This window comes from Nannobrachium achirus (assembly GCF_963921795.1).
Source record: "Nannobrachium achirus genome assembly, chromosome: 10".
Taxonomy (NCBI): Eukaryota; Metazoa; Chordata; class Actinopteri; order Myctophiformes; family Myctophidae; genus Nannobrachium; species Nannobrachium achirus.
The window spans coordinates 33,015,717-33,272,724 of NC_137819.1; the positions used below are offsets into that span (position 1 = coordinate 33,015,717).

Here is a 257,008-nt window from a genome sequence, read left to right on the forward strand (position 1 = left end):
CGCTTTCAGGGGCAATGCTTTCACTATACGGTATGTGTGTGCCGTGCGTGCATGGTAGTGTACGTGTAGGCCTACATTTGTTTGTGTGTGCGTGCGCGTCTGTGCATATTCGTGCATATATGAACGAGAGAATGAAGAGGCTTGAGAGAAGGAAGATGAGTGCTACTAACAGCTCAAAGTCAATGGGGGAAAAGCTGTTTCCTAACACTATGCCACATCTAGGTGAGAAGCGTATGGCTAGCCTCTGAGGAAGACATGAGAATGATGTGTTTGAGTTCAGTGCTGTGGCGTGGCGTCTCCTTAATGGAAAATCACAAGCAAAAAGCGTGCAGCAATATGATGGCAGAGTGGCCTTTTTAAGAGTCCTATCCAGGGACGTGCTGGCCATTGGGAAAAGCGGGACAACTCCCGAACGGCCGGTTCATTCCCGGACGGTCCAGGCCGGCCATTAGGAATTATTTTTAAATAAAATGTCGGCCTTTGTTCCATTTTGGGGGCTGGGCGGCCAACAAAATAAATTGTTACTGTCGGGCAGAAACCTCGTATCTCCAAGTTTCAAATTTGTAATTTTTTTCGCAAAGCAAAGCCCTGTTTCATCATACAAGGCCGTTGCACACAAGTAGTGAAAACAGCAGATTTACAAGCACACAACGCCTCGCGGTGCGAGGCGTTGTGGGCGTGTAGATCTGCATTTTTAAAATGATAAATACAAAACAAACGGTTTTGGACATACAAAGTTTCCACCCGACAACAACAAAATTTAACTCATGTAATTGGCCCACTGGCTTGTCACTTTGTCACAAATCTTTGAGTAGCAGCAGTGCTTTAGAGAGAGATCTCTCTCTATAGCGCACAATGAGGGCCTCTCCAACTCTTTTTCCCGGGCTGAATCAGGGGCCCAGCATGTCCCTGGTCGGCTGGTCCTATCTAATGCATGGGGGCATCTTTCGTTGCACCTTCCTGTGAAGACATGGTTCAAGGGCGACCTTGGCTTTTTGAGCAGCGAGCAGAGCAGCACTGCGTTCCAGACGAAGGCCTCCATTTGGTTGATGATGTGAAATTGCTGTCACGCCGAGTTACGGGCACAATTTGCGGGCGTCAATTCCGTTTGAAATGAAACGCGACATATCAATATAAACAACACCATCACCTCACAGTTGATTTATAATGTAGCACATCATGTCACACACGGGAACAGAGCCAAGAATTACAAGACCCTGTGAGGAAAAAGCTGAGAAATCCAGATGCCGACACCTTCTTACATCTATCTCACCATGGGGTGAGCTGGAGAAGACAAAAAAATAAATGGGAAAATGTTACTGTATGTCACAAATAGAATACTATAGGTTTCAAGGTCAAAGATCTACACAAGCTTTATGTAACATTAGTATTGTAACTAAGATTTGAATATGTGCAGATTCTTTTTTTTTTTTTTATAATTTATCCCACAATTTTGTAACCCATTTTTTCACCCAGTGCCAATTGCCTATGTAATCCTGGGCTCTGCTCTCCCTCTGCCACACCTGGGAGACAACGGACAGACCTCATGCTTCCTTCTATGCATGAGGAGTCCAAGTTGCTTCTTTTCACCTGACAGTGGAGATCTCCCTGGTTTGGACGTAGCGCGTGGAAGGAACACGTTATTCCAACCAGTTCCTTTCCCCTCCATCAGGTGCCCCGGCTGGCCATGGGGAGGCATTATTGCAGATTCTTTCTTAATGGAAAAAAAAGAATTGCCTGTTACTTTTTCCTTTGTTGACTTTTCTTCACTCTGTCTTCCTCTCTTCTGAAAAGAGGCACTTGTAAGTGCACCAATGTTTCTGCATTAGGAACAGCCTGTGTATTTCTTCTTCTTTTTTTTTGCTAGGAACTTCAAAGAGTGTTTGACATGTACACTTGGGAGGCCCACATTGCGAGTCAGTCTGTCTCACGCCGAGACCTTGAGATGAATCTGGAAAGCCCTCTGTGTAACTCCATTAACATTCAACGGAGCCAGCTCGTTTGCTGCCTCATACAAGTATGTTGTTTTGAATTAGAAAACGTGTTATCACTGTCTCAATGGCTCCAGTAATATACGGTAGGTTACAATGCAGTTGCTGACTGGCATTAACAAATGCGTATACGGACCTATACAGTGGTTCTCAAACATTTTCATATCAAGCATCCAAAAATTCATGGCGCAGAGACTCATTTGAAAAGATTTTGTGCCAAGGGAAGATTATTGTGAAATAAAAAATGCTCAAAACCATAACATATTCTTAACAGTTTTTCCAAGATATTTTCTTTGCCTTCTTTTTTTGCTCTATAAGCTCACAACACGTCAAATAGCTGAAATAAAAATGTGTGTTAAAGTGGTTAAATTGTTCCTCATTTCGCTGGGATGGCCCTGCAGTCCCTTCAAGGACCCCTGGGGGTCCCAGGGCGCCTCTTGGAGAACCACTGAATCAATCAAACCACTTCAGGTGAGGTGACATTATAAATCCCATAGGCAAGTTTCCCCCCAACTCGGTTACCTTCATGTCTTCTTCTTTTTTCTGTTTGAGAAGTGTTGTTTTTAGAATGACATGGAGAGAGCAGGTTTTACATTATCCTGTGCATGAATGTTAAAGTGGTGAATACCTTCCCAAGTACTGATATACATTGACTCCTCTCCCAGCTTCAGAGTTTTCATGTCATCATGATTTACTAATTTACTTACTTTTCTTTTTGGCCCTTTATATTTCCTGCCTCCATACTGACTATTGTTCAGTGCAATCAATGTATGATTATTCTCAAGAGAGCTTCATAACATTTGTCTAGTGTCTGTAAACAAAACACAAAATGCATTAGAATAAGCACACAAATCAGTAATGAATTGATTTAACTGCGCAGTATCACTTCAATCATTAAATCTTGTGTGTAATTTCTCTTTATTAATGTATGTTGCCAGTCTGTCTGAGACTGATCGATCCAGTGAGTGAGTGAGTGTGGGTGTGTGCGAGAGAGAGAGAGAGAGAGAGAGAGAGAGAGAGAGAGAGAGAGAGAGAGAGAGAGAGAGAGAGAGAGCACTGATATATGAATGTCCAAAATGGTTAGAAGAGGCTGTGTCTGTCTGTCTGTGGTTACATGACTGCAGTTCTAAACCAGGAGAAGCAGTATTGCCAATCAGAGAACAGATGGTTGCAGGAGAATTAATAAATCCAATTACAGGTGCGTTGATACACGTGATACTTGATACATCACATCGTTGTAGATGTAAGGCACAGCTCATTATGAAATAACTAATTTCATGTCTGTCAAAATACTTGTTTTACAGCGGTCCAATACATTTTACATCTCAAATTCTACTCTTAAACAAATATGGTCTGTGCATGCAGTCCTTCAGAAAACATGATTATCCTGTGTCCAACATGCATCATACTGTACTGATTTAGTTAAATACGGGTGGCACTGGGGGCTCTAAGTAAGAAAGCCTTACCAACAGTATAGTATTCATATTTTAGTTTTGAGTCTAGTTTTAGTCAAATAAATATCAAACAATTTTAGTCTACATTTATCTCCTGTAGCGTGGTGTACACCCCCTCCCCCTGGACATGACACTTTACTGTATGTCGCAGGGACTTACCTGCAACACAACCCTTGATGCTGAGTGCCATGCAAGGAGGTATCGGGTCCCATTTATATAGTATTTTGGTAAACACAAATGACACCTTTCAACTTACATGACATGAGCTTGTCAGGAGTCCATCTTGTTAGTGTTGCTGGTGGTAGAACATTCCTAAAACACTTACTTTGTCACACAATGAATGAGTCGTGTCAATGGTACTGTAGGCGTAAGTTTGTAATGTGTGTTGAGTGAAACGGCCATGTTATGAAGTTAAAGTACAGTAGACTACATTACTCTATGTGTTTAGTTCCCATGCTCCACACTTCACTCTGGAATGGAAACTATTTTCTGTTATCTCATTTTATCCTTCCTTCCACATAATAGGCATAAAACAATAGTCTAAAGGCAACTGATTTATTGGCCTGGTTGCAAGTCTGATTGTTAATGCAGGCATTACAATTAACACCGTTCTGCTTGCTTTGCAGTGCTCGCAGACTAGTAGTGCTGAGCACTGCAGATGCCTTGTTCACGGCCTCAAGATCGTACGTGGAAGGTCAAGGCGTCCTCCTGGTGGGTCATCCAGGTGAAGTGCTGGCCAGATGTTTGTGGTTAAATCAAATCCATGCTATAGGGACCCTATAGTCTCTGCCTTCTCTTTCCCATCTTTCTCTAAAGTGGAAATGGCCTAAAGCAGTGTTTCTCAACCTTTTTTCTGCATGGGCACACCTTTCATGTCCCAATAATCCATGGGCAAACCAACATAATACGGGGGTGTAAATATCGTCACTGTCGGGAAGAAACCTTGTATCTCCAAGTTTCAAATGTGAAAGTTTCTTCGCAAAGTAAAGCCCTGCTTCATCATACAAGGCTGTTGCACAACAGTAGTGAAAACAGCCGATCTACAAGCACAGCACACAACACCTCACACCGTGAGGTGTTGTGTGCTTGTAGATCGGCTGTTTTCACTAGTTTAAATCATTTTGAAAATGATAAATACAATACTGGCTCCCAAGCAGTTTCAAGGGGCACACTTGACCCTTCTCAGGGGCACACCAAACGTCCCAGGCACAGTGGTTGAGAAACACTGGCCTGAAGTATAAGGATGATGCAGCCAGTTGAGTTGACAATGGTTACTGTCAACCATATAATCACAGGAGTCTGATTTAAATTTGACTATTGATGAAGTTTTGTGGTCTGATTTGTGTCGCGATAGCCTCCCTGCTACTATTAATTCCAGATATAGACTGACCCACTATGACTCTCCACCAACTTTATTATACACCTCAAAAGTTCCATAGATACACATCTAAGATATCAGACTTATATTTTAGGTGTGGTACAAAAGAAGAATCCATTTAACATTGTACCTGGCAATGTATTAAAGTTAAAACATTCTGGTATGATATCTGTGATACTCTGGCTAAGATTATACAGATGCTCCCTTTCCCGTTAGACCCTGAAGTTTGACTCTTAGGCAATTTCACCACTATCAGTGCAAATCTAAGAAAACACATTTTAATTTATCGAGGTGGCACTTGGAGTTCCTATTAAATGTATTGCAATAAGTCTGACTCCCTCGTCCTCATTGCGAGGCGGTTCTCAGAAATGAACAATTGTGTTCCCCTTGAGAAGATTACTTAATTATCTTCTGAGAAATGGGTTTGACACTTTTTTGATGATGCAACCTTTGCAACCTTATTTAGATTATATGTAAACATTGTCATTACCTGAGATGTACAGCTACCTCAATCTAGGTCTATTATTTCTTGAAGCTACTTAATGTTTATATAGTATATTTGACTCTTCTTGTTGTTTCTTTTATTTTATTTTATTTACCCTTATTTGTATGAAGTTTTAAATGTGCTGTTTTGTATGTATGTTTGTTGTGGGGGGAGGGATGTGAGGGGGTTGCATGTGTACTTTTGTGAAAAAAGAATGAGAATAAATATATATAATCAAAACATCCCCGGTTTCATTCCGGGTTGGAGACTGTTGCATGTCGTGACGATCTAATCCAACATCACTAATTGAGATAAATAATAGCCTAGCCTATCACAGGTTTGAAAGATATTAGGCAGCTGAGTTGTACACAAAAGCTCATTTTGAGCAATTCAATCGCAAATTAAAACACTTGATTGAGGTACAATCACAAATGATTTATACTGCAAAAATGGTATGCTTACCATTTCTCTCTCTCACACACACTCACTCACTCACACACACACACACACACACACACACACACACACACACACACACACACACACACACACACACACACACACACACACACACACACACACACACACACACACACACACACACACACACACACACACACACACACACACACACACACCAATAGGCAAGGGGTTTAGCATCTGAGACTGGCTGGCAAAGAGAGTCGGGCATGCACACAGAGACACAGAGATGAACAAGATTACAGAGACATATTCAAAGCATGTGACGAAGCAGCATAGAGGGTCTATAATCAAAAGCAAATGAGTCCAGGGCACTGAACATGTTCCGGCCTCAAGTGGCCTTCATCAAGGCCACTTGGGGGCAGAAGGATGTTTTTTTTAACTCCCTCAGCTATGAACTGCCTGTATAAAGGGATATAACCTGTTTGGATTACCTGCATGGATGAGAGACATTTTCAGGATTGACTGAGGGATGGTTTAGACTGTGACACTGCATGGATCAGATGCAGAATGAATTTCCTGTTCCCCCTGTTTGTCTGCAAGTTAGCCTACTGCAAGCTTAGTTGCCGTCGCATCTTCATTGTAAACGGAAGTAAAAAAGCATTCTGCTTTGGTCATTTTATTATTTTTTGTGTGAACCAGATGTTTGGAAATGTCCTTAAGGAATGAATATATAAGACGGTGTATATAGCTGTGTTTTCCTAAAGCATTGCAGCAGTTACAGCTGCACTCCGCAGTCAAACCCTATACACTCTTGTCTTGAGTTAAAGGGATTTCACTGTGTGTACCTGCTCTAAAGTCTTAGTCCCGCTCTTGGAAGGTGGGATTTACATGAGAGCTGATGCTGCTGACTGGAATCCCCCCTCGGTGTCTCATGGTGCTAACAGCATTAGCAGGGGGATTGGGCAGTCGGATGGTTGTTGTCCATAATGTGTTTGGACCAGTGTGTCAACGTGATTGCCTTCTGACTAATGAGATCTGAAACATGTACCACCGGTGGAAGACACTCTGGTTTCCAGTGGGTTTGGCAAAGGGAGCACAGGGGTTGATGGATGGGGGCGGCAGAGCAAATTGAAGGAGAGAGGGATTGCAGTCTGGATGTGCAGTTTAATGCACATTCATCTACGCACATTCGAAGTGCACATTGTGCAGCTTATTTTTCAACAGAATATTAGACACTACAGGCAAGTCTCCATAGAACAATGCTTAAAATAGAAGTATACACTGACTGCATAAATAAAAGTCATTTGCTTTACTTGATTAAAATGTTATTTCGGGTCTCCCAGCCATGCAGTCTCTTGCTAATATCCACTAAGAGGGGCTTTCTTGTCATCTAAAACAAAATCCCAGCTCAGTAACGAGGCATTAATGTGTAACTCACCTTGGAATGGCCCTAAGAGAGGCTAACACTGCACTGCTAGTTAAAACAGGCTGATTCCAAGGCCATTCCTCCAGAGATACTTTCATCATGATCATGCCCATTAGGGCTAATTGGATTATTTCTACTCTGTTTATCCCTTAAGTCCCCACATCTGCAGTCAGAGGAGACATGAGAACCGGAGAAGGTCTGAAGAAAAGGAGGGAAATTTCACCTCGCGGGAGTCGTCCCACAGTGGACACCAGTGTTGCCATGTCTGCTAAGCTACTAAGCTTGTAAATATTGGTAGTTGCGGGTTTAGTTTTTTTGGGGCTTGCTTCTAAAGTGTCGTTGCTTATTTGGCAGTGCTTCCTAATGTTGTTTAAACCAGTGGTTTTCTTTTTTTTTAACTAATATTTTTATCCCACGTTTTTTGCAACCCATTTTTCTCACCCAGTGCCAACTACCTAACCTGTAGTCCTGGTGTCCGCTCTCCCCCTGCCACGCCAGGGGAATTGGGGAGCACCTGGCTGGCTAGGGGAGGTAGTATAGAAACCAGGACTACTGCATGTTTTTGTGAGGGCATCTACCCTAGGAGACACGGGGAGAACATGCAAACTCCACACAGAAAGGCCCTATCGCCAACCCCACCTAGGTGTGGGCGCTGATGACGCGGAGGGAGGAACACGCCCCAAGCGAACCCAGGACCTAAACAAGTGGTTTTCAAACATTTCCACGTCTGAAAACATGTTGTGCCAGGGACAGGGACCCCCATACCAGATTTTTGTAAATGTTCAAAATAGTTCTGATTCTTACCAAGATTATTTTTGAAAATAGCTGATCTACAAGCTCGATGCAACATTTTGTGGGGTTGTAGATCTGCTATTTTCAAATAGCCAATGTATACTGTGTTCTTTTTGGGCTTGTAGACCTGTTTGCTTATTATTCTGGCAAAATCTCGGAACACTACTTACTGTATGAGGATCCTACCAAAGGACAAGGGCTTATATTTATATGCTGTGATGCGGCTATGCCTCAAAGTGATAATTTGATTACAGTGGCATTACATAAATGCTAGCCATAAATGTGATAATTTGATTACAGTGACATTCCATAAATGCTAGCCATAATATCATAATTTGATTACACTGGCCTTACATAAATGCTATAGCCATAATGTGATAATTTGATTTGCCTTGGCTTACATACTATAGCCTTAAAGCTATACAATCTGTAAATTCTACCTGTGACAGAAAGCCCACTTGGACAGAGGATATATTGCACTTTGAGCATCATTCGGTACCACTTGTCAACCAGTAGTTGTACTACCCGAACAGATGATATATTATACATTCATAAGGTAACCAGATCGCTCGCCCCCAAACACCCTCACCCTATTTTTTTTCCCCGCCAACCTCACGCCGACTGCTCGGTGGCGGCGGTTCTTGCATTCTTGTATTTGTTTTACTGAGGATAAGGTTAGAAATAACTTTAGGGTCCTACTTTTAACTTTGTCCATGACTCGATTTCTTGTGTTGGAGACGTTATTGTCTTGCAAAGAAATAAATGTACTATATACTTCAGCTGTTGCTTTACGGTAGTTAATATATAGTAACTCTAACAGGTGGGATATTTCAATACCATGTATTTGTAGACCCTTCTAATGTTTTCAGTCACATCAATAATAATACTTTGTGACAAACGGTGGTTTGTAAATAAATGGAGATGTTCTGCTTCCTTACACACACCACTGCATAGAACACTAACAACCTGCTCCCTGTAATATCAATGTGTTATTCTCCTCTCCTCCCTTCCCAGGCTCTCACTATTTCAATTCAATACTGTTTACATACAACACATGAAGACCATGTTGGTTTTAATGGGTTCCATATGAACTAGCCTTACATTAAACAAGGCTTGTTAATCCCAAGAAGACTGCCTTGGACTTATCTTGTATATATTTTTTTGGTTTCTCATTAGCTGAAATTTCTCTGCGATGATGCCTCAATGCCACTGATTAATTATGCATCCAGACACAACTACAAAACCAGCGTCTTCACAATAATGAATTAATAATCTGCATTTCTAAGATTGCCATGTATTGCCCTACATTTTTCACAATGACGCCTGCTTGCTTTATTTTTGTATTTATTTTTTTAGGTTTGGTAAACCGGACCTTATACTGCTAGTATGTATTTTGTTACTGATGTTTTGTGTGTGGCTGTAGCAGGGGTGAAAGCCCAAGACAAATTTCCCTTGTGGACAAATAAAGTTTACCTTACCTTACCTTACCTTAGTGTCATGTTAAAAAAGCCACTACACTTGTCAACAGTGGCACCGCATCAGTTGATGGGAGATTAAATTGTGGACAAGACAAACGAGATATATCTCCTGCTGCTTTTGCCATGCTGTGTGTGAGTCGATTCAATTCATTACTGAGCCCATTTATTGTCACTCACAACGAAAAGGTCCATGGATCCATACATGTCCACGACACGAGCAAGAATGACCTTTGCTGAACGTTCGTTGTGTGACAAATTCAATATGGCATGAGTTCAAGTCAGTGTGCAGCAATTCTTCATATTACTGAAAGTAAATGGGGACAGACAGAGTATGGCGTTCACAGGCTGTGGAAAAGCTTTTTTTTCCGATAAAAGCAAATGCATCTCCATCCCTTGAACTTTGGCAGACCTTGAAGCACTCTCTGTCCACACAACTGGCAGAGAAGAGAATGGAGCGCTTAGTCAGGGTGACAGCGAAAGAGAAACTGAAGGTGGAGGTTTATTTTTATTTTTTTAACAGAGCTATAGCTTCTGTCATACTTGTAGCTTTCTTTTTTTCTTGAATTGTGCACGTTAATACTAACCTGACTTTCGTCAGATGGTGGCAGTAGTGCGTAGGCTACCGCTCTACTTTACCATCTGAGCTCTCTCGGTGGGAGTTGATAACGCTCGTAAAGCCCCGGGCCGGACCAATCAGCGGCAGCTACGGGCGGGCTCTGAGCGGCTCTGAGCCAATAGAGTCTGATTGCAGACCACGTGGATGCAGACAGGCCAATATGAGTGGTTGGAGTTGGCACTCCCAGACTGTGACAGAGAGACGGCCACATCCAATCACCTGCTACAGAATTTCAAAAAATGGCCCGCCCCTTACATCGAGTCTGCCCGAGAGAGCCCAGATGTAAGGCAGAGCGTTACGCACTGCTGCAACTATCTGGCGCAGTCAGGTTACGTTAATACTGCACTGAGATGTGTCGCTTCTTTATGCGCAAACAAACAACAGATATAAAGAACAACATCTCGTAATCTTGGCCTAAAACACAGAAGAAACACAGTCCAACACTGTTGCTTCACTCTCTCTCTCTCCAATTATTAGCATCTCTGATGGTTCACCAGTCAACAGATTGTGTGAATTCCAGTAGTCCCAGGAGTAATGAAGTAATTTGCATCGCCCTGGTTTACACACAGCCATGAAGTGGGACATCGATTTATTTATTTTTATTCCTCTTCTGTGCCTCATTGTCTCCCAGTTGTGTCTTATGCGATAATGAAGAAGTTGCCAGCACTCAAGGAATCTCCTTTTAAAAGCTTTTATTTACCTCACAGGACAGTGGAAAACGGAAGCGTTAGACCTACAGGGTCGAAACGTGTCCATTTGACTCATCTTTTATATTCTTTAATTACAATCTAAAAATGAACCCTTGTTGTAAAAAACTAAAGTTGTCCTTTAAGACCCTTTTAATACAAAGAAAATACTATTACTAAGTCATCAAGTAGCCTAATCAACCAACTACACTAAGTCAAACATTGACCAAATTGTGAAAGAGGCAAGAATTGCAGAAAATAGCTGATCTGCTCACAAGCTATTTTCACAATATATATCTGTGGAACCGAGTCAAACTAAATGTAATGCCTCAGCTCATGCCTAATTTTTGGTAGATGCTGGTTCGTGGTTGCTTGTTCATAGACATGATATTTAGATGGACATTTACTCCTTATGTTATTTGAATGAATGATTGAATGAATGAATGAAGGAAGGAACAAATGAATGAATGAAAAAATGAATGAATAGCTTTATTTCGAACATGATAAAGCTAGACAATACATCAAAGTCAACAAATGTACTTATACATTTTCATCATTATCATGTGTTCAAGCATTCATTTACTGTACTCCCATCTTGTACACTGTAAGTCACTCTGGAGAAGAGCATCTGTTAAATGCCTACATTGTATGAAACCACCTATACCAACCAAAAACACTTCATAAAACAATGTAAAAGACAATCAACTCAAAAGGCTGGTGTTTCAGTATGTGTGGCTACTTCCCAGCAGTGGATAGGAGCTTTCTTTTTTTAAGTGGTTTTCACAGATGGGCCGTCCCAGCTGTGCTTTTAAATGTCTTTGTGTGTTAACGACACACAGAGGCTGGTGCCAGTCGTTTTAAACGAACGAGCAACACAAAGCACAGATGAGCTATAGGCAAGTTCAACTAGAATTGTCAGCATGTCCAGTCTGATGTATGGCTTAAGAGTATGCGTGTAATAGAGGGATAACCACAAAAAAAGAGAGTGTGAGCTCAAGCTTGCCTTGAATGCTAAAATGAAGTGAGTGTTGTTTTGTAGTAGGCGAACAAGAACAATCTGCTGTATCAAGCCATGGGCATAATAACTACCCAGGGTAACATGATTGAGATTGTTTCCTTTTTTATTTATTCATTTTTATATTTGAGTGAATACTTAATGATTTCTCTTAAGCCTCTTTATTGATCTTGATTCCGAGATTTAAACGAGGGGTTTATTTTAGAAACAAATATTGCTTTTGCTTTAATGCAAAAAAGAAGCTGGCAACTGTATACATGTTGTTATACTGCTATTTGATTATGGTGAGGTTTTGTACAAAATGCATCCATAGACATAGTTGTTTATCATCGTCGTCATCATCATCATCATCATCATCAAAGTGACATGTCTTATGATGCAGTGACATGAGTCACTGCCTGGCTGACATTTGTTTATGATGCTATCTTGAGGATGCTATACTGTCATCTTCATGAGTCACATCAGTGAATGTCACTGCAATCTGAGGTCCCATGACCTTTGTCTGTTCGTTGTATCTAAGGCTAAAACTGCATTCTTGGGTGGGAATAACCTGCAAAATGACAGCAAATTAAAAGACTAATATCTCTTGGTGACAAGAAATCTCCCGACCCACAGGTTTAGAACCACTGAGGTAAGGTAATGGTAAACATTAATATCTTAGAGGGGGCAATTTGGTTTACAACAGCAGAATATACCTACAGTACAATATGATTTTTTTATAGCGCTTTTCCAAGTGCTCAAAGGGCTTTACAATGGTTCATTCATTGGGAATTAAGTGAAGTGGCGAACAGTCAACACCAGCGTCCTCACTTCACACATTCACACACCAATGGTTATTTTTTTTTTCTGCTTTTGACATTTGATGTTATCCTAGGTAAAGTACTATGTTCTATCCGTCTGTCTTTCAATGTTATATGAGATACATAAAGTGGTTCCTGTGTAAATAAGCTGTAAGGCTTTCTAGGATCTCCTTTTAGTTGACCTTGTACCAGTGATTTGTGCTGTCATGAAAATGTACTTTTTTCTATTGCAAACTGCTAATAAACTCTTCAATCAATCAAAAAAGCTGACACCGACCGACTCATTGGAGACAATGTGGGGTTCAGTGTCTTGCCCAAGGACACTTCGACATGTGGACAGGAGAAGCCGGGATTCAAACCTCTGACCCTCAGATCATTGGATGACTTGCTCTACCTCCTGAGCCACAGCTGCCCCTGTATATACTGTAGAATACTAGATATAGATATAGACACATAAAAACAAGCCCACAGGTGAGCCAGCAGTGTCGCTATATACTGCTGCCATTGCTACTTGTCACCAGAAGTCTGAAGAACCATCGTAAGAAGCATCAAGGAAGACAGAAGAAATGGGGGCCATGCACCGTATCACATCCAGAGATATAGCCACAGTCCCATTGTGCTGATGGGATAAAAGGTCTCATATATCTGATTGTGACACCAGGGTGGTAAAGCCTCCACCCTGAGGGGAGCAAATTAAACTCACTGTGTCCAATATGATGACCTGAGCTTTTCTGTGTAACGCTCTTACTTGGTACAGCAAAGAAGATCATTTAGATTTACACCAGTAACTGTACAGCACACATTCACAATGTGTGGCCTTTAAGGCCTAAGTATTTCGTTTTTCACACTGAGATTGACATTCTATACTCACAGGTTCCACTTTAATGGTGGCAAAGGCCAGGGAAGTAGAGGTAGGTCTCCTGCAATCATCTCTTAGTTAGGTCTTTAGAAACAATCGTTTCGTTTAGAAACATAAGAAAGACTGTTCACGCCACCTGATACATTGATTCTCCGGCCACTGGTCCATGTCTGTCTGTTCCTTATCTTGACTATTACTGTATCATCTTCTAATTTAAACACGTTCCTGTGGTTCTAATAAGATGTCCTTATACAACATACAAGACAAAAGTGGGGAAAGAACACAGCCCCGAGAAGATGAGTGTACTAGACAGAGAAAATAACCATTTACTCAAACTGTTCTGTTTGCACAAAATTCTATGAACCATCAAACAATATTAAAATCCAAATTAAAGAATTGACAGCAGCCTACAGTATGTTCAAGGATGTGAGGCTGGATACAATTAAAAGCCGAAGAGAAGCAATCTTGCATGTTTTTTGTTCCCTTCCAGATACCTCAACAAAAGATTTAACTAGGATGCAGTAGCGTTTTCAGCCCCATAAGCAAACTTGCCTCTTGTTTTCAACAATTTGTTCAAAAGTTTTCATTACCAGGGAAGACAGACAGACTGTAATTAAATGACATTCCTTGTCCATTTATTGCCTCTCTTATGTTTTAGAAATATCTGTTCCCATTTAGAAAGGATAATGAACAAAATAACTGATGATTGTACTTTTTTTCGCCAGATGGCAGAAGGAAAACTGTGCTTTCTTCATGTTTATTAATTGTGAGCAATATTACTATATGTCCTTGGGCAGGGAGGGGAAAATACAATTTGCTGCACCGCAGGAGAAAGAAATTCATCCTTGGCCTCGGCGGCTGCAGTCCTGTTTAAGGATTCAACAGGTGTCTTCGTTTCTTTTTCTTTCTTTTTTTCTCTTTTTTTGCAAAATGAAAATAATTCAAACTTCGAGGGGAGAGAGAGAGAGAGAGAGCGAGAGAGAGAGAGAGAGAGAGAGGGAGAGAGAGAGAGGGAGAGAGAGATCTGAGATTAAATTTCCAGACAAGATGGAAAGCCAACATAGATGTCAGCTGTGGAAAATAGTTTAAATTGACAACTGAGGAGAAGTTTTTGATGCTGAACAGAGATGAGCCAGGCAGATGAGTGTCTGTCTACTGCAGGTTCCTGGCTGGTATAAAAACCTTGCATGTGAAAACGTTCCACAGTGCAGTGCTGATTTTGACAGCAAATATTGGTTTAATATTTAGTCATAAAATTTCTTTCATTCAATTCATATTTTAGTCACCTGAAATGTTTTACTTTTAGTCTAGTTTTAGTTGAGTAAATATCATAACATTTTAGTCAACTAAAGCTACAGTTGATTTAGTCGACTAAAATGTATTTTTGGTGGATCGTGATGGCATCAGCATAGCAGATTTTCACCAAGCCGCATGCCTAAAATAGCCGATCTACAAGTTCACAGCTTGTAGATCGGCTATTTTCAGTCTGTGACACCCGCGCGCAGTCGTGCACCCATGATGACTTGTCGTAATTAGTTCTACTGGATCTATTCTCCTCTAGACTTATCATTTCGTTTTTAATTGTTGACAACATTGTCAGTATATTTAGTCTTAGTCACTATAGCTTAGTTTTTATTTAGTTTTCATCTGTGAAAAAAGGCAGTCGACGAATATTTTCCGTCATAGCTTTAGTCGACGAAATCAACACTGGTTCCACAGTGTGATTTCTGTGGTTGAAACCCTCGCTGCACAATAAGTTACTTACGGGGACAAAGACGAGTAATGAGTGTGTGTTATTATGTGCATAATGTATTGCTGACACCGTGATCAAAGCAATCAACACCATGTTTTGTTTTTGTTGTCGCTTGAGGCTGTGTGCATTCTCTTTCCTCTCACAGCGGGCTATATTCTAACATGTCGATCGACTTTAATCCATTCGTGAGAATTACATCCTTTATTGTCTCCGTGATTAATTCTGCCTTGGCAGGCGTTGATATTGAAGAACCCTTAATTATCAAAAGTTCAGCAGGAAATTATTTCCGAGGCTTTCTTGCTTGAAAGAAGCCGAAGCCTTGGAATATTTTCATTCTTCATTCCCCTCCTCAAATTGATATTCTTCCCTGTCGAGGTTTGTTTATTTTTAATCTCCTTTCTTATCCATCATTTCCACAGCATTCGTCTATCTAGCTTGAGGTGGAACATGTTTACCCAACTTAATAACCCCCCCCCCCCCCCCCCCTACCTCCACTCCCCCTCACCTGAGACAAGAACAGAGTGGCATTCATCACAGCAGCAGACACCTCAGACAAATACATAAAGATAAAAGTTGAAGTGGGTTCTTTTGAAAATGCACGGCCGGTTACTCTACCTTGACGTTTTGAAGGTGGAAACAAGGACAAAGGCCCTTTCATTTCTGTATGAAATGACCTGATTGATCCTGGTCTGCTTTCATTGATTTCAGGACATTTCACTTGATAAAAGAAGGATGGATATACCAGTAAGACTCCCTAATCGGGAGATAAGAGACCGTCACGTCGCATATACACAAACTTTAGAAGGCAGTCGTAGCCAATCAGGAGGGAATATGGGAAATGTGACATGTTGAAGACATGACTTAAGAGATACTGTGTACCGCTTTGCGTGATTTTAGGGCAAATCTGTCCAAAAATGTGTTTTACAAAAATCGCCATGATGGTGGCGCTAAATGGGACAGATCCATGTTGATGACATGACTCTAGACATACTGTGTACCTCTTTGCGTGATTTGAGGGCAAAATCTGTAGGAGCAGTATCCAAAAATGTATTTTACAAAGATCGGCATGAAGGTGTCGCTAAATGGGATACATTCATGTTGATGACATGACTGTAGACATACTGTGTACCGCTTTGCATGATTTTAGGGGAAAATCTATGGAGCAGTGTCCAAAAATGTGTTTTGCAAGAATCTGTCTCATGGTGGCGCTAGAAGAGGGCCATGTGAGAAATGAGGTTGTGGTTTGGCAGCCAAGGAGTGTGTGTGTGTGTGTGTGTGTGTGTGTGTGTGTGTGTGTGTGTGTGTGTGTATGTGTGTGTGTGTGTGTGTGTGTGTGTGTGTGTGTGTGTGCAAAGTTTGGCATGGATAGGGGCAACGGTGGCGGAGATATGAGTAGGGAAGACAGACAGACTGACTCACAGACTGACAGCCGGTGGAGGTTTTGATAGTAACTGTGACCTGACGGTCGCAATATGGTTAAGGCGCATGCTGCATAAACAGAGGGTATGAAGGAGAGTGAGCATTCAGATTCATTGCTGTTTGTTCTTCCGTTGGCATTGACAAGAGTCTTGTGTAACTCAGTGGATACAGCAGCAGATCACTGAAGGTTAAAGCTATGCTGAACTTTGGTAGAAAAGTGTCAGTGGAATTGTGTTGCTAAGGAACAGCTTGGGTTCAAGTTTATTTCCCGTCTTAGTGCATTTATGAAAGTAGCTTATCATGAAAGTATAATTCAGAGACATGTAATGCCATTCAGTGTGAGTGAACGAAGAGATAAAAACTATTCCTATACTCCCCACTCACATACTGTATAAGTAACATAAAAGGTTAATTGACTAATAATATTTCGACTTATATCTTACCCAGATACAGCAGCGCTACACAAGCCCACATTTGGCTAAAGTTTAACATCACTTTTGAGGGTTTGATGGATACATTTTAGTAGGCCTGCATCATGGTCCTGCAAGCTTTTTTGGATGCATCAACTTAATTACAATTTTACAATTTAGCCATTTAGCAGATGCTCTTAATCCAGAGCTATTTACAGCAGGCCTAAGCAAGGAAAACACGAGGTAATACATAAAATGCATTGAAAGAACGAGAAATGACACAGTCGTTTTATACCAGCTTGCGCCTTGTGGACTAGCCTTGTTTAGTGGCCTTGTGGAATCTACTGGGAACTGAATTCCGTCACATTCCAGCGCTGCTGTATCTGGGCAGGATATAAGTCAAAATATTGTTGTATTCCGGTATAATAGTATATCGTCGTTGTCGGGTGGAAACCTTGTATGTCCAAAAGTGTTCGTTTTGTATCATTTAACAAATTAACTAAACTAGCAAAAACAGCCAATCTACAAGCACACATGCTTGTAGAGAGTGCTTGTAGATCTGCTGTTTTCACTACTTTTGTGTGACGGCCTTGTCTGATGAAGCAGGGCTTTACTTTGCGGAAAAACATACAAATTTCAAACTTGGAGATACAACGTTTCTGCCCGACAGTGACGATATATAACTAGTAAGGCGCCTAATGGCGCCAAGTCTTGGCCATCTGGTCAGTGATGTATATCGGACCAGTTACCCATATATGGAGAACCCTGGTACCCATATATGGAGATCCATGTCCATCCATCTCAAATAATTCAGAGGTCAAAGTACTTTTTTCCTTTGGCAGAATTCTGAAATATTGAGTAAAAATATGTCTATAAAGTCTAAATTCTTGGGATTTCTTTTTTCGTCCTCTGGAACGCGACGTGACGTGCTGTTCGTAGGCAGACCTACAAGCTCACGCGTTGCATCGTGAGTGTTGTTGGTGATCTTGCGGATCAGCTTATTTTCTTGCACGATACTGTACAACAAACTATAATTCCACACCGGTCAATGTTTGGATGAGTGGCGTCAGTTGGATGGACGCTTAAAGGAGAATTCCGGACCAGTCGTTTTTTACCCTAATATGATATGATATGATATCCAAGAACGAGTGGTAGGTTTTTATTTTAACACATTTCTATATGCATGACTGTATATGGAGATGTGATGAGACCCCAATGAGTACTCAGTTATTCGTTATGTGAAATTCCTATGACGTCTATGACATCTGACATCATACATACAATCCCTTTTATGCCCATATATGGTGATCCCTGTCTGTAGAACCAGCCACACAGATATGGGCTGTCTTCCTCCATATACTGTATGGGCATTCCCATATGAAGTCCTGTTAGATATGGGCTTAATATTGATGACATCAGGGATCTCCATATATGGGCATAAAAGGAATTCCGTTAGTGTGGTTTCCCTGACATCACAGTGATGTCAGAGCTTGATGTCAGAGCAGCAAACCCATAGATCGTAAAAAAAGCGTACACGGACAGACAGCCGGCCGGACGAACGGACGGAGACACGATGTGCCGTTTCTCATACTAAACTGCGACCTTCGGTTATATCTAACTAGCCCTTACCCGTTCAAAGATATGAGCTCCGAAATGATGTGCAGTGTGTGGGTTATGGGATGTGCACTGTGCACACAGTATATGAGGGATGGAAAGTAACTTTAACTGGTGCTTGCATGCTAATATGTAGGAGCATCAATGTAAGAAATACCCGTTCCATTTAACAGCTACAGAGATACTGTGTACCGATCCCCCCCCCCCCCCCCGCCCGCCCGCCCGATCTGCATGATTTTTGGACAACATCTGTAACAGGGCCAGAACCACCCCCCCCCCCCGCCCGCCCGCCCGCCCGCCCGCCCGCCTGCACACACACACACACACACACCCCCCCCCCCCCACCCCCTGTGTGTGTGTGTGTGTGTGTGTGTGTGTGGGTTTGTGTGTGATTGTGCATGGCCTGAACAACAGCGCCCCTCCCTTAACATGTGTGGTCACAAAAGGTACTGTAGGCTAAATAGATATAGATACACCATAAAAATGCTAATATACAGTATATGATTTGTGAAAGTGACAAACGGGCTTCACAGTTATGTTAGGTGTGTTCATATGCTAATGGTGATGCGATTTCAAATCAATTGCTCCAGCCACTGAGGAGAAACGCTGTTTCAGACAGACAGACAGACAGACAGACAGACACTCACTCAGACAGACATTCGCAAAATTATAGTATAGATAGTTCTGACGTCACCATGGATATCCTGCTTTTTGCAGGAGATTCTGTCATCATCGGCTGTCTATCTCTACTGAACAGCTTTGCAAGGAAGCGTTTCGCTGTTTCTATGTGTCATCTTTTCGACACCCAAACCTAACCCTTACCCTAACATCAACATCCCGTGGGGTGAGTCGCTAACCCTTCCGACGCTTTTCTTTGTCGAAATGATGGTCGTTCGAAAGAGCGAGATTTCCCCCTTTACAAGCTGGTAATAATCTAGGATCATAGGTAAACCAAAAACATATCATAAGACTAAACAGTATAAAGATCAATTATCTGTACATTGAAACTATACACACTATAGGATGCCAGGTCTACAAGACATGATCTGGCATCTGTCTTAACATGCCATCTCAATTACATTTTAGCTTGCAAGGTCGTCAAGGCTAGGGCAAGTGCTACAGTAAGTGCCAACAAAGGACCTGGTCTAAAGTGTTAGCCCATTGACCACGACTCAGTACTTTACTGTGCAGTGTTAATACAGTATGCCAAACATCATCTGTGGTGAGCATAGTTACGCTTTTTATTGAACAGGAGTGGTTGAATGAGCCGTGGGCAAGATGTGGGCTGCTGTGGAAGTCAGACTGTATTGGAGGAGTCAGTAATAAGCACAAATCAAAGCACTGTGCTGTTAACACAACATCAGCACTGGCATCCCACGCACCCAGCCTCCCAAAAGCAATATCCGATCACATGGCCTTGCTATCTCTTTTACATGTGTTACGTCATGTTTGGATCTCATTACATTGACGCTTTGCTCCGTGTTATTGAGATTTGCCCTACAGTACACTGCCTTTAAGTGACTGAGCTACAATGTAGAATTGTAGATGGCCCCATTCTGACAAAAGCAAGTGAAGGAATCATTAATCATATATCAGAGGGGACTTGGCTGGTGAAAACAACTGCAGAATCTCAATAACTCGATAGCCAACTGGTTCGGTCGTGAATGATTACAGGACGCACTGAGTCATGACATGCATTCTCCTCAGAGATTGAGTATGGCTTCTGTGAATCTATTTCCTGTTTCTACACAACCACAATATTATGTTTGACCACTTTCAACCTGACGTCCATATCTTGGGCATGTCATTATAGATGAAGTCTTTCGAAATTAATTCTCAGAACATTTCCAAAATGTTCCACATTTTTAGAAATTGTAGATCTACAAATAGTGTGACACGTTGTGAGATTATAGATTGTCATATGTGATACAGTATAGGGCTTAAAGGAGAGTTTCGGCCCAGAAGGCTATCTTACCTTTAAAAGTTCTTAATTGCCCCCCCATATGATGGTCCAGCTGTTATTTTGTCAAAATATGCAAAATATAAAGTTTTGTGTCGATCTGTCCTACCCGACCAGGGCTTCAGACTGGAGCAAGTGGTTAAATTGTTAATCCGCTTATTTCACTCGCTCGAAAGTATTTTTTTCCACTAAAAGTCTTCCACAAATACTGTTAGTATAGCATCCAAGCGCTAAGATTACCAGTACACCGCCATTGTTGTTGTTAAAATGCTGAACTTCTCGTCTCTCAAGCTACTTCCGTTCTCACGCACCCGGAAGTAGCGTGAGAGATGAGATTTCAATGGTAGTTCAAAGTTCAGCATTTTAACTCTTATTGTGCCTATCCCGAACTAGTTCGGGATAATTATTAACGTCCTGGGTGCCTATCCCGAACTAGTTCGGCTTTTAATTTCTTTTTTTTTTTTCGAGCCGGGCCGCCGGCCGTCATCTGTTTACACGGCCCGCGAGAGCGTCGCGCCGCCGATATTTACCATCCACTCCAATGCAATCCAGGATCTTTAGAGCTCATTTTCTCTGTTCCATGCATATCCATGAGGTGTGCAAGGTTTAATCATGGCTAAATTGCCGAAAATAGGGCTTCTAAAATGCTTGGTAGCCAATAGCTAACTTCAAGCTAACTTCATCCTGTCCCTGTTCATGCACAAAGGAAAGTGTTCAGGCGCGTCATGGCTGCGCACGGCTTGTGCATATACAGCGCTTGTCTATGGTGGATTCTATGGCCATTGGGTGCCCTCTAGTGGTGAAAAGTTGGCACTGAAAGGGTTAACAACAACAATGGCGGTGCGCTGGTAATGTTATCGCTCGGATGGGATACTCACAGTATTTGTGGCAGACTTTTAGTGAAATAATTGCCAAAACTCTCCTTTAAGTAGATAATGAGCATACTGTATAATTTAGTTAGTTGTATTTAATCATCTTGCAAACAATAATGGCAGTGGTGCTTGCGCCCAAAGAAGACCAGGGTCATACCAAACAAGAGCTGTTCAATTTACAATCAAACAAAACTTAGACAGGTCAGAATAATTCACAAGGTCTAGGACAGGCATTTTAATCCCTTTTTCCTGTTTTATTTTCTTTCTGCTGAAAGATAATAGAAACTAGATAGATTAGATACTGTAGTAGGAAAGTGTTCTAGTGCAATTTAATCAGACAAGCAGTTAAAGCAGAGGAAAGGGCTTCTATGCCACCAACATGCACAGACGAGGAGGATTCATACAGTCATTCATAAAGTCTGTCATAACCTGCCAAGATGACTGTGCATGTGAGCTCTCATCACCTGTTATGAGTAGCTTTCTTATAAATATAGATATAAGTTCAAAATACTCAAACCTTTTAGAGGCTTTCTGTCATTTCCTGTTGACTGAAGTATTGGAGATTAAGTTGAATTGTGTGAGACATGTGGTTTGTGGCAGCATGCATATCCCAGTGTGGATGCAATCAATAGCCTTCCGTTAGCCAGACTGATGTCACTTGCTAATACACTATGAGAAATAAAGCTGGGTGACTGAGATCATCCAATAAGAATTTTGTTTGAAAACAGCGAATGCACATTTCAGTTATGCATTTCTTATACTAGTAGTATAAGAAAATGGTTTCTGGTGTTGGATAAAGTAAGAAGAGAATGTTTCATCACATCGAGGTGAGGGAGAATGCTCTGTTAACTGGAGAAATGTTCTCCAGAATCAAGAAAAATAAATAAAAAATCGAATATTACTCTGGCCCAGACACCGCAAAGGTTTCCTCAAGTAGGAACGCCATCATCAGTCCTAAAAGTGCTTTGAATGTCCATGAAGGTCTTTGATGATCAGTGGTGGGAAAAGTACAGTACTCACATTTTGTACTTAAGTTAAAGTATCAATACTGCAATGTAGATGTACTCCGTTACAAGTAAAAGTCTGGAATTCAAAATCTACTTGAGTAAAAGTACAAAAGTATTGGTATCAAAGTGTAATTAAAGTACTAAAAGTCGAAAGTACTCATTATGCAGAATGTCCCTCCCATTTCAACATTTTCAAGTGTATAAAATGTATTAAAATCTATGCGACACATTGTGAGCTTGTAGATCGGCTATTTTCAAATGGCCGAAATGTATGAAGTGCTGAAGTGTTTAATGTATGTTTTGCAATAATAATCGAAAGCTATACAAAGTAACTAGTGACTAAAGTTTTCAAATACATGTAGTGTAGTAAAAGTATATTTGGATCCGAGACGTAGTGGAGTAGAAGTAAAAGTATATTGGAAATTGGAAATACTCAAGTAAAGTACAAATACCTAAAAAATCTTACTTAAGTACAGTAATTAAGTAATTGTACTTTGTTACTTTACACCACTGGTGATGATAGGACATGTCCACCATGTCCCGTTCATATCTAAAATGTCTGGCAGCTTAGAGAAGGTATTAGCTTAGCGGCAGAAAGGTGTCCCCTCTGTGAGAAAGCAATTTGCCCACTGCTCAACCTCTGGATATACCCTACAATGTTCAACAATGTGTTTGGCTGGATGTGGCCTGAAATGTACAATTGAATAAGCCAAGATAGACATCGCTGGCTGACTTTCCTATACCTGTGAAGACCAAATTACTTTACAACCTCAGAAGTTTGCTTGATTACTTCTTTAGAATAAAGAAGAAATACTGTAGTAGTGTTCCTAATCTTTATTTTAGTTCAGGGGTCTTCAACCCTGGGGGGTTCTCAGAGTTATACTACAGTGGGTCCTCCAAATATTTGTGTGATAGAAACTTTTTTTTCTCCTTTTTTATATTAACCACTTGAACCCTAGTGTCCATATTCTGAGAACTTTAGCCAAAAATAGCAGATCTACAAGCTCGGCAAAGAGCTTTGATGTAGAGGGGGAAAAGAGCAAACTAAGTACAGAGTGAAAAGTTACATTTTGATGGTTCAAGTGGTTAAATATCTGAAAACACAAATTGACATGAATCCAAAATACACTGATGATTGTGCTGAAACTATATGAACGATGAAACTACATGGAATCTATGAAAAGGTTGTGGGGGTCCCGGTCCCTGCTTAATCTCTCTCAACTAAGGGATCCTTGGCCTGAAAACCCGTGTTTTAGTTTTATTTTGTTTTTATTTTTTTTCCTTTTTTTCCCTCTTCTCCCAGTTTATTCCCTGAGCTGCATAGAAAAAACATTTACAGAAACATTGGTGTGATAAGTTCTGGATTGCCTTTTAATTAAAAGCTACCAGTGTTTAACTAGCAAGCTGCACTTTAAATTGCAATGCTAAAAGAAAATTATGCCAGAGCTTTGTAACACTTTGGTCCACACAGCCAGTCTCCCATAAAGTTTTTAATTAGAAATGTAACTCTAAATTATGCCATAGTCCATGACCGGTCGTTTTCCCTTCCTGTGCCTTAAGATATGCCTTGTCATCAACTATAATTAAGCCAAAAAATTATGAAAACATGCATTTCTATAATTCCGATTTTCAGCGTAATCTCACAACTGGAATATATCCGATACATTATAGGTCGATCATTACTGAGATATAGTTTGGACTGGATACTGTGCAAGTTGTACAGGTGCACCATAGAGAGTACAGGGTATATGGCTGCGTCACGGTCTGATACAGAAGAGGCTTAGACACAACTGCAAAGCTCTCTACAGGGGTCGTTTAACACAGTGGTTCTCAACCTTTTCAGGCCAGTGACCCCACAAAATAATTATATTTGAACTGGGGACCTTCCACCCTGACACGCACTAGGAATGTAGGAGTTGAGGCATTCAATTTAGCTTGACTCGGTTCCACATATAAATATTGTGAAAATAGCAGATCTACAAGCTCACAACGCCTCACAGATTTTAAAAATTCTGCCTCTTATATTATTTGACAATTTGGCCACAGCCAGTTGTTATAGTATAGTTTGTTGATTACTTTTGATGCATTTTATTTTGTATTATTAGGTATTAAAAGGTCTTAAAATCCTTGTATTAACCCAGAAAGAAATCATGTGGGGACAGTGGGACACCCCTGGTGGTCCCGACCTACAGGTTGAGAACCACTGGTTTAACAGCACAACACATCTCCAGAACTGAGTAATATGTATGTCATAGACGACCCATTTCATAAATGACTGATGTCACAAGCTGGCCACAAGTCCAAGATCCACATTGGAGCTACCCAGGCCTTTACCATGTGGATCAATGTTTATTACTTCTATTTTATCTTGTATCGTGTTTTATGTTGAGGAAGCTTGAAGAACAATCATTTCACTGTCTATAATGCTGCTGCCAGCTTTATTCTATTCTAATCTACATCTATGTGACAATAAACACCTTAACGTAACCTGTCCAACAGTATAAGGTCAGGTTTGCATCTTGTAAGTTACTCTGGGTAAGATTGTCTGCTAAAATGACCAAATAAAACATTGTAATTGTAGGTTGAATAAATATAATTAATTGTATACTGTGACCAAAAAAAAACAGGTGAAGAGAGACACTGCCTCCAACATTACATCGCTCAGATTCTAAGGACAAGGAGCTAAACTCCATAAACTGTTTATATGCCGCATGCATGCCCTGCCAAGTCTCGACTCTCGTTACATTAATTCACACACAGGATCAACAGAAAGCAATAAAGGAAACGTACGGCGTGCGACACAATAATATAAACTGCTGAGATTCGGGTTGAACGTTGACAACTTTGAAATTCACTGTGACTACATATTGAAGGGCAGAAGCTGTCCCAGTTTTCTGCTCCTAAGCTACCCTCCCCTATCTCACTCCCACCTGCTGGGAGCCAGGGGGGAGTGGGGGAGGGCAGGCAGGGGTGTCGCACCCTGAGTACAAGGATCCACTCACATTTTGTGCTTTAACTATTGAAAAATAGCAGATATACAAGCTCACTGCGAGCTTGTAGATCTGCTATTTTTGAAAAATCGTGAAAATTTGTGCAAGTCTTTGAATATTTAAAATCCTTCTAAGGTTTTTTGAAAAACCTATGTTACTATGTAAGTGGTGCTCAATCCTTTTCATGTGAAGGACCCCCAAAATGATATGTATTTGGCCACGGACCCCCATCTCAAAATATTTAGTTCCAGGGACCCCCCCCCCCCCCCCCCAGAAGCAACATTTGAGTTACAAATGTTTGCTTAAAAATACATATATTCAAGATTTGCACACATTTTCATGACTTTTTAAAAATAGCAGATCAACAAGCTCGCAGTGTGGCACTCGGTGCCGCGCTGTGAGCTTGAATATCTGCTATTTTTCAATAGATAAAAATAATTAGGGCCCCCCAATTTGGGCCCCAGTAACTGAGTCCCACTTCCCACCGCCCTTGTGACGCACCTGAAGGCAGGAGAATGTGCACTAGGAGAAGAAGAAAAAAATTGATTGGAGGAATTCTACAGTGCAGCTCCAATATGCCATAAAGAAAAATCCATTACCAGTTCTCAGGGGATGCAGGTGTGTTGTGTGTGGATGCGCTGCATCTGTGTGAAATAATGGGTCAAGTCACACACAAACAATAGTATAAATCACATTAGATATATTATTGCATCTTCAGCTAAAGCAATTGTCTGTGATGAAAGAAAATAAAAGAGAATATACGTAATGTAATAATAATAATACATGCAGTGTGTGACAGCCAGTCAATCGTAGAGCGAGAGTTGAGTGATAACACTAAAACACAAGCTCCATCAGTCACCTGAGCAGTGGCGTAAAGTAACTAAGTATATTTACTCAAGTACTCTACTTGAGTACTATTTTGAAGACTTTTTTTTTTTTTTTACTTTACTTTACTGGAGTATTTCCAATTTTCAGTACTTTCAGTATTTTTACTACTACTCTCCACTACATATCAGAGGCAAATATTATACTTTTAATATTATACTTACTTCTTACCATGGTTTTACCCTAGCAACCAACTGTTTACCCTAGCAACCAACTGTTTACCATAGCAACCATGTTTTTTTACCCTAGCAACCAACTGTTTACCATAGCAACCAGATACGCCGAGCAGGGATCTCCATATATGGGCATACACAGGTGACATCACACTGATGTCTACTGTATATACATTTCGGCCATTTGAAAATAGCTGTTCTACAAGCTCACAATGCGTCGTATTGTGAGCTTGTGGATCGGCAAATTTCAAAAGATATTTATACACATTTTCTACATTTGAAAACCTGTGACATTCTGCATAACGAGGACTTTCTACTTTTGGTGCCAATATTTTGTACTCTTACTCAAGTCAATTTTGATTACCGGACTTTTGCGTGTAACAGACTATTCTACATTGCAGTACTGATACTTTTACTTGAGTAAGAAATGTGCGTACTTGTTCACACCACTGCACCTGCGAGAGGCTCACACATCTCCCAGGGGAACCCATGAGGGAGAGCAGCTGCAACAATTCACCTTCACCCACGTCTCAGATCTGAGTCTGCATCTTGGAGACACAAAGATGTTTCAGATAACAGAACAAAGTATAGTAGGCTACATTCACTTTGTTTGAACTACTACAATACTCTCACTCTCACACACACACACACACACACACACACACACACACACACACACACACACACACACACACACACACACACACACACTATATTTACATCACTTGTGGGGACATTACATAGACTTCCATTCATTTTTATTAGTGTAAGTCCTGTGGCCTTACACTAACCTCTATACCTAAACCTAACCGTTGTGGGGACCTACTATTTTGTCCCCACACTGTCAGAGGTCCCCTGCAGGTGACTGTGTGAACATGCGTTTTGTCCCCATAAGTATAGCTAGACACACACACACACACACACACACACACACACACACACACACACACACACACACACACACACACACACACACACACACACTCTCCACGGCTGAGGGCTGACCTTGAAAACAAACTGTAATAATATATAATCATACAAGTGCTTTCATTGTACAGTATATTACTAGCAAGACACCTGAGGGTGGAATGCGACCTCAGGGTGACATGCAACCTCGCCCTAAAGGGCGAGGTCGCGCCAATTCTTGACCATCTGGCCAACCACAGCGTTTCTCTGACGATTCTAGTTGTTGTCATTCTGGGGGGAGTTTGTTCATGTTTTTGTGAGGGTATCAACCCTAGGAGACACGGGGAGAACATGCAAACTCCACACAGAAAGGCCCTATCGCTCACACCCTAGGTTGGGTTGGCGATAGGGCCTTTCTGTGTGGAGTTTGCCTAAACATGGAGATGTGGTACAGAAGGACTCATATATGGGCATAAAAAGTATGTCATGTGACATCACTTCCTGTACAGACAGTCAGACAGACAGCCATTGACTCCGACCTAACAATGGCTACTGTCTATGACGGTAGTTCCATATGACATATTGGACTAGACTATCTCCATATATAGTGTTATCCACATCTCCATGTTTAGACAGCCATTGACTCCGGCCTAACAATGGCTACTTTCTATGACGGTAGTCCCATATGACATGATGGACTGGACTATCTCCATATATAGTGTTATCCACATTTCGTGTAGCCGCCCTGTACAGGAAGTGATGTCACAACTCGCTGACATCACACTGACATCACAGAGGATACGGAAGGAAGGTCACGAGGATACGGAAGGAAGGTCACTCAAGCGACACGGTTCTTCAGAGTATATGCGACCTTCGGTCGCAATTAATATTGTGGAATGAACATACATATTTTTACAGTGATAACCAGAATTTGGTCAATAACTTTGGTCAGACATTACTGAGAGGATAGCCCCTTGAGATGCAGCATCTCATTTTAGAGGGGGTCCTATACACATACGGTAAATAAAACATTACATACAATACAAATACACAACACACACAAACAGATACAGTTAGCTTGCTAACACTTTCCCACCCACAGCACTCACCTCATTTTATAAAAAAGAAATGTTGAATACAGTACCAAGACCTGTATCAAAGTCAGAAATAAATGTAAGTACAAGCAGTATTAAAAGCATGAACAGCCTAACGGGTTGTTTTGAGATGTGAATACAAGTCCTGAAGGCCATGGAGATACAGGCCATGGAGATACAGGTGATAACCTATTCTGTCCACCATGGCTTGCCAACTCAGACGGTGCACTTGTTGACACACGAGCAGAGCTGGATCCGGGCCCTGTTCCAGAGCCTGACCCTGAATATCAGACACTGAACCAAAAAGGCCCCACATACACATTTTATGAAGAGCCTATAGGCAAAGTAGGCAAGTACCTGGGGGCAAGAGCAATAAGGGCAGGCCCATTATATACAGTATAAACTATTAGGCTAATCCCATTGCAAATAATCAGTGTTTTGTAAATTCTTCAAGAGCTATTATCTCATTAATCATAAAGAATATGCAGTGAGATAGTTTCCAATAAATGTGAATAGCAAACAGACAGTTGTGTAGCAGTGCACACTCTGAAGGTGCATTCTGGCTTGCGCTCAGTGCGCTCGGTGCTTGCGGTTCGATGGGGTGCGCCTCATGAGCTCTCAAGGTCTATCTGTCGGCTCGCCTTGACTTGTTGAGTGAACCACAACAAGCAGGCCCCCAAATTCATTGGATTGACGATGACATAGATAGACCAACATGCAACCTGGGGGACATAGATGCCCTGGGAACATACTGGGATGACCTCCCTTCCACCGGTTTCTGTTTGTCCGCCCATTCTTGAGAATTTGGGACATAATTTCCTACCAAAACATTTCAAAGTATTACTTATTAACACACTAATTAAAAAGATGGTCCTTCTAAATCCAAAAACTACAAAATAGTAAATACAAATCATGGTTTAAAATGTGTAATTCTGACGGAGTTGAAATAATAGAGAGAATTCTATTAGCATAAGAGAACTCTGAGCAACGTTTAAAACGTTTATTTTCTACTAGGACTGTGCTGTTGAATGAAAAAGGGGAAAAAATGCACCATTGTGTCAGGAAACCCAGGCTTATTTCAACTCCGTCAGATATACAGTGTGCCAGCTTATGGAGTTGACATCTAAATAAAAACAACTATGGGAGGTTGGCCCATTATTTGGTTTAATAGTCAACACTTTGATCTAATTGAACAGTTTGTTGTTGTTTTTTTGTCCCGTTGTACATTAATACTTAAGGCAGGCCCAGATTTCACTAACAAGCAAATCATCCTTTAATTACTGTACTGCTGACATCAAAACAACACCAAGGTTGCAATACACCAAGTTGCCTCAAATGTAGAACTACTACTAGGCTGTCTACTGCACATTAAAAATGTGTGAGAAAGTTCCTCAAACAGTGAGCAGCTTTGAGAAGGAAGAGGCAACCACGGAGCAATCATCACCATGAATAAGTTCATTGGGATTTGAGGGTAATTAGCTGAAACCCCCCTGTTCAGACTAACGCTGAGACGGGAAAATGTTAAGCTTCATTTTAAAAGCAATCTCCCAGTCCTGCCATAAGCCTGGAATATGCATTAGCATCTAGTTATTGCTCAACAGCGCTGCAATTGCCCTTTAATTGCAATTACTTATGGAATAATGGCAAAACCTGCATGCAGCTGAGCCTGGCATTAGGTTAAAATGGCTACTTCATTTTAATACGAGTCCAATCCCTTCAGATAGAGTGCCACTGAGCTGCAGTAGACGTGTGTTTTCAGCCTTTTGACAGCATATAACATTTTATAGAGTGAGAAATGGAACTGGAGAGACATTAAATCCTGTCAATTGATAGCTTTCCAATAGCAGTGGTTTGACATTGTAGGCACCATTTGCAGCACATATTTCTAATTTTATATATATTATAATTACAACTAGAAAGATGCAATTTTGGAAATTGCGAGTGTGGTTTCCCTGACGTGAGTCACATTTGGAAATTGAACGCTGCACTTCTATTATCAGAACACTTGCAAGTCTGGGACATTGCAAGTGTGGTTGCCGTTTTGGCATTTCCCCATTCAAGTCAATGAAGTTATTTTATAGAGTATCTTTTAGCCAATAAGGAAGCATCAAAAAAGAGAGTAATTTATAGCCAATGAAGAAACAGAAAAAATGTCATGTGAAGCTCAACCAATCCTCTGGTGGTTACAGAGTAACATTAAACCAATGACTAAGCAACAAAGACTACTTTTGATGTTGCGTCATCAATGCCTACGTCATACGTAACATTTAGCCAACGAGGAAGCAGAAAAAACTGCTTTTAGCCAATGAGAAAGCTGCATAAAGTTGACGTCACAAAAATGCTGGTTCCTCATTGGCTAAATGTTACTCTGTAAACTCGAGATGATAACAATAGTGTGTTGTCCTTCAGGTAACCACACTAATTAGTGTGATGAATTCAGATTCTTGAAGTTCCAGTGTATTTGCCTACCAACACAGCAAATCCGTACCTAGTCCTCCCAGCCTTGCATGAGCCCCCCCATACCCATACCCCCCTGACGTTATTGCCCGTGACGTTGTATTCAGAGACTTGGTGATGAATCACAGGCAAATTGCTATACGAGAGGCCTCCATGTGGATAATTCCCTGACCTTTCAAACACGATCACTACCATAAAAACAATAGGCAGTTATACTGATGACTGACGAGGCAGAAAGGAATCTTGGAGAGCGGGCCCGGGGTTTGTTGTAAATGCAGCCCATAGATCAGGTAGACAGAGCCAGAGCCAGAACTAATTGAGCAGCGCTCCCCGTCTGGACTTAAGTGATTCTCTCACCATGACAGATGGATCAGAGGAAAAGCCTAACCGCTCTCCTACACGGCCCGCGGTCACATCCACTGGTTCATGTCACTCAACCTGTGGACATTTCTTTTCTTAACATCAAAATTACATGACTGCGATTTCCAGCGAGCTGCATATTGATGCATCCCTGCAGTAAGGCAGAACATTGACAACGAGGTGTCTGCGTGAATGTTTTGATGTATTCAAATATTGTTCCGGGGCTTCGTGATATTCCCGCTGAGTCAGCATTCAAAGGTAACAGTAAATCACGTCAGCTGAAATGATTCTCTCATTTCACGACACAAATTCATAAACTCCTTTAGTTTCACTCCAGTGAAAGGGGAAATGTTCCACGCAAATATGCATAAACAATACTGTGTTGACCAGTTGGTTGCATATCCAAAGGACAAAGTCATGACTAACTTTTTAAAATTTGTAACACTGTCTCCAAACCAAGGGCACTAACCAAAGAAAAGTTTTAGGACTGAAATACATTTCTGATCTTGTTGTGCTACATCATGAACCATCCATAACCCTCAGGTCTTCTGGGACAGGTCTGCTTTTTTAACCCAAAGTCAGAAGTAAACATAGAGAAACAGAGTGCTCAGTTTAATTTTATGCACCACATATCTGGAACAAACTCCCAGAAAACCAACTAAATAAAAAGCTAAAGAGCTTTCTCTTTGCTGCTGCCTTTCACAGAGATTACTTTGTTCTCTTTTTTTTCTCCTTTTTTAATGTATTCAAATGTATTTTTATAATGTGTTTCTTTTGCACTGTCTTAAGTCTTTTATATAGATTTCCTTTACACAGCAATGCTGGAACTTGAATAATTGAATAATTTCTTGTGTTTACATACGAGCTCTGGGGTTTAGCTTTCATAGGAAAACTTTTTGTTTGATTTGATTTGATTTGTTTTGTCTTTTTTTCTTTGTTTGCATTTGTTTAAAGTTGCCTGGACTCCTCCCCAGTCATTATCGCTGTCTTAATTGTTAAGAGTTTGTAGACGAGAGTAGGACATCTTCTTGGAACTTAGAACTTGGTTCTAAATCACCAGCTGGACCGGCATGAATTGGTTTTCATGTGTTCAGTTGAGGTGCTACTGACTACAGGCAGCGTCCCTCTGTCTTCCTCATCATCTTCAATTTTCACCTCTAGTAATGTCAACATTGACCCAGCAGTCTCCACTGGTCTTTGAAGTACATTCTCCGGTTCCACTTTAATTTGTGAAGGTTCTGGTCACTCTCATGGACGAGATTGGAGTTCCTCTCAATGTATTACTCCTAGCCAACAGTAACTACTTACACTACTTGTTATATTACTTTGCCGTTACACCCCACATAATTGGTTAGAAATTCAGACTATGCAGTGCACCACTAGCAGTTTTCTTTCATTTCTTTGCTGTCTACACTGTAAAATCAATGAAAATATATAATTGTGTCTGCTAGAGATGTTAATTGGCACCATGAGTGTTGTAGTTACAATGTATAATTGACATCTCCAATGATCTTACCTATTGTAATACAATAAAGGTACTCCAATATACTCACCTTTTAGGATGCCTTCGTACATTTGCTTCATATTGATGGCATCCTTCTCCACAGAGACGGCATCAGGCTTTGTGATGCCTCTGCCCCAGGTTTGTTTTGCTTCCTCCCAAAGAAGAGAATTGGAAAGAATCCAAGAGCTTTCCATTCATGCATCTGAAAGATAATGGGCAAGGAGCATCATGATGTAATCACAAGAATCCCTATTACTTTACATGCTCACTGGACCAGCACAGGCTTACACGTTTGTCTAGCATTGCTGAAAGGTCTGAACCAGAATTAAAGATTAATTTTGGTAGGATGGGAAATGTTGTCAGTCAGGTGACGGACCAGTTTGCTGTTTATATCCCATAGGCTGGGCTGCTAGTTTGGTTGCTAGTTGGTTGTCTACACTACACAACACTATAATAATCAGAATACATGAATGTACATGCACTACATATACATGTTTGGATGGATTATGCTATGTGTAAATATGTATAGATATGCCTTCTTTTTTTATTCTCTTGCCCTGAAAACAAATTTCACACACTGTTTTACACCTGTTAACCTGTGATGTACGTATGTATGTATGAATAAAGATGATTGTGATTCTGTAAATAGATATCGGAGGAAAGATGGTTGTGCTGACAGGTGCCATTTGCGCATCAAGGAAGCAGGTTGACATGATGTCACAAGAGTCGTTGCTATGGAAACAGAAAACAATAAACAATCTCTGTTCGTTCCCCCATATATGTGAAAACAGAATGATTAGCCTGTCCTGTAGGACAGGACACATTTCTATGAACAGACAAAGTCATTTGAGACCCCGTAATTAATAATAATAATAAAACTTTATTTGTATAGCACTTTTCATGACATGAAATGCAGCTCAAAGTGCTTTACAGAGCTTAACAGGAATAAAAATACACATGAATACAATAAAGCAGAAAAATAAAAACATAAAACATTGAAGAACAATTTCACGAATAGATGTGCAACCAAACAATAGTTGCAGCAAGTGATACAAATATATTCAGTTCTTGTAGTATTTGCATTTCAATAGACTAGTAACAGGTGTCTCGCCTCAAGTGCCAAAATGCATTACTGGTAGGCCAATGAATTGTATACAATCAGGATAGAAAACTCATACAGCATACAAGATAAAGAAGTTAAATTGGAAGTGATGACACAGACAAATGTGAAAACACTTTACTTTTCTTTAAAAATATAAATCCCACGATTTTGTAACGTATGTTTTACCCTGTGCCAATCGCCTAAACTGTAATCCTGGGCTCTACTCTCCCTCTGCCAACCTTGGTAGAGACCCAAACTGAGCTCATACACCCTTCAATGCATGAGGAGTGAGCATGCCTCTTTTTATCACCTGATGACATTATTCCAACCAGTTCCTTTCACCTCCATCAGGTGAAATCAGAGGGAGGCTGTATAGAGCCCAGGATAACTGCATGTTTTTTGTGAGGGTACCTACCCTAGGAGACTCATGGAGAACATGCAAACTCCTTTTGCCAACCACACCTAGGGTGTGGGCACTGATGATGCAGAGGAGAGAATACAGCCCCCACATCTTCAAGCTGTGAGGTGACAGTGCTATGCAACTGTGCCACTGTGTCTCCAAATGCCAAAACATTCTTAACTTATACCAAAAAACCTGAAGCTGATTGGTATCTCTCCTGATTGGATGAGAAAATGCATTTTTCAGGATATTGAAGAGCGGGAGAGAGCCGTTACTGAACAAAACCTCAGAATATAGAGCTTTTAAACTCTAACGCCAGCAGGTTTGTGCTTGCACATGGAATTTGAATTTCTAGTGTTTAGGACCCCATTGGTTTGACATGGGAGTCTGGGTTACAGACCTGTAAGGGTCCAATTTGAGCTATTGTTTAAATGATCTGTCTGTTGCACATAACATTACTAATACATTAGTAGGCTATATAGGCCTGGCCTAGTAGCCTATCTAGGTAGGCCTACAGTAGCCTACTTACCATAATGATGAGTTCAGGGGTTAAAGCCAAAAGAAATCCCAGGACTGAAATTTATTTTGTAATTTTTGAAACATGGCGTGCGCAGTACACACCAATATTTTTCCCTGAAGTTCTGAACTGCTTTCAGTGAATGTGTGTGTGCAAATCCATGCTTCATTTTATAGAAGTATCTTCTGAAGTTCTGTTGTAGCCTATTCTATTGCTGGCCAATTCAAATACTCATATCTTGAAATTATAACTGCTTTTTAGTTTGGAGATCACTTGACTAAAGTTTTGACGACTTTATTTGTCATTCACGCCGCTCCATCGCAACAGCTTATTTTTTAATTTGTTATTTGTTTTCAGTTCTGCACTGATCTCAGAAATAGCCCCTATGGAATCCTCAAGACTGAAATCAGTCCCCAGGACTGAGAACTTTAACCCCTGTGAGTTCAGTCTGTTGGCGCAACTTCGAAGTGTTGCAGTACCTTTTAAGACCTTTTGCCCGGTCCTCATCATATTATAGTTTTCTTTTGTTTAGAACTATTTGCATATTTAACAGGTCTTGCAGGCGAGGCCACTGAGCATCACAGGTGTCAGGACACACTCACACATTATTAAATAAATCTAGCCATTTTGTCCAGGTTCTCCTTCCTTTGAACAACTCAATTTAACCTAGCTTAAGCTGGCTTTCCATCCACATTAGTAAGCCTAAATATAGTGCAAAGCATGGTTTCATTTCAATTTGAAACAGTGCCTCCCCCCCCCCCCCCCCCCCCATGTGCCATCCGCTGTAAACACCATCAACTACACAACCAGACCGTTTCTGTATCCTCTATTTCTCCCTACATCTTTAGTCTTCTTTATTACACTGCCACCTAGTGACCTGCAAGAACTCTTTTTTTTGCATTGTAACTGCTGTGGAGCTAACCTCACCCACCAGGATTTCAGAGACTGTGGAGCTGGCTCCTTTAGAACCTGTTTAGTGTTCATCTGACAAGGCTGACTTGTCAAGTATTAAAGAAAACCCTTAGTTTTGGTTTGGAATTTTTTATTTTACTGCTTCTGTACAGACAGAGCCTGATGGTGTCAGGTTTGGTTTGATTGATTGATGTTTTTTTGTTTTTTTGGGGGGTCTACAGTTAGTTACTAACTGTAGACCCCCCAAAAAAACAACTCCCGATTAGGGAGTCTTACTGGTAAATAATGATTAAATAGACTATGTGTAATATGTGTATGATGTCATGTCTTCATTGTCTTCTCACTCTTCTGTTCGATCCCCACAGAGCCAGTGAACCTCTAACTGCTCCTGATATGGTGCCTTTGGTTTCCTCCGCCATCGGTGTGAGTGAATGTGTGTGAATAAGTATAATTGAATGTAATGTAGGCTCTTGAAGTATAGTCTTGAGGTTTGACGCAAGCGGTTGAAAAGATGAGACAGTAAAAACCAGGCTTAAAAAGTAGGTTTATTACACAAAGTGAGAAAAAAGTCAACTAGCTTGCTTGCTGAGTGTGGAAAAAGACTGTGCGCAAGTGCAAGGTTTTCAGTCCTCAGGCCTTGCCTTTATACTATGTTCTACCAGCAATGTGTGTTTACATGCACATATCAGAGATAAGGTCGTCACAGGCGTGTGCACATCCCATTACATGTGTGAGGCCTCGGTGGTTGTGCATATGTGCAATTATGGCTCACTGACCATTATGTTGGTCCGAAAGTTATCTTCGGTATGTGTAAAGTTTAAACACGTTTCTTGAGTAGCAAGTCATGTTATGTATGATTGTCCGGTCATGGTTATATGTTAAGTAAGTGGGAGAAAAGTCATAATAACTTAATTGTGTCATGCTTTGAGGACAGGTATACTGGAGTGTACTGGAGGCCTTCAGTGCATGAGGTCAGCTAGGCATGCAGGGGTTTTGTACCTATACATGTGTGTCTGTAAGAGACCTAACCTATGTGTGCTGTGTATGTAGGTGTGTGCAAGATATTTAAGTATATATTTAACATACTACACTCTCCCTCCATTTACCAGACGAATGTCGCCCTCTGGTGTTCCCATGTCAGAGACCAGAAAAAGGATGGCCTGTACCTATTCCTGGTACAATGGTGGATAGCAGGCAGGCCTATCTGTACTTTACGTGGGTGTATTTTGGGATTACCTTCACTCCACTACTGTACATTTTAAAGACAAATGTCTTTTTTACTTGGTGTTTTAGCACACCAAATGACTGCACCTTTCAACAGAACACTATAAGCCTCTATGTAATCAAACAATTGTTATTAAGTAGGCCTATGGACAAATCCAGGACAGTTTGGTATGTGAATGTTGAAAACCGGGACATTTTAGTCTTGTCGGGACTCGGCTTGATACCGGGACAATCCCAGGCGAAAGCTGGACGCCTGGTCACTGTAGACTGGAGCTCTTCAGCCTTGCATGACATTGATGTGACTCATTAAGATGTTCATCCAGACTGAACGTCCTCTTACACACTGTACAACTAAAGGGCTTCTGCCCAGTGTGACAGAGCATGTGTGTCTGTACATGTTCCCTATGAGTAAAGCTTAACGTGTACAATTAAACGGTTGTGTCCCTGTTTTGTTTTTTTTGTCATGTGTGTCATGTTTGTTATGCTTTCTCAGTGGAACATTGGCCACAATCTGTGCAGGTGAAGGGCTTCTCTACTGGGCTCTACTTATGGAACTTCAATACATAAGCCTGTATATTAATTCAGATGCATTTGAACATAATAGTTTTTAAGCCAGTTTATGCTTCTACGTAAACCTGGGAAATAAATGTTAAAGCCTGATTGTATAGCCTACTTCGATGTAGGCTAAAAAAAAAAGAAGATAAAAGACAAAGAAACAAAACATTTAAAGATATTGATAGAAAAAGAAAAAGTGCAGAAGTTGAGAAAAACCAAAAGCATGAAAGAGCATAAAAGAGACAGACAGACATGGCTGTATGTTTTAGATATGTCTGTCTGTATGTCAGTGTTGCAATGCACTGTATGCTGTTCAACTGCAAACAGCCGCTGTTCTGTTGATTATTAGCCCTAAATGGTTGTATCATTGAGATTGTGTAAAAACTGTAAAAACATTTTGGTATCATGCAATGTTGAGTGTTCTTATTTGTTTTTTTGCAAATCATGGGTCGAAGTTCAAATTTGCTGGGAAGAGATTGATGTATTGATAGTTTCATTCATGCATTCATTCAACCTTTTTATTTTCTCGGAAATACACTGAGGGCAGGACCCATTGACCCTCATTCAATGATGCAGAGATTACAAGAGCTACCACAATGACTCCCAATGACTCAGCGCTCTCTAAACTGACAGGCAGTGGTGGAAAGTAAACTACTACATTTACTCAAGTACTGTACATAAGTACAATTTTGAAATACTTTCATTTTACTGGAGTATAGTTCCAATTCTCAATACTTTTACTTTTTCTACAATTATTTGAAAACTTTAGTTACTACTAGTTACATAAGATTAACCACTTCAGCCCTATTTCAACTTTGTCTATTTGAAAATAGCCGATCTACAAGCTCATGCACAACGCGGTGTGAGCTTAAAGAATAGCTATTTTCCATTTTCTTGGCCAGATTAATTTAGTCTACATGTTTTATTTTCAAGTAAGACGTTCATAAGGAATCTCACATGTGACGTGAGAACAGCCACAGAAAGTAAAAACTATAAATTAAATTAAACTGAGCATTAAATTAAGTTAATTTGTCAAGGTCTGTGTGAGCCAGTGTTGTCACCCCAGGGACATGACACGATATATCTTCATAATCATCTCTCCTATCGTACTTCTTACACACTATCTCCTAAACCAGTGGTTCTCAACATGTGGGTCGGGAAGGGGGTCCCCACATGATTTTGTAGGGGTCCCCACATGATGATACGATTTTTGAAACACAAAATAATTTATTTTATTTTATTTCTCTTAGACTAATCTAGTATTTCTTCTGCTTTTTTCATTTTTTAACACAATACTGTTTTCTCTTATCCTCTTTTCAATAGCAAATGCCTGAAAACGTACTTTACATAAATCTCTGTTTTAAATATTTTTTCAATTGTCACCAGTATGAATTGATTTTAATCGATACAATAAATCGTTAAATGCCTCAGTAGCCCACACCTCCCATTCAGTCCCCTGCACCCAGACATCCTCTACTGGGAACAGTCTGTGATTAACCTTGGATGCACCGGTTATGACACACATTTCTGTACTTATGTGAGAGAGAAAGATAAGATATCATTCATGAACATTTTTATTGTTTCCTAAAGTTATCCATTGATAACTTCTTGGAAACATTTGTGTTAGTTTTTTTTTAGATTAGCCTACATGATGAAGGGATACATAATTATGCTCTTTACAAACAGATTTAAGAGAGTTGAAATATAAGTGCAAGTGTTTTGATTGCAAGTGAAACAGATATTGGTCGGCAGTTACAAGATAATACAAATATTATGATGTAAACTAGTAATAAATACATTAATACACTGATTCTACACATTAAACATTGGCTGAGGATGATGTATTGTAGTGATCATACATCTGCAAGTTATGCTGTTTGAATATAATTAGCTGAGGCCTGGTTTTGATTTACAACTGGTTTATGTGATATGATGATTTTCATGGCATGTTGCATTTTCTAGGCCTATATTGTTTTCTGTAAAGCATGTTTTGACCTTGCTTTGAAAAGTGCTCTACAGAAGTTTATATTATTATTATCATTATCATCATCATTGTAAAATAACAACATATTTACAACCATTCCCACCATATCAAACAGGGAAAGGGAAGTAATATTTCCTGTTTTACAGATAGTCATACCATCATAAAACAGAGAACTGTTCACCCGTCTTAGCCTACTTAGTCATGCCTTCACAGCAAACAGGGAAATGTTCCCCCGTCTTACTGATAGTCACGTGTTAAGGTGACACCCCAATATAGGCTTATAAATACTCTAACACAACCTCTGCAAGGTATAAGCGAGAGAGAGGTAGCCTACCAGTAAAAATACGCTCTCTATTCTTCTGGCCTTAAAGATTCAAGCGCTGATTTTCAGGTGCGGTAACGAGAACACATTTCTACCTTTACATTGAACCAGTTATTTCTGCATTGAGACAATGATGTTACATGATGCTTTTATTCTGTCTAATTGTTGTTATTTGTTCTATGTTCAGCAGGTTGGTGTATGATGTTCAGGATGTGGACCGTTGTGATGTTAGTACTGTTCCTACAGACTGTAACTGGAAACACTGACAGCCCAGGTAAACTGCCTGTAATGACCTCTTATTGGGATACAAGTGATGCTTGTATGCAGTGATTGAAGTACTCACCTTTTTCTTTACAGAAGTAAAGGTTTCAATAGCGCAATATACGTAGACATACTACAATATATAAATGTATTAAAATGGAACAACAATTACATTATAAAAGCATTGCACTTTGAGTTGACAAATAATTTCAATATATTTATATACATACAATATATTATTATAAATAATATAGGCTACAATAATATTGTCTATCATGGTATATTGTAACAAAGCCTGTTTGGTGGTTTTGGAGGCCTGAGTGCTGTTTTCCTCTTCTTTTGTTATAGTGACCAATGGGACTACAAGACCTCCTACAAGACCTCCTACAACAGCTCTTACTGCAAGACCTCCTACAACAGTTCCAACAGCACTTCCAACAACACAACCTACAACAGTTCCAACAACACAACCTACAACAGTTCCAACAACACAACCTACAACAGTTCCAACAACACAACCTACAACAGTTCCAACAACACAACCTACAACAGTTCCAACAACACAACCTACAACAGTTCCAACAACACAACCTACAACAGTTCCAACAACACAACCTACAACAGTTCCAACAACACAACCTACAACCCCTCCAACAACACCACCAACCACCAGGCCAACCAGGCCAACACCAGAGGGCACCATTCGCCTGGTGAATGGAGGGAGAGCCTGTGCCGGTAGAGTGGAGCTCTACTTCCGAGGACAGTGGGGAACAGTGTGTGATGACCACTGGGACCTGAATGATGCCCAGGTGGGTGCAGTGGTGTAAAGTAGACCGTTTGTGTTGTTTGTGTTTATGTTACTTAAAAAATAGGGAAAAAAGGCATAACAATCCATAACAGAGATCTGTATGAGCACCACAGAGAAGGAAAATTGGAAATTGTAGGAAATGGGAGTGATGGGGAGTGACACGCAGCAAAGGTCGTCGGGATTGTGATTCGAACCCGCGACACACTGTCATGCTGGCATTGCAGCCCAGGGGTGACCCGGACCACCATGCTGGCGGACCGGGCCGCAGTATTGATACTTTAACTTTTTCCACAACTGCCCATGCAGGTGGCGTGTAGACAGGCCGGCTGTGGCAGGGCGCTGTCAGCACCAGGCAGTGCCCACTTTGGACAGGGCAGAGGACCCATCTGGCTGGACGATCTCGCCTGTGCGGGCAGCGAATCAACTCTGACACAGTGCAGACATATCGGTGTGGGATCCCACAACTGTGGTCACAATGAAGATGCTGGTGTTGTCTGTGATAAAGGTAGGATATTAAATATGAATACGTACTGAACCACTGTTCTTATGGCCTAGTGAAAAAAGTGCAGTGTATTGAAATCCTATCCACCTGTTTCCGCAAGACTTTACTGTAGCATTATCTGCGGGACACTTCCGGTTAACAGCAGACATACAAGCTCACGTCGCGTCGCAGATGCAACCGTTGTGAGCTTGTAGATCACACTCGGCTGCGACGCCGGACATGCCGCTTCTGCGCAATGCGCGATGGGATGTTGGAAAGTTGTGGATAGGTGTGCTGTATAGCCTACTTACACATTTATATGGTACTACCTTAGCCATTTAATACCTGAGAAATGTGTTCTAAATCCTAACCTTTTTCTGAAAAAAGTGCATCAGTTCATGAGGAATTACAACTGTAATAATATTTGTAGAAAATACAGTCACTTCTAATTGAGGGAACATTACAAATTAAGTCAAAGTGCAGTAACTACCTTTTTGTCGATATCTCATTTGGCTGACCAGTTGAAACACTTTTAAACCTCATTTATCAGTGATTCTTTTTTTCTCCCTTTGGCATTGTAGGGCAGAATATATTGTTACTGAAAGAATGCAATCATCTCTTACTTTCCTTGCTCTCTTTTCTTCTCTTTCCCCATCTCCTCTATGATCCATCACCCTGCAGTTCCAGAACCCTTGATGTGTGGTCAGGATCAGATCCAGATCGGCCTGCCGCTGATTAACCTGGAAATCTCTGGCTTGGATAGATTCTCTGGTCACCTGGCCGACCGGCGGTGCTCATCCTTCACAGAGAGCAACGGGACGGTGTGGTACCACGTGGAACGTCGGGCTGACACCTGTGGGAACAAACTGACGGTGAGGATTTGGGTCTGCCAACTTGTCGCTGTTGTTTCATGATTGTCTTAATTGGCTGTTTGCTCACTGCAAAAAAAACAACAACATCGCATTCTTTAGTTTCTTCTATGATTTGATGTGTCTAGTTGTAACTGAGCTCAGGTGGCTGCCACAGTAATGCAAAGCAATTTACAGTGTTTATTACACTCAACCATTCACTCACTAATGGTAGAGGAAACCAAAGCAAGGGGCCATCCATCTCACTGGGAGCAGTTAGCGTTTCAGTGTCACTTCCACACAAAGCCAGGAAGACTCCTGAGCCCATGCATGCCACACCTTCTCATTATAGAGTTCTGATCCTAACTTATTGGACAAAGATTATGTTACAGGAGTTCTTATGTAAAACCATGCATTGTGTTTTTAGCCCTTCTAGTAGTGAGGCTCTATGTCAGTGTGGTCCTTCTCTCCACACTGACACAACATGCATGCTATACTCTATGTGAGTGACCCCATGACCTTTCCTCTAGTGCCACACTGAGGCAAAGATATAAACATGGCACACAAGCTATTATCTCATAATATATTGACCAGATTGCAGTGGTAACCCTACTGAATTTGGTCTCCTTTCCAATCGCACCACCCTTAGACCAAAATGTCAACGCAAGATACCTTCAAATAAAACGGGCAGATTGCCATGAAACGTCAAACAATTTGGCCCAAACAAAATATCGCAAAACTACTACTACTACTACTAGTACTACATCTTCTACTACTACCACTACTACTACTGCCACCTAAGATGGTAGGAGCAGGGTGGCCTCCAGGAACCCCTAGCTTATTTTATTCCCTTCTGATGTACAGTATACAGGTAATATAACTCACGCTTCAGTCATACGTTGGTAGATACTGGTACTTTCTTTCCAGCTGCGCGGCTTGATAATTCACTCAACTGACCAATAACCTCTGTCTTCCAGACCAACAGCACCCACGCCACCTACTCCAACATTTTGTTTGTCTACCCTGAAAACAATGTCTCGTCTCCTGTGAGTTTTCCCTTCTCCTGTGCCTATCCACTGGACACAGACACCAGCCTAGATGTGGCCATCAGACCAAACCTTCAGTAAGTAACCCATTTTCAAAGTTGCTAATGACAGTGAGAAAGCAATTGATATCGGTATCGTATTTATGTGAAAAGGTTAATGAAGGCCATTCTCACTGCACTTTATTTTGCACCAAAATGGCTTCCACAGTGCAGACATCAGGCAGTTAAAACAAATCTACATAAGGTACTTATTACATATCAACATTAGCCTGGCTCCAGCCCATAGACCCTGCCCACTCTCTGAGCGGATTGCTTCTCTGAAATTAGGCTATATCAACATTTTAGTTGATCTGACCATTGATCCAGAGGGAAATTCATTGTTGTAACGGCCACTAATTGCTGCAATACACAATAAACTAGTAGTGTAGGCTATTAGATTTCTGGGTTCAATTCGTATCTTAACTGTAAAGCCTCACTTACTCATGTTATGTATTAGTATAGCACATTTAACCGAAAACCTACAGGACAAAGGGGGGGAAATGCATTCATAGGAGAAGAATATTAATTTCTTAGAAAATAAATCGAAGGCTATGTTAGAATAGAGCAGAATAGTAGATAACAGTTTACAGGGTTCCCACACGTTTTTTCCAATTAATTTCCAAAACTTTTCCAGAATATTTAACGCAATTTCCAGGACTATATAACAATAATTCAGCTCAATAACAGGTCGCTTACTCCTATGCGCAATACCCAAAGACAGGTTTTAACTGGGGCCCCCCCCCCCGGACCCGGCACCCTAACGAGCACTAAGAGTTGAGGAATTTTGTATAACACGGTTCTATTAGCGTTGCGAGGCGTTGTGAGCATGTAGATCGGCTATTTTCACAATTTCTGCCTCTATATATTTGACAATTTGGCCCATGTTTAATTTGTCATTTCAGAGGAACTAACAAAATCAATTACCAAAGACAATGCATAGCTATTTTTCCAGGACCTTCCAGGACCCTTGATAAATTCCAAAACTTTTCCAGTACTGGAAAAATATTAGTCTACTTTCAAAATATTTCCAGGAATTTCATGACCGTGGGAACCCTGAGTTTAACAATGCTATTTTTCCTTCACAGGATTGACGGTGCCATTTCAGGTCTGGGCTCAGAGGCCAGCGTCTCCATGTCCCTGTTCCAGAACTCCAACTACACAGAGGCTTACCCAGCAGGCCCCGTCACACTGCCAGTGGGCTCTGCCCTGCGTGTGGGAGTGTCTGTAGTGGAGGAAACGGACCCGAGGTTCGTGGTCGTTCTGGACGACTGCTACGCCACTCATTCGTCGAACCCCGATGACCTCATGCGATACTTCCTCATTCAGAACAGGTACGTTTCATTCTTCAGCAGCCTTGGGAAATGGTTAACAAGAATGACAGTGAGGGTTGGGGTGGGAGTTGCTTGGCTATAACACTGAATGCATGGTACAGTGTGTCAGTGTGAGCTGTACAATAGGTCTGAGTAGGCTCCAATAATGTTTCAATATTTGCTACTGACCGTGTATTTGAATTGGCTCTTATTTCAATGTGTAATGCTAGAATTGTCCATCCCGCCTCAATTGCCCGCCAATCAATTATCTATGAATTCTAATAATCAGTGGTGGAAAGTAGCTTAAGTAGCCTTGGCTACTGTATTTAATTATCGAGTACCCTACATCCCAAAGGCAATTATTGTACTTTTACTTCACTACAATTATTTGAAAACTTTAGTTACTATTTACTTTGTAGATTTTGATTGTTAATGAACCTTACTGAACTTCTGCACAATGAGTACTTTTACTTTTCATAGATGTGAGTGCTTCATGTGATACGTCTTCTACATGTACCACTGAAGATAATGAAGGAATGAAATAGTGAAATGTCATGGGTCTATAGAGCATCGCAGCGGAAGTGGATGCCTGGGGTCACTTAATATTCCCCATTCATTTTCGCCATAGACTTTTACAAAAATATTTATAACAATTATGTTAAGCCTCGAACCAAGCCATCCAGGATGGAGGTGAATCATGATCATATAACCTTTGATCCTATGTGAAAACATATTTTAATATTACATTATTTGATATAGTACATTTAATAACTACCCTTTGTTTAGCGATTTTCAAAATGTTCTTTTCATAGAAAAAAAGGTTGTATGGTCATGATTCACCTCCATCCTGGATGGCTCGGTTCGAGTCTTAACATAATTGTTATAAATATTTTTGTAAAAGTCTATGGCGAAAATGAATGGGGAATATTAAGTGACCCCAGAAAACCACGCCCACTGCGATGCTCTATACAACCTGACTCTTCCCAGGTGTCCCAGCGACCGTCGTCAAGTGAGAGTGGAGGAGAGTGGTTCTTCCCTCCGGGCCCGTTTCTCTGCCCTGCTCTTCCTGTTCCAGGGGAACTACAGAGACGTCTACCTCCACTGCAACCTCCACCTGTGTGACCAGAGCGCCTCCTCCTGTAGGCCTGTAGGTGTCACTCTATGCCCATTCAGACAGTTAGTCAGCAGCACTGAAAATGGTCAGGCATTGGAATGCATGTGGATGTTTTCAAGGTCTGACTTCAAGATACCAAACTGTGTATACAGTTGAATACATACAATGTATTACATAAATGCTCAGATATCTGGCACTGGCTTCCAGTGAGTTAACATAATTTATTTTCAAAAATACATCACTGACTTGCCTTTACATTATGAATCTTTGATAAGTCACAGGTCCTCCGGGGTCGGTCTAACAAATGTCCCAATATTTAAAATAAAACATGGTGATGCACTGTTTAGTTATTATATCATAGAGTGTTCCTTCTATGTTTTACTGTATGTCTCTGTAAATGCCTTTAAATACCATTTGTTAAGCATTTTAGAATTGCCTACAAAATAAACGTGTCCTGCTCATATTCACAGGTTTGCTCAAGGAGGGACCGTCGCTCTGTTTCCAGACCTGTACCCTTCAAGCCCCTCACCATTGGGCCAATCACCTATCAATAATCAATATTTTATGTATATACAAGAATACAAGAATCTGAAATACTGACAATGTTAAGTTACATTTTTTTTGTTTTAGTTTTTCTTCTTTCTCTTGCTCTCTTTGCTTTTGATCTTCAGGAGATACATGAGTGGAGTGAACCTTGGACATCTTTAAATGACTCCAATATACACTATACTGTAGATTATATTATATATATTCTTTTAATTACATTATCATTTTAGTTGTTGTTTGATTCATATGACTACAGAAACACAGTATTCTACAATTCTCATCTTCCCTACGCTGTCCACAATCCATTGAATATTTCGTTTGGGCTATTTTGTTTATTTCTCTTACAAAAATAAATAATTGAAATAAAATTAAATTTGACTTATTTTCTTATTAAATAAAGAACATGTATCACAATTTGATAAATGAAATAAAGCAAAATACACAATGACACAATTGAAATCTTTGATTTTGTAACAGTTCATTTATCTCAATTAGTGTGATGTTGTGACACGCTTTAAATGGTAAAACCTATGCAAGGTTATAGGCCTGAATATGTATTTTCACAATGCTTGTTAAACGTATGTGCCATTGTTAACCATATAAGAACACAAACATGTCAGCAGTGCTTAAGGGACCACATTTCTCAGGGAAGAGACAAGGGGATGACAGTTGCGATCTCTGGGGTTAGAAACAACAGAGTGAGTGAGATGAGATGGGTTGGGTTGTTGATTGTGATTGACAATTGAATATTCCAACCAAACTAAGAGCTCACTTGAACTACTGTATGGTTATAAATATAGATGGCAAAGGCATCTTTTCCATCTATAATTATAACGTTTCCATCTACTGTACAGTATACTCATCATAACACAACGCGACACTGTCATTAAACAATCATTTAGGGTTGATCTACCACAGCGGACCTCTGGTCAGCATTCCCCTCCAGTTGTGGGAATCTGCCACCTACAACACAGAAAACAAACAAACTAAAAAAGTGTATGTACAATCTGCACTTCTACCCCAGTAGATCCTTATTGTAAATATCTGAAATCAGGATGACAGCAGACGGTCTCACCTGCATTCTCTTGTGAAGGAACCTCAGTTTCTGGCTGAGGGAGTCAATCTCCTGAGGAGACAAGATAGAGAGGACTGTTGGACCAAAGCTCTATGGTGTGAGAGGGACACCTGCATCGTTATTATAAAGGGGGTTAGATAGGGTGTAACCTTCGTCATTTTTTCGTCTAATCAGGCAGGCTTTTATGAACACCCTGAACAGTTTTTTATTTGCTTGATTCAATACTATTCATCAATATTTGATGTAAATTTTATCAGGCCCTCCAGGCCCAGGGCCTCTCCCCATACACACCCATTGTAACTTCAAACTCAATTTTAACCACGAAAGATTCATTAAAAACACCCATTATTTTATACTACCCTCCGAATATGTGAGCAGGCTGTGTTTTTTCGATAACCTTTTCATTTATTTTTAATAAATCTTTGGGAAAATGGAAAAAGTTAAATACAATAAAAATGTATTAAAAATAAATGGGAAAAAAGATCTACAAGCTTCGCAACGCATTGTGTATGTTTTGTAATAATACACAAAGTAACTTGTAACTAAAGTTTTCAAATAAATGTAGTGGAGTAAAATTTCAATATTTGGATCCGAGATGTAATGGAGTAGAAGTAAAAGTATTGAAAAATGGAAATACGCAAGTACTGTAAGTACTTAAGTAAATTTACTTAGTTACCTTAACACTAATCATTATTAAAATGGGGTTAGATATATTTCCAAGTGAAACTGTTCTAGTTACAGGTAGGTTAGGACTTTTGTTTACGTACTGTAAACCCTGGTATCCCTATTTTCTGAATTTTCAAAAATAGCAGCTCAGCCAGTTCATACAAGACATGGGATCACAGCACAGCATGTCGTGACAGCACATCAAAGAGTGCTTTAGAGAGTTTGTTATTTTATAATGAAAACAAGTGCAGGGACAATAATACCTGGTTGAGTTTCTCATGATGTCTGAGTTTGATTTGAGGCAGGAGATCCTCCAGTCTCTGAATCTAAATAGAGAAACATTAATGGCATGTTAATGTCAACTATTTCAATATGAAACAAACAATGTGTGATTGCCAGAGTTGCCTCTATATTTGCCTTGTACCTTTGCCATGTCTTGTCACATACAGTAGCTGTTTCCTGAGCATTAAAACTCTGTATAAAATATCTGGGATTCCTATATATTCCTTTATATTAAAGATAGTGAAATGTAGGCGGATGTACTTCAACATTTTCAGGCCAAGGACCCCTTAGCTGAGAGAGAGATGAAGCAGGGACCACCTTCAAAAATTGTATAATGTATGATGGAGATTTTCATAGATTTCATAGATAGATTCAGACTTGTTTGACAGCACTGTCATCAGTCTATTTTGGATTCATCATGTGTATTTTCAGACATTTAACCACTTAAATCGTCTATATTTTGTAAACTTGACCTTTCACTATGTACTTGGCCCTGTTCTTTTTTACCTCTAAACCAAACATATTTGCAGAAAATAGCAGATCTACAAGCTCTCAACATCTCGCGCTGCGATATTGCTTGTAGACCTGATAGTTTTGTCGAAAGTTCTCCTCGGAATAGGGATGCGAGGGTTCATGTTGTCAATTTAAAAGAATTATCCTATCACACAAGGATTTGGCGGCCCCCCTGTAGTAACTCTAAGGACCCCCTAGGGGTCCCGGACCCCCTGTTGAAGACCCCTGGTATATTGTATTGCCTACTCAACATTATGCATGTTTCCTCCATTATTATTAAGGCTGGGACTTTAACTGATTAATTGCGATTAATTAATTACAGAAAATTAACACGATTAAAAGAATTAACGCATTTTAAGTTTTTGCACTTAGTTTTTGCACCACAGAACCTTCAGTTTCGGGCGTACCCGTACCGATCATAGCGATGCACCAACCAAGAAGAGACAACAAACGCAAAGGGAGAAGTATCCGCTTCAGAGCGCTTTGCTTGGACCAGTGGATGAAAAATTTAGATTTAAAAAACTCACTTGTTGATTCACACTTCCAACAAAATGTGTTTTACTTGGGAAAACAATGCTTCTCAGGTCAAATATCGATGTGCGATTAAAATGTGATTAATTGCAATTAATTAATCACAGAGCCTGTAATTAATTAGATTAAATGTTTTAATCGCATCCCAGCCCTAATTATTTTACAACATGGTTAGTGTGCTGTACCCTCCTGTCGATGGTCTGGAGTCTGGTCTTCATACTCTTGTTGATCATCGTCATGGCAACCGTTCTGGGCTTGGGACAAACTGGGAATACAGAGTAAACAATGAGAGCATGCTGACCATATCTTCCCTTACTGTATATACTGTTTTCTAACAAACAACAACAAAGAATGAATTAACCAAAATGTGTCAAGTAATTGAGGGGATTGGGTCATACGAAAACACACAGATACACAGCATTACATCAACATATAACATTTCTCCGGTTAAGTTCATTCTCACCATGTTGGAAGATGTTGGCAACTTCCAGCACGTATGGCCTTTAATGAAGACGTGTCAAAATTAATATCAATTCACATTATGCTTTAAAGCACTTTTCTATGCTCGCTTATGTGTGGTGAATAGCTTATTGTGTATGTTATTGTAAACATGTATTGATAAGGGATATACAGTAAATAGATTTAGTTGAGTTAACAATAACGCAGTATAACAACGTACCTGTGCTTACTGTTGGCAGGAATAAAGCTGTTCAGGGGAATCAAATAGCCACGGTGGTTCCTTATCTGGAGAGACAGATAATACACATTCCCATAGCAAAAAGATTCTTATTATATAAAAAAAAAAAAAAAAAGAGAGAGAAAAGTAATCAGCCCTTAAGAAACTGAATCTGGTAGAAATGTAATCAATGCCATACCTTGAATGTGATATCAGCCATGTTCAGCCCAAATGTGCTGGTAATGATCTTAAAGGATAGATCATATAGTTTAGTTGATTGGATAATTTAGACAAATGTGCACTTAGTTATGGATAAAAACACAAAGTCATGGACTCATTTCCCCTATGGTCCTTACTAGAAACTGCCCGAAATACTTCTATATAGGCTACTGTATGCCACAATAATATGCTTTGTTGTTTATTTTACTAAAGTGGTGAATCATGCCCATGTCACATGTTTTGTAGCACCAGAGTGTAAGGCAGGACAGCCATATCTTATATGGAGCAAAATAACAAGATGTAAATCCCCCCCCCCCCCCCCCCCCCCCCCCATGCACGCACAGACACACACACACACGCGCGCGCACAAACACATGCGCCAGGTACAGGGTGGGGAAATGAACATAGCAGCAACCATCAATGGAATACTAGCTGTAACATTTTGGTAGCGACTGGCCTGTGCGTGCGGTTGCTCCCCGATGCCATATTGATAACACTCTCTGGCAGGTGAAACAGTCACTTATACATCTTCTAGACCCCTCTCTCATTCAGTGTCAAACCCCACCACCACCCATCAGCACCCACCTGCTTGACCACAGCAACATCTGCTGCTTGGGGAATGAACACTTCCCTCAAAGCCACCACTTTGTCATCTGAAATACAAGGCAAGCCAAGGTCACTTCAAACAGCTTTTGAATTAGAACGATCTGCCAAGTGGACTTGACACACACACACACACACGCAACAAACACACAAACACACACACACACACACACACTGAATGGTACTCAAGAGGAAAATAGTCCTGGCTGTTGTTATGGAAACGGTTTTGTGTACAGATAGCATTAAAATAATTAAACCCTCTCTGAAAGAAAGAAAATCAGACAGAAAGGTATACAAACCGTTCTTGTCTAGCCTCCGCAGTGCAATCCAAGCCTTTGAGAAATTAGATTTGTCCAAACTGACATTATTAGACATGTTTAGATGTTTTGTTATCATCTGCAGGTCCAACGCAACAAGTCGCACCGACATCAGCACTCAGCAGCCCTCTCCTCCCACTTCGTAAATCACAGATTCACCGTCAAGCCAGCGTGCGTTACAGCAGTGGTTCGCAACCTGTGGCTCGAGAACCCCAGAATAAAGTGCCAATTTATATATAGCTATACTTTATATATATTTATATATATTATATTTATATATTTCTTAGGTCAATATAGGGCAATGATAAGAGAACAAAGTTATACTGATGAATAATATTTGTTAAGTATGTGATTAAATGTCAGTTACAAAAAAAAAAAAAAAAAAAGAACGTCACTTGTTCATCGCCTTGAATTAGATCTACATTTAGTTAGATCTACATTTACTCCTCAGTCAACAAACCAACAATAAAGTAGTGGTTTTGGGCTAAATATATTAGTAAATAGTATATGATTTTCTTTTTAAACATCAAATAGCTATACTTTGGGGAAATTAAATTACACTCACATTACTTCAAATTGCAGCCCTAAAATCCATTCCCAAGAGTAAAATTAAAGACAAATTCAGTTTTTAACATATTTGTCTAAATGAACAGGCGTCAAGGCCTCAATATGAGACCAGCATTATGTTTGAGATATTAGAACACTGTACCACGTTTTAATATTCTTGCATTTGGTATAAAAATTACAGTACATGATGCATTTTTCAGTTAAATTTATTCAACTATTTAAAAAAAGTATCAGAGAATTCACATGGGACAGGAGTCCATTCAATGCAAGTATGCAACATAAACAACTCAATATTTTAAAACAACAAGTCAACAGAAACACATTTCTGTTGAAAACAGTAGCGATTCTTCTTCATCTTTCAGGCTGGGACTGGCTGGGTCGCCTCAACTCTGAAAGAAACAGGTGGAAAATCAACAGATGCAGAGATGCTGAAAATAGCTGATCTATAAAGGTCACACCATTGAGAGCTTATATAACGTTCTTATTTGAAGTGAGTGATAACGTCGTTCGACAGTGTATAAATTAAACAATACACTGCATGTTTACCGACTATTATTCACATCACATTCTATTCCTCCAACTAGATTATTAATTATTCACAACTGAAAAGTATATTTTGGCAGATTTATGATATTGTCGCTGTTGGGCAGAAACCTTGTACATCTATATTTCTTCTTTTTAGTTTTTTCATACATTCATGGCCTATTTTACACTGTCATATGACAGTGGCACAAAAATAGCTGATCTAAAACACGTTGTGAGCTTGTAGATCGTCCATTTATTTTGCTTACAGTATAATGACAAGCCGAAAAATAGGGACACCAGGTTGAAAGAAGTTAGTTGTTGTTGGAGCATTTGTCTGTCTTTGGGTTTGATAAATATTACACAATGAGAAGTATTAGTGGTATTTTAGAGCTTGTGAACAAATAACAACACTGTATCCAATTATCCATTGATTCTTTTTTTTCCATTAACAGTAACGTTACAGTGTTGTACATACTGTACAAGGTTACTGCAATACTGCGACAATTGGGTGGAAACCTCAGATGTCCAAAACGGTTACTTTTCAGGATTCAGACCTAGCAAAAGTTGCAGATCATCTGCTGGTTAGTAACCTGACTGCGCCAGATGGTGGCAGCAGTGCCTCTGCCTGCATACCGCTCTGCTTTTACCATCTGGGATTGCTCGGGCAGACCCGATGTAAGGGGCGGGCCATTTTTTCAAATTCTTTAGCAGGTGATTGGATGGGGCCGTCTCTCTATCACAGTCTGGGAGTGCCAACTCCAACCACTCATATTGGCCTGTCTGCATGACGTTACACCCAGAATCTGCCTCCTGGGTTTCCACGTGGTCTGCAATCAGACTCTATTGGCTCAGAGCCGCTCAGAGCCCACCCGTAGCTGCCGCTGATTCGTCCGGCCCGGGACTTTACGAGTGTTATCAACTCTCCCCGAGCAATCCCAGATGGTAAAAGCAGAGCGGTATGCAGGCATACGCACTGCTGCCACCATCTGGCGCAGTCAGATTACTGGTTAGAATATGGATATAAGATGTTTTTCTGCCCGACAGCAGCGTTATGACTGCCAGAGAACGAGCATCATCATCATCAAGGTGTGGAAAAGACAATGGACACTCTTGGGTCTTTACCAGGGATTTCGTGCGGCCAGTACTCCTCACAGGCAGGGCACCGTGGTTCTGGTCTTCCTTTGAAGTATCTGGCTACACATGGGTTGTGCATCTTCACCCCACACGTAGGACTGTCACACATCTGGCACTGAAAGGAGGTCACATTCATACAATGAGGCCTCATACATTCAAATATACAGTAAAACCAAGTTGTTTCACACAAATCAACGATCTCTTCATGAGGAGCCTGCAGAGTAGTTCAGAGTTTGATGCATCTCTGAAGATAGTTTCAAGGTTTCTTCGTTGTTACATCTTGTGTACATGGTATATAAAATGTTGCGCTCCGAACAAAGCAGAAATACTGTACAAGCTGACATGATATTTCAAGCATAATTCCTTTCATGTCCCTTACTTTCCGTAAATGTCTTACTATGCTCCTTTTGCTAAATTGAAAATATAAACCAAGACAGAAAAAACTAAAACGAAACTGAACTACTTAACTACAGCTGTGGTTCTGAACCTTTTCAGGCCGCGATCCTCCAAAATAATCATATTTTAACTGGGGACCCCCCCCCCCCCCCCCCACCCTGACGAGCACTAAGAGTTGAGGCATTACATTTTGTATAACACGGTTCTATTGTTGTGAGGCGTTTTGAGCATGTAGATCGACTATTTTCACAATTTCTGCCTCTAATATCTGACAATTAGGCCAGTGTTTAATTTGTCATTTTAGAGGTATTAGATTGTCACTTTAGAAATGGGCAGATACCCTCATATACACTTAAACGTTATGTTGGTTTCTTTACTGATGAGTGAGAAAACAATGTTGCACATTAAGTTAATCATCTGGGCCCCCCCCCCCCCCCCCCAACCTGGGGGTCCCGACCCACAGGTTGAGAACCACTGAACTACAGCACAAGACAAAGCAGTAATGTACCTGTAAGACGATGTTGTGGCAGATTTGGCAAACTTTGACCTGGTCCTGATACATCGTACGGATGTATGGTTCCATCTCTATAATGCATCTGGTGGACAGAGTGTAGAAACCCTGTTTCTAAATGAAGACAAGAGAAACAAACAAATCAATACAACACAAGAGTATCTGAACTAAACAAGGTTTTGGACCCATGAAGTCTATCAAAAAAACATAAATAATTAATAATTAAGCGTACCAGAGTTTCCAGGGATCAAAAAGGAAAAGCTGAAGGTACTGAGGGCATGTAACTAAACAGGCCGCCTCTGGCTTATGGTACACTTGCGTTGAGGATATCAACCACAAAGATTATATTAAACCTTTTTTTGCAGATATTGGTCATGCTATACATTAATACAGTAGGAATGCTTCATACACACAACACAAACACCCTCTAGTGCAGTGGTTCCAAAAGGTTGTTTTTTTCTCTCTTTTTTTTTGGACCCGGGAGCCAAACTAACGAAAATAGGCGATCAACAAGCTCACAACATGTTGCGATGTGACGTGTTGTGGTATAGGTTTTTGCCAGACCCATGAAATGGGTAGGCCTACATAAGCAAATGTCGGTCTGTCCGGTTTTTCTCCATAGATGGTCATGATGATGACATGATGATGACATGAGGGAGGGATAGACCGACAGACAAAGCCTTCATGTCATCACAATGACATGAGGGAGGGACAGACCGACAGACAAAGCAAAAGGCTTTGTCTGTCGGTCTGTCCCTCCCTCTTTTCTCCAGGGAGGGACACAAATGATGATGACATGAGGGAGGGACAGACAGCCTATAAAGGGACAGACAGCCTATAAATGTACCATTAAATTTATAGGCCCAGAGGGTTGGCAGACCCGGGGTCTGGCACAACCAGGTTGACCTGGTCTAGTTAACTAACCACAACCCACATATGGGTCCCCAGATTCCCGACCCACTGTTTGAGAAACACCGTTCTAGTGCAGTGGTTCTCAACCTTTTCAGACTGTGACCCCCAAAATAACCATAGTTTAACTGGGGACCCCCCCCCCCCCACCCTGATGAGCACTAAGAGTTGAGGCAAATAGCAGATCTACATGCGCACAACCCCTCGCATTGCGAGGCGTTGTGAGCATATAGATCGGCTATTTTCACAATTTCAGAGGTATTAAAAAGTCCTTAAATTGTCACTTTAGAAATGTGCAGATACCCTCTCTACATTTAAATTTCACAATGTTTGCCTGTAATATTTAAAAATTTGACCAATGTACAGTATACTGTAATATGTCAATTTAGAGGCATCAAAAAGTCCTTAAATTGTCACTTTAGAAATGTGCAGATACCCTCTAGACACTTAAATTATGTTGGTTTGTTCACTGTTGAGTGAGAAAACAATGTTGCACATTAAGTTGATCATCTGGGGACCCTTCAACATAATTTGGGGACCCCCAAATACTGTTCTAGTGGACAGAAATGCCACATCATTGTGTCTCCGAACCTGACTGAGCCATTTGTCTTGTACGAGTCGACTCAGCAGGTGCTCCGTGTCGCTCTTCTTCAGCTTCTTGGTCTGCATGCTGTCAGTGCTGTTCAGGATGTCAGTAGAGGAGGCTGTCCCATCGTCAGATCCCACAATGAGGTCCATCTGAACAAACCACACACACACACACACACACACACACACACACACACACACTAAGAGAGGGCCGGCCGGTGGACTGTCCTGTCACGCTCGTGACACCTTGACTCATGACCATATAAGGACTTTCCAATACGTTGTGTTATGTTTGAGGTCCCAAAGATTTCAGGGGGCATTGTTTCACAGTGTAACAGGCATAAATAACATTGTTAAAATGTATTATGCCACACATACATACATTCACTAAAACAGAAATTATATTCATTATTAATCAGTAGTAGGAATGCCATGGTCTCTTGAGCTCTCACAGCTTGCCATAGGAGGTTCTGATGACGTGACGTGTGTTCATAATGCAGAAACTGTTCACAAGAATTTGTGATGTTATTTTGTAAGCGTTCCAACTCACTGTTTTCCTGAAGAGCTCCAGCTCATTGTCAGCATAATCTGATGACATCCGGGAGATGTCTGTCTCAGCCATGTTCACCTGGGAATCAAGTCGACAAACACACCGTCGGTCTTCGAGCCATGCTGTAAAGCTTACAAGTACATCTGCATTTTTTTTTACCTTTGGGAAAAATCTTGAAAGTATGTGAACTACTGATTTAGAAGGCATTTGTAGAATCGGCCTTAGGTCTTAAACATTTGAAAAAATGGGAATATTCTTCAAAGAGTCCAAACAGCACAGTGGTGCATTTAGATGAGGGACTAACCAAGGCATAATACTGCAGTCCGTCCTCTTCAGACATGCCCTTTCTGATCTGCATGAACAGCGGCTGCAGCTGAGCGTTGATGATGTCAATGAACTGATCCAGTCTGTCCGGAGAATAGGTCACTGCAACAAACAAGTAGTAGAGCTGTCTGTCAGGATCGTGAAAGGTTAACTTGACGAATCATTGTACAAATAATTGCGATTAACGATGCAATTGTGTTATTGACATTGAGCATTGGAACAGAAAAACAGCTTTTAGGTCTCGTAAATAAAAATGTCACTGCTGGGCAGATGACAAATCATTTTAATATACAAAGAATTTACAGACATATTAAATAACTTCAGAAGCTTACAGTACAATGAATCACGATGCGACCTAGCCTGTAGATGTGCCATTTACATTTTTTTTTTAATAACTAGTAAGACGCCTCAGGGTGACATGCATAAAACGGACAAGGACGTAATTAATTTGCAAGTGTGACTCGTGATGACATCAGCGATCTCCATATATGGGCATAAAAGGGACATCAAGCCAGAGCGTGATGTCAGAGCGACAAACCTTTTGAACCACAGACATACCCATAGAACCACAGTGTCAGGCGTGACAGATACACACAGAAAAGCTGTGACCGTTTTCATAGTAAACTTGCGACCTACGGTCACAATATAACGTAATATAAAATGCATAATAATCACAAAACTAAACTTTACTTAAACGTCCTGTTTACCAGTCCTACCACGAGAACAACACTATCAGAAATAATGTGTTTATATCCAGATTCCTTCTGAACTACCGGTAGGCTTGTCTACTGTCCTGTTTTACAAAATGTCAGTAGTAAAGACATTTGGAACGGAAATGTTCAAGCACTTATTAGTACTTAATTCAGGGGTCTTCAACGTTTTCAGTTCAAGGACCCCTTAGTTGAGAGAGATGAAGCAAGGACCCCCACATTCATAAGTTTCATCGTTTGACAGCACAATCATCGATGTATTTTGGAATCATGTCAATTTGTGTTTTCAGATATTTAAACACTTGAACCGTCAATACTTAATAAACTTGACCTTTCTCTCTGTACTTAATCTGCTCTTTTTCCCCTCTACACCAAACCTCTTTGCTGAAAATAGCTCACACGCTGCAAGGCATTGATTGTGAGCTTGTAGATCTGCTATTTTTGGCTACAGTTCTCAGAATATGGACGCTAGGGTTCAGGTGGTTAATGAAAAGTGTTTCTATCACACAAAGATTTGGAGGACACCCTGTAGTAACTCTGAGGACCCCCTGTTGAAGACCTTTGAGCTATAGTATAACTGTGGCCTGAGCCCTGCACTCGTTGGCAGAACTACCGTGCCTCACCACGATCTGTGGCATTGTGGTCTAACGTACTTCTCCCCATGACATTAAAGCACATCATCATCACCACCCAGAATATTGTCTCGACTCCCAGTAGGGCTGTGAAAATGTGCCAAAAATAGCATTCGAATATTCGCCCGAAAATCCACCGTTGATTCGAATAAATTCGAATATTCGAAAATATCGAATAATTCGAAGCATTCGCACTTCGAAGCTGTTTATTCTAGACAGTCGCTTCTATCGCTTTTTTTTTTTTTTACTGTGTGCAGGTCCGCGTTGGTCAGGGACGTGCAAAGAATGTTAAGAGAGGCAGGGGCTGACATTTCTAAAAGGGCCTTTTGGTGGACAATTCTCTGTTAACTTTTTCGCCGCCGTTGACAGTCCTCACCGTCATTGAAAGGGTTAATACCATGGCGCCGTTGACGGTGAGGACTGTGAATCTTACTGTATATACAGTAAAGATATTATTACTTACTTAATGTCGCTCCGGTCCCGTCCGCATCGGTAATGTCGGCGATTTGTTTACAACGCACGTTGGGCGTGCACGCGAAGTGAAGCTCCTCAATGTTAAGTCAATGGAGAGGCCCATAAAGAAACTTCATTTAAACGAAATAGCCATTTTGAGACATTTTGCAGCAGATCTAAATGTAAACAAGGCACAAGGCAGGGCGCAGCCATCTTAGTCTTCTTGTCCCACACTGTCATGTGACTAGATGACGTAATCGTTGCCGTCAAGTGATAATCCAAAAAAACAAAAACAACCCCCTTCCAGCCCTTCAAAATAATAGCGGCGGCCTATGGAGGAAACTGCGTGGCACCGAGGCACCAAGCAACCTTCAGATTAAGAGGCACTAATTGTGTTAAAAGGGCAGGGGCTCAAGCCCCGTTTGATGTATGTGTGCACGTGCCTGCGTTAGAGCAGAATCGGATCGTCTTGCAAAGCGTGCCTCACTCACAGCAGCTGTGATTGAGTTGAGTTGGAACAGCCACGACATGAAATGAGCAATTATAATCACACCAATGGATTATGTTTTGGTTTGAACAAAATTGGGTAGTCTACAAGAGCAGTGTGAGTGACGGGGGAAGTTTTACCGTTACCGCGTGGCTGCGTGCGGGGAGATTGACTCGGTGAGAGAAGAAATCCATGCTTTTTTATAGTGTTTTCGGTGGAGAAGTCTCGTTGTTGTATGCCTTCCCGTCACTACTAAATGAGTCGCCCGTTTCAGCTCGACTCGTTAATCATTCTGAATCAACGTGAGCCAGTTTAAAAGCACTGTGTGTGCACTGCACTGTGCACTGTCTGCGAGGCGGACGAGTGCATCTCTCCACTCCGACATGTGACGGCCAGTGACAGTGTGAAGGGAAAGTGAAGCAGCTGGAGGTTTATTCTTCGCTGTATGACGGTGTCGCTAAATAGGCACCCTTAATGTACAAGCTCACAACGTAATGAACGTATTGGATCAGCGACGTATTGTGGACTTGTAGATCAACCCACTTTTGCAGCAGCGAATGGAGACTTCTGCCTTGCGAGACCAGCCACCTTTTAACGTTCCATGCGCCCAGAATCTCGCGAGAAGTGCGGTAGATTTGTTTTAATTAAATATAAATTAATTCGAAGCTCCATTTTTTACGTTCGAATATTCTTTTATTGTTAACATTCGAACGAATCTTCGAATATAGAATATTCTTTCACACCCCTAACTCCCAGTGCCTCGTCAATTACGGATTGATCCAGAATTCCAGCACTAGAATTGGACGCTGCTTTACTTTACCCCCTGCCTCCCCCAGGTATAGCATAGAGCTTTTGATGTGTGTCTGAGGCCTCTGGGTCAGACGTATGTTACATATCGTCACTGTCGGGCAGAAACCTCGTATCTCCAAGTTTCAAATGTGTATGTTTTTTCACCAAGTAAAGCCCTGCTTCATCATACCAGGCTGTCGCAAAATGTAATGAAAACAGCCGATCTACAAGCACACAACGCCTCGCACCGCGAGGCGTTGTGTGCTTGTAGATCTGCTGTTTTCACTAGTTTAAATCATTTTGAAATGATAAATACAAAACAAACGATTTTGGACACGAAAGGTTTTCACCCGACAACAACGATATGTTTAATGTCATGATCAATAGAGATATCAATCAAGTGAAAGTGTTAAGGTTAAAGGCCCATTCCCACTAGCCTCGTAAACCAGTCTCTCTTAAGATGGGAGGAGTCAGTTTACTAGGCTACATTCCCACTGGGTCAGATAACAGATAAAAAAAATCTCTTTCTCCAGATATTTTTCCATTCAAAGTGGATGGTAGATACAGATAAAAAAATATCTACCACAGATACTTTTATCTGTGGCAAATATTTTTTTTGTCTGTATCTACCATCCACTTTGAATGGAAAAATATCTGGAGAAAGAGATTTTTTTTATCTGTTATCTGGCCCAGTGGGAATGGGCCTCAAGTAGAGTAAAATATCATACCATTGTGTGCCTCACAGCAATGCTGATGGAGCTTCCTCGCCTCCAGCTCGTCCACCATGCCATTGGACATCATGGTTTGAAGGAACCTTCGATGGCTGTCACCCATTATAGCTCGCGCCATATCTGGAAAATAACAGTGGTTATTAAATAATCAACTAAAATTTGATTTTAAGGCCCAATCTGGAAATCCATTCTGGAATTGTTTTGCACATATAAATTACTGTTATTATAGTCACTTACATTCTTACAGACTTTGATTTGTAAATTAAAATATTCCATTTTGAACTTTCCCCATCATGATAAACAGGTACTATTTGATGTTTACAGCAAACAAAGTCAATCATATGTTTGTTCACGGGCAGCAAATTACAACATCCACGTTTGATTACAAACGCAAAGACTTTGGGCTTGTAAATATTGGTAGTTTACCGGCTTTTTGGCGGCTTAAATGTTTCCCAAATGTAGTTGCTTATTTGTGCATCCTCCATAGCTAATTATAACTGTTTGTAGAGTGCTTTTACTTTGGGACGTTTTCCAACGTAAATGCACTCTACAAGCAGTTATAATTGGCTACATCCTCCATAATAGTTGTTCAAAACAATAATGCTTGACATGACTGAGTCCATAAAGTCTGTCAAGTTGCAGCAGGATCCATCCAAAACATATTCTCACGTCAGCATTCCCTCAGTAGTCTGTATCTCAAAATCGTAGCCTACTTTGGGCTTGAAAACCTAACCTGACCAGGAAGTTTTTAGCAACCCACTTGCTAGCATGCTTGCTAACCTCCATCCTCAATTCATGCCATAAAAACAAACCGAACAACTGTTTCGCTAGGTTGATACCAGCGGTTACAGTACAGCTCCCAGAACTTGAGTTGGTGGCCTTTGTGATGCATTTTTGCTCACCTTCGTTCGCTCTGTCCAACTTCATCAGCCTGCAGATGGGAAGGAGCAGCAGTGAGCGCAGCGCAGCCCGCTCCCTCTCGCGTTACACACAAAGGTGTGTGCTGTGTGCCCTATCAAATTCAGTGACCGACGGGGGCGCGGTTTTGCAATTTCTGCAAAAAAGCTCATATACCAGTAATAAGTATTAATTATTTTAAAGGAGTAATTCAGCCCAAAATGACTTTTTTACTATTGATTACTCACACCATGGAGACTAAGACAATAATTTGATTACAATAAATGTACCCCCATTGATTCCCGATGGGGCTGCACCTGAATGCATTTGGGCCCCCATCCGGTCAGAGGATGGCCAGCTCAGGAACACTCAAATTCTGTTTCGCCCCTAATTATCCCCCAGTGGTCTGGCCAGGGGGAACAGAATAATAATACAAATGGCAAATGGTCAAATTTTAGAATCAGATTTTTGCAGTTAATTTAATGGAGTTTTTCTGAAACCTTTTCGGAACCCAAAAGTCCATTTCTGTAACCCCAAAACCCCGAAAGTCCTTTGAATTCAATGGAAGAGTGCGAGCTTGAGGATTGCTTATAAAGCTTCCCCCACCCCAAATGGTCCTCCCTATGTTCCCCAGGTTCTATGTTCCCCACTTCCCCCCAAAAAGGTTCTATGTTCCCCAGGTTCTATATGTTCCCCACCCACCCTCCCCACAAAAAGGTTCTATGTTCCCCGCTCAACCAAAACATGCCCACATGTCCCGACTCCCTATTACCCAGATATCCAGGTGCCCACTCGTCCAGATGCCCAGTCAGTCATAATACTTGTCCCTAGTGCCCCCTGTCCCACTAGTATTCGTAATTTCTCCCCATTATTGTGTGTTTTGTTTTGAGTTGTTATTAATAATTAGAAATGAATGTGTCCTGCATTTCTGGATGAGTGGGGAACATAAAACCTTTTTTAAGTTGAGTGGGGAACAGAAAACTTTTTGTGGGGGTAAGTGGGGAACATAGAACCTGGGGAACATAGAACCTGGGGAACATACCGGTACGTAGGTACGGTCCCGCCCCACCTAAGAACATTCATTAATATAACCAGTGCATGACAGATATTATATCAAACAGACACACACTGTTATACGTCAACATTTATGTATATCTATTAATTTTGAATTACATCCAATTAATACAGTACAGCAGATTTTAGTATCCTGAAGGTTGGCGTGGGCTGCTTTGAATACGGGAAGCATCTGACCTGGGACTACGGCCTGTAGGATGCATGGTCGACCTGTGCTACAGTACTTCAGATTCTGACTTCAGATTACTTCCAGTTTTCACCAGTACTCTCACACAAACACACGCATGGATGCGCACGTGCATACACACACACACACACACACACACACACACACACACACACACACACACACACACACACACACACACACACACACACACACACACACACACACACACACACACACACACACACACACACACACACACACACACACACACACACACTCTCTCTCTCTCTCTCTCTCTCTCTCTCTCTCTTTCTCTCTCTCTCTCTCTCAACTGATAGTGTAGGCCTATTTCAGCACAGCTCCAACTGCATTATACTTTTCAGCTGACTCGATTAAGTAGGACAACCACAATGAATCCGTGCTGATTTGGAATCCCTGACCATTACCTGTAACTGAAAGTAGGAGCCCCTGTCATGTTGCTAAACATAACAGATCACAACCACACTCTCAAGAACGGCACCAGAAGAGCTTAACCCAGTTTCCTGTCAGCTTAGCTTTCTCAGTTACCATCAATAAAGGTCAGGGCAAAGAGAATTAAATAATTGGCATCTACTTACCTCAGCCCGTATAAGCTCAGAGTATAATAATTTATAATCATTACTATGAGAAACCAATATTAAATGGAAGCATCTTTTTTGCTGCAGAAGGCAGCTTTCTGGAACGCAATGTTTATCACCCAGTAAACAGCTTTGTCTCTCTCCACCAGAAAGCATGTAAGAGTTTTTCCAGCGTATCTCCAATACACTTGTTTTGAAGCATTTTGTTGTCATACATTTTCATACAACTAATGTATCTTACGTAAGCACCGTCAAGACGGTATCGATATAGTGAACTTGGTTTACACTTAGGTGCTGATATATCAAAACAGGCAATTTGACTATAGGTTATACGTACATAAGGTATACAAGAAATCAAATATACCAGTAAATTGATATAATTTCAATCAGAATGAGTTTAATAAACTCACAATTGCCTGAAATAATCTTAAAATAAAAAAAAGACATGTCTATATCAAAGCAGAAGATAAATGGTGAATGGTGCAATTTACATTATGCAAAGATGTTTTATGTGCATTTCATTCATCCATCCACATGGCAGAAACCATGCAAGGAACTAGACTACTCATCATGAGCAGTTAATAGGTGGTTATGGATCAAACTTCGACACAAACCCAGGGTAACCGGGGATCGAACCAGGAACCTCATGACTCCAGACTACACTACCTCCTGGGTTTCCTCCTCTTCCTAGAACTCTTGTCAGTCGTGCTGACCCCAAGGAGGTTGGCCTTCCTAGCGTCCACCCCTTCAGATGCGTTTACCTGAGGATCAGAACCAGAAGCATGTAAACGTAGTTTTGGTAGAACTTGTCTTCCAAATTCTACCAAGAACTTGCTACGAAGTTCTTTCACACTGTCCTTCACAGCCACTGCGAAGTCTAGCCAGGTCCAGGTCTTGTTGGAGTACTCCAGATCAGGCAGAACTAGGTTTACGTCTGTCGCTCCCAAGTAACTGACACAAAGCGGTACTTGAGGGATCTTAATGTAGGTGAAGAAATAGTTCATGGCAGCCCGTTCCTTCATCTTATCAAAGTCATCAACAGGATGCTCTGGACGCTTTCGGGGTTTGTCCTCCTCATCACAAATGTCCTCCTCCTCAACATTTTTTCCCGGAAAGAAAAATCCCATCATCCTTTTGTAGAACTCGTATGAGACTTGGATGGTGAGAGGTACCACGTTCACCTCAAAGTGTTCATTGACAGAAATTCCCACGGGAAGGCCAACTTTGCTGAAGATTCGCAAAGCAAACTGGCGGCCTGATAGACAAGGACTTTGAGGACGCAGTACTACATTATCCTTATAGGCAGCATTGGGTAACAGGTTGTTCATTGTGAGGCAGCCCAGTTCCAGGAGATGCTCTGCTTTGCCATCAGACTTGTTCAGCTTGCTGTACATGAATCTCTTAAGTTCCAGCTCTGCAATGCCAAGTTGGCCGTCGTCCTCAGTTAAACACCAGTGAGCCTGGGCAAAGTATATCTCAGTTCTCCTCACCACACTGACATCCTCTGGGGTTTTTGGCAGCTCCAGTTTATTTGCCAGCTGCAGCTGATAGTCCTTAAAACACCTGATGCGGATGTTGAGTTCTTCGCTCTTCTTCAGCATGACGTCTTTCTCCTCATTGAGCTGGTTCTGCAGCCTCACTTTGATCTCTACCAGCTCCTCAGACTGGGCCCTGGTGTTGGAGTAAACCTCTTTCTCCAGGAATCTGATCCGGGAAATGTGCTGCCTGACCTCCTCCTGGAGGTGCAAGATGCTGCTGCGCTGCTCCTCGATGCTGCTGCGATGCACCTCATGATTACTGGAGATGTTCAACTGGAAACGAACACGTTGCTTCTTCTCACTGGGTGCGACAGGCAGTAGCAGGTTGTTGAATATATCCAGAATCATAGCATACTGGAATGGGTTAGTGGAGATCTCTAGGTCATGATGGATGAGGGTGATGGTGTCCACAGCCACAGCCTGTTTTTTGGGAAAGTCCTCCTTCTCATGCTTATTTGGTAGCTCTGGTGGCTTAATCTGCGTGGCCAGCTCTGGGTCAATGTCATGGCTGTAGCTGATGTAGTTAATACGGCAGTTACAGCGGGAGATAATACGCTGCAACTGCTGGGTCCCTCTGATCTTGGATGGCTGGTCTGTGGTGGTGTTGACTATTCCTCGCACAGCCTGGCCACTATCAATCAACTCTAGCACCGAGTCCAGATTGTCATGCTGCCTGTGCTTCTCTATGTTTTTCACCTCTAACCACAGTTTCCTTTCTTTGTGTTCGGTATGGTTGGGCTCCATGGTGGCAAAGTACTGCATGTCATTCAGCATGCAAGTCCAGGTCATCTTCTGCTTGAGAGTGTCGCTGTACCAGGCTGGGTAATGCTCACACTGAAACAGCTGTGCATTGGCTGCAGATGTCAGTATGCAACCTGCCGTGTCTGTGCCACGTAGCATCATCTGACAGTTGACCAACTCAATGTGCCAGCTGCGCTTATAAATGTCGTCAGTCTGAGAGGCTGCGATGCCACACAGCTGGTTGCTCACATCAGAGTCCTCTTCTGGGGACACCACAGATGTATGAGTCTGCTCCTCAATCAGCTTCTGGAGCATTGATGTTCCTTCATTCAGACCTTTTTGTCCCTGGCTAATAGTAAGCAGGGCGGGGTCGGTTATGGTAGGAGCCCCTTTGGAACTTTTGAGCTTATTGGCCTGCAACTTAGTGTCTATCCACAGACTGTTCAGAGCTTCGGTGGAGAGGTTTCGCTTCAACAGAGCCACATTTCTATAGCTATCAAACAGCCCGATGGCTATGTTCCGATTTGTGGTGGTCCATGAGGCTCGCAATTCCATCAAGCACAGCTTGTGTATAAAGGCATTACTCTCATCTGGTCGCTGGTAGTTCAGTGAGGACAGACTGAGCAGGTGAGACTTGTTCACCTGGGCATTCATCTGGTGGACAGCCATTTCATAAGTGGAGGCCATTAGGTGGATATTTAGCTCTGATAAATTGCTAACCATCTGGGTCAGTTTCCACACTGAGATTGGTCTTCTTATTACTGTACTAGCCGGTGAAAAAAGTGTCTGTACTCCTGTGATATTCACATGTCCTTTCTTGCACTCCACCTGGATACTATTCTGCTCGGCAGCGGAGGCCTGGCAACGCACTTGTAGTCGAGGGAAGGAAGCAGTGAACTTTATCTGCTTGTAATGTTGATTTAACTTCTTCCCACTGGGCATGAGGTTGTGGAAGAGCTTGCCTCTGCAGATCGGCCAAGAAACACTGGTCCAAGTGGCCAAGAATTTCTGCATCCACTGCAGTGTGCTGCTGTATAGGAAGATCCTGGGCTGACAAGGCTCTATACCAGAGTGTTGGTTAAGGTCCATGGAGATGTCAAGGTTGAGGTTCTCGGAGCGGAAGGCTCTGTAGGAGTCTTGACAGTCTCCTGAGGTCATATATGTAAGATTCTCTGCACAGCAGAGCATTACAGCATGGTGGTCATGGGAGTTACCTTGGCAGAGCCACTGCAGGTCAAGGGTAAGGTGTAGATTGGGCAGGTGTATAAAACAGATGTCATCATACTTTGAAGCTGTCCTGACATTAATATCCATGTCCCCTTTGAAAGTAAACTGACCAGGGTTCCATGTAAAGTTTAACTTATTACATTCCCAGTGCATGTTTTCAGTAGTATTGTATGGGTCCTTTGTAGCCAACAGGTGAAGGTTGATATGATCGATATCCATTACCCATCGTCCGTGCAGCCGAAAACGTATTTTGTCCCACCAGACCAGGGGAGGTGAAGGATCCTTTGTGGGTTTTGTCAGAATCTGAAGCACCTGGCAAATCAAAGCAAAGGCAGGGTGCCAACATGGTCCCCACACAATAGTATGCAGTGATATGTGAGATTTTAAGTCGTGGTAGAACTTGAGTGTCTGCACATTTCTATTGACTGTCACATCTCCCCACGGTGAGCCAAGTGGCAAAACGTCTTTGCAATAACTCTGTCCGTGTCCATCCTGCTGTGCGCCAATGAGACGTCCTGACAGGTCCCAGTCTCGGATTTCAAACAGGTTGCATGGGTAGTCCCGAATTGCCACCGTGAATGTACTGAGTTTGAGCTTGACAACACGACACCACCGGACCACCAAAGGGAGTCCTTCTCTGGGGAAGGGACTGATCTGATCGATGTCCCTCAGCTGTTGCCTCACTTTCTCTGGCCCATGGAGTGAGTCGTCGGCCAGGACCACCAGCTCCAGTTTTGAGACCCTCCAGTCTAGGAGGGACTTCTTCATGGGCGTGTTGGCATAGAGAAGAAGTGAGCGCTTGATGTAGACCTCAATTTTCTCCTTGTCCAGCATTGTGTACACCTCTTTGATTGTACTGGCAAGCAACAGTTGTCCGTGCTGCTTGCGCATCTCCTTGTCCAGCAGCTGCTGCCGCTTGGGGATCTCCGTGCTCTCATCCTTCATGAGCTCGTAGTTGTCGTGCAGCTTGGTCTCGAATACGCCGTCCAGGAAGACGAAGGAGAACTGGCTGATTTTGAAAACGAGATCAGGTGGAAGGCGTGCGGCGATGTTGGATGGGTTTGTTGAGCTGTGCATGGTCTTCAGCCACTTCTGCACACTGATGGCCTTGTCGAACGTGTCAGAGAAGTTGTACTTGTACGGGAACTCCACAGCCAGGTTTGGGCAGGTGAAGACCCAGACGCGGTTTTGCGGGCTGATGAGGAAAGGGAAGGGGTCTCTGTGCAGCTGCATGTCTTCTGGTGGCTCATGGTGCATCTGGATGTCGAGCTCTTTGAAAGAGAATATGTCATTGCCGTCAAAGTTGAGGTACAGGTGAGATGAGTGCATGTGGATAGAGCTGGCATCCATCGAGAGGGAGAGGGCTTGCGTGTGCAGGATGATGTAGTTCAACTCGCTCAGGTGGGCCCTCAGGTGTGTGTGACCAAGATATACACACACACACAGGTCCCTGCCCTGGCCTGAAGACGTTTCACTGCCTCTTAGTTTGACTGGATCATCCGTCCCCTTTTCTGCACAAAGCACAGTCCACCAGGAACACGTTTCGGTCACAAACTGGTACAAAAACATATGGTCAGATGGTGTCCACTCCACACTGAGCTCCTCCTCCTCACATTGAACCTCTAAAGTCCAGTCGGTAATATTGTGATCCAAGGCTATGGCGGTAAGTTGTAGAACAGGTTTTGAGGTTTGCGAGGCCGGGTTACAAGTCTCCATATTTTCTGTGAGTGTCTTCAGCAGCGACAAACTAACACCCTGTAGAGATACACTGGAGCTCTTCCCAATACACTGGACCCTAAACGTGTCAATCCGCAAAGACAGAGCACCTGACAGATTAGAATATGTGAACACGTTGACATCATCCAGACAACACTTCAGTTTGAAAAGCAAGGGTAGGTGAACAGAGGATGTAATGTGTTTAGTCTCATCACTACTTGGATGCCTGAAGAAGTACAGCAGGCGAGACAGGCACAGCACGTAGGTCTCTGAGAGCTCCACTTGGAATCCCTTCAAATTGAGCTGCACGCTTAGACTTGGAGCAAGGCTGCCAGACTCCATGTGAGGTCTGTTGTAACTTCCCTGAAGACTGAGGGAGTCTAGGATAAGTGCTTCTCCCCATACATGTTTACCAGGTGGGTGAGGGGCTTGTTGAATGTGGGAACCTTGGCCCACCCTCCACCGGAAGTGGTCCATGGAGATGTCCTTAATTTTAACATCACCAGGTTCATGCTGCAGTTCTGCACTGACTGATCTGAAGTCCATGGAAAATGGTGTGGTGTCTGCCAGCTCAACGGAAACACTGACATCGGACACAGAGGACCTGATCATCACAGGGTCATGCAGGCGAGGGAAGCGACTTTTTCTGTGCACCGTCTGGTGAATGAGCTCTTCCCATGGAAGTAAGTCCAACAAACCAGAGCAGTCCTGGTGACGGTAGTGGATGATGCAGGTGTTGACTGTGACTGACCCTGAGATATCTTTTGATTTTACCTGCAGGTCAGTCCTGAGGGTGTTCAGGAAAAATATTCTTTGCCTACTTTGAGACAGAAGTCCATTTTCTAAAAGGAGCTCCAGGCTACTAGCAGCGAAGAGATAAATAAGCTGCTCGCTCTCACGTCCATAGGCCAACTTCAGAGACTTCAGTTTCCAATTTAGGTATCTGTCTTGGCTGTGCATTGACAGAGTTATATTGGTGTTCTCAAATTCCACATCGACTGTCTGAGGAATCAGCTGATGCCACTGTTCCACGGCTTCATTTTGTGTGGTCGTTGAGGATGGCGGGGGTAACAGAACCTCACTGAGGAAGAGGCCCTCATGCAACTTTGCTGTTAAAGTTTTCACGCACAGGGACAGACATCCTGGCTTCAGTTCTGGCAAGCTTACATCTCCAGAGAGCAGCAGGCCCAGGGACACTTCAGCAAGACATATGTCTGATACATTGCTTTTAAGCACTTCACTGCTTAGGTTCCCCACAGAAAGGTCCCATGCCAACCTTTTACTCCGGTGGTCAAGTAACATGGTAATTCCTTTTATAGTAACGTGCAACAGAGATTCTGACAGGGTGAAGTTCAGCAGCATCACATTGATAGAGTCAATGTGAATTGACATCAGCTTTGAAAGAAACAGTAGGGCTTTGGGAACCCTTCCTGGGCTACTCTTCCTCACAAGAGGTGTAAGTGGCACCTGCACATCAAATCTCACACTAGTTTTGCCAACACAGAATACCAGGTAGCTTGGCAAGTCTTTGTTTAAAAGTTTACTAGAAATCCAAATTCTGTCAATTTCCAGTGTTTGTTGGGGGTGAAACCGGATGCTAATTCCGGTCAACATCCAAATCCCCACTGATTTGATCTTCACTTCAGCATTTAATGCATTTCGGAGCCATGATACGATTGCAAAATGACACCACCTGATAAAGACAAGGATTAGCAGCAGCACCACTGCAAAAAAGCAAATCAGCAAAAGAGACATTCTGTCCCAAACTCCCTCCCTGTCCCTCTGCACCAACTCACTTATATTGGTTTAGCAGAGCTCTGGTCTGACGTCACACACTACAAAGAGTATTGAGAGTTACCTGAGTCATGGGTGAAATAGGCACAAGTACTTGGCGGCCAGTCGATGACGCCAGTCTCCTATGACTTAAGTAATATGATGTCAGGCATCTCCATTTTTAGGCAAAACTTCAGCACAAGCCGTGTGTTCGAAACACCAGTCCCATTGATCTCTGCTGCCATAGTAACCATGACAGCATCACAATTTGGGGTATGAATAACTGTATCTGCCCATAAAGAAGCCTTTCACATCAGACAATTGCTGGACGGATACTCAAGTGTTCCTACAGAGCCCTTTCACACTGATTCTCCTTCATCTTATTTCCTGGTGTCTAGTCAGGAATGGCTCACAGCAGTGTGGTGGAGACTCTCCTATTGCGGATTGAGAAGGTGGACGATGGCGTCGACAGCCTAGATATTGCCACTGAGCTTGGGGTAAACCACCAGGTCATTGTCGGCGCCATGAACAGTCTGCTGGCTCACGAGGGAGTGATCTCAAAGGAGCTACGCTCCACACGCTGGGAGTTGACCCGCGAGGGCAGCGAGATAGCAAAGCTGGGCAGCCAAGAGGCCAGAGTCTTCAATTCCATCCCGCTGGGGGGTATGCCCAAGACTGAACTCACAAAGTTAGCCTTTGGGAAGGTGGGCTTTAACAAAGCTATGGCAAATGTGTGGATCAGGGTGGACAAGACAAATGACAGGATAGTCAAGGCTGTGGAGAACATAGAGGACCAGGTGAGAGAGAAGTTACTATTGGTGCAGAGAGACCAGGCCTCCCAGCTGAATGACGAGGAGAAGAATGATCTGAAAAGGAGGAAGCTGATCTCCGAAGTAATGGTGAAGTCTTACTTGATCAGCAAGGGTAATTCCTTCAGTACCACCATCACCAAACAGGAAACAGAACTCACTGCAGAGATGATCGCCAGTGGCAGCTGGAAGGAAAAGAAGTTCAAGCCATATAACTTTGAGGCCATGGGCATAGCCCCAGACAGTGGTTACCTTCACCCGCTAATGAAGGTTCGAACCCAGTTCAGACAAATCTTCTTGGAGATGGGTTTCACCGAGATGCCTACCAACAATTTCATTGAAAGCTCCTTCTGGAACTTTGACTCTCTGTTCCAACCCCAGCAGCACCCGGCCAGAGACCAACACGACACTTTCTTCTTGTCTGACCCAGCGCTGGCTCATGAGCTCCCTCCAGAGGAATATCTGGAGAGAGTCAAGAAGGTTCACTCTGAGGGGGGCTATGAATCGCAAGGGTACAAGTATGACTGGAAGATCGAGGAGGCCCAGAAGAACGTCCTGCGCACACACACCACAGCAGTCAGCTCGCGCATGCTGTATAAGCTTGCACAGCAGCAGAACTTCACCCCGGTCAAGTTCTTCTCTATCGATAGAGTGTTCCGTAACGAGAGCGAGGATGCCACCCACCTGGCAGAGTTCCACCAGATTGAGGGGGTTGTGGCTGACTATGGTCTCACGCTTGGAGACCTTATGGGCATCCTGCATCAGTTCTTCACCAAGCTAGGTATCACCAAATTGCGCTTCAAGCCCGCCTACAACCCATATACTGAACCCAGCATGGAGGTGTTCAGCTACCACGAAGGCCTGAAGAAGTGGGTGGAGGTGGGTAACTCTGGCATGTTCAGGCCAGAGATGCTGTTACCCATGGGTCTTCCTGATGATGTGTCTGTCATCGCCTGGGGACTGTCACTGGAGAGACCCACCATGATCAAGTATGGCATCAACAACATCAGAGAGCTGGTAGGTCATAAAGTTCCCCTAAAGAATATCTACGACAGTCCAATATGCCGTTTAGACTCTTGAGTTTTACTAAGCTTTAGTTTCGTTTTAGACAGGTCAAGTCCTAACAAACACCAACTGTACGTTACGTTGGCTGCAAACCATGTGCACTCCCCCTTTAGGGCAACCAGACTATAGTACTTATCCTGAAGTAAACCTCTTATGCCATCTCTTAATATGGAGATGGCTAACATCATAGATGTCTGACATCATAGACCACGAGACTGACAAAGTATATCCATATATGGGCTTTCCAAGATATGGGCTTAATATTGATGACATCAGGGTTCTCCATAATATAGTCATAAAACGTAGAAGGACTAACACAGAGATCTCCAATCCAAACGGTAAGACGAAATTCACTTTTGCAATTTCCAATTGCATCTTATCTGTCCTGACCTGACAGAGAAGGCAGTGACGTGTTCCTTCCACACGCTACGCCCTATCAGGGAAACTGAGCCCAGCATGGGCTCAGTTCGGGGCTCTTCCCAGGTGTGCAGAGGGATAGTAGCGCCTAGGATTACAGCTTAGGCAATGAGTACACACACACACACACACACACACACACACACACACATAAAAAAAATGAAATAATTTATCGAAAACACATGGCCAGCTTCTTCTTTCGCGTATCATGGTCCTTGATGATTGGTTGGCCAGCTCACGTATTTGGAGGGTTTATAAGTCAACAGAAAAAATAATGGTTGTTTTTAATGAATCTATCATGGTTAAAATGGAGTTTGAAGTTACAATGGGTGTGTTTGGGGAGGGGCCCTGAACCGGGAGGGCCTGATGACATTTACGTCAAATATCTAAATACTGAATTTAGCAAATTAAAAACTGTTCAGGGTGTTTGTAAAAGCTTGATTAGATGATAAAATGACCAAAATTTTTTTGAAAGTGAAATATCCCTTCAAAATATCCTAATATAAACACTTTCACACATTCAATACACTTTTGCCTTTCCTGCTCAACATTGATTGATTGATTGAAGACTACAGTTTGACAATGCACTGGTACACGGTCAACTAAAAGAAAGCTTTTCGGGATTATTTACACAGGAAACCTTTATGTATCTCATATAACATTGGATGACAGACGGATAGAACACAGTATGCAGTAGATATTGTCTGAAAACAAACAGTGCAACTGCAAAACATGCATTACATGCCTGCTTATACGTAGCCCACTTGCAATGTCAGCCCCCAGGCCAAGGACATTAAAACTAAATCTAAAAATTACACAATTAAAACACTTTAATACACGTTTGAAGGACCATGATAAAGATGTTTTGTAAAAATAACATGAGACCTTAAGACCTTTACATTTTTTCTTGTTTTTTGGTCTTCCCAGTGTCTCTTCTATCCCCACAAAAAAAATCATTAACTCTAAGCCTTGCCTTTCATTTCAGTGATTTTCTGAATGGGCATGTCTGAACGGTACTCTTTTGAAATTGGCCCCATGCTATGTCACAGGGGGCTCATTCCCTTTTTGGCATTGTGGGGCCCCTCTATAGGATGGTTGAATTGACTGTGGATGAAAAATGGATCTCAATATCTCGATAGCCAGTGTGGTCTAGTGTGGTCACTACTTAATCATTTGTTTTCTAATTTATGGAATTTCTTTATTGTATTTATCAATTAAATTACTTTGATCATCAAATCATGGAAATCTTAGCTTTTTGGGGAATGTCTTGATTTTTTAAATAAGAATAAAAACAAAAAATTAAGGGACCCATAAAAATGTGTCTACGACCCAGTGTTTGGGAAACAGTGCTCTAGGCCTCCTGCGTGGCAGTTCCAACCTCAGCATCCTTCTACCAATATACTCACTATCCCTCCCTATGTCCAAACCATCTCAGTCTGGTCTTCTAACATGGGCCTGAGTGCTTAAAATCCTCCACCTTCTTTATGTCTTCTCTCTGTAGCCTCACTGTTCCACACAAATGTATTCTATTCTGTCTTGCTGCGGCTAACCTTCATTACACAACCTTCAGTCTAGGGATGGGACGATACGCGACAAAACACTCACGATAATCGTATCATGGAGATTTAATTTATCCTGATATTGTCCTCCGTCATGTGACTACGATCAATTCACCTTTTACGTATTTGAGTATTTTTTCACTCTCTATCAAATGTCTTTGCCAAAAAATAGCCGATCTACAAGCTCACAACACATCGCAATGCTATTTTTGGCAAATGTTACGCCCCAGGATAATGGATGTTGGAGATATTTCGATTATCGCGATATCGTAAATCACGATTTCTTTGTTCACAATAATCGTGATATGACATTTTCATATCGTCCCAACCCTACTTCAGTCTACACCCTAGGACTGTGGTGTAGAATAAAAAAATAAAAACATTTTGTCAGATTTCAACTCCATCAGATATGCCATCTTCAACACTTTAAAATATATTTTCCTGGCAAAATGTAAGAAAAATAATCATGGTTTGACTAGCATTACAATGGTCACTAGCTTAAAGATAACAGCTAACTGACCAGTACAGCCCTGCGGTTTGAATAGAGAATGCTAGCAAAATGCTACCACTGTTGACAAATAAGTGAAACTGAAGAATACGTGTATAAAAATGAGTAACAGTAAAATTGATTGATTGATTTAATATTTTATTAGAAGCTTGCATAGGAAAAAGTACAGGACAGAACAGTTCACTTACAAGGTCAACTAAAAGGATTTAAACCATAAGAAATCTCAATGGCTTGTTTAAATTGGGTCCTTTTGTCCTTTTGATCCAACCGTCAAAACAGTTGAAAAGACACTAGTCTCACCTAACGCAGACATTCTATCCCCCCAGCAAATCTCACGGGTCCTCCGGCGTCTGGAATGGACGAGGAGGGGGACATGACTCCTGCTGTTGTCCGCTTTGAGTAAATGAGGAAGTAATCCGTGGTGAAAAACTAGTGATAAATCATAGCGATTTTATAATTATATTGGATAAGCCTAAACAAACCAGGTCACGTGAACAATACTGAAGTAAAATAAGATATCTGAACGGCTACATAAGATATATTTTATATACAATTAAAAAGTTGTGAACCACAGTTACAGGGGGGCTAGCCTAGGCTTTTCTTCTTGAAATGCCTGGATCCCGAGGCTAAAAAGACACAGACTCAAAGTGTTCAGTTTCAATCCTTCCCCTTTTTTCTCTCTCACATAGGATTTAAACACCATAAGACTTCCTGTACACACAAAGCCAAAAAATCACTAAGCCCCATTAGATGAGTCGTGCTTTCTGATGGATATATATGCCTATATTATATTGTCAATTGAAGAGTCCTCCTCTTGTCTGTTGTAAAGTCAACATGAAATCTTGTCTCCTCCCCCTTTGTACACAGCCGCTTAGATTCTAAACTTCTTCACACCGAAGAATACGGAGGAAAGGAGGTAAATAAAGAGGAGATACAGGTATTTAAAGAAAACAATCCAGAACGGGTACATTATCTATGCCAAAAGGGCAGAGATTGGATGACCAGACTCAATTCAATGAACAGGACTCAGGAGAATTCATATCTTTACATCTTACGGAGCTGTGATGTGCTGTTAATAGCCTACTACACTTGACCAATAATGACCAGTAAGACTCCCTAATCGGGAGATAAGCGACCGTAGGTGGACGAATAGGTACCGGCCCCGGCTCTCCCGGACGCTCCTAGGCCGAGTTAGGGCATTTTATGTGAGCTGCAGTGGAGGGGGTCCTCCACTGGGGGCGCCACCACTTTTGCATCCGTTCTGGAGCACCAGGAGTGGGTGGTCCCCGGGAATTCCCCGTGAGCAGCCCCGTTGGGGTGGTCATTTGGTCATTTTTGCACATTTGGTCATTTTTTACATCTGGGGGTCCCCCAGGGACCTGGGGGTCCCTGGGGCTCCGGGGGTCCTTGGAGGTTGTAGTTTGGCAGGCAAGGAGTGTGTGTGTGTAAAATCTGGCATGGATCGGGTCAACGGGTGCGGAGATATAAGCAGGGGAAAAGTGTGACGTGTGAGCACATTTGGTCATTTTTTACATCTGGGGGTCCCCCAGGGACCTGGGGGTCCCTGGGGCTCCGGGGGTCCTTGGAGGTTGTAGTTTGGCAGTCAAGGAGTGTGTGTGCAAAATTTGGCATGGATGGGGGCAACGGTTGTGGAGATATGAGCAGGGCAAAAGTGTGACGGACGGACTGACTGACTGACCCACGGACAGCCGGTGGAGGTTTCTACAGTAAGTAGCTCCCTACGGTCGCAACCAGTAAGACTCCCTAATCCCAGCAGGGAAAAAGTGTGACGTGTGAGCACATTTGGTCATTTTTTACATCTGGGGGTCCCCTGGGGCTCCGGGGGTCCTTGGAGGTTGTAGTTTGGCAGTCAAGGAGTGTGTGTGCAAAATTTGGCATGGATGGGGGCAACGGTTGTGGAGATAAGAGCAGGGCAAAAGTGTGACTGACTGACTCACTGACTGACTGACTCAGCCACGGACAGCCGGTGGAGGTTTCTACAGTAAGTAGCTCCCTACGGTCGCAACAATCATATTTGAATCATTAATCGTAACCACAGAAGAGTCCTTCAAGTCACATTGGGTCATTGAGTCCTGATTCGTGTAGAATGAAACATGTTGTGGGTGATCCCCCTGCACCGAGCCCCCTGACATACCGGTATAGGAGGATCTGAATTTTGCTTCCTGCCACTCTTTGAAGATATAACCCGTATCGGACTTCGACATTTGTAGGGAATGTTTATGAGTTTAGTCAAAATGCCAAAGAAAAGTATTAGAATTCGCCTCTCAGATATTTTACAAAAAAAGAAAATGTCTCTCAACTTCAAGAGTTTGTGGAGGCAGCACTGGGGCGGGCATCTTTTATTTCAAATCATACAGTGCCATCAGTTGGGGCCTTGAGTTCCAGCCGTGTTCTTTGGCAAACTTGTGGACGTAACCAAAAAGACCAGGAAACATCTCCATCAGATCGATACGAGCAGCCTCCTTTGGACTGTAAAAAAAAAAAAAAAAAATAGATCAACCAGGTGCTCAATGGAGATAAAAAAAAAAGGTTAAAACATAGATTGGTGCTTCTAGTTATATAAAGATTCTAGACAAATTGTAATAGACATGATTAAAGTACAGTGTAAATAGTTAATCACATTAGCAATTACCATAATTAAACTCCATGTCTCCGAATTCAATAGAATAGAATGTATATAGGTCTCATTACATAATGTAATGAGATGTTCTTTATACCATGGTTGGTTGTTTATGCACTGGTTCTCAACCTGTGGGCCAGGGTTGCGAGGGTATTAAAGGACAACTTAGTTTTTTTACAACAAGGGTTCTTTCTATCGTTTTAGTGATTTTAATGATTTTGATTTGCATGCATGCCCCTAGGTTGGGGGCATGCATGCAAGTGGCTAAATATGTATTTTTAGACACAATAGTCTTCCTGTCCCTTCCGTCTCTCAATTAAAAAGAAAACGCATTTTCACAATTGCTTGATTGATCATTAAAAAAATGCATGTGGCCCCCGTGAACACTTTCAAGATTTTCAAGTGGCTCCCAATCCAGATAAGGTTGGGAACTACAGTTTGAATAGATTGTAATGGGCCTGGGCTGTGGTCTATAGCGGTCCAGGCACCTATGCACATAAGCAGCCTGACGGTACATTGTGGGTTCGCTACTTTCAAAAAGGCAAAAATAGTCCCCCACAATAAATAAATAAATAAACAAACAAACAAACACATAAATAAAAGAATCTATTAATATCTTTATAATAGATTTGACTGTTGTGTGCATTATAGGAGAATGCCACCCTCTGAGTGAGTGAGTGAGTGAGTGAGTGAGTGAGTGTGTGTGTGTGTGTGCATGTTTGTGTAATTAATCATTTTGAGAGAAATGTTCTGAGAGAAGTGCATTACACATTTAGCCTACAGCAGAATAAAACAAAACAAACATTCTTTGTTCATGAATGAATGAAAGTGACTTCTCTTTGTGTTTATTACATTTTTAAATCTAATTAAACTTACTAGTGCTCACGGAGAATGCGTATGAAACGCAGCAGTCCAAATGAGTTCTCAGGGTATTTCTTCTGGCCAAGCTTCACCTTGAATCCATCCATTTTCTCAAACAACTCCTTGGTCTCCTTCTCTTTGGCTTCAAGGAACTAGAAAACCATGCAGTACAACTTGAAGATTAAATGGATTTGATAATACAGTAATAAAGATGATAATAAAAGTGAGACACAAATTATGCTTTAATTGCCTTAGCAAAGTGTATTGGTATACTTCATAAACAATGGTATTATTTAAAGGCATAAAATGCATTTAAAGAGAAATAACAATAGAAGGAATAAAATAAAGGGGGGGGGGACGTCAAAGTGCAGTTAAAATATTTTCCCACACTTGAAGTAATAAACTCACCTTTTGTTTCCATGCGTTGAACTGTCCCTGCACAGCATAATCGTCTAAGTCCTTAATGAGGACCTTTAATGATCTGATGAGGTTCTTGTCCTCATCCGTCTGGGCCTTGCCCTCATCCTTATCAGCTTTTCGACAATTCTCAACTTCCTCTAGATTTCCAACCCTTTTCAAGTACTCCACTTTCCTGGGGAAAGAAATAATGAAAACATTGTCTATACTCCAAACATATATTGATTATACATACATGTAAATACCTTACTATCAGATCAAACGGATTAAGATGGGATGAAATAATATGCACATATTAGTGAATTAATTAATAATAAGTGGAGAAAAAAAAAAACGTTCGTATCGTACCAGCTTTTTGCCCAAAAGAAGGGATGAGCCAAGCACTGCTCCACATTAGGTCTTTCCTTTGGGTCTACATTGATCATCCATTCAATGAGATCTTTAGCAACCACATCTTGAATCTGATCCAGATCGTAGTTTCCATCCAAAATGTTGCCTTCGCATCTATAGGGAACACCAAAAGGATGGTGTCCGCTTGAAAGGATGTAATAAATCAACATCCCAGCAACCTTAATAACAAGCATGAAAATTAGTAGGGCATTTTTCATTTTGTTCTTGTTCATTTAATTGTTCTCAGGCAGATTAATACACTTACCTGGATATCAGTGCTTGTTTTATAGGAGATCTTAGGCATGGGAAGGGGGCTGCTGAAAAAAGAATCTGTGTTAATTTAGTAGTTCAGTTATATCTGACACTCTGTATACTTATGTTTTTGTTACTTTGTATGCTTAATTGGCAACACCCTTTATGGTGTATTTTTGTTACTTATGTGATAAAGTTTTATATTTACATTTACTATGTTTAGACAGTTCCTGTGTTAATCTTGTTACACTGAGTTGGTTTGTTGTTTGCCCTGTGAGGCTGTGACACTGATACATGCTAGTGATTGCATCATAGCCGCTATAGTGATTGCAACATTAATGATTGAGTTCATGTTAATGCTAATGTGTTTATGTCTTTATTGCTGTTTATTTCAGACCACATTCACATTCACACTGTTGTATGTACAAGTACTGTACAGACCAAATATGCTGCCATTTGGAGCATAAAATAATCTGCCATATAAATAAATCCACCAGTTTTAAACCAGAGGTGTCCTGCTTCATTACAGCAGATCCAAATACATCAGAGTTTTACATAAATCGATCCTCAAGGTGCAATCTAATTGAAAATGTGAAGGTTATGTTATAGGAATTAATTGATGTATCGATGATTTCAGTCATTTTGTTGTATGGATGGAAGCTGGAACAATGACCGGTTGTAGCTGACTATTATATTAAAACATTATGCTCTTGGTTCCTGTGGCATATGGCACATTACATTGTAATGTATTGCTGATGTTGGTCCACTGTGTTTTATCCTGTTCAGAGTCAACACAGCCATCTCCCCAGGGATTTTAGAACAATTCGTGCTTCCATAGGTTGACAAGCTTCATGGAGATAATGATTTCCTTTAGCCAGAAGCACTTGGCACCTGCCCACAAAACCAAACTACTAGTAACTGGTGTACTGACCATGGTATTACTGGGCTTAACTGACCGGCAAACCTCACCTGAATCCCACAGAGAAACGCAACCGCGGTTTTCCCGGTGAACCTGAGCGCAACGGTGGGGGGCTGGGGGCTTGGGAGTGTGGGGAACACACACCACTGACTAGTCCGATGATGGAGACATTGGAGAGGTTATATAGCTTAGCCTTTATGTATTGAGAACGAGAGGCTCTCTTGCTGATTTCGTAAGAGACTCGTCGCCAATTGCAAGATATTTAAAAGTTATTTGGGGCCATGATGATAACCTCTTCTTCCCATTATTAGACTAAGGATTTATATTGTCTGTGTTATTGTTTACAACCACAATTATTCACGCGTGGCAAGATCGCGGTTCCACAAGTTTTCCTAGTAGGCCAGTGTAGGCCTAGAAGACTTTTCAGAAGTTCATTTAATGTTTTCCATTTAATGATTTCCTTTATCGTCATCCTCCTTGCCCATCGGCCCCCACCGTTGTGCTTAGGTTCACCGGGAAAACCGCGGTCGCCAGAGAAACTGTGTTGTGTTGTCAAGAGGAAGATGATGAGAGACACCAGACTCAACCACACAGATGAGCTTCTTAAGGCCTCTATCAAAGCAAACCTGGGCTTCCATAACACCTCAGCAGTACAACAGGCTGACCACCTTCATGTCACGCCCCATTGATGAAGACATTTGTTCAAATGTATTCCATACCAAGTACTGAGTGCATAAATTAACATAACCTTTCAGAAGTTTGACATTTCTGTATTATAAATCCTTCTTTTGAGTGGTCATGTGGAATATTTAGATTTTTATGAGCTGTATGTCATAAAAATCTTAATTAAAACAAAAAATGTTATATTTCACTGCATGCACAATGAATCTAAATATATATGAAAGTTTCAAAAAATGATATTACAGAAGTAAATTAACTTTTACACAATATTCCAATTTTATGAGTTGGATCTGTATATTGTATTATTTACTCATTCACATCATACTAAATACAACTTGCATGGTTCAAGAGATCGTTAACAATGTGGATCCCACATATTTAGGCAATTTCCGTATGTGTGTGTGTGCGTGCGTGCGTGTCTGTGTGTGAATCCGTGCAGTGCACCCAAGCAACTACAACTACTATACCTTCCCAAAGGCCTGCATTGGACATCAATGGTTTTATCCAAAATTTCCTTTGCCTTCCAGCATGTTGTTCCTGCACCTTGTGTCTGTACCGTTGTTAGATCTTCGGGTAATTCCCGGCTTATTCCAAAATCTGCCAATCTGGCCTGGCCTTGAATATCTTTAGGTGGAAACAAATAAATGGTTTTATATGGTGCATACATTATTCCAGCATAGTTGCTTCTAATATATATATATATATATATATATATATATATATATATATATATATATATATATAAAATTGTTATTATTATTTTTTAATCTTACCAATCAAGACATTCTGAGGCTTGATATCCCTGTGGACAATTTGAGGATTCTGACAGTGAAGAATTCTTAAACTCTCGAGAAGCTGATTTGCAAGTTTCCTCTTCACTACTTCAGAATGGCTGTGTTCAGCGATGTATTTTTCCAGCGAGCATTCATATAACTGAAGAGCAAGGTAACCAAAGTTTTCATCCTCTGCGAAATCAACATAGCGCACAATCGAAGGATGATCAAGCTTTGACAGACGTAAAAGGTCCATCTCATTCTTCAACACGTGGTAGTTGAGTTTAGTCATCCTCTTAACTGCAACTTCAGTACCATCATCTTTTAACCCCAAGTAGACCTCAGTTCCATCACTTCCCTTTGCGATGCGAAATTCCGCATCATCTTTCACAAACACAAGATTCTTAACTTTTGTAACTTTACTGTCCTCGATATTTGCAAGCTTCTGTAACTGAGACCGCCATCTTCTACTGACTTTTTTCCATTCTCGTGGTTTTGGTGATATACTAGCACTGGGGTCATCTTTTGGTTCATCTTGCTTCCCTTTTCTCTTCTTATCTTTTGGCTCTACTTGCTTGCTTGACATTCGTTTCCTTTTCTTTTTCTCGCTGGTCTCTGTATTGGCAGAGATAGAAACCTTAAATTACGATATTGTGTACACACACACGCGCGCGCACACACAAAATGAAAGTTCCATTACAATCTACAGGAATAGACACACAAAATGAAAGTTCCATTACAATCTACAGGAATAGTTTAAAATAGTGTTAACTTTTCCCATACCTTTGAGTGTGTCTAGAAGTGTCTCCAGCATATTAAGCTTGTCAAACACCTCCAGATAATTCAACAAGATCTGTTCTGCCACACCGGGGTGATCTGTCATGATCAGACTGACGGTGTCATATCTGTTATAGTCCTCGATGTCACCTACTTGGAAGAGATTGAAGTCTGCAATGCCTCCACCATTTTCCATACGACGCTGGAATTGCTCAAACTCCTCCACTTTCAGCTCACCCAGAATTCTTAATAGAATTTCCTTCAGTGCCTCGATGAGTGTTTCCTGGTACAAAAAATGGGTGTTACATCATGGAATGCATATTAATGCACATTTATATACATTTCATGGTTCTAAAACTATTTGGATTTGTGTTATTTACATTATAGCACAGTATCCTGAACAGAACCAGTGTTGGAACTAAAGTTATTTTGGTGAAAAAAAAGTGACAAAAACAGGTATCTGAACAGACTTTGCAGAATGTAAATTTAAAATGGTCACTGAATGGACAAGGAATCTACTTTTTACACTCATTCATTTTGTGTTTTTTATTTGTTACTTGAATGAATGAATTAATGTATTTATTTGATGACTCCCATGATACAGTGTCTCAGAATAACTAGTCTTCTTTCATCTGGAAACCAAAAATATTCATTTAGATAAAACAACTTTATTTTTCCATTCCTATTTCAGTGTGCATGCAGGAAAACATAAGTGTTCCTAGGGTACCTTGTTTAGACTATCCACACAACGACGAACAGTTTTGGCTGCCTGCTCTCTTGACATTCGTTTCCTTGCCTTCTTCTCATTGGATCCTGATGGCCCTGTATTGGTAAACATGGAAGCTTCAAATTGTGATATGTAACTAAGCGTGCCTTCACGTCTGTATACATGGCTTGAGGTCGCCTGAGACGGCGCACCTCCGTCATGGTCAATAGAAAACGAGCGCTCCTTTTTCAATCGTACTGGTTCTTCAAACAAACTGCAACACACACACACACACACACACACACACACACACACACACACACACACACACACACACACACACACACACACACACACACACACACACACACACACACACACACACACACACACACAGTATGTATAGTATAGTATACTGTAGCCTACAGTATATACCAACTAGAAAAATATTGTTCCTTCGAAACAATTGTGGGCTCGCTTCAAGCCGGAAAACAATGGCTATAAAAGCACAAAATGTCAAGATCGCAGGCAGTGCTCTCTTTGACGTTACTGACATCAAAGTTTGTCCATTTTGTTCCAAAAATGTGTTGTGCAAAAGTTGACCCGCTGGTGGCGCTATAACAGGCCAATGTGAGAAGGTTGGTATCTGTTCCTTGACCTATTGGGAATGTGCTTGCAAGATTTCACGCACATCCCAGGCTGTGTTCATGATTTGAGGTGTTTTTGGCTTTGGACACTTTATCGCTGCTTGCAGCTATATTTATTATTATTATTTTATAATTTTTTTGTGTGCACTTCATAGGCATGTTAGATAAAGGTCCTTAGATTGCGTGTAGAATGTTTCATGCAAATTGCAAAAAAAATCCTAGAATAAAAACGGGTTTAAGCGTTTTACAAACTGCTCAAAATGATATAGCGCCCCCCTTTGGCCATTTGGGGTAAGATTGGTTTCAGTGATATTTGAACTAACCCTCTACACTATTTTGTCATGAAAATGTGACTTTGCATGTATGTTTTAGAGGCAGAAGAATAATTTGCATAAAAATGCAATATTGTTTGAATTATTTAAAAAAGCATGTTTCAATGTTAAAGAAATCCGATCTGACAGATCTTTAGATATCGGTCCAAAGTTCATGTAAAAAAATGTTTTGTGCACGTGACGCGAAAATTCCAGAATAAAAGCGGGTTTACGCGTTTTACAAACTGCTCAAAGTGGCGGAAAATCGAAGGGCGGAGCTTACTTAACAACGACACAGATGTCTTCCGCTTGAGTCAAAGCACGCGTGTAACAAGTTGCATGTCTTCAAACGAAACGAGTCATGACTTATGCCCGTTTGAAGTTTGAATTTTCAAACGCTTCGTATAGCGCCCCCCTTTGGCCGATTGGAATAAAATTGGTTTCAGTGATACTTTGACTAACCCTCCACATCTTTGCCAAATGCCATGAACGTGTAACTTTGCATGTATGATTTAGAGGCAAAAGAATAATTTGCATAAAACCGCAATATTAATTGAATTATTAAAAAATTATATTTCACTTTAAAAGAAATCCGCCGAGATTACTTTGACCGTATTGGTCCAAAGTTCATGTGAAAAAAGTTTCATGCGCGTATCGTGAAAATCCCAGGAGGAGATAGATTTTTACTGTTTATCATATAATTCCAAATTGTGGGAGATCTAAAGGTCAGAGGTCAAAAGTCAGAGGCTAAAAGTTGTTCGGCATGAGGAGACGCATACGTGTATACAGGTTTCATGCCTGTACCTCAAACACAGCATGAGCTATACCTGTTCAAAGTTCGCACTTTCGAAGGCTTCGTGCAGCGCCACCATTTGGCCGATTGCTATAAAAAATAATAGCGCACTTCGCCACTGTAAACTGAACACATTGATGTTTTTATTTTCATTTTCTCACTAAGTATGTAGGAGTAGAAAGGAACCGAAGTTCCCGTCTACTGTCTGTCTGTCTGACTGACTGACTGACTGATAGATAAATAATGACAATATCTAAAGTGTGCTCGCCTTATAGGCGAGCCCACAATTACTGTTGTGTTTGAATTTCCCAGTACAATCTACAGGGATGTTTAATATAGTGTTAATTGTAAACATGCTGTATCTACCCTCTCTTCACGTACCACTGAGTGTGTCTGGATGCATCTTCAGATCTATGTAGACCGCCTTCAGAAATGTCACCAACAACCGTTGGGAATCAATCCAATCGATGCCACACCATGGATCATCAATCCAATCGCTGACTGGATCCATCATCCAATTGATGATTTCAGCCCTGTTTTTGAGGTCGTCAGGATACTGCTCAATGAAGTCCTCGAACTCTGTGACTTTCAGCTCACCCAGAATTCTCATGCCTAATTTCCAAAATGACTTCTCACTGGATCCCTGGTACAAACGGAGGATGTTAACATCTCAGTTTCATTCTCTTATTGCTTTGGGTGTTGAGAAATTGAACACAAGCTTTAGTTGAAGTTATGTGCCTCATGGAATACACATTCATTTGCGTCTACATTGCACGGTTCTAAAAACTATTTGTATGTATTTAATGCACATTAGCTCTTGAAATGATCTGTATCTATAGAATGTAATATTAGATGGTGTGTGTATCTGTGCTTGTAAACTTGTATTATAACACTAGTGAAGTCATGACTTGACTCGCTCATCCCCCGGTTCATGGAAGTAATTTCTCTATGGAGAATAACATTGGGTCATCTTAAAATCGTCTCATATAAGCATTGTGGTCCAAAAATAAACAAACGGTTTGCGCGATATTGTCGTATGGTTTATGATATTCACTCATATTTGTTAAAGCCTGTTTCCAGCGAAAATGTAACTAATTCGGCAACAGTAACATTAGCGTTTTCTCACCATCAGTTGATTCTTCATATCCATATGTCAAACCGCTTAGATAATTTGTTTATGTTTGGAACACAGTTCTTATATGACACGATATGAAAAAATCAAACCTCGGTTCAAAGTGAAGCGGTGAATTTTTTATTCTATGTGTTCTAGAGCTATGAAATATGTGTTCTAGATCTATAGATTTTGTGTTCTAGATCTATACTTTCTATGTGTTTTAGTTCTATATTTTTATGAATTCTTAATGAATGAATGATTTTGTCTGGAGGGCCAAATTGTCATGTGAAGCTTGACCAATCCTCAATACTGCATGCACTTCCAAGACTCCTTGGAAGCCTACGGGACAGACTGTACGGGACAGACAAAGCCACTCCTTGGAAGCAGCTTTCACCGCTTCAAGAAGTCTATGGGAATTCAGAAAGGGGGGAAAACGTGAACCAGGTAGGATGGGTAAATGACGTCATACTTCACTGCTCTATTTTGATTGCCTTAAGTAACAGCTCTTATGTCTAGGGCTGTAATCTAACCCTGTTTTAAGGATTCGAATTTCAGGGGGGGTTTTCCAAAGCGGAACCATTGACCCATCGATTTTGTATTAATTTAATAAAAAACGTACTGTACCTTAAACGCACCATGTTACCCACATATGGAGACCCCTGGTACCCATATACTGTATGGAGATCCATGTACTGTATATTGCAATATGCTGTGAGACCCCAAACATGTTATACATGTTATACAGTTATTTGTTATGTTAAAGTCCTATGAAGTCTATCACATCTGACATCATACATACAATCCCTTTTATGCCCATATATGGAGATCCCTGTCTGTAGAAACAGCCACACAGATATGGGCTGTCTTCCTCCATATATGTTCATAGACAAGATTGTGTGCACATCTCAAGCCTATATTCAGGCCAGGTGCTGGACATCAAGGTATCAGATAATGGAAGGAGAAAAACAACCGCACACTGTTCATATGCTCCAAAAACATACTTTTATTATAGGCAACTGCAAGGTTTCGACTTTACGTCTTCATCAGGCAAAAGTGGCCTTTTTTTTGCATATGTATATGAACAGTGTGCGGGCGTTTTTCTCCTTCCATTTCCTCCATATATGGGCATTCCCATATGAAGTCATGTTAGATATGGGCTTAATATTGATGACATCAGGGATCTCCATATATGGGCATAAAAGGGATTCTGTTAGATTTTCTTTTTTAAAGAAACCAATGATTCTCTATGACCTCATGCACACCTGCTACGAATTTGCTGTGCAGCAAGTGGCTGCGGCAAGGTCGCAACTACACCAAAATAGAGCCCTAGGTGTGTTTAAGAATTATTATAATACTAGGCAGTGAATGGTGAAACCTCAAATCCTACAGTAAGTTTTGCGCTATACTAGTGTGTTTGGTGACTCATTACCTCCTGAAAAAGTGACCGCTTTCAGACACATTGACACATCATTGTATTCAACTTTCTGGACAGTGAACATACCTGAAAACCACGCAGTAGATCACTATTGGCCATTTGCGCTATACATCGAAGGATGATCTGTTCTGCATCACTGGGTTGGTCATTCCGCCGGAGCAGGTTTACGACATCCTGCCTGTCAACGGACTGGCACTCATCGAAATCAAAACCAAATCCAGGATGTTTTCCCAAATGCGTCTTGAACTCCTCAAACTCTTCTTCTCCAAGTTCCATCACAAATTCCTCAAGTGGCTCCATGGCAGAATCCTGGTACAGAGGATGTCAACATTTCATGTAAGTATTGTGCTACACCAGTGTGTTTGGTGACTCATATGGAGATAGATATGTTGCATTTAATGTAAATGTATGCAATTAATGCACATTAGCTTTTGTAATGGGACACAGATGCTTAAGGCCACATCTGTGTCTATAAAATGTAATATTAAATGGTGTGTGTGTATCCGTGCATGCGTTTAAGAACCTTGTATTATAACACTACCGGTAGGTGTGTTTAAGAACCTAGTATTATAATACTAGGCAGTGAATAGTGAAACCTCAAATCCTAATAGTGAAACCTCAAATCCTACAGTAATTGTTGCACTACACTAGTGCGTTTGGTGACTCATTACCTACTGAACTAGTGACCGCTTTCAGACACATTGACACATTATTGTATTCAACTTTCTGGACACTGGACAGTGAACATACCTGAAAACTATGCAGTAGATCACTAATGTCCATTTGCTCCAGAACTTGAAGCATGACCTGTTCTGCATCAAAGGGATGGTTGATCCACTGGAGCAGTTTTACGACATCCTTCCTGTCAAAGTCAATCTGGAACTCATCAAATTCAAAACCAAATTCAGGACGATTTCCCAAATGCGTCTTGAACACTTCAAAATCTTCTTCTTCTTCCATCCCCATCACAAAGTTCCAAATACGATTCTCAAGTGGCTCCATGGCATATGTCTGGTACAGAGGATGTTAAAATGTTACACCAGTGTGTTTGGTGATAGATGTGTTGCATAATTTGTGAGCAAATAGATTTGATTTGAGCACTTATAACCTTTCCGGATATGAACATACCTGAAACCACGCTGCTAGTGAATCCTTGTTCATCCGTTTCAGAAGATTCAGCACGGTCTGTTCTGCATCTCTAGGATGGCTCTGCATGATGTAACCGAAGGTTTGTATCACGCCAGCGTTCTCCAGGTGTATATTTGGGATTGGCTGGAGGTCTTCCATGACAGGCTTTTGCAGAAACTGTTTGAACTCCTTGAACTCTTCATTTCCCAGCTTCACCAGAACTTCCAATATACGTCCCTCACTCATGATTGATTCCTAGTAAAAACAGAGGAAGATAACACATCTCAGTGTCATTATCTTAATATTTTGTGTGTGAAGATTCTGAACACAAGCTTTAGTTTGGATTAATTCAATTAATATATAGACACATAAAGTCACACAGATAACTATGTTTTGTGTCCTTAGTGATGCGTCACGTTTCAATTAAAGCTCAGCACAAAAAGAAAGGAAACTTGACTTCGGTCCATTATATCTCCCCTTTATTAATACCAAATTGTATTGTGTGTTTCTGTGTTATATCATTTTTATTGTATATATATATAGTTTTGTGTGTGTGTGTGTAAATATACTGTACATTTTACAGTACAGCACAATTGTACTCTTCTCACTAACACATAAAATGTTATCAATTACTACACATGTAGGCCTGTGTAACGAGAACTGAAAGTTTATACCGCACTCCGCAGTGCAGAAAGCCTATATTTACAGGGTAGGCCTACAGTAGATCATCAAGCCATGCTCTGAACCCCCCAACAGAGGTCTGATTTTGGAACTTCTAACTTAGGAATCCTTGACCATATCAGAAGGTGTCGCTCTTGACTAAATAAAATAATCTCTTTCTGGTGGACATGTTAAATTTTGTAGTCAAAAAGTGGATTTTACACAGGAAGTGTGGGGTTCTGGCTTCCCACTGCGGAGAATATAATTTATTTTGGTGAGTAGAGAAATTATATGATCATGCCAGCTTGACATTTTCATCTATATTTTATTTTTGCCACAGACATACAGAATAAGTGATGAATAATTTTACCAGAAATGCATAATTAACTATGTCAATGTGCTACACATTTTACAATGATAGTATTTCTGCATTAACCACTGAGCCCCAAAGTAATAAGCAATTGTTTTAACAGCCAATCTACAAGCTCACAACACATTACATCATAACATATTGAGAGATTGTACATCTGGTATCTGGTATAAGACAGGCATTACATGTGGCATGGTGAAAGTCTATTCCACATTTGGGATTTCAATGATGGGGTCTTATCAGTTCAGTGCTTCCATCGCATAATACCTGATCCAACGCGCCAATTACATGGCAGAGGTGAGTGGGTGCATGTCATACGGTTATTATAGAGATTACTGGCTTTTCAGAGGACAGTCGAGGCCAGGAGGAGATCAAGTTCTACCAGTTCTACTACCAATCCAATCCAATCTTTGGTATGGTAGCTTCGACAGTTGTGGTTTCTTTCCATTACAGTGATATCTTGATGAGAAATCTGCTGCTTTTTATATATTTGTATTTGATGCTGTAGTATGATCAAAGAGGGCAATAATTTATGAAAAAACAAACATTATTGAGATAAGAGGTTTCTGCCCGACAGCAACGGTATTCTTTATTTTTACTAGTTTACAAACACTCACTGTAGAATGACAGTCACGATCCTGTCGAAGGCACTGGCACTCCACAGTACAACTTTCAGTCCTCCTTGCAATGAATATCACACCGGACTGTAAAACTCTCCGAAAACCGTTTGTCACGTTTCCTTTTATATCACTTATATCTTTCACTCACAACTCACCGGCAACTTCTCTGTTTCTCTAACGCGCGCTCTTTCACTTCCCATCACATGACCTGCTTGCTACGGTAAGTACACTTGGACAAAATAAACCCCCAGTATAAAGAGTTTTTATTTTGAGCACAGTAGTGACAAATTTATAGCTTTCTCAGTACGTTTTTCTCTTTAGCAAAGTTACAAAGTTTTCCCTTTATTAAACACAGTACAATTAAGTCGGTTTCAAGATTTTTTTAGCACAGTTTATTTTGAGCACTGTAGTGAGAAATTAATAGTTGTGCATTGTGCAAATGCAGGCTTTTCTCAAGTACAAGTCTTCATGCCTCTGACTTTATCCACCCTCCATGTGTCAGGCAAGGAAATTAAAAACAAGGTAGGGACATATACGTCATTTTCGCTATCATGCAATTCCAGACGGCAGATTCGTCTCACCATGGGAGCCAGCCCTGCAGCCGGAAGTTTGGTGGCTGCATTGGATTGATTGGATTCCATGGAAGTCCGTGGAGAAGCTCATGAACAAACCACCAACAAACAATTATTCTGACTGTCTTAGACCTTTGTCAAATAATCACTTCTGGAAAATAAAAGACATCGTATAAAACTTTTTTTTTTTCTGCTATGTTACTTTTCAATGTGCACACTGTGCAATTTCATAGAGGTATCTAAAGAGTACAAAGTACGTTCTGAACGTGCCAAGGATTTAGTGTTGCCATGTTCGCTTATTATAAGCGACTTTGGGCTTAATGTCTGTGAAGTTGCTTGTAAATATTGGTTGTTGCAGGTGGCGTCTGTGTGTGTGTGTGTGTGTGTGTGTGTGTGTGTGTGTGGGGGGGGGGGGGGGCCCCAGGGGGTCCGCGGAGGTACTGCAGGGGGTCCGCGAAATTATTGCTTGATTGATGAACAAATAAATACATTTCTTTTACTCTTTCCCCCCCAAATGTCCATTTATCTTCAAATAATTATTTTAAAACATTTTCCACATTTTGGTGTCAGGCAGGGATTTCAGCCACTCCTGGAAGTCCTCGCGTTTCCGCGAGGCGGGTCTTAACTCAAGCCTGGTGGGTATGGGTTTAGGAATCGCGCGGAAACCACTAGAAGAAGCGGCGTCGCTTTGATTTGGTTCCCTCCGTTCGTTTCTCCAATCCCTATTAAAATGCTCGAGTAGCCTAGTGTAGTCTTGCCAGTCGCTAAAAGTTGGACTAAAAGATGCATATACCAAACACATTTTTCAAAAACAAAACTACTCCGCATCAAGGAGTTTATTAGGTAGGCCGGGACTAGGCCCTAAAAGTGTGTCCTTGAGCGCAGGGGAATATTTGGGTTAAAACTGAATCCGGTTTGATCTTTCCGGCAGATTGTAGTCCTTTGAGTACTACAACATGACGTTTTGTGGTTTCCGCTCCAGACCGGTTACAAACCCGAAAAGTGAAGTGATCGCAGACTATCTCCGAGGTTCAAGGTAGGTAATAAAGGTAGGTAATAAAAGTAAGTATACCCATTTCTTTTGAACAATAAACAATGTCACATTATATCAAAATCACTCAAAACTGTTACAGTATCTCTTTTTGGCATATTTCAAAATAATTTCAAATAATGACTCTTCTTATTAACCCAAAATAATAACAGGGCTACAAAGCCAATAGGTGGCACTGTCAGAGCACTTAACCCTAATCGATTGTCAAATATGCTAATTATCTCATTAAATATGCACAATACAAACATGTACGGCAGAAATGGATTCTACAGGAAAAAATACATAAGAATCAACTGAGAAAAGTTTGGTAAACCCTTTTATCATTTTTTAAAATAGAGTTTGTCCTGTCATTTCCACCCATGTTACAAATAATTTGAGGAGGCAGAAAGAATAGGAAAACAATCATAACAAATTGATAAAAGGGTTTACCAAACTTCTCTCAGTTGATTCTAATGTATTTCTTCCAGTAGAATCCATTTCTGCCATGTACATTTTTGTATCATGCATAGTTAATGAGATAATTCGCATATTTGAGTCAATAGGCTAATTATCTCGATAATTATGCATAATACAAAAATGTACATGGCAGAAATGGATTCTACAGGAAAAAATACATTGGAATCAACTGAGAAAAGTTTGGTACACCTTTTTATCGAAAGATTGTAGGATTAGACCTGTCTAGGGAGGACAAACAGTCAGCATACAATTCCATAGTTGCAGCTTTCTCTCTCTCTCTCTCTCTCTAAGATGGAGGTTAGATTTGTATATAAAAGAATACAGTATGACTGGAACCATTTGATTGGTTCCTTAACACACATAGTAGGGTCCTTACTGGTAACCTACAGTATAATCCAAACATGATCTCGTAGTCATGGTAACCAGAGTATGAGCCTCATTCACCGAAAAATAAATTATCCATCAGACCTACTTTAGGAACAAAACAGACCCATACGGTATCTCCAAGCTTGTACAAATGGAACCAAATAATAAAATAATAATAATACCTTCCCCTCGAGGGAAATTCTATATTTTCAGCCCAACTCATTTTTAGCCCCTTAATAAACGAACATGGGTAGATTTGGTTCCATTTGTACACTCTCAGAGTTACAGGGGTGAGTGGCGGCAGTGGCCTAATCCACATACTGTAACATGACCTCCATTCCGGAATAAAAAAGTTTGAGAAGTACTTACATAATTGTCCAGAAATACCTGTATATTTTACATACAGCCTATCAAAAATCTTGGGTCGTTTAAAAAATAGCCTACACATGTTCTCTCTCCCCTCCATGTCTGGTATAGCCTACCTGGCTGGCTGGAGGGCCCCCCTGAGGGGAGGAGTGTGGGAGGGGAGTTGGAGGTCCAGGGTGTCTGAAGGGCACGCACCTGAGGGGCACCCTGGACAAAAATAAATTAAAGTAACGTTTCATTGCACAATGTGACACATACAAAGAAGCTTGAGAGCCATGGCACTCCCTCCAAGGAATGAGCCCTGTGGGTGCGTCACCCTCTCAGCCCTCTACCCTGCTTTTTTCTATAAATCTAGAATTGCTTGTTTTTTCCTACCTAATAAAGGCAGAAAGGGGCAACATTTTTAAATAATAACCTTCTCTTATTCAGTCCCCAGTAATTGTATCCGAGTTTTAGTACGAGACAATGGAAACACAGCCATGTTTCAGTTTCACTGAGATACAGACAGGCAGAAGCAGGATGAATGCACTTTAGAGTTTATTTCCATCTGAAGGTTGAGGGTCAGGATGAGAGGACAAAGGCAATGAAAAATAAAACAAAAGGCCGCATCTCAATAGTATCTACCTCTAAACATCTCTCCTTGTGCATTGAACTACACAGTTAAGTTTAATTTATAGTCGGTTGTACAACAATAGCAGATCTATACAAAAACACCACATCTACATGTTCAGTTGTAGAGCTTGTAGAGCTGCTATTTTCGCCACGTGACACTGTCGTACAATGACGCATAAATCAGGCTTATAGTGTGAGCATGGGGAGGGAGAGACAGACAGACACTTACAGTATTGAGACTCGTCAAAAAAAATCAAAAAGAAATCTGACCTCTCCTGTTGCATTAATAAACAGTTTGTACCTGGTATTCAAGGCATCAGTTTGCACACATTAGCAGCAAGCCAATCTAGCAACACAAACTAAAGCATAAGCGACAACATGCTAGCCTACCTGCTAGCCTTTCAGCAAAGCAACAGAGTTACTGCAGCTTCTGTAATGAACGCAGTGGTATAAATACATAGCGTAAACTAGCTAGCTCCCTCGCTGAACTCGCTAGCTGAGAGCCAGTGTTGCCATGTCTGCTTATTATAATGACTTTTGGCTTGTTCTGTATTGTTGAAGGTTAAGTTTTTTGGGTCTTGTTTCTTAAGTGCAATTGCAATTGCTTCCAATAAAACAATATTATGGTTGAAACCAATGGTTCTCAGTCATTTTCATGTCAAGGACCCCCAAGTTAATATGTATGTCCGCAGACCACCATCTAAAAATATTTGGTCCAGGGACCCCATACGAGATTTGTGTTGTTTCAAAAGGATTCCAAATTGTTTCTCCAATTTTGTTTTAACAGATCGACAAGTTCACAACACGCCACATGCGTCGCGTTGTGAGCTTGAAGATCTGCAATTTTTCTCGCAAAATCTGGCAACACTGCTGAGAGCTAAGCTGGTGCTAAACTGTAGTAGCATAAACTAGTAGCAAGCGAACACATTCTCCTTCAATAGTGGTTATTACAGAAAAAACAAAAGTGTCAAGGCAACACAATAAAAACAAAACTGTACAGCTCTCAAACATGAGACAGTATTATTAATAATAATATATTTTTACACAGGTAGTGTCTGAAAACAGCTCAATACTGAGTGGAAGTCTGTCCGCCAGAAAAGTCATTGGGTTAAATGGTTTGTTATGGTTGTATATATAAAAACCTTATATCACAGATCTCCTACCAATGGAGTGAAATAAACTTTCTGATGAATACAGAAATTCTATCATGCTGCCTCTCCTATGCAATCTGCCCAACATTCTGACTGGCTTGGAGAGTTGGTCACAGGAATGCATCTGGGGGCCAATCAGAAAAGAGCATTCGTTAAATATGTAAGTTTCCACAAACATAAACATAAAGCACTGATTTAGTTAAGTTACACAAATAATGTACAATTATGAGTTGATATTATGAGGGTTTTTTTCAGTCATCACAGGCAGCCATTTTAGATGGACTTGTGAGTCATGTTGTTTACTATGACAACAGAAGCATTGGACAGGACATGTCTCATGTGTGTTTCTTTAGTGTTTCGTTTTTAAATCGTTCTGTATGTATTTTAAGTTAAATTCTGTTTGTGGAGATACAATTGTAGATATATCAGCCATTGAACTACTGATGTATTGTGTACAGCAGTGGTTCTACATTATTATCATCATTTCTAATGTTAAGGACCCCCAAATGTATTTAGGTCCCATACCCACATTTGAAAAGAGTGACTTTGTGCCAGCAACCACCACCATAAGAGAAGATCTGTGTTCCTGATTTTGCTGAATACCTCCTGTAACTGAGTTATGGGGGTTAAAACAGTTTGAGAACTACTATTCTTTTCGTTGGCCTGAGGTCCTGGCCACACCTCTGTTGTTGGAATGTCAAATTTTGCTTGAAATGAAACGACAGCCATCGATTCCAAAGCTGAATCAAAGAATTAAGAAACGAAACAAAAACATGGAAAAAAGGACATGAAAACATTTCCAAATTTTAGTCTGTTAATTCTCTGATCTCGTCATTATAGTAAGAAAGCAACATATTTACTTAACTGCATAGTGAAATCATGTCCTGTTTGATTAGCATTGCAATGGTCCCTTAGCTGCTAGCTTAAAGACAGCAGCTAACTGACCAGCACAGCCCTGTGGTTTGAATAGAGAATGCTAGCAAAGAATGATAAATGCTACTACTGTTGACAAATAAGTGAGGTGAAACTGAAGACTACATGTATAAAAACAACTCAACAGTAAAAGGTTATGATGACGAGATGAATAAAGTCTTCCAGTTCAGATCCACCTTTCAAAACCGTCAAAACAGTTGAAAAGACACATACTCAAAGTGTTCAGTTTCAATGCTTCCGCTTTCTTCCTCACATTTTCTCTCTTAGGATTTTAACTCTGAGGTGTCTTTAAACACCATAACGCTTCCTGTACACACAAATCCAAATATTCACTTTTAATATTTAATATTAAAAGTAATAAAGCTCCAATAGATGAAGTCGTGCTTTCTGATGGAGAGCTATTGTATTGTCACTTAAAGAGTCCTCCTCTCGTCTGTTGTAAAGTCAACATGAAGTCTTGTCTCCTCCCCCTTGGTACTAAACGTAGAATCCTCACTCTGAACAATGGAAAGGAGGTGAAACGCAGAGGAGAGGAGGGGGAGAGGAGGTGAATTCTCCTGCAAGGCATAAATGTGATGAGTCGTCGGAGAGGACGCGAAAGATTACATGCAGCTCCAACGTTCCTGTGTGCTCCCATGATGCCATGCTGTTCCCAGAATTCCATGCATCGTGGAAGGCTGCGTATGAAGCAGAGTGCAGTAAAACCGTGTGTGTGTCTGTGTGCGCGTGCATGTTTGTCTGTAGGGGAGGGTACTGGAGGTGTAACTGGGGAAAAACATGCTGAGATCACATGTTCATCTGGTACATGTCGACCAGACCCAATGAAAGAGAGAGTCACGCCACTTTTTGATCTCGCCGCGACCCGTTCACATCGTTCATAGATTTGCGTGTGCATTCATTGACACCGGCTATGAGGATCCAATGTTTGGAAGTTTGGAACTTTACTTTAGTGTTTGGTACAACTGATCGCCCCCGATGTCAAGCGTTAGGTCTAACCGAAAAACAAATCCCAAATAAATTGTATGCCGTTTTTGGCAGTACATTATTGAATATTGAATATTTGTTTATAACGGAGGTCTAAGGGAGGGTCATAAGTCATAACTCTCTCTGTCAATAGCTCTGTAGACTAGCTGTAGCAGTCCAGGTGTACAGGTGTAGTAGTTCAGGTGGTGTGCAGGTGTGTGTGTTAGTAGAGGTGTTGTAGTCCAGGTGTAATCCAGGTGTAGTGTACGGAAGTGTTTCTCAAATTGGATTCCAGGGACTCCAGGGTTCCTTTAGGGGGGTCAAAATGAATCCATACAAGTCTGTAACTCTGACAGTGTACCAATGGAACAAAATGAACCCTGACGGGTTCATTTGGTTCCATTTGTACACCGTCAGAGTTAAGGGAACAACTTGAAATGTAAAAGTTTAAGAACCACTGGTGTACTGCGTCTGTAACAGTCCCAACAGCTCTTCCGCGGGGGTCTTTTCCCCACTAGGCCGCGGTCTCACATGATCCCGTTGGTGACGTACTGGAAGGAGTCGTAGAGCTTGGTGGTGATGGAGCGCATGGAGCCGTCCACCAGCTGCTCCACCAGCATCTGCAGCTGCTCCTCCGTCAGGCTCATGTGGAAGCGCTCCTTCAGGCCGCGGATGGTGCTGCTGCCGTGGAAGCACGGCAGGTGAGAACCTACGGCAGGAGGTAGAAAAGAATGATTCTGTTTCAGTAAAAGCGAACATTTGTAACTCAAATATTTGCTTCTGGGGGTCCCTGGAAAACACACACACACACACACACACACACACACACACACACACACACACACACACACACACACACACACACACACACACACACACACACACACACACACACACACACACACACACACACACACACACACACACACAAATAGTGGTTAACCTAATAATGTGTAATAATGCGTTCCCGGTCTAAATGGGTGAGTTCAGTTTTCAACTTTTTTCATATCAAGGTCCATTATTTGCGTTTGAGCTACGGAACCACCGTTTCATGAGATTTGGCCTCTCAGACCCAGAACTGAGCCGATGAGGTGTGCATAAGTCAGACTTTGTTTCATAAAAATGTTTGCTATAGGAAAATCTATATATATATATATATATACATTCGAAGATTTGCACATATGTTCACGACATTTAAAAAAAATAGCAGATCTACAAGCTTCTATATTTGCTAGTTTTGAATAGAGGGTATGTGCGTGACATCAGCTTCATACCCAGAAGTTATGCGGGAACGCATACTGAGTGGCTAAAAACTACTTTCTGGCCTTGACAGCCCATACATCCAAACAGAAAAGTCCTATCTGATTGCATTAAATGATATTAAACTCACTTTGCCACTCGATTTGCCATTCACATTATGCATGCGCAATACCCTCTATAGCCTGTAAATCAGTAGAAGGTTACCTTGTTGCATGATGTCCACTATCTGCAGGACCTTGTCCATGTGCTTCCTGGCAGCGATCAGACCCTGCAGCATCAGCATCTTGTAGTACAGGAACATATCTCCATCACGACCGCCCATCACCTAAGGTAACACACAATCATACAGATCATCAACACGACTGCCCATCACCTAAGGTAACACACAAGCATACAGATCATCAACAGATCAACACGACCGCCCATCACCTAAGGTAACACACAATCATACAGATCATCAACACGACCGCCCATCACTTAAGGTAACACACAAGCATACAGATCATCAACACGACCGCCCATCACCTAAGGTAACACACAAGCATACAGATCATCAACACGACCGCCCATCACCTAAGGTAACACACAAGCATACAGATCATCAACAGATCAACACGACCGCCCATCACCTAAGGTAACACACAATCATACAGATCATCAACACGACCGCCCATCACCTAAGGTAACACACAAGCATACAGATCATCAACAGATCAACATCTAGTTAGTACAAGGGTCTTCAACAGGGGGTCCGGTACCCCTAGGGGGTCCTCAGAGTTACTACAGGGGGTCCTCCAAATCTTTGAGTGATAGAGAAATCTTTTCTTCTTTTTTTTATATTAACCACTTGAACCCTAGTGTCCATATTCTGAGAACTTTAGCCAAAAATAGCTGATCTACAAACTCACAGCGACTCACGATGCGAGGCTTTGTGAGCTTGTAGATTGGCTATTTTCGGCGGTGAAAGGTTCAAGTTAGAGATGTTACCGATCAATCGGCAATGGATCGGATCGGGCCGATCAAAGCGTGATCGGCGATAATCGGTGGTTTAGATCAAAAGGTAAATTCACCGATCTGATCCGATCGGTGCATCCGATCAACCAGCCGTTCAGTATGCCCACTTGAGGCCATTTTGGGGTATTGATTTCCACAGTGCTGAAGGAATAATGAGTTACTGCTATGATAATAAATACATAGTAATGCTTGTAAATAACTATAAGGCAAATATATAAATGAATTCATGAGTGAATTAATTAATTAAAGTTAAAACATTAACATTTAGAAAATATAAATAATATATAAATAATAACTTGATCGGATCGGTGATTGATCGGTATCGGGTGATCAAACTTTTGTGATCGGTGCTCGGTGATCGGTTCCAAAAAACCTGATCGGACCATCCCTAGTTCAAGTGGTTAAATAGCTGAAAACAAATTGACATGAATCCAAAATACACTGATAATTGTTGCTGAAACTATGGAATCTCTGAAAAGGTTGTGGGTCCTCTCTCGACTAAGGGGTCCTTGGCCTGAAAACGTTGAAGACCCCTGATCTAGTACATAAACAGACAGTCAAACACAGACAGACAGACAGACAGAGAGAAAGATGGAGAGAGAGACAGACAGACACTCACGTCTACGAACTCTGAGGTGAGTTTGAAGGCAGACGTCTCAAAGCCAAGATTCCGAGGAGAACTGGACAGGATGAAGCCAAAGTCGATGTGGATGATGTGACCTTCGGAATCCAATAAGATGTTCCCGTTATGTCTACAGAGGGAGAAGACAGAAAGAGACAGACAGACAGCAAGAGAGACAGACAGAGTGAAAAAGAGACAGAGAGGGTACTGACCAGGGCTCGAAAATAAATAAAATAAAATAAAAAACAAATAACTCGATACTGATATTTTCTTTTTATAACTGCAATTTTGTATAGAGCTTGTATAGAAAATAATTTCACACCCTTTTTTTTGTACACGTAATGTGACAATAAACGTGTATATAGGAGATCAGACAGACAGACAGACAGACATGTACCTGTCTTTGACCTGCAGCAGGTAGCAGATCAGGCTGTAACCCGCACAGCTCTGGACAAAGTTCCTCTGGGCAGACAGGAAGTTCTCTGTGGTGAAACTGCCGTGTTCCTGCAGGAAGTAGTCCAACATGGACAGCTGACTCTGCTTACGAACCTGACAACACAGACGCACACAGACAAAAGAGTACTTTTAACCACAAATAGCAGTTTCAGGATTTCTACCTCTGGTATCTCAGACTCGGGGTTGAGAACTGGTTTCCAGTGTCTGAATAGTGATTTATGCTAGTCTTTAGTACCTCAGTGAGTGTCGCTTGCCAAAAAGAAACAATTCTTTATAGCAAATGCTGCACTGTTAATGGATGGATAAATCCCATAAATGAAGTCATAGAATTTAGCATCACGGTAGTGCAGGCAGGCACGGAAGTCAAACCGGTTCCACCCTCACACCCCTCAAGTATGACATCTTTATTGTTTAGCATGTCATTCAGTACTGCACTGTTCACAACCAAAGTCAGGTGCGGAATAAACTAAAAACACTAACAACCAAAAAACTAGTTTTGCACAGTGGCACAACAACAACAAGCACACCATTTTGCTTGGCAGTTCTTATAGCTATCTAGAGCGGATACAGAAACGCTCTGTGTGCATGCAGGTATGTGTGTACAGTATGTGGAAATTACTGCATACAGTAGGCAGGTTCTAAACCACATAAGATTACTAAACTATACTGTAGCTGCAAGGTTAATAGCAGCAGTCTGTGACTGTGCATCTGAGTTTGCATTACTTGGGCGTCTAAATTAAAATGCAATCACCCACCACAAAGGGGGGGCTGCATTAGTTGAAGTGAACTGGTTTCCGATGTGAGACTGACCTGGTGTAAAGACACAGCGTTCAGGACGGGTTCGATCATGCCACTGTCTGATGACATCACCAGGATCTTGTATGGTTTTATCCACAAGGGAACGCGCTCCTGTTGCCAAATAGACTGGAGAGAGAGAGAGAGAACACAACCACCTTAAAGACTACCGATCATGGTGTAAACATCCTTGCACTGTCTGCATCCAGTAATCTCCATACATGAAAACTGTTCCACCCCTTCAAATTGTACATATTTTATTTTGATTGTATTATATTGATTGATTGTATTGTACTGTGTACACCTCTGCTTTGGCACATATGTTTTCTCGTGCCAATAAAACCCTTTGAATTGAAATTGAGAGAGGGAGAGAGATCCATTTGAGACTATGTTGGCTAAATTAATATTGTAGAACCTGTTGGATCAGTATAATAGTAATAGTTGACTCAGTACTTGATATGGCACTAGTAATAGTAATAGTAATAGTGTAGTACCTGTAGTTGGCTCAGTACTTGAAAAGCCAGCAGTTCTTGTCTCAGGTCGTCTCCACATTTAACAATAACGGAGAGGAGCCTCCAGTTTGGTAAGGCACCGTACGGAGACGCTTCTTTAATCCTCCTGATCACACACAAATAAAGAAAATACGCACAAATCGAAAATCAATATAGTTTTACATAGTTTTACCTAAAATGCACATTCACCAGATATAGATTATATTCATCCATCTAGCTTTCTCTTTCATCAATAGATGGTATAAAATACAGAATATATTATTAGATGTAAAATAATATAGATGTAATCCTACGTGACTTTCTCCTCCCAGGGTTCTTTGAGGGCGACGGCTGATGGATCCTCTGGGTCTCGTCTGAACGATGTTGGGGGGTGGGCCAGGTTCTCAGACAGCCGACGCCTTCAACACAACACATCACAACACAAGACAACATCACATTACAGCTGAGTCACATTGACTCAACGAATCTTAACACAACAACTGGGTAGAACTTGAGAACCTAAGGTGCTGTTCTGGGCCAGAACAGAACAGCTTTGAGTGTGTGTGTGTGTGTGTGTGTGTGTGTGTGTGTGTGTGTGTGTGTGTGTACCTGATATCTCCTGCTGCTATGAAAACAGGTTCTTTGCTCTCCAGACTGGTGATGCTGTCGACTGAAAACTGACTGATGTTGTCACTGCTGCTCGCCTGGCCCTCCGCCAACTACACACACACACACGCACGCACACGCACACGCACACACACACACACACACACACACACACACACACACACACACACACAGAAAGAACAACGACAAGAACAATACGTCACATCCTGCTCACCTTTAATAAACAGTTTCCCAATATCCATGTTTCATATTCCATGAATGAACATTGTAGAAGACATGTTGGGATGTTGTTTCCCATGGTAACTGAACATTGTGTTTCCTTTGACATTTACTTTGAGACTATTTTATTACTGTTTGCTTATGAGACAACTGCAAATTGTCAATTGTTGACTTTCTAGTGTAAATTGTGATCTTGAAATTGAAATAATCCTAGCTGTCTAAATGCAGGGCATAGTATGGTTCCAGTGCTAAAACAGTTGCAAAGGTGAACTATGCCCTCTTGTGGTATAAAAGTGAATACTCTGTCAGCCAAGACATTTCTCTATACATTGAAGGTTAATAAGTAATACATTTCTAATCGTCCTGGAAAGTAGCAGGTCCATGGTGCAAAAAGGTTGGGTACAGCCATTTTTATTTGGATAGAACTCGTTGCCGGCTCAGTGGCCTTGTGGGAGTGTCCCCCCGACACTGGGAGGTCGGGGTTCAATCTTTTAGTCATTCCGAGACTAGAAAAACGGGACCCAATACCTCCCTGCTTGGCACTCATGCAGCAAGAGTTCTATATGTCCCTGTAGCATCACGTCCAGGGGGTCATCTCATCACCCTGGCTTGTGGTGGATCTTTTTGTCAAAACTACATTTTTCAATATTTGCCCAAGACATACAAAATGAGTGGACAATACTTTTTACCGGAAACACAAAGAGCTAGCCCAGAATGTCCATAACAGGTCTGTAAATCTGAGTGTTCAAATGGAACCAAATGGACCCGTACACAGTTAAGCACATAAAGCAATTTTGTGAACCAATAGTACTAGTAGGACAGGCCACCCAATTTGCCATAGAGTCATAGAAAATAAGTGTCATACATTCTGAAGAAAACCTGGAGGCTTGACATTCAGTAACTGGGTCCTACTGTATGATCAAAATAAGAACAGTATAACAGTGTTTACATTTTCCAAGGACAAGACCAAGTCTTTGCCACAGACACATTTGTCCATGTACGGACATATTGATGACCCCTGCCAGGCCTGCCAGGGGGGTTATTTGTACATCAAGCTGCCTCACGCTACAGAAACAGGAGCTAGGCTCCTGACCTATGGGCCACATGGGCAACTGACTTACTTACTTTATTAAACCCTGTGGGGAAATTAAAAGCTACAGCTGCTCTCATCAGCAAAGACCTTTTGAGACCTGCTCTCCATAATGATGAGAGAGAATAAAATCGCTACTTCCAGTTTTTCCATCACAGAGCACAAAAGCAACGGATACACATGGGACTAATTAGGGCTGCATCTAGGCCTATCACAAAATGACATAATGGCCTAATCAAAAATATTTGAGATAATCACACTTTTGCATAATTGTCACAATCAATAATTTCCACTAAAAAAAAACGTATATTTTCTAACATTTTCCAAAATGGTGGAAATGGCAGATCCACAAGATAGATCAGCTATTGATCTTAATTAGTCAATTTGTCATATCTACCCTGTGCAACCTTTGTTTATGAAGCCTAAAGAAAATGTAATTCTCGTTCATAATGTTCCAATCTTCAATGACAGAAACACTATTAAATCCCTAATCGCAATTATTTGAGTGGTAATTAATCATCGTGACAGGCCTAGCTGCATCTATTGTTCAATTTCTTAGCACTTTTTCGACTCATTGAATATACAGAGACGTGTGTTTTAGTTGTTGTTTAGATTTTTTTTTATCGTCATCATCGGTTTAACTGAAATCCCAGCGTCTATATATTCTGGGGGAAACCTTTGCAGGAACGTAGATGATTCCCTGAGGGACTCCACTCAACAACGTATGGGGTCCAAGTTAACCGGGAAAGCATCTGCGTCATTTTATATACAATATACAAACTCACAGCGCGTCACTTCGTGCCGCACTGCAAACTTGTGTATCTGCCATTTTTTGAACATTTGTGAAAAATCTAGAATTTTGAATAATTCTGAATCACAAAAAGGTTTTTGAGAACTTCTGATTTAGAAGACATTTGTAGAATCAGCCTCAGGTCTTTACTAGTTTAACCAAATGTAGTGGTGCCAGCGGCGGTCCAGACAAGACAGGACTCACCTCCACCTGCAGCTGTCCGATGTCGTCGGTGGCCCAGGCGTCGTCGTCGTTGTCGTAGTTGGGCACGGTGGAGAAGCTGCCGGCCCTCTGCTCCGCCGTGATGCCTCCGCACGCGCTGCCGTGGCTGCCGTTGCAGTCCAGGTTCTCTGCCGAGCGCGCCGTCCGGATCAGCCGGGTCTCTGGGATACGCGTGGGGACCGGGGAGGTCTCGAAGCTCTCGCACTCCAGAACCTCCACGTAGATGATGTAAGGAGCCTGGAGGGAAAAGAAGCACGTTAAGAAATGTGCTATTACACATCACATTAGATCATGTTAGATCACATTAGAATAAAGTTAGCTATCGGGCAGAAACCTCTTATCTCCCTATTTTAACTTTTTGTGTTTTTCGTACATAAATGCCCTGCTTGATCATACAACAGTGTCACACAAAAGCATCAAAAGTAGCAGATATTGAAGCGACGTGCTTTGACCTTGTAGATCTGCTACTTTTGCCATTTTAGAATTTTAATCCTGAAAAGTAACAGTTTTGGACATGTGAGGTTTCCACCCACAAGAGACGATGTATTATGTTATGTATTATAGATTATATTATGTTAGACTGTATTAACTCATTCATAGCAAAGCCACGAGTTTCCCCGAGTTATTTCAGTACCCCCAGACTGCCACAGCCCGAGTTTCCCCGAGTTGGCAGCCATTTTGAAAAAAAAAAAAATCCAAAAATGCCTAAAATGTATTAGGCATGATCGCAATCACAGTTTACAGTTTACAGTTTACAGTTTAGGCATTTAGCAGACGCTTTTAATCCAAAGCGACTTACAATCAGCAGATAACATCACAATAATAAACAAGATAATATGTCAGTACATCATCAACAATATAACAAATGCAAAAGGATATCTATCTAGAAAAACACCATATAATCAAATCATCAATCACGAAATTGCATGTTTAGCCCCATACAAACACATCTTTCAAAATGGCAGCCATGTTTGTTTGTTTTGTTTGACTTTGAAGGCTTCTATCTCATGAATGCCTAAACGGATTTCCAAGCGGATTCTTTTGTTTGAAAGCTGTGAAAAAGTACTACACATATGGTGCATGATCTAGGCATGGGCGTGCACGATCCGTGCACTAAAAAATGATCTGTGCACTAGAAATTTAGGAACGTGGTAGTGAGGAACTTGGGGGCCATTTTGAAAAGGCAATGAATGAGTTTTAAAATAGATTAGATTAGATTAAATTAAATTAGATTATTGTTAGATTTCATTAGATTCAATTATATTAGATAATGTTATTTTATATAAGCTAATACTATGTTAGATTACATTACAACAATCAGAATCATCTTTACATTGTGTATTATGTGCTGTACTGTATGTGTTTAGCTAATTTATTGCGTTAAGTACTACAGCCTGTGTGTGTATATGTCACGGTTTTAAAGAGAACCAGGGCATTCGAGACGCGGAGCACTCGTGGTGCGGCACGGGGCGGAGCAAGCGGTCGCCAATACAACGTACTCCAGGCGGTGCGCCGCTCTATTGTCCACGACACTGCGAGCGGCTACCGAAGCCCCCCTGTATCCACGAAGCCCAAACGAGTTACGAGGCCCCCCTGGGTCCACGAAGCCCCAAGCGGCGCGAAGGCCAGCGGACCTTGGTCCTGCTCTTCGCCCCCGAGCGCCGCAGGCGCGAGTGGCCGCGAAGAGCGGGCCAGGGCCGCGCGGCCGGCGGAGCGCCGCGCGAGTTACGAAGCCGTGGTGAATGCAATCGTTATATTTATGCCCAGGCCGTAAGGCCTGGGCAAGCGCACGTTAAACGCCCTGTCCAAGTGACTACAATGGAGCTAATGGCTAGGCTAGGCTAGGCTAGGCTAGGCTAGGCTAGGCTAGGCTAGGCTAGTAAATAAAGAGTAAACACTTCCGGTCTGCGGCGAGTTCAAAGCGTGACGTAACTCTCTTATCCAGTGGCTGACGTCGCCATCTGGTGGTGATTAGTGTGTGGTGAACTACAAAACGAGCGCTCTTACCGAGGTCTCCCTGAGTTACCCATTTACCCTGTAACATATACACATATGTATTGTATAAAGCCCCTATCAGAGTCCAGGGTGAAGAGCTGTTCACTTAACCGCGGTGTAGTTTTCTAGCTATCACCTAAAAATACATAACAAAGCCTAGGTGATAGATAGGAAACTACAACGAGGTGAAGTGAATAGCTCTTCACCCTGGACTCTGTTAGAGCCTTAAGTATATACACGCGTTTACCTTGTCTTTAGAGTTGAGTACCACGGCCTGTGTGTGAGGAACTCGGACCACATGGTGGTGGAAAGCAGCGGTGGGCAGCCAGACGCGGGCAGGGAGTTTATGGTTCAGTAAGGACAGCTCTGAGATCAGTCTGGAAGTCTTCTGCTCTTTAGTGGGCAGGACGGCCAAGCGCTTCCCGATCCCCATCAACGACTTAATGAACTCTCTCTGGGGACGCAGGCGCTCCGGCTGGACGAGAGAGAAAAGAGAGAGTGATGATGTTTATTATAACTGGCAGTATTTCACAGCATATTGAAGGTGGGTTGCTAACTGAAACAGTCTGTTTAACTGTACTTAATGTTACTCAGTTATGCCACCGGATGGCGGCATTGCAGTATCTGAGAGTTCTATTCTGGAAAACATCTAGGCAGTCGGCCAAGACTAGCTCTCTGGCGTCAAATGCCCACCCACGCATGCACGTCACACACACACACACCATGTGTACTAACATGTAGTTCTATTAGCGACTGTCTGAGTGCACTTTAAATGCTTTCACTCAACTAAAGAATAGCCTAAAGACGTTTTGCATTCACTGAACCTTTTCATGGCTCCAGCTACAGTTATTTCTGTGTGCAACCCTGGCGATAGTCTACTCATTGATGCCACTTGATTTGGGTCTAGGTAACTGTGTAATATATACTTGATTTGATATACAAGTTGTGACAGCAGATGCTTGGACTGTATCAGCTGGGTGAGAGAGGCTGTGTGTACAACGATGCATTCGAGTGTGGTTAACCCTGTTAATTAATTGATGTGGAAATGTAGAGTAGGCCTGTTGTGACCAAAGCCTGTGTGATCAGCATGTGGTATAGATTACGTTCGATGGGACACTTTTGTTGTTGTTGTTTTATCCTAAATTGGCCGATCAAGGCATTAAATGCCGGTTCCGGATTGTTGTCCCAGACTAGCCCTGACCCAACATGCACTCTACCGTCATGTGACTCCCACACTCTAACGCAGATGTTTCGAGGTAAAAGACAAAAAAGAAAGGCCAAGAAATGCAGTTTGTTGTAGTTGAACTCAATTCTTGGGTTTTAGAGCTTTATTATTATTTAGAGTAGCCAATCTTTTTATTATTTTTATTATTATTATTATTAATTTAGTTGTTATGCTACTTTTTTTCTTAAAGTTGTACTATGTAACTTTTTTTATAAAACAAATCTTAAAATTCTCCTAACTATTAAATCACAAAAGTTTTAGAAGATCCGCGCCGTGAATTTCAGCCTGTAAAGCCTTCTCTGTATGTAAACTGAGATCCTTGCCGTGGACCGGATCTCGCGCGAAAATTGCGTCATCACACTACCGGCCAATCACAGCGAGGGTTATACAACTGCCGGCCAATCACAGCGCATCTTGAAGTGGGGTCGCTATGGCAGCCATATTTGTTGTCGCCCGTTTGTACCATCCCTTCTCTAGGTAATTTCGCCTACCAGGCAGGGTGAAGGAGTCCGTATCTCTGGAATTACTGAACGCACAGGAACAAGGGACCCCTTAAAAGATAGATCTCAGCGAGGTGGAGGCAGACGCGGGGGTCTGAAGGTACGAAAAACGTCCGAAAGACGCGGACGCGACCGCGGTTTGCTATAGGGCTAATGACCACTAGTTGGGCATCTTACACAGTATGGCTTTAAATGAATACCCTACTTGATTATACTGCAGTATCAAAAATAGCAGGTCTACAAGCTCAAAACGTGTAAAAATGTGAGCTTGTACATCTGCTATTCTTTAACAGTTTTGGATGTGAGATTTCCACCAACGACAGCAACAAAATATAGGCTCCTTGCTAGGATAACCAGTTCAGTTTAGTTTGTAAATGACGGCTCCAGGCCTGTATAGGGAACTGTTTACAAGAGAATTGCACGGTTAAACATTCAGCTCAACACAGGAGCTATTTTCCATCATGCAGTTTTGTAACAGTTGATGTGTAATTTTGTTTCCTCATTTCCACATAATTATCTGAGCATTCTGCACCGTCACATCAGATTGTCTGAACCGGCTGTCGTCCACATGAAACCCGAGTCACAAGGGTTTACCGGAGGGGATTGAAGGCAGAAAACCTGCTTAAGTACATGCTTACCTAACATTACATTCTAACACACATACGATGTGCATATTGTTGCCGTCGGGTGTGTCCAAAAGGAAAAAAGTAAAGAACCCGTGTTCCAAAGCAGTAGTTATTATTTTAGTCACAAACTCTTGTTAAAAATTCTCGTTGTTTCAATATTCACGAAACATCTTTTGCTTTTGTGTGACACTGTAGTATGAGAAAGTAGGGGATTATTTTAAGTTGAAATATGGAGATACAAGGTTTCTTACGGACAGCAACGATATCACATATTGCTTCTATTGTATTGTAATTGTATTGTATTGTATTATGACTCAGACAATCAGATCTCATGTTTAGGTCTGGGCTCTTCCTGGGTCATCCAGTCTAACGTTTCATTTTCCAGTCAGAGAAAAGTTAACCCAATAAGACCTGGAACCTCTTTAACTGTTATTTTATGCTTTAACTATAACACAAATAGCAGATCTACAAGCTCACAGCGCCTGCGAGCTTGTAGATCTGCTATTTTTGAAAAGTTGTGGTATTTTTTTGCAGATCTTTGAATATATCTTTCTAAAAGCGAACATTTGTAACTCAAATATTTGCTTCTAGGGGTTCCCTGGAACAACATATTTTGAGATGAGGGTCTGTGGTAGCCTAGCTCCAAACCCCTGAATCACTAGCCACGCCCATTACAAAAAAATATGTTCGGAGTGAAACAAAATGAAAATTCAGTGTCAGGCTAGGTCCGCGGCCAAATGCACATCATTTTGGGGGTCCGACTCCTTGGCATGAAAAGGTTTGAGAACCACTGATTTACAAGAAGGATTTAGAAGACATTTATAGAATCGGGTCAAACATATTCAAAGACTTTCAGGATTTTTCAAAAATAGCAGATCTACAAGCTCGCAGCGCACTGAGAGCTTGTATATCTGCACATTTTTTTAATAGTTAAAGCATAACATAATGGTTGAAGTAATAATGCGTTATAATGCGTTCCAGGTCTTAAGCAGTCAACCTCCCAGTGAGATGCTGTACATCCCACCAGAAACCTCATTGTTTATCAAACATGGATCCCTGGAACACACAGACATACTGTACACAGAGTGAATTTAACTCTGGAGTCTGACATTACGCTGACATCTGGTTAGACTGTATTCTCCAAATGGATGAAATAAAAAGGTAGGGTAAGTGATATTCTTTGCTTAGTTAAAACCTATTAAGACCTGGAAAGTCGTTATTTTGACACGATTCTATAAATGTCTTATAATCCTTCTAAAGTTTTTTAATTTTCTTTTCTTTTACGGTTGTATTATGTTCTGTACTTAGTTTCACATCGATTCTTTTGGTCATATCTTGAAAGCACAACCAGTTTAGCAATTTATCTGCAACAGTGTGTGGATTGACAGCAGACTGGTTTCAACTGGGTTCCAGTTTAGACCTGTCACTGGAACACTGGAACATGATCCATGACCTGCTTCCTGTTCTGCATGCAACAACATCATAACTTCCTGGTAACCATGACTTCCTGAAAGAACACATTTACTTCCTGTTCATAACACTAAATGCACAAACACACGCACACACGCACACGTGCACGCACACGCACGCACACACACACACACACACTCAGAGAGAGGCACGCACGCAAATAAAAACATATCTCTGAATCTCCACTGATAAGTTTTCATATTGTTCACCGTCTAACTAACTAACTAACAATGTTTTAAATTGGAGCCCAATGGTGTGCGAAACCCTAGTCTAGACTCTGTCTAAAATAAACTAGAGCTGGCTCTGTACTTTTTCCTATTCTTTTTCCGTCTACACGAAGGGCCGCCGCCTTACCCCCTATGCCTAAAAGTTTTAGTTAAAAAAAACAAAAAACAAACATAATCTACAAGCTTGTAGATTGGATGTTGTTCCCCTCAGAATACAGATGCTGGGGTTCAGTCCGTTTCTTTTTCCGCTCAGCACCTGCCTTGTTTGGGGATTAGATGTGCGTGTTCTTCCTAAGACATTACACGTGAGCTTCACGTGACATTTTGGCCACCAAACTCTAAATAGGGGATCTCTACAGTAGGTCTCCATGATTGGTTCACGTTAGTGATGCGCGGTGCGGCCCGCGACCGCGGTCCCCCGCGGTCAGCCCGCGGGCCGGGTTGAGCTGGGCCAAGAAATGTACACTTTATTGGCGGGGCGGGTTGAGGCGGTCTCGTTCGGTCTATAATGCGCACCAAGTGTCCTTCTATGCTCGTCAGCCAAACTGGTCCGTGTCATGTAATTCTAATTAAGTCCATTACTTCCTGTAAGTAGACTTGAAAATAAAACCGTTGCTTAATCATATTATGGGAGTTTAACTATCTTATTTTGAAATCCACCGACCACCGCTTGGGAGGAAGTGCTTCTGCTTTGTTAGTTTTTGGCTACTTGACACAGCCTATCTTCAGCTTAATGTAAACAGAAGACAGAACCCAGAACAACTCACGTGTGGACCAGTTTGGATTGTACAAGCTTTTGACTAAACTAAAGTTCATATTATGATATGAAAACAATGCTCCTTTGACTTAAACAACGTACACCCTTTGAACGTTTGATAAACTTTGCACCTCCGCAGCAGATATAGGTAAGGAGCTGGTTAATTACCTTTTGCAGGTTGGATGCTGTCGTGCTGCGGTGAGAGCATAGATTGTAGGAAATAATATTTTCTCAACAAATTATGTTGAGAGGCGCAGAGCTGTTGCTTTGGTGTCTCGGCGCGGTGCGCCAGTGACTAATAGGCTTGTGACTCGATCCTCATCTCTCTGTGATACAGTAGTTGTGTTCCGTGTGTATAGTCATACTCATACAGGACAGGAGTGTTATCAATTAAAATAAGCATGCATGTCGTCACGCCGTCATGTAGCTAATTAACGGTTCATTGCTTTTAAATGTTCGAACGATATTTTTGTATGGCTCTCTTGCACTGCACTGTTAGGCTATGTGCTCTAAATCAATGCTCAACGTTTCTCCTTTCTGTTTTTGCACAGCTGCCTTAAAAATCCACATTCAAAGACGTATTTGACATGTATTTAATAACGGCGGGCCGCGGGCTGAGCTGGGCTGTGAAAATTGATGCGTTGTTGCGGGTTGGGCTGGGCTGGGTCAGATAATTAAAATTGCGGGGGCCCGCGGTCCATAAAAATCACTAGCCCGCGCATCACTGGTTCACGTAGTATCATAATATCTTACTATAAAACGGGAGAAGCGGGCGCAAACCTAAAATGGGTAAGGGCGGGGAAAGGACTAGTTTAAGTATATTCATACCTCCTCGTGACCTTGGTGCTCCACCATGGGGTGACTCCCCGACCTCAGCAGTCCGCCGCCCAGACCAGAGGCTCCTCCCGCGGCCGCCTCCGACTTGGACCTCTGGTGGGTTCTCCTCCTGGTGGGAGAGGAGAACCCCTCCTCTCCCTGCGGCAGGGAGGGGGAGGAGGAGGCAGAAGGAGGCGAAGACGCCTCCACCTGGCTGCTGTTGTTTCTCCTGTGTCTGTGGTGGTGGTGATGGTGATGGGAGCGGGGTGGTGTCATGGATGAAGGCGAGCGGGTCATCATGGAACCCTCGGATCCAGAACCGGCGGACGCGGTTCTGGAGTCTGCGGGAGCGGCGGGGCTGGCGGCGGCGGCGGCGTTCTTGGGCTTCAACTCGTCCGACAGGATGAGTTTGCGGAGTTTGGTCCCTCTGGAGTGTCTCTGCGTGGAGATGTGCATGTCTGAGGAGTACGCCCCCAGCAGCCAGGCGGTCTGCAGGGAGAACGCGATGCTCCCTCTGCAACGATGGATCTGAGAGGGGAGGAGGCAAAGCAATATAGGATTAAATAATGATTACTACTGTTTACAATTACATGATGGCTTCCATTTGCAGAGAAAGAACACAGGAAAAGTGTGAAGTGAAGCATAGTAGTATAGTATAGTATAGTATAGTATAGTATAGTATAGTATAGTATAGTATAGTATACACCCTCCAGAAAAACGCGATTATGCGATCGCAGAATTTCCCGCAATAATCAATAAATGCAGCTGATTATGCGGGGGCTCGCATGATTTCACAATCCCCGCATATTCACCGCATATTTCGCATATTTCCGCGGAAAATATGCGAAATATGCGGGCATCGCTTGATTTCACAATCCCCGCACTTTTTCGCATAAAAGTATAGTCATGCTTCACCGTTCAATCACGTTCAGACACAAAACAGAAGCAAAACAATGATGCGCTGAGAAACACGTGGCTCCTCTCTCTGTCTGTCTGTGTGTGTGTGTGTGTGTGTGTGTGTGTGTGTGTGTGTGTGTGTGTGTGTGTGTGTGTGTGTGTGTGTGTGTGTGTGTGTGTGTGTGTGTGCCGTGCGATTGCGTGCACGCTGCACCGTGAGAACTGCAGGCAGACAGAGAGAGAGATGCAGGCATATGTAGGCTATACGGTATTAGCGTTGGCCCTCGCCAACGTGACGCTAGAATAACACACTCTTCCTCGGTCCTCAAACTTCAAGAAACGACAAATTAAAGTTTATCCTACTTGTTTTGAGGTCTCCATTGTACTCCGTTTGAAACGTTGTGTCGTTGCCGTTCAAAGCAAACGAGCACCTCTCCGAAAAAAAGTAGCACGCAGTATTCCATGGATGGATAGGAACAGCAATTGAATGCATAACATTTTAATCCCTTAAATCCCTTTAGAGAGAGCAAAACCACATAAATAAACCAGAGTTTTGCTTTAGCAGTGAGCTGTATCCTTAGCAATCACCTAGGCCATAGGGTAATTATTTTTGCCTTGATGTAGCCCATTAAGGTAATTAAATTGCAGATATTTGACAGAGGTTTGCTTTTTTGCCTTGAAAATAATGAAAGGCAGTCAAAAAAGTCTGTTTTGCATTTCTCAATTCACTCAAGGACCCTTAAATTCGTGTTTTGACTTCTTTGATGACTACTTAGTGATGTTGTGAGCTTGTAGATTGTCTATTTCCAAATAGCCAGTGTACTGTATATTAAAGTGGTTTAATTAATAGTTATCAATTTTTATTATAATATGTATATATACTGTACATATAGGCTATAAATATGTTTCTAAGTTCCCGCATATTTCGCATAATTTCGCATTTAATCGCAACTTTCACAAGTTCCCGCATATTTCGCATAGTTTCGCATTGTCATCGCATAAATTCACACAAAAACCCCGCATAATTCACTGCATAATCAAGGATTTTTGCCCGCAAAATCAAGGATTTTAGCCCGCATAATCAAGGATTTTTGCCCGCGTTTTTCTGGAGGGTCTAATAGTATAGTATGTGTAAGGAGTATTAATTAGTATAGGATTGGGACTTTGTTAAGTTCCAATCTGCAATTTGTGATCCAGCCTGACAACGTGTTGCAAAACGTCCGACATCAGTTAGGTATGGAATAGACTAGAGTCTCACCAGATAAATCAGTTAGGTATGGAATAGACTAGAGTCTCACCAGATAAATCAGTTAGGTATGGAATAGACTAGAGTCTCACCAGATAAATCAGTTAGGTATGGAATAGACTAGAGTCTCACCAGATAAATCAGTTAGGTATGGAATAGACTAGAGTCTCACCAGATAAATCAGTTAGGTATGGAATAGACTAGAGTCTCACCAGATAAATCAGTTAGGTATGAAATAGACTAGAGTCTCACCAGATAAATCAGTTAGGTATGGAATAGACTAGAGTCTCACCAGATAAGGTCTGATGGCGTCTCCGACCTCGCCGTCCATGTGGACGTACATGCTGAGCAGCTGAGGCAGGTGGAAGTCCACCTGCTCGTCGGTGAAGCTGAAGAGCCGGTTGCCGATGTAGGCCTGCACGCCCGGCTCCTTGGACTTGTACAGGTAGGAGATGGCCATGGAGACGTCGAACAGCTTGGACTCGAACAGCCTGAGGAGCCACGACTGCTTGGCCGAGGACGAGCAGTCCGACGACGACGGCGTGGGGCTGGGATTGGCCGGAGGTTTCACTTCTTGTCCTTCTCCTCCCTGGCCCTCACCTAGGGCTGTCACGATTATGACATTTCACATGACGATTAATTGTCACTCGAATAATTGCGATTAACGATTTGATTGTGTTTTTGTTGTTGACAATTACATTTCTATTTGGCTTGTAGGCTTTGAAGCTGCACATGGCAGATATGACACATAACTAGGGGTGGCTCGGTATCAACATTTTGTTATCGCGGTTACCGTCCTCCCATTTACCGCCGGTATTGCGGTAATTACCGCACCCCCGTATCTATTAATTAAGGTTCGGCGATAAGACAAAATATTCCTATCATCTGCCCAAAATTCGTCTCTCCACGGTCCTATAAGCCCGACTGCTCGAGTTCCCCGTACAGCACAGTGGGTCTGGCTTTTGAAAGTAGCAGATCTACAAGCTCACAACGCGTCGCGTTCGCAACGCGTTCTGAGCTTGTAGATCTTTGCAGTGTCGGGTTACTATAGTAACGTAGGCTACAGAGGTGTCAATTGGGTATGGCAAGCTATGGCACCTGCCATACCTAGGCTACAGGGGGAAATAATAAAATGTACTTTCATCGTGCCTGTTGCTAAGGTATGGCAACATGACTGGTGTCTGTCATGTTGCCATACCTTAGCTTTTTCTGAACTGACGCCACTGGTAGGCTACTGGGGCTTCACTGCACGCTGTTTGTGAACAAACCAGATGAGACGGGTATAGTGATTGCGTACGGTCTGTGATTATGCAAACTCACGTCTCAAATCGCATTGATTGAGTGGTGATATAAACATAGTAAACAGGTTTTAGTTACCAGACTTGACAGAAAAGGTTGTAGTCGAACAACGACGGGCACACGCGCTATACTGTAAAAGTACTCACTAGCGCTGGTTTCATTTTCGGTTTTAGTCCTCGTGTCGCGCTCCGCCCGTATGAATAAAAAAGAAACGGCCACGAGGTATGTATAAACATACTTGTGTGAGTTGTGTCGTGTGGATTATGGAGAAAGTTTAACGCTGCTGACCGAGGCTACTGCACTGCTCCAGTGTCTACTGTGTCTCACTCTCTGTCGGAGACTGTGACGGGCCAAGCTTCCAATTGTTCCAAACATGTGGTGCGCGGCCCAGAGCAGAGCGGCATGAAGCGCATGCGGTCCTCGCTTCTCCCCCGTTTTAAAACTCGCTCGTTCTCAATAAAAATAGCCTATTTTTTGTCTTTTTTGACCGCGGTAAGGACCCTGACACCGCGGTAGGCCGCGGTATACCGCGATACGGCGGTACGGCGGTTACCGAACCCAGCCCTACACATAACCTAAATATATAAAGAAATGCCTGACATATTTGATAACTTTATACTTCAAAGGGAACATTGGTAGTGGAAATAGCCGATCTACAGTACAAGCTCACAGCGCAATGCTTGTAGATCTGCTATTTCCACTATTTTTGAAAATGTTTGAAATATGAACATTTTTCGACACGGAAACAATTATGACGATTATGACAAAATAATTGTGTTTGTTAAATAATTGAAAATAGGCGATTATGTAATAACTGCGACAGGCCTACCCTCGCCTTCCTCTTGCTCCTCTTCCTCCTTGATGGAGCCGGTGTCTGACATCTCTGGGAACACTGAGACGTTGCGTTGCTGCCGGGGACTGGAGCTCACTGTGAAGTCAACGCTCTGATGCTGCTGTTCTGGTTGTTGTTGTGGTGGTGGTGATTGTTCTTGTTGTTCTTCTTCTTGTTGCTGTTGATCTTCTTGTTGCTGTTGATCTTGTTGTTGTTGTTGTTGTTGTTGTTGTTGTTGTTGTTGTTGTTGTTCCAGTTGTGCTTCTACCGTCTCTCCGTTCTGCAGTTTGACCATGAGAAGTACGTCCTGGCAGGCTTGCAGAGCCACTTCCGGGTCGATCACAGCTAGGAGCAGAACAAGGTGGGGGGGAAACACATCAATGCATGTTCAACAATATCTTTGTGCCAAGTGTAACGCAGAGTTTTCATAATCGATTAAATTGATTTGCGTGATTAGCCTTTTTAACCCCAATAGATTTTCTTTTAATCATTATTCCGTTAAGGGGGAATTCCGGAGGACTGCTTTTCTTATGGTAATCTGATGTTATTCCATTCATTAACGAGTGGTAGACGCAGGGAGAGAGAAATAAAAGTACATTTCTACCGAGTTAACTCTGACTGGAGGTGGGAGGGGTCTAATGGCAGTTGGCCTCTGTAGCAGATCAACAAGAGTCAAAACTTTTCTGAGACATTTCCGCAATTATGTAAAAAGGTTAAAAAATATATGTAAAAAAAATGCAATTGTTGAGTGATACAAATATGTGATTTAGCAGAAAATCCCACCGCTTGCGTTCAGAACTGCAGAGGACTTGAGATAAAACATTGTTTTTAAAAGATCGCACCGATACTGTACCGATCATTCATGGACATCACAACATCAGATTAACATGGTAAAACGGCTAGCCTGACATTCTCCTTTAATTGCCCAGCCCTCACACCTCACAATCCAATCACGTTGCCTCACCTCGGTCAATAACCAAGTCCGTTTCCGTGGAGACCTCGTGGGTGGAGACCTCCTCGTGGGTGGAGACCTCCTTGTGGGTGGAAACCTCCTCGTGGGTGGAGACCTCCTCGTGGGTGGAGACCTCCTCGTGGGCGGAGCCCGCGGGACCTTCCTCCTCCTCCATTCCTCCTTGCCCCAGGGCGGTAGAGGAGGTTGCGCTGCCGCCGCTGCTGCTGCTCCCCACGCTCCCGCTGCTGCCGATGCTGCCGGTGGGACTGGAACTGCGGGGGCTGGCCGAGGGAGAGGACCCCCGCCCTGCCTCCTCCTCCTCGGACTGGGGGAGAGGCAGGGGCAGCGGGAGGGGCGGGCGGTGGTGGTGGTGATGGTGGTGGTGATGATGATGATGGTGATGGCGGTAGGAGGAGGAAGAGGAGGACGAGGAGGAGGCGCTGGAGGGCGAGGACGGGCAGGAGAAGGTGGAGGGAGGGGAGGAGGAGGAGATGACGGGGGGAGGAGGGGGAGGCGGGGGTGGAGGGGGAGGCACGGAGGAGAGGTGGAGTGAGAGAGAGACCTCCGCCATGATGGACCTGGAGAGAGAGAGAGAGAGAGAGAGAAGAAATCTATTATCACGTTGTTTCCCAAACAGTGTGTCGGGAGTCGGGTACCGGGTCACGGACATTATGGGTCCCTTGATTTTTTTGTTTCCTACATTTTGTATTTGATCGTTGTTATTTCAAAAACATTTTCAAAAAAACATTACCCAAAAAGTTGGGATTTTCATGGAAAAAAAATTAAATGCAATATTAATTTAATTAACACATCTGGTGCCAACCCCGAGTTTCCCGAGTTTGTATTGGTACTAGTGCTGTGCCAACCCCGAGTTTCCCGAGTTTGGGCCGTTTTTGAAAAAAAAAAAAAAAAATCGTTTTTTATTTATTTATTTTTTTCAAAAAAAAAATTTGGACCTCCAGAAATGTGTTAGGCATGATCGCGATCGCGAAATTGCATGTTTAACCCCCATACCAACCCATTCTTTCAAACATGGCAGCCATGTTTGTTTACATCTGAAGAAAACATAATGGCTCATAAATCATGAATGCCTGAACAGATTTCCAAGCGGATTTTTTTGTTTGAAAGCTGTGAACAGCCTGCACACACGTGGTGCATCATCTAGGCATGGGTGTGCACTTTTTACACAATTGCACAATTACATGGAAGTCTATGGTAACCATGGCAACGCGGGACATTGGCCGGAAAAAATCATTGCAACATAAGTGTTGACAAATAAAATAAGAATTCAAGAAATTCAAGAAATAAAAAAACAGCCAATCTGCTGTTTTCACTAGTTTGGGTCCCAGGCAAACATCTAATCTCTCTTTTGGGTCTGGAGTCTGGACCTGAAACGTTTAGGAACCACTGTATCATCATATTGTTGCTCTCAGGCAGAAACTATAGATTACTAATACTAGCCCTTACCCGTTCAAAGATATGAGCTCCGAAATGATGTGCAGTGGGTGGGTTATGGGATGTGCACTGTGCACACAGTATATGAGGGATGGAAAGTAACTTTAACTGGTGCTTGCATGATAATATGTAGGAGCATCAATGTAAGAAATACCCGTTTCGTTTAATGGCTACAGAGATACTGTGTACCGATCTGCATGATTTTTGGACAAAATCTGTAACAGGGCCAGACAACCGACCCCCCCCCCCCCCCCCCCCCCCCCCCCCGCCCGCCCGCCCGCCTGCGCACACACACACACACACACACACACACACACACACACACACACAAACACAGAGCTGGTTAAACATGTTGCCTCATGCTAGATGCAGAATAGATATGCCTCAAGCTAGATGCAGAATAGATATAGGTACACCATAAAAAATGCTAATATACAGCATATGATTTGTGAAAGTGACAAACGGGCTTCACAGTTATGTCAGGTGTGTTCATATGCTTATGGTGATGCGATTTCAGATCAATTGCTTCAGCCACTGAGGAGAAACGCTGTGACAGACACTCAGACACTCAGACAGACAGACACTCACTCAGACATTCCGAAAATTATATGTTTGATATTACTAATATATTTTCATGCTAATGTTATATGAAGGACATGTAAGGTAACTGTTCCTACAATATTATTATTAATTTAAGGCAGTCTCACTAGATGTTTTTATATTTCACTGAATATATTTTCCTCTCTATTGCGTATTGCTCTGGGCTGTGTGTGTGTGTGTGTGTGTGTGTGTGTGTGTGTGTGTGTGTGTGTGTGTGTGTGTGTGTGTGTGTGTGTGTGTGTGGCTGCTGCCATTAAGTGGTCAGTGTTCACACACACAAACCATACACACACAAACCATACATAAATCTGTTACATAATCCTGCAGCTGTGTTCTCAAGACATATACCACACACACACACACACACACACACACACACACACACACACACACACACACACACACACACACACACACACACACACACACACACACACACACACACACACACACACACACACACACACACACACACACACACACACACACACACACACACACACACACACACACACACACACACAGGCCTGGCCATGATCCCCAACAAATCATGCAGTGTCCATGTGTACTTCAGGGTGCTTTTGTGTGCGTGCATGCATGTGCACATGCTTGCATGTGTACGTTTCATTTTTAACTACGCTTGAATGCATTAATACATTATATAATATCACTGCAATATGATATTATTGTCACAGTATCCATATCCAGGTACTTGGCCTTGATTTTTATATCGCCCAGACAAGAGTTCAAAACAGATTATGGCAAGAAGGCCACAACGGTGGCTTGCTGACAACAACAGATAGTCAAGGTAAGTAGTTCACCCCAAAATTACTTTTTTCTATTGATTACTCATGCAATGGAGACTTGAGTTCAGTTATATTTTAGTTTTTTGGTCACATTCCAAAGACAAAAATTACAATGAATTTACCCCAATTGATTCCGGATGGTAGTCTATGGGCCAAACAGGATGTTGCTCTCAGAAAGGTGGCAAAGGTAGCATTTTTGAGAAGCTCTATATCTGTTGATAATATTTTTGGTATGATAACCCATCACAGCTAAATTGGTGTTATCAGCAAACATTCCTTGGGCTAAGAGTTTTTAGTCCAAGGAATGTTTTTTATGCAAAACACATGCTTGCAATGGATTCAGAATCATGAAAAAACTCTAATTTGACCCCTCATATTCTATTTATAGCCAAGCCACGAGTTTCCCGAGTTATTTCAGTACCCCCAGACTGCCACAGCCCGAGTTTCCCGAGTTGGCAGCCATTTTGAAAAAAAAGAAAAAAAAAGAAAAGGTTTTTTTTTTAGGGTTGTCACAAGTTACATTTTCTGTTGACGATTGTCATACAAATAGCTGAGAGGTGGAGATATGCTCTGGAAAGGAGATGAAGGAAGGTTAGCCACAGCAAGACAGAATAGAATACTTGTGTGTGAATGAGAGGAACCCAAGTGGAACAGTGAGGCTACAAAGAATGGGTTTTTGTTGACCCGCTTTATACACCTTATTTTGCTTTATTTTGCTTTATTTTATGTGATTATAAGTATAAGCACCATTTACCCTAGTTCCCTTTTGTTGCTTTAATAAAACCCCTTAAATGCTTTCTTTGGATCCAGCGCATCTACTTTTGTTTGCCTTTTAGGCTCGATGAACACAAATTGCACATGGCAGATATGACAAACAAATAGCGCATCTACTTTTGTTTGCCTTTTAGGCTCGATGAACACAAATTGCACATGGCAGATATGACAAACAAATAACTAAATATGCATTGCAAAGATATGACCGACATGGTTGTTTATTTTGTACATGCGTTGTTGGATGTTTTCTCAGGTTGACATTGAAAACAGAAGTAACTCAGTAGAGTTACCTGAGCAATAAAGGTTTAATAACACATACTTCAATAGCCAGTAGTAGTAGGACAGGACACGCATGAAAAAGTGTGTCATCATGAAAACATGACAACTCACTCTCATGCACAGTACGGCCTGGACTTTAGCTGATGAGAGTGTGTGTGTGTGTGTGTGTGTGTGTGTGTGTGTGTGTGTGTGTGTGTGTGTGTGTGTGTGTGTGTGTGTGTGTCAGGGTTGTCAACATTGGACTGTCAGAATCCAGGAGATTTATTTTTGGGGGGTGCGCGGAACTCCCCAACCGGGGTCTGGGGGGTCCTCTCCCCAAAACGTATTAATAGATATATTTTCCTGTGTTCTGTTGAATTTTGTGCATGTTTGATACATTTATCAGGCTTACTTTACTAGCATGTGTACAATTTCAGCCTTAGACATGCCAAATGTTGGTGTACAGATTTGATGACTGAAGCAAAAGGACATCTTTAATAATGATTTCTCATCTTTAAGTCATTACTTAAGTGAATATCCGTATGATCTTTCTTGCATGCATTGCCCCCACCCCTAAAGCGGGGGGTCTGGGGGTCCTCCCCCATAAAACTTTTAACATAGTAGATGTCATTTCCTGTGTTCTGGTGAATTTTGGGAGTTTGATACAAAATCCAGGAGAAATCCAGGAGATTTGCCAATCCAGGAGACTCCCAGGAGAGGGGTTCAAAATCCAGGAGACTCCTGGGAAATCCAGGAGAGTTGACACGCCTGGTGTGTGTGTGTGTGTGTGTGTGTGCGTGTGTGTCAGGTCAGGTGATGTACTTTAACACAGTGATAAGTGTTGTCAATCAATGTGGGACTTCACTCCATTGATAAACACACTCACCTCCAGCTGTTTCTAAGATTACTGTTGTTATAGGACTAGGATTTTATTAACCAATACACATATGTATATTACCTAGCCATTATTAACTCATTCTGGGCGATGCCCGTAGAAACCGTAGATTTCCCGCTGTACCGCGGTGCCATGCCCGTCGAACCCGGAAGTTTAATTAGCTTTAATCATTATGAAAGGATTAAAAGTATTATCGCAAATTTTCGCTGATTCTGGCTCTTTAGGCCCGCCCCCCTAACTGTATCCGGTCATTTCCGGTCTGGACCGGATCTAGCTTTCCGTATCCGGTCTGAGCCTGGGCCATAGTCCCGCCTCCGTTGGTTTACAGTGTAACAGAGGAGAAAGCTACTCGGCGATGGAACACTCGATTTTCAATCGGATTTTTGCGTTTGGAAACTTTGATCCAGTCTCTACACGCCTGGATTATGATCCCCGCACATATTGTGCGTTTTGTGCGCAAACGTGTCCACTTGTTACCATAGCGCACAGTTGGCTTTTTTCAATGCTTTTTCATGTAAACACTGGCGGATAAGCAGGAATACAGCGTGGCAACGGATATGTCTATTTCAATGGGGGTTTTTTTATTCGAAAGCTTGTCACCGAGTCTACAGTCTACTAGATGAGTCGCGCACAGATTGTGCACGATGCGTGCGCGTGCCCACGTTAAAAGGTAAGGACAATTTGGCAGCTGCTTACTAGAGCTATGTTTAAAATGGCAGCAAAATTGTTAACATGTAGCTCAGGGTTCCCCAATTAAGTTTTCCCCAATGGCCGAATTCTGTCTAGGGTACCAAGCCAAGGGCCACAACATTGCGGGGGGCGACGACTGCGTAGGCGGCGTTCCCGCTACTCCAGCGACAGTTCAGATATTCTAATGCTGTTGCTGCCCTTATACCACCATTATTATAATTATTATTGGTTGTGGTACTAATACTTTAGCCCTGGGATTCTTAAATCCTGTGTTAAGGGTCACACAAGGAGAAAATGCACTCGTTAAAGTTGAAACAAAGTCGGTCTCATTTCTCTCCAAAAGCCCTTGAAGAGGATTGAAAATGAAAAAAAAAAAAAAAAAAGCACCGCAAATGGCCCGCGGGCCATAAGAGAGAAATCACACCCAGTGCGAACTGAGCCGTGCCTTTTCTGAGATCATTTCATTAAGCGCCTCGCAAAAACTGCCAATGCGGGATGGACATACATACAGTCAAAGCCAGATGTAGGAGCGGCTAGCACTGTATTAACTAATTTTGCTGGGGACCCCCTTGAAACACCCCTCAAGGGCCCCACCTTGAGAACAACGGACTTAATTAAATGAAAGCAATAGAACTTTAACTCTTGAGAGAGTAAAATGAAAGCAAATGGTATCTTACAGGTCCATTTGGTTTCATTTTAATAGTTACATTATTTTTTAATCTGCATTACTTAATTTACTAGTACAAGTCCACATAATTACAGAATGTGTAAGGACTAAGGATTGTTATTTTGACGTTGGTACCACATCAATACAGCATGAATCAGCATGAATTGTGGACACAATTTTATCCAACTATAACAAAATAGTGTTGGGTCTGAGAGGCTAAATCTCATCAAATGGTGGTCTGTGACTCAAATGCTGAATAAATAATGGACCTCGATATGAAAAAGGTTGAAAACCATTGCATTAGAACAGAGGTTATTTTTTTCTCAGCTTCTATTTCCTAAAAAGTTACAGTTTTGGTTTCCACCCAAAGACGACAACATAGATCTTTTCAGATGAACTCGGTGTGAACCTCTTTGGTCAACAGATGCGAACTGTGAGCAGATTGATTGTCTCATATATTCAGGACTGTTTGGTTTGTAGAGCTTAATTTATACCCTGTAGTGCAAGATTTATTCTTTTCTTTTTTTTTGGCAAGAAACACCCTCATACTACAAAGTATAAATCTGGGTTTTAAATGTCACTTGTGAAGCCTCGACACTGGAATAGTGATGAACAAATAGAAAATGCAGTTTAGCAATACGGTGTAGTAGTATGTATGTTGACTATGTTCATATGTGATATAGAGAGACACATAAAACATGCAAATGCCTACGGAATGTTTATCTGTGCAGTGCTGAGCCATTCCACACCAACTGACTGAAGTGAACCCTGCTCTCTGATACAGCACAGAAAGACAGACAGACAGACAGACATGAAACAGGATAGAAACAACAGACAGACAGACAGACACACACAGAGACCAGTATAATACAGGACGGATAGACAGGCAGGCAGAGAGACAGACAGGTCTATCACATGACAACAGACAGACAGAAAGACAGAAAGACTGGTTTAATACAGGACAGACAGTCACATGTGTAATGTGTGTGTGGATGTAATCACACACAGCTGTGTGTGAAGTCATGGAGTCACACTGTAGACCCCGAAGACCCTGCTGTGTGTGTGTGTGTGTGTGTGTGTGTGTGTGTGTGTGTGTGTGTGTGTGTGTGTGTGTGTGTGTGTGTGTGTGTGTGTGTGAGAGAGAGATGGTTTCCAGATGTGTGGTTTCTGGATCTTTAGGCGTGGGCGACTGTCAGCATTTCACTCCTACACTCCACTACACTCACACACTTCTTCAGGAAAACACCCCTTGTGCAGCTCAACGGTATGCAGACAGACAGACGGGGTGCAAGAGTACGGCGGTTGAGCGGTTCAGCTATGTCGCTTCACATCAAGAAGGCCCTGGGTTCAAATGTGACTCAATGTTTGTTACCAAAACACATCGTTGACAAGGACAGAGTGCCACCATGTCACAGAGACGAGTCGTACCGGCGTAAACAGTGCATGGGTCAACAGACAACACTCAACACAGTGTGGTGGGCCTGTGGAGCAGGCCTGCGTGTGTAACTGGCTGATCACTGACCAATGAATGGATTGCACTGCAGCAGACATTGGATTTGCTGAGTCTTGAATCTAAGATCAAACTTTGGCCTGCATCAGGGCTGCAACTATTGATTATCTTCTTAGCGATCGTTCTATAGATTACTTGTTTTGATAAAATGAATTATTGAGAGGCATTTTTGGAGGGGCTTTCTATAATCGACCACAGACTGATTGTGGACTGTGGAGTGCACCAAGCAGCTTAAGTTTTTCAATATTGTTCAGATAATATTCTCTGACTAATTAATGTTTTGAAATATCTTTTTATCCCTCTGCCAATCAAACTTTTTATAAACAAACTTGGTTTCCATGATGGAAAATTTCAGAATCGGTGTCATGGTGTCATGTTGCCACGGTTACAAATATGACTATGTCACTGTCACTCTGTCCTCTGGTCTGTCTGTCCCTCTGTCCTACAGAGTTCATGTTTCTGTCGGCTCAGCCATCTCCATCTGATTCTGACCCCACAGCTATATCACTGTCTCCCTCTCTGCTCTCGTACTGTCTGTCTCTCCTACACCGTCTCCCTCTCAGCTGTCCTACTGCCTCTCTCTCCTACACTGCATCTCTCTCAGCTTTCCTACCTTCTCTCTTTCAATAGACAGTGGACCACACCCCCAAATAAATGTGTGGTGTCACAATTTGTGTGAGGAAATAACGTACGGTTCAAATAATATACTGTGAAAATATCAGAGAGAGAGAGAGAGAGAGGAGGGGGACATCTGGAGGTGCACAAGTTCTGACTGAGATTGCCCATCAGAAGTTATGAAGGACATCAATGTGTAGTTATGTCACATCCCTTTCCCGAAACGCTCGGACGTCGGAACGGAAGGAGCATGTATTTGGGCTTTATTTACTCACAAAGTTCACAAAAAAACGTTTGACTAAACACTTGAACTGCAGTGTAAATGTAAATAGACAAACTCTAAATGAGGAACTTCCCCTCTGCAAACAAAATACAAGTCTTACTGCACACTGTGCACAGTTATCAATGAAACATGACTTATTTTCTATCAATTACATGAAGCCTTGAATTCATGGATTTTTGTTGTTTTGTTTTTGTCGCATTCTAAGCCGATTTGATGACCGGCAGACAGACAGTTTAACAGTTGAGAGCACAAATGGACCCATACGGGTCTCATTTGGTCCCATTTGTGCTCCATCAAGAGTTCTACTGTATCAACACTGGGGATTTTACAGTGTGGTGACTGCGGGATTCCCCGGCGGCGAGGGGAGAGAGTTGGCTGAGAGCACTGCCAGTCTCATCATCCTCGTCATTACACAGCTGTTGTGTGAACCGGTGAAGGTCACCGTTCTGGTCCTTGTGTGTCCACTGATCAACTCTCCATCATTTAGCTGGGGACCACCTGGAACCCTCTCAAGGACAACTAGTGGTCCCCGGACCACTGGTTGAGAACCACTGTTGGATCCAATGTAGTTATTATTTAGTAAGTCTATCTTAATACTTTTCATTGGTTAAATATTTAAAAACCCCACAGACAGCAACGATGTGCAACATCTTTTCTCTAGAATTCACCAATGTAGCTCATGTTTATATACATAAACAATACAAAACACACAGACTCAAGGGTAATCTTGTATTCTACTATGTAACCACACCACAGTGGAATGCTCTACCTACACTCCCCATTAAAGTGTAAAGCTGATCTAAAATCATCATGGCTCCACTGACAACTCACGCCTTTGGTGAGGTCTACTGTGTCTATGTGAGTAGCATCGTCCACATGGCATATCCCTGACCTCCCACCCCCTTCCTTTTGATATTATCATGAATTGTTTTTAAACTGTATATTTTTATATTTGATATTTTGAAAATGACACTTCTGTGTTATTTTTTATTGTTGTTATTTTTATGTTTTTCAGAAATTTTATTCTATTGGCCTCGGGTCTAAATGGGTTTTTAAAACATTGCCAAGAAAACAATCAAACACACACACAAACACTTTCCCATTGTCTTAACCATCAAAACTATAAGTATCTCCCTCCACCTATAGCGATACTTGTGGCAACATCTCAATTCAGTGTATGCTAACGAACCTACACCCGCTGCTTTGAAAACCAATCCCGATACTGCCCCCATATGAAGGCCCGCCCGAATGTCTCTGAATGGGTTCTGTGATGCTGTTATTTTTTACATGCGTCTTTTTAACACCTCTGAATTGTTTCCACCCAGTTGTAGCCCATTCATTGAGCCTAGACGACACACACATTTACATATCAGTAGGCAGAGATCTCTGACAGTCTGCCATAGTAGTGCCTATGCGAGAAGACTAGAAGGTAAATACTGAAGAAGTAGTGTGTGTACGTGAGTTTGAGAGTGTGAGTGTGTGTGTGTGTGTGTGTGTGTGTGTGTGTGTGTGTGTGTGTGTGTGTGTGTGTGTGTGTGTGTGAGAGAGAGCGAGAGAGAGAGAATGTACTTATATTACAATACTTGTGAGGACCAAATGTCTTCTGAGGACCAAAAACCTCATTTTTGGACAGTACTCCTACAAATCTTTTTAATTGCATTTTTCAATTCAAATAGCTCTATGGCATGAGAAAATAACTTACAAGTCATTTCAAAAACATAATAAAAGAATTCAAGAAACAAATTGGGGGAAGTATATACAGTTGTCCCCACAGGTAGAATTTCAGTTAAGACAGTGAAGTCTGAGGAGAAGAAAATATATACCTATATACAGTATATATTTAGGCTTAATTTATGCTTAGCTGTGGGATGCTGCTGTCACACACCCGACATTGCAGATCAACAGGTTCACTAAAAGAGTCGCCCTGGGACACATTTGTGAGCTTGTAGATCGTCTAGTTTGGGTGTGCAGTGTGCATGACACTGGCACGCGATTCAAGTTTAAACTCAGACTTGAGGGTTACGCTAGGAATGGCTTCACGAGTATAGTAAAATACAAACGTGAGCGTGAGCGTGTGCGTGTCAACATTAGCACTCCTCACAGCTCTCTCTTTTTAATTAGCTGGTTTGTGTGAATGTAACACAAGGTACAAGTTCACTCACACACACACACACACACACACACACACACACATGCGCGCGCGCGCGCACACACACACACACACACACACACACACACACACACACACACACAGTAAAGTGAGTATGATAGGTGATAGGCTAGTTTCCATTGGAAAGACAAGGTTGTTTGTTCTACTGTTGCTGAGAAACCTGTCTGTCTGTCTGTCTGTCTGTCTGTCTGTCTGTCTGTCTGTCTGTCTGTCTGATTTTTCCTATAGGCTAAATACCCTACTGTCTGTCTGTTCATTGTATAGACATACTGTAAGACAGTAGACCCAACAGTATACAATGGAACAGACACACAGATTCTGTCGTCTTACGTAAGCGTTGACATAAAGACACGTTGTTCAACTTGACAGGTTCTTCAACACACACACACAACAAAGGTGTGACGTACTGAGCTGTGACGAGTTACAAGTTCAAAGTGCCAACTATTCACCATGTTCAAGTTCAACACAGCACGTCGAGTCTGACGTCATAATTTCACTTTCATACAACCACAATGCTGTTCAAAGTCTTTAAAAAAATAAATGTATTAACATTTAATGTACTTTTTTAATGTATGACACAATCACAGCATTCAGCAACATGACAATAGCCTGTCTAATAGAAAATAAAACTTGAATCATATCTGCAAAAGTGGTTTCAATCAATCTTCAGGCATGAGCATGGGTGGGGACAGTAACAACAAAGTAGCCTACACCTACGGCTACAGCACATGCCTATCTGTACTTTACTTGAGTATTGAAGTTGTGACTTTTCACTCCATTAGGCTACACTTCAAAGTCCAATATTGTACTTTTGACTCCACTACATCTCTAGTAGGAAGTATATCCTACCTCAGTGGATTCCAGGGACTCTGTGGGTTCCTTTAGGGGGGTCTAATTGAACCATACAGGTCTGTAACTCTGCCAGTGTACAAATGGAACCAAATGAACTGGTTCCATTTGTACACTATGTCAGAGTTAAGGGGGAGACCTTGACATTTGAAACTTTGGGAATCACTGGCCTACCTTATGAATTAACCACTTTAAGCCACATCACTTCAAGTAGCCTGCTCCACTGCCTTTAACTCAAGTACTGCATTACTTTCACTCTCAAGTAGACCAAGGCCTACTGTACACATTTTCAGCAACGTGTAGTAGTTGAGTAATATTTGAACGGGAGTCTCCTGTATCCATTGAGTAATTTGTCCAACACTGCACAGTGCACACGAGAGTGAGGTTGTAAATGTTGAGCAATCATCAAAGGACTGATTTGATGATGATGATGATGATGATGGCGACGACGAAGAACTTTTACCACCCAAACATTCCTCACAGAGGGGTCACTATCGGTCAAGTTCTACAGCAACACACATCTCTATTCCTCCATCATCAACATCATCATCATCACAATGATAAACTAACTATGGTTTGTAGCATTTTGGTTCAGAATCAGATATAAGAGATTGTAAACCTCCTCATCAAAACAAACCCACGTCAGCAAACCCAAAACAAACGTCGTAGGAGGACGGCGTCGCTTGCCGAGCCGAACACAGCTAGACAGCCATAGATTCTAGCCCGAAACTGAACAGAACACGTCTAGCTGGATGTTGTGTTCGTTCTTTTCGGCAAGCGACACCGCCGTAGGACCCACCGGGGGTTACAGACACGGACACAGGCGAGTATAAATAAATAAATGAACCCGTTTCCTGTTAAATCAAACGATCGCATTATGTTGTAAAGATGTAAACAACGTTAAAAAGGCAAGGAAATAAACAACTAAAACTAGCCAGGCCAGCAGCAGGACAGGCATCACGTAACACAAACAGCGCTGCTCCTCAGATACTGTTACAATGTTACGATTGTTCATCATTCATGTCCATCCACACACACACACACACACACACACACACACACACACACATACCTTATGACGGGGATTCGGACGTCGATGTTCAGGGTTTCACTTGGTCCATCTGTGGCGTTGTGAGTCCATATAAATCGGGGCCAGCGGGCCGGGGTCTCTCCTCAGGTCCAGGTCTATAGTCCAGCAGTGAGTCAGTCCAGGCCCTGGTCTGGTCTGGTGGTGGGTTCTGGGTCTTGGATCTTGGGACTGGTTCAGTTCTGCTGGAAAAATGCAGCAACACACCCCGGCCGGACGACTCCGCCCCTCTACAAGGGAGGGGACATGACGCAAACAAACACCGTCTGCCGTCACAGTGCCGTGGTTTCACCGCAAGGGGCGCTAAAATGACGAGGACTGAACATTTAAAAAGATTTGATTTGTTACAAGAGGGTCTGGAGATCAACAAACTGGACTATCTTGTCTTTTCTGTATAGTTGGAGTTAGGTTAGGTGTAGATTTAGTGTTGCGTAAGGTCATAGGTCCAGGAAGGGCAATAGACCTATTTGTGGTTTGAGGATTTACATTTTGGATGGAAATGGAATGTATGATATGATGCTATGATTCATCATCTTATCATCCCACAGCCTCTGTATGATTCAATAGACCACCACACACGTGCGCCACACATATCATGCTTGGGAGGGGAGGGGAGGGGAGGGGACAGGGAAGCTGTTGACGGATGGGACCATCCTTGGCAGGAGACTTCCGGAATGGAGGCGAGGTTTCCCCTGACAACCACAGACATCATCATCATCATCACCATCATAACTCCCACTAATATTCATCCTTGGCTACTATTACTAATTCTGACCATAGTAGACTACCATTAATATCTAGGCCTATATTAATACTACTATTATACTAAGCTGCTATTTCTACTACAATACGAATACAAACTGTACCATTACTACACATACACTAGCCTAGCCTATACAGTATAACTAATTGTGTTACTACAAGATTACAATCATTACATAATCTACTATTAGTATACTACTAGGCTACTACTACGCAAGTAAAAAAAACTTTTCGGTGGATCAGAGAGAGGACTTCCTCTGACAGTATATAGTCTAGGTCAGTGGTTGGTTGTCAACCTTTTCTGGCCATATCAATAATCATATTATTTGAACTAGGGACCCCCACCCTGCACAAGCACTTGGAATTGCAGGAGTTGGCATTACATTGCAGGAGTTGGCATTACATGCTCACAAGGCGTTGTGTGAGCATGTAGATCTGCTATTTTCTGTCTCTAATATTTGACAATTTGACCAATGTTTGACCAGAGGTACTAAAAAGGTCTTTAAAGTCCTTAAATTGTCATTTTAGAAATGGCAGATACCCCATATACACTATGTTGGTATGTATGTATGTTGGTCTGTTTACTGACCAACATACAATTATTTTGGGGACCCCCCCAAAATAATTTGGGGACCCCTCTGGGGGTCACGACCCACAGGTTGAGAACCACTGCATGGTTTAGGTAAACAAATGGTGACGCAAGGGTTCCATTTACAAATGGAACACAACATTTTTATATATGTTATACTGTACTCTTATACTGTAAAATGAAGACAGAGGATTTTACAGTGTAGTTAAGAATGAAGTTGACATTCATCCAAAGAGAAGAGAAGAGAAGAGAAGAGTGGGGGGGTAAAGTTGATTTGAAACACCATTTATTACAGTCAGTCAGAATAGGAAAATAGATTCACATCAGTGCTTATCATCCCGTCATCACTTGTACTCTCTCATCTCCAGAAGGAAGCATGTTAAAACGTAACGATGACATGAAACAGGACTCTGGTTCTAGACAGAGGGACGTTCAGAGTCAGACAGAGCAGAAATGACAAACGGGTAAAAGGTGCATTTCACAGAATATTTGTCTTTATAGTCCACGTTTGACCACTTCGGTGCTGGTCACTGCATCCCAAAGATCACCAGCCAATATGCCAACAGGGTGGCCAACGGCAGACCAACTCTAGATTGTAGAACAAGGCCATTAGACGATGTCTGGTGGTCTACGACAGTGGTTCTCAAACCTTTTCATGTCAAGGACCCCCAAATTGACACTTATTAGCCCACGGACCCCCATTTGAAAAGATATGCCAGTAGGGACCCCCATAAGAGACACGTTTTATGACTTGCAGTGATTATCAACCATTCTGATTTCAAGGACCCCCAAGGTTTGACTTGCATTAAGGCTATGGAGTATGGACCCCCATTAAATAGTATTTCTATCTCTGAGACCACAATTTATATAGTAAAATCAATGTTGATTTAACTCTGAGAGCGTACAAATGGAACCAAATGGACCCTGTTAGGGTTCATTTGGTTCCATTTGTACACTCTCTGGAGTTTCATATCCATTAAGGGCCCATTTGGTTCCTAACTATCATTTAGCTGGGGACCCCCTGGAACTCCCTCAAGGACCGCTGGGGGTCCACTTCCCCACTTTGAGAACCAATGATGTGCGGTGTGAAACCAGGACCTCTAGATCAGTGGCTCTCTAACATTTCCATGTCAAGGATCCCCACATTAATATGTATTTGTCTGCAGATCCCCATTGAAAAGATTTTATGACAAAATGTGTCAAGAAAGCCCCCCCCATACAAGATTTGTATGGGGGGGTCCCCGAACTCCACTTTGCGAACCACTGCGCTAGAGTATAGAACAGGTCCTATGGATTAGGGCATTAACGAAAAAGTCGACAAGTCGACTGAGTCGACTTCATTACACAAGTCGACTCCCACCAGAGAAAGTCGAAGTTGAAAAAAAAAATCCTTTGTATTTTTTTCTATCCTTTTTTTGCTCCGTGTGTGCGTCAGTACAGAATTCAAACAGTAGGATTGCTTATTGTCAAGGACAGAATGATCCAATATTACAGTGCTACATTACATTTGGTTTAACATGGTTCTATTGTGAAAATAGCAGATCTACATGCTCACAATGCGAGGCGTTGTGAGCATGTAGATCTGCTATTTTCACAATTTCTGCCTTTATATATTTGACAATTTGGACAATGTTTAATTTGTCATTTTAGAGGTATTAAAAGTCCTTAAATTGGCACTTTAGAAATGTGAAGATACCCTTTATACACTTAAACTTTATGTTGGTTTGTTTACAGTTGAGTGAGAAAATAATGTTGCACATTAAGTTAATCATCTGGGGACCCCCCAAAATAATTGGGGTTAGGGTTGTGTGTGATGTGATGACGTCATCAAACGATAAAGTAGACTTCAACTCAACTTTTTACTGAGTCGAGTCGATTTGCAAAAATCACAAGTTGTTAATGCCCTAATATGAATAATGTCTGGTAGAGTAGGCCAACTTGTCGTTTTATAAAGGCTGGTGATCATTTCAATTCTGGTTTACACCATTTAAAAGTTGTCTCTTTAATCAAAAAAAAAAAAGCGCAATTTCTTAATTAATAACAATAAAGTGCAAAACAAAAGCCAGCAGATTATAGGCCTAATTATTAGGGAAAAAAATAAAACTGCAAACAAAATGCACATGAAATAATTTCCTGCATGTCTGAACGAAAACCTTTTTTTTTTTGTCTATTATTAAACCAAATCAAAGTTTAAAACATTGAAAACATGAAAGCCATTACACCAACCCCACAGATGAACCAAATATATCTTTAAAAGATAATAATAACAATAATAATAAAAAATAAAACTGCACTTCAGATACCTTTACAGTGGCAGGACACAGCAAAGACACACATCCACAACAATAAGCACATTTATGATAAATGAATTACTTTAACAGATTATATAAACAAAAAAATACTCAGTTTTCTGAGTGAATTCAAAATAAAATGGCAGCCAATGAGGCTGTGATGGCATTTAGAACCCTGTACTCCTGACTAACAGTCTCGTTACACATTTAAATATTATATTCATTTATTGTATTTTAAAAGTAGTTTAAAATCAAATTGTATTTTATTTTATAGTTATTTAACTTTCCCTTTCGCTGTGTTTACATGAGTCTTTGTTGCATAGTGTAACAGTTATGGCAGGCTCACAGACCTAGCATCGACTCCTGGACTAAACACGTCAAGTCATTATGTCTGTGTTGTGGTTAGTTCTGCCCTTATACGAAGCAAAACAGGGTCCTTCAGGGTATCAATAAAGGACTATCCCATCTCATGGTTACGGTTAAGTGTATTGAGGTTTACTTAAGCTCATAGGTTAAGGAAAGGCGGTATCATGTGGATTTGAATTAAGATTATGTTTCAAAAATGCGGTAATTAATCAGGATTGGAGTCTTCCTGCCATGTATGAATGATGCTATGACATTATTCATCGTCTTAACATTCCTCTATGATTCAATGGACCAGGGTCAACGCGCATGCACACACGCACGCACATGCACACTTACAGTACAAACTGACTGTGCTTTACACTAGGCTTGTTGTGTCAACACCTCTGTCTTTCGTGTCACTGTGATGATGTCACAGGGACCTGTACATTGGCACATTTACCATATTGAGGTACTGAGCTGGACTCATCCAGAGCTGTTTAGAATAAGAGCAAGCTCGAAGTAAACTTCGGTTCCAAAGGTAAACATTTTCTTTCCCCTGGACACTAAGGGATAAGGGATCAAAATGTTACCTTTTTCCATTTAACTTTAAACGCAATACATCACAATTTGCATAAAAAAAAACATTCGGATGCACAGGTTTCTGCTGAATCCTCGGATGGAACTCAGGAAAAACAAGATAGTTTCAAACAAATCGCCGTCTCCATATAGCAACTTATCACCTGTCAAAGCTAGAATCAAAATGATCTGTTATGGTGTAAATTCACTTCCAATCCAACCCATTCAGTGTCATCTACTTTTGTTCAGAAATCCATAAATGATAGCTAGATTTACTAATCATTTAACAGATTTGTTCTTAATACATCTACAGTATGAGACTTTAAAGACATATCAGTCCATATATATTATACAGTATGTAATGATAACTGTAAACAGTTTTAATATCTTTTTGATAAAAACGGCTAGTAAAAAGGATGTTATTTACAGTCTGAATTAATGTAAATGTGTCAACCTGTGCGTCCCACAAACATGTACATTTGTAAAATGTTTTTATTTTGATTTATTTTTTACATTAAAGCATAAATTATGTTATAGATTTGAACAACATTTGTTGTTGTTGTTTTGCAATGTTTTGCAACCCCACCAACTGAGTTTGGTGACAAGTCTACCCTCCTTAATGTTGGATGGAATTGATCTCTTGAACAAAAAATGTACAAACAGTCACATTCGTAAGGTGATACAAAAAAGAAAAACTGTTGTCCCTAGAGGGAAGTTCTTTTGGAGATCTAATATTCTGGACATTGACTGGAAAAAAGCGTGGCTCCTTCCCCATAAGTACTGTATATCCAACAAAGCCAAGGAAGTGCATTTTAAATTACTACACCACATTTATCCAACAAATAGCTCAATTTCTACATATGCTGACATTGACCCCGCTTGTTCATTTTGTAATCAAGCTCCAGAAACGACTTCCCATTTATTTTTCCTGTGCAATTTTACTCGTAAGTTTTGGTCAGATCTAGAAGCCCACTTTTTCAATTCGGTCAACCTAAATTATTCCTTTAACCTCAAGGACATCATTTGCTACTACAGCAACCCAGACAATGACGAATTTGAGTTTATTTTTAATTTCATTACTCTTTATGCCAAATTCTTTATTCACAAGCAAAAATTCGCCAAATCCCCACCTATTTTCACCCACTTCAAATTGGAATTCTATCTTTTAATTAAATCATTAGATCTAGTAATTAACAAAAAAAATTTAAAACTCTTATCTCTGTATCATTTCCATTTTCCCGATCTCTCTGATTAATGTTATGATATAATATGGTTGTACTGTTGGTTTTTTGTCTTTTTCCGTTCCTGTATGTAATGTTTTTATGTCTATTACCTGTGCTGTTTGAATACCTGAACTTCTTTGTAAATTGTATATTCAATAAAAAAAAATAAAAATAAAAAAAAAAAAAAGTTTGGTGACAAGTTTAGAGATCTTTTTTTTTTTTTTTTCTTTTCTTTTTTTCTTTATCAAATGTTTCGAGACGCCAATATTCTTTAACCTGCCATCCGTGTCTGGTTCAATTGAAATCACTGAGAAAATCGTCCTCATTCATGGGTTGATTGAACTGAAAGTGCCACAAACAGATCAACGCGCGAAGGAAGTGACAAACCTCATTTGATTGGCCACACCCCCAGACCAATGAAAATGGGCACATGGGTGAACCCATCCGAAGAACCTTAACCTCACTAAAACCATGATGCCTAAACACACCTAACCACATTACTAACAGTCCATAACCTTACCTCTGACCAATCAAAGGATGCTTTATGAAAGAACGTCTCCCATAGGCACCCGTTTCTTATAAGGTCAAAGTGCTGCTACCCGATTCCCGATTCATTATCTTTGATTATTTGACCCGTTTGTTAGTTTTGAGCAACATGGCTCCACAGTGAACGATCTCTCTTTCTCTCTCTCCCCCTCTCTCTGTCTCTCTCTCTCTCTATCTCGTCTCACACACACACATCACACACACATTCTCATCACTCACAAACACTACGTCGTCAACAACACTGCATGAGGTCACCATTACACTGGTCACTGCCTGGTTTCCAGCGAACGCCGAACAGGGCTGGCTGTCACATGCTAACTGCTGCTTTCCACTACCAGCCCCAGTTAAACCAGGGCTCTCTACAAGACCTGGGCTCAATTGATTCCATAAACCATTTGGATGCTTGTTTCCTAGTCTCTCTAGTTCCCAGTTATGACTGGGGAACTACCGGATTTGACCCTGCAGTGGAAACTCTGCTGTTCCTCTTTATTCACCTACATTGACCATTTTAACAGCTGGCTCTATACTCTTCACATTAACTTGCCATGTTTCACTTTGACACATTATTATTTACAGGTTTAGAACACACAGTACTCTAATACTCTATGCTATCCTGGGTATCTGTAGTGATGTCTCAGGTTGTCATCTCAGAAACCTTTCATGTCACTGTATTTCACCATTATTGTTCATGGTGTTTTCTGTGAAGATACACACGTAATGACTGTCCTGTTACATGTTCTGTGTCTGGAAGGCTTTTGTTTCTTTTTTTCTTTTTTCTTTTTAAATAAATTAGGCATAATACTGTAGAGTCAGATGCCCTCATATCCCTTCGGAATAACATCTATTGATCTAATTCTATATATCACATAAAAATGTGTTGTCAATGCCAACATTGTCAGTCAGCTCTTTAGAGTATAAGTGCAATCACAAAGCACCACATTATGTCACTCAGAAATATACTTAAGAGTATTTTTGATGCAAACGACATAGATATTATCAAGTTATTTTAACCTTTAACAGTGCAAACGTCATTTCCTTTCAGTATAATTCAAAAACATCTCCATGCTTGACTTTTCAAAGTTTAAACTGCTATTTTTGCTTTTCACAAAATGAAGGAAACTTTAGGTAATTGGCATTTATGTATGTCATAAAATAAAATAACAAAGAAATATAATAAAAGAGGCTAGACATATGTTCCCCCATCTTTCTTTCATTCTAATGATGCTAATAAGCTGTTTGAAATTGAACAATAAAAAAACGCATCAGCTGAAGTCCCTTTAACTAAATGTTCCATAGTTCCACTTACACACATAGACGCATGCACGCACACACGCACACGCACGCACACGCACGCGCACACACACACACACACACACACACACACACACACACACACACACACACACACACACACACACACACACACACACACACACACACACACACACACACACACACACACAGCGTTCAGTATTCTCCTTGATATGTTGGTGTAGACATAAAAACGAATTCCAAGCGCACAAATCTGGAGCATGTTTTGATCAGGCTCGACCCATAAACCAACCCGATACAACCAGTCAGTCTGCGACCTGAACAAATTCCAGCAAAATCCCTCAAAGAACAGGGACATTTATCCACCATTCTACACCAGGAAGCGGTATCAACCATTCCACACTAGATTCTAGTCCCATCATCAAATCACAATGAAAATTAGTCATTTCAAGGGTTGAACAAGTGAGTTTTCTCTGTGGTGATGCATCATCATACAATATCACCCACTACAACAAACTACACATACCAGAAAACCAGCACTCATGCAGCACTGCCCATCACGTTGGCTACACAGGTTGTGGGACCGTGCCCTAATCGTTCATCTATGCACATGACTAGTCCTAAGAAAGCAAATGTACCAGTGGCCTTTAAATTACACTACGTCCACATCCACTCTTCTGCTGGCAGAGATAATTAGACTGTTTATAAGTTGCTTTGTTTGTATGTTTAAAGTATAGGCCCAGTTTAATGATTAGACGAATGCATGTAATTTAATCAAAATCCAGTGGTGGATATTAACTAAGTACATTTACTTAAGTACTGTACTTAAGTACAATTTTGAGATATTTGTACTTTACTTGACTATTTCCAATTTCCAATACTTTTATTTCTACTCCACTACATCTCAGAGGAAAATATTGTCATTTTACTCCACAACAATTATTTGAAAACTTAAGTTACTAGTTACTTTGTAGATTTTGATTATTACAAAACATACGTACATTAACCACTTCAGCCCTATATACACATTTTGGCATTGAAAATAGCCGATCTACAAATACTTTTGTACTTTCACTCAAGTACATCTTGAATAATGGACTTTTACTTGCATATTGCAGTATTGATACTTTTACTAGTTTTAAGTAAAAAACATGAGTACTTTTTTCCCCACCACTGTCAAAATCCAATTAGTATTGTATGGTTGAATTGAAGGGTTAACCACTTTAAACTTGCCATGCATACTTTGGCCACGTCACCATAGGTGAACAGGTGTTACTAGACAATCAGTTTGTGCTTGGAATCTAATTTCTTGTGCCTGAGCTGACGCCTTGTAGGACAATGGAACACCTCGGTCCCGACACTCAGATTGGCCTGCGTTCCTTTTTTATTTTAGTTTACGTTCATAACGCAAGCTAGTCCCCTCTCATAACTCATAACAAATGGGTTTTAGGCTGACCTTTTGCGTGACATCCCCCGCTAACAGCCGACTACATCCTAATGCCGCTTTGTCCCGTCTTCCATTAATGCGCGATTGGTGCTACAGTTGTCAATCGATCAACCTAAATCAAATATGGAAGGGTTGAACGGCAAAGTTGGTTGCTATAGTTGTGAACATTTAGTTTAGTTAGAACCGTGCATTACGTTAAATTCATCAAAAATATGAGCGGGCAGTCATTTGATGACTGCATGCTCCCAAGTGCTAAAGTCACAAGATGCCACCTGTCAAATAAATCACTTTGAAAGAACTTTGGATGCAAGAGTTCAGCCAGAGAGAAGTTAAGAGGAATGAATGGGATTGGGATATACTGTTTGTAAACAATAAAAATAATTGGGGTCCAAAGTTTTTCAACCAGTGGCCTTTGAAGGGTTTCCAGGTGTTCCCCAGCTAAATGATGGAGAGTTGGACCCTTATAGATCTTTAACTCTTGAGAGTGTAAAATGAAACCAAATGGTTACAGATCCATTTGGAGTTGCATTATGGTTAAACATCTGCAATACTTAATTTAAATGTTTTACAAGTCTAGACAATTCGAGAATGAAGAATAATTGTTATTTTGATCAAAGTTTGGCTGATATCTCTCCTGTGGCACCACATCAAAACGGCATGGAACTGTGGACAGAATCGTCACAAAATCTTCTACGTTTTGGGTCTGAGAGGCTAATTCTCATCAACCTTGATTTGGAAAAGGTTGAAAACCACTGAAGGTAATACTCAACTCACTCATAAAACCCTAAATACTGTGATTTGGGGCCTGGCTGTGCACATTTCACTACAAGTCAGCAATGACCAACCGAAGGCTTGAGGACAACTTGTGTGTTATAGTGTGAGAGCCCACACTGTACTATTATTAACTTCACCATCTTCTCACCAACACTTGTTAAAAACAAAAAAGAGTTACATTGTGGAAAAGCAACCCCACACACTCTTATCAACCAAAGTTCTAAATGGAACTTGCATGACAGATTTGTGCTCCAAATCTAATCTTTTGTTTTCTGGGGAGGAGGAGGATAACACACAGCACTACTTACTATCTATCAACTGGCCATCAACACCAACAGAACACAACAAAACCAAAGCCATAGAGAACACAAGTTCTTTAAAGAGGAGGAGAGCAGGGCTGGACTCGGTGTCACCTTCAGGTCAAAATGTAGGAAATTACTGCATTAACCACTTTCACTCTTCTGGAAAGAGTTTTAAAAAATTGATCGTCTATTTTCGAAAAGCCGAAGGTGTAGTTTACTACCATCATTCTCTAACTAGCTTTCTAGATGTCTACTTTATCCTTTGTCTTCTGGGGGGTCCTTGGAACAACATATTTTGAGATGGGCGTCCACGGCCCCCCTGTCATTTGGGGGGTTCTTTACATAAAAAAGTTTGAGAACCACTGATTTAGAAGAAGGGTTTAGAAGACATTTTCATTGGAGTTGACCTGAAGGTGACAAAAACGTCCATCCCTGTTTGAAGAACCTGCAGAAGGTTCAGACCCGTACAGTACCTCTATTGGACCTCACACCACATCACAAATACGTCTGCTTTCATTTCCTCAAATCCCCTTTTCATTTTTCTGCTTTTTTTTGCTTATTTCTTCTCTCCTTTTGTGGTCTTTTTTTCCAAGAACATCCTCTTATCAGACAGAATAGCGTGCCGTCTGCTTCACTTGCAAACCTCGATGGCGAAGGGAGATAAGGAGGCAAGGAAGGAAGGAAGGAAGGAAGGAAGGAGACGAGGAAGGAAGGATCCATTATGTGAAGTATTTGTGCAGGCCCAGCAGTAGAAGGAGTCCATAATGTTCAAACACAGTCAAACATGCAGTTTTTTTTAGGGAATCACAGCAAACTGGTTACGGGCTGCCTGGCCTTCCAAACCAGGCAGCGTCTGTACAAAGTGCAAGGAGAGCCCAGGAGTTACTAGTGGTTGCTGCTAGTGCTTTTGGTTTCATGTATCCCCCTGCGATTGGTCGTTTCGTGGGTGGCCAATCAGGGATTTCCACCAATGGAAGAGAAGCAGAGGGGAGGGAAGGGTTGAAGCCCGTTACCATGGGTAACGATGGCAGGCGGACAGACGTAGACAGAGATGAGGCAGGAAGGTCGAGAGAGGATGATTCCTTTGATACTATATTTGATTTATTCTCTGTCGCTCAACGACACTGTGCACCTAAAATAGTCCGATCTATAAGCTGACAGTGCGTTGAGCTAGCAACGTGTTGTCAGCTTATAGACTGTCTATTTTCTGTCCGCAGCGCCGACGTACGGTAGAGCATAAACTAGGCATTACAGTCACTCCTTCACATTCCTCTGCTCTCTTCCCCTGGACTTCTCACCTCTCCCTGCCGGAGCAACAGGAGGGGGCGGGGCTTCCTCCTCCTCCTCCTCCTCCTCCTTCAGCACAGGAGTCAGTGTGATCTCCACCTCGCCTTCCTCCTCGTGGAGCGTGGGGAGAGGGAGAGGAGGACGAGGAGGCGGAGGAAGACACAGCTTCTGAGCCGGCTGGGTGGCGACGGTGGCGCCGGCGCTGTTGGGAGCCCTCTGGATCACCATGGTCTCCACCATGGTAGGCCCTAGGAGCAGCCAGGGCCTCGGAGGCGGAGGCTGAAGGTGGCGCTGGTCTGAGGTCGCCGTGGGGTTCCGGGCGGGCTGGCCGGCGGCCGCAGCGGACGGGGTCTGGCACTGGACCACCACGCTGCGGTGGGCCACCGAATCGGACGCCACCGACACGGAGGGCAGCGGCCCCTGCAACACGATCTCCACCAGGGGGTGGGACGAGGAGGAGGAGGCCTTCTGGATGACCCCGCCGAGGGAGGTGATGATGGGCGGAAGAGGATGAGGAGGGGGAGGCGGAGGGGGAGGAAGCGCGGCAGGGGGAGGCAGAGGCGGGGGGTCGTCGGGCCGGGCTTTCCTCGGCCGCCCTCGTTTCCGCTTCACCGGCGGAGGGGCGTTGCCCGCGGCGACCCCCGCGGGCGGCGGCTGCTGCTGCTCCAGGGAGCGCTTGTTGGCGTTCAGCCTTGCTCTCTGGACCACCGAGGTGGGCGCCGCCGGGGCCTGTTGGGGGGGCGGGGCTTGGAGTTTCTCCCTGTCGGCGTACGACAGGCAGCCCTGCGGCAGGATCATCACGGGCACCGCCCCGCCCGGTTGCTGGGGCAACGTCGCCATGGCGATGACCTTCACGCCTCCACCGGCCCCGCTGGTGGAAGTAGAGGAGGAGGAGGTGGTGGAGGCTCCCGAGGAGTCTTTAGGAGCCAGGGAGGGAGGGGAGGAGCGCACCGACAGGTGGGACTTGTCCGGGACCGAGCTCCGCGGGAGGATTCTGGGTAAATGCTTCATGTAGTCCTGATAGATGAAAAGAATGTTATTGTTGATTTACTATAAATAATACGTTTAGATTGAATAATAGTTAAATAATTACATTCAAATTAGAAAACAAAATCCAATATAGCATAATTGGTAGACCAAGATCTAAATGTGATATGAATGTAAAATACATGAAAGCACATGCTCATTTAAAAATATAGGTCTTGGTGTCAAAATAAAGTTCTAATAACTACTTTTGTATTCAGTTGACTGTGAATGAGGTCCTAAATGTTCACCAAGCTCCATGGTTATTAGTTATAAGCCAAATGGACCCGTAAGCGTACATTTGGTTTCATTTGGAGTTAAGGTTAAAAACTTTTACCGTGTACTGTGCGCAAACCTTCTAGCAACTCTGAGTTATCAGCAGGTTCCATCTCACAACCAATAAAGGAATGGATACCTGTAGGTCTCTGCCTCCTGCAGAGCGCAGGGAGGTGGAGGAGGAGGTGGAGGAGGCAGAGGAAGCAGGAGGAGGAGGCGGCTCAAGAGAGGAAGGTTTGGTGGGTGTCGTCTTGTCGCCCGGCTGAAGCTTTGACGAAGATGAGGAGTCTTGGCCTTCCTTGACCCTCTGACAACGGACACAGGTTAGTCAGGTGTGTGTGTGTGTGTGTGTGTGTGTGTGTGTGTGTGTGTGTGTGTGTTTAGATCCGTGGAAATCTAATGACAGCGTCACAACAGAGGTGCTCTGATGGAGCTTTGAACGTGCGTGCACTCCTCTTTAGCGAGTGAGACTGTTTTTCCGGTGATGTATGAAACGTATGAAAAGTTCATTTTGAGCTTTTCAGAAGTCGCGAGTAACGTCATTTTGTAGTCAAACCAGACCTTTTGGTCAACGTATGGACAGGCCTTTAAACTGAACTGGTATAAACGGAACTGCATAGGTTCTGTAGACATGTTGGTACCTTGTTTGAGTCCATCCCTCCATCTGCACCCATCTCTCCTTTAGAAGACACTGGATTCTTCTTTATTACTTTGTGTGGTTTGGCTGGTCCACCTGTTGGGACGGATGGACACACACACACGCACGCACGCACGCACGCACGCACACAGGCACACAATACAGTTAACAGGATATCTTAAATACGTTTACGCCACACACAAACACAAGCACGTACGCACGCAAGCATGTAGGTATGCACGCAAGCACACACGTGGATACACAGACACACAGACACCCACCAGCGAGTGCTGCAGAGGTGACCAGCTCAGCTTGGCTACAACGAGGGTTAACGATGTGCTCCTGAACCAGGAAGCGAGCGATCTCCACCACGGTGTCGAATGAGCGCTTCAGGATCTTCTGCGCCCAATCACAGATCAGCTCACACGCTGCCTCCGTCACTTCCTGTTTGTACGTCTGAACCAACTCTGTCAGCTCGGACTGAAGAAGATGAGCGGACGAGGAAGATTCAAGAAACATGGAGGAGAAGGAGAAGACAAGAGAGAACAGTTTTAACTACGGGTCTTCAACGTTTTCAGGCCAAGGACCCCTTAGTTGAGAGAGAGATGAAGCAGGGACCCCCATAACCTGTTCATAGATTCCATATAGTTTCATCATATGACAGCACGATCATCAGTGTATTTTGGATTCATGTCAATTTGTGTTTTACTTTTCAGATATTTAACCACTTGAACAGTCAATACTTAATAAACTTGACCTTTCACTCTGTACTTAGTCTGCTCTTTTTCCCCTCTACACGAAACAAATAGACCCCTGTTGGACTCCAATAAACTAAAATAGGGTTTAAGTGGTTAAGTGTTAGATGTGTCCACTACAAAGACCAGACCACTATTAAAAAGAGCTGTCTAATGAATTGATTACAGCATTTATGGAACTAATATTAATTTCAATATACAGTATAAGATAAACCTCTATTGATCACATGGGAAATTCTCCATATCTCCACCATACCGGTATGTATATGTATAGTATTATACCGAACTGATACATGTACTGCAGTATTGTGAGTATGGTATGTATGTACTGTGTACTATGTGGTATTATTACCGGATCGTTCTTCAGGTCCAGGTTTGGCAGCAGAGGCATGTTCAGGACTGTTTTCCTTCTGATACCACTGTAACAATACGTAATCACCCCCCTGGTTAAGGAAAATAAACAATGAAATATCTTCTATTCTACTGGATTTATCATTTTATCATAGTTTTGCAACCTATTATGTGAACTCTGGTAATGAGATATGACTATTGACCATGACTAGTTACTCCCATCTCTTGTGTATTCTTAAGCTGTGCACACTGCGCCATTTGAGTACCAGAATATACATGCTATCAATGCATCAAATCACAATGTGTTGATAGCTTATAGATCTGTTCTTGTTGTCAAGCAGCACTGTTGTGAGATGGACAATAAATTAAGCTTCAAACTGGTGTGCCAATAACAATGACAACACTAATTAATGCCATCAAAGGATATTTGGACTGGCCTCGTCCTCCTAGTCTCCTGGCTTTGATGTTGGGGAAAATATCTCTGATTATTTTACCAAAGTTGGCGGCACTCAGCGGTCGATGCTGCAGATTATCACAGTACCTCCTGAGAAAAACACACAAACAAACACACACACACACACACACACACACACACACACACACACACACACACACACACACACACACACACAAAGATGGATTTAATATACACAAACATATCTGTCAAAAGGATAATACAAGAAAGGGAAAAAAATAAATGATTAATAAATAACTTACCTTTAACTGTATTACTGTTGGACAATATCAGTTTGTGTGTGTGTGTGTGTGTGTGTGTGTGTGTGTGTGTGTGTGTATGTGTGTGTGTGTGTGTGTGTGTGTGTGTGTGTGTGTGTGTGTGTGTGTGTGTGTGTGTGTGTGTGTGTGTGTGTGTGTGCGTGCGTGCGTGTGTGCGGGTGTACTTACTTGTACGTCTCATAGACATCCTGTTTAGGCAGACAGGTGTCTGAATGTTCCTCCAGGTGACTTCTGATCCAGTTACAAGTGTGGAGTTGATCAGCTGTGTTCATTGAACTGGAGTCACCCCCACCACTGTGGACACACACACACACACACACAAACACACACACACACTTTACCAATTGAACCCCCTAAGATGTACAATCTCACAACGTGTCATGCTATGACGGGTTGTGAGCTTATAGATCTGCTATTTTTGGCAAAAGAAATGTGGTCTAGAGAGGGAAAAGCTGTGCAAACAAGTTGTGACTCAGGTCCATTTTACCAAGACGATACGGTTATGTGGTTATGGCCAAATTATACTCCATAATAATACATTTTACGCAATGACACAAAGAAAAACGTCAAGAAAATAGATTACAAATAAGATTTAAAAGAAATTATAAAAATGAAATGAACAAAATTCTGCTTGGTTCGGATCAACTATACACAGCTAAGAAAAAGTTTTAAAAACACACAAAGGCATCAACAAGTCCTTCTAGGCAAATGTCTTGTTAAAAAAGAAGGTTTTCAGTCCCCTTTTAAAAGCGTCAACGGACAGTGGTGCTCTCAGATGGTCAGGGAGGGCATTCCACACCCTATGCTTGCTGCGCCCAGTCGCCCACATACGGGTTCGCTACTCGCTAGTGTTATTCAATGTACTTTTATTTCACCAACACATGTCTGTGCAGACAGACGTGACAGATTGTCATCTTGCGATAGAGAGAACGAGAGAAAGATAGAAAGATAGAGCGCACGTTCCACCTCTCTGTATGAATGATAAGTCTGTCTTTCGTAGTCAGACACACTAACTCGTTCTGAGGAAGGTTTTTTTTACATACCTGCACGTACACATGCATGTAAACCCACCCACCCACACACACACATACATACTGTACATACACACACACTTACCCCTTGTCCCCAGAGTTGGGTCCTGAGGGCAGCTGGAGGTAAAGGTACAGCTTGTCATTGTCATTGAATCGTTGAACGTCTTGCTGTTAAGAACACAACAGAGATATATGGCACATCATTATACAGTCTTTTATTAGAAGAAAAGAATAGAAAAATAGTATTTTCAACAAGCCACAGCCTAAAACCATCATCTGGTGTCATAATATTAATATAAAGCATGTAAATACTCTAGTACTAACCAGTAAGTATGCTACTAACCGTGAGCATGCATGCACGTGTGTTTTACTCACCAGAATCCTGTCTACTTTCTCTTGTACGTTCTTCCTGTTAGATAAAACAAGTGTCCGTTTATAACATTTATACAGAACTTGTACAACACTTCCACTAATGTGCTGATTGACAGTTTGTTTTCTATTTTCTGCATACATATGACCTAAAACATTATCAGTGGTCCTAAAGTCCTAAAAGTAGATTAAAAAGTCCATTCCAATCAGAGTTTCAAAGACATTTTTTACTTCTTAAGATCACCTTTTTGGCAGGAATATGCCTGGAAAATCAATATAAGGTACTTCCAAACACCTCTGTCAATATCTAAGTACCACTCAAACTCCGGTTGCTGGAGGGAATGTGGGGAGAGCTATGCGGATCACACCCATATTTTTTTCACATGTCCCAAAATACAAACTTTCTGGTCAAGAGTGACACAAATAATAGAACAAATATTTGGGAGAGTTTTAAATTTACAAAACCACAATATACTTCTGGGAACACGTCCCCAAAGTCTGCAGAGCAGAGATTTATATCTCTTTTGGATTTTGAGAATTACAGCCACTCAAACAAATATCAAGGGGTTGGAAAAGTTTGGAACGTCCCAGGGTGGATAAATGGTTGGACAAAATGGAGGACATCTATGGAGAAGGTTTTTGAAAAAAGGTGGGCCGCTTATCTTTTAAATAAGGATAACATGCCCACATAACCCCTCTTTTTTTGTTTCGGTCCATTTTGTTTTGTGTTTTTGTTCAGACCAAGGGTGTTTTAGGCACGGACATCAAACAAAAAAAGCCTCTTTATTTTATTTTTATTTTATGTATTTCTATTATGATTTTTTCTCTTCAATGTCCCACGTTGCCATGGTTACCATAGACCTCCATGTAATTGCGCAATTGTGTAAAAAAGTGCACGCCCATGCCTAGTTGATGCACCACTTGTGTGCACACTGTTCACAGCTTTCAAACAAAAAAATCCGCTTGGAAATCCGTTCAGGCATTCATGATTTATGGGCCATTATGTTTTCTTCAGATGTAAACAAACATGGCTGCCATGTTTGAAAGAATGGGTTGGTATGGGGGTTAAACATGCAATTTCGCGATCGCGATCATGCCTAATACATTTCTGGAGGTCCAAAAAAAAAAATTGAAAAAAAAAAAAATTTGGAAAAAAAAAAAAAAAAAACTTTTTTTTCAAAAACGGCCCAAACTCGGGAAACTCGGGGTTGGCACAGCGTTGGTACCAATACAAACTCGGGAAACTCGGGGTTGGCACCAGATGTGTTAAGTAGGTGGTGGGTTTTTGCACGTGTTATGTAAATTTATTAAAAAATAAATAAAAATAAAATAATAATTGCAACTATGGATATAAAATGTGAAATATGAAATGTAAAATTGAAATCTTTGCAATAAAAAGTATATAAAAAAAAAGAAAAAGTCCATTCCTACAAAAATACGCAAACTCTCTGAGTGTGTGTCTCTAGTTAACATCTCAAGAACCGTACGACCGATCAACTTCAAACTCGGCACCTCGCAAAAGACCAGAGGGAGTGCAGTGCCCAGTGTCGAGTCGGTCGGATAGGACATTGTCCAGAAGCGTATGCCCACAGGTATGCCCATATGCATATAAAGGCATATACTGTATATGGAGATCCGGTTGTCCAGAACCACCAATCCGTCCAATATGTCCATATTTGGGTATGCCCATATAAGGGCAACTTGGCCCTTAGTGTAAATAGTGTAAGTATATTGCCAACTTACGAGATGTTGGTCTTGAGTTTCTGCAGCAACATGCTGGGTTCTGTCTCCCCCTCCCCCTGGTCCAGCTCTCCTCCTCCCCCCCCTCCCCTCCTGCCGGGGGGGCGATGCTCCTCTGACATCACTGCTGTTGCACACAGCCTAGCTCCTCCCTAACGCCATCTACAGGATAGAAACACAAATCACTGCTGTGATACAGACATAACATGCAAACAAGATGGACAAGGAAATACACACAGAAAACTCATTTCCTGTTTTCAAAATGTCTTTGTTTGATTCACTGAAATGCAACTGTTCCTGTTTTTGATTCCTGTTTTATACAATTGATTTTATTATTTGGACAGTTCATTTTTCATTTACTTTATTTTATTGATCATTATTATTTTTAGATGACATGTGTAACAGATGTAGAATGGTCTGGGATGGTGTGAGAGCCCTTATATGTTTTGTCGATGTATTGTGAATTGTTATGTGATTGTTTCATGTCATTGTTTGTGTGTTGTGCCTGAGGACTCCCTGGAAGACGAGATGATGCATCTCAAGGGATTTATCCTCTAATGAAATTTCTAAATAAAAACTCTATGGGGCTGACAATGTCAAGCATGGTTTTCATTCATTTCAGTAAAGTATGAAACTTTGCAGTGACTTGAAACTTTCTTGTGAGAGGTAATCGAAGATGCTTTAATGTAATCGTGCAGTTCGTTTTTGTAAAAGTTATGTCATCACTGTGTTATAAAGCATTTTAAAACGCGTACATTCATTTGAAAAGGCTTACTGAAAATAGTACCTGTAGAAGAAGGAGAGAACAATATTCAGAATCTCAGACGCTCATTAACTGTGCAACAGTGTGTTTGGCCAGCATTGACTGGTTATTTGTTCAAATGTGCAAACTCAAATAGCAAATGCTGAGTCTAAAAATAAAACCATTTATAGGACATCAGCGGTGAGCGATGTGATGGCTGTGCTGTTCGGCTCAGTGGTCAGCAGTCAGCAACATCTGAGTTGCATACCGATTCCGGTGGGAAGCAGTATTGTCTTGCAGTATTATGTATTTGATGATTTTGAACACGATCATTTGACCATTAATCACAACTAAAACAAATACATAACAATACTATGTGATGCATGTTACAGTAATACAGTAGATGACAAACCAGAGGTTATAGTGCTACTGTCATAGTTTGTGACATGTGGTTGTGAGATATAAAACTTTTAAGCATAATAGATCCAAATCTGATGGATCATTATTCATTTATGACTAGAAAAGGAACTACATACTATTTTTGATAAATATTTGACTTAAGGTTTCTATTTTCTTGACTACTTTCCCTATTCCTGCATGCTTGTAGGGCAAAATGGTTATGGAAGACAGTTATTTTTTTCTGACATCATACGTCCAAACTTATCTGCCTGAGTAGTGGACATCAGCCTAACAAGAAAATAAGCCAAAGTGTCAATCAATATATCCGACAGACATGAAACAAGACAGCGCTGTGTGTGTGTGTGTGTGTGTGTGTGTGTGTGTGTGTGTGTGTGTGTGTGTGTGTGTGTGTGTGTGTGTGTGTGTGTGTGTGTGTGTGTGTGTGTGTGTGTGTCATTAAACCTGGTTTATGCTCCCTTATGACAGCATCGCTTGCCAAAAAGTACAGATTAAGCTACAGATTGTAAATCTGTTCCTTTTGGGAAGCAACAGCAACACCCTCTCATGCAATGGAGTATGCTTCACGTGCCAGTCAGTCATTCACACCGGCTGTCATATCAGAACAGAGAATATCTGTAGTGTAGTAGTACTGTAGTGATAACATTGGTATTGCGCCCAAGTCGGTGACCTAAATGTCATTGGTATATTACTGTGTTGCACAGAGCATGAAAGCAGCAGGTTGACCTAAAGTCACACCACATTTATTCCCCACGGAGGCCTTTATCGAAAACGGTAACCAGAGTGAGTCTGGCCCGTTTTGAAGTCGGTCAGAGGAGACACTATTCGATAGGTCACCGGTTCCGACGAAACACCGGAGCCGCAGCGGGCTGCACGCTAGCCTGTCAGTTAACTGTCAGCGGATCAACCAGGCTTGGTCGAACGGGCCTTTCCACGCGCGACAAAAATGACGTAATTTCAACACAATAAAAGAAATGACGCGCTAGCGTCGACACATTTGTCTTCTACTTCATTAAGTGGCATTACGTCATTTTAGTCCAGCGACGCGCTCGTGCGACGAAGTGTGTTAATTAATTAGCCGTTAGCTAATAGCTCCCCCGCGCGCGCTCGTTAGCTGTAGTCTTTTTTTATTTATTTTTTCCACGCGCATATTGTTAGCGGGGGGATAAAGCGCGTGGTTTACGTCAAGTGAACGTTCGCCGATAGCCGCTAACCTAGCATAGCATGCTAACCAGCTGAGCTAGTTGCATTTAGCTAACATTAGCAGGCAATGGAAACCCCATTAAAAACACAATGTGTCGCGTGTTAGAAATTTTCTAAATAATTCGACAGAATAGTTTATAAATTATGTGACTGTTTTGTGTCACGTCAGATGAAACACACCCGAGAAATTATTTTACAAAAGAAAAAGAAAGTACCTGATCCAGGATACAGCAAAAATCCCCCTTCAGATGTTTTTGTGATTGGACGACGGTGTGATGTCTGCCTGACTACAAAGACGACGTCTGCTCTGATTGGCTCGCTGCACGGATTCTGCATGGATACAGAACCAGTCTTTAATGTGACTGGTTTAGCGGAGTTCTTTTTTGGACTGGGATTTATTCGGGTCTGCCCAGTGACTGACATTTCCATAGCAACGAAAGTGAAAGTTAAATCATTTTGGAAAAAATGTGAATACGTTAACTTCTCTATCTTCTAATCTACACAGACAGTGAAACATGGACATTAATTAATTCAGAAAATAAAACATGGACGCACATAATGGGATTCATTTTCACGTTGTCTTCATCCCAGACTGACAAAATAAATGGATCATAATACTGACAGACTATATTTTAGTTTACGTCATGATGGCAGTACAGGTACAGTACTTTTATGCGTGGTTCAATACCACCATGCGGCTGTGGAGTGAACTGGATCAAAACAGACTTTCACTTGTGAACCCAGACTTTTCATTCAAGGACCCCTTCCATTGATTTGATTTTAATCTCTGGGACGAATCTTGAGTTGAGACTGTACTAGAAACAATTACACATTTGGTTCCATTTGTGCAATCTCAAAATAAGATCTGTAACGTGTAACCCCACAACACATTGAGAAGTTGAACCAGTCAAATACACAAACCCATGCATTGAGTGACAGTATAAATATTCCTGGTCTAGTATTACTCCTCTACACGGGAATGTTGCTGCTCAATTACATTTTTACTTGAGTAGACTTGGAGTAGGCTAATCACTTACTTGAGTAGACTTGGAGTAGGCTAATCACACAAAAGGAAGTATTCAAAAGTGACATTTCTGTTTAATATCAATAATAACTGTAATTTATATAGAGCTATTCTGAGTACGTAAGTGTGAGGGGGGCTACTAGGGCTAGAGGAGAGAGTACATGATAATCAATGCATTTCTACATTGTTTTAACAATGCATTTACAGAACCTCATAACTCTGAAACAACCTACGCTACACAAAGCCTTTAAACGGCCATTAACTTTAGGAACATTCAACCATGTAAAATAAAAGCTGTAGTTCTTTGTTATTCCAACAAGGAACTGCACTTTTACTTAGTAGGGCAGTGTAATTCAATAGTAACTATGTATACAGATTTGTTTTGTGATATGCTTCATGTCTGAACTAATACCACATGTACTTGGGGGCGCAGATGGCAGAGTGGTCAAAGCACTTATGTAGCCTGACAGCGAGTTGTGGGATGGATTCCCAAGCACAATGACCTTTGCAGCATGTCACACCCTGCCTCTCTCTGTTTCCAGTCACTTTCCACCATACTATCCAAAGCAGAAAAGCCCCCAAAATATACATATAAGCCTATATATACAGTATTACATGTACTTAACTAGTGCATATTACATGTACTTAACTAGTCAAGTGCAATTAGATAGTTACAGTATATGGACACAAGATATCAAAACAGACATAGCATAGCTGTCCGCTTCAATAGATGATGCTTTCTTAAAGGGGAAGACCACCCATTTTCAATATTGAACTATGTCATTAATATACCTTAGAGGAGTTTAGAAATAGTAGAAATAGAATAAAAAGTTCCCCCCCTTCTGTGTTGCCTAGAACTGGAGGATTGATTTTGGGGTTTGTATTGTATTGTAAAGTACAACTTGATGACATCACACATTGTACTTTACAATACAAACCCCCAAATCAATCCTCCAGTTCTAGGCAACACAGAAGGGGGGGAACTTTTTTTCTATTTCCACACAACTCCTAAGGTATATTAATGACATAGTTCAATATTGAAAATGGGTGGTCTTCCCCTTTAAGCACTAGGTGTTAAAGAAAGCATCATCTATTAAAGCAGACAGCTCTCATCCCCTTAATTCTGTATATGAATTCTTGCCTTTCTGCCAATGGATAAAGGCCTCTGCAACAAAAAATAATAGGTACAAATTCTCATTTATACCTACTTCCATCCGCGCCATCAATAATGGAGGCAGGAGGAGGTAGCTGTTGTTTATAGTTATACCATGTTCTTGTTCTTGTTTATGTGTGTTCCCTGTGTTTTTAAAGTTTTTTTTAACATCTGCTGTACCACGAATTGACCAGTTTGGGACTGAATATACTTGACCAAGTTAGATACAGTATATGCAAATTACATAGATGGCTGGATATAATTATTCAATACTGATCATTGTGATTCTAGGTATTTTTCTACTCTGCAACTTTGTCATGTTTTGCTAAAGAACAAAAACACAACTTAACTTATTTTTTTAAAGAGTTTATTCTTTAATTTTACAAAAGATGGCAATGAACAAGAAAAAAAAGAGAAATAAACCTTAAGTATGAACGTATGCATAATTATGCTTTATGGAAGTGGTGTGAAGCAACAAAAACAGCAACAGAGTAGATTGGTCTTCCTCTTCATTCGAAACCACTGCAGAGAGACCACACACAAACACACACACACACACACACACACAACCATGTGTTAATACATCAGACACACCTCAATACATAATACTCTAGAGCCCTACCGCAGGTATCTCAATCTGGCCGATTCTATATTATGATAGATCAAGACGGGCAGTAATTCTATATTGAATTCTTCCTTATGTACTAATAAGTTAACAATATGAAAAATTCAACAGCAAGAAAATAATTGACCAGAATCATCTCCTCTGTCTTCAGTCCCTTTTTAAGTGTTGTGTACATTTATGGAGTTTAAAGAAATACGACAATGCTGAATATTAATATTGTCTCCACCGAGTTAAATGTAGCATTTAACTTTTGACAACTCTACTTTGACCTTACCTGACACAGTGGGCGATGTCCCAGTTTGTCTCTGAGGACAGAGGACCCTCAATCTCCACCCCATTCTCTGTTACTATGGCAATCTCATGCTGAAAATGAAATAAAATAAACAACAAATTAAGAACTCAAGAAATCTAAAGACCATTCGTTCCAAGGATGAGAGAATTGTAGGAAACCGAAACACACACATACCCTGCTTCATGTGCACTTTACAAGTACACAATGCATCACGATGTGACCAACTGTGAGCTTGTAGTACGGAAAGTTTTGCTACCAAATGTAAATCAGGCCAAAGCTTTGCACACTGCTGCGTTTTTTCAGCCGAATATAGGAGCGAATGTCGGAGGACGTAAATAAAAAAATCAACCTTATGTTATGTCAATCACGTTTGCACACTGCCGCCCATTTTGTATTTATTTTCGGGCCAGGGTTGATTTTTTTTCTCGATTTTTGCAGCTGTCGCCACCGAGTCCCTCTCTCCCTCTCCTCTCTCACAAAACATTTTTGCGGATTTCCAAAACGCAACGAAAAAACGCAGCAGTGTGCAACCAGCTTAAGTGGTCAAATATCTCTTCACATTCAAAGCACTGGGAGATGCACAGTGTCGTACTGGTCTGGATCAACTCACCCTATTGTAGGAGCGGGCATCACGGTAGTAGAGCACTTTGAGACAGCGGTCCACTAGCGCCCTGGCCTCCGCCTTTGTTATCTCCACCTTGTTCTCCACTACCTCCCTCATCAGGGGCTACGCACAACCCCACACACACACACACACACACACACACACACACACACACACACACACACACACACACACACACACACACACACACACACACACACACACACACACACACACACACACACACACACACACACACACACACACACACACACACACACATTTGCATCATTTGCCAAAAAGAACACAGCTACAAGCTATCAACACGTCACGAGGCATTTTAGCTACATTTCTCACGCAAGGAGTAATAGGGTTACAACATTTAATCGACTATAAAAATAACTGATAATCGATAATTTAATTAAATAATCCCTATTTTGGGCATTTCATAATAGGCAAAATAAATACACATATCTTCAAAATTGTTAAAATATTCGATCTACACCACAATCATCTGCTATATTCGTTATTTTTGCTTGAAAATAACACAGTTAGAAGCTTCTCCATGATACACAAAAGTATAAAGTAATCAACTGAATAATTGCCCGAATTAATGGAGTATAAACGTATATTTTATAGAGGATATAAACACATAGCTCCTCACCTGGGCCAGGTACGCGCCAAAACCAGTGGCCACTGTAGGAGCTTCATAGGCCACGCCCAGCTTGTCCACGTAACCTAGGAAACTGAAGTCAGAACACATGGCCAACAGTTTAATAATAAAAACAACAACAAAAAACATTGCATTTAATTAAGATTTTATAAAGTGGTGTTTATTACTGATTTTTGTAGAAGCCTCATATGGCCGATGGTACTAACTAGCTACTGTAACTATCTATCCATACCTCTCTCCGTTGTAGAAGCCTCCTATGACCACAGTGTTCCAGAGAGGGTTCATCTTACAGCGGCGGTTGTACATCACTCTGGTCAACCACGAATGAACTGCCTTCGGACTGTAGTTGTGACCGTCGCCTAGCAACTCCTCATCTATACTGGAGACATTATAGCACAGAAAGGGAGAACGTAAGGATGAAGAAAGATAGAAACCAGACTACTCAATAGTACTCATCTTAACACACATACACACAGTGAATACTTACACCATCTGTTCAATGATCTGTTTGAGGTACTGGTAATCAGCGTAGTCACCTGATGCTCCCAGTATAGTGCTGTTGTTCACCTGTTACACAGCAACAACACAAAATCAGACACCGTAAGTACACTGTTACCGTTACAATCACCTTAATTACTCATATATTCATAATAGACGGATATGCGCAGTTTGCAGAGGAACACTGCTCATATGATCCTGCTGACTGTGTCTGACAATGTCTCAACATTGGTGCACTGTCAGAAAAACATCAAAAAACAAAAAACAGAAGACACAAGCTTCCTGGAATTCCCCTTTCAGTGGGAGAGCCAGTAGGATTTAATGATGGTGGAGAGAGCAGTGAGAAAACAAAAGTAAAACCAAAAGTCAACCTGATTAACCTTACTATAAATCTTTCTGACAGGGTTTTTCTCCTTGTGCGTTCAGCAACTGATCTGAACTTGCACAAGGGAAATGATCATTACCATGTGCAGAGTCTGCCTACACTGACAAACTTAATGCCAAAAGCACGCATGTTTTTTTCCTATGTTAAAAAAGAAACCATAAAAATAAGCTTCAAGTGCAGAAAATCTTTTTTTTTATTCTGCTATCAACATAAATGTTGCAGAACTCCAATAATGTCCTCCTGTAAAATCAACACTTATATTATCCCCCTATATTATGCTTAAATAAGAAATGTTTTCTTTCTTTATTTTACATTTTAATCTTTTATCTCATAAACGACTATTCGAATATTTGTTTACATCCCTAATATTCAGTCATACAGTATCAGTACCAGTAAGACGCCTAAGGGCCCTAAAGGGCGAGGTCGCGCCATCTGTCTTGGCCATATATGGATTCTGTTGGTGTGGTTCTCCTAACAAGGCATCATTTTGGGATACAATCCCTTTCATGCCCATAGATGGAGATCCCTGCTCTGCCTCTGAGTATCTGACATCACTGATGTCACCTGTGATGTCAAAAGTGATGTGTCAGGGGAGCCACAGTGTCAGGCGTTACCTGTACTGATGGACAGAAACGGACAAGCTGTGACTGTTCTGATAGTAAACTGCGACCCTACGGTCGCAACAATCAATACAGTATCACAATCCTCTGTGATAGGATCTGGGCTGGTTCTGTAGTTAATTTGACGTATTTATTATGTTCCCTGCTATAACCACCACATGTCAAGACTAATGATGTGCCTTTTCTCTTTGTGTCTGACCTTCATGAGGCGAGAGATGTTCCTGAAACGAGCCAGAGAGCCGTAGGAACCCAACATGTCCGCTGCTATCACCACTCCTCCGGTGAACTTCACCCCCAACACTGATGTCCCCGTCACCATGGGATTACTGGCAGAGAGGAGGACAACAACAGAGGAAGACAAGGGACAGGTAGAAGACAGGAGACAGTCAAGTAACAATTAAGAGCAGTGTTACTCATACAGACAAGATATTGAAAGACACAGTGTACAACTAGGGACGGGACAATATGAAATTTCATGATTATTGTGACCAAAGAAATTGCGATTTACGATATTATCATGATAATCAAAATATCCCCAACATCCATTATTCTGGGGCAAACATTTGCCAAAAAATAGCAGATTTACAAGTAGATGGGACATTTTTTGGCAAAGACATTTGGTAGAGAGTGAAAAAAAGTAGTTATATCCAGTTACGTTTTACCATAGAGGGTTTAAATGGTACCGGATATGCAGCTCGGCAAATAAAGGTGAATTGATCCCAGTGCATGACGGAGGACAATTTCATGATAAATTTACATCTCCACAATACGATTATCGTGATTGTTTTTTATCACGATAAAAGATAATAACGATAATCGTCCTACTACCATCCCTATGTGCAACTGTACATATTAATAATTATTCATTATCCATATACACCCTGTTGTAGGCCGGCTGACACTCTCAGTTCCATATCCATTCTGACAGTCTTTACATATCCATTCATAATAGGCAGGCAATGCATGTTGATATTTAGCCTACTGGTGTCATACGGCAGATAATATTTATTTAAAGTTATTATGTTAACTTAGTCCAGACAGCCTAACCAAAAGATTAACATTACGTCTTAATTCAACATGAGACAGCTATTATTGAGCTAAATGACAGAAATCATGAGGTTTCCTGAGGATTAAGTGCGTTATGTTATGTTCATGAACGCGATGTGTTTGACATTATTTAAGTTAATAAACGATAGCTTTCCATTTACTAGTTAGTAGTAACAACAACAACAGTGAGGACAAATCTAAGTTGCTCCCTCGTGATTGACAGCAATCAACCAACCAATCAAATAATATTTTAATTCACACATTTTTATTTGATCTGTTGAACTAACAAGGATCCAAGTTTAAGTAGCTGTAGTTTTTATAATAGTTAGCTAAATGACCATGCTAAACCCTAGCATCATACTCCGACCGTTAGTACGAAGGTGTCGCTCGCCAGAAAAGAACAGACCTACAAGCTATCACCGCGACGCATTGCGGCGCGGTGATAGCTTGTAGATCTGTTCTTTTTTTGTCGCTAGTTAGCTTAGCACCATCCATGATGATGCAGCAGCACCGGTGGAAGGGAACCACAACAGAACACAGAATAACAACAAACATGTGGACGGGACCGGAGCGTCTCTTACAGCGTGTGTCGGACGGGACCGCAGCCCGCACCAAGGCTCTTCCCCGGGAAGGAGTAGAACTGTCCGGGTGTGGGTCCATTCTCCCAGAAATTCAACTTCAAGCCGCTGGACTCCATGTTGGATGATGATGATGTCTGTCGGAAGTGACGACAAACACGCACATACATACACACACAGATTTTTTTTCTTCATATCTTTATTGATAATAATCAAAAATACAACACAGACAGTACAAAACATACCACTTTCAGTTTTCAAAATGCTTCCGTAATCAGTCGGAGATTCATGGATTAATGTGGAACAGTATTCTGGCCACGCTGGACTAGAAAGTAAGTGCATACATTACTTTACTTTACTACTTTAGCCTTTAGGCTACTTGTTTGTTTATTTCGTATAATATGATTCATGTTAAAGTGTTTAGGCCTAGCCATAAATCATAACTCTTGTAGAGATTTTATTTTGGGACGTTATCTCTCTACAACGTCCCAAAATAAAAGACCTCTACAAGAGTTATGATTTATGGATAGTTTTTAGGCCTAATGCTTAAGTGAAAGGAGAAGTAAAGTGCCAAACCAAGCACCAAGGAACTTGGTTCTCTTATGTCTCAGTTAAAGGGATATTCCACTACTTTCAACAGGGAAACAGTGGAAGGGCCTCTCTCCACATACACCCTATGCATAGTACACCCCATTGTAACTTCAAACTCCATTTTAACCATGATAGATTTATTAAAAACACCCATTATTTTTTCTGGTGACTCATACTACCCTCCTAATACGGGAGCAGGCCGTGTTTATCCATAACTTTTTTTCATTTATTTGTAATAATTATTTGGGAAAATGGAAAAAATGAAATACAAAAAAAATAAAATAAATGAAAAATGTTATCGAAAAAACACAGCCTGCTCACGTATTAGGAGGGTAGTATGAGTCACCAGAAAAAAATGGGTGTTTTTAATGAATCTATCATGGTTAGAATGAAGTTTGAAGTTACAATGGGTGTGTGTGGGGAGAGGCCCTGAGCCTGGGGGGCCTGATAATAACATTTACATCAAATATCTACTCTAAATATTGAATCAAGCAAATTAAAAACTGTTCAGGGTGTTCATAAAAGCCTGATTAGATGATAAAATTACCAAAAGTTTTTTTGAAAGTGAAATATTCCTTTAAGAGTGTTCACATGTGTGCAATACATCTGAAAACACCCAAAGAGGTGGAAATATATAGTATTATTTTTCCCTCGGATTCCCTCCCTTCGTCTCAATGTTTCACCATTCATCCTTCCTCCCTTCACCACACCACCCCTGCCATCACTCCCTTCATCCCCCTCATCCATTATTTTCATTCTGACCTCTGGCATCTCTCTGTGTCAATGCAGTGGCTGAGCCAGAGATCCAGATCCTTGAGCAGCCCAGGCAGAGGGGCACACGCTTCTATTTCTGCTCAGAGGGTCGCCCCCAGCACATCCCCGGAGAGAGAAGCTCTGACAATAACAGGACATACCCCAGTATCCTGGTGAGCAGTTATGTAGCACAGTTGATTACATAGAATTATGCATAACAGCTTAATCTATTTACATAATTAAGAAATGAAAGACATATTGGCATTACCATATCTTCAATTTAATCTAACAATGATCTAAGCTCAATTGTAATTTGCGGTCAGCCATGTTTTTAGGTCTAAAATGTGGATGAGGAATGGCTGTTGGGGCAAAATATATATATTTTTTTTCTTTTTTTTCATCATTGGTGATATTGTTTCTCCTCTCTAGTAAATTGAAAAAAGCTTCAACACTCTCCATCCCTGAATCTCTTCCCTAGATCCATAATTACCGTGGTAAGGGAAGGGTGCGTGTTACCTTGGTCACAAAGAATGAGCCGTACAGGCCCCACCCATATAACCTGTTGGGGAGCTGGAGGGACTGCAAAGATGGCTATTACGAGGCTGAGTTTGGCCCTGAATGTAGCGTGATTTCGTGAGTTCACTTTCTTACTAACAGTTTACATTCAGTGTTCATCATGAAAACTATCTATCTCGGGTCGGGGCCAGGCTGAAATTGATTTGTGCACACAGATTCAAGCTTGCCGTCTTTCGTGTGATGAGGAAGGATGTGAAAGATGCCATTATGCAGAGAATGGCCAGAGGCATCAACCCCTTCAATGGTGAGTCCAACCTGCCAGGATTTCCCTACCTCTTCTTCTTCTACCTCTACTTTCATGTCTATATCTACTTCTATTATTATTATTATTTATTGCATTTTTCAAAAAGGACAATAAAGACAGACAAGTATAACAGACAAATGGAAGATAAAAGAAAAACAAAAAGAAAAGACAAGTAATAAGACAAAATGATGTAATACACATTGTACTACATCATTTTGTAAAGTAAAGTAAAAGCAGAGTAAACAAAACAGATTTAAGATGGATATAACGGATAACATGAGCAAGTTTACGATAGTTTACACACTCCCTCTGCCAACCTCCGGAGAGCAACGGACTGACCTCATGCCTCCTTCTATGCATAAGAAGTCCAAGCCACTTCTTTTCACCTGACGGGGGAGTTTCCCCAGCTGGACGTAGCGTCTGGAAGGAACACGTTATTCCAACCAGTTCCTTTCCCCCCCACATCAGGCGCCCCGGAGAGAGACTGTGTGAAGTTACATGTTTGTTGTATCAAATCAATATAAATCAAATCAATATAATTGCTTTCATTTCTTGTGTGTGTGTGTGTGTGTGTGTGTGTGTGTGTGTGTGTGTGTGTGTGTGTGTGTGTGTGTGTGTGTGTGTGTGTGTGTGCGTGCGTGCGTGCGTGCGTGCGTGCGTGCGTGCGTGCGTGCGTGCGTGCGTGCGTGCGTGCGTGCGTGCGTGCGTGCGTGCGTGCGTGCGTGTGCGCGCGCGTGCGTGCTTGTGCATGCGTGTGTGTTGTGTGTGTTGTGTGTGCAACCTCAGTGCCCCGGGAGCAGCTGCTGCAGACAGAGGAGTATGACCTGAAAGTGCTGCGTCTGTGCATCCAGGTGTTCCTTCCAGACGACAGTGGTCACTACACCCGCCCCCTTGGCCCCATCATCACCAACCCCATCTATGCAGCAGGTTGTTGCCAAAGCTTTTCATTTCATTAGGTCAATCTTTTTCTTTGAATGTCAATCAAACTCAGGCACAATTAGGATTTGGTTGTCAAATGTATAATTTGTCACATTTCTGTTATTTAATATCAAAAGCTTAGGAGAATATTATTCATGAATAAGGATGTTACAGGGTGGGACCGGGATGGGTCAACGACCTCTGCATGCAAGGAAAAGAAACAGAACAAGACGGAGGTAAATCATTCTTAGTTACCTGTACGTCCATAACAGATAAAGACATCAGATACTGTATCTTATGTCTTTGGACAATGGGTATATTTAACAAATCTACGTTATTTAACAATTATAAGTAAATAGACATTTCCCTCCAAATGAGATTTTGAATTGGTTGTGCTTTTTTAGGTTCTATACCAGACATTCAAAGAATCCCTTAAATTGTAGGCTACATATAGTGTTATGGTGGCTAGAAATTATTTAATGCTTTCTGTAAGCATTTACAATTGAGATGGCTTCATATATTACATAAACTTAAAATGTAGCAAGTTAAGTTCTGACAGCTCATCCGCACTGCCCACGATGCAACGAGAGCGATGAAATCTCATTAAAATACATTTGTTTCAATGAGGACGTCCTGATCTACCGCGAGCGACAACGCGTTGTGCTGCAACGTCGTCCACCACTCCTGTTTTCACTCGCGGAGCTTCTATTTGAGCGAGGTTTCGCAGCAACGTCCATAGAGGTAAATGGCCATGTCCTGCCCCCCAAACATTTTATATTATTATGTATTTATTTGATTGGTTCAGGCTACATCGCAACGCAATGGCCGACGCTCCATGCGTGGGACATCACGTCGCGTCGCTTGCTCGCATGCAGTGCGGATGAGGTGTTAGACAGGCTGAATCAAAAATCTGGAATTAGCCCAACGATGTCAATTCTTAGATCAAGTTTAATTATTTTTGCCTCATCATTCTTAGGTACCGCCTGTAAACAGCTTATCAGAGAAAGCGGAGGATGTGGATTCTGGTGAGTGCAAAACAAATCTACACCTGGATGCGGGGGTGTCGCACCAAATTCTGGGCCCTGGGTACAAGGATGCACTGCGGGCTTTAGTGCTAATCTAAACTATTGAAAAATAGCAGATAGCTATAGCTTGTAGATCTGCTATTTTTGAAAAATCGTGAAAAAGTCTATATTTGAATATTTCAAATCCTTCTAAGTTTTTTTTTAAAACCTGTTTCTGTATATGTCAATGTGAAGGACCAGCAAAATGATATGTATTTGGCCACATAGTCTGACCCCCATCTAAAAATGTTTAGTTCCAGGGACCCCCCAGAAGCAAAATTTGAGTTGCAAATGTTCGCTTAAAAACATATATTCAAAGATTTGCACACGTTTTCAGGACTTTTCAAAAATAGCAGATCTACAAGCTCGCAGCGGAGTACTCGGTGCCACACTGTGAGCTTGTAGATCTGCTATTTTGCAATAGCTAAAGTATTAAATAATTAAGGACCCTCCACCTTGAGCCCTAGTAACTCAGCCCCACTCCCCCCCTCTTGATGCCCCTGCTGCCCTTAATCAACCTCTGGTCCTGAAGTTGATCATTTCAGAAATATATTTTAATATTGTTTTATATTAATATATTTGTTGTACTATCAATACAATCATATTGTATAACATTAAGAGCCTGTGCTTGCAATGTATTTCTGAATGGTGATGCCTGTCTTTTGTTCTGGTGTCGTGGCAGATGACTTGGCGAGCAGCACAGAGAAAAATCCAAGCAAAAGGAAAATGTGTAAGCATGATCAATTTGGTTATCTATCTTTGTGTGATATCAGGATTTCAGCATTGTAGAAACGGCCAGTATTATTTGTTAATCTTCCTTACAGCTAGAAAGCAGAGTTGTGATGCAATAGGTGAAGGAATCAGCAGTAAGAGATGTTTTTCCCCCAATGAGCCAGGTAATTCTCCATTTCCTTACTCTTCTATATACATTTGAAGTAACCTTAAAAACAAATACAAGATTTTAAAAAGTAACAGGCCGCAGTCAACCCATTAAAACTGTGAAAGCATCTGTGTCATTTTAGATTTTAGCATTGGCTATTCAAAAATTGCAGATATTGTATACAAGCTCAAAGTGTGTCACGTTGTGTTTTTTAACACAAATCTTCTCTTCTGGGGGTCCCTGGCACAGAGCATTTTCAGATGGGGGTCCGCAGAAAAATATATCAATTTGGGGATCCTTGGCACAAAGAACTTTGATAATTATTGATTTAGAAGGCATTTGTAGAATCAGCCTCAGGTGGGTTAATTGTAGCTGAAAACAAGGCATTGTTTTTCATCTAGATTACCATCCAGACTCTGGCCCAAGTCAGCCAAACATGCCATCACAGGAGGTGGAAAAGTTGAAGTCCATGCGGTCAGAGTTCATCAAGCAAGTGCCAGATCATGTGCTCAATCGGCTGCTGTACGACCTGTTGGACGAGAACGTTCTCAACGATGAAGAGATGACCTCCGTCAGAAATGAGAGGTACAGAGAAGTGAAAGCTCGCCTGTTCATTGACATGGTGAAGAAAAAGGGGGACAGAGGATGTTCAAAGATGATTGACGCACTTTATCAAGAGGATCCCACCCTATATGAAGAGCTGGGTTTGAGCAAACCTTGATTCGTCGTTTTGAGATTTCAAATTCAGTTTGATCTGTTCATTCTTGGCAAGACCCACTCATAAGTTGACCTCTTCCACTTGATTGTAATGACTTGAACATAGTTTTACACACACAGTGTGTGTGTGTGTGTGTGTGTGTGTGTGTGTGTGTGTGTGTGTGTGTGTGTGTGTTTTTAAGTCGTCCTCTATTTACGGCAGTGTTTCTCAAATGGGGGTATGTGTACCCCACCCCTGGGGGTACCATAGAGGGGTACACGCAGATGTCTTCTTCTTCTTTTTGTTTCCATCAGGCTGTACACTGATAAGTCTAATGCTGCCCACCACAGGCGAGATCAGTAGAGTGGAGAAATCTCAGGACTGTTCTTCCAATATGCTGCAAATTCGCCTAGGGTGTAAAAGAATAAGACTAAACTAAATGATTTTTATTTTTTCAAAAGACCATGACTAAAGCTAAATCGAAATTTACTGTCAAAATTAACACAGCTGAAAACAGAATGAGATATTGTATAATCTTGCGTCTACTGTACCAGCAGGATCAATAGAGGTCTTGCCTTCTCTAAATGAGATCGTATAAAAGGGTGCTTTCTCTCTCTCTCTCTCTCTCTCTCTCTCTCTCTCTCTCTCTCTCTCTCTCTCTCTCTCTCACACGGTAGTTCACAGAGTACAGCATCTTGCAATGGGCCTGGTGTACAACTACACCACTAAGATACCCATGTACCTGACAAAATACTTCCAAAATGTCAAGGATGTCCATAATTACAACACCAGAGGATGTCCACATTCAGCCCAGATTTGTCTCAAAAAAGGATCAAATTCATTCTCCTGCTATACCACTAACATGATGTGGAACACCCTACCGAAATCCTTAAAGGAGTGTAAATCCCTAACTTCCTTTAAAAACGGTCTGAAAAGTCACTTACAGGTGGCTGCTACTCGAAACTCTGTTTTAAGACTGTTTCTTTTTGCTATTGATGATCTCCTCTGCATAGTAGCCTGTACTGTGTTATATTCTGTCGGTCATTCAATGTTATGAGTTTAAAAAAAAAAGGTTTCCTATGTGTAAATAAGCCGAAAGGGTTTATTGGATCTTCTTACCAGTGCATTATGCAAACTTCTAATAAAGTATTTAATCAATCAAACTCTCTCTCTGAAGATGGAGTAGGCCTATAGTTGTTATCAGTAGCTGTTGTAAAGGATTGATAAAATATAATCATTGGCTGACTGATGAATGGATGTTGAGTCAACATAAATGTCACAAACAATAATTTGCTCATTGTTGCTTGAAATGACTTTTGTCTTTTCATGTCTTTAATCTCTATCATTTTTGTTTTCATAGGTATCACAAACCAACTCTCTGCAGTGATTACTGTTGTTTTATGTTTCATTATTTAACACTTGTTTTAACAAAACAATATCACTTACATTACCGTTAAACCTTAACCATGAACTGCATTGCTTAAACTAAACGTAATAACTCGACATTGCACAGTCATTCATTAAAACACACTGACAATCACTCCTGTGTAGCAGAGCTTGTAATGGATGCATTTATAATGTAAGGCACTGTGTTGATCGGTCTGGCCTACTTGCATGCACATACAGTATACGCACAAGCAAATTTTCAATTCAAAGGGCTTTACACATGCGCACACACACACACACACACAAGACAGGGTCTTTCAGGAAGTCACATGATGATGGTGACTCAACACGTTGGCATCAACACACAAACACGTTTGGACTGTCAAATCTCAAAATAATGTGCTGAAATGTACAGTATATGCAGTTGGATAGCCAAATGAAACACGGTTCTTATAGTAATAATCACTTGGATTTATACCCAAAGTTGTTTGACCTAAAGACGAGGAAGGAACAAACTTTATTAAGACAAACCCAATAAAAATAAAGGATAAGCTAAAGCGATAAAAAGCATGTGTAGGCTACATTTGACTTTTTTTTTTTTTTTTTTTTATTTATTGTTTTTTTTATTGTGTTTATTTTTATTAGTGTGGTTTCCCCTGCAGGGCAAACAGACATCCATCCATCTATCCATCCATCTTTCTTTCCCCTCCTAGATAAACCTTTTTTTAACAATAACCACTTGTCACTCTAAAAACTGCTGGGTCAAAAACAACTCAACTTGAGTTATTTTTGATCCAACTCACGGGTCAAATAGGGACCGATGCCCAGTTTGGTTATTTTAACGCAAGAAATTTGGTTATGAATGTTGACCCATAATTTGGGTCAAATAAATAACCAAATTATTTGTTTAAAATGACCCAAAATTGTAGTCAATATAACCCCAGTTTTGGGTTGAGTGGGCTAAATGAATACAACCTACTATTATGCATGGTCTGGAGAATGACAATGTCAATATTATCTGACATTAACATAATATCAGAAATGTTTCAGGGTTTCTCCTCAGATGATGTGTTCAAAGTTTTGTAATATCAACATAAAAGTGCATAATTAAATATATATGCAACAATGTTGATAATACTATAATCAGAATAGTTTAGAGAAGATAAACAAATTAATCTCAAAATTACCATGAGTTCTTCTCTTTCAGACAAGCTGGGGGAGTGAGCTCAACCCTAAGCTAGCAGCCAAGCACTTACGGTTAGGGTTTAGGCTCAAATACTGACAAATCAAATTCAGACATATGACAGTCAGCTTGCCGAGGCAGACACATGGATATGACATATTTAGCATTTTTAGCTCCCAACAGCTTAGAAAATGTCTCTGGAAACCTAGACAAATGCTTTTCCCAGCATGCTTTGCAAACAGGTTTATGGTGCCTGTCCCCTGATTGGCCCAAAGCTAGACCACTGACCCAAGTATATGGGTTACCACTAACCCCAAAAACGGGTTACCCCCAGATAAATATTACATAACTCGAACAACCCTGGAATTGGGTCAAAATAATATCCCAATAACTCAAGGAAGGATTGTGGCTCTGAGAAATGACCCCGAAATTTGACCTAACACAAATGACCCATGATTTGGGTCAAGAAATGACCCATGAGTTTTTAGAATATGCAGGGATCCATTCCCATTAAGAATGCACAGTATGGGAATATTCCCTTTTAACTAGAGGCTGTTCTGAAGTCATGTACAGATCTATATCTCAAAATATTACAATATTACATGAGACCACTCAAATATAATATAAAAATGTCAACCTTCTGGAGTCAGAGTTGCTTGAAGTCCAGTATGACTTGGTCTGTTTCCACAGATTCCACACATTCCATTTCCAACACCACTGAGGTCCTCATAATAGTGTTAACAACATGAATCCTCACTTAGGCCTATGGGGTCTCTACAAAACCTTTCCATTTGGGGGTCTGCGGCAAAATAAATATCAATTTAGGGGTCCTTGACATGGATGTCAGCAGTGCCACATGATGCAAACACCACAGCCTCATCATTTAGAGTAGACCCACAGTACAATGAAATACCACTGTCCACCACTGTGATTTATTGTCAACAAGGAAAACCGAATGCAAATATAGACCATCAAAACACATGCATAGTCACGGTAATTGTTTTATAAACTAGTACTGTATGTTGGGTGTAAGTAAGACACTATGCACCTGCACGCACGCACACACACACACACACGCGCACACACACACACACAAACACACAGTGTGAGATATGACCACACAAAGACAAGGAATACAGTGTGAATTGTTATTGTTCTCTATGTACACTGTACAGTAAGTCACATGCGAAGGGGCTACATTTTCCAACACACACCCAGTCTTTGAATCCATGTTAGTTGGTGTCCTTATCTCTTGATCTAGATGACTCACTCAGTCAGTAGACATACACGCACGCACGCGCTTCCCCTTCCCCCATTCTCCTTTCTCTCAGGACAAGTCTGCTCTACGAGGTGTTTTTAATCAAACACAGGTTATGCTATAACTATATGGTCATTCCAAACTAAGTAAAGAGTCTTAAAAATCTTGACACGTTTGACTAAATCAATGAATAGCTTCCTCTTCTGATTTGTCACATTCTATGTCTACTCTGTTCGTTTTCTTTTTTAAAGCCCCTTATACTCCCCTTTCTCTCTGGTTCTGTAGCTGGCTTTGTAATTAGAACACACAAGCACACAGATGAAACTTTCAACAAGCACCTTGAAAACATCTCAGTGTATCTCTAAAGCAGGGGTCTTCAACAGGGGGTCCGAGAACCCTAGGGGGTCCTCAGAGTTACTACAAATATTTATGGGATTAACTGAAAATATTGTTGTGAGCTCGGCTATTTGAGTTGGTGTAGACTAGAGGGAAAAAGAGCAGACCAAATAGGCTAATATTGAGTGTTTAAAAGGTCTGAAAATCCAACATATTAATATAAAATATAACGAGTGTCAAACAAGTCTGTAAAGCCATATGAAATCTGTGAAAAAGCTTAAAAGCTTAATCTGCAACACACTTTTATATCCATGCTTCATCTCTCTCTCAGCTAGGCCTGAAAAAAACGTTTAGGACCCCTGCTCTAAAGGGATCCAAACATAAAGTACCCACCATGAGGGTAGTACTGCTCCTGTCCTTTTGATTATAATTTCTTATTACAGTATTACAAGTGTACAAGTAAAACATTACCATTAGGTATAGAAAATGCACATTTATTCTACAGCAAATTGCATTCATGGATTAACAAAAGCATCAAATACCAGCACAAAAACACCATGATAGCTTATTTCCATTGTGGTCCTGAGTGTTAATGTGTGTGTAAACTGGCCGCCATGTGTTGGATTAAGGCACCAATACAGTACAGACAATACTTAATAGCAGCGTAGAAGAAAGGGTAAAGCAGGCAACATAATAATGAATGTGTGCTGATGCTGTTGTTGTCATTGTTCCCTCAAAACCTTTTAAACTTTTAAAACTGTAAACTTGATTGTGCCCATCCGGGTGGCACAGGTGTAAGGGACAGGGACGGCACATAATGTGTGGTAAATTGGGAAGAAAAAAGGAGAATAAATAAATGCATACATTAATTATTAAATTATTAAATAAATAAATAATTAAAGCTGATTGAAATCACCTGCCTGCTATGAGGTACAATATATCGGGTTAAGTGCTAAATTCATATACCGGTAGATTGTCACAGCTTTCACATAACGTTTGTTTGTATTTTGGATCTGAATATAGAAAGTGAAGACATCCAAAACTTCAGCGAGGTGAAGACAACCCTCTGGACCATCAGGTCAAAAAGATAAAGGCTAATTCATGCTCTGTAGTCTGTAGCACGCCAGCGACGCATGCCAAACATATCCATCTCAACTAAATTTAACTTACAACACAACATGGATACGACGTGTACAGTAGGTTAGATATTTACAGCACATGAAGCCATCTTGTGGAGAATGGGGCTTACTCCAGTCTAGTGTTTTCCTGAGCATCATTGCCTGCTTTACAGTAAGTAACAGTATGGAACAGTTTCTCTCTCCCTCTCTCCCACACACACACACACGCGCACGCGAGCACACACACACACACGCACACACGTGCACGTACAGAATAACTGAAAAGGAGCAGTAATCTAAAAGCAGAGAAGAGACGGCTGGAAGATGAGACTACATGACTGCAGTAGATCTTCTGTTGACGATCAGACCTTAGAGTCTTCGTTCATAGGAATGCTCACAGAGACATCACCCATAGACCTAAACAGAAGAGACACAGATGGGAGAAAGGAGAGAGGGTGGTTGTATTGAAATGTATTCAACCATTTATTAAAAAGAATAGCACTGAGGAAAGTTAACATGAATTCCAACATGAAACATTCTGTACCCGTCCTTGGTGCCAGCTGGATTTGCACGTCTGAAGAATCTGCGACCAAACGCCAGAATGGGTTTTCGCTTAAAAACCACAAAGACAATTATGCTGCTGATGATGATGATGATGATGATGGTGCCGATAAGCCATCCCCACGAGCCATCACCTGAGAGAAAGAATGTAAGATAAAGGAGGGAAGAGAGAAGTGAAAGATGAAGAACAGAGGTTCAGTCCTCCATCCTCCTTACAGCTCCATGATCTGCTTTTATATTAAATCAAATCAAATTAAACTCTATTTATATAGCACGTTTACAAACAGGCAAGCTGAACCAAAGTGCTGTACAAGGTTAAAACACGGGCAAATCAAATAATCAAAGCAAAGCGAAAACAACAGAACAACATGAAAGAAAACAATTCAAAACAACAAAAAAAGATCAATGATTATTACCACTCAATGATACGATACACAAGTGCACAAGTACTCATACACAGACACACACACACACACACACACACACACACACACACACACAGACAGACACACAGTCACACAGACAGACAGACAGACAGACACACACACACACACGCACGCACACACACACACACACACACACACACACACACGTCACATGTGAATCCTTTATAAACAAACATTACAAATCTCTTACTTCAAACTTCTCCTTTTTTCAGGGAAGCATAAGAAAGAAAGTCTGAAGTCAAATGTCAGCAAACAGAAATGTCTTTAGTTTTAAAAGAACTATAGTAGTGTAGTGTAGTAATAGTAGTGGTGGTAATATTAGCCTTATTAGTAGAAGTCCTATAAACTCTAGAATAAAGACATTGTACAATAATTCATCTTTTCACCAACCTGTTTCTTCAACGCTTTTCAGTACCTCTAGGCCTGGAAAATACAATAAATCATTTGTAAAAGACGGACAGAGCCTATTTATGCTGTTTTACAGAGACAGAGATGTGGTCACCATGTGGATACGTGGCTCACGCTTTGACTCATAATTCAGTGGTTCTCAAAGTGGGGTCCAGGCCAGGATTCCTTGAGACCGGGTTCCAAATGGGCACCTACAGGTCTGCAACTCTGAGTGTACAAATGGAACCAAATGGACCCCTTTTGGCCTAGGTCCCAGGGTTATGGGCGTCCTTGAAATTACAAATACATTTGAGAACCACTGTCATAATCCATGCATGATAACACTGTTACAACGCCATATAAAACAAGTAATGAAACTAGAACTGCACTCTGCCGAGGTGCCAACTTGCACCTTGTGCACAAATAGGCCATGCATGGCCTGCCTACAGCCTACAGCCAGCAGAGCGTGCCACGAGGTGCGCTCACCACCGGCACCTCACTGGCGATGCCATTGACATCACCACTGGCATCATCAGGAATGCTGTTTCCTCATTGGCTGTTATATTAATGATGACGTTGCCAGAAATGCTGGTCCCTGATTGGGCAACGGCCATAAACACACTACCTACCTGCATACGCAGCGCTTTACTGGCACAAGTAATGAGAACCAACAATCAATTTGATAGAACAAATTAATAATTCAAGGACATATGAACTGTTTTGACCCCTATAGGTCTTCTAACAACATTTCTCTCAGGACAGAAATAAGTACTACAGCCATTAGGTACTCACCAGAGAAACCGGGTTCAAGGAAGGTTGGACATCTGTGGTCTGCAATGACATGCACCAGGAATAAAGGTCAGTACTTCAGTAACCAGTATAACTGTACTACTACTACTTTGACTATTACCACCACTACTACAACAGGCAACAGCTACAGATACCGCTGCTATTGTTGCTAATAATTATACTACCATTATACTACTAGACCAGTGATTCTCAACAGTTTCTAGACTACAATACTCAGTTCATTTAACGGTTACAGAAGCCTAAAGGGTCCATTTGGTTCCTAACTATCATACATTTAGCTGGGGAAAAATTTAAACACAAAATATTTGTGAAGGTTTTCAACAGCAATACGTTTATGATGATGTGAGCCACATAGAAATAGATAGAATGTATTATACAACATGCATTCTCTACTAACAGTATCACAGTGTTACAGTGGAACGTAATTTCTGTCCATTTCCATTCATGTCACTCAACCTTATAGACTCACCAGCCTTATTAATGTCAATGATGTTTTCACCCACTGCCTCCATCACGAGCTTCACCTTCTCTGACTCTGGGATCTTCTTGCAAATCAGATGGAGAGTCTCGTTCTGGATACACGGTAGGCAGCCAGATGAGGTTGGAGAACTGGTGCTGGAACACATCTATAAGAGAATAAATTGATTTATGAGTTACAAAATCACCCACCTGGGTTGCATTTTAGAGGCAAACCTTTCCAGTGAAAAAATGACTACTACTACGGTAATCAAAAAAGTCAACCAACGAATTTGTTTCTTGCAGGGGGTCGTGCCGCTGCAGCAAAATAGACAGAAGACTCTAGGTCTAGAGTAGACAAAGCCTATATTTACCTCCCCTTCTCCACTAGAAATATTTTTTTTTTCTTCTTTTTTAATTTTGATGATATCCTCTGCATAGTACTGTGTTCTATCCATCTGTCATTCAATGTTATGTGAGATACATAAAGGTTTCCTATATATGTAAATAAGCCGAAAAGGCTTTCTTGGATGTCCTTTTAGTTGACCTTGTACCAGTGAACTGTAATGAAACCCTACCTTTTCCTATGCAAACTTCTAATAAAGTATTCAATCAATCAATCAATTAATCAAACCTTGATGCTAGAAGGTGTTCCTCTCCATAAGGAGTCCGTATCCTTCAAGTCATTAAAGACATGGGTCACATTCTCAAAGTGAGGGTCAGTAGTACTGAAGCATGTATAGTTCATCTGTGGGAGAGAGGTGAAGATTATTCATTTATACGTCTTGATGCTTTTATATTACCACATAAGTTATATCTAGGCTGACAACAATCACAGTATGAGATTACTCTATAATTGTGATTCGTCGCTGTGCTGCCGAAACCAGTTAACTCAATTTACTATTTTTTATATAAATCAGTGCTATGAACACCTTTTATGTCTAAAATGTCGAACCAATGAAAAGTAGTAAAAAGCGCTTTGGCCAAAACCTCCTAACTCCATTGGATCCTCGCACTTTCTGCAAAACCAGCTAACTCCACCGGACCGGACCCTCTTTAGCTCTTTTTAGAGTAGTTCACCCACAATATGATTTTTTTTTTCTATTGATTGCTCATATTTTTTTGTATCTGTCGCATTCTTAAGACAACAATTTGATTTCAATAAATCTGCCCCCATTGATTCCGGATTGGGAGTAATGCATTTGGGTCCCCATACGGAATCAATCGGGGTAATACTTTTTTTGTTTTAGGAATGCAACAAATACCTTTTATTTTTTATTGAACTCAAGTCTCCATGAGGTGAGTAATCAATAGGGGAAAAAAAGTCATTTCCGACGGGTGGCGAACTAATAAATCAGTGCTATTGAACATCCTTTACGTCTGTGTGTTGGTTGCCATTTGAGCTGGATGTTTTTACATTTTCTGAAAAAAATGATCATTTTTTAGTTTGGAGCAGAGTGTCTGTATTGTCCAAGTAGGCGACCACGCTTTCTTTCAAAAGCTTAGGCAGGGCTTAATTGACAATAAGGTCTCAGAGGCACTTGCCCGTCGGGCAAGTACAGGTCATGTTCTACTTGCCCAAAGCTCATGCCCACTTGCCCGAAAAGTAAATCGTCCATTATAAAATGATAGGTACGATTTTAATTACTGCTCAATTTAATACTTATCTCTTTACTTTCTCAATACCTCCAAATACCAAATTCCTACATCTATACTATAATTTTGCGAATGTCTGTCTGAGTGAGTGAGTGTCTGTCTGTATGAAACAGCGTTTCTCCTCGGTGGCTGGAGCAATTGATCTGAAATCGCATCACCATCAGCATATGAACACACCTGACATAACTGTGAAGCCCGTTTGTCACTTTCACAAATCGTATGCTGTATAATAGCATTTTTATGGTGTATCTATATCTATTTAGCCTACAGCACCTTTTGTGACCACACATGTTAAGGGAGGGGCGCTGTTGTTCAGGCCATGCACAATCACACACAAACCCACACACACACACACACACACACACACACACACACACACACACACACGGGGGGGGGGGGGGGGGGGGGGGGGGGGGGGAGTGTGTGTGTGTGCAGGCGGGCAGGCGGGCGGGCGGGGGGGGGGGGTTCTGGCCCTGTTACAGATGTTGTCCAAAATCATGCCAGATCGGTACACAGTATCTCTGTAGCCGTTAAATGGAACGGGTATTTCTTACATTGATGCTCCTACATATTAGCATGCAAGCACCAGTTAAAGTTAGCCTACTTTCCATCCCTCATATACTGTGTGCACAGTGCACATCCCATCATCCACACACTGCACATCATTTCGGAGCTCATATCTTTGAACGGGTAAGGGCTAGTAGCTATGATTGAATATGTCTGTGGTTTCACACTTGTTATTTTATATTTTTAAATGTAGCAACAGTAAAAACAGCACATTATATATAGGTAAAAACAGTGCTCTTTACGTTCCACAGACGAGAAGACAGAGCGCGCTGGCCACGTTCAGGTTTCAAGACAGATATCTTGTGTTGTGCTTATAGACGGTTGTGTCTCCTCTCAAAAGAGCTCTTGCTCGGTCGGGCAACCTGAAAGCAAACCTCACCTGCCCGAAAGTTTTATTTACCTGCCGGGGGCAGGTGGGCTAGCCTTAGTGTCAATGCCTGGCTTAGGCCAATTTTGGTGGTCTTGTGTAGTGGTTAGATAATTACAACAAGCAGAAAACAATGATAGAGTAAAAATGTAAAATGTTCAATTTGTACACTCTCAGGGTTAAATCAGCCGCATTCACCCATCATCCCTGCTTTGAAGTTCTTTCATCTGCATACTGTATGTCACATAATAGGCACAATATTGCACAACTTCCTGCTACCCACGCACGCACGGCGGCTGGGGTACGAGAACCTCTGCTGCAGTGATGTCATTGTCTTGTGACTGATTAGTCACCACCATTGATGATAATAAAGGTTTTGGGTAGGTTAGGCTTTTATACATATGGGGGAGTTCAGAGTTTAAAACTGTGACCGACGTGTGCCCTATGCTACAGAGGTTTAGGGATTAAATAAATGCAGCTTTGTAAAGGTGTGTTTTAAGAAGACATTTAAATGCGTAGTATCTAGTTCATTAGCCTACTGCCCAAAATGGTATTATTATAGGCCTACCCCATTATGCCCAATATGTATTATCATACATCAATCTTACATATAAATAGCCTGCATACACAGACAGATCTGGTCCAGTCAGACAGGCATGCATGCACGCACGCACAGGTGACGCGCGCGCGCGCACACACACCCACACACACACACACACACACACACACACACGCACGCGCACGCACACACACACACACACACACACACACACACACACACACACACACACACACACACACACACACACACACACACATATATCATATCCATAACAGGTCTTGCTGCAGCTGCTGCTACATTATTTCGTTTACCCACCGTGTCGAATTACAAGAGAAACACATTGCACAAATAGCCATAGGCCGGGTTTGGATGAATTGAGGCAGATCGAGGCAGTGAGTGAACCCACCCCCCGACACATAAGATTATGGGAAATATTATCACTATTTGTTTGGGGGCGTAAAGGGAACATGTTCATCATTAATAAAGGAATGGTTGCATAAAGCCTTATCTAAATAAACACGTGTCACATCGACATCACATAGGCCTAGCCTAGATGAACCAGATTAATCTGCTAAAATAATTCAATTTACAATATGCATAGCCTATAGCCTAACTGATGTGAATACTATATAGGGTGCGGTCAGGGGGTCATCCAGCTGATGACCCAAATCACCCCCTGACCGCGTGATAATCGTGGAGCATAATAAACAAAAAATGCACACTCATGAATGAAAGTGATGCTTATATATACTCACCATCACTTCTGCTCCTCGATCCGTGACCTCAGTCGACTGTAACGACTCTAGCTGAACTCGACGCTGACGACGCTGGAAGAGGGCGGGCTCTCTCTCTCTCTCTCTCTCTCTCTCTCTCTCTCTCCCTCGATCCCTCTCTCTCTCTCTCTCTCTCTCTCTCTCTCTCTCTCTCTCTCTCTCTCTCTCTCTCTACTCTAGATATGGGGGTTTTCATCATGTTTTCAAACTCTCTTTGTGTCTCTAATGTATTGTGGTTTGGAAGTGCATGGGGTTTTCATCATTCATGTTTTCAAACTCTCTTTGCGTCTATGATGATGTCTTGTGGTTAGGAAGTGCAGTTCAGTTTCCACTCCTTAGTTAACCACATGAACCCATGGCAACATCCACCAAAAATATGTTAAAGTGGTTCAATCCATGTACTTTATTGTCAGGGGTCCACCAGAGGTCTGCACATTTGTCTCTCCTACTATTTTCCCTCCGCTCTACAAAAAAATCAATTCACCGCAAGTAGCCATTCTACAAGCTCACAGTGGGTCATAACGTGACAGCTAAGTTATGTTCATCTACTGACCGAATGCTGTTCTATGACATGAATGAACAGAATAGAGATGCTAGGGTTCATGTGTTGGCTGCAGACCCCCATCTGAAAATGTTTTGTGACAGAAACGGTTCAGAGAATGAGGCTCGTGGCTGAAAAATATGTCACAGTGTCAACTTTATGAGTTCATTTCACTGAAGGCCTGTCCAAACTTTGACAGAAACCGCCCTTTTCGGTCAAAAGGTCCAGTTCGACTACCAAATGACGTCACTCACGACTTCTGAAAAACATTAGACAGAATGAGAGTTCGGAAATTTGCACTTCGGAAAGTACAACTCACCGAACATTTTGGAGATACTATGGACAGGCCTTAAGCGACCCACGAAGTGACGTACAAACAGACACCAGATGACCAATCACGTCTGGACACAGTGGACAGACGTGAGACAAACGGAAAAAGCCATGGTAGGAACGCACTTATAGGCGTAAAGGCCTGTCCATAGTATCACCGAAATGTTCTGTGAGTTGGACTTTCCGACGTGCAAGTTTTCCGAACTCTAATTCGGTCTAATGCTTTATACGTCGCAAGTGACGTCATTTTGTAGTCGAACCGGAACCTTTTGACTGAAAAGTTCAGTTTGAGTCAAAGTATGGACAGGCCTTTAGCCTTCAAACTGCTCTTGGTAGGAGAAAGCAATCTGGCCTGTCTATGATGACCACGAGTTGAAGCGCGCGCGCACACACACACACACACACACACACACACACACACACACACACACACACACACACACACACACACACACACACACACACACACTCACACATGTAAGTGCAGTAGCCTACAACAACATATTGTTGAAGTTATTATTTAATACTTGAATACTGGGAGACTCTGAGTTACTGGAAAGTACAAATTACATTTCCACCCTCCTCAAACCCCCTCCCCCACCCCACCTTCATCTCTCTCAGCGGACACTTTTGTCACCTACTTTGAAAAGAAGGTGACATCAGTAGTTCTTTCCCCCGTCTCCCCATAAAACAGGCGTCTAACACACCCAATTGTATCCCCAACATAACATGTCTGTCCTCCTTCTCTCCTCTCTCTCCTGATGAGGTCCTAAAACTATAGTGACCTCCTCCAGACCTACCACTTGTCCCCTTGACCCAATCCCTTCCCCAATCTACTCCCCTTCATAACCTCTATAATTAACACATCTGTAACTTCAGGCTGTGTCCCATCTGCCTCTAAAGGCAGCACCAGAGTATCACCACTTCTCAAAAAAACAACTCTTGACTCCTCAGATGTCAAGAACGGTATCACTCACCCGGACTAGACGGATCTTCTCTTCTTCCCAGCTAACTCTTGTCCCATGCAAGATCTCACTATTTCCATAAACAACGCATTGGTGACTTCGGTTCCAACTGCTAAAAACCATGGTGTGGTCCTGGACAGCCAGCTATCATTCAAGGCACACATTGCATCAGTCACCCCGGTCCTGTAGGTTCACACTCTATAACATCCGTAAAATCAGACCTTTCCTCACCCAGGAGTCAGCCCAGCTCCTCATCCAGACATCAGTCATATCAAAACTGGACTACAGTAACTCTATCCTCACTGGCCTCCCGGTATGTGCACTTAATCCTCTCCAACTGATCCAAAATGCCGCGGCACGACTGGTCTTCAACCAGCCTATATTCTCACATGTCTCCTCTTCTCCGCTCCCTCCACTGGCTCCCGGTTGTGGCCCGCACAGAATACAAAACACTAATGCTGGCCTTCAAAGCAACCAATGGTATGGCACATCCGTACCTCCAAAGCCTGAGGGGCTGTAGGGGTTCCTACAACCCACCCGTTCACTCAGATCAGCTAACACAGGGATGCTGACAGAACCCTCGCTAAAAACCCCAGGACAAAAATTCACTTGCTCTAGACAATTCGCCCTCCAGGCCCCCAAACTGTGGAATAAACTCCCTGTCGCACTTAGAACGACTGACTCACTCCCTAGCTTCTGCCGTGGCCTGAAGACTCACCTCTCAGCTCCACCTAAGCCCATAGCACTTACCATAGCACTCGCCTACCCTCAATGACCATACATGAAATCTAGATAGCATTCTTAGGTTTATATAACGTTCTAACGTAATTTACTGATTAGGTGCTTGGTCTACCTATGTTATGATTATTATTATTATTCTTTTTTCTAGATTGATATTTCTATGCAATTGATGTATTGATGTTGAGGCATGAGGCATGAGGCTTACCTTGATTATTGTAAATTTCTCTGCTAAATGCCTAAACTGTGTGTGTGTGTGTGTGTGTGTGTGTGTGTGTGTGTGTGTGTGTGTGTGTGTGTGTGTGTGTGTGTGTGTGTGTGTGTGTGTGTGTGTGCATGCGCGTGTGCGTGTGCGTGTGCGTGTGCGTGTGCGTGTGAATGAGTGACTCAATTTTTCCATCTGGTTCCCCGGCACTCAGGTTCCTCATTGTTTGCACCACACCACAGAAGAGATCACTTAAACACTGTCGCAAATCTTGAATGGCTGTTATGCATACAAAGGGATGTACTGTACATAGCACGCCATGATAGAATAGTGGAACTTATAGCAAAGGACATATCAAAATATCATGCATCTACAGTGAGAATGTACAAACATTCCTGTGTTATTTCATCCATGTTCAATCTCTGTGATAACCCAGACATATTTACATCTTTGACTGCTAATACACCAGATGTTGTGGTTGATGAAGAGTCCAGGGAAGTGTTTGTATTACAGATGACATGCACCTTTGACCTTAGCCTGCCCTAGAGGAAGCCTTTATGACCAAGGTCATTAAATACCATCCCAGAACGGGGTTATAGGTGCAGAGTCTGCAGACCATTTTCTTTTTTACTCAAGACCTGATCCAAGATGGTGCCGTACCAGGGCGACATGGCATGCTGAGAGCGGCTCTCGCCTTATTGTCTTTGTGTAATAAGGCTGAGAGTGCTCTTGGCACAAGCATTTCATTGTATCTGTACTTGTATGGATATGGGTGACAATAAACCTGAACCTGAACCTTTATATTTGGCAGCCTATGTTTTGTCAATATTTTTGTCAAGCCACACAGCAGTAGGAAATGGATACAGGCAGATCTGAAAGCTGATAAGAGTTTGTTAATGCTGGAACATGTTCAGACATGTTCAACAGTAACACACCCAGCTCTCTGAAACACCACAGACATAATCATTTGTTTATGTAACCAAAATCATACTGTACAACTCAATCAGTGATTACAATTTACAATTTAGGCATAGCAGACGCTCTTAATCTAGAGCAATTTACAATAGTTTCTTCTTTGCTGCAAAGGACTTAACATCATAACATAGCGGAGCCAAATTCCAGAGCTGCAAAACAGCAGTTGGCACTAGTATTCACTTCGATATATCGATCTATCGATCGCTAATCTGAGCATCATTTTGGTATCGATACTTATGCATGGCTCATGGCTTTCAGGCTTTGACAGTACCGCGTGCTAACGCAAGCTGATCTACATTCTACAAGTCCACAACGCGTCCCTGATGCAACGCATTGTGGGCTTGAAGATTAGCCGTGGTTTGCCACGTGACACCGCCATACAAACAATAAACCAGATGCATCGCTGGGGCCTGTCCCCTATGCCCGGGCCGTCCCCCTTGGGAACTGCCCCTAAGTCTGACATCTCATTAGTCCTACATTGGTTAGGGATGGGTTAGGGTTAGGTTTTAGGGTTAGGTTTAGGTTTAGGCATAGTTTTACTGAGGTTAGGGTTAGGATTAGGTTTAGGCATAGTAGCATTCACCAGGTTAACATACAGTGTACCCTTTAGCCGTTCACATACTGTACATACAGACAGAACCGATAACCCTACTTGCACGCTCTGCTGGCGCAAGTAACAAGGCATTGTTTTTCCAGGCAACAGCCCGAACATGTCGATAACGATGACATCATCACTGGAAGTGGAAGAGACTTTGCAGTCCATGTGGCCTTTTTACTAGATACATTTTCTCTTCTGAGGGTCCCTGGCGCCACAAAGCCTTCTCAGACGGGGGTCCTTGGCCAAATACATATCAATTTGGGTATCCTTGGCACAAAAAGGTTTGAGAACCTAACATAAAATAAACTGAGATAGGTCTAACAAACACTTGCTAATATTCCAGTAACTGAGTGTAACGGAGGTGATCCGAACGTCCCCACCTGGCTTCGAACCCAGGTCTCCCGCGTGAAAGTCCAATATCTTAACCATCACTCCAAGGGACATCCCTATGGAACGAGAGCAGATACTAGACAACTAGAGTTTTGAGGCTTCAGGCTGGGGCTGCGACTCTTTCCGCCACACTCACCCGCCTTTGACCTCCTCCTACGGGGAAGCCCGGATCCAGGTCACAGCACCATTGTAACGGAGGTGATCCGAACCTCCCCACCCAGCTTCGAACCCGGGTCTCCCACGTGAAAGTCCAATATCTTAACCATTAAACCAAAGGGATATCCCTATGGAATGAGAGCAGATACTAGACTTTTGAGGCTTCAGGCTGAGGCTGCGACTCTCTCCGCCACATGAGGAATGTATTTTCATTTTTAAAACGCTTGAGCACTTTTGTGTGTAAAAAATGTAAATGTTTTTTATGTGTGCGAGTCCTTCACCTCCAGTTCTTTTCTTCATTTTTAAAACATAGAAACTTGATAATGTTTTTTAATGTATTACCCACAGAGTCTCACCCACAATTACATTTTCATTCCCCTCAGCTTCAAGTCACTTTTATTTGTCGACAAACACCGGGGCTGACCCGATTAACAGTATCACGTCTAAGTTACTCCGGACCAGAAGATGGCGGTATATGACCACAACAATGACAACAACCACCTTAAAACTACAGAAAGAAAGTGGTCGCATTTCCATGACGTCACGTCCGCGCGACTCTAACGTATTGCAAACAACAGCGGCCTGTGGAAGCACTGAAAAGCGCCGTAATTTTTATCAGTGTTTGGTGGAGGATTAATAAATAAACATCCATCACCAACATGAAACTAGTCAGGTAAGATGAATGAAATAAACCTCAGTGTGCTGGATGTGTGTTTACTTGGGCCCCAAACGAGCTGCAGTCCGCGGATGCATTTAGATAAAGAAAGGATGTCTGGGCGAATTTGCGGGAAGCAGTGTTTGTAAATGAATGGATTCCACAATGAATGAATGGACGAATGAGTTCCTTGCGGGATAAATTGACTGCAATTCACTCAAACTGTACATTACACAGTTATATATCGTAATTGCATAGTAATAGTAACAATTGTGTCGTTCTACGAGTCTATTTATTATTGTAACGTTGACTTGACCTGCAGTCGTTGGCCATGTTTAGCTTTCTGTTCTGTCTGTTCAGAAAGTAGGTTGTTTAATTTGTACTGTTGTTTGTGTACTGTATAATCCTGAAAACGTACAGTTTAAACACAAGACTATATAGTTGTTGTTCATGAAAGTATCGTGCCTTTTCTGTTGTGACTTTAATTCTCCCCATTGTTTTGGAAGTGGTATGCTAACGTTAGCTGACTGCTAACATGACCATAATATTTCAAAACATGAAATAAGTGCTCCCCGTCTTGTAGATATGCTTTCATGCGCATATGTCAGTGATTCTCAGTGTTTTAATGTCAAAGACCACCAGTTTGAACTAGTACATAAGGCCATATACCCCAATTTGATGAGATGCATAATTGGTGGGACCCCAATCAAGCTACACTGCAAATTGTGCAAAACCCTCTATCTTGACTCAGAGTTAACGTTACAGACCCACAAGGGTCCATTTGGTTTCCTAGATTATCTATTATTTATCTGGAACCCCCTCAAGACCTCAGGTTAATAACCAATGCCTTGGGTGTTTTATTCAGGATGAATAATTTCAGTGCCCAGTAGATCAGCACCCCAACCTTTCGCACCATTCAACATTTTGTGAAACTGCTGTAGGTCTGTTTCCCTTGCAATGGGTTCAATAATTACATATCTCAATCTCTTCTCGTGCCAGACTGTTATCGGATCATATGACCGATTCTAAGTTCAGGATTGAGGATTCAATTATGTAAGTTGGAGAATACCCACACTACGACTAGAGTATTGAAGAGCTCAAGCTAACATGGTGCAGTTTAATAGATAATTTCAAGGAAGGGCTTGTTACTATCCAGCAAGCATGGTGTATGCATCAGGATCATGCATACCCAATGTAATAGATTATATCTAGAAAATCAACTTAACTTTTAACGTCTTTTGTTGCTCTCACAGATTTTTGATGAAACTCAGCCATGAGACAGTCACTATTGAACTGAAAAATGGCACCCAGGTTCATGGAACCATCACAGGTATGTTTGTCTCCCACAGCCTCTCTGTTCTCCAATGCTTTTGCACTGTGCTCTGTTTTGGGTGACATGTTTCATAAAGTCAGGACTCTGTGTACTAGAGATGGACCGATTGCAAAATTCTTGGCCGATTCCGATTTCCGGTTTTATTAAATTCTGATCTGCCGATACCGATTTTTCCGATACCGATTTTCTATCTAAGAAAGAACAATAATTATACAATACACCATATATTTTTTGGCTTGAGTACCCTTTCCATGATTTTTTTATCCAAGTACTCCCTTTCCCAGACAACATTTTGCTTATATAACTGCAATTAAAACCACAACTATGGTAGGCTATATGCATAACACCCCTGTTCAACAATATAACATCACAAATAAGAAATGGAGTGAGTTTCAAACAGTGCATCCTGAGCAGATTTATTTTCAACACTGACAATAAGATTCAGTCAGTTTTCATGTCAATAACTAGTAATCAACAACCAATCATCAACTGATCAACAAAATTCAAAAACACATCTCAGTTGGCTGGTATTCTACCATGTAATTTCTTCAGTATCCCATGCAGTACCTCTGGGTATCACCAGGGGTACTCGTAGTACCCCAGTTAAACACTGGAATACCGTATTAGCCCGAATATAGTACGACTCTGACTCTTTACATCATTTTTGGAAAAAAATATATAAATATTATATATTATATATTAGGTTATTTATAAAGAAAAACGTTTTTATTGGAAAATCATCATAGAAAGCTCATGCAGAGATAACATTCTGCTGTATTGTATTGCATTAACCAATTCATACTGAAAATCAGCTCCTCATAATGTGTATCAGAACAGTCCACACAGCATACTGCTGGGGAATAAAAAACACTACATTTCCCATCAAGCTCAGCGGCTCGTTTCGTCATTCAGATGCGACTCTTAACTGTAAACAGGAACCAAAGGCTACCAGGCAGCCACCATTAGCTTAATTGGGCTTCATTTACTGTTTGGATTAAACTTCCACGCTAAAGATCTCATGTGCGGCCGTCATCCAAGCGATGTTCGCGAGGACAACGCACACGCACGCGCCTCGGTAAGTTCAATGCCAAAAGTCATCCGACTTGCCAAACGGAACGTGAAATGAGCCGGGTCCAGATTTCGCTGCGCAGTTTGTAGACAGTGTACGGTAACCACCGTCACAGCGGCCCAAGCGAGCTGTTACGGTGGTTACCGTACACTGTCTACAAACTGCGCAGCGAAATTTGGACGAGGCATGGTCAGCGCGTGTTGAGCCAGATGTTGCGTACTGTTTTTGATCGGCGGAAAACCGGAAATTACGTTAGGACCGGCCGGTCACCGATTGAGGCCGATTTTATATAATACCGGCCGATTTTCGATACCGGCCGATACCGATGTCCATCTCTACTGTGTACACAACCTGAGGCTGTTCTACAAATGCCTTCTAAATCTGTAGTTCTCTCACTCTTTTTACAAATTGTTTAAAAACAGCAGATGTACCAGAGCACAGCACGGCACAAAGTGACATGCCGTGAGCTTGTATATCTGCTGATGTGAGAAATAAATAGTGACCTGTCCACACACAGGCCATAATCGTTTCTAACTGGCTCTTATAATGTACATTTACACTTGAATCACACACACAACATGTCGCTCTCTTTCTCAGGTGTGGATGTGAGTATGAACACTCACCTGAAAGCTGTGAAGATGACACTGAAGAACCGTGAGCCCACCCAGCTGGAGTCTCTCAGCATCCGCGGCAACAACATCCGCTACTTCATCCTGCCCGACAGCCTGCCTCTGGACACCCTGCTGGTGGACATCGAACCCAAGGTCAAGTCCAAGAAGAGAGAAGCAGGTGAGGAGCGTAGAAGGGATTGGTGGGGGGTAGATATAGATAGATAGATACCTTTATTATCCCAAGGGGGAAATTTAGTTGTCCAGTTGTAGCACAGCAGTATACAGTTATTTACAAAGTTACAGAGAAGTAGGAAAAAATAGATAAGAGTAAAAACAAGAGCAGTACAGTACCAAAGGTAGGGGGGTCTTCAACAACACTGGTTCCCAGACATTTGTCTCAAGACCCAAAAGAGAAATTTGATGTTTCCCCAGGACCCAAGCTAGTGAAAATGAGACTCCTAAAAATGGGACCGCGTCCGCAACCCAAGCATGGATCCTGACCCAGTGTTTGGGAAACCGTGCTCAAACAGGGACATGAGTTGCATGTCAAGTCAAGTATCAATTCGGTCCCTTCTAACAACTAAGTGTCCGTAATTTCAAGGTGTGATGGGGAGACTTTTCTGAAGACGCTTATGGAATCACAAGATCACTTCCCTCATTATAGCTGTTGATGTCTCCTGGAGAGTCAGGATTTATTATGGTCATGCCTGTCCAAACATGTTTGGTTACTTTATCTCCATCTTGTGTTTTAGTTTTTTCTTCCCCCTAGAGACAGATTGATCGTACCAGTATTGAGCACTCAAATGGGTACATGGGTTGTCACTCAATATCAGGTTGTAGGTTGTACTTTAATATGGTCACAGATAAACAAGGTTGTGTTAGCTAGTATATTGTATATTCTGGATAGGCTCTTTTAACCTGTGCAATGCAAAATGAATTCACAGTCCTTTGAATATTTCAAATCCTTCTAAGGTTTTTATTTTATTATTTTTTTACTGTTTCTATGTCAGTGGTGCTCAAACCTTTTCATGTGAAGGATGCCCAAAATGATATGTATTTGGCCTCAGACCCCCATCTCAAAATATTTAGTTCCAGGGACCCCCCAGAAGCAAAATTTGAGTTACAAATGTTAAAAATATATATATATTCAAAGATTTGCACACATTTTCACAACTTTTCAAAAATAGCAGATCTACAAGCTGAGCTTGTATATCTGCTATTTTTCAATAGATAGTGTAAAATAATTAAGGCCCCTCCACCTTGGGGCATAGTAACTCAGTCCCACTTCCCCCCCCCCCTTTGTGACGCCCCTGAATACCTGTGAACCACTTGAGTTCTGTTTTGCACTTACACTCCGGTGACATGTTGCAGCACATTGCGATACAACATGTCGTTAACTTGTCAGCCATTGTCTGCTGTTTTCACCTATAAGAACATGCCCAATATAGGGATACCAGGTTGAAAGTGACTTTAACCTGTACAGTTTCCATGTACACAATACTCCAGCTGCAACTTTTCACCCAATAGCCCACTCATACACGGCTGTATTGTTATGTAGTTGATTATGTATCCACCTGTTTCCGCGGGAGTTTACTGGAGATTATTTGGACCTGTTTGCACCACACTTCCGGTTTAACAGCAGACATACAAGCTCACGTCGCGTCGCAGATGCAGCCTGTTGTGAGCTTGTAAATCACACTCGGCTGCGGCGCCGGAAGCTCGGTACAGCGTCTGCGCAATGCACTATGGGGCGTTGGAAACTCGTGGATAATGTTAAAAGTATTTAACCATTGCTATAAATTATTTTTCTCTCTAGTGGCTGGTCGTGGACGGGGCAGAGGACGGGGGCGTGGCCGAGGAAGAGGCAGGGGCCGAGGTGGGCCTAGGAGATGATCGCCAAAAAAAAGCACCATGCCAACGGAGCTGTCAGTCTCGTCTCACTGTTTTGTACAGGTTTTTGTTTTTGTTTTACCTTCCCCAAGGAAACGTGGAAACTCATTTTTTTGTTTTGTTTTTGTACATTAAAATGTTCCAAAATGGACAGAAACACTGTCTGCTGTGCGTTTTATTGAACCCTGTCAGTGACTGTTCAGTGCAGACTGGTTTGATTTTTGTGGTATGATTTGAGTTTTCAGAACTATGGTTGAATAAAGATCTGTTGTTTTTTTTCCTCATTTAAATGTGTATCCTTGAGTAGTCATGAGCAAATAGTGTATGTGGCATTGAACCAACTTTGTTCAACTGGGCAACACATGCCACATTGGCAAGTGTTTCTGCACTGGGCCTCTTATCATGCATCAGTGTTACTTTTTTGCTAAAATTCTGATTCAAAACTGTCTTGAGAGATTACATTTTAGCAAAAGTAACATGGTGCAAGGAGGGAGTACTTATTTGATCATTGACACTAAGGCTTGCCCACCTGCCCCCGGCAGGTAAATAAAACGTCAGGGCAGGTGAAGTTGGCTTTCAGGTTGCCCGACAGGGCAAGTGCTCATTTGAGAGGGGGCACAAATGACTATAAACACAACTCGAGATATAGTGTCTAAACACCTGAACGTGGCCAGTGCGCTGTGTCTTCTGGTCTGTGGAATGTAAAATAAGAGCACTATTTACCTATGCTGTTTTTACTGTTGCTACATTTAAAAACATAAAATAAGTGTGAAACCATAGACATATTCAATCATAGCTTAAGTATTTGGATTTGGAGGTATTGAGGTATAACATTTTATCGCACAGCCCCAGAAAGTAAAGAAATAAGTGTTAAATTGAGCGGTAATTAAAATCGTACCTATCATTTTATAATGGACGATGTACTTTTCGGGCAAGTGGGCATTACCTTTGGGCAAGTAGAACATGACCTGTACTTGCCCGATGGGCAAGTGCCTCTGAGACCTTAGTGTCAACCCCTGCCTATAGATATATATTGTAGGCAGGCCTGGAATTTCGTCATTTTAGGGGCCTTGCCCCTAAAATGATGAAAAACTTGGCCTTTGGTGTTGTCCATTTTTTGAGGGCAGTCAGGGCACAAAGGCCAAATGCCAGGGCAGGAAGTCCATCAAATAAAACAAGATTTTAGAGAATTTGTTGAATTTAAGGGTTAGGGATGATAACCTATAATCTACAGTGAAATAGATAATTGATGGTATTTACAATCTGATCCATGCTCAGCCCTGCACCAATAAAAGTCACTGGATTGGTTTAAAGATGGGGACTCAGGGGAGTTAAGATTTCAGAATTTCAACAAAAGACACTGGTGTCTACATGACAAGAAAATGTCTACTGTCTACATATTGACAAGAAAGAGAAAGAGGAGAAAGTAGTAGTCAGCTGGGGCATTAAGGCCAATGTGGCCTCAGGTTATGCCATGGGTTTGAGGGGCACAAGGCCAAACTGACGGGCAACGAAGGCCATGGCCTCCATGTAATTCCTGCCATGATTGTAGGTATACATTTTACAATAGACATGGGCATGTATCCATTTAGATTTTTAAACTATAAATAACGTTATACTATAAAGTCTCTAGAATCTTGAGTGAGGAAACATTTGAAGCACATCCAATGTTAGCTCTGGTCCATAGCGTTAGTAGAGTTGAACTCCACTAACGCTATGGACCAGAGCGTTAGTAGAGTTCAACTCCACTAACGCTATGGACCAGAGCTAATCCAATGTATGACCGGTAGAGGGTGTAATAACTTAACTTCTCCTGCGGTGATAACCACTGCAGGGGGGGGGGGGTGCCCTGAAATAGACACTGTATTTATTGATTGATTGAAGAATTTATTATAAGTTTGCAATAGAAAAAAAGTAGTTTCATGACAGTACAAATCACTGGTACAAGGTCAACTAAAAGGAGATCCTAGAAAGCCGAGGCTTATTTCCACAGGAACCACACTTTGAGTATGTCATATAGCATTGAAGGACAGACGGTATTGTACAAATGAGGTTAAGAATGGTAAGGTTTTACGGTATTGCCTATAATTTAAATATTCTCTTCTCTTCTTAAATGGGCTCTTCTTTCTGAAGAGGATGTTATCTATGGTTATAATAGCTACGGTACCTCATAGAGCTACCTACAAGAGTGGTGCGCGGCACCGTCGTATGACGGAAATACGGCAACCGTAAAGTGTAAGAAGCACTGGACACAGGACCAGAGGTAGTGCTGAAAGGCTGATGTTGATGAGCCACCAGTGACCAAATGAGTCCTCGTTTCAAATCAGTGTAATTTAAATTATTCTACAACATGTCGGGTCGCTTCATGTATTTTGCGTTCGGAAGCAACTTGTTGAAAGAGAGACTGCAGCTGGCGAACCCCTCAGCGGTGTTTCACTGTACCGGAAAACTGAAGGTAACCGTTTTCAGTGTAACCTCATGCTGAATATTGCCATGCCAATATAAATGGAAAACTGAAGATAATAGTTTTCACTCTTAACTTTACACATGAATAGTGACAGTGTCATGTTAATATAATGGAAAACGGAAGTTTTCAGTGCAGACCTACATCATGACATGTGTGGTTCCTGTGGAAATAAGCCCCAGTCAATGGACCTGGAGATATCTCAGATAAAATACACTAGTACGTGGTGTGAGTGGTTAGTCCCTACATTGAGGATAGTGTATATAGGCTGGCATATTTCTGACTGTGTACATTACTTGCGTGTATTTAGGGATTTTATACATTAAAATAAAATAAAAACGTTAACAGTTTGCAAATTGTACAACGGTGCCAAAAGGATAACAAAATGACCAAATGGGCTTTTTTCTTCCAGTGACCTGCTTTTCAAACTGCTGATTGACTTTACATAGGCTTATATTCATTGATATTTTCATTCACATTCAGAGACCCAATGCCATCTAGTGCCAGAAAAGAATTACGCTCATTCTATTGTATTGTTATCTTGGTATCTGTGTTTAAATCTGTATCATTCTAATTACAGTTGCTTTCATAAGATGCTAACATTTCAAATCGAGGGATAGGCTAAATAAACGTTTATCTTAGTTGATTAAATAAATGGCTGAATGTGAAGTGATCATGGCCACAAAAACCATCCCCCATGAACACAAAGGTCCCTTCTTTAATTTGCACCATGTCTACCATGTCTGTTACTTCTTCACTAACCAGTGCTGCCAGATAAATAAGCAACCAGGTCTATGAACACAATCCCAAAAGAAGCGACTATAGGCCACATGAGTACTTTAAATGTATACATTGGCTATTTGAAAACATAGTAGTTCATTCAAGCTCACAAGGCATGTGAGCTTGTAGATCTGATATTGTTAAAACAATCTTGTGAGGAAAATATTTTCAGATAAGAGGCCGCAAACAAAATGCATATTAAATGGGGGTCCTTGACATGAGAATGTTTGAACGACACATTAGACAACATGCCCAAGTAAGCAACTTTACACTTTTTAGGAACCAGCCCAAAAAAACACAACCACCAATATTTACTAAATGGTAAATGGTGCATTTATATAGCACTTTTATCCAAAGCGCTTTACATAGATTGTGCATTACATTCACCCATTCACGCACACATTCATACACCGGTGGCGGAGGAAACCATGCAAGGCACCAACCTACTCACCGGGAGCAATTAGGGGTTCAGAGTCTTGCCCAAGGACTCTTCGACATTAACTCAGGGGGAGCCCGGATTCGAACTGGGAACCCTTCGGGAACCCTTTGTGCTGTAATAACGGTTTCTCTACCCCTGAGCTACTAGCGCCTTTACAGAAATCCAAAGTCGCTTATAATAAGCTGACATGGTAACACTGTCACTAACCCCTCTCCCTGTGCCTCACAGGACTATGTTCTGAATTTTGGCCTTTGGGATGAGCATGTGGACACCAGATGGCATGGTGGGTCAGCCACCATCCAACCCTGTCCCAGTGGAGAGGTGTGGGGAGTCGTCTGGACTTTGAACAATGACAACCTCGCAAGTCTGGATGAGTGAGTGACACGCACACACAAACACACATGCGGCTTATAATCGATACCTATTTTGGGCATGTCCTACGTGAACAATCAAAAATAGTGAGAGTAGACAATCTGCAAGCGATGCCACACGTTTGTAGAACGTTTATTTTCACTATTTGTAGTGTGACAATGTAAGCAATTATTTATATAATTATTATTTTTGTCATCTCAGACCCCTTATATACTGTGTGTGTGTGTGTGTATGTATATATATATATATTATATATATATATATATATATATATATATATATATATATATATAATTTAACTGGGGACACGCCACCCTGACAATCACTTGGAATTGTAGGAGTTGAGGCATTACATTTAGTTTGATTTGGTTCCACAGACAAATATTGTGAAAATAGCAGATCTACATTACAAGCTCACAGTCCCTCGCAACAATTTTAGCTTTTCTTTTATTATTTGACGTTTGTTTAATACTTTTTTCAAGGCATTAAAAAGGTCTTAAAAGTCTTTAAATCATACATGGGCAACTGGCAGCCCTGGGGCCACATGCAGCCCTCATCTTCACTTAATGCGGCCCACAGGATAATATCTGAATACTGATATATTAGTGATTTCAGCTTTTACAATTCCAAAAATGCCTGCTTTAATTACTTCAGTCTATATTAGTTACTTAAAGGACAACTTTGTTTTTTTACAACAAGGGTTCATATTTTAGATTGTAATTAGAGAGTAATTAGAGAAAAAAGTGTTAAAATATTTTCATTTGCTTCGTTCTATTGTTTTATCGCGTTTACCATGCTAAAATGTGGGGCATGCTTACGCATGGGGGCATGCGTACAAGTGGCTAAATATGTATTTTTAGACACAATAAACCAGAAGTTTCTTTATTGCTATTTACAGTAACACTTCTAGCCCCCATAAGTCACATCCTACCATGAAAGGTTGCGTTGTATCTTGGGAATTGGCTTATTCAGTGTAAAATGACTAGCCACTTGTATGCATGCCCCCAACCACTGAAATAAGAATCTCTAAAACAATAGAAAGAAGTAAATGAAATAATTTTAACACTCATCTTTTATATTCTTTAATTACAAACTAAAATATGAACCCTTGTTGTAAAAAAACTAAAGTTGTCCTTTAATGCATTTTTTTATGCACAACGTATTTGTATTTAAGTTCATAAAGCTAACATAACATATAAATGCATTGACAATTAAATACAAATTTTACTTTTCAGGATTCCAATTCAAAAATAGCTGATCTACAAGCTTGTAGATCGGCTATTTTTGCAATTTTTGACTGTATATGCATTGTCCCGCTGGAGTGACTGTGAAAATAGAGTGGCCCTCTCCATCATCAAAGTTGCCCACCCCTGCTTTAAATGGTCACTTACTGGTGACTTACTGTCATCTGGGGACCCCCAGGTTGAGAACCACTGTCGTGTTGTGCACGTTTCCAGGCAGGAAGGGGTGGAGCAGGGGTATTACTCGCCATTGGAGGTGACGGTGGAGACGGACAGTGGACCGCTGCTCTGCAGGACCTATCAGATGAACCACTTCCACGCCTGCCCTCCCTCCCCTCAGTACAAACAGGTGACAGCCACTGAGTTAAACACTCACCCATTAACCACTTAAAGGAGAATTCCGGACTAGTGCGTTTCTTACAATAATCTGATGTTATTCCATCCATTAACCAGTGGTAGAGGCAAAACAAATATCTCCAGTGCCCTGTATCTCTGAGCAGGGAGGTGGAGTTTAGTGGCCGTTTGCCTTTTTACGGTAGACCATTATGGACAAAACTCTGTCATGAATTTGTTGAGCGATCAAAATATGCGATTTAGCGTAATGCCCCACCACTCAGTCAGAGCTGCAGTGGACTCGAGATAAAAACTAAAACAAGAAAGAAAAGAAAACTGTACCACTCATTCTGTGATATAACATCAGATTAAGGTAAGAAAACACCTAGTCCCCCGAAAGTCCTATTTCATACTTTGTAGGGGCTGAAATAGCCGATCTACAAGCTCGCTGCCCATAACATGAATGACTTGCCTTTTGTTGTGTTCTTCTGGACAGTTGAGCCACATACAGTATATTCTTCTTCCTGCACAATTATCTGCGAAGCAGGGGGGAACAAATCATTATCAACTACAAAGCAGAACTGTTCATAAATCCACACACACATAGGGCTGTCACAATTATGACATTTTAAATGACGATTAATCGGCACTCAAATAACTGCGATTAATGATTTAATTGTGTTTTTGTCGTTGATAATTACATTTCTGCTTGGCTTTTAGGCTTTGAAGTTCTACATGGCAATTATGACACATAATTTAAATATAAAAAGAAATTACTGACATATTTGACAACTTTATACTTATAAAAAAAGAACATTGATAGTAGAAATAGCCGATCTACAAGCTCACAGCTTGTAGATCGGCTATTTCCACTACTTTCTTGTGTTTGAAACTACATGAACAGTTCTCAACATGGAAACGATTATGACGATTATGCGAAATATTTGCGATTACCTCAAATAATTGCGATTAGACCATTATGTAATAATTGTGACAGCCCTACACACACAGATCACAAATGAATTAGAGCATGAAACCTCTCACTGCATTTGTTCACGAATGGATGGATAAAACACATCCCTTGGCTTATTGTATTAACCCCCGCCCTCAAAACAAATTCCATTGCCAATGACACCTTTCAAAAGTACTGCTTTGAGAACCATTTCTAGACCTTTTTAAACGCTTCTAGTATTTTTATTATGTTTTTTTTTGTTTCATTTGCTCTGTGTGCTGTTGAAAGCCTAATTCCTGGTGTGTTTGTTATCAGGTGGTGTGCCTGGGAGCAGAGCAGAACGGTCTTCCAGCAATGTACTTGCAGAAGCTGGAGGCAGTGAAAACCAACAACTACAGCGGCCCCTCTGTTCTGGACCAAATCGCAACGTCCAAAAAGTAGGACCAGCGCCGCTGGGTGGACAGAAGGAGTTACTACACTCTCTGTGGCCAGGAGACTTTTGGGCTGGCACTTTTCGAACACATCTGAAATGATTTGTCCGCCCCTTGATATTTCCAGGGTGACCCGATAGCTAAATGGTTTACGGCGCTAAACACAAAATACCCTTCTCAGTAAAAGTCCCCGGTTGATTCCCGGGCCAGACAGACAATTTGCTGAATGTCATTCCACAGCCTACTCGCTCTCTCTCTCTGCATTTCCTAAGCTTAAAATGCCCCCCTAAATCAGTGGTTTTCAACCAGTGGTCCGGGGACCACCAGTGTTGAGGGGGACCCAGGTGGTCCCCAGCTAAATGATGGCAAGTAACCAAATGGACCCGTATAGATCTTTAACTCTTGAGTTAAATTATTAAGTCATGCAGAAAAAAATATATATATTTTGATCAACTCTTATCTCCTATGGCACCTCATCAATACAGCATGGAATTGTGGACAAAATCTAAATCTTGGGTCTGCGAGGCTAAATCTCATCAAACGGTGGTCAGTGGCTCGATTGCCGAATACATAATGGAAAAAGGTTGAAAACCACTGCCCTAAATGACTAGGAACCAAGGTTTTTGGTGGGCAAGTGTTGAAAATGCAATGATGAATTCTGTATTTTAATAAACCTATTTATTTATGCTACTTGACGGTCATTCATTGAACGCCGCCGTAAACGTGTATATATATCGTTGTTGTCGGGTGGAAACCTTGTATGTCCAAAACCTTCCTTTTTTGTTAATATTTTAAAGTAGTGAAAATGGCTGATCTACAAGCACGGTGCAAGGCGTTGTGCTTGTAGATCTATTTTCACTAGTTTTATGCAACAGTGTTGTATGTCTGAAGAAGCAGAGCTTTACTTTACGAAGAAACATACAAGGTTTCCGCCCGACAATGATATCATCCATATTTCATCTCATATTTTTTCATAAATACATGCACTATTTTATACTTCATAACAGCTTTGCACGAAAGTAACGAGAATAGCTCATCTACAATGCAAGCTCACAACGCATCACAACTATATCGCCAATATAGGGACGCCAGGTTGTGTTTAAGTTTGTCTGTGGGGTTTATAAATATTTGAAACGATGAAAAATATGAGCTTGTGGATAAATAAACTATTGTATTTTCAGTACTTTTACTTCCAATCCACTGCAGCTCAGAGGCAAATACAATTATTTGAACCCTTTAGTTACTTTGTAGATTTTGTAGAAATTATTACAAAACATACATTAGCCACTTAAAGGAGGACTTCAACCTTTCAGCCCATCTTCATATAACTGGTCCTCACTAATAAATTGTCTCAGAGGAGGGTTGTGGACAGGTCAGTTTCCCATCGTCTTGTGACATCATCGATGGGGGATCAAAGCTAATAGAAAATGCAGGATTTCTATTCCTGAAAAGTTAAAGTGGAAGCCATTGTTCTCGCGATAATAAAAATCGATATATTCTTTTAAAATATTAATTTTCTTTTTGTCAAATGATGTCACAAGACTATGGATTTCTGAACTTCCCACAGCTCTCCTAAGGGACTCTGGGAGTCTGGCCAGCCGAGGCGCCTGATGGAGGGGAAAGGAACTGGTTGGAATAACGTGTTCCTTCCACGCGCTGCGTCCAACCGGGGAAGCTCCCCCGTCAGGTGAAATGAAGCGGCTAACTCGCTCCCCATGCACTGAAGGAAGCATGAGCTCAGTTCGGGGCCCTCCCCAAGCGTGGCAGAGGGAGAGCAGAGCCCAGGATCACAGCTTAGGCAATTGGCACAGGGTGAAAAATGTGAAGTTAAAAAAAATAAAACACAATAAATAAATGACCCATTGCTCAATAATAAACCTTTTTATTTATACCACATAATAGCCCCTGACAGAACTAGAGACTCTACCATGTTCAAACCTTTTCTGTTCCTCTCTGAGCCATAGAAAATGCAACAGTTACATTTAAAAAACAAAACAATCATCAGAAAGTTATAAACACGGCATCCACAAGGGACCCACTAACAGGATGAAATTATATTATAATAATCAACAACAGAACAGTAAATATGTTATAACTTTTAGGGACAAACCGGTGCAGATTAAAGCGTCTGACTTCAAAGTAACATTGAACCAAAAATCACATGCAAACACCATGGTCTGTGACTTGAGCCCGAATCCATACGTCCGTCGCACGACGTAACATAAATTAGGCTTCAGAAGCAAGTGTTCACTCTTTCTAGGAACAAACTCAACAATCTACAGTTTTGTAGGATTATGAAGATTTACAGTTTAAGCTCTAAGGCTGGAAGAAACATTCTCCTCAGTGTTACTGAGAGAGAACACAGTGGAAAAAAGGTGAGAAACACACGGTAAGAAACGTAGCCCTAAAAAGTCACACATCATCATGGGATTGGGAACTGAACTTTCAACGCAAATAGTGAACATCACTACAAATAAGAAATAAGATAAATCATTTTTGGCAAAACAAAACAAAAAAAGCAGAAATGGCACGCATATGTTTTAACCACTTAAACCCTATATCAGGGGTCTTCAACGTTTTCAGGCCAAGGACCCCTTAGTTGAGAAAGCGATGAAGCAGGGACCCTCACAACTTTTTCAAAGATTCAATATAGTTTCATTGTTTGACAGCACAATCATCATTGTATTTTGGATTCATATTTTGTTTTCAGATACGTATTTAACCACTTGAACTGTCATTTCACTCTGTACTTGGACTATTTTTCCCCTCTACGCCAAACGTCTTTGCCGAAAATAGCCGATCTAGCGCGAGGCGTTGTGAGCTTGTAGATCGGCTATTTTTGGCTACAGTTCTCAGAATATGGACACTAGGTTTCAAGTTGTTAATATAAAAAGGTTTGGAAGATTTGGAGGACCCCCTGTAGTAACTCCGAGGACCCCCTAGGGGTCACCAGACCCCCTGTTTACAGACCCCTGCCCTATATACTTAGTTGACTGGGATCCCCCAGGGCTCCTGTTTTCACTCTACTCTATCTTCACCTGAATACGCTGATCTGCAAGCTCACAAGCGCATCACGCTGCGACGCGTTGTGAACTTATAGGTCTGCTATTTACGGCAAAGGTCTGCCCCAGAATAGGGTTTAAGAACATCCATCCATGACGGAAACAATATGTGGGGAATGTTGTATCATCTCAATTGTATGTTGAAGCAAAGTGTGCAAATGTCACATTACCAGCTGGAAGAGCTCATGCACAATTTCAATGATTTAAACCGCTCTTTCCCAAACAGACCCATTTAAGAGTAAATAAATATCCCCCTTTTTCGTTTTTGGAATTCTTTTTTTAAATCATTATATATTTAAAAAAAAAAAAGGAACGCAAATTAAAAGTTTATATTATTTCAAGTTTTTAAGACAATCTATAACCATGAGCTTGTAGATCGGCTATTTTCACTATTTGGGTTCCGGGGAGACATACAATTTCTCTTTTGGGTCTGAAGCTAAAACGTTTGGGAACCATTGGTTTAAACCTTGAAAACGAGCTTCACTTCGATAACAATAGCGATTGTTGAGACTGAGGTCTGACAACCTGCAATAATGTGTGTTCCGGGCTAAAGAGTTACACCGTCTTATTTTAGACTTACTCAACAATCAGCATTGCTCATGACAATGACATGTACCATCAAAGTGCTTCAAAAGCCGTAAGGTTATTTTGAAAATGTAGATATAAAAGACCACTGAAATTAAACGACTCCAGCAGGACCATGTCGATGACGGCTACATCAGGAAACTGCTTTCCATTTACAGTTGACTTACATACAGTACTGGAAAATACATTGTATGTACAACATAATTAAGAATGCGAAAACACTGGGCTGAATTAAGCTTCTCCCATTTCTACTGCTTTGTCAGAGGCATCTACATTTCCATCGATTACATCGCCCTCCATTTCCCCCGATTCTTCCGTTGGCTCAGAATCAGCCGCTCTCTCAGGACCTGTGGTCTCTAGCATTGGTTCTGGTTCATTGTCCGTCTGCTCCACCGTCTCGGGGATCTGCACCTCGGGGATGAACAGGTTGTGCTTGACTTTGCTCAGCTCCACCATGTTGAAGCCCATGAAGACCACCGTCTTATTCCTCTTGATGACCTTCATGCAGCGGTTGCGTTTATTAGTGAAGTGTGCGGCCAATTCGGATCTGGTCATGTCCAGTCTCTTGCACAGCACGTCGGTCTCGACTCTGGACATGTAGGGGCTGACCTGGAAGTATCGGTGTATGAAGTCTCTGAGCGTGTCGGCGTTCAGCATGTCACTGGCGGTGGGCTCCAGCGCCAGCTTGACCAGCGAGTCGCCCGGCGACATCTCCGGTGAGATGGGAGGCGCCTGCTTCTCCAGCTCTCGCCTCTTGCGCGCCAGCTCTCTCTCCCGCTTCTTTGCCTCAAGCACCTCCTTCCACGCCGCCTCCAGCCTCCTTTTGCTCTCCAGCTCAGCCTCCGTCTCTACGGGTGCAGCGGGAGGCTTCGGAATCTGGGGTGGGGGAGCCTGGAGGATGAGGGCTGGAGGTGGTTGCGCTCGTATAAGAGCAGGAGACATATGTGGCATTTGGAGGAAAAACATCGGTGGTTGCTGTGGTTGTGGCTGTGGTTGTGGCTGTGGCTGACTGATCTGTTCCTTTGGTTTTGTCAACCCTGGTCCTCTTCCCCGTGCCCTGGGCACAGGGGGCACAGTGGGCGGAGTGGGTGCCACCGGCGCAGGTTCCGGGGCCTTGACTGGTTCCGGTTGTTTCTTCGGTGAACACCGGCAGCGCTCCATGTGAAGCATCACAGCCTGCTGCGTGACCTTTCCCGTGTACACCCCGTTGCAGTATATGCATTTCATCGCCTCCGTCTTTAGGATGGCGTGAATGGTGGGCGCCACGAAATGCTTCTGTTTCAAATGCTGCAGGTGCTCCAGTGCGTTCACAAACTTCTCGTCGCAGAAGGGGCAATACAAGCTGCTGCTTTTCAAAGCCGAGTGGCAGACCTCCGGGTGGGTGCTGGGCATCATCTTCAAGAAGATCAGGTCGAAGGAGGTGGTGATCAAGGCTAAGTGGAACTCTGTGTCTCCTATGACTTGCATCGGTGCACTGGTGTTGATGTCAAAGTAAGGGAACACGATTTTCCCAGTGCTATTCGTGTACACCCTGAACTCCTGCCTGAGGAAGTCACAGTTGGCCTTGCTTGTAGGATCGTGCTCCTTCACGTGCTCGACAAGTTGTTTGATTGAGAAGAACAAAGCCGAGCAGTAAACGCAATTCAAGCCATGCAGTAGGTGCTCAAACACTCCCTTTTCCGACAGGAGGATTTTGCACACTAAGCACTTGACCGTTTTGTCAGGCATTTTCTTCAAGAACAGCGCCCGGGCAGCGATGCTTTCACACTTCGACGTAACAGGTTTAGTCTTGTGAGCTACTTCTGTGTGCAAGTCATATACGTTGGAAGGGAAAAGCTCATTGCAAAGCGGGCAGGTGATCCATTTCTTAGCTTGCACAAGAGAATTGGTCCCTGACCCGGTGATTGGAGCCAGAGGCGTCCCTTTGCTCTGAGAGCCGGCGGGCGATACTGGAGCAAAAGTATAAATGGGCAGGCCATTCATCTTGTTGCCAGTGGGGATGAGGTGATTCAACAGTGACTGTGAAGTCATCATGGTACCTTGGGGAGTTTGGAGGTTTGTGGAGGCTTTCTGCAGCTGAGATGGAGGAGCGCCCCCCCTTGAAATGTTGACCTGAAGTCCAGACGGGAGAACCACCGGCTGGTTCGAAGGATTGTGCATAGGGGGTCGAGGGACTGGGGCTGCGGTCGGCACGGCCTGTTTTAGAGAGGTGCTGGGTGTTGTCGTGGGAAACGGGACTATGGGCCCTCCTTGGGCCAAGGCTATAGTGGCGCCTGGCTGCAGCAGACCTCTCGCCTCGGCACTAGCTAGCTGCACTAAGGCTGAAGCCTGAGGTGGCAGGAGTGTTTGGTTAGACCCTGGGGCGCAAATCAAGTTGGTCTGGGCTCCTTGCAGCTGTTGTAGCGTCAGTGGTGGGGGTTGTTGCCGGTTGTGTTGCAAAACCATGGACCCGTTGCTGAGGACTTGCTGTGGCTTCGGAGCGATGAATGAGAACGTTGAATATCCACTGAACCCGTTAGATGGAGCCGGCGCCGGGCCCGAGACGTAAAACTTTCTCTCTGCGATCATGGTCTGCACCTGTTGGCTAATCCCGGTGTGTGACGGTTCCGTCAACATGTGATGGATCACGTGATCTAGAGACCCAGTTTGTAGCTTGCACACCCTACAGCAGTAGATCCTTAATTTCGTATGGATATCCGTTTTGTAGCCAATGTACGTTTGTGCCAACTCCGGGAGGTGCTTCAGAATGACGTGCTTCTTTAGCGGGAAGATGGTGGCCGTCGGGAATCCGCATTTCCGACAGTGATATCGCTCGTTTGGACGATGGGAGGCCAGAGGCGGCAGCGGCAGCTTCTTGTTTGCAGGAGCTGTGGGACCGTCCGGCAGGGGGGCCTGGTGGAAGAACAACGCGTGCTTCCTGATGCTCTTGGCGGAGCCCACAAACGGGCATTGACTGCAGAGTGCCAGGTTGCATTCGTTCTTCTCATACTGATGCATGCGGCTGATGTGGCTCTGGAAGCAGTAGGCGTTCTTGGTGGAATACGTGCACAGGCTGCAGCACATCAGCTTGGTCCGGTACGGCCACTAGAAGAACACACACACAAACGCATCATATGAAGGCTCAACCCATGCCTGGACAGTTCATCAAATTCTCCAATATTCTAGATCAGTGTTTCTCAAACTTTTATATTTGAAGGTCTCCACTTAACTCTGACAGTGTACAAAGGGAACCAAACTGACCCGTTAGGGTCCTTTTGGTTCCATTTTTACACTGTCTGAGTTACAGACTTGTATGGGTAAATTTAGACCCCCCTAAGGGTCGATTCATACTCCACTTTTAGAGCCTAATATATTTAGATTTGGCTCTGTCTAAACTATGATATGGCGTAATTCAGAGGATCGGGGGGCCGGTAACGTCATTAATTCGGCTCCAAATGACGCCATATCATAGTTTAGACAGAGCCGAACCGAAATAAATTAGGCTCTAAAAGTGGAGTATGAATCGACCCTAAAGGAACCCAAAGAGTCCCTGTAATCCACTTTGACAACCACGGTTCTAGATATATTTGAACCTTTTAAGCATGATTTATACTTTGCAAGGTAAAGATAATAGCTGATCTACAAGCTCACATGTGAGGTGTTGTGAGCTTGTAGAGCGCTTACAGGTAGTCAAAACAATTTTCACCTTTAATGACATTATAGGTCAGTTTCAAAGTGGTTGAAAGTAAATACCTGATGAAGGCCGTAGAGGCTGAAAAACATTTTCGTAGCCGCTCTGTTAATTAATAGAATAAATAAAATTTGGGAGCATCAAGACGTCTCTTCTATTCAGTATCTCTAATTTGATCCAGCAGCCATCGAAATGTTTGGATGAGCGTGTATCTTAATAAACCCATTACGGAACAAACACTCTATAGCAATGATTGCTATCAAATCTTATTTTAACCAAAACATATTCCTACAAAACCCTGCAATGCCTTTATTGTTATTTGCTTTAAATAGCAAAACATTGTAAAAGATAATCCGGAAAGAAAACCTTGTGTTCACAGTGACCATATGTGCACATCATTTGATCTTTACAATATCCTTCCTGTAAGAAACTCTTTAACAGACAAAGATCAGCTAAACTGCGCAAAAATACCTGCACAGATGATCCCTGTGAACAAACACAGGCTATAGACATGTTGATGTATTTATGGTAAGTGTATAGAAGAAAAAATATATAAAAAATATAATTTATATAATTCAAAATATATAACAAATTAATTATATTGTTCTTTCAAGATACAGTATGTGTCTTACTACAGGGAAACACCAACACAATAGTATAGTGACTGATAGAGGGAAATGATAGCTTAAATAGCTCTTATATCTATAAATAAAATAGGCTAAACGTTACAGTTTAACTTTAAGGTCAAGTAATTCAGTACGCTTCCAACCTGTCATCCCTATCGTGTATTGGCTAAAATAGTAGATGGCTGAATTTCCCTGTGCGACACCAAACGTATGATGGGATATAAGACAGGGCTCAGTTAATCTATTATCACCTCAGGCTCACACTAGAGCTGGGATACCCGACCGAAAACCCGCGGGGCCCGACGGGCTCGGGCTCGGGTCGGACGCATTTTCATAATTAATTGTCGGACGTCGATTCGGGTCGGACATAATCGTTGATATAGCCTCTGCCTACCTTTGACATGCATCATGCACTCTCTCTGATGATGATGCACGCAGCGCACAACTCCGCACTTTGTGTGTGCTGCTCGCGCTAAACACTGCTGAAGCAACGGAGACATAACTGAGCATGGAGAAAAGTCCCACGCTGAGGTAAACGCGTTGATTGGAAGTGGCGTGCTGCTGAATGGAACTCCTAGCTTGTGTTTCCAGTACTGTCCCTTGCATTGGATGTTTATTTTTCGGTGTTGTTGTGTGCAGTCGCAGTGCACTGTGCCAGCCTCGTCCGTCCGTCCGTTCAACACACATCACATCACTCAAGTAAATCCTGGCTTTTTTATACATCTTCATCGTGGCGTGTTCCGTGACAAAAGTGGCTGATATACAAGCTCACAACGCCTCGCAGCCGCGACGCGTTGTGAGCTTGTAGATGTGCTATTTTCCAGGCGCAGAAACTTGCAGAATTAATGAGTGTGCAGCGAGTCACTGTGTCAGACGTCCAGCGCAGCGCAGCGCACGTTATTATTTTTATTATTTAATAATCAACGTAGCCTACTATTGAAACACTTTCACAAGCCAGTGTGGCTTAATATTCACATTAAGGGTAACAAGCAGGCATGCTGCATGCACTGCACATTATTAGAACAAGTTTGCTGCTAGTGAGTGCAAATCAGACAGTGGCTTCCTCAAAGAAAAAGAAACAAGGCGAAAAAGAGTTGGAAACATAAGGTTCGGGCCTCGGCGGGGGTCGGACGCATATTAATGATTAATGCTCGGACGTCACGGGTTCAGAACGGACAGAAAAAATGGGCCCGATCCCAGCTCTAGCTCACACACACAACTCAGATGCGTATGGAAACATAATATTTACCTTTTTCTTCATTTTACTACTGAAGCCATCCGTAAAGTCAGCCCACTCCGTCTCCTCAAAGGCGTCATCTTCATCTGAAGATACCTCTTGTTGGAGCTCCTGTAAAGCGACAGACAAACAAATTATTACCATTATTAATAATAATATTTATTTCACACACACAACATCGAACACAACCCCAAAATTGTGACACATAACATCGAACACAACCCCCAAATTGTGAGAAAGGCCAAAGTGCGACAGAGTCTATAAACAGACTGTCAGCAGAACAGCCAATCATAAAATGATAAAATGATCAGCTAAACTGAAGTTGTTTTTTCTTAAGTAGGTCATCTAATAGTTTTATCTTATTTTAGGAACTCTAGACTGAAAATGAATGTTAAAATACAAAATAGCTGGCAATGCATGTCCATTTTGCCTAAAAGAGCAGTCAATGCATTGTAGTTGTAGTTGCTCAAACTCTGGTAGTTAAATTGGGGGCAGCAGTGGCTCAGGAGATAGAGCTGCCGTCTTGGATTTGAACAAAATAATCCCCTAGTCTAAAGAATATGCAGTCTGCCAATCATAATGTGTCTATAAGGGTTTACTATGAGAGCTAAGTAGGTGTACCTTACCATCTTGCCTTGGGATGGATGGCTATGCAATTAAGACATTACATGGGTATTGGATATATAAAGAGGAATGGGTGTAGCAAACGGGCAGATAGGAGCAACCAGGCATGTCTAGTTTGGTTGAGATAAACAAAGTCTTGTTCTCATGCTTTGAGCAGGGGTGTTGCACCAAATTCTGGGCCCTGGGTACAAGGATTCACTGCGTTATTTTGTGCTATAACTATTCAAAAGTAGCAGATCTACAATCTCGCACCCACCCATTGCCGGCTATGAGCTTGTATACCTGCTATTTTTCAATAGCTAAAGTATTAAATAATTAAGGCCCCTCGGGCCTCCACCTTGGGCCCTAGTAACCCAGTCCAATACATTTAAGTACATTGTAAAGCGCTTTGTAGAAGAGTGCTATAAATGCAGTTAATTTACCGTCAGTCACATCACGTCACACTTTTCCCCTACTCATATATCTGCCCCTATCCATGCCAAACTTTGCACACACACTCCTTGGCTGACAAACCACAACCTCCACCCCTCATTTCTCACATGGCCCTTTTCTAGCACCACCATGAGGCCGATTCTTGCAAGACACATTTTTGGACACTGCTCCAACAGATTTTGCCCTAAAATCACGTAAAGCGGTACACAGTATGTCTACAGTCTTGTCATCAACATGCATCTGTCCCATCTAGCGCCACCATCAGGCCGATTTTTTTAAAACACATTTTTGGACACTGCTCCTACAGGTTTTTCCGTAAAATCACACAAAGCGGTACACAGTATCTCCAAAGTCATGTCATCAACATGGATCTGTCCCATTTCCCATATTCCATCCTGATTGGCTACCATTGCCTTCTAAAGTTTGTGTATGCGACCTCCGATTTAGGGAGTCTTACTGGTTTACTTACGTTTAACATTTTGAATATTTACTGTGTGTACTGTGTATATTAAGGCTTTTGTTTCGCAGATATAAATAGTGACCTTGGCAATGGGAATGAGTGGTTCTCGAGCCATGTGGCCCACAGGGCAGGAGCCTGTCTCCTGCTTCAGAAGCGTGAGGGGGCTTGATGTACAAGTACACCCCCTGGACAAGACATGACGCTAGTATGTCGCAGGGACCCCTAATGCAACCCTTGATGGTGAGTGCCAAGCAGGGAGGCATTGGGTCCCTTTTTTAGAGACTGGGTCACAGTCTGTGGAATGACCTGACCAGGAGATTGAATCACAACCTCCCAATCTCAGGGAGGAAACTGCACCACCAACTACAAGGCCACTGAGCTGCTAGGATTGCATATGTTCAGTTTGTTGATCTTCAGTTGTTTGTAGCAACCAGCCAGGGAAAAGGAGTGGAGTCTACTTCTAAGCTATCTACAGAGAAGTACAGAGAGAACCATTGGAGAATGGGAACAACTTCGCTGGGGAATTCTCAATGATTTTCTTAGCCATTATTCAATCAATGAATCGATTAATAACTTATTGTGTGTAGAGCTTGTAGATCAGCTATTTTCACTATATATATTTTTCTTTTCTTTTTTTCCAAAGTGAAGGTTTACACCTATGTGTAATGACATGCCCAAAATAGAGATTATTAATTGATTGTTATTAAATGATCGGTTATTTTCTACAATCGATTAAATGTTGCACCTCTAAATGGGAAACCATCTCAACTGACTGAACTGGAGGCAGGGAAAACACCAAATGGCTGGTCTGGAGGCGGAGAAAGTGCTGATTGGCTGGTTGGGAGGTGGAGAGGCCCTAGACAGGGAGAGCTCCCCGCCTGGACTGTCTCGGCAATTCTACTGTGACCTAGCCTCCTTTCTTTTTAAACACCTAGTGTCAAAGAACTGACATTGCACCATAAGCTGCTGAACACCAGAAAGGGAAGACCGATTTCCTTTAGTTCATGACATCCTTTATCCAACAGCACTTGAAAGCATGCAATTGTCATAAGATTAGAGGAATATTGCCTAGTCATACTATATCAGAGGTCTTCAACAGCGGGTCCGGGACCCCTAGAGGGTCCTCAGAGTTACTACATGGGGGCCGCCAATTCTTTGTGATAGGATCATTCTTTTAAATTAACAACTTGAACCCTCGCATCCCTATTCTGAGGAGAACTTTAGCCAAAAATAGCAGATCTACAAGCTCTCAACGCCTCGCACTGCGAGGCATTGAGACTGAGCTTGTAGATTGGCTATTTATGGCAAATAGGTTTGGTGTAGAGGTAAAAAAAGAGCAGACCAAGTACATAGTGAAAGGTCAAGTTAACTAAAAACACAAATCAGACAGACTGATGACAGTGCTGTCAAACATGTCTATGAATCTATCTCTATCGATAGAAATCTGCATCACACATTTATACAATATGTAGTGGGGGTCCCTGCTTCATCTCTCTCTCAGCTAAGGGGTCCTTGGCCAGAAAACGTTGAAGACCCCTGCACTATATAGTTCAATATTAAGCTTATAGCTCAATGAATTACAACATATCAACTTGCTTTATTCTTTTCGTTTTTACTCACGTTGACTTGTCTATAAATTATAGGAAATTAACTGTTGCAGTTAGGATTTATAGTTGCAAGGATATTGCAAGACCTGCAAGGATTCTGACAGCAGTTCTTGTTTGGACACTGCTCCAACAGATTTTGCCCTAAAATCACATAAAGCGGTACACAGTATGTCTACAGTCATGTCATCGACATGCATCTGTCCCATCTAACGCCACCATCAGGCCGATTTTTTAAAAACACATGTTTGGACACTGCTCCTACAGGTTTTTCCGTAAAATCACACAAAGCGGTACACAGTATCTCTTAAGTCATGTCATCAACATGGATCTGTCCCATTTCCCATATTCCCTCCAGATTGACTACCATTGCCTTCTAAAGTTTGTGTATGCGACCTGACAGTCGCTTATCTCCCGATTTTGGGAGTCTTACTGGTTTACTTAAATGTAGTCCATTTAAACATTTTGAATATTTACTGTGTGTACTGAGTATACTATGGCTTTTGTTTCGCAGATATAAATAGTGACCTTGGCAATGGGAACGAGTGGTTCTCGAGCCATGTGGCCCATAGGGCAGGAGCCCGTCTCCTGCTTCAGAAGCGTGAGGGTGCTTGATGTACAAGTACACCCCCTGGACAAGACGTGACGCTAGTATGTCGCAGGGACCCCTAATGCAACCCTTGATGGTGAGTGCCAAGCAGGGAGGCATTGGGTCCCTTTTTTAGAGACTGGGTCACAGTCTTTGGAATGACCTGGCCAGGAGATTGAATCACAACCTCCCAATCTCAGGGAGGAAACTGCACCACCAATTACAAGGCCACTGAGCTTGTAGGATCGCATATGTTCAGTTTGTTGATCTTCAGTTGTTTGTAGCAAACAGCCAGGGAAAAGGAGTGGAGTCTACTTCTAAGCTATCTACAGAGAAGTACAGAGAGAACCATTGGAGAATGGGAACAACGTCGCTGGGGAATTCTCAATGATTTTCTTAGCCATTATTCAATCAATGAATCGATTAATAACGTGTGTAGAGCTTGTATATCAGCTATTTTCACTATATATTTTTTTTTCCTTTTTTTTTTTTCAAAGTGAAGGTTTACACCTATGTGTAATGACATGCCCAAAATAGGGATTATTAATTGATTGTAATTAAATGATCGGTTATTTTCTACAATCGATTAAATGTTGCACCTCTAAATGGGAAACCATCTCAACTGACTGAACTGGAGGCAGGGAAAACACCAAATGGCTGGTCTGGAGGCGGAGAAAGTGCTGATTGGCTGGTTGGGAGGTGGAGAGGCCCTGACAGGGAGAGCTCCCCGTCTGGACTGTCTCGGCAATTCTACTGTGACCTAGCCTCCTTTCTTTTTAAACACCTAGTGTCAAAGAACTGACATTGCACCATAAGCTGCTGAACACCAGAAAGGGAAGACCGATTTCCTTTAGTTCATGACATCTTTTATCCAACAGCACTTGAAAGCATGCAATTGTCATAAGATTAGAGGAATATTGCCTAGTCATACTATATCAGAGGTCTTCAACAGCGGGTCCGGGACCCCTAGAGGGTCCTCAGAGTTACTACAGGGGGGCCGCCAATTCTTTGTGATAGGATCATCTATACTATAATTTTGCGAATGTCTGAGTGAGTGAGTGAGTGAGTGTCTGTCTGTCACAGCGTTTCTCCTCAGTGGCTGGAGCAATTGATCTGAAATCGCATCACCATAAGCATATGAACACACCTGACATAACTGTGAAGCCCGTTTGTCACTTTCACAAATCGTATGCTGTATATTAGCATTTTTATGGTGTATCTACTATCTATTCTGCATCTAGCATGAGGCACATCTATTCTGCATCTAGCTTGAGGCAAAATGTTTAACCAGCTCTGTGTGTGTGTGTGTGTGTGTGTGTGTGTGTGTGTGTGTGTGTGTGTGTGTGTGTGTGTGTGTGTGTGTGTGTGTGTGTGTGTGTGTGTGTGTGTGTGTGTGCAGGCAGGCGGGTGTGTGTGCAGGCGGGTGGGCGGGCGGGCGGGCTGGGGGGGGGGGGGGGGGGGACAGTATCTCTGTAGCCATTAAACGAAACGGGTTTCTTACATTGATGCTCCTACATCATGCAAGCACCAGTTAAAGTTACTTTCCATCCCTCATATACTGTATGCACAGTGCACATCCCATAACCCACACACTGCACATCATTTTGGAGCTCATATCTTTGAACGGGTAAGGGCTAGTTCTTTTAAATTAACAACTTGAACCCTCGCATCCCTATTCTGAGGTGAACTTTAGACAAAAATAGCAGATCTACAAGCTCTCAACGCTTCGCCACTGCGAGGCATTGAGACTGAGCTTGTAGATTGGCTATTTATGGCAAATAGGTTTGGTGTAGAGGTAAAAAAAAAGAGCAGACCAAGTACATAGTGAAAAGTCAAGTTAACTAAAAACACGAATCAGACAGACTGATGACAGTGCTGTCAAACATGTCTATGAATCTATCTCTATCGATAATAATCTGCATCACACATTTATACAATATGTAGTGCTTCATCTCTCTCTCAGCTAAGGGGTCCTTGGCCTGAAAACGTTGAAGACCCCTGCACTATATAGTTCAATATTAAGCCTATACCTCAATGAATTTTTCTATAAATTATAAGAAATTAACTGTTTTTATAGTTGCAAGGATATTGCAAGACCTGCAAGGATTCTGACAGCAGTTCTTGTTTGATGAGTTGGACCAATTTCTTTCTTCTATGGTGATTATAAAACCAACCCAACTTAATCAAACTGTCTCTGAAAACGGAAATGTAATTGAGCACAGAATGCTCAATATGAATACACTAAGCCCCCCCCCCCCCCCCTATAGAGCTCGCTTATATGTAGTTTATAGCACGGGTCTTCAACATTTTCAGGCCAAGGACCCCTTAGTCGAGAGAGAGAAGCAGGGACCCCCACAACCTTTTCATAGGAAAATAGACGATCTACAATCTCACAAGTGCGAGTCGTTGTGAGCTTGTAGACCTGATATTTTTGGCTACAGTTCTCAGAATATGGACACTAGGGTTCAAGTTGTTAATATAAAAAGGATTGGAAGATTTGGAGGACCCCCTGTAGTAACTCTGAGGACCCCCTAGGGGTCCCGGACCCCCTGTTGAAGATTTTTTTGCCTCCACCTACCCCTTCATGTGATTTGCTGATAAAAGCAATAGTTGCACAAGTTAGGTACTTTCAGCTAATCCAAGTAGCACTCCAAAATGACCAGCTGTGTCCATGGCCATAACAACCCTTCAGCTTACCTGTAGTAGGTTCTGGCATTCCTCCAGGCCAAATTCACTCAGAACGGTTTTCACTTTCCTCCGCGTTTTCCGGATCTTCTCAATGCTTGGAACTGGAATCTGATACATCGTGTCTCGGAGGCCTAAAACGTTTGAAAACAAACACATACTTGTTATATATCTGTAGTAGAACATTAGTAACTCTTGGGACTAGTATAGACCATATTCGCATGGCGGCCATTTTGCTACCCCGTTCTTTCAATGCAAAATGCCAACATGGCCACCGTGTGAATATGGTCTATAATGGAATACACTGAATTATTATCATCAATGATGAACGATAATAGTGTTATATGGACATAATGTATATCTGCTAATCAGATCAGAGATGTACAGTAGTTAATGTATAGGTAAGGGTAAGTAGGCCTATAGGGAATACACTGCCCTTGTTTTGCCTCTGAGAATACAGCCTGTATATATACACTGTATATACTTCATAAAACGGTGCTGTCTCAAAATGAACAAAGCAAATCTACAAGCTCATAATGCATTGTGAACATGCATGGTAGATCTGCTATTTTCATTGTGCACCACCACTGTACAAGGAGCTATAAACTAGGCATATCAGTGTTGCTGATAAATAAATATGACCAATGCACCTTGTGAACATCAGTAAAGGCAACCCATTGCATCTGAAATGTGATATATCAATAGGAGTGCAACAAATTATGGAAAAACAGGGCCTTTTTTAACCACTTAAGCCAAGATACACTTCATCTTAATAGAAAAAAATAGCTTACCTACAAGCTCACAATGTGAGCTGCCTTGTAGAAAGTCTATTGTAGCAAGTATTTTTTAAATACAATTTCTGCCTATATTGATAATGTCATGTGCAAAGTAGGGGTGTCAGGTTGAAAGAAGTTATTACAAACATTAAACATGTTTCCCCCAGTACTGTACATACATTTAAAGAGCCGTTTAGGTCAATTGTTGACACTCAAATGTTTTGAATATACACTCAGAATGTAGAATGTCTGGTAAGCTGAGTTGATTGTTAGTATGCATTTAAAAGTAAAAGTACAAAAGTAAAAGTACAATCACTCAAAAGAGGAACATGACAGATAGCATTGAAAGGACTTGAAATAATTATAATAATAATGTTAGTTTTTTATGAAATTTAGGTCTGACTCTGAATCTTTTCGTAATTGATCTCGAGAGGATAAGCCCGAGACGCAGCATCTAATTTTGATAGACACAATGACACAAATAAAGCATCGTTACATTATTACTTCTGGGGGGGGGGGGGGGGGGCAGTTAAAATATGATAGTTATTGGGGTCTGAAAAGGTTGAGAACTAGAGAGAGGTTGTGTTCTAAAAGCTTGTGTTTTAAAAGCTGCTATCCGAAACTCATTTCCATCATGGTGTGTATAGCAGTGTTTCTCAAAGTGGATTCCAGGGACTCTGTGGGTTCCTTTAGGGGAGTCTAAAGGGGAGTCTGATTTACACTGCAGCCAAATCCAGCCTGAATCAGATCTGTGTCACATCCAGATTGGAATCTGATTGGTTTCATACGACCACATCACCATTTAAACCAATCAGATTCCAATCTGGATGTGACACAGATCTGATTCAGGCTGGATTTGGCTGCAGTGTAAATCAGACTGCAACTCTGACAGTGTACATAGGTGGTTTGTTCCACTGTAGTTAAGGGGAGACCTTGAAATGTAAAAGTTTGAGAAACACTGGTGTATAGGGTAGGAGGAGGACACCTGCTGGTTTGACATGTAGTTCTGCCTCAAGCTCATACATACACATGCAATAATATTACATGTTGGAGCGGTAGGAATTTGGCCACTCGGGGCTACCTGAGACCAGGGTTCGAATTCCTGGGCAGGCATCACAGTTATAGGGATCAGTGCAGCTTTGGTGGGAACAGACAGCTGCCTCGAGCAGTGGTTCCCAAACACTGGGACACACTGGGTCGTGGACAGATTTCTATGGGTCCCTTTATTTTTTGTTTCCAACAATGTGTTAATTATTGTTGTTTCAAAACACTTTCAATAAACATTTGTCATAAATTGAAATCTAAATTCAGTGATTTTTTATGTAGGCCTTTCATGAAAGTATATAAATACATAAATAAAATTAAAATATAAGAAATTCCATTGATTATAATGATTAGAATCAAATGTTTCAGAAGGTGAAAATGGCACATCTACAAACTCAGAACTTGGCACGTGTTGTGAGCTTGTAGATCTGCTATTTATAGTATAGGATTTGGAGGATGCTGTGTGTGTGTGTGTGTGTGTGTGTGTGTGTGTGTGTGTGTGTGCCACAGACAGACAGACTCACTCACTCTCTCTCTCTCTCTCTGTATCTCACACAATCTCTCACACACAGACAGACAGACAGACAGACAGACAAACGCACAGTCGCACACAGTGTGTGTAGTAGACAGATTACCTGAAGGCTAGTTGACGACCACAGTATGAGTGTGTGTGTTTGTGTTGTTGTGTGTTCAGGAGTGTGTACTTCCAGGCAGCACCGTGGTAGAGCGACGCCCACGGGGAGGGAGAGAGAGAGAGCCGTCCAACGAAACGAATCGCACGTCCTGGGTCCGCGTGCCGCGCGGTGCAATCCGTGCCGGGTTTTGTTTAGATCCCCTCTAACCAAAACGGGTGAATTTAACTAAGATGTTTTATTTTATTTCATTTGTTTTCCTCCTTAAACGCTGCTTTTGTCTTTTCTCCTGCTGCTGCTGAGGAGGGGGAAAAAAATGGCGCTCGAATTCAGGAACTGACGTCTGAGGATGGCTTATTTGCATACCGCGCGGGGGAGCCAATCAGATTCGTCTCAGCCTCAAACAGGCTAAAACAAATCTTTTTGTGTTTTTTTAAATGAAACTTTTCACATGTTGCTCCAAAATACCTCTGGGTTGTAATAAGGTATCTTATTTCCCAGATTCATGTGATAAAAGGTGGGTTCATTTGGTGGTTTAGCTACCCTGCTGTGGATGGCAGCTTGGTCTGAGGCTGGGGGCGTGGCTCTCACGGGCCAAAGACGGTCACGTGTTGAGGCTGGCCAATCAGATGTCGAGAAAGTGAGCTAAATGGGCGGTCTTGCTGCTTTTTTTGTGGTGGTGACGTCATATCAGGCTATTTGACGTTTGAATAGGGGAGGGGCGGTGAAAACATGCGCCCTCTAGTGGCTGCATAGAACTGCATCACTCTAATGACCACTTTTCGAATAAAAAAAAAAGTGAAATCGGAAAACGTAACAGCATAGTTAAATTTTTCGGATATATATAGGCCTATATATAAAATAATTACGAACTATTCAAAAGAAGATTCGTAAACACTTTATGTCACAGTCACGGAGCAGTAGGCTACACAGGCCTTTTAGCTAGCTTTGGTCAGGTTCAATGCGTTTTTCTAGTCACAATCGTGTAATTTCAACAAAATCAACATTTTTAAATGTGGCTTATTAGTTTGCTACGAGAGGAAGTTAGCATGGAGGAAGACGTTTAAAGGACCTTTCGTCAGAGAGTTCCGACGTGCAGCTTTCCGAACTCTAATTCGGCATAATGGTTTTCAGAAGTTGCAAGTGACGTCATTTTGTAGTTAAATGAATCGGACCTTTCCGATGCAAAGTTCGGTTCGGAGAGAGTATGGACAGGCCATTAAGGGCGTTTTCACAGTGGAGTCAGACAATGACTCAGCAATTTTTTGTGCATTATGCGAAAAGAACACAGCCCCCTCAGAAGTGACCCACACGGCTGTTTCACTTCTAGTTCGCATTGCAGTTCGCTCAATCTGGGAACCCATTCTGTAATTTCTGTTTCCCTTTTGTTTTTGCCTCTGGGGGCACCGCCTCCTTTTTTTGTAGAGACAGGAACTCGGTTCGGCTCCACCCCTTCCTCCCGGGTGCTCTGTGTTTTACAGTTAGGCTACATGTTTAAAGCAGTGGTGCTGACTGATTGAGATTAGAGTTTGCTTAACATGTGCATTGTGAACCTGTGCATTGTGAACTCCAGGTTCAGTTCACCTTTTGCTGTTGTGTTTTAGGCTTGCCGTACAGCCTTAGGGTGTAGACCAGGGTTCCCCAATTAGTTTTCCCCAAGGTCCGAATTATGTCTAGGGTACCAAGCAGAGGGCCACAACATTGCAGGGAGCGACGGTGGCATTTCCGCTACTCCAGCGAAAGTTCAGATATCGTCGTTGTCGGTTGAAAATCTTGTATGTCCAAAACCATTTGTTTTGCATTTATCATTTTAAAAATGATATAAACTGCGATGCGAGGCGTTGTGTGCTTGTAGATCGGCTGTTTTCACTACTTTTGTGTGACGGCCTTGCATGATGAAGCAGTGCTTTACTTGGCAAAAGAACATACAAATTTGGAGATACGAGGTTTCCACCCGACAACGACGATATACTAGTGTTGTTGCTGCTCTTATACCACCATTATTATGGGGTTGGTGGGGGCCAGACAGTAGCCCCCCGTGGGCCGCAAATGGCCCGCAGGCCGCCTATTGGGGAACCCTGGTGTAGACAGATCACCTGCTGTGCCGGCCAACCCTAAAAATGACTTCTGGACTAGCGTGAACTGTGAAAAGAAAGCATCAGAGCTGAAATTGACCAGAAAGAGAACTGAATAGCTTATTCTTTCAAATGAAATGACAATCTGGACACAAAAGATCTCACTCCCGTTTCTGTTTGCCTGTTGGCCCACTTGAAGAGGACTAATTTCGGTTCATTTAAAAGGGTCTATGTGAAAAGGCCTTAACATCACCAGATAGCTGTGATAGGTGCCATGTCATTTTTACGACCACGCAATTTTCCGACCACCGTCCTAAATCTAACCATAACCTTTAACCCTAACCTCAGTAAAACTAACGCTGGTGAATGCTCACCTGCCGACGCTGGTGAATGCTAACCTGGTGAATGTTAACCTGGTCGGACCAACGGTAGGTCGAACCAATTCTCAGTTCCGCTGTGATATTAGTTATGCAACACAAGATTAGATAGCTATTCCACTTATAGTGTCACAAAAATCACTGTAAAAGTTCCATTCAAGTTTCAAGGTTCAGGTTTATTTGTCTCCCTTGGGAGAATTGTGTGAAGTTGGAGACAGAGCCACATCTGCATTGTACATATAAACACCTAACAAAGACAAAAAACTATAATAAAGACAGACATATTGCATCCACTCCTATGATACAGTGCCTTTATCCAATTGGTTACTTACTATAGTCTGTAATTTTAATTGACAGTGAACAAATGAGTGCTTATATCTATTATACTTGCAGGCTGGAGACCAATATCTCCTGCCAGATGGCAGTTCCGAGCTTGTCTTTCCACTACTTGCTCAAAAATGGGCTGGAGGGTTAACATGGGGGTGGCCAATGCCATACCCATGATCTTCACTGCCATACTTGCTAGCCTAGCTATTTGAGACTTGTATTTAACAGTCAGGTTACCAAACCAGCTAATAATAACTCCCTAAATCGGGAGATAGTAAGCGACCGTCAGGTCGCATACACAAACTTTAGAAGGCAATGGAAGCCAATGGAAGCCAATCAGGAGGGAATATGGGAAATGGGACAGATCCATGTTGATGACATGACTTTAGAGATACTGTGTACCGCTTTGCATGATTTTAGGGCAAAATCTTTAGGAGCAGTGTCCAAAAATGTGTTCGGCCTCATGGTGGTGCTAGAAGAGGGCCATGTGAGAACTTTATTTACACCTTTCTAGACATGAGCCACAAAGTGCAGCACAACATGTGACAGGATAATAAAAAACAAGAATTCTCAAGGAAAAACAAAGGAAAATAAGATGATCCGGGATAATTAGAACAAGAAATAACCATGCATTCAAGAAAAATAATTAAAACAACATATGCAAAAAGGCCAGTAAGAACAAAAAGGGTTATTTACATGAATGTTTTCTGGAACATATAGGTTTTTAATAGTGTTTTGAAAAGAGTAAGAGAGTCAATGAGGCGAATGTTCGCGAATTCCAGAGCTTGGGAGCTCGGATGGCGAAGGCCCGATCACCCTTTGTAACATAGTTCGCAGGACAGACTTAGTTTTAGACATACTAGACATAACATATCTCAAAATGTGCCTGTCATGACACAATAACCTAAAACCTTTATTAGCATAACCCTAATCAGACCCTTTAGTTAATGTCACTTAATTCGATGTGCCACATAAATTCAGACAAGCCAATTGACTTTTCCGAAACTAAACAGACTCAGCTTTGTGACCTGTCTAGCTGCCACTCACGGAACACAGGAAAGATTCTACCAAAGTTCAACACTTTTGTGGACTAATTTATAAACTATGTGTGTTTTTCCACTGCCTTTCAGTTAACTGATTGATTGATTGATTGATTGATTGATTGATTGATTGATTGATTGATTGATATCTTTATTGACAGAACAAAGTGACGTGTTGTGCGCTTGTAGATCTGCTATTTTATTTTGGGTCCCAGGCAAACATCTAAATATTTTTTTTGTCTCGACCTGAACGTTTGGGAACCACTGCTGCAGACCCTATCACTGTTGCGTGTTGATCCCCACTATTTGACTTGTGGAGGGTGTACACCACCATGTCCGTCCTTCCAAGACACATGGAGACGCCAGTCTCTCTGATTCCCTGGGGCGCTTACAGAGAGAAGTTTCACTAGGAAAAAATGGGGCCTTAAAGGCCCCACACACGAAATGCGTAATAATTCAAAACAATAAAATAAAATGTCTTGTCATGGATCAGGATTTGAGTTGCAAGGTTGAGCTTTTTTTTTGTTATATACACTTGTGTATTTTCTGTCACACTAACTTTGTCCTCCCCATTTATCCTAGCTATTAGGAGCAGTGGGTGCTATTAAAGTGCCCAGGGAGCAGGGTCTTGAGCAAGACCCATGGGCACTGTGCTCAGACTAGACGTGTAGACTGGGCGGACCAGGGTGTGAACCAGGGACCTTCTGATCCCTGTGCGACCTCATATCATGCCTATGGGTGTTCACCAAAAATAGCAGATCTACAGCTGTAACTCAAGTGTCTTTCATCAAGAGTAGGTACTACTGGCAGTGGCTGTACATGTACTAGCCATGTTCCTGTGCGGTCTGCCAGACTGTGTGCTGGGTGATGCCATCCATAGCCCTCCTCGAAAGATATCCTGGATGGCAGGGAGACTTGTTGCCAATGATGTTCTGTGCTGCTTCCGCCACTCTCTGTAGGGGTGCTAGCTGTGGACAACAGTTTCTATGGAAGACTGGGATGCAGCAGCCTGTCAGCAGGCTCTCCATGGGGCACCTCAGGTTCCATATTTTTCATTCTCCACAGCCCATTCTCTTCTCATCACCATGGCATATAGCGTTGCTGCAGAAACCTCATAGCTCCTTGTTTCAACTTTGTGTTTTTTTCCTCCCATACATGAATACAATACTTTATCATAGGCCATTTTTTTTAAAGATTAGATGTGTCTGTAGGCCTATCATAAATATTGAACCAATGAAAAGTATTCACAAGAGTTTCTGACTAAATAATAACAGCAGTGGATCGATTGGAAGTGGAACATTATGTTTCCCCAACAATTTTGGACATACAAGGCTTCCACCCGGAAGCAACGATATAGCAAAAATAGCAGGCATGGCTTTGCCTCTGATGCCTTATCAAGAAGAACATTTGATAATGACAATTAGCCTATTATTTATTATGTTATATAATTAAAACTAGAAACAGTACTCGTCTTCCGAGCACTGTTTCGAGTGGAGACCTGAGAACACAGCTATCCACCAGGGCAGGTATCCTGGTGGCGCTATAATTGGCCAATGTAAAAAGGGTGGCATGTGTTCTTCGCCAATCTTAGATGACCTTTCATGGCAGTCGGACCCTGCATGCATGATTTGAGTTGTTTTGCTAAAGTCTACCTGCTGGTGGCGCTATAACAGGCCAATGTGAAAAGGGTAGCAAATTTGTGGCAAATTTCACGATAATCACAAGCTGCATTCATGATTTGAGGCATTTTGTTCAAAAACTGAGCAATCCTGCAAACTTTGGAAGACAATATTAGCCAATTAGGATGGAATATGAAATATCAGACGGATCGGTCTTGATCACATATAGAGATACTGTGTATTGTGATTTGCGTGGAGTAATAGCAAAGAATGTGTTTTAAATAAGTTGGCCCCCTGGTGGCGCTATAGAAGTATGTCAAGTGCCCCCCCCACCTCTTGCAGCTGTATTGCAAATAACAGTTCACTCCCTCATGTTGCTTTTACACTTTTTGTGCAGATTAGCTACAAAACTGAGATGAGTTAATTTCATGAGCTTTTGTTAGATTGGTTTGTACTAAGTCAGGCTAACTGTTCCCCCTATTTCCAATCAATGTGATAATTAGGTGGTAGGCCTAAACTAGCTCCTGGCTTTAGTTTGCCCTCGTCTTAAAGTGAACATGTTACAGGTCAGGTGTTTGTGGTAGAGATGCAAGAGGTAGAGGTGTAGCCCAGGGTAATAGCAGACATGGGCAAAGTTATTGTTGAACATCTGGCTTCCATTATGCATTACATTTCGAGGGACGCCCAAAAATGTTCCCCCCAAAAATTGGCATATTGTGCCCTTTTATAATCTTCCAGTGTTCTCTGCACGGCCCTGAAAAACAGCATAGCACCGGATAGACAGTCAGGAACAACAGGTACAACTCATTCTGAACTCCCAAGTTTTATAGGTTTTTCATCCAATCAAAGTTATTTCCTTTTGGTTCAGATGGATGTGCAGGAACATGTGGCATGTTTCCATCATCTCTCACAGGGACTGGGTAGTTGTATGGGGTAGCAGTGTTCATCATTGCGCTGTACTTTGTCCAGGGACTGACCAATGGAAGGGCCATGCCTAGAAGCCCAAGAGCACAGGAGACAAATATCACTGGCTCTTTATTCCACGCATTCTTGAGAAAGGCTGCGACCCCCACCATGGTGTCTTAAGGCCACGTTTGAATATGTTACTTGAAGATGGATTCAACAGACTGTCGCAAAAAGTGAAAGGAAATGATAACAATGAAAGAGTAGAGTAGGCTCTAAAAGGTGAATGACAAAGTTAGAGCTGAGCCTATATATCCCCTCAGTTGCTGTGACATTGAGCTATATGTTTCGTGCACAAGATCTACACAACAAGTCCTTATATGGTAGCCTGTGTACATTTCATGCCCATATATGGAGTTCTATGGATTTGTTTGTCTGAGTCCCTTTTAAGCCCAAATATAGAGTCTAGCCAGTCTATGAAGTCGGTGTTATCGTTGAACATATGGTGCTTGGGTGCTCGACGATACCAACACACGCCGAGTTTGAAGTCAACCGGTCAGGTGGTTTTCGAGATACGCAGGGGACACACTCACTGACTCACGTACAAAGGCTGAGATTTTGTGCATTTATTGAAGGATTTATGTATTCATGTAATGACATAATATTTATTTGGACCGCAAATAGCACTATGTTGACTCAAGAATGGGATCCTCATCTGCAATATCTTGATATTTCGATGTCCCGCTGTTTCGAATACCCAGTAGCCTACTCCAGTTAGGGTTAGGTTTAGGGTTAAGGTTTAGACTTATTCACCAGGTTAGCATTCACCTGCATCGTCAAGTTAGCTAGTTCACCAGCGTCGGCATTCACCCGTGAATGTTAGCGTTCACCTGTGATTTGGACGACTGCATGGTCGCTCGAAACAGGTTACTGCTATGCCTCACATTAAAATTGGCTTATGGGAGGGCCAGCCAGCCAGCCAGCGGGTGGACCTCTGACACACTCAGAGGTCGCCATGAATCAGCCATAACCATATTTGAGTTCCCAATGCAGCTACCCCCAAATATGGAGTGAGTTGTCTAACCTCAATGTGTCATCGGACGCAGGCCAATCAGAGGCTGGCAGGGGGCGTAATGAGAGGCAGGCATGGGCGTGGCTTGTCAAAATGTGGCTGGCCTTTGCTATCATGCGTGTCATCATGCACAAACAAATCAGTCAGCTCTATATGGGCACAAAAGGGACAAGGACTGTCAGATACAGAGATCTCCATTTATGGGCATACAAGGGAGAAGGACTGACAGATACAGAGATCTCCATTTATGGGCATATCAGCATGCCCATGGACATATAGTGTCGTGATGTCATCTGGGATCTCCATATATGGGCATATCAATTGGGTGAAGTAGGTGTGAGGGCAGTAGTGAGAAATAAACAGCTATAAGGGCAAGTAGCTGGACTGCTTGCAGTTAAAGGGGTAATTAGATGTCTTCAGCCTTGCTCATACACAACTATGAAAATATGGCCATTGTTTAATGAGATTTCGTACTTTTGTAGTTGACTTTGATGAAGTATACACATGGAAATTTTTTCTGCTACTTTGTATTTCTAAAAGGTTAAGCAATAAGCAGTATACACATGGAAATGTTTTCTGCTACTTTGTATTTCTAAAAGGTTAAGCAATAAGCACAGAGCTATACAATGTCCAAATCTTCACATGCAGAAATCAATGTGTCCCATCTCCCTTTTGTGTCAACATTTATAACTGATACTAGATTAAAGCTAGAGCTGTGGTGGGGAGATGCAAGGTCAGAACCAGCTTAACAGACATGTTCATCATCAGATCTGATACTAGAACGGGTACACATTGTGTATCATTATTTTATGCTTTAACTATTGAAAAATAGCAGATATACAAGCTCACAGCACAGCACCGAGTGCAGCGCTGCGAGATTGTAGATCTATTTTTGAAAAATTGTGAAAATTCGAATTTTGACCCCATTCTATAAGTGTCTTTTGGATCCTTCTAAGATTTTTAAACCTATGTTTCTATGTCAGCAATCTGGCCAGCCATTGTCAAAGAAACTTAAATGGAGCTATGTCTGTTCTTGAGAGACTAGGCCTACTATGTCAGTGGTTCTCAAACCTTTTCATGTGAAGGACCCACAAAATGATATGTATTTGTCCACAGACCCCCATCTCAAAACATTTAGTTCCAGGGACCACCCATAAGCAATTTTTTTGTTACAAACGTTCACTTTGAAAATACATATAGGCTCTATTCAAAGATTTGCATACATTTTCACGACTTTAAAAAAAATAGCAGATCTACAAGCTCGCAAGCATTCAATAATTCTAGGCCTAAATGGGTTAAAATATTCTAGTGAGCTAAAAAGTTTAATGGAGTACAAACCTTTGACTTCTCCTCTTGTAAAATGCAGTTTAGTGCAGTGGTTCTCAAACTTTATTTTATTTCAAGGACCCCCCAATGGCCAATTGATGTGTTACCCATTCAAGAAACACTGAGGATCCCTGGTACCCACTTTGCAAACCAGTCTTAGTGACCTTGGAAAACTAACTCGTTTTGAACGTTACATGACCTTTGACCTTGACAAGTAGACTAAGCGCCACCATCCATGTTTCTTTGAAGGAATGTCACCAAGAATGTCTTTGATGTCACTCTTGGAGCTGCTTTCATGTAAAGTTGCTCACAGACAAAACAAATCAAAGCAGCACCCCCATCTGGTGGGGAGCGGTAATTACATTAATATTTGAGAATCAGTCCAAAAGAAATCTGTAACCATAAAAATAAACATACAAACAGATGTACTGTAACTAAATGTATCTACTCAGGTACTGTACTTAAGTACGATTTTGAGGTATGTTTACTTAATGTTTGATACTTCTACTCCAGTGCATCTCAGTGGCAAATATTCCTACTTTGTACCAAGCAGCACATGAAGTAATTCAAATCACCCCCACCTTTACCAGCTGGTAAAGTGAAGAGCGAATTATTGCATTACCAATGTAATAAACTTTAACGTATTCAACATTATTTGAGATTATGGTCTACTTAAATGGCCAATTATGCATGAGTATTTGGTAAAGTAAGTCAATGTTGATGTCAATACCTTAGTCTCATGTGAGCACCACTGAACAAAATGAGAAAACAGATCACACAAAATGATTTCAGTCAGAGTTGTATTAAATTAATCACTTTCATTACTTTAACAAGCACAATTTACAGTCAAAACAGGCTATGGTCCATTAGTGCTTTTGCACAAGTAATTACCAAATAACATTACTTGTTTGGAACACGCCGGGGCAGGATTATTTGTCAGGTCAGTTTACTGGTGTCACCTTTACCAATATTAGACATTTAGCTGTACAGGACACTCCATGTTAGGTTCCTTACTTCAGACAGGCATGAGGAAGAGTTGCTGCCTACTTCCAGACGCTTGTTTTTTTTAACCCATTAAGACCTGAGGCCGGTTCTACAAATACCTTCTAAAATCAGTAGCTCACACTTTAAAGGTCTTATGACATAAAAAAAAATGTAAATATTTTTTGTGGCTTTTTTCATCGTCTCCTGACCTCAATTACACCCAAAAGATATAAAAAATAAAACCGAACATTCGACATTGAGTGGTTTTTCTTTAATCTGTAGTTTTTTTGAATAATTTGGCTCAGAAAAGTGAGTTCATTTTCCTCTGGACGTACGCATCATCATCCAGGGGAGGATGTGGTTGTAGGGGAGGGTGTATCACCTTTGATGTTACTTTCCATTGTGTTTGTATCGTTCCAATGCACCATTTACCAGTTCAGTTGTTGCGTTCACCCTCACCTACAACCACATCCTCCCCTGGATGATGATGCGTACGTCCAGAGTCAAAAACTCACTTCTCCGAGCCCAATTATTCCAAAAACTACAGATTACAGAAAAAAAAAACACTTAATGTTGAATGTACATTTTTTGGGGTTTAATTGAGGCCAGGAAACATGAAACATGTCATAAGATCTTTCAAAAATAGCACATGTACAAGCTTGCACTGAACTTATTCATCTGCTATTTTCTTTTTTGAATAGCCAACATATAAAAACTAAAATGACACAGACACCTTCCCAGTTTTAATGGGTTAAACTGCTTCAGAATGGCTTATTGTGACAACTGGCAGGCGTCCCATTTGATAGGCAACCTGTCGCATACTGAGTGTTTTCATTTTTAATGTACTCCACTGCTTGGTTCCTGAATAAGTGCCTTATCTGCTGGTAGTTGAAAGCTAGTGTTGGGAGTGATGCTGAATAAGGGTATTAAGTATCAGGGCCAATACCTCTTCAAAGTCTAAATCAAATCTCACCGTACGACAGCGTTACACGCTGAAAATAGCCGGCCGACAAGTTGTTGTGAAAGTTATTATAATTATAAATTATAATATAAACATATTTATTGTAGATATTTGTCCTGACCTGTACCCCACATTTCTTGACATGTTTCTCTAGTGACTTGCACATTATTTGACGTCTTATTACAGTATTTATAGTTTGCTACGCAGGTATTGTGGGTTTGTAGATCAGCGACTTCCGGCTTGCGACGTAGCATGAATTAGGCATCACCCAAGCAACCGCGGCGCATCCCCATGCTCTGAAATGACTCTGGCTCTATCGTTTTAAAAAAACGTTACCACTGCTATACCTCACTACATCACAGACTAGGAAGAAAAATATATCTCATCAAGTTCAGTTCAGTTCAGTGAGGAGTGCCGGGTTTTACTGGGTTGGGGGGGGGGGGGGGGGGATGGCTCATAGAGTAGACGTGATCATATACTACAACGGTTCCTTCATGCCTTTCCATCAAAGTGAGAACACTGAGGTTACAAATGGCAAATCACAACACACTTAGTCCATGTAGCGTTCGGGAAAAGACAAAAGACCTCAACAAAGACATAAATTAAATACATCGATATCTTATCAGGGAATACTGTTGGATGGTTCACAGCATATACCTGGGAAAGGGAAAAAAGCACACACACATTAACCACTTGAACCCTATAATATACTTTGTTGACCGGGGTCCCAAAGGGGGTCTATCCTTGGGTCCCTCCTTTTTACCCGCCAATGCACCAAACCTTTCGTCAAAGAAATAGGCAAATCTACAGGCTCACAATGTGTCGCGACCAGTTGCAAAGCTTGTAGATCTGCATTTTTTTCTGCATGTTAGTCGAATTATGACATGGCCAGTATAGGGATAATAGGGTTAAAGTGGTTAAAGATGGAGCCTATTAACGCACGTGTTCTTCAAATCCAATAAATAATAAACAGAAGAATATATAATAATTGCAATAAAAGACAACAGGTTATGTCGGTGTCACAAATTCATCTGTTGGGGTCTTGAAAGCACCGATTCTCTTTAAATACCGCAAGGGGAAGGAAAAAAAAATTCATCTATAGACATGAAAATGTACTGATGTTGAACAGACAAAAAGTGATTTACAAAATACACGTAAATCAACAAAAACAGAGCTAGATTAAAATCAATTGTACATATATGTAAACTGGATTTGATTTTTGTTTTTTTAAGGACATAAAACGTACCCCCCGCCACCTAAGTGGCGGGGGGCTCCATCTCGGCAAAGAGTCGTCCATTTTGTTGCATAACGTTTAGCCTAGTGTTCTTCCGGCTTGACAGGTTGTTTGGGGAAGCAGCGAAGGGGCAGGGGGGGGATTATGATTCCATAACTCCCAATTACTATGAATGTGAGTCGTTGGGAGGCATGGAACATTTAAACATTTCTTAATTTCCCAAAGAGAGGGAGAGAAGAATGGGGGGAAACTAATTTGAATGGAGGACACTGCATTTTCCATGTCGGCTGGAATGTTGACCGCGTTTAGGTCCTGCCTCCCGTGTGTGTGATGGACTGAGGGAGAGGAGGAGGAGGCAGGGAGGAGAGAGGGTGTGCGGAGCCACGGAGGACGGAGTCACATGCTGTACTGGACCAGGGTGCTGTTGTCCAGGGAGACTCCAGCCTCTTGCATCTCAAACCTGCGGGGCACAAAGCAAAACCATCACCATCAACACTGTGTCATTCTCAAACACTCTCATTGCTACTTAAGTTGTGCTTACATTGGGTATGGTGATATTTACACATGTTGGTATTTACCACCATTAACCCTGGTGTCCCTATTGTGGGAATATCATCACAGGCAAACATTTTCCCCCAAAAAGTCATGCTTGTCCATCTTCACTATTTTTGATATAGTTTTTCTATACCAGGGGTCTTCAACGTTTGCAGCCCAACGACCCCTTAACTGAGAGAGAGATGAAGCAGGGACCCCCACAACCTGTTCATAGATTCCATGTAGTTTCATTGTTTGACAGCACAATCATCGTGTATTTTGGATTCATGTCAATTTGTGTTTTCAGATATTTAACCACTTGAACCGTCAATACTTAATAAACTTGACCTTTCACTCTGTACTTAGTCTGCTCTTTTCCCCCTCTACACCAAACCTCTTTGCAGAAAATAGCCGATCTAAGAGCTTGTAGATCTGCTATTTTTGGCTGAAGTTCTCAGAATATGGATGCTAGTGTTCAAATGCTTAATATAAAAAAGGAGGAAAAAAAGTTTCTATCACACAAAGATTTGGAGGACCCCCTGTAGTAACTCTGAGGACCCCTAGGGGTCCCGGACCCCCTGTTGAAGACCCTTGTTTTATACTATATTTGTTTTTCTAAATGTCCTGAACAACAATTCAACGTCTCTATGATTTTTGAGTAACAGAATAATGTCTAAGCACCAAAGCGGTATATGGTTTTAGTCTTTTTCCCTTGCATTGATAGTTCAAAACCGCTGATCTACAAGGTCACAACGCGTCACAGATCGGCTATTTTACTGCGCAACACTGGCACCAAGTGTAAATCAGGCTTTACAATGGAACCAACATCTTAGTGGGTAAATAGGGATATTGCAACAGTGTTATGACAGATGCATCCAAACATCACAATAAGACAGGGAAAGAGAGAACCTGCAAATCGTTGCTGTCGGGCATAAAGTTTAAAGTGAAAGCGGTTATGTCTGTCTGTGGGTTAAATATCTAACCAATGAAAAGTATTAACAACAGCGTGTGACTAAAGAGTAACTACAGTTGCTCCATTTTGAAGTTATCCAAGTTATTTTTTACAACAGGGGGTCCCTCCAAATCTTTGTGTGATTTTTTATATTTTCCACTTGAACCCCCCTAGCGTCCATATGCTGAAAACTGTAGCCAAAAATAGCCGGCCTACAATGGCCCATTTAGGCATAGAATTATTGACTGCTTTAACTATTGAAAAATAGCAGATATACAAGCTCACAGCGCTGCAAGCTTGTAGATCTGCTATTTTTTGAAAAATCGTGGAAAATTTGAATTTTGACCCCGATTCTATAAGTGTCTTTTGAATCCTTCTTAGGTTTTTTGGGGAAAAACCTATGTTTCTAACTTTCTATGTCAGCAATCTGGCCAGCCATCGTTATAGAAAAGGTCCTTTTCACTTAACTGGAGCTCAGTTAGTCTGTTCTTGAGAGACTACTATGTCAGTGGTTCTCAAACCTTTTCATGTGAAGGACCCCCAAAATGATATTTATTTGGCCACGGAACCACCATCTCAAAATATCTAGTTCCAGGGACCAACCAGAAGCAAAATTTGAGTTTCAAACGTTCGCTATTGAAAATGCATATATTCAAAGATTTGCACAAATCTTACGACTTTTTTCAAAAATAGCAGATCTACAAGCTCGCAGCGCGGCACTCGGTGCCGCGCTGTGAGCTTGTATATCTGCTATTTTTTAAATAGTTAAAGCATCCAATAATTTTAGGCCTAAAAAAAACCTGTGGAACTCACCAGTCAGACGTGGAGATGGTGTAGTAGACGGGAGGCTGGGGGGCGGCGAGGGAGGCAGCATTGGTCCTGCAGGCCCGACGCCCCCATGTTGGGGAAGAGCCAGCCAGTCGCCCACGCTGAGCTCTGGCAGCAGGCAGCGCTCCACCACCTGGTCAGCTGGTCCAGAGTCGGGCCCCACAGGCTGCTGGGGTGCACCGCCTCATCAGCCCGCAGCACGCGCTGGCAGGATGGGAGACACAGGGCAGGCAACGTTAAGTTTGTAAACCAGTGATTCTCAAACGTTTTCTCTAGGACAGGGGTCTTCAACGTTTTCAGGCCAAGGACCCCTTAATTGAGAGAGAGAGAGATGAAGCGGGGACCCCCACAACCTTTTTCATAGTTTCCATATAGTGTCATTGTTTGGCAGCACAATCATCAGTGTATTTTGGATTCATGTCAAGTTTTAAAATATTTAAGCACTTGAACCATCAATACTTAATACACTTGAGCTTTTACTCTGTACTTTCTGCTCTTTTTCCCCTCTACACCAAAGCTCTTTGCCGAAAATAGGCCGATCTACAAGCTCACAACGCCTCGCGTGTAGATCTGCTATTTTTTGGCTAAAGTTCTCAGAATATGGATGCTAGGGTTCAAGTGGTTAACACATCGGACGCCCACGTGGTGTCAACGCCGCCAAACTCTTTGATGTTTACGTGCGCCCATGACGCGTTCGGACGCGTTGTACAGTAAACTATACTGTACTGTAGCTACTGCACTTGGGCTACCGCGGGTGATGAAACAAACGCCATTTCCCAACATGCAGCGCACAATTACATCACCCGGACGTGCTGTCTGCACAAAAATGCTGTTTTCTCTCCGGATTCTCTTCCTTTTTTCATTTTTTTCTCAAAACGGCAGCCTCTTCTACCTGCCATAACACAAACACTGTGGCTTAGAATTGTGATAAAAAACGGTCCTGACTGAAAGAAAAGATTTTCGCGAAATAAACAGGACATACTCGGATTACATTTACTCGGATTACTTTTCTCGCCAGTACTCTCGCCGGTAGGTAAAATGACGAGTTGCCATGGGCACCAGCAAATTAAAACGTCAAAACCACGTGGGCGTTTAATGTGTTAATATAAAAAGGAGAAAAAAAAAGTTCCTATCACTCAAAGATTTGGAGGACCCCCTGTAGTAACTCTGAGGACCCCCTAGGGGTCCCGGACCCCCTGTTGAAGACCTCTGCTCTAGGAGTACCACGGTTTACGATGCTTTGTTTAGGCCACAGACCACCATGTGTTACAGATCATTTCGTTGGGGACCCCCTGGAATCCCCTCGGGGTTCCCGGCCGGACCCCATTTGAGAACCACTGTTGTAAACAATCTGTATAAACAACAATCTGCAAGGCTTGCAGAGTCGTTTGTCTGGCTACCACGATGTGACTGTGAATCCAGATATGATGCCAGATATTCTTAGTAGATTGTCGGAAATAGCTGATCTACAAGCTCGCAGTCGCAATGTTGTATTGCGAGCTTGTAGATCTGTTATTTTCACCTTTAATGACCTGCCCAAAGCTTGTCAAAATGTTTCAGAAGTTGTCCAAAATACTGAACATGCATTTTATTTTATTTCTAATGCTACCACCGTCCAGAATAAAGTATAAAATATGGACTAAAGGTCTGCAATCTGCTGCGTTTTTCTGGGCCGAATATCGGAGTGAATTTCGGAGTGTGTGAATAAAAAAAACAACCTCACGTTATGTCAATCACGTTTGCACACTGCCGCACGTTTCGTATTTATTTTCGGACCAGGGTTGATTTTTTCCGATGTTTGCAACAGTCGCCACTGGGTCCTTTGCTCTCTCTCCTCTCTCTCTCTCTCTCCATTGCCTGAAAAATGCTTTTGAGGATTTCTGATTTCCAAAACGCAACGGAAAAAACGCAGTGCAGTGTGCAACCAGCTTAAGTGGTTCCTAGATTTTGTACAGCTGCTACATGGCCAGTTCTCACAATAGATCCTTAATCTCTTCCTGGTTAAACAAAACCGTATCCGTTTCATGGGCACATTTTGAAACATCCAGGTCACTTCCGATTTCCGAACACCAGTTATCTCCCAATCGACGGCCTCAATTCGTGGCCTCTTTTCTCCATTGAGCTTTGGAGTTTCTATCAGATGGCTGAACGGGAGCATTAGGTCAGTGGTTCTCAAAGTGCATTCTGTGGGTTCCTTTTGGGGGATCTAAATTGACCCATACAAGTCTGGAACCCGTTGAGAACCACTGTCCCGTTCCAGCCATCTGATAGCAACTCCAAAGCTGAATGGAGAAAAGAGGCCGACGATGGGGAGATAACTGGTGTTCGGAAAGAGTTAAGGGGAGACCTTGAAAAGAAAAAGTTTGAGAAACACACACACTTTATCTATTAATTTCCAAAACGTTTCCAGAATATTTAACCTGATTTCCAGGACTATATAACAATAATTCAGCTCAATAACGAGTCGCTTACTCCTATGCGCAATGCCTAAAGACACGTAGTGTATGCCAGTGGTTCTCAACCTTTTCAGGCCGTGACCCCCGAAATAATCATATTTGAACTGGGGACTCCGGACCCCTGACGATTAATAAGAGTAGAGAAATGTTGTAGCCTATAACACGGTTTTATCGAAGCGTTGTGAGCATGTAGATCTGCTATTGTCACAATTTCTGCCTCTAATATTTGACAATTTGGCCAATGTTTAATTTGTCATTTCAGAGGTATTAACAAAATCAATAACCAAAGACAATGCATAGCTATTTTTTTTCCTTCCAGGACCCATGATCAATTCCAAAACTTTTCCAGTACTGGATTTTTTTTTTCTAATTTCAAAAAATGTCCAGGAATTTCATGACCGTGGGAACCCTGAACACTGCAGTAGGTCTTGGCTCGCTGCTCACCTTGTGCGCTGCCGGGGTGGGGATGGAGCTCCCTAGCAGCTTGTGGCTGAATGAGCCGTACACGCCCTCGCTCATGTAATACAGGAACTCGGGTTCACCGCCGGGGCTCAGGTCACCTGTACACAAAATACACACAAGAACTTCAGAAATGCAGGATGTGAAATATTAGCCCGCCCTTAGAGAGTGCCCTCCACGCGTAGGGAATTCTATCTGTGCCGTTTCTTTTTCTTGCGACACAACGTTATGCAACGGCCACGTAACGGTTCGGGGCGGGGGGGGGGGGGGGGGGGGGTTCATTGCGCAACCGCGGCGCGCTTAGATTAGATGTGAACGGTAATCTCAAAAGCTCGGAGGCGATTTGGACTTGTACGGGCAACCGTGCTGCGTTTTCCTCACGCGAGGGGAAAGCACGGTGCAGGGAGAACGAAGGGGAAAAGTAGAGTCTGAGGGGGTGCTGTACTTTAACCATGGCAGACCGATTTTGGGGAAAGTGTCAACATTTGTCAAAGATCTTCGATTATTATTACTAGATGTGAGGACCGCGAACGATAATTATTATTATTCAATTTCTTTTAAACCCATTTAGACCAGGAACGCATCTGTGTCACGTAACCACTGTAACCATTATTATTCAAAAATAGCAGACATACAACATGAGCTTTGTGCAATATTCTTTTAAAGCGAACATGTTTAACTCAAAAATTTGCTTCTGGGGGGGTCCCTGGAACAAAATATTTATAGATGGGTGGTCCACGGTCAAACACATAATTCTAGGAGTCCTTGACATTAAAATCTTGAGCACCACAGATAAAGAAACGTGCATTTTTCAGAAAACCATTAGGATTTAGGAGACATTTTTAGGTATTTTTCATGTCTTAAAAAGTAGCAGATAGGTATACAAGCTCATAGCGCTGCAAGCTTGTAGATCTGCTATTTTTCTTTTAAATCGTGAACATTTGTGCACGTCTTATATTTTGACTCGATTCTATAAATGTCTTCTAAATCCTTATAAGGCTTTTTGAAAAACCTGTCAGTGATGCTCAAACTTTGTCAGGTCAAGGACCCCAAAATGATATGTATAATGTGTACCCGTTCTAAATGGGTTAATGGCGCGTGGCAGATGTGCTACATGTGGTCCAGTGACCCACCTGGAGTCAGGCCGTCCCAGTGCTGGCTCACTGCCTTCTTGCTGATGACGTTGACGGCCAGGCAGAAGGCGGAGGCCACGTAGAAGCTGCCAGGCTGGGCGAGCACCTGCACCCCGGAGAGAGGGGGGAAGTAGGCATCCAGCAGCGGCCTGACCGCCATCTCAACCTGCACACACACAAAGCAGATACATACAGCAAATTAGATTTGTAGAGCAGGGGTTTTCAAAGTGGGTGACGGGGGGCACCCTGGGGTGCCGCGACGGCAGTCCAAGGGTGCCGCGAGATCATTTGATAATATTTGGAATTTATTTGGCCACTTGGACACAAAAATATTTTGTATCATTTTAAACTTGAAGTTATTTTCAGTCAGTTCTAACCAAAATGGCTATTATCTCAACGTTTTCCTCGCAACATAATCACGAAAATATCGCCACTGTCGGCCAGAAACCTTGTATCTCCAAGTTTCAAATGTGTAGTCTTTTGGTAAAGCAAAGCCCTGCTTCATCATACAAGACTGTCGCACAAAACTAGTGAAAACAGACGATCTACAAGCACACATTTGTAGATCTGCTGTTTTCACTAGTTTAGTACATTTTATAGATGATAAATACAATACAACAAACAGTTTTGGACATACAAGATTTCCACCCGACAACGACGATATGCTATAAATATAAGGTGCTGGGAGTGAAAATTATAATGTAGGGGTGCCTCGGATTAAAACAAATATTTATGGGGTGCCCTGAGACAAAAAAGTTTGGGAACCCCTGTTGTAGAGTGTTAAGATTGCAGAGCGGCCAAGGCAGCAAATCAGTGGAGAACAGTCCAATGGCGACCTTCAATCAAGTCTCTTTTACAGTTTGACAGTACGGTGTCCAACCGGTCATCTCATCTCACATACACACAGACTGACTCCCTTTCATAGGTCGGTCCCTATGAATACCAGAAGAGTCGCCGGAAAGAAACTCCTTATTCACCAGTAAGACTCCCTAAACGGGAGATAAGTGACCGTAAGGTTGCATGTAAAAATCGGCCTGATGGTGGCGTCAATGGGACAGATCCATGTTGATGACATGAGTCTAGACATACTGTGTACCGATTTGCGTGATTTTAGGGCGAAATTTGTAGGAGCAGTGTCCAAAAATGTGTTTTGCAAGAATCGGCCTCATGGTGGCACTAGAAGAGGGCCATGTGAGAAATGAGGGGTGGAGGTTGTGGTTTGGCAGCCAAGGAGTGTGTGTGCAAACATGCGTGATTTTAGGGCAAAATGTGTAGGAGCAGTGTCCAAAAATGTGTTTTGCAAGAATCGGCCTTATGGTGGCCCTAGAAGAGGGGCATGGGAGAAATGAAGGGTTTGGCAGCCAAGGAGTGTAACCGTGACGAAGATATGAGAAGAGGAAAGTGTGACGTAGGTATTGATAGTAACTGCCTTAACCTCAGTAAAACGGCGCCAAACCCTAACCTTATTCCTAATCTTAACCTCAGAAAGATATGCAGTAAAACAAATACAAGATTTTTTTTCCCGGCGACTCTACCGGTTACCATCCCTATTACCTGGCAAGTCCATACCATTCCCAAGGTACCTCCAATATATTCCCACCTCTATAAATACACAGTACAATTTTACCTAAAACCCTAGCACATGTATATGCTCCTTTAATTCATATTTAGTTACCACTTAGCCTACTAAATATGTCCACCCACCATACAAGATTACATTAATTAGAGTCAACTTCAATCTCCCCTCTATCCACTGCCCACTTGGTTTCACCCTTCCGGAACTAATAAACAGGGTGCGTATTCCCGGAGGGAACTCTTTGGCCCGAACCCCACCCTGGGAGGAGAACAGACAGAGGTTAAGTGCAGACATCATTCCCTTTACAATCCTCTTCACACATCTTACCATTATGCTTGTCAAATAATCCATTTAGGCTTAGAATTATTTCATGTTTTAACTATTGAAAAATAGCATATTTTTGAAAAATCAAGATTATTTTGCAAGTCTTTGAATATATATATTTTTAACTCAAATATTTGCTTCTGGGTGGTCCCTGGAACAACATATTTTGGGATGGGGGTCCGCGGGCAAATACATGTAACTCTGGGAGTCGTTGACATGAAAAAGTTTGAGAAGATTTAGAAGAAGGATTTAGAAGAAATTTATAGAATCGGACGATTAAAAAAGAATAGCAGATCTACAAGCTCACAGCGCGGCACCGAGTGCTGCGCTGTGAGCTTGTATATCTGCAATTCTTTCAATAGTTAAAGAATTAAATAATGCTAGGCCTACTGTGGACTCCCACACTAATGTGCTTTATCTGTTCTTTTGCAAGTCTGTTCATTTGTAGGTCTAAGTTCAGCGCCTCGCTGCATCACCAAACGCCCCCCCCCCCCCCCCCCCCCCCCCCCCATAACTTCAATAAATGCATTTGTTACAATCAGTGTCTTTCTTTAAGCATTACAATACTTATGCAGAACGGTGTTTGAATATTAATTAGGTTTAGTAACGGCGCCCATCGTTACGTAGAGCTACACGTTTGGCTATTAGTAGTATTAAGTATTAGTACTTGTGTTTGACAAAACGGTGAAATACTTATGTAGCATTGACTAGCATCGACAATTATGGACATTTTACTTGGTTATGGTAAAAAAAATTGTTTGGCACTGCATTGATAAATTGTGTATTACTATTTGTATTAGTTTTTCTTTTCTTTTTTGGCTGTACACAACAGTACTTTTTCTTTTCATACTTCTCTTTAACTTTGTAACCTTAACTGCTGTGCCGCCTCTGGGCGACTGAATTTCCCCTTTGGGATAATAAAAGTTATCCATCTATCTATCTCAATTACACAAAAAAATACTAGGTTTGATGTTTATTTAGCTGGTTAGTTTCTTTGAGGCACTACATTTCTCTTTGCACTTTGTCGTTTGTTGACTAGGGTTCATGCTTACTGTACTCTGATCTAACACTTGTAAGTCACTCTGGATACAAGCTAAATAGCAATGCCTACATTGTACATTCAAATATATTGTGGTGCTGTGCAGAGCTTTTTTAAGGATCAGCAAACAAATCTTGCACACTTCATTTTCATGTCCATTTCAGTGGTAAGGGACAAATTACTTGGCTGAAGGCAGTTGTTTGCTTACCTGTTTGAGCTGATACTCTGAGCCAGAGAATCCACCACCGATATCCAAGATGTTCATGCTGAAACCCAGCTCCGCCTGCAGAGAGAGAGACAAAATCACACCCGGTTATTACAGTACACAGTAAAAGAGGGTGAAAGTCTAACAATATTGGGTGAGATGTTTGTTAAAAAGTGTGAAAGATCTATTTTCTGATATTAATCATTGATATATAGTTATATTTTCTCAGTAACACGGGGGTCCCTGTCTTTCCAGCTCTTTGATTTCAGTTTGGGATACCCATTGTATCCAATCAGGAGAGAGAACTCATACAGGATAAACAAGTGAAATTGGAACTAAGTGACGAAGCAAAAAATGTACTTAAAAAGTGGGTGAAGTTGTCTTTTCTTTTGCTACGCTGGTCTGTTGAGCTCAGTTACGGTTTACCCCGCCACCACCCCCACCGCCTTGAGAACATGTCTGGACATGAAACTGAGCACGAGCTGAGTGGCCACTCTAGCTGCACTCTCCCTACCACTGTGTGTAGCCCAGTGGTTCTTATACTATATATCAAGGACCCCTAAATTAACATGAATGTGGCCACAGACACCAATATTTTGTGCAGGGAACGCCAAAAGAGCTTTGTCAACAAGCCCACAAAACACATTGTGAGCGCTTAGAAAATAAAATTAAGCTCAAGTAAAAACTGTTCCTCGTTTAGCTGGGGATTTCCTCAAACCCCCTCAAGGACCCATGGGGAACAGTGTAACTACTATTTAAAATGATATAGTAGGCCTGATAGCTCCTGGTGTGACTCCTGTGATTTCCTTACTCTCAATCATGTGGCATGATGTTGAAATACTAGAGCTTATAAATATTGGTATTGGTAAATATTGGCAATGCTGATGAGAGGCTTTTTATTTGATGACGAGCAGAGGAAATATTGACTGGTGGGGGTCCGTCCGCGGCCCGATGTATATCAAACTGGGGGTCCTTGAAATTAGAAGGTTTGAGAACCACTGTCTTAAAACCTCGTCTTAACCCATTTAGAACGGGTACACATATTGTGTATCATTATTTTATGCTTTAACTATTGAAAAATTGTAGATCTGCTATTTTTGAAAAATCGTGAAAATTAGAATTTTGACCCGATTCTATAAGTGTCTTTTGAATCCTTCTAAGATTTTTTGAAAAACCTATGTTTCTATGTCAGCAATCTGGCTGGCCATCGTCAAAGAAAAAGGTCCTTTTCACTTAACTGGAGCTCAGTTAGTCTGTTCTTGAGAGACTACTATGTCAGTGGTTCTCTAACTTTTTCATGTGAAGGACCCCCAAATTGATATGTATTTGGCCACGGACCCGCATCTCAAAATATTTAGTTCCAGGGACCACCCAGAAACGTTCGCTTTGAAAATACATATATTCAAAGATTTGCACACATTTTCACGACTTTTTCAAAAATAGCAGATCTACAAGCTCGCAGCTTGTAGATCTGCTATTTTTCACTGGTTAAAGCATTCAATAATTCTAGGCCTAAATGGGTCATCATCGGTGTGCTCACCCCCATGTCGAAGACACAGCGGGAGTCCGACAGCGCGTGGGCGTAGGCCTTCTGGAGGTCCGGGCAGGACGCGGGCACCTGGAAGGTGACCCCGGCCACCTGGACGCCCAGCTCCTTGGCCAGCTCCAGGAGGTGGCGGCAGCTCTTCAGGGAGAGGCCGAACGCCATGCTGGTCTCGGCCGCGTGGGCCTCGGTGCTCAGCTGCAGCAGCAACCTGTAGCGGGGAGACAGGACAACAAATGTCAAGTACAGCAGGGGTCTTCAACGTTTTCAGGCCAAGGACCCCTTAGTTGAGAGAGAGAGGTGAAGCAAGGACTCCCACAACCTGTTCATAGATTCTATGTAGTTTCATCTTTTGACAGCACAATCATCAGTGTAATTTGGATTAATGTCAATTTGTGTTTTCAGATATTTATCCACTGGAACCGTCAATACTTATAAAACCTATAATACAATATAAAACCTGACCTTTCACTCTGTACTTAGTCTGCTCCTTTTCCCCTCTACACCAAAGCTCTTTGCCGAAAATAGACGATCTACAAGCTCTGTGAGGCGTTGTGAGCTTGTAGATCTGCTATTTTTGGCTAAAGTTTTCAGAATATGGACGCTAGTGTTCAAGTGGTTAATATAAAAAAGGAGGAAAAAAAGTTTCTATCGCTTTTCTAAATCATTCACATTATTACATTTATAAATAGAAACTGGGAAAAACTCAATTATTTTATCATATGGTTCAATAAATTTGTTCCATTTACAAGATCCAAGAAACAAAAACTTCAAACTAATCAAAAAAACGACATGGATCGACTCCCATGTCAACTGCAACTACGCAGCCTTGTATCATGTTCTTTTTCAGATCCGCTGAGCACACGCAGAATCAAAACAATAGATAAGCAGGCTTGTTGTTGTGGTCACCTACTTGGCGCTGGGGTGCGCGCGGGCGATCTTGCACAGCTCAGCCTGGTTGTCACAGACCAGGTGTCGGACGTTGTTCTTGGCGGCGTGTTTTATGTGGGCCAGCTGCTTGCAGACACCCGACAGGACGATGTTGTCCGGGGGTACGCCGTGTTCCAGCGCCAGGTTCACCTCAGCCTGGGGTGATAACAGGCAAATAACCCACAAATCATACAGGTTGTTTAACCCATTCAGGCCTAGAATTATTGAATGCTTTAGCCAGTGAAAAATAGCAGATATACAAGCTCACAGCGCGGCACCGAGTGCCGCGCTGCGAGCTTGTAGATCTGCTATTTTTGAAAAAGTCGTGAAAATGTGTGCAAATCTTTGAATATATGTATTTTCAAAGCAAACGTTTGTAACTGAAATTTTGCTTCTGGGGGGTCCACGGAACTAAATATTTTGAGATGGGGGTCTGTGGCCAAATAAATATCATTTTGGGGGTCCTTCACATGAAAATGTTTGAGAACCACTGACTTGGTAGTCTCTCAAGAACAGACTAACTGAGCTCCAGTTAAAGCTATACTGTGTAAGTTGCTCAACTAGTGGTCAGTAGCGTCCGCGTCTTTCGGCCGTTTTTCGCCGCGGACCGGGACTCACACCCCCGCGTCACCCCCGCGTCACCCCCGCGTCTGCCTCCACCTCGCCGAGATCTATCTTTAGAGGGGTCCCTGGTTCCTGTGCGTTCAGGCATTCCGGAGAAACGGAGTGTTTCACCCGAGTATAGATAGAGACACACGGGCGCCTACAAATATGGCCGCCCTATTGTGATAGCTAGCGACCCCACTTCAAGATGCGCTGTGATTGGCCGGCAGTGTATAACCCTCGCTGTGATTGGCCGGTAGTGTATGATGACGTAATTTTTCCGCGAAAACCGGACCCCGGTCAGGATCATAGAAAACATATAAAGAGAAGGCTTCAGAAGCTGAAAATAACGGAGTGGGTGTTCTAAAACTTTAGCGATTTAAGAGTTAGGACAATTTTAAGATTTGTTTTATAAAAAAAGTTACATGGTATAACTTTAAGTGTAATGGACCTTTTCTTTGACGATGGCTGGCCAGATTGCTGACACAGAAACATAGGTTTTTCAAAAAAACCTTAGAAGGATTCAAAAGACACTTATAGAATCGGGTCAAAATTCAAATTTTGACGATTTTTCAAAAATAGCAGATCTACAAGCTCGCAGCGCGGCACTCGGTGCCGCGCTGTGAGCTTGTATATCTGCTATTTTTCAATAGTTAAAGCATAAAATAATGACAACACAATATGTGTACCCGTTCTGAATGGGTTAAAAAGCATTCGAGGCTGGAGCACTATAAAGACCAGGACTAGGGATGGGACGATATGAACATTTCATATCACGATTATTGTGACCAAATAAATCGCGATTTACGGTATTATCGCGAAATGTCCTCAAGATCCATTATCCTGGGGCAGAACATTTTGTCAAAAAGTAGCAGATCTATAAGCTCACAACACGTCGCAACAATCGGCTATTTTTTGGCAAAGAGATTTGGTAGAGAGTGGAAAAAAGACTGTATCAAGTACGTATATTATAAGTACGTTTTACCAATAGAGGGTTTAAGTGGTACCGGATACGCAGCTCGGCAAATAAAAGGTGAATTGATCCCAGTGCATAACGGAGGACAATTTCATGATGAATGAAAACTCCACGTTACGATTATCGTGAGTGTTATTTATCACCCTAAACGATAATATCGCTTATCGTCCCATCCCTGACCAGGACTTATTTCCATTGTGGTCCTCTCATCAGTCAGCTATGTTAAATATTTACATAAGAAAACATCACACAATGACACTGAATAAAACAAAATAGTGTTGCCCCTACTGTTGTTCGACAAAGTAAAAAATAAGGCTTAACCTACCACATTAACTCCAGCGAACCACAAGCTCACAATGCTGCATCACAGCGTGTTGTGAGCTTATAGATTGGCTATTTTCAACAGAGAGATTTGGTGTAGCGGTAAAAGAAAAAGGAGGGAACCAAGTACAGACCCTTGTGGGAGAGCGAGCGGTCAAGTAAGTATTTAGGGTTAATGTGGCTAAGTGTTTAGGAGCACTGCAAAACAAAAAACATCCGTGCCAAAATAATGGCAAAACAGACATATGGTGCGTTGCATAAGCTGAAAGGCCAGCAGTCTTTGGATGACAAACAATCAATTGATGACATAACTGGGCCACAAGATCAAGTGCTTTCATAAGAGCCATTTGACCAGCACAGCTTGTGGTTCCCACATGATGACAAATCAAGTATGAACAACTGTGCTAAAGAAAATACCCATGACTACATTGCTACACAAACTGCTTTCACTGTACCAGATGAGCACATACAATTATCAAGACCTTCGATGATGAGTCATAATCTCAGCATGAGCTATCGAGACTATTCTTAAGTCTCTAATTAGATTATATCAGTGGTTCTCAACCAGTGGTCCTTGAGGAGGTTTCAGGTGGTCCCCAGCTACATGATGGAGTTGACACGATTATAGATCTTTAACTCTTCAGAGTGTAAAATGAACACAAATGGACACTCCAAAGGGTCCATTTGGTTTCATTTTACGCTCTCAAGAGATAGATTTTAATGACAATTTTAATGTAAATGGCGAAATAAACTAGAAACTGAATTATTACTTAATTGACTTAATTACTTAACTTACAAGAAGTCTACACAATTAAAGAATGTTATTTTGAGTGACTAGTTATCTCTATGGCACCACATCAATACAGCATGGAATTGTGGACAAAAAGGTTTTGGGTCCGAGAAGCTACATCTCATCAAGTGATGGTCCGTAGCTCAAATGCCAAATAAATAATGGACCTCGACATGAAAATAGGTGGAAAACCACTGGATTACATGATGAACAATGATATATTGTGCATCCCTACTTGGGGTAAATGGCCGCAAATTGAACCCGTATACGGAGCCTGCTCACCTTGTTGGCACAGACAAATCCAAGTCCCAGGGAGGAGAGCACCTCGATGACGACCGGACTGCTGTTGCACTTGACCGGGAAATATGGCCGCAGTTGTGGTGCCGCGCTCTGCCAGAGCACGTGCTTCCGCATCAGGGCGCCCAGGTCACCAACTACAAACGGGCTCTTCTCCGCCTGGGGACAAATCGGGAGTTTAAGAATACACTGAGCACAATGAGTTATGGCCATTAAGGTCAATGGCTGCCTTTGTTAGTGTGACCTGTAACATGACCGGCACCATTGATGACACTTCAGTTAAAAAAAGAAAGGCATTGGAAAAACGTGGGATTATTTCAACTAAGACAGGGCAAATGTCTCATTTTAAAAAGCTGATGAAAACGTTATTCTCAGGAACAATAAATGTTATATTTATAATCATTTTTAAAAAGTAAAAGACTAGTATGTAAATAACTGAAGCTGTGCCTCTGACAATTAGACCAATTCTAAATTATTTTTTGCTTCATCACTTCCAATTTCACTTGTTTATCCTGTATGAGTTCTCCCTCTTACCCTACCTTTAAAAACCACTTAACCCTATATATTTAGTTGACCGGGGCCACTAGGTCTAAGCATTTCTCTCTACACCGAAAATAGTCAATCTACAAGCTCACAACGCGTTGTGAGATTGTAAATGTGCCATTTTCGCTGTATGTTTTTCCCAGAACGTGGTATGGTTTGTGTAGCAAACAGGTGTAAGCCCACCAAGTAGAGGGGGTGGGGGGGGGGTCAGGATTACATGGCTTATACCTATCCAATCCATTTAGCCTGACAGGGAGGGCCAAGAGGATTAGCGTGTCTGATAAAATCGAAAGAGGGGGAAAAATAAGAATCAGGTGAATGTTCCTAGTGGACTTATGTGAAATGAGCTCCAAAGCAGTTAATTAAGCACATTAAGCCTGGTGTCCCTATTGTAGGCACGTCATCACAGGTGAAATGTTTCAATACTTTTCAACAGCAACATATATAGACAAGCACATATCATTCAAGTTTACGTTTAGGTTTTTTCATGTTGTGACAATGCCAAATTATATACCATAGGTACTGTTTTTCCACATTATTTGAATTTATCCAGGATTTTAAATTATTTGTTGCCCTGTTCTAATGAGGTTTAAAAAGAACAAGTGTATTGTGAACTGACCAGAGCCTGTTCGCAGATGTGTCCGTCGATGACATCTTCAATGGTCACTCCTCCCTCCAGGAGGTCAATGACATAGCTGGGGTCGTCTGCAAGTCCTTTCATCTCTCAGCCGTAGTCCAGTAAGCTTACAATCATAAAGAGGAGTTCAGCGAGTCAAGGGGGTCGCGACTGAGCCGATGGGGTCCTGCCGGTATGCAACAAACTAACACAAGAAGAAAACAACAATCAGGAGGTCATAAGCTTGCTCCGTTGAGCAGACAGGAGACAAGACGAAACACACAGACAACACATAAGTGAACTTTTACCGAGATGTAGAACGGTAAGTCACAATTCCTTCAGTTCCACAGTGGTCATTCTCACACAATTTTGGTTATGTCATTATAGGGAGAAAAAAAATGTTATAGGGCTTAATTGGTAAAGTTCCAGTATAAATGAGGTGGTAAATCAGACGATCGATTGTCTATTATATAAACTATTTGAATTTTTGAATTCTGTGGGGTGAAAAGACGCTTCTCTATTATTCAATTAATCAAAAAAAAGTAATGTATTGAATAATAATCACTGAGAAGATTATCAACAGTTTCAGCTCTAGTACGTTTTCCAGCAGGACTTGTAAGAGATGGACTCTGTGACATCCTTATTTTTCATGTCAGATACGCAACACGTCAGCAGCAGCACACGTGACTTCCTCATGCATGACGGTCAGATGAGTCATGACCCTACTTTCCCCATCAACCGACTTTCAAACGACATCAGAGCAGCAGGTTAGTTAGTGTGCGCACACTGCAAACATTTCACTGAAGACCTGACAGCCACATTCCCCTCAGAAGACACTGATTGGCTGGCTGATTCTGGATTTGTCTGGTTCTCAACTGATAGCCTGTTACGATAACATTGTGTGTGAGTGTGTGAGAGAGAGCGAGCTTCTATTACTATACTTGTGAAGGAAAATGTCCCCACATGTATAGCAGAATTTGAGAAATGGAAATTGTGTGAGATTAATTTTCCTCATCCTCACAACATTTTTAAGGTTAAAAAAAATGTACAAATCAGGAAAAGATTCAGTTGTGTGTGTGGGTGTGTGTGTGTGTGTGTGTGTGTGTGTGTGTGTGTGTGTGTGTGTGTGTGTGTGTGTGAGAGAGAGTTCTCAACAGGCCTGAAAATTAAGGCCTGGCCCTAACTGGGCCGGCCCGACGCCCTACCCGGCCCGACTAGTTAGCATACATATTAGGCCCTACCCGGCCCGAAAATGTCGGGTTTGGGTATGGTCGAGTTTGGGCAGAATTTGAGAACTCTAGTGTGCGTGTGCGTGCACTCAGCTACTCACATGGACAAGTCAGGAGATGGACCTGTCCCACTATCAGCTAGGATCCCAAGGCGGCTCTGCGTTGAAGTCAAAGTGCTCCCGGTAGAGAGCCGCCCCTAGGCCTTCTGGGTAGCGCCTATACAGCTGTGCAGAGACGGGGGAGCCCTGCGGGATGAAGAGCATGCACACTTTGTTACACAGAGCAGTGGTTCTCAACCTTTTCAGGCCGCGACCCCCACAATAATCATATTTTAACTTGGACCCTCCCCCTACCTGACGAGCACTAAGAGTTGAGGCATTACATTTTGTATAACACGGTTCTATTGTGAAAATAGCAGATCAACATGCTCACAACGCCTTGCAAACGCTATTTTCACAATTTCTGCCTCTAATATTTGACAATTTGGCCAATGTTTAATTTGTCATTTTAGAAGTACTAAAAAGTCCTTAAATTGTCACTTTAGAAATGTGCAGATACCCTCGATACACTTGAACTTTATGTTGGGTTTAAAAGAGACCCACAGGTTGAGAACCACTGACATAGAGAAGGCATAGAAAACTGAATGTGTGCCAAAATCAAACCTGACATGGTTTTATGTCACAGTTTCTCAAGCAGAGTGCCAGGATCCAAAAGTGGGTTGCAAGGCGTTCCCACAGGGTTGTGTGAACAAGGAAGGAGTTCAACAAAAATGAACGCTGTACTGCTGTACAGCAACATGAGGTCTAGCATCTCTATTCTGGGCATGTCATCACAATACGTGAACATTTTTAGCAATAATGGTCAAATATTCGCAGGAAAATAGTAAATTGCAGGGTTTCCTGCAGGGAAAACTTAGTCTAGATGCTACTGGAGGACGTGCACGTGCCTGCGCACGTTGGTGCTGCACGATATGGACAAAATGGCAATAGTTAAAACTAAAGGGATATTTCACTTTAAAAAATAATAAAAACTTGTAATTTTATCGTCTAATCAGGCTTTTGGGAACATCCCTACAGTTTTTGAGCGGTGGTCACAACGCTCCTATACGTGGCCGTGTGTGTGGGTATGTCTGTCTCCGTGTCTGTCTGTCTGTCTGTCTGTCTGTAGCCTGTCAGTACCTTTTTTGACCACACGTTAAGGGAGGGGCGCTGTTGTTCAGGCCAGACCAGACACACACACACACACACACACACACACACACACACACACACACACACACACACACACACACACACACACACACACACACACACACACACACACACACACACACACACACAGGATGGATACCAGTGGCGGCCTGAGTGACATGCATTTTATTATTAATATTTTGTTTAATATTGTTTTAATATTTTTTATTATATATATATACAGGTATATATATATATTTGTTTTGCTGTTGCGCAGCCTCCACGACCACCACTCAGTTCACACGGGTGTGATTTTTAAGTAGATGTATGATATTCATTTATCAGACACACCATTTTACCCCTGATAGATTCTTCAAAAACACCCATTCTTGGTTCTGGTGACTCAAGAAAGAACAGGTGTTTTTGATGAATCCATCATGATTAAAATGGAGTTTGAAGTTACAATGGGTTTGTATAGCAAGGGGGTATGTCTGATAAAATGTATACAATAATAATATGACTATAGAGTGAGTCACACCTATTGTTTACCTATTCAAGAGTAGCAAGCAACAGTGAAAACCAAACATTCTTCAAATAACAGCATATTATCACAGGTTAATTCCGCTCTTCCGATGTTTAGTCTGACATTTAGTCTCACATTTAGTCTCTGTGCTGACCAATTCAGTCTCTGTGGTGTGCCTATAGACTGAACTGGTCTGGCAAAATTCCTGCATTGCAGATATTACAAGTAGATATTTTCAGAGAAGAGTTTTGGTGTAGAGAGGGGGGGGGGAAAGAGGGGTGACCAGGCATGGATCTCTGGGGGACCCCGGTCAATTAAGTACATAGGTCTACAGACATGTTCAGGCATGCAACACGTGTGTTCATTCATAGCACACACGTGTTCGGTAAAGAACATTGTTGTCACAGCCAGGCTAGCATGGGTGGCGCACAGTTACAGTGGCTGGCTTACAGTTACAGTAGTCTCTTGAGGCCTTGAGGTTAAAAGAGTTAACCTACAACCACGAGTCATATTTGCTCTCTGCCCCTCTGTTCTAAACGTAACCGGCACAATCAATACATTAGGTAACCTTCCCTTTAGAGTAACTTATGTGGCTGGGCTTAATGGCTTACATTCCAACCTTGTGAAAACATCCATTATAACTGGTTAAAAATAAACCAAAATAAGCAGGTGCTGTTACAATGTCAACGCATTAATGTCACTATTAAATAACAACAAGTAGACTAACTCTTGTGCACAGTTACAAAACTTTGCAGGGACACATTTGCACAGTTACAAAACTTTGCAGGGACACATTTTCCCTCTCTCGCGAATATCAGGGACATTGAACCAAATCTGGAGGTATTAACATCATTTCAGCACAAGATATTGAAGGACCCAACTTCAGTGTTGTAATAGTGTTGTAATAACATGTCCACAATGTGATGAAACGACTAAACTAGTACCTAATGTGACAGATTGTTAATTTGTAACTCTGAACATCCATTTGGTAGCATTTTGTACCCTCAGAGTGCTAAAACCCTGTGGATTGTGCTGTGTGTATACAGCTGAACCTGACACTTGTACTGTAGCCTATTTGAATGGCTGTGGATAGAGAACGCTGGTGGCGCTGTTAACAGCTTCCATACATTTACACGTCGCTACATAACATTCCAGTTCATTCAAAACAAACTCAACTGAAAACAAATTCAACTCAAAACAGCGAGCATAAAAATCTAAACAGTACGGCGTGACAAAACGCACAGATCCACAACGTAATCCGACGTAACGGTGAGATTAAAAAGGCCGAAATCGACCGTTGGCGGTATTGCGAGTGTCATGTGCGGCCGAGCAGAAAAGAGCAGCCCGCCGCCTGCCTCGGCCGCCATGGTGGCTCAGCTTCTTCATGATGATCATGAATAAACAAGTCACACATGGAAACGGCGTTACTTACGTGAGATAACGGCCAGAATGTCTTGGAAAATCGTCTTCTCTTTTTCGGCGGAATTTTTAAAGAGTAGTGGGCACAACGATGTAAGAAAGAAAGCGGCCTGTTGAAGCCATATGTTAGTGTGTGGTCTGCGGGAGGGGACGGAGCGAAGCGGCGGCGTGTGTGTCTCTGTCTGCAGCTGGGAGGAGAATGAACATGACAGGAAGTAGTGCAACCCACCGCCCGCGGGGGCGGGGTCTTCGTCCTTCAGTTCGACCAATCACGCCGCGCCGGTCCCCAACCGCCACCAAATATGTATTTCCGAATTATTTTGTCGTACGGTATTGTTATTTTTCGTAACTATGTGGATTTGTTATGTTCATTTGGGTTATTATGCAACCTCCCCAAGACTTTCCATTAATACGATGTAGAGCAGTGGTTCTCAAACGTTTTCATTTCAAGTAAGGACCCCCAAATGACGTACAATTATGAAAAGACATGCCAGCTAGTCAGCATTTTACGGCTCTAGCAGTGATTTTCAAACATTTAGATTTCAAGGACCCCCAGTTTGACATTCTATATAGTACGAAACCCAATGTAATGCCATTTCTATTTCGGGGACCCAAATTTATGAAAATCAATGTTAATTTAACTCTGAGAGTGTACAAATGAAACTATAGGGTCCAGTTGGTTTCATTTGTAGCCTACATTCTCTGAGTTACAGACCCATAAGTGTCCATATGGTTCCTAACTATCATTTAGCAGGGGACCCCCTGGAACCATTCGCTTCCATAGGAACTCCCTCAAGGACCCCTTGGGGTCCTCAGACCCCACTTTGAGAACCACTGCTGTAGAGGCTGTTCAATATCACTCAATTGTTCCTAATGCTGCTGTTTTCTTTTCTTTTTTTTTTACTCTTTTTTTTTTTTTTTCTTAGGTTTTTCTACTTGAGCTGAATTAATTAATTTTCCTTCATGGTCATTGTTCTCAATCTGGGTTCCAGCAAATCTCATGCTTCCTTAGTGGGTTCCACTTCCATTGGGTTGCAACGCAAAATCAATATTTAGGCCTACTTTTCATTAACAACAACAGCAGCAGCAGCAGCAGCAGCAGCAACAAGAATAACAACAATAACCAAAAAAATCAATCCAGTCACAAAACCTGTGGAAGTGCACTAGACTCTTATCAGAAAAAGAATGCAGTTCACCACTTGGTTTCATATAGGCCTATTTTCAGCTCAAAATATAGATAAAGCATTAAGGATGTAAAGTAACTTTGTTGATATTTTCAGCAAATTCCAATAACAGCATTTATTTCAACGTTCTACTTACATTTAGTGTTTAGCAGAATGCTGGAATACTGAATTGTCACCGTCCACAATGAACATACCGGTACACCTCACACCGGGTCAACTTACTCTTTGAAGTGTTTTAATAACATTTCCAAAGTTCATCAAACATACAGTAATCACGGAGGGCGTGACTGAAACTTTGTACCCTTGGCTTAAAGCTGACATCATTAGTAGACTATTACTATGGCCATTTGAACCGTGTAGTGTGAGTGTCCCTATTCTGGGGTGAAGATTCTGCGAACATATCTATTCATTTCAAGCTCACAAATTGTGTCATAATGCGACACTTTGTGAGCTTGTAGAGTGGATATTTAGTATCAGGGGAAAAGGAAGGGAGTCGATGGAGTAGGGTTACTCTGGTCAATGGCATAGGGTTTAAATGTGCTTGTAGATATGCGTGTATGTATCTTTCATTCATAGTAGCATTCTTGCTAAATTTGTTATAATAAACATAGCAAAGTCAGGTATGGTAAGAAGCACTGATCATCTTTGCTGCAGTCACAAATAATTGTTAATTTGACCCATTTTGAAATATTAATAGAGAAAAGTTAAATATAAACAAAGCGGTCAATACAAAGTATTTGTTTTAGGCTACAATTAGATATAACATGAAGTGTCTTAGATATTTAGTGCAGTGGTTCTCAACCTTTTCAGGCTGTGACCCCCCACATAATCATATTTGAACTGGGGACCCCCCACCCTGACAAGCACTTTTGATGCAGTAATGGTCTTTTTTCTATTCTTTTCTTTTTTGTGGTATAAAAAGGCATTAAATTGACACTTTACTCACTGTCATGTGGGGGCCCCCTGGGGTGTGCTGTGCACTAATTTAGTGCACAGCAAATTAGGAGGGGGCCTATACTGTAGTATAGACCCCTGGGGGACTCCGGTCAACTGACTGCTTGACCATTTTGTGCATGCAATGTGCTAGACAAATACCACTTGCCTCACCTTGTCTTGAGGATTCAAAGAAGCTGCCCCAAATAAAAGCAAAAGTCTTACATAACTAACCCGCTCTGCAGCACAGTTGAATGAATTACATAAAAGATCTGTCAATGAGCGCTCAGCCAAATCTTTGATTTGTCTTTGGCAAAAACCCATGCGCCCCAAAGACATTTGTCTGACTGCCAGAGGAACACAGACCTCTGTTGAACTGTGGTTGAGTCGGATGAGAAGGATACAGAAGGTTTACTGTGGTACAAAGAGGTTATAAATCAGCAAAGCAAAGAAAAGCCTACACGAATGACATGAAATGAGTGAATCTGTTCGCATCCTGACTGAACTTGACTTGACTGTAATGTACAATATGCCCTTTGTTGAGTTCCAATTATCATCAAGGTTTGAGGCTATATAAGCTTATATGAGGGTAGAGACAGTTTAACTTAAAGCGAAGAGAGAGAGATACTAAATCCCCATTATTATTATTATTACTATTATTATTATGATTATTATTACCCCTATCGTTAAATCGGTCCACGAAGCCGAGGTCCTAGGGCTGGTGTACACGACAAATTTCCAAACCCCGCTGTGTGTTCCCTGGGGGCGTGAAAAATAAGGGGGTGGGCTCTACATGTCCTCTGGGACCCCATCTACGTATGGACACCACTTGTTCGCCCATCCGTCTTACGGATGCTTTTTTATTCCATTTTATTTGTTTTAGGGTCCTATCTTGCAGTTCAAGCCTATTTCCACAGGGTGGCAGGCTACTTTCCCAACCTACTGGAGGTGAACATGCAGGGGCGTCAATTGGGTATGGCAAGCTATGGCAGCTGCCATACCTTGGCTACAGGGGGGAAATAATTAAATGTACTTTTCATCGTGCCTGTTGCTAAGGTATGGCAACATGATTGGTGTCTTGCAAGACACCAGTCATGTTGCCATACCTTAGCCTTTCCTGAACTGACGCCGCTGTGAACATGTGTACACAGCCAGCATATTACTCAATGCCAAACTTTGCACACACACTCCTTGCCTGCCAATCCACAACCTCCACCCCTCCAGGGACCCCCAGGGCTTATCTCCCGATTAGGACACTTTCCAGCATAGTGACATGCAGAACAAACTGTCCATATAGTATGGTTTACATAAAAGTCAGTTGTCTTTCACACACACACACACACACACACACACACACACACACACACACACACACACACACACACACATATATATATATATATATACACATATATATATATATATATATATATATATATATATATATATATATATATATTTCATTTATTTATTTCATAAATATTTTTCATCACAATTGGGTTTGTGGGGAGCCATCCCTGCTTCAAGCTGTCACAGCACGGCACCAACACTTCAAACTAGTTAAAAAACCCAATACAGCAGATCTACAAGCACCTCACAGATCTACAAGCACCTCGCACATGCCAGGGACAGAGTAGGTTGGCCTGCATAAGCCTTGCTGTCAACACACTATACTACACCACTCAGGCCACCAAGCCAGGTGTGGTCAATTAGTGCCTTCTTTTGATCAGTGGCTTCTGCTTGATGAGTGGCACCAGTCTGTCTTTGTTCCCTGGTCAGTCAAGTTCACTGGGAGAGAATGTTTCAGATCAGTGCAAGTGTATTTGTTTTCCATTTGGACTTACTGTGTTTTGTTGGTACAGTATGCGTGCGACTAACTAATATTTCTGATAATTCCAATTTGTTTGTTGTTTAATTAGCCGGATTGTGAATGCCCTGCATTTTTCTTTCATCTTTAGAACCACACGTGTGTAACAAAACAGAGTGGTGATCATTTGGTGTGGGTGAAGAGAAGAAAAACATTTCATTAAAGGAGTAGTTCACCCCCAAAGTGACTTTTTTTCTATTGAACTCAAGTCTCCATGGCGTGAGTAATACATTGAAAAAATAAGTCATTTTGGGGGTGAACTACTCCTTGAATGTCAGTTTTGTGGTGTTTTGATTGGACACCCTGAGGATATTGCCAGATAGACAGACAGACAGACAGACAGACAGACAGACAGAGAATTGTAGGCCTTGCATTTATTTGACTTGGTTCCAACAGATGGCGAAAATAGCTAATCTTCAAGCTCACAATGCCTCACTGTTTGGACAAAGAGTTGAGGCGTTACATTTTGTAAAACACGGCCTTGTGAAAATAGCAGATCTACATGCTCACAACACCTCACAACGCAGGGCGGCGTGAGCATGTAGATCTGATATTTTCACAATTTCTGCCCCTAATATTTAATTTATCATTTTAAAAGTATTAAAAAGTCCTTAAATTGTCTCTTTAGAAATGTGCAGATAGCCTCTGTATACTGTTGAGTGGAAAAACAATGTTTCACATTAAGCTAAACATTTGGGACCACCCAAGATCATTTGGAGACCCCTCTAGGGGTCCCATAGTTGAACCACTGACTTATAAGGGGAGTATGGAGACCCCTCTAGGGGTCCCATAGTTGAACCACTGACTTATAAGGGGAGTATATGAGGCTGGATCCGTCTGGAACACTGCACTAGGCTCTCGCCAGCTCTGTAGCTCTCCACACTTGAACAGTTGTGTCCTTAAATTCAATTATAATAATTAACCCCTGTATATACGGGCAATAGTTTTACATGACTTTGTGTACACAGCCAATAGTTTTACATGAACATGTCTAGGCTTTAGTACTGTACTGCCTCGTATAGCCCAACAGAGCCCAGCACAGAACAGCACAGCCCACCAGAGCCCAATACAGCCCCCCAGAGCCCAACAGAGTCCAGCAAACCTAAGTCCAGCCCAGCCGAGTAGGAGTATAGACCGGGGAAAGGGGGTAGTTAGATGACTCCACCAGGCCATTACTGTCCAGATCTGGCTTGAATAGGCCAGACTAGGGTAGACAGGACTGCACCAGACAACACCAGGCTGCTCCAGCCTGGTGGGACACTCAGAGACTTTGTAAACGCCTGTGTACATTTCCCATAGATTCTATGGAACTTGAACACTTGCTCCTGCCCTTCGTGTACACAATCTGTGCCGTGTCCCCTCAGAGGGACATTGTGGGCCCCCCGACCTCACTTTGAGAACCGGCCATGGACCACTTGATAAGCCCACAGTGTCCCTCTGAGGGTCCCCCGACCTCACTTTGAGAACCGACCATGGACCACTTGATAAGCCCACAGTGTCCCTCTGAGGGTTCATGTAAAACTACTGGTGACTTTGTACACGCCTGTGTACATTTCCCATAGATTCTATGGGACTTGAACACTTGCTCCTGCCCTTCGTGTACACGGTCTGTGCCGTGTCCCCTCAGAGGGACACTGTGGGCCCCCGACCTCACTTTGAGAACCGACCATGGACCACTTGATAAGCCCACAGTGTCCCTCTGAGGGTTCATGTAAAACTACTGGTGACTTTGTACACGCCTGTGTACATTTCCCATAGATTCTATGGGACTTGAACACTTGCTCCTGCCCTTCGTGTACACGGTCTGTGCCGTGTCCCCTCAGAGGGACACTGTGGGCCCCCGACCTCACTTTGAGAACCGACCATGGACCACTTGATAAGCCCACAGTGTCCCTCTGAGGGTCCCCCGACCTCACTTTGAGGACCGACCATGGACCACTTGATAAGCCCACAGTGTCCCTCTGAGGGTCCCCGACCTCACTTTGAGAACCGACCATGGACCACTTGATAAGCCCACAGTGTCCCTCTGAGGGTTCATGTAAAACTACTGGTGACTTTGTACACGCCTGTGTACATTTCCCATAGATTCTATGGGACTTGAACACTTGCTCCTGCCCTTTGTGTACACGGTCTGTGCCGTGTCCCCTCAGAGGGACACTGTGGGCCCCCCGACCTCACTTTGAGAACCGGCCATGGACCACTTGATAAGCCCACAGTGTCCCTCTGAGGGTTCATGTAAAACTTAAAACTAATGCCCGTGTACACAGTGGTTAATCGCATGTGCAAGGATCTACAGAGCTGGCTGGAGCAGCCTGGTGGAGTCTGGTGCAGTCCTGTCTACCCTGGTCTGGCCTATTCAAGCCAGATCTGGACAGTAATGGCCTGGTGGAGTCATCTAACTACCCCCTTTCCCCGGTCTATACTCCTACTCGGCAGGACTGGGCTGGACTTAGGTTTGCTGGACTCTGTTGGGCTCTGGGGGGCTGTATTGGGCTCTGGTGGGCTGTGCTGTTCTGTGCTGGGCTCTGTTGGGCTATACGAGGCAGTACAGTACTAAAGCCTAGACATGTTCATGTAAAACTATTGGCCGTGTACACAAAGTCATGTAAAATTATTGCCTGTGTACACAGTGGCTTTTTCCTTGACCTTTCGAGTTAGGAGTGTCGTAGAGACACGAGACCGGGTTTGTTGGATTCAGCGTCAAAAAGTAAGTCAGAATAAGTGTCTTTTATCCGAAAGAATGTGTAATCGTGTTGGTGGCGTGCAAATTTTGTGTCTTTTTCGCAATCATAAAGGGTTCAAAGTGTCGGAGAGACACGAAACCCATTCCATCGGATCAGGCATCCTTCAAATATGAAAAGTGTTTCCTGCGTAAAACAAACAGATTTTTTTAGATTTTTTTATTGATTTTAAGGACAAAAATCCGGGTTTCGGTGTCTTTTTCGCAATCGTAAAGGGTTCAAAGTGTCGGAGAGACACGAAACCCATTCCATCAGATCGGGCATGCTTCAAATATGAAACGTGTGTCCTGCCTGAAACAAAACATATTCTTTTGATTTTTTTATTCATTTTAAGGACAAAGGGCCTGTTTTGACGCCTAAAACTACCCTTTTCCTTGACCTTTCGAGTTAGGAGTGCCGTGTACACAGGATCTACAGAGCTGGCTGGAGCATGGAGCAGCCTGGTGGAGTCTGGAGCAGTCATCTAACTACCCCCCTTCCCTGGTCTATACTCCTATTGGGCAGGACTGGGCTGGACTTAGGTTTGCTGGAGTCTATTGGGCTCTGGTAGGCTGTATTGGGCTCTGGTGGGCCGTGTTGTGCTGTGATGGGCTCTGTTGGGCTACACGAGACAGTACAGTACTAAAGCCTGAACATGTTCATGTAAAACTATTGGCTGTGTACACAAAGTCATGTAAAACTATTGCCCGTATATACAGGGGTTAATTATTATAATTGAATTTAAGGACACAACTGTTCAAGTGTGGAGAGCTACAGAGCTGGCGAGAGCCTAGTGCAGTGTTCCAGACGGATCCAGCCTCATATACTCCCCTTATAAGTCAGTGGTTCAACTATGGGACCCCTAGAGGGGTCTCCATACTCCCCTTATAAGTCAGTGGTTCAACTATGGGACCCCTAGAGGGGTCTCCAAATGATCTTGGGTGGTCCCAAATGTTTAGCTTAATGTGAAACATTGTTTTTCCACTCAACAGTATACAGAGGCTATCTGCACATTTCTAAAGAGACAATTTAAGGACTTTTTAATACTTTTAAAATGATAAATTAAATATTAGGGGCAGAAATTGTGAAAATATCAGATCTACATGCTCACGCCGCCCTGCGTTGTGAGGTGTTGTGAGCATGTAGATCTGCTATTTTCACAAGGCCGTGTTTTACAAAATGTAACGCCTCAACTCTTTGTCCAAACAGTGAGGCATTGTGAGCTTGAAGATTAGCTATTTTCGCCATCTGTTGGAACCAAGTCAAATAAATGCAAGGCCTACAATTCTCTGTCTGTCTGTCTGTCTGTCTGTCTGTCTGTCTGTCTGTCTATCTGTCAATATCCTCAGGGTGTCCAATCAAAACACCACAAAACTGACATTCAAGGAGTAGTTCACCCCCAAAATGACTTATTTTTTCAATGTATTACTCACGCCATGGAGACTTGAGTTCAATAGAAAAAAAGTCACTTTGGGGGTGAACTACTCCTTTAATGAAATGTTTTTCTTCTCTTCACCCACACCAAATGATCACCACTCTGTTTTGTTACACACGTGTGGTTCTAAAGATGAAAGAAAAATGCAGGGCATTCACAATCCGGCTAATTAAACAACAAACAAATTGGAATTATCAGAAATATTAGTTAGTCGCACGCATACTGTACCAACAAAACACAGTAAGTCCAAATGGAAAACAAATACACTTGCACTGATCTGAAACATTCTCTCCCAGTGAACTTGACTGACCAGGGAACAAAGACAGACTGGTGCCACTCATCAAGCAGAAGCCACTGATCAAAAGAAGGCACTAATTGACCACACCTGGCTTGGTGGCCTGAGTGGTGTAGTATAGTGTGTTGACAGCAAGGCTTATGCAGGCCAACCTACTCTGTCCCTGGCATGTGCGAGGTGCTTGTAGATCTGTGAGGTGCTTGTAGATCTGCTGTATTGGGTATTAGTTTGAAGTGTTGGTACCATGCTGTGACAGCTTGAAGCAGGGATGGCTCCCCACAAACCCAATTGTGATGAAAAATATTTATGAAATAAATAAATGAAATATATATATATATATATATATATATATATATATATATATATGTATATATATATATATATGTGTGTGTGTGTGTGTGTGTGTGTGTGTGTGTGTGTGTGTGTGTGTGTGTGTGTGTGTGTGTGTGTGTGTGTGAAAGACAACTGACTTTTATGTAAACCATACTATATGGACAGTTTGTTCTGCATGTCACTATGCTGGAAAGTGTCCTAATCGGGAGATAAGCCCTGGGGGTCCCTGGAGGGGTGGAGGTTGTGGATTGGCAGGCAAGGAGTGTGTGTGCAAAGTTTGGCATTGAGTAATATGCTGGCTGTGTACACATGTTCACAGCGGCGTCAGTTCAGGAAAGGCTAAGGTATGGCAACATGACTGGTGTCTTGCAAGACACCAATCATGTTGCCATACCTTAGCAACAGGCACGATGAAAAGTACATTTAATTATTTCCCCCCTGTAGCCAAGGTATGGATAAGCCCACAGTGTCCCTCTGAGGGTCCCCCGACCTCACTTTGAGAACCGACCATGGACCACTTGATAAACCCACAGTGTCCCTCTGAGGGTCCCCCAACCTCACTTTGAGAACCACCACGGACCACTTGATAAGCCCACAGTGTCCCTCTGAGGGTCCCCCGACCTCACTTTGAGAACCGACCACGGACCACTTGATAAGCCCACAGTGTCCCTCTGAGGGTCCCCTGACCTCACTTTGAGAACCGACCACGGACCACTTGATAAGCTCACAGTGTCCCTCTGAGGGTCCCCCGACCTCACTTTGAGAACCGACCACGGACCACTTGATAAGCCCACAGTGTCCCTCTGAGGGTCCCCCGACCTCACTTTGAGAACCGACCATGGACCACTTGATAAGCCCACAGTGTCCCTCTGAGGGTCCCCCGACCTCACTTTGAGAACCACCACGGACCACTTGTTAAGCCCACAGTGTCCCTCTGAGGGTTCATGTAAAACTACTGGTCGTGGACACCACCTAGGGCCTGTGTACATATGGCTCTCTGCTGCCCCCCATTAAGAAACTATAGACGGCACAGACCGTGTACACGAAGGGCAGGAGCAAGTGGTCAAGTCCCATAGAATCTATGGGAAATGTACGAAGTCGTGTACAAAGTCACCGGTTGGTCCACGAGCCATAGTTTTTTCCATTGTAGCTCCCTACAGTGTACACGAATATGATTATTACCCTTATTATAGGCCTATATTATTTTGTTGTTATATTGTATTGTTGCTATAGCACAGTCTTGTGTATGCCACACCAATAAGTGGTGACACAAATCATGAGCCAAATGAATTGTATCCCTATCCCCTGACATCATGAGCAGTTCATTTTGATAAGTATGTGCCCTGAACCCCTGATTGTTTAAGCAACCAGCTCACCCCTACTATCCAGATTTCATCTCCGCTATTTCTTGTGATGCATAAGGGGTCAGTGGTTCTCGACACTGTTGAACCCCTAACCCCATAGTGCAGGGGTCTTCAACGTTGTCAGGCCGGGGACCCCCAAACTGATGGTTAGATGGAGCAGGGACCCCCTATCACCTCGTAGGGTGGGGGGTCGGGGCTACGACATATTTCTTATTTTAAACATGTACAAGTTACAGCGAGCAGGGTGGGCAGCGTGGGCCGTACCACTACCATTTCTAAACATACTACTTATTAACTGAGAACCAATGTCAATAATATCAACAATCTGTCAATTGCATAGTAATCATGTAAAGCTATTCAAAATGGATAGAATCATGATTTATTTTTTAACATAAATGTAAAAAAAAAAAGAAAAAAAAGAATTGAATTATTATTATTATTTATTTTAAGCAATAATTTCGCGGACCCCCTGCAGTACCTCCGCGCACCCCCTGGGGGTCGCGGACCCCCTGTTGAAGACCCCTGCCATAGTGGGCTCCGGGAACCCCCAGGGGTCCTAGTTGTGGGGGTTACAGGAGTCCCCTAGCAAAATGAGGAACAGTTTAATTTCACTGTTATTTAGGGAATGTATAAGAATGAATATTCAGATCATAGGACTTTCATTATAACTTTAGATCAGTTACTGTACCAAATCAAATCTTTAAAACTTCTCTTATGGGGGTCCCTGGCACAAAGTATTTTCAAATGGGGGTCCGCAGCTTAATATGCATCACTTTGGTGGTCCTTGAGATGAAAATGTTTGAGAACCACTACAATACACACAACCAGTGAACTAACTGTTTGACAACAAAGCGTATTAGAATTTAAGACTTCAGAGGTGGAATGCCCAAAACGCTTTGGCCCTGTATTTGAGCCCATGCCAACATTTCAAGGAATGCAGGGGATTGTTTAGATTTAAGGGCTTATTGGGTACCTGGGTGTATTTGTCAACAATCATCACACCATTTAATGTCTCACTGCAACCTTGCCACAAGTGTGATTTTATGAACATTCCATTATATTCAATGAACTCGTATTGCTTCAGTGAGTGTGGCCGGTCAGGACTGGAGTTGTACATTGACTCATGTACAGTATGATGAATGATAAAATAGGGCATGTGTTGATAATAGTTAAGCCATTCTAGGCTAGCCATGGTGACCTTTTAAGAAAGTCTCAGGGGACGCTGTGTTCTTTCTGTGGCCCAGAAAACATTGGCATCACACAACCAGGAAAAGTCAGTACTTTTACATGCAGTTTCCCTAAGAGAATCCGTTAAAGCTGCTGAAAGTTGAGGTCCTGTTAAATTAACTATACAGGATAAAACACACCAAAATAAATATGTTTTAAGTAGCATCTGAGGGGTCATGATTCTGAATCCATTGCAAGCATTTGTTTTGCACAAAAAACATTCCTTGGTGTAAAGGCAGCTCCCACAAAACTGTGAAAAGTGATGACTCATCACTAAACCATAGTTTTGTCCAAGGAATGTTTTTCGTGCAAAACAAATGCTTGTAATGGAATCATGAAAACCCCCTAGTTTGACCCCTCATATGCAACTTAAAGCATATTTATTTTGGTGTGTTGTATCCGTATATAGGGACCCCAACTTTCATCAGCTGTCAAAGATTCTCCTCTAGGGAAACTGAATTTCAGTCTTTGTGAGATGTGTTACTAGAGACCTTTACAAACACATTGGTGAAGACATTTGTTGGTAAGGAATGCCAGGATTTGACACTATTTCTGAAGATATCCCCTTACTAACAGCACTCAGGTGCTGCAGGGGTAAAGTACCTGTCCACCACTCAGGACTCTGGAGTCTTCCGGCTTGGGGTTTTCAAATGGTGGTCCGTGAAGGTATTGCATGTTGTTTAATTTAGGAGAAACTTGGAATTAAAAACATCAGATTATTAGTGGTCGGTCATGCTTCAAACCTCCAGCTTAACTAGCTACTACAAAAGAAGATCAGCTCATTGACGTGTTGTCCACAGACTCTCTCAAGAGGCACAATATACATTATACACATGTGAAGTTCTGGATGAGTCGTCAGACAGAATTCCCAGTTTACAGCAAAACCTAATTTATTAACCTTTACATATCACTTACCAGTACTTTGGTATTTCAACACTTGCATACCTAGAAGAATATGTACAGGGCTAGGTTGGCTCTGTCCCTGTCCAGCACTATAGCCAAGACGAGACAAACACGGACCACCTGTAATCATGGACCAGTGGTGCATGGGCCATGATTGAGAAACACTGCACTAAATCAGTGGTTCTCAACCTTTTCAGGCCATGACCTCCAAAAATAATCATATTTGAACTTTGGACCCCCCGCCCTGACACGCACCTGGATTTTTTTTCAATGTAGGAGTTTGACTCAGTTCCACAGATACATATTGTGAAAATAGCAGATCTACAAGCTCACAACACCTCGCCTCTATGAATCAAGCTACTTGAACTATTGGGTGCTCACAAAAGCACACAAGAGTAGATGTTACAATGACCCCAAACATGTTTGAAAGTGAGATTTGGGGTATTATTTAAACATGTAGGTAACCCTCATATCTCTTCCCCTTCTTGCTTCCCCTTGCCCCCCCCCCCCTCTTCTTCCTCCATGTCTCTTTTTAAATATGGTAACAGAAACTTCAGTACATTCTTTACAAGGGTGACGGGTCAGAAGAAATATAAAATGGAGGACAACTTATTTAGTTGTAATAAATTGGTTGAGCAGTGACAAATGCAAAAAAATATTTTTGGGTGGTTTCTGTCTTTCCCAGTTGACCTCGTCACGTCACCTAGAATAGATTAGAATATAGGTTATCTATATTCTGATAGGACTCATTGCTGTAGTCGTGTTTGTTCAATAACAGGAGTCTCCGTGTCTCTCCAGCCTTTAGTAAACAGAAAATGTATTTTCAGGTTATAGGATACCAATGTTATCCATTCAGGAGAGAACACTCAGGACACAGGATAAACAAGTGAAATTGGAAGCAATGACACAAAGAAGAGAGCAGACAAAATTTGTACTGGAACACTATAAAATGTATTTGCATGAAATTATATGGGGTCTTCTTGGGGTGTATAGACATAGGTTGTCTTTGCTATTGGGATGTCTCTGACAATCGATATCTTTGCCTGCATAAGTTAAATCATGACACTAGAGTAGGCCCAACCCAGTAAACACAAGCCGTCATTTAGCCCAATGGTTATGTTTAGCCCTCATTTGAACCGTCTATCGTCAGTCTGTCTATAGACCGATTGTAGCTGATTACATTTAATCCATTATTCCATACTTGTTGATTAAAAAAACAGCTTTAATATCCACACCTGGTTTTCAAATATTGGACTAAAGTAATTTTAAGAACCAATTTCACTATATAGTCTAGTTGAGTTGTAGCCGTCATCTGAACGCTTCCATAATAACGATATATTACCGTTCAGGACAAACGTGTGTTAGACCATCTTTTTTTTAAATACATTTTTATCAAGTTGTTCATTATCGGATGCTAACAGTATATCTCCCGGTTTTACCTTAA

At 41.9% G+C, this 257,008-nt stretch overlaps 11 protein-coding genes across 12 annotated transcripts; 4 read left to right on the top strand and 7 right to left on the bottom strand.

Annotated features, from left to right (window-relative positions):
* Window positions 1-51,961: 51,961 nt before the first annotated feature.
* Window positions 51,962-61,440, bottom strand: nsmce1 (NSE1 homolog, SMC5-SMC6 complex component). Its single transcript, XM_080735117.1, has 8 exons — window positions 61,365-61,440; window positions 60,460-60,582; window positions 56,641-56,762; window positions 56,337-56,414; window positions 55,790-55,936; window positions 54,287-54,403; window positions 53,371-53,497; window positions 51,962-52,112 (listed from the first exon to the last, which is right to left on the bottom strand). The coding sequence occupies exons 1-8, from the start codon at window positions 61,387-61,389 to the stop codon at window positions 52,075-52,077; spliced, it is 777 nt and encodes a 258-aa protein (XP_080591243.1). The 5' UTR covers window positions 61,390-61,440; the 3' UTR covers window positions 51,962-52,074.
* A 2,441-nt stretch (window positions 61,441-63,881) lies between these two features.
* On the bottom strand, window positions 63,882-70,196 carry LOC308292968 (bridge-like lipid transfer protein family member 2; the record flags this gene model as incomplete). The annotated part of the gene is made up of 1 exon (XM_080735394.1): window positions 63,882-70,196. One exon carries the CDS (start codon window positions 70,194-70,196, stop codon window positions 63,882-63,884), a length of 6,315 nt encoding a protein of 2,104 aa, XP_080591520.1.
* A 422-nt stretch (window positions 70,197-70,618) lies between these two features.
* Window positions 70,619-72,103, top strand: LOC308292218 (phenylalanine--tRNA ligase alpha subunit-like; the record flags this gene model as incomplete). The annotated part of the gene is made up of 1 exon (XM_080734512.1): window positions 70,619-72,103. One exon carries the CDS (start codon window positions 70,619-70,621, stop codon window positions 72,101-72,103), a length of 1,485 nt encoding a protein of 494 aa, XP_080590638.1.
* A 21,299-nt stretch (window positions 72,104-93,402) lies between these two features.
* LOC308293371 (phosphatidylinositol 4-kinase beta-like) lies at window positions 93,403-129,765 on the bottom strand. Its single transcript, XM_080735854.1, has 15 exons — window positions 129,610-129,765; window positions 116,978-117,543; window positions 116,011-116,358; window positions 114,175-114,488; window positions 111,752-112,267; window positions 106,366-106,593; window positions 104,106-104,360; window positions 101,785-101,894; window positions 101,490-101,594; window positions 101,179-101,302; window positions 100,700-100,813; window positions 99,831-99,982; window positions 99,431-99,563; window positions 98,002-98,122; window positions 93,403-97,246 (listed from the first exon to the last, which is right to left on the bottom strand). Exons 2-15 carry the CDS (start codon window positions 117,534-117,536, stop codon window positions 97,065-97,067), a joined length of 3,261 nt encoding a protein of 1,086 aa, XP_080591980.1. The 5' UTR covers window positions 117,537-117,543; window positions 129,610-129,765; the 3' UTR covers window positions 93,403-97,064.
* A 10,923-nt stretch (window positions 129,766-140,688) lies between these two features.
* On the bottom strand, window positions 140,689-148,077 carry rfx5 (regulatory factor X, 5; the record flags this gene model as incomplete). Its single annotated transcript, XM_080735395.1, has 10 exons — window positions 140,689-142,055; window positions 142,477-142,644; window positions 142,979-143,070; window positions 143,256-143,454; window positions 144,082-144,172; window positions 144,514-144,624; window positions 144,984-145,109; window positions 145,932-146,014; window positions 146,222-146,255; window positions 147,959-148,077. The coding sequence occupies 10 exons, from the start codon at window positions 148,075-148,077 to the stop codon at window positions 141,006-141,008; spliced, it is 2,073 nt and encodes a 690-aa protein (XP_080591521.1). The 3' UTR covers window positions 140,689-141,005.
* Window positions 148,078-152,850: 4,773 nt separating this feature from the next.
* psmb4 (proteasome 20S subunit beta 4) lies at window positions 152,851-157,969 on the bottom strand. The gene is made up of 8 exons (XM_080735106.1): window positions 157,820-157,969; window positions 156,391-156,517; window positions 155,176-155,255; window positions 154,921-155,067; window positions 154,680-154,761; window positions 154,022-154,138; window positions 153,394-153,482; window positions 152,851-153,016 (listed from the first exon to the last, which is right to left on the bottom strand). Exons 1-8 carry the CDS (start codon window positions 157,933-157,935, stop codon window positions 153,004-153,006), a joined length of 771 nt encoding a protein of 256 aa, XP_080591232.1. The 5' UTR covers window positions 157,936-157,969; the 3' UTR covers window positions 152,851-153,003.
* Window positions 157,970-158,063: 94 nt separating this feature from the next.
* Window positions 158,064-164,680, top strand: LOC308292694 (proto-oncogene c-Rel-like). 2 transcript variants are annotated; one of them, XM_080735104.1, is made up of 10 exons: window positions 158,064-158,148; window positions 159,197-159,333; window positions 159,639-159,793; window positions 159,892-159,980; window positions 160,767-160,907; window positions 161,073-161,134; window positions 161,875-161,923; window positions 162,645-162,692; window positions 162,787-162,858; window positions 163,244-164,680. In XM_080735104.1, coding segments are annotated over exons 1-10 (1,074 nt in total). In that variant the 5' UTR covers window positions 158,064-158,147; the 3' UTR covers window positions 163,564-164,680. The 2 variants fall into 2 exon arrangements, with proteins under 2 accessions (XP_080591230.1, XP_080591231.1); XM_080735105.1 differs by lacking the exon at window positions 162,787-162,858.
* Window positions 164,681-180,855: 16,175 nt separating this feature from the next.
* Window positions 180,856-186,145, top strand: snrpd1 (small nuclear ribonucleoprotein D1 polypeptide). The gene is made up of 4 exons (XM_080735743.1): window positions 180,856-180,976; window positions 182,212-182,288; window positions 183,958-184,149; window positions 185,788-186,145. Exons 1-4 carry the CDS (start codon window positions 180,963-180,965, stop codon window positions 185,862-185,864), a joined length of 360 nt encoding a protein of 119 aa, XP_080591869.1. The 5' UTR covers window positions 180,856-180,962; the 3' UTR covers window positions 185,865-186,145.
* Window positions 186,146-188,119: 1,974 nt separating this feature from the next.
* ggcta (gamma-glutamylcyclotransferase a) lies at window positions 188,120-193,563 on the top strand. The gene is made up of 4 exons (XM_080735004.1): window positions 188,120-188,316; window positions 189,773-189,918; window positions 191,374-191,506; window positions 192,758-193,563. The coding sequence occupies exons 1-4, from the start codon at window positions 188,212-188,214 to the stop codon at window positions 192,881-192,883; spliced, it is 510 nt and encodes a 169-aa protein (XP_080591130.1). The 5' UTR covers window positions 188,120-188,211; the 3' UTR covers window positions 192,884-193,563.
* A 1,176-nt stretch (window positions 193,564-194,739) lies between these two features.
* Window positions 194,740-211,084, bottom strand: adnp2b (ADNP homeobox 2b). Its single transcript, XM_080734997.1, has 4 exons — window positions 210,903-211,084; window positions 208,460-208,581; window positions 202,066-202,164; window positions 194,740-199,604 (listed from the first exon to the last, which is right to left on the bottom strand). Exons 2-4 carry the CDS (start codon window positions 208,565-208,567, stop codon window positions 196,752-196,754), a joined length of 3,060 nt encoding a protein of 1,019 aa, XP_080591123.1. The 5' UTR covers window positions 208,568-208,581; window positions 210,903-211,084; the 3' UTR covers window positions 194,740-196,751.
* A 9,340-nt stretch (window positions 211,085-220,424) lies between these two features.
* Window positions 220,425-243,480, bottom strand: azin1b (antizyme inhibitor 1b). Its single transcript, XM_080735721.1, is given in 14 exon segments — window positions 220,425-223,277; window positions 225,117-225,179; window positions 225,181-225,215; window positions 225,217-225,272; window positions 225,275-225,335; window positions 228,032-228,147; window positions 229,180-229,345; window positions 232,327-232,401; window positions 233,864-234,077; window positions 234,780-234,952; window positions 237,769-237,942; window positions 238,946-239,147; window positions 240,273-240,416; window positions 243,317-243,480. Coding segments are annotated over 12 exon segments (1,299 nt in total). The 5' UTR covers window positions 239,048-239,147; window positions 240,273-240,416; window positions 243,317-243,480; the 3' UTR covers window positions 220,425-223,213.
* Window positions 243,481-257,008: the final 13,528 nt, after the last annotated feature.

Excerpts from the sequence above, each read along its gene's own strand:
- nsmce1 (XM_080735117.1), bottom strand. The coding sequence starts at position 61,389 with ATGAAGTTGGACAGAGCGAACGAAG. Across the intron at positions 60,583-61,364 it reads GTTGGACAGAGCGAACGAAG|ATATGGCGCGAGCTATAATG; the intron begins GTGAGCAAAAAT and ends GTTATTTTCCAG. Across the intron at positions 56,763-60,459 it reads TTGCTGTGAGGCACACAATG|TGACCTATTCTCCGGACAGA; the intron begins GTATGATATTTT and ends TGTTTGTTGCAG.
- LOC308293371 (XM_080735854.1), bottom strand. The coding sequence starts at position 117,536 with ATGGCGGAGGTCTCTCTCTCACTCCACCTCTCCTCCGTGCCTCCCCCT. Across the intron at positions 101,595-101,784 it reads ATAGCAGCAGGAGATATCAG|GCGTCGGCTGTCTGAGAACC; the intron begins GTACACACACAC and ends GTTGTGTTGAAG. Across the intron at positions 98,123-99,430 it reads TCACCTCAGAGTTCGTAGAC|GTGATGGGCGGTCGTGATGG; the intron begins GTGAGTGTCTGT and ends GTGTTACCTTAG.
- psmb4 (XM_080735106.1), bottom strand. The coding sequence starts at position 157,935 with ATGGAGTCCAGCGGCTTGAAGTTGAATTTCTGGGAGAATGGACCCACA. Across the intron at positions 155,256-156,390 it reads ACATCTCTCGCCTCATGAAG|GTGAACAACAGCACTATACT; the intron begins GTCAGACACAAA and ends GCTGTGTAACAG. Across the intron at positions 154,762-154,920 it reads GGCTTCTACAACGGAGAGAG|TTTCCTAGGTTACGTGGACA; the intron begins GTATGGATAGAT and ends TTCTGACTTCAG.
- LOC308292694 (XM_080735104.1), top strand. Across the intron at positions 159,794-159,891 it reads CCTGAATGTAGCGTGATTTC|ATTCAAGCTTGCCGTCTTTC; the intron begins GTGAGTTCACTT and ends TTGTGCACACAG. Across the intron at positions 159,981-160,766 it reads AGGCATCAACCCCTTCAATG|TGCCCCGGGAGCAGCTGCTG; the intron begins GTGAGTCCAACC and ends GTGCAACCTCAG.
- snrpd1 (XM_080735743.1), top strand. Across the intron at positions 182,289-183,957 it reads GGTTCATGGAACCATCACAG|GTGTGGATGTGAGTATGAAC; the intron begins GTATGTTTGTCT and ends TCTCTTTCTCAG. Across the intron at positions 184,150-185,787 it reads GTCCAAGAAGAGAGAAGCAG|TGGCTGGTCGTGGACGGGGC; the intron begins GTGAGGAGCGTA and ends TTTTCTCTCTAG.
- ggcta (XM_080735004.1), top strand. The coding sequence starts at position 188,212 with ATGTCGGGTCGCTTCATGTATTTTGCGTTCGGAAGCAACTTGTTGAAA. Across the intron at positions 188,317-189,772 it reads ACTGTACCGGAAAACTGAAG|GACTATGTTCTGAATTTTGG; the intron begins GTAACCGTTTTC and ends TGTGCCTCACAG. Across the intron at positions 191,507-192,757 it reads CCTCCCCTCAGTACAAACAG|GTGGTGTGCCTGGGAGCAGA; the intron begins GTGACAGCCACT and ends GTTTGTTATCAG.
- adnp2b (XM_080734997.1), bottom strand. The coding sequence starts at position 208,567 with ATGTATCAGATTCCAGTTCCAAGCATTGAGAAGATCCGGAAAACGCGG. Across the intron at positions 202,165-208,459 it reads AATGCCAGAACCTACTACAG|GAGCTCCAACAAGAGGTATC; the intron begins GTAAGCTGAAGG and ends GTCGCTTTACAG. Across the intron at positions 199,605-202,065 it reads GTAGTAAAATGAAGAAAAAG|TGGCCGTACCGGACCAAGCT; the intron begins GTAAATATTATG and ends GTGTTCTTCTAG.